The 273,560-nt window shown below is 43.4% G+C and overlaps 43 protein-coding genes across 64 annotated transcripts; 22 read left to right on the top strand and 21 right to left on the bottom strand.

Annotated features, from left to right (window-relative positions):
- Positions 1-42,695: 42,695 nt before the first annotated feature.
- On the top strand, positions 42,696-123,645 carry LOC119560845 (hemicentin-2). 4 transcript variants are annotated; one of them, XM_037874500.1, is made up of 15 exons: positions 42,696-43,667; positions 82,054-82,181; positions 85,767-86,007; positions 86,116-86,259; positions 86,763-86,957; positions 87,344-87,492; positions 87,668-87,779; positions 87,854-87,974; positions 90,927-91,090; positions 92,754-92,912; positions 95,187-95,348; positions 96,061-96,174; positions 97,398-97,431; positions 98,691-98,925; positions 121,494-123,645. In XM_037874500.1, exons 1-15 carry the CDS (start codon positions 43,529-43,531, stop codon positions 122,865-122,867), a joined length of 3,471 nt encoding a protein of 1,156 aa, XP_037730428.1. In that variant the 5' UTR covers positions 42,696-43,528; the 3' UTR covers positions 122,868-123,645. The 4 variants fall into 4 exon arrangements, with proteins under 4 accessions (XP_037730428.1, XP_037730427.1, XP_037730430.1 ...); XM_037874499.1 differs by having other exon boundaries at positions 95,187-95,360; XM_037874502.1 differs by having other exon boundaries at positions 42,698-43,667; positions 95,187-95,360; positions 119,080-121,555.
- LOC119560155 lies at positions 73,263-74,046 on the top strand. Its single transcript, XM_037873510.1, has 3 exons — positions 73,263-73,295; positions 73,482-73,610; positions 73,666-74,046. The coding sequence occupies exons 1-3, from the start codon at positions 73,263-73,265 to the stop codon at positions 74,044-74,046; spliced, it is 543 nt and encodes a 180-aa protein (XP_037729438.1).
- A 36-nt stretch (positions 123,646-123,681) lies between the features above and the next one.
- Positions 123,682-126,192, bottom strand: LOC119560846 (zinc finger protein 239). Of its 4 annotated transcripts, none has more exons than XM_037874506.1 (3): positions 124,741-124,930; positions 124,082-124,681; positions 123,682-124,014 (listed from the first exon to the last, which is right to left on the bottom strand). In XM_037874506.1, exons 1-3 carry the CDS (start codon positions 124,887-124,889, stop codon positions 123,885-123,887), a joined length of 879 nt encoding a protein of 292 aa, XP_037730434.1. In that variant the 5' UTR covers positions 124,890-124,930; the 3' UTR covers positions 123,682-123,884. The 4 variants fall into 4 exon arrangements, with proteins under 4 accessions (XP_037730434.1, XP_037730433.1, XP_037730432.1 ...); XM_037874505.1 differs by having other exon boundaries at positions 124,082-124,684; positions 124,741-124,929; XM_037874504.1 differs by lacking the exon at positions 123,682-124,014 and adding an exon at positions 125,993-126,192 and having other exon boundaries at positions 124,540-124,681; positions 124,741-125,931.
- A 305-nt stretch (positions 126,193-126,497) lies between these two features.
- On the top strand, positions 126,498-130,144 carry LOC119560024. The gene is made up of 6 exons (XM_037873316.1): positions 126,498-126,636; positions 126,706-127,227; positions 127,662-129,233; positions 129,283-129,461; positions 129,523-129,728; positions 129,789-130,144. The coding sequence occupies exons 1-6, from the start codon at positions 126,604-126,606 to the stop codon at positions 129,938-129,940; spliced, it is 2,664 nt and encodes an 887-aa protein (XP_037729244.1). The 5' UTR covers positions 126,498-126,603; the 3' UTR covers positions 129,941-130,144.
- On the bottom strand, positions 130,087-134,174 carry LOC119560025 (LIM and senescent cell antigen-like-containing domain protein 1). Of its 3 annotated transcripts, XM_037873318.1 has the most exons (7): positions 134,052-134,152; positions 133,701-133,813; positions 131,942-132,061; positions 131,162-131,467; positions 130,968-131,109; positions 130,627-130,885; positions 130,087-130,562 (listed from the first exon to the last, which is right to left on the bottom strand). In XM_037873318.1, the coding sequence occupies exons 2-7, from the start codon at positions 133,712-133,714 to the stop codon at positions 130,366-130,368; spliced, it is 1,038 nt and encodes a 345-aa protein (XP_037729246.1). In that variant the 5' UTR covers positions 133,715-133,813; positions 134,052-134,152; the 3' UTR covers positions 130,087-130,365. The 3 variants fall into 3 exon arrangements, with proteins under 3 accessions (XP_037729246.1, XP_037729247.1, XP_037729245.1); XM_037873319.1 differs by lacking the exon at positions 133,701-133,813 and having other exon boundaries at positions 134,052-134,174; XM_037873317.1 differs by lacking the exons at positions 133,701-133,813; positions 134,052-134,152 and adding an exon at positions 132,127-132,293.
- A 4,942-nt stretch (positions 134,175-139,116) lies between these two features.
- Positions 139,117-142,154, bottom strand: LOC119560411 (autophagy-related protein 13 homolog). Its single transcript, XM_037873846.1, has one exon. The coding sequence runs from the start codon at positions 141,862-141,864 to the stop codon at positions 140,293-140,295; it is 1,572 nt and encodes a 523-aa protein (XP_037729774.1). The 5' UTR covers positions 141,865-142,154; the 3' UTR covers positions 139,117-140,292.
- Positions 142,155-142,627: 473 nt separating this feature from the next.
- LOC119560263 (trichohyalin) lies at positions 142,628-144,413 on the bottom strand. Of its 2 annotated transcripts, XM_037873630.1 has the most exons (3): positions 144,277-144,413; positions 143,296-144,142; positions 142,629-143,238 (listed from the first exon to the last, which is right to left on the bottom strand). In XM_037873630.1, the coding sequence occupies exons 2-3, from the start codon at positions 144,064-144,066 to the stop codon at positions 142,699-142,701; spliced, it is 1,311 nt and encodes a 436-aa protein (XP_037729558.1). In that variant the 5' UTR covers positions 144,067-144,142; positions 144,277-144,413; the 3' UTR covers positions 142,629-142,698. The 2 variants fall into 2 exon arrangements, with proteins under 2 accessions (XP_037729557.1, XP_037729558.1); XM_037873629.1 differs by lacking the exon at positions 144,277-144,413 and having other exon boundaries at positions 142,628-143,238; positions 143,296-144,268.
- A 117-nt stretch (positions 144,414-144,530) lies between these two features.
- On the bottom strand, positions 144,531-147,893 carry LOC119560262 (dipeptidyl peptidase 3). Of its 2 annotated transcripts, XM_037873626.1 has the most exons (4): positions 147,765-147,847; positions 147,214-147,432; positions 146,841-147,147; positions 144,531-146,537 (listed from the first exon to the last, which is right to left on the bottom strand). In XM_037873626.1, the coding sequence occupies exons 2-4, from the start codon at positions 147,375-147,377 to the stop codon at positions 144,642-144,644; spliced, it is 2,367 nt and encodes a 788-aa protein (XP_037729554.1). In that variant the 5' UTR covers positions 147,378-147,432; positions 147,765-147,847; the 3' UTR covers positions 144,531-144,641. The 2 variants fall into 2 exon arrangements, with proteins under 2 accessions (XP_037729554.1, XP_037729555.1); XM_037873627.1 differs by lacking the exon at positions 147,214-147,432 and having other exon boundaries at positions 147,765-147,893.
- Positions 147,894-147,986: 93 nt separating this feature from the next.
- Positions 147,987-148,584, bottom strand: LOC119560656 (cytochrome c oxidase subunit 7A1, mitochondrial). Its single transcript, XM_037874224.1, has 2 exons — positions 148,451-148,584; positions 147,987-148,395 (listed from the first exon to the last, which is right to left on the bottom strand). The coding sequence occupies exons 1-2, from the start codon at positions 148,475-148,477 to the stop codon at positions 148,111-148,113; spliced, it is 312 nt and encodes a 103-aa protein (XP_037730152.1). The 5' UTR covers positions 148,478-148,584; the 3' UTR covers positions 147,987-148,110.
- Positions 148,585-148,700: 116 nt separating this feature from the next.
- Positions 148,701-150,217, top strand: LOC119560092 (uncharacterized protein F21D5.5-like). The gene has a single exon (XM_037873411.1). It carries the CDS (start codon positions 148,779-148,781, stop codon positions 150,096-150,098), a length of 1,320 nt encoding a protein of 439 aa, XP_037729339.1. The 5' UTR covers positions 148,701-148,778; the 3' UTR covers positions 150,099-150,217.
- A 155-nt stretch (positions 150,218-150,372) lies between these two features.
- On the top strand, positions 150,373-152,222 carry LOC119560497 (uncharacterized protein F21D5.5). Its single transcript, XM_037873968.1, has one exon. It carries the CDS (start codon positions 150,457-150,459, stop codon positions 152,026-152,028), a length of 1,572 nt encoding a protein of 523 aa, XP_037729896.1. The 5' UTR covers positions 150,373-150,456; the 3' UTR covers positions 152,029-152,222.
- On the bottom strand, positions 152,026-152,825 carry LOC119560498 (ADP-ribosylation factor-like protein 2). Its single transcript, XM_037873969.1, has 3 exons — positions 152,649-152,825; positions 152,241-152,595; positions 152,026-152,183 (listed from the first exon to the last, which is right to left on the bottom strand). The coding sequence occupies exons 1-3, from the start codon at positions 152,711-152,713 to the stop codon at positions 152,049-152,051; spliced, it is 555 nt and encodes a 184-aa protein (XP_037729897.1). The 5' UTR covers positions 152,714-152,825; the 3' UTR covers positions 152,026-152,048.
- A 2-nt stretch (positions 152,826-152,827) lies between these two features.
- On the top strand, positions 152,828-154,230 carry LOC119560500 (cytochrome c oxidase subunit 7A, mitochondrial). The gene is made up of 3 exons (XM_037873970.1): positions 152,828-152,983; positions 153,134-153,483; positions 154,072-154,230. Exons 1-2 carry the CDS (start codon positions 152,966-152,968, stop codon positions 153,383-153,385), a joined length of 270 nt encoding a protein of 89 aa, XP_037729898.1. The 5' UTR covers positions 152,828-152,965; the 3' UTR covers positions 153,386-153,483; positions 154,072-154,230.
- A 6,851-nt stretch (positions 154,231-161,081) lies between these two features.
- LOC119560372 (paired box pox-meso protein) lies at positions 161,082-177,027 on the top strand. The gene is made up of 2 exons (XM_037873778.1): positions 161,082-161,933; positions 175,770-177,027. Exons 1-2 carry the CDS (start codon positions 161,924-161,926, stop codon positions 176,858-176,860), a joined length of 1,101 nt encoding a protein of 366 aa, XP_037729706.1. The 5' UTR covers positions 161,082-161,923; the 3' UTR covers positions 176,861-177,027.
- LOC119560374 (UV excision repair protein RAD23 homolog B) lies at positions 170,984-171,717 on the bottom strand. Its single transcript, XM_037873781.1, has 3 exons — positions 171,577-171,717; positions 171,431-171,524; positions 170,984-171,377 (listed from the first exon to the last, which is right to left on the bottom strand). Exons 1-3 carry the CDS (start codon positions 171,676-171,678, stop codon positions 171,127-171,129), a joined length of 447 nt encoding a protein of 148 aa, XP_037729709.1. The 5' UTR covers positions 171,679-171,717; the 3' UTR covers positions 170,984-171,126.
- On the bottom strand, positions 173,254-174,594 carry LOC119560371 (odorant receptor 85a). Its single transcript, XM_037873777.1, has 3 exons — positions 173,800-174,594; positions 173,382-173,739; positions 173,254-173,328 (listed from the first exon to the last, which is right to left on the bottom strand). The coding sequence occupies exons 1-3, from the start codon at positions 174,558-174,560 to the stop codon at positions 173,254-173,256; spliced, it is 1,194 nt and encodes a 397-aa protein (XP_037729705.1). The 5' UTR covers positions 174,561-174,594.
- Positions 177,028-177,552: 525 nt separating the features above from the next.
- On the bottom strand, positions 177,553-179,197 carry LOC119560373 (high affinity copper uptake protein 1). Its single transcript, XM_037873779.1, has 2 exons — positions 178,919-179,197; positions 177,553-178,345 (listed from the first exon to the last, which is right to left on the bottom strand). The coding sequence occupies exons 1-2, from the start codon at positions 178,988-178,990 to the stop codon at positions 177,881-177,883; spliced, it is 537 nt and encodes a 178-aa protein (XP_037729707.1). The 5' UTR covers positions 178,991-179,197; the 3' UTR covers positions 177,553-177,880.
- A 1,016-nt stretch (positions 179,198-180,213) lies between these two features.
- Positions 180,214-181,944, top strand: LOC119560510 (4-hydroxybenzoate polyprenyltransferase, mitochondrial). The gene is made up of 3 exons (XM_037873984.1): positions 180,214-180,299; positions 180,359-181,356; positions 181,412-181,944. The coding sequence occupies exons 2-3, from the start codon at positions 180,382-180,384 to the stop codon at positions 181,619-181,621; spliced, it is 1,185 nt and encodes a 394-aa protein (XP_037729912.1). The 5' UTR covers positions 180,214-180,299; positions 180,359-180,381; the 3' UTR covers positions 181,622-181,944.
- Positions 181,907-183,543, bottom strand: LOC119560509 (eukaryotic initiation factor 4A-III). The gene is made up of 4 exons (XM_037873983.1): positions 183,299-183,543; positions 182,871-183,237; positions 182,622-182,813; positions 181,907-182,566 (listed from the first exon to the last, which is right to left on the bottom strand). The coding sequence occupies exons 1-4, from the start codon at positions 183,429-183,431 to the stop codon at positions 182,059-182,061; spliced, it is 1,200 nt and encodes a 399-aa protein (XP_037729911.1). The 5' UTR covers positions 183,432-183,543; the 3' UTR covers positions 181,907-182,058.
- A 181-nt stretch (positions 183,544-183,724) lies between these two features.
- On the bottom strand, positions 183,725-184,542 carry LOC119560199 (axoneme-associated protein mst101(2)). The gene is given in 1 exon segment (XM_037873562.1): positions 183,725-184,542. A coding segment is annotated over 1 exon segment (798 nt). The 3' UTR covers positions 183,725-183,744.
- A 104-nt stretch (positions 184,543-184,646) lies between these two features.
- On the top strand, positions 184,647-185,981 carry LOC119560200. The gene is made up of 2 exons (XM_037873563.1): positions 184,647-185,128; positions 185,192-185,981. The coding sequence occupies exons 1-2, from the start codon at positions 185,054-185,056 to the stop codon at positions 185,909-185,911; spliced, it is 795 nt and encodes a 264-aa protein (XP_037729491.1). The 5' UTR covers positions 184,647-185,053; the 3' UTR covers positions 185,912-185,981.
- Positions 185,982-187,415: 1,434 nt separating this feature from the next.
- LOC119560670 lies at positions 187,416-188,479 on the top strand. Its single transcript, XM_037874243.1, has 2 exons — positions 187,416-187,458; positions 187,530-188,479. Exons 1-2 carry the CDS (start codon positions 187,416-187,418, stop codon positions 188,453-188,455), a joined length of 969 nt encoding a protein of 322 aa, XP_037730171.1. The 3' UTR covers positions 188,456-188,479.
- Positions 188,480-188,945: 466 nt separating this feature from the next.
- On the top strand, positions 188,946-190,132 carry LOC119560217 (THO complex subunit 3). The gene is made up of 3 exons (XM_037873576.1): positions 188,946-189,096; positions 189,162-189,696; positions 189,762-190,132. The coding sequence occupies exons 1-3, from the start codon at positions 189,007-189,009 to the stop codon at positions 190,097-190,099; spliced, it is 963 nt and encodes a 320-aa protein (XP_037729504.1). The 5' UTR covers positions 188,946-189,006; the 3' UTR covers positions 190,100-190,132.
- A 3,418-nt stretch (positions 190,133-193,550) lies between these two features.
- LOC119560076 (protein SGT1 homolog) lies at positions 193,551-194,397 on the top strand. The gene has a single exon (XM_037873384.1). It carries the CDS (start codon positions 193,688-193,690, stop codon positions 194,228-194,230), a length of 543 nt encoding a protein of 180 aa, XP_037729312.1. The 5' UTR covers positions 193,551-193,687; the 3' UTR covers positions 194,231-194,397.
- A 620-nt stretch (positions 194,398-195,017) lies between these two features.
- Positions 195,018-196,353, top strand: LOC119560780 (GDP-fucose transporter 1). The gene is made up of 3 exons (XM_037874406.1): positions 195,018-195,188; positions 195,247-195,970; positions 196,028-196,353. The coding sequence occupies exons 1-3, from the start codon at positions 195,112-195,114 to the stop codon at positions 196,238-196,240; spliced, it is 1,014 nt and encodes a 337-aa protein (XP_037730334.1). The 5' UTR covers positions 195,018-195,111; the 3' UTR covers positions 196,241-196,353.
- On the bottom strand, positions 196,268-197,597 carry LOC119560779 (50S ribosomal protein L1). The gene is made up of 3 exons (XM_037874404.1): positions 197,340-197,597; positions 196,976-197,285; positions 196,268-196,917 (listed from the first exon to the last, which is right to left on the bottom strand). Exons 1-3 carry the CDS (start codon positions 197,528-197,530, stop codon positions 196,354-196,356), a joined length of 1,065 nt encoding a protein of 354 aa, XP_037730332.1. The 5' UTR covers positions 197,531-197,597; the 3' UTR covers positions 196,268-196,353.
- A 550-nt stretch (positions 197,598-198,147) lies between these two features.
- LOC119560026 lies at positions 198,148-206,166 on the top strand. Of its 3 annotated transcripts, XM_037873322.1 has the most exons (14): positions 198,148-198,294; positions 199,262-199,919; positions 200,415-200,672; positions 200,732-200,895; positions 200,956-201,369; positions 201,504-201,554; positions 201,624-201,680; positions 201,752-202,120; positions 202,183-202,330; positions 202,388-202,617; positions 202,672-202,990; positions 203,050-203,311; positions 203,674-203,794; positions 203,856-206,166. In XM_037873322.1, exons 2-14 carry the CDS (start codon positions 199,312-199,314, stop codon positions 205,763-205,765), a joined length of 4,911 nt encoding a protein of 1,636 aa, XP_037729250.1. In that variant the 5' UTR covers positions 198,148-198,294; positions 199,262-199,311; the 3' UTR covers positions 205,766-206,166. The 3 variants fall into 3 exon arrangements, with proteins under 3 accessions (XP_037729250.1, XP_037729248.1, XP_037729249.1); XM_037873320.1 differs by having other exon boundaries at positions 201,504-201,680; XM_037873321.1 differs by lacking the exon at positions 198,148-198,294 and adding an exon at positions 198,304-198,430 and having other exon boundaries at positions 201,504-201,680.
- Positions 206,167-206,338: 172 nt separating this feature from the next.
- On the bottom strand, positions 206,339-207,613 carry LOC119560027. Its single transcript, XM_037873323.1, has one exon. It carries the CDS (start codon positions 207,595-207,597, stop codon positions 206,446-206,448), a length of 1,152 nt encoding a protein of 383 aa, XP_037729251.1. The 5' UTR covers positions 207,598-207,613; the 3' UTR covers positions 206,339-206,445.
- Positions 207,614-207,904: 291 nt separating this feature from the next.
- On the bottom strand, positions 207,905-208,659 carry LOC119560987. Its single transcript, XM_037874764.1, has 2 exons — positions 208,612-208,659; positions 207,905-208,555 (listed from the first exon to the last, which is right to left on the bottom strand). Exons 1-2 carry the CDS (start codon positions 208,657-208,659, stop codon positions 207,905-207,907), a joined length of 699 nt encoding a protein of 232 aa, XP_037730692.1.
- A 791-nt stretch (positions 208,660-209,450) lies between these two features.
- On the top strand, positions 209,451-210,577 carry LOC119560323. Its single transcript, XM_037873704.1, has 2 exons — positions 209,451-209,515; positions 209,574-210,577. The coding sequence occupies exons 1-2, from the start codon at positions 209,459-209,461 to the stop codon at positions 210,231-210,233; spliced, it is 717 nt and encodes a 238-aa protein (XP_037729632.1). The 5' UTR covers positions 209,451-209,458; the 3' UTR covers positions 210,234-210,577.
- Positions 210,578-212,053: 1,476 nt separating this feature from the next.
- LOC119560653 (protein C19orf12 homolog) lies at positions 212,054-212,659 on the top strand. Its single transcript, XM_037874218.1, has 2 exons — positions 212,054-212,297; positions 212,353-212,659. Exons 1-2 carry the CDS (start codon positions 212,096-212,098, stop codon positions 212,571-212,573), a joined length of 423 nt encoding a protein of 140 aa, XP_037730146.1. The 5' UTR covers positions 212,054-212,095; the 3' UTR covers positions 212,574-212,659.
- Positions 212,660-221,456: 8,797 nt separating this feature from the next.
- On the bottom strand, positions 221,457-222,477 carry LOC119560706 (protein atonal). Its single transcript, XM_037874299.1, has one exon. The coding sequence runs from the start codon at positions 222,475-222,477 to the stop codon at positions 221,551-221,553; it is 927 nt and encodes a 308-aa protein (XP_037730227.1). The 3' UTR covers positions 221,457-221,550.
- A 9,284-nt stretch (positions 222,478-231,761) lies between these two features.
- On the top strand, positions 231,762-233,705 carry LOC119560130 (probable ATP-dependent RNA helicase DDX55 homolog). Its single transcript, XM_037873481.1, has one exon. It carries the CDS (start codon positions 231,829-231,831, stop codon positions 233,668-233,670), a length of 1,842 nt encoding a protein of 613 aa, XP_037729409.1. The 5' UTR covers positions 231,762-231,828; the 3' UTR covers positions 233,671-233,705.
- Positions 233,706-233,764: 59 nt separating this feature from the next.
- Positions 233,765-236,699, bottom strand: LOC119560129 (DNA replication licensing factor Mcm2). Its single transcript, XM_037873480.1, has 2 exons — positions 234,446-236,699; positions 233,765-234,387 (listed from the first exon to the last, which is right to left on the bottom strand). Exons 1-2 carry the CDS (start codon positions 236,582-236,584, stop codon positions 233,863-233,865), a joined length of 2,664 nt encoding a protein of 887 aa, XP_037729408.1. The 5' UTR covers positions 236,585-236,699; the 3' UTR covers positions 233,765-233,862.
- Positions 236,700-237,241: 542 nt separating this feature from the next.
- LOC119560787 (replication protein A 70 kDa DNA-binding subunit) lies at positions 237,242-239,624 on the top strand. Its single transcript, XM_037874416.1, has 4 exons — positions 237,242-237,376; positions 237,439-237,683; positions 237,741-238,956; positions 239,085-239,624. The coding sequence occupies exons 1-4, from the start codon at positions 237,341-237,343 to the stop codon at positions 239,394-239,396; spliced, it is 1,809 nt and encodes a 602-aa protein (XP_037730344.1). The 5' UTR covers positions 237,242-237,340; the 3' UTR covers positions 239,397-239,624.
- An 823-nt stretch (positions 239,625-240,447) lies between these two features.
- On the top strand, positions 240,448-241,492 carry LOC119560111 (replication protein A 70 kDa DNA-binding subunit-like). 2 transcript variants are annotated; one of them, XM_037873459.1, is made up of 2 exons: positions 240,448-240,577; positions 240,734-241,492. In XM_037873459.1, the coding sequence occupies exons 1-2, from the start codon at positions 240,557-240,559 to the stop codon at positions 241,421-241,423; spliced, it is 711 nt and encodes a 236-aa protein (XP_037729387.1). In that variant the 5' UTR covers positions 240,448-240,556; the 3' UTR covers positions 241,424-241,492. The 2 variants fall into 2 exon arrangements, with proteins under 2 accessions (XP_037729387.1, XP_037729388.1); XM_037873460.1 differs by lacking the exon at positions 240,448-240,577 and having other exon boundaries at positions 240,767-240,903; positions 240,966-241,492.
- A 1,287-nt stretch (positions 241,493-242,779) lies between these two features.
- LOC119560108 lies at positions 242,780-254,561 on the bottom strand. Of its 4 annotated transcripts, XR_005221005.1 has the most exons (9): positions 254,500-254,561; positions 252,559-252,768; positions 246,583-246,705; positions 245,446-245,579; positions 244,989-245,387; positions 244,087-244,521; positions 243,806-243,961; positions 243,261-243,751; positions 242,780-243,198 (listed from the first exon to the last, which is right to left on the bottom strand). XR_005221005.1 is itself a non-coding variant. In XM_037873453.1 (8 exons), the coding sequence occupies exons 2-8, from the start codon at positions 252,599-252,601 to the stop codon at positions 243,338-243,340; spliced, it is 1,704 nt and encodes a 567-aa protein (XP_037729381.1). In that variant the 5' UTR covers positions 252,602-252,768; positions 254,500-254,561; the 3' UTR covers positions 242,780-243,337. The 4 variants fall into 4 exon arrangements, 3 of the variants coding, with proteins under 3 accessions (XP_037729381.1, XP_037729382.1, XP_037729384.1); XM_037873453.1 differs by having other exon boundaries at positions 242,780-243,751; XM_037873454.1 differs by having other exon boundaries at positions 242,780-243,751; positions 254,503-254,531.
- Positions 254,562-254,863: 302 nt separating this feature from the next.
- On the bottom strand, positions 254,864-257,277 carry LOC119560981 (prolyl 4-hydroxylase subunit alpha-2). The gene is made up of 7 exons (XM_037874757.1): positions 256,558-257,277; positions 256,352-256,509; positions 256,140-256,293; positions 255,407-256,085; positions 255,308-255,352; positions 255,088-255,253; positions 254,864-255,032 (listed from the first exon to the last, which is right to left on the bottom strand). Exons 1-7 carry the CDS (start codon positions 256,761-256,763, stop codon positions 254,953-254,955), a joined length of 1,488 nt encoding a protein of 495 aa, XP_037730685.1. The 5' UTR covers positions 256,764-257,277; the 3' UTR covers positions 254,864-254,952.
- On the top strand, positions 257,150-259,051 carry LOC119560982 (prolyl 4-hydroxylase subunit alpha-1-like). Of its 3 annotated transcripts, XM_037874758.1 has the most exons (7): positions 257,150-257,389; positions 257,442-257,599; positions 257,662-257,815; positions 257,870-258,563; positions 258,619-258,663; positions 258,716-258,881; positions 258,932-259,051. In XM_037874758.1, the coding sequence occupies exons 1-7, from the start codon at positions 257,184-257,186 to the stop codon at positions 258,991-258,993; spliced, it is 1,485 nt and encodes a 494-aa protein (XP_037730686.1). In that variant the 5' UTR covers positions 257,150-257,183; the 3' UTR covers positions 258,994-259,051. The 3 variants fall into 3 exon arrangements, with proteins under 3 accessions (XP_037730686.1, XP_037730688.1, XP_037730687.1); XM_037874760.1 differs by lacking the exons at positions 257,150-257,389; positions 257,442-257,599 and having other exon boundaries at positions 257,693-257,815; positions 257,884-258,563; XM_037874759.1 differs by lacking the exons at positions 257,150-257,389; positions 257,442-257,599 and having other exon boundaries at positions 257,694-257,815; positions 257,875-258,563.
- On the bottom strand, positions 259,044-260,796 carry LOC119560980 (tether containing UBX domain for GLUT4). 2 transcript variants are annotated; one of them, XM_037874756.1, is made up of 2 exons: positions 260,658-260,796; positions 259,044-260,600 (listed from the first exon to the last, which is right to left on the bottom strand). In XM_037874756.1, the coding sequence occupies exon 2, from the start codon at positions 260,582-260,584 to the stop codon at positions 259,148-259,150; it is 1,437 nt and encodes a 478-aa protein (XP_037730684.1). In that variant the 5' UTR covers positions 260,585-260,600; positions 260,658-260,796; the 3' UTR covers positions 259,044-259,147. The 2 variants fall into 2 exon arrangements, with proteins under 2 accessions (XP_037730684.1, XP_037730683.1); XM_037874755.1 differs by having other exon boundaries at positions 259,044-260,595; positions 260,658-260,754.
- A 377-nt stretch (positions 260,797-261,173) lies between these two features.
- On the top strand, positions 261,174-263,929 carry LOC119560983 (CUE domain-containing protein 2). The gene is made up of 4 exons (XM_037874761.1): positions 261,174-261,749; positions 261,812-262,058; positions 262,122-262,288; positions 262,398-263,929. Exons 1-4 carry the CDS (start codon positions 261,436-261,438, stop codon positions 262,582-262,584), a joined length of 915 nt encoding a protein of 304 aa, XP_037730689.1. The 5' UTR covers positions 261,174-261,435; the 3' UTR covers positions 262,585-263,929.
- A 572-nt stretch (positions 263,930-264,501) lies between these two features.
- On the top strand, positions 264,502-267,963 carry LOC119560979 (transcriptional adapter 2B). 2 transcript variants are annotated; one of them, XM_037874753.1, is made up of 4 exons: positions 264,502-264,715; positions 265,303-266,178; positions 266,753-266,832; positions 266,902-267,963. In XM_037874753.1, the coding sequence occupies exons 1-4, from the start codon at positions 264,602-264,604 to the stop codon at positions 267,494-267,496; spliced, it is 1,665 nt and encodes a 554-aa protein (XP_037730681.1). In that variant the 5' UTR covers positions 264,502-264,601; the 3' UTR covers positions 267,497-267,963. The 2 variants fall into 2 exon arrangements, with proteins under 2 accessions (XP_037730681.1, XP_037730682.1); XM_037874754.1 differs by having other exon boundaries at positions 264,503-264,715; positions 266,683-266,832; positions 266,902-267,165.
- A 322-nt stretch (positions 267,964-268,285) lies between these two features.
- LOC119560978 (DNA polymerase iota) lies at positions 268,286-271,980 on the bottom strand. Of its 2 annotated transcripts, none has more exons than XM_037874750.1 (3): positions 271,859-271,980; positions 269,985-270,956; positions 268,286-269,871 (listed from the first exon to the last, which is right to left on the bottom strand). In XM_037874750.1, exons 2-3 carry the CDS (start codon positions 270,939-270,941, stop codon positions 268,612-268,614), a joined length of 2,217 nt encoding a protein of 738 aa, XP_037730678.1. In that variant the 5' UTR covers positions 270,942-270,956; positions 271,859-271,980; the 3' UTR covers positions 268,286-268,611. The 2 variants fall into 2 exon arrangements, with proteins under 2 accessions (XP_037730678.1, XP_037730679.1); XM_037874751.1 differs by having other exon boundaries at positions 271,942-271,978.
- Between the last annotated feature and the right edge of the window lie 1,580 nt (positions 271,981-273,560).

Raw genomic sequence — 273,560 nt, 5'->3', positions numbered from 1 at the left:
CACCTCTCGTGGGGCCAACGAACGACTTCATCGCACTTAGTTAAATGAGAAAGGGCAACAAATGAGCAAAAATGTTCGCGCTTCCTGTTGTGCGGCACGTGTGTGTGTCAGTGTGAGGGGGGGGGATGTATGTGTGGGTTAATCTGTATTGGTGTGGGGGCGACTGTAGAGCTTGTCTGCCCGCCAGGTGGAAAGCACTTAAAAGCGGCAGCGCTTCAGGCTGCATCTCAGTGATGTCACAGATCCACAAAAAATGTGTTGCAAGGTGATTCTGATAAAAAAAATAGATAAGTATTAATTCATTAAGCTGTTAGTAAATTAACTATTAAAGCAATGCCACTACATACATTTCACGAAATTTCAGTATATTAAATTTAAGGGATTAATGATGGTCGAAGGTATTCGTCAAGATGCCCTTCAATCACTAGCAAATTAAATGCATTTCGACACATTATCTTGGTTGTAGCAAGTATCAAAAGATATTACATTTCATCATCTGCCCTGCCATACATATTCATTTACCAATTATGATTAAATTTAAGTGCTTATAATTGGTGTATCGATTTAACCTACATAATCCCATTATCTGCAGAAATTGGTTTCGGACGGGTCATGTTGAAAACTTAAACATTTAAACAGTTTATCAGAAAGAATTCATTTTTTTTTACAAGTTTTATAAATATCTATAGCTTTGAAATGTCCCAGAAAAACCAACCAAAAAGCGCTAGAACGGCAACCTTGTTGCATATCTTCACAAAAGCGAGATGCCACGGGCTGCAGGGGCGGGTTGAACATTCGCGGCTCTGCAAGGGTAAGGGTTGACTCTTGTTGTTGTCACCGGATGGTTGATTATGCTGCATAATAAAAGGGAAATGCCACCAGGCCACTTGCCGCCCTTTCTCACCATTATTATACCCTTGCAGAGGGTATATTGATTTCAGTCAGAAGTTTGCAACGCAGTGAAGGAGACGTTTCCGACCCCATAAAGTATATATATTCTTGATCAGCATGACTAGACGAGTCGATCTAGCCATGTCCGTCTGTCCGTCTGTCCGTCTGTCCGTCTGTCCGTCTGTCCGTCTGTCCGTCTGTCCGTCTGTCCGTCTGTCCGTCCGTTTCTACGCAAACTAGTCTCTCAGTTTTAAAGCTATCGGGCTGAAACTTTCCCAAAAGTCTTATATCTTTTGCAGGTAGTATATAAGTCGGAACCAGCCGGATCGGACAACTATATCTTATAGCTCCCATAGGAATAATCGGACAAATAAATGAAAAAAAATTATATCTTTGGTGTTTTTTAGCATATAAACTCCTAAGCTTGGAAATAACAATTTTTAAATAATTTTGAATTTTGAATTAAATTTTATCGAAATCGGACGACTATATCATATAGCTGCCATAGGAACGATCGGAAAATTTGTGGAAAAATAATATGAAAAAAATTTTTGCTTCGGTGTTTTTCAACATATAACCTCCAACGCTTGGAAATAACATTTTTTAATTAGTTCTGAATTTCGAATTAAATTTTATCAAAATCGGACGACTATGTCATATAGCTGCCATAGGAACGATCGCAAAATTGGTAGGAAAATAATATGAAACAAATTATAGCTTCGGTGTTTTTTAACATATAACCTCCTACGCTTGGAAATAACATTTTTTAATTAGTTCTGAGTTTCGAATTTAATTTTATCAAAATCGGACGACTATATCATATAGCTGCCATAGGAACGATCGGAAAATTGGTAGGAAAATAATATGAAACAAATTATAGCTTCGGTGTTTTTTGACATATTATCTTATACTATTGGGGATATCATTTTTTGTGTTTTTAAATTTAATAATTATAGCTGCAAGGGTATATAAGCTTCGGCTTGCCGAAGCTAACTTCCTTTCTTGTTTTTCTGTTTTTATTGGTAAGTTTTGGCTTTCATCGGTTTCAATCGCATAAAAAACCGAGAACATTCCCATGGTTTTCCCCGTTCCAACCCTGAAAATCGCTTTGCGGTCACCGTGGGCCTTGTGCGCTGCGGAAAATGGGAAAAGCGAAAAGCGCTAACGGAAATCGTTCGACAGTCGACGGTTCAGTCGAGCGGACCGGTGAGTCAAAAATTGAAACCGGCCTGGCGCCTCCCTACTTTCCATCCTCCTAAAAATATCCCGCCCTTGTGATAGGACCTAAAAAATATTAGTCATTCTTAATATATGCGAGATCAAAATTTGTTTTGCTTAAAGAAAATTAAAAAAAAAATGCTGAACCAGAGAATTAAGGGACATTTTTCGTTCCCGAAACATCTAGATTCTGTAAGTATAAAAAAATGTTTTTCAATAAACAATATCACTTAAATTGTTTCTGGTTACACCCAATATTAATCAATATTTAAATATTAACAAAGTTAAATAACATTGATAAAATAAATCCAATCATAATTTAAGTTTTATGCTGCCACGCTGTATATCGTTTTTTCTATAGGTTGGTAATGCTTTGTAAAAGAAATTCAATCAGTTTTTTAAGAAACAAAAGGTGAGGCCTTTATTACTTGGTGATTAAATTGTTACCTTTATTTAATGTTTCTATGTGGTTTTCTAATGGTTTTTTACAGTGCATATCCACATATTTTGCCGGTGACGTCGGCAACGGCGCGCAAACGCAAAACCGCTGAGGCGTAAACTTCTGGCGACGAACGAGAACGACCCCCGCTGTCGCCGCCGCCCCTGTCCTCTGTCCCTTCCGTTTATCTAGCCTGTTTACACTGGCGAGGCTTGTCTAGCATAAAGTTACCTTCTTGGCTGCCGTTTGGAGATTCATTTCGCCAAGTCTTAGATACATATTCAATTTTATGCTTGGCATGTGCCGCCAAGGTAAACTTTGCCCCATCGTCTGCCTGGGACTCGGAATCAGATTCAGATTGAGATTCCGATTCGGATTCGGAATCAGACTGCGAGGCAGACTCGGATTCAGTTTGCCGATTCCAATTCCCGTTCAGATCTGACTTTGCTCGCTGATTACTTGACATATGTTCAAGGTGTTTGCTTTGTGCGACGGCGTGTAAAACTGTTTTGGTTTCTGCTGCCGGCTCCTCTGGGCTTTTTTGGGGCTAGTCGAAGGTTAGTTTCGGCCAAGCTGAGCTCGTAAAGTTCCTTCCGGTACTGAGTAACTGGGTACTGGCTGCGGACCCCCATTTTCCGCCCCACCCGCCTCACCTTCTGGGAGTCACGGTTCTGGTTCTGGCGAAACTTGACAGCTGCGTGATAAATGAAGCGCATGAACGACATAGAATGCAACAGAAGCAGCAGCAGCAAAATCGCAAGATGCCAGGACGGCAACAACAAGCGACAAAATAGCAAGGCAACCCCATTGACCTAGGCCAAGAGCCCTCCCAGCTGGCCAAAAGTACCCGCTAGTCACCGGCAGCCCATCATCCCATTTTCGCCTTCCCCTCGCCCCGGCAAGTTTGTAACAAAATTTACTAATTTAATTTTTGCAATTTGGTCGAGTTTTGCCTGCTCTTTTTGCTTCCTTTGCATATAGGGCAAGCCACCACCCCTGCTTACCCCATCGCTTACCTTACCCCTTCCTTTACTCCTGCCTTACCACTACCCTACCCCTGCAAGGATGTTTGCAACGTGCTGCCAGTGGCACTTGCAACATCTCGCGACTGATGCAAGTGGCACGTTTCGTGAGCTGAAAGCGCCGAGGCCACCTACATAAGCTACACAAGAGAAAAACTGTTAAATTATTCCAATGCACTTAATTTTATTCAAAACTTTTCCAAAAGAGCTCAGGACATAATAACGTTTAGAGAGTAGTTCGATCGTTGGATATTGACTGTTCTGTGAAAGAACATAGTTCAACATACTCTGGATAAATGGGCTTTTAATAGAAATTAATTAGTTCTAAATAAGTAATAACAGACCAATACTAGTAGCAAATATTCGAGGAAAACAATTATACATTTTACTATAGTATAATAAATATATATGTATATAAAATATATTTTAAGGCATTAATTCTGATTTTTAATTTATTTTTAATTTAAACAATATACATTTTGTACTTAATATCAGCAATCATATATATGTATCATAACTTTCACATATTTCTTTGGAAAAATGTAATGGCTATAACTAATATTACCATTAATTTTCCAGTCCCTTTAAAATTTCTTTGAGTGTATTTGAGCGTCGGCATCGTGGCAACTAATGTTGCATTATTAAGTTTTGAACTTTGTTGTGAGGCGACATCGTGCATCCGCCCAGCAGCAGCAGCAGCAACATCCTTTTGCCTCATTGCTCCGAAGATGCAGCTAAAGGTGTCAATGCTGTACCTATATCTTTGTATATACAGAGTGTGTGTACCTTGTTAGATCATTAAGAGTCCATTAGTCATTAAGTACGCCGGCAAATGTCACTGCAGCTGTTGCCTCGCCATCCTTGAGCAGCCCCACCCTGCCGAATATATGAAATTCCATTTGATTTTAATGGGAAATTTGTTGGGTAAGCATGCCAGCGAGAAAGTTTAGAGGGTCGGGGGCTGTTTGGGGCCGGTCGCGATGCCATGCTTCAAAAATCTTGGCAGTTAATAGACACCTGACTGCCTCCGCTCATGTGGAAGGCCCGATAGCAGCCCGTCAGCCCCCTGAGCATGTGAGTTATTTGGCTTATCTACGCCGGAAAATGGGTTAGCAGGGTGCTCCAACCGGGCCTCCCACTCGAAATTAGTTTGGGATTGAGAAACAGCAACTGAGACCATAAAAATCCCAGTTACTTTCAGTTACTTTAACGGTTTTACGACCACCGTGCGGGTCCCAAAACGGTTAATTAAACGTTGTCTCCTTAACAACAGGGTGTGTATGACCCGCAAGGAGGGTTCGGGGGAGGGTCTCCGGGAGTCGCTCGAGCGTGAAAACTAATTGTAGACCAGAGTGAGCCAAGTCGAGAACGTATTCGGATTACCCACTCGAAAGAAGGTTGGACGCATAGCCAGCCAAGCGTTTGACGCGACATAATCACAAGAGCTCAGGCGGGGAAAATTGACTTGTAAAAACAAAAGCACCATTTTGGTGAGATGTGATAAACGATGTTTGTTAGATGGTTTAAAGAATTTTTTTTGACAATTGTAAAAATATTTGTGAGATGTGTGATACGCTGTTTGTAAGTTATCTAAAAATATATATTTTATAAATTGTTCTTTATATTGTCTGTTTAATAAAATAATAATATCCTTTATGATCCCAATTAAATATGCTTAGTTCCGTATTTTTAATGGATTGAAAAATGCTAGGTTTTTTATTTTTTAATTTCTCAGGAACTATGAAAGGAGTACGAATCTTAAACGTTATCAATGCTAAGCCCAGAAAAAAAGAATGAAAAAAATAATAAAAATTGTTCATGATTTGAGAACAATCCGTTCGTATTCCCACTCTTTTTTCCCGTGCAAATGTTGCTAAGCCCACGAACCCGCAACACGCTCGAACCTCTTTGAGTGTCGAACCTCTTGAGAGCATGAAAAAACGTAAACACAACCTGGTTGTCATACCCACCGACGGCTAACAGGTTTGAGCCACTCTCCGAGAGAAGTTCTTCGCCATGCGACTCCTAACAGCTCTCATTTCTGTTAGGGAACGACGAGGCCTAACAGCTCGTATCTGTGAAGTACATATCGCCGAATCCCCCAGTTTCAGTTCCAAGTTTCAGTAGATTTCGGGACATCGTGCGGATCGAACGTCTGGCGCTGCGTTCACGCGACTCGTACGCTGCAGGGAACCAGTTACCAGTTACCAGTGAGTCCAGTGACTGCCGTGAACAGTGACCAGTGATTGAGACAGTGAACGAATAACAGCCCGAGAATTGTTGCATTTACGGAATCGCATGGATATTGAAAAAGGTATAAGCGAAAGATACATGGTAAACAAAGTGTTCAGCGAATGTGTGTGTTTTTTTGGCGGATTTTGCATCCCGATTGCTTTGTTGATTTTGCCATTTAGCAAGTGTACCGACCGTGTGCTACATCCATCCATCCTATATATAAACGAGTGTGTGGAGGTGCCGGGAAATACTTTGACACACTTTTACTTCGTGCCCAACTCCCGGCCATCGGTTATGGCGTGTCCTCGAAAAAAAGTTACAATTACAGTGGGAGTGGAGAGGACCTGCAAGGACGAGGACGCTGGAAAAATCTCGGCGAGGCGAAAGCACTGTGTTTTCATTGTCGTCGTTCGCCTTTGGCTCATCAATAAAAATTTCCTTGACATTTTATGAGCCAAAGGATTCCGAGCTCACTTTACTTTACTTACTCCATTCGCCGGGTTGGAATGGCCAATATATTAAATGCGACAACGGATTAAACGCTCGGTTGCCCTTTTTATGTCCGCTTATATTTATGGACAATTATTTAAAAAATTGCCATTCGCTGAAAATTCACACAAACACACATATTTATGGTCTGTGAAAGTTTTATGGGATCGCCAAAGGAGTTGCAAGTTCTACTTCTAAATGGGAAATTTAATTAAGCCTCGCCGCGATTGTTTATAAATTCATGTTAATGATATTTGGACAGCCGTGGGGGAACACTTGCCTCATTTTCCCCCCTTGGATGCCGAAAAGTATCTGCAATTACGTCGAAATCGTTGGGCGCGAATTCCGCTGCCAAAGTTGTGAGAATTTTCCGCTAATTGTTTTCCGTCTTGGGAGGCGGCGATTCGCAATCGTCGCCAGCTGCGCGGCCAAAGGACTCTCGCTCGGCAGACTTTTCCCCTCGGTTTTGATATGCAAATGGCCTAAAATTCCATACTCGAATTGAAATGAAATTGCCACAAAGTTTCAGTTTCTCAAAAGAGAAAAAAAAACAAGCAGGCGGCACGTGCGGTGGAGTCGTTTAATTTTAAATGCCAAACATTTTTATTAATGGTTATTGCCGTGAGTGGCAAGAGTGCTCCTTCGACTGGTGTAATAATCGAAGATTGTTTTGACATTAGGAAAAGCCCTCGAAAAGGAAAGTCGCCTTAAAGTCGCTGAATTTATTCCTGCAAGTGGCTCTTGCAGAGATTGAATCATCATGCCGCGCATCAAAGCGACATTCATTTAAATATTTTGACAAACTTTGACGACATTTCGCGCAATTTCAACGCAATGTGTGCGATCCATCCTTGTACGGAGTGCCCCCTTTGGGATGTGCGAGTTTGCCCCGGCATTTATATCAATTTCTTTATTCCTCACGGCTTTCGACTGCCGCCTGCATTTTGGCAAGGAAAAATCTCGAGTTTTTTCTTTATTTTCAGAAGGCAGGAGCTGTTCTAGGAAATTTATGTCGCCTTTTATGGCTACGTGGCTCGTAAATAAGAAAAATGTTGCAGCACCACCATCGGAATATCGGGGTTTTATCTTTTGCACATGTGGCGGCAAGTTAGGGGAAGTCCCTTCCTTCTCCCTATCCAGTGGCTATATTTTAGTTACTCCCCTTAGCTGACATCCAATCAGCATTTTCGGGGCAAATAGAAAGACAAAAATTATTTCATATTTCGCACGACACTCAAATGGCACACTTAATATTTGATTTGTTTATTTGCTTTCGTTGCTTCAGTGTCCTTGACATCAGAGTCCTCAAAAAGGCTTACAGCAAATCGAATTAAAAATTTTCGCAAATCAAATTGCTATTTGCAATTCCAAGAAGTTCCCAAAAATTACTTGTCTGCAAATGAAAATGAATGAAAATGTTTAGAATTGCGAAATTGTGAAAATGGTGTGTTGGTTTGTTGGTTTGTCGGTGTGTGCGGAGGAGCATGAAGCGGGGGAAAGGGGCCAAATTAGTTTGTTTGGCGAGTGCGAGAGTGTAGGGTGGACCAAAAACACAAAGCCTAGTTCGTTAAACTCGACCGCTTATAAAATGTATACGGCCGACACACTCACATGCCGATTTTACCTTTTGTTGTTGCGATGACTAGCCAAGCAGAACGCCTCAGCGTTGCGTTGGATTTCATTCCATTTTCGGTTCACTTTCAGTCTGCATTTGCTGCACTGGAAAAAATCATTTATCAACAATTTCATTTCAATTTGAAGCAAAAAATCCTGTATTTGTTGATAATTTGCATATTAGAGACAAGGAAATATTAGTATAAAAACAAAATCTTTTTTGCTGAGTTCCTTTCTTTTTAAATAATACTTAACGAAGGTAATACATATTTATTTTGTAGTTTTTTCCAAATAAAAATTGATTTTGTTTTGGTAATATTGGAAGCACTGTAAAACTGATTTCAAAGTTAACTATATTTATAAATTATTTATTATTTTTTAAATATTATTTTATATATTTTTTTGCCTCAGTGCCTATGGCATAAGTTTGGAAAAGCAACAGAGACTTCCAACCCTCCTGCTTTTCCTGCTGCAATTGCTCGATGTTGCATCAGCAAATGGAGCTGCAGAACAGAACTCTAACTCCGTTCCACCCCCTCCGGCATTTTCTCGTTTTTGTTAACCAAATTTGAATATTAAAACAGAATTAGCCGAGTGCAGCAAGTGCTGCCCGCCCGCTCGATGGCCCTCTAGTTAGCCGGAAACGGAAATGCGCAGGAGATGGGGGTGGGGGTCAAAGGGAAACGCTTGCATGGACAGGGCAATTAATGGGAATTATTGATATGCACAGGAGTACGGACCTCCGACCACCGAAGAGTCCTTGAGTGAATAACTGCCCTACTCTAGTTGGCAAATTTCCCGGGAATTTCGTTCGCTTTCCCTTCGCCTTTGAATGCGTTGCGAAGTGTTTTCTGCGAAATCGAAATCGATTGCATTGACTTTTGTCTTCGCGGAAATAGACGGGGCAATTAGATGCGATTTAGTTGGCCCCATCAATTTGCATATCGAATATGGGCAATTGGAAGTCCACTATCCCGCCAGAACCATTTGGTCTAATGAGCTACTACTGCGCTATTGCCAAGGTGTTGAAATCCAATAATTGGAAATCTGAACTAGCCACCGTGAAAAGATTGCGAAAACAAACAAACAAGCTAGCAAACAAACGGAAAAGCGGCAAAAACAGAAGAGCAAGACCAAGTAGTCGGTGGCAAGTGGAAATGGAAAACCAAAAGTGAGCAGTAACCGTTAGAATGGCACCTGCCACAGCGTCTGCGGCTAAAATTTCAAATTTCCATTTAGAAAAACACAACAGCCAGATGCAAATAAAAACAAATTTCTGTGTGTGGCAGCTGCATGCGCAACTTTTCCATTGTGCTCCTAGTTTATTTTGTATTTTTCTCATATTTTTGTCGAATTTTCCGCCCCCCCCAAAACCTGCCCTCGCTGCGCACATTCCACAACTTTTCATTTCATATATTTGTTTTTTTTTTATCCACTAGGCACAAATTAATTAAATGCACTCGACTGTGATTTATGCGATCCTAAGAGGAGTTCCGAGTGCAAAAGGGCGTTTGGCATGGAAAGGGGGTTTATCGGCCCTATGAAAATCCAGATAAGTCGGAAAACAGTGGCTCCTGCAATTAGTCGAAAATATCGGGAGTTGGGGTTTTCCACTTGATCTCCAGTCATGTGTCAGGCATTTAAAAGCCAAATCCACTTAAGATTAACTTATCACTGGGCTGCTTCATTGTTATTATTGCCTGTGATGATGATATTCGTTTTTTTACAGGGCCTAGGGGTATATTGTTTGTGTGAAACGTGTTTTTTTTAATCTCCCTTGGGTTTCTGTGTATAGCAGTTTAATGTGGGTGACTCATTTCTTTAAAGATATTTTTATATAATCTATAATTTCCTTAAAGTTTATAAATATAAACAATTAAACAATACATTTTTGTTTATATTCGTGAAGTAACTTCACTTTTTCTGATAATAAAGACTGTTTTTAGTTAGTAACCATTTAATCATTTGCCAAAGAATATCTCGTTTAAGAATTGGAAAAGTTTATTATTGGTTAAGCGTTCATAAAGAGTTTGTCCTATCTTTTTTATAAAATATTCATCATGGAACGTTAAGTAACACAACTTATTTTATTATTATTTGTTGCTATTTTATTTCTTTACTGATTGACGGGTATCTTTCAAGTCGAGCTTTTATCGTTGTTGGCAGTCAAATGCGATGTGGAGTCAAATGTCTAATAATTTTCAGCTTAAAAATTCATTAGATACAAATCGCCGAACCCATATCAAAAGCCCCAAAGCCACAATGAACCGACGGAAAGAGCCCGAGCTGATTTACTCCCAATCGAAGTGAGGGCCTTTTGAGGCTTTGACTATGGTTTCGACCCTGACTGGCTCGCTTCTCCTGGCTAATTTCGCACTAATTGATTTCTTTTCGGGCCTAGATGAGGGCACCGGCCAAAGAAGCTTTAATTGAGCGACTCCGCCCCTCCTCGGAGGCCAGTCAAATGGTTTCTACCGCGCTCGACACGCGTTGACAGTTGGGCTGTCATAGTTTTTTCTCCGGCAAATCGAAAACTAAGCGCAGTCAAAGTCTCATTAGCTGATGACTTTGATGGTGGCCACCGCAGCCCATTCCCTTTCCCTGGGCTGTCTCGCCTCTGATTGGGTTTTAATGCCTTTTGGCAGCCAAACAGTGTCCACGAATCGTTTACAGAAGTTCCATAATTTGTAGCTGCCTCTGATTGATGGGCCGCGATCCCATCCCAACCCGATCCCCCTGCTCTCGGGGCACCTTCATTTGAGCCTGCTCATAGTTGTCATCTGTGGCCATTACCCAAATCATTTGGCCTAAGCTCCCCAAGATTCCGATCTTCACTCTGACGCTTTCACATTTTCCACGCGCAATTTGCCACGCACTGCGAATGTGGAGGCACGTGTTGCAGAAACGCCTCGCAATCGACCCTTGAACTGGGGAGTACTGGCTCTGCTACACTAAAAACAGAGATGCTTGAGTGGTAAATTCATTGAACTACAGTATATTATATTATAGTTATAGGATTATTTTAATACTAAACATTCTAACAATAAGGTTTGCATTTTTCATAGAATTCATAGATAAGACTGTGCATTCCAACAAAAATATTAGCGTTTTTTATAGTATTCACTAAATCTGATAAGACTGTTCATTAAAATAAAAAATGTATGAGTCATATTTTTCGGAATTCTAAAACAGTCAAAACAAGATCAGTTGATTTTAATTTGAGAATTTGTTTTCTCACTTCATTTCAATATTGGGAAATTCAGATTGAAGTTATCATGGCTCTCTTTTGAGATCGACAGAAGGTTTTTTGTCTGATATACGTTTTTATAAAACTCCCTAAAGGTAATATTCCTGAAGAACACACGACTTTCTTCCACTGCAGCCAATTGGAGAGGCGTCTTAATGGTCCTTTTCGGACAATACATATCATTTGGTTAAAGGAGGAAAAGAACAGATACGTTTAGCACTTTGTTTGCCTGCCACGCCCACATTAATTAGCGGGGCTGTGAGGGGCGAAATGAGGATGTGAGGATGGGGGGATGAGAGCCCGCTGAAGTCTGAGTCTGCCAATGGATGTTCGGAATGCAATTTGCAGCGACGACGTGACTCCAATGCCATCCGAGTGGGCTAAAGTGGCGGGTCACGCTGCTGGAGTCGAGAGTTCGGGGCTTGGAGCTTGAAACTTGGAACTGGGATCTTGCCGCTCCGCTGCATGCACCTGTACTCGGAGCCCCACACACATGTGGGCAATTTAGTGCCCTCCCCCGCGAATTCCCCGCTCAAATCTCAGGCAAATACAAAAGACCGACAGACGGGACGGACTAACTGCTTTCAGTCGGCTCCATTTCAGGGCCTTAGTCTTCTGTAAATTATATATGAAAATGCAGCCAGAGAGGAGCAGAGAAGCGAGTCGAAATCGGCGTTTCAACGCTCCAGTTCCAGTTCACAGACATTGACACACTTTTGCCTTTCCGCGTTTGTACAGTGATCACCGTGATCACGTCGCAAAATGTGTAGGAGCAGTGGAGCCTCGGCCTCGGCAACGCTCACATTTCTGTTACTGACTGCAATCTAATTAGCAACGTGCAACGTGCAGCGTGCAACGAGCAACCAGCAACTTGCAACGTGCAACTTGTAATGACAACTTCGTGCGGCTGCTGAATGCTAAAATGCCTCATCACAACTGGTTTTTCATCCCAAAAACTGAGAAAAAAGATGACGAGCGGAGAAGACCTCGTTGCCTTAGTCGTTTCGGGGCCCCATAAATCTTCAATTGTCATTATTGTTTGTCCGTTTATTTAACTTTATTATTATGATGCCACGTTCGTGCCCCCTGCCCTTCGAAAACAAAAAAATTAATCCGCTTATGAGATTCCTGGGAATGCAGCAGAAAATTACCTGAAGAATGGATCTTCTGAGATGACTGCTAATGAGACTGGACAGCTGAAGAAAGCATCATTTTCCACCCATCATCGACCAAAACTAAGTCACAAATCTGTGGCAATTATGTTAATTTGATTTGATGCCATTCACATTGCTTTTTCGGGCATTTCATGGTCAAATAAAATTTGTTGCGGCAATTGCATTAGCACAAGAACCGAATAAAAAAGCGGGCCAACAATGTACACGAGAAATGTGTTAAGGTCACTGGGAGCTTGGAAAAGGAGGAGCATCCGAAATGAGCAGAATAAAAAGATTGTTATGACAAAGAAAATGAAAATAAATGAGGCCGCAAATGCCGGGCGGTGGGAAGCTGGGCGGTATAAGGAGGGGTCCTCAGATAAGCGAATCGTATACAAATGGTCAACTTAACTAAAACAATAACTACCCATCCCCCTGCCAAAGCGGAGGACCAGAAGAATAACACTAAAATGAGCAGAAGCAAACCCCCATAAAAGAAAAGCGAAAACAAAAGCCGACAAAAGCGGGCGCCAGTTGCAGGAAAACAATGGGGTGGGCGGGGGAAAGTCCCAAGGAAAGCCAGCGAGCTGCAAATGTAAAATTAACAAGAAATCAATGCGAAAAGCCAAAACAAACAGAATCTCAGAAAAATCAAGACAGCAAGTCATCGAAGTCCGAAGTTGAAAATACCCTTGGGGTGCTAACTTTTCTATGGGTAGAAGTTTGGTTTTCAAATAATCAGCTTAGCTGGGAAAATATTTCTTTAAACAAATATATAAACATGTATTAACTTTTTTATTGATTGGTTATGCAAATGTAATTTCTTTTGTATTATATTATTTTATAAGGATTATACTAATAGTGAGTTACCAACTCATCTTACCAATTACACTACGCCCAATGCAAGTGTATTGGAACCAAAGCCAATGCGAAATTCAGTTGAAATGAAAGCCGAAAGAAGTCATAAATAAAAATTGAATGAAGCGAATTTCAGTTGGTAGACGCTTTTGTTATTTCGCGGTTATCAATTCCGACGCACAGCTGGCCGAAAGCAGGCATCGTCGAGCTATAGATGGTATTAGCCAATGATACCCCGGGTTCCCCCGACTAACCACCCCAGCCACCCGATAGACCCGCTTCTCCGGCTAGTTTCCACATTCGAAGCGCTCCCACGCTCCACTGCACAGCTGTAAGGGAAAAAGCCGGGGCAACGACGAAGATGTTGCTTGGCTGGCACATCAATTTGCGATTATGAAAGGCTGCCTGGCCAGCAGCAAAAGCAGCAAAGCAGAAGCAGCCCCAGAAGAATGGGCAACTCTTTATTCAATCCGAGGAAATCTGAGCATTTAATGCGCAGCCAGCACAGCACAGCATCGTTAGCGTCGTTCATCGCGGGGTCGAGGGTGCCACACTTGGAAATATTTTGTTACATTTTGTATCTTAATTGGGTATATTCATTTTTCAAAAAATGTACTATAAAATATTTGTATATTTTTATTTAAAGGTATCATTAAGTGGATATTGTTAGAAACACTTGCACTTGTATGTATATAATAAGAATGTATTCTTGTACCATTTGCAGAAATATTCTATACTCTATAGTACATCCTTCATAGTTTCATACTATGTTACCATATATCATTTATTATCATATTTTAATATTCACAAAAGTTAAATATATTTTAAATATGCAAAAATGATCTGTGAATATGTATATGATATTGCATTCATACTCTCATAAGCTTAATTGATCGTTGAAGTTTCGTTTGCATACTGTTCAAACATAAGTAGAACATGCACATATGGTTTCTGAATACATCCAATTTCAAATAATTGTATTTTTTGAGTGTAGCTGGCCTGCACAGCTGCATTTGGCTATTCCGAATCGTCTCCCAGCGACTGGGCATCGTTTGGCATTTCTTTGGCCAAATATGCGGCCTTCACATTTAACAATCCATTCATGTTGCTGCCGTAGCAGTTGCCGTTGTCGATGTTGATGTTGCTGTTGCTGTTGCCGCTGTCGATGTTGCCGCTGCGACTGCGCACTTATGAGTCTCTGTTTGGTTAGATGTCGTTCGAGAGTCGCAGTCGTTTGACTCTTCTGCCGATCGCTGCTAAACTGGATTTACCTGAGGTAGCTCAGGCTAGCGGGTCATAAGGTGACCTTTTCGTGACAGAGGGTAAATGGCATTCGGTATTCCGGTCAACAAGGATTTCTAATCAATTGCATGCAAGTTTGCACCAGAAATCTTTGAGCAAACTGCTTATATGATGGCAATAACTTAGAAAATAATTCAAAAGGCACATGAATTCCAATAGATTTTATTCAATACTAAAAGACAATTTATTTATAGAAATAATCGGATTACTTTCACCACAAATAGACACACAGAACTAGGAAAAACACTTGTTAAAGATGTATAACCACCCCTATATACAAAATCCATATGCTGATTCGTCATCGGTTTCCAAGTCTGCTGCGTTATAATAATAAATACACCCAAAAAAAAATGATCATAGAAACTAAACTATTCGTACATTAAAACTAAACTATTGAGTGTCAAAAATATCTTGATAAGATGCGTATTAACCTTATGACACCGAAAGTATTAAACTGAAACTTTCGAAGTTATCAAAGTTAAACTAACGAGTATACAATTTATACTCACTCAGTGTACTGAAATTTATGCTGATAGTTTACTTTTTATACTATTTAGTATAAAAGCTATCCTATGTAGTCTCCGTTTTATACTATTTCGTATACATATTATACTAATCTAGAGAGCCGTAGTATACTTTTTAAGCTATTTATCGAAATCGTTAGTATACATTTTATACTATTTCGTATAAAACTTATACGATTTCCCCGTTGCCTGTAGTATACATAAAATTTATACTATTTTGTTTTTCGTGGTATCCCAATAATCCCAAACCCAATAAAATCACGTTGTATGTTGTTTTTCTTTAATTACTATTTCATATATTATTTTGTTATTATTTCATAAATATTTATACAGTTTTATTTAAAATGATTTTAATCTTACATAGCTAACAGCATTTTTTTTATGATATTTTACAGAAAATTCTTTAAAACACTTAAAGCAACGCATGTTGTTAATGGCTAGGTATTAATATTATAAAAGAACTAAATATAGAAATTAAAAATATAAGACTTAACTAATAACAGAATATTTCAAGATCTTAAAATTAAAAAGGATATGAATAAATTTTGAAATTAAAAATATTTTACAAAGTATTTACATTTTGTTTAAATCTTCAATGACATTGGATACGCACGGATATATAATATCAAATTCAGTTTTCATATTATAGAAAAAGTATTGTAAAAAAGACCAAACTTTATGGGATTCATTTGGGTACTTTAGACCAAATACTTGATAAATTTTAAAACATATATCTAGTGCAATAATGAAAGAGTTAAACTTATAAAAGGACTTTCCAAAGCTAACATAGAATTCAACCAAATTGAAAATGTCCACGCCCACAACAATTATAAATGGTTGAATGGGGGAGTTTGACTCGACACCTTTTCTGTTCAATGTTTCAATTATGTTTTGAATGTCATTGATTTCGGTGACGTGCAATACCGCGCCGCTAACGCTGTCTTCGATGGTCGCCTTTCGACAGAACTTCTGGTCCGCTTGAGTAACAGTGTACCGGTACGTTGGTTTTATAACAGCGTGCAAGGCCATTAACAATATACAGTCCCTTGGGCCTAAGATGTAAAAGAATTTAGTTCTTAAATAAAAATATCATTACTTAAAAAAATGTACTTACCATCGCCAACAACATTGCCGAACTCTTGCTCCGGTGGTCTTCATCAGCATTTAGCGATCAGACCCGAAGCGGCGACATTAAAGTAGGACATGCTGATCGTCTTCAACAATCCCACTGCCGCACTCTGGACAACCGTTCTCCGTGTCGTGCCCGAAGCGCTTAAGGAAGCTTCGGAAGCAACCATGTCCACTCAGCGCCTGCGTGAGGTAGAAATCTACCTGGCCGTGCTTCCTATTTACCCTTGCGTCCAGCGTCCAGCGTCCAGCGTCCCTTGCTGGAGTTGTCCCAGGCTGCCTGCCAGTTGTCGACGCTCTGCATCCTGGCACTCCTCTTCACCTCGGTCTTGGTTCTGTGGCTCCCGCACCAGTTCACATAGGGGAACTTGGCCTGCAATGACGAGCGCTGCGTCGTCCGAGATCGTCCGGATGGCAATAATAATTAACGCGTCAAGCAACGCCAACTCCGGTAGCATTTTCTGTGTTCGTATACTCGCTTTTGTCCTGGTTTCACACCAAAATATATGTTCGAATAATCGCTATTGTCCTAGTTTCACACCATGAAAAACTATTTAATGTTCAGTATACTATTTATACTACTGAGTCTCACTCATATAATAATTAGTATAAGCTTAATACTACAAAGTATACAGTTGAAACTAATAAGTGTTGAGTTAATACTTACATTTTTATACTAACTTTAGTATACTTTTAACACAACGCTTATTAAGTGTATACTTTTGGTTTTTTTTTTGGGTGTATATGTACGAGTATATGTATGTATATAACTAAGGGTATCCATAGCTTCGGCCTGCAAATTAGCCCCTTTATTTATTGTTTTTTCTATCGTTCTTCGTTTGTTTTTTGCCGACTTTTACAACATGGCACAAAGCAGGCCTTTGAGTGCAGTTGCAGTTGCAGTTGCATTTGTAGTCGCTGTTGTCGTTCCGCTGCAGTGAAGCGCATCACCGCTGACGGCTGACTTCTCCTTCTCCTTCTGCTGCCGCGTGCTGATTCTTATTTATGCTGCAACACGCTCCCCCTCGCGCCAAATCCAAATCTCCAGTTCCCCAGTTCTTTAGTTCTCCGGATGCCCCGAAAGCCCCTTTCTCCGTACTCTCCGGTTTCCCTCCAGTCCAGATTAGTTGCAATCGGATCCGACTTTGGCTGAGTTATGATTAAATGGCATTTCGTGCGAGTGAGTCTGCTGCGCCGTCTGGCTTTTACAGAACCCAATTCCCCCGGACGGAACCTCCAACGCTTTATGGTTTCTTCGTGCCTAAAAATGAAAGAAGTCCATGTCTCAGTCTCATTCTCAAGAACGAATGTTTGTTGCCGTTAATTTAACGCTAAATGAAGTGCGAAATTACAAAATAAAGCCCCGCTCGATGTGAGGTTCGTTTGTTTTGGCTGTGAAAAATGAAATCCGGTCTTGTTCTCCCGCAGCATCGCACAGCTTGACTCATTTTGAAGCCTCGCCCCCACTCGATAAACATAACAAAAAGACTGAGTGATGAGTTTGTTGGTATATTCGAGCGAGCTGCGTTGCCGGGCGAAATTAGTTTCTTTGTGAATGCCTTTAATTGTTCGGTCGGTGGGAATGTCATGATTGGTTTTCGGGGTACCCCTCCAGCACCCTCCTGCAGATCGGTTCCGAAGGAAGTGGGATTTATGCGCCGGCAGCATTTCGGCCGACACTTTACGCCTCCCTGACTACACACGTGCGCCGGAAATGACAGCACGACAATTTGAGGAAAGCGAGCCTGATAAGCCGGGCCATTGACTTGGCTTTTCGACTGTAGGTGCACTGACAAAAAGTATTACTAATGTCCCACCCATCATACAATAGTCTTGGTGTAGTACCATTAAAAAAGAAAGGATTATACAAGACTTATTGTTTTTTTAAATATCAAGGAACAGGAAAATAAGATTTTTGTTATATCATCCAAGAGTGAATCCGTCTTACTTAGAATTATATAACATTTCTTTAACCAAATTATTAAATTTTTTATTCTGGAATATCAAAGAACTGGATTATGTTATTATTGACATTCCAAAAAGTGTCGTGTTATGAAAAACAAAACATAATTCTGCCTTTCTTACTGAGGATTATATAACGTATCTATATAAAATCGTTTCTATTTTAATTTTAAAAATAGAAAATCACAAAATTAATATTCTTGGCTTGTGGTTATATCACCCGAAAGACTTATTCATTTTGTTAATTTGAATAGGAGGATTATAGATTAAATTTAATTAGGCATGATAAAAGAAGTGCACTTTTCGTTAGTACTCCAAGGGCAATCTGTTTTAATGGATAAATTCTTTCTCTGTAGGGGGCAATCGGCCAGCGATAGTGACCCCAGGTAGGGACTAATGCACATTTAATGCACAATCCCTCCGATAACAACCGAAACACAGGTAGACTTCGTCTGAGTCACCTGGTAATGACCAGCAATTGCCCAACAAAACGCTGCCATTCATAGCGAGTCCTGTTCAAACAATTTGCTGTGTCTATAAATAATTAATGCCCTCGGGGCAGGCGGAAAAGCGGAAAGCGGAGGCTGGGCGCCTGCCAATTATCAATTCAGCGAATTCAGTCAGCGACGCTCCTTTGCATTCCTTCGGCGATAATTGCACAGAGAGAAATGAGCTATATCAGTGTCTCGTATTTGATTTGAGGTTTTTGCTGGCAAAAGTTAAAAAATATTTTACTATAAAGAATATAAACAGTATGGTTTCGTTTTCCGAATATTATTTGCATTTTTATATTAAAAAACAGGCTTAAATTTATGTATTTACCCTGATAAGCGATAAATATGGAATTTTTTCGGTGTGTGCAGCTGAAGTTGAATTGTTAACCCGGCTGGAGCATGAATATCGATGATGGCTCCCACTCCTCGCATGCTGAATCAACGATTGGCAGCGCTTCATACCCATACCCATGCCCATGCCCCCCATCGATACCCATCCCTTTTAACCCCTGATCGCCGGCTGTGGCTTGATTGCTTTGCTTCTTGGCCGTTTTTGTGTGTGCCGGAATAATAAGCAGAAAATAATGCACTCCCTCCGGGGACTGCTCCCACTCCAAGGGCAATCAAAGTGATTTACTCGCATCCCCGGTCCGGTGCGGCTCATCTGTGTGACCTGTGGCAGCTGCAGTTGCGACGGCCGGAGTTTCAAACATTTTTGCATAATTTATGCAATTTTAATTTCCAAAAGCTCGGCCAGAGTCATCATTATCGCAGAGATGGACAGAGATAGTGATGGTGGATCAGGGAGAAGTTCGGCAGAGGGGAGGTAGAATTTGCACTTTTGCCTTTTATATTACTTTCCCGAAAATTATATCTGAGGTCGCACGAAAGTTTGCCCTTCGTTCTGTGACCCCCACCGCCGTCCCCCAACTCGCCTCTGTTACCAGTTTGCATTCAATTTTGCGCCATCGTCCGTCCCTCTGTCGTTGTCATCGTCATGGCTGGCTAACAGTTTTCGCCATTGTTAGTCAGCCAGTCACCCGGTCGCCCAGCCCTCCCCCGAAAACCCCATCCCCAACCAATCTTTCTCGCCCTGTCTATAACTCGGTGTACAGTACACCTTTCTCTGTTTGCGGCTTTATGGTCTATGGCCACGTAATTTACCTGTTTCTTTTTTCACCCCGCCGCATTCGTATTCGTATTCAGATTTAGATTTAGATTTTCTGCAGAATTGTTTCCGAAAAGTTCATTAGAAAGTGTTTTGTCTGATGCGGGGCTGTGCACAGACGAAGCTTTAACTATTGCGCCACGGTCATGGATAAGCTGCACTTGGAGAAAAGCTACAAAACACGACTTAATTATGATGTTGTTTTTTTTTTTTACATTTTTTAGTATTGTTTTGGCAATTATTATAAGTATTGTAAATTGAATGCCAATGCTGAAATGTTAACAAATCATATATGAATATATATATCTGCACAGAAACAGTTGCTTAGATAAATCTATAAGATCTACAGATAAAGTTTTAAATGAGCAATTGAAAATACAAACGCAATATTAAAAGATTCTTTTACAATTTTCTTCTTTTACATGAGATATAATTTTTTAAACAACTTGATCTCTCCGTGTGAAACGCTTTGGAACTTTTCTTTTCTTATTGAAGGTCAAGTTTCCATTTAAGGATCAACTGAATATACAAAACCCTTATATAACGATTTCTCCCAAATGTTCTCTTAGTCTTACATAATTTCTAATTTTGCACAGCCTGTTAACTCCGTGTAAAACCCACTGGCATCTTTATTTTCTTGCTGCCTTCAACTCTTTCCCAAATCCCCATCGATTTGGGCATGGCTCGCGGCCAGTTGATCCCTCGTCCTGTTTGAAGGCAGCCAGGTGCTAATTACACTGCACACCCCGAAAGGATCCACGTGTGCCGATGGAATCTCGATTCAAGTGAATGCCTTAAGTGTTTTTGCATTAAACTGTTTGCGTTTGCGTTGCTCACATTTGACTGTTGTCGTTGTCAATGGTCGCTTAATTAGCTTTTGAATGCCTTCGTGGTTGACGATGGGGCCAGACGGTGTTTGGCCGGGGGCAAGTGTAATTAATATTCAATATGTGAGTCCCACCACTGAAACCCCGTCTGACTATCGGCTAATTAATAGTGTTTGGCTTGACTGCTCACCCACTTTCGAATGATTGTAGATACATACGTACCGAACTGTACGTTTGTATTCGATGGCACGCGAGAGGAACCGCAGCGACCACAACAATCCCATACGCACACGAGTGGAACTCAAGCCAACCGAACTGGATCCTAACATCATTATCGAAATCACGCAAATATTTACCCAAATAATTTGTCAACTTGTCGGCGGCAAGTTGAACTTTAAGCGGCCAACGCGATGGCGTTTAAGTATGTTCCGAAGGATATATATACTCGTTTCCTGGCTGCCTGGCATACGAAATCCAACGAAGCGCGCATAATCCTTTATGAAATTTGTTTTCACCTTTCTGCCTGCTTGCGGCCGCTTTTTCGAGCGCCTTTGGCTGTTGGCCATAACATTAAAATTTCTTTACAAGCATTAAACGCTAAATGAAGCCGAAAATTACGCAAATCGCACAGGCCACAGAGTCCACACACAAAAAACACCTGGAAAAGAACAACAAAGCGGTGATAAAAGCGAGCCAAACACCTTGACAGCAGGTGGAAAAGCGGGAAGGCGGAAACGAGGGGGTGGACCCGGTTGACATTGACATTGCGGGGTCGAAGGGATGACAGAAAGCTTGGCGCGGATTGAACGAATGAATCTGGCAACAGAATTTTACGCCTCACTGTGCCCATAAACCCACACGCACGCACCCACATCCTGTTGCCAAGTATCCGTGTGCACGTCAAATTATGACAGTCGCTGGATTAAGGACCACCTGGCTCCTGCCACCACCCACTTCCACCACCCACCTCCCACTCTCTCCAGCCGCGCACCACCCATCACCTACTTATCGGTGGGCCAAAGGACAACCTGTTTTTAGGCCAGCTCACAAATTTCGTTTCCACTAAATGCAAATACCTTTGCCAGCGGAAAAGGGCAAAGGGTTCAGCAGGTTGAACTTACACGGATGACTTGCCACTGCGGCAGTGGAACGCAGGAGCTGAGCGGATTACCCTCCCAGAAAGGGTTTAGCACCTCAGGGATGGCATATTTAAAGGGTTTCCATCTTTAGAATATCCAATTTTTGGATCGTGCTTATATTTTTAGAGTACTGATTATAATATTTGAATAGTCTCTTAAATCAAATATCTTAAAACAATCCACTTTGAAAAACTGATAATATTATATATTTAAAAAAAAAAACCAATATGTATTATCCTTTGGTTTTAAATGTAACAAAAACCTTTCAAAGATGGAAAAGAAGTATACCTATTTCTAAAGAGTATTTTGAAAATAATTTCGAAACCGTATCCCAAAACTTGATCACAAACGGTTGTCAGTTCTCGAGATATCATCTTTCCTGCTTAACCCCTTATCGGAATCAAAAACCCCTATAAGATATTCCTTTCTTTTGCCATAACGGATACATTTTGTACTCTTCCTTTTTTAAGGATATCAGAAGGTTAGCCCCCGGCAAACTTTCAGCTTTTCTTCGGTTCGCTCGACTGGGGAGCGATGGCTCATAATTTGCTTATGCGTATGTAGATGTGTAGATGTGTCTGTCGCCGTGTGTTTGCCTCCCATGAATATAGATTTTCCTTTCCACCCACTGCGTTGGCACAAATATGCGTCCTGGGCCATCGGAAAACATGTTGTCCCTAAAAGCCAGCCACGCAGAGGGGGCCAAAATCGAAGGAGAAGGAAGGCATTGGCACAGAGGGACACATTTTTCGCAGCTCTTCCTTGGGGTGTGGCAACATAAAGGTGTTGACACATTTTGTGTTGATTCTTATTGGGCTCTAAGCCGATTTTTATTCCAGACGAAGACACACACACACACATGGAGGCGAGTCTAATGGGATTGTCCTTGGTGTCCTGGGAAAGGGGATGGAATGGGTGGGCAGGGATGGGAATAGAATGGTGGTGTATATTTTTGGGCCTGCAATCAATTCTCATTTGGCTGCCTCTTTTGTGTTCGGCAAGCCGAAACCTTTCCCTTTATTTTCGCCCACTAACCAGAGTGCATTTTCCTTTCTGCTTACAGGTAAGCCGAGTGATGGAATCGAATACATAGATCGCGATTGGTGTGCCAGAACGGTTTTAGTTTTTCCTGGTAAGTTGACAATGAAAAGTCTGGCCAAGTCGTTGCACCTGTTGGCGTTCCAAGGAAAGTCACCGAACAGTAAAAATATAAAAACCCATTTTTGCAGTTCTGATAAATCCTAAATGTGGGGAAAAAGATACAAGTATAAATAAAACAAAATGAAAATCTAATTTAAAGCGAGCCAAGGCAGCCGGGCGTCAATAATTGCCCTGAACTGAAATTATGCTGAAAGATTAAAGTCATTTATTATAATTTATTTATTTTTGTTTTGTGCCCTGCCGTTGCCATGCGCTCGTGTGGATCCCAGACAGGATTGGGGGTGTATTCAGGGGGAGTTTCGTGGGAGGACTGGTCCTTCGCAATTACTTTGAAGTGGCGCACTAGCCCAACTATGTACTCGCAGGGCCGTGGCGCCCCATTAAATTTGCCACACTTCATTGGCTCGCACAGAAATAATAATTTATTATTTAATTTCGCTCGGACAGCGGCTCGGCGGCTGCTGTGTCCAAAGGGCGTGGCACGGGGGAAGTTGGTTTAAAGTAATTAATTTCGGGAAGTGTCAAAGTTGCTGCATGGCCACGCCAAACTTTTCGTCTGGCCGTGCAGGAGGAATGGAATTGGGAAATTGGAGCTGCCGGTGGAGGTGGAAGTGGATCCGGATGTGGTCGGGGGTCACCTCGGCCTTTTTAAACCAATCAAGCACTCGAAAAAAATGTAGTTTTCATTAAAAGCGAAAAGGCAGGAAAAACTCGGAGAGCGGAAGTTTCAATATCCTGGCAGTTATAAATATAAATGCTCCTGTCAACTGCTTAAACAGAATGTCTATATTATTATGCAAATATCTTTAAAAAGCAACGAAATTTTATTCTAACTGAGTGGAATTAAATTTATTCCAGCAAAAAATAATAATAAGATTATATCTTTTTTAAAAAGTTTTAACATAAAAGCAAGCCATAATGAGATGATGCGTCAAAGATAAATACTGCATAAAATCCCCTGGGCATTGCATCAATAAATAATTGTTTGTTATTCAATAATTTAACAATATCAAGTGCCATTGCAGTTATACACGAACGCTTTGTTTTTGTAAAAATTAACCACTTATTAAGAACGTGACAAATTTCATTGTCAGTGATTTACAGTTGCTGAGAAATAAAATATTGGTTAATACTTATAAAAGTTGTCGGAACAATTTAAAGCATTTAAAGACATTTCATTTAATGCCTGTTTTTTGCTGTTTGTTTTTCCGGCTTTTCAGTTCCGTTCCGCAGAGCTCATCTGCAGTTTTCCTCTGACCTTGCCTTAGGCTACAGTGGCAGCAGCAAGTTAATTTCCACTCGCGACTGCCCGTTGGACACTGTCCATAAAGACTGGGAACAAATAAATTAAAAAATGTAAATTAATTTTTAATACGCCCGAGCAGCGGCCGTTCCCCCCGCAATTCATCATCTTCAAAGCTGCAATTAGCCTTTAATTTACGATGTGCCACGCACCCGAATATGTTTCAAATGTATTTAGGCAGCCAAACGGTAGGAAATGTTCATAAATTAGAGGGACCCTTTTCGCCCTCTTTTATCTCAATGCCCCCGCCCTGCTGCACAATCATTTGAATGCGTAAACTCTCATAAGGTATTTTGTGCAGCATTTTATGGGATACTTAGGACAGAGCCGGGTATCCTCTTCACAGGACTGGGAATGCGGGTGGCCCATTATTCAAGGTAATTTAATTTGAAGGGAATTGCGGACTTGGCAGGCCAAAATCGAAGGCTTCCCGACTGTCAGCCAGGGCTAAGGAGTTGGCCAGAAGGCAGACCGCAAACGAAATGGCCATAACCGAGGCAAATCCAAACAAATAAACGCTTGACCCACTCCGACCGCCAACAATGAGCAATGTGCCAAATGAACGGCCAAAGTTCAGCTGGCAAACTGGCAAACTGAGCAGGCGAAAACATTTTAAATGCAAATGAAGTGCCGCACTTAGGAAGCCGTCAGCTGAGGGGGGAAAAAAAAGAGTGCTGAGCTCTGGATGGCAGGGGCGATGTTGAAAACGGCTGATAAATTAGAGAACCCATGGCACCATGGCTCGATTTTAATAAACTTCAAGCCCAAAGTATGTCAAAAACCGCCTAAAAGCAAAAACAGCCCCTCAGCCCCGCTCGCACCACTCAATCAACCCTCGAGCATCTCCCCTTGAAATTGCAAAGTTTGGCAGCGGGATTCAAAACGTATTTTTATGATAAAAAAATTTTAAAAACAATTTTTTGTTTTCCCTGCCTGCCATCCTAGCTGCCCCGCTGGATTTTTCCTCAACAAAAGTGTCCGGACAAAGCGCTTATGGCTTTTGACTGCCCCCAAACAATCTAGCAAATTGAAATACTCGTAAATATTAATCAGTGGCCACCGGACAGATATCTTCTAGCCACCGAAAATGGAAAGCCCGGGATGGGTCAAGTTGTCAAAACTTTCGCATACATTGAGCAGAGCTTAGATTGTGATAGACTCAGGGGTTGCTCATTTCCGAGGAATTCGCGTGATTTATTTGTTGCATAACTCGGCCAAAACTGAACTGAAGTGGGGGTGAAAAACTTGCAAAATAAATTGAAAGCAACAAAAGTTTGTCAGTCGGTGCGAGCGGAGCGCGAAAAGTTTGTGCCCTGCAAGTAATGTACTGTGGAGGCGCTTGTAAAAAATTACTTGCATACTTTTTGGCGCGCTTATAATTGTTTTCCATTCCCGAGGAGGGGAGTCCCTTAACTTGCTCGATTCAGCATTCTCCAGCAGCAGCAGTTTCCATATAACTCATTAGGCAAAAGTTTAATGCGAATCCCCGCCATCCAACCAACCATCCAACCAACCGACCAAGCGCTCCCAGCTGCGGGAGTTTATGTTGAGATTTACTTTAACTACTCTTGCGCCTGCAACTATGCAATATATTCTGCGAAATTTGTGTCCTCCTCCCAGTTTTTCCATAGCCCTGACCCACTTTGGGATGCTGCAGAGTGGGTTAGGGCCATGGGGTGGCGGAAAGTTATATAATAAGCAGCATTAGCTACACATGTTCGTGGTAAATCGCTTCGGGGGTCTAGCTACTGGACATTATTCACTGGCCTTGGAGTTCCGACTCCGCCGCTGCTTAAGTGCAAGTCCTGCAAACTCAGATACTGATACTGCCCGCTAGATCCACTAGATACTGTGCTCGCACCGCCCACTCCTTGCCACCCGGCTGGACTGTCGAAACTTTTCCAATCTAAGCTAAATAAAAGGAAAAGTCTCTCGTGTCTATCATGTCAGTAGGTATTTTATTATTTTTAACCTCGACGAGGCACCACCAACCCACCGACCTACCAAACCCACCAGCTGTCGCCCCGTTAACCCACCCACTGAAAATGCTGGGAGTGCTCGTGTTGTCTTTTGCAACTAATTTGTCAATGTCAAGTGTTATTTCTTATATTTCGCTCGGTTCTTTTTTTTCAGACAATTTTTGTGTTGTTGCTGGCTGTGGGGCTAGCGAAACTTTTGCGCACGCACACCCACATCGAGATACATCACTCCAGGTTTTTCGAACACACACCATTCCTGTTTCCAAATCCCAAGCCTTGGAAGGAACGTCAGTGCTGCACGTAATCTAGTCTATCCAAGTGGAGTGTGCTTTTAGGCGCTCGTGCATGGGTATCTCTCGAAATCGCTAGACAAATATGGTTTCAATTTAAAACAACTTGAGCCTATCCACGCGATCCTTTTATTTTTAATCAACTTTAAGTAAGAGATACCCTTCCTCATTTTATTTATGCATATTGAAAAATGTTAACTTGATAGTGAAAAATGCAATTTTCGCTTTTCTTCTCCTATTAAAGTGACACATTTCACTGCTCTTTAAGTTTTTATCAGCGATTATGCTATAAATAAACCCGTTCAAGTATCTTTTAGTTGCATCATGCTCTCTTAATCGTTTATTTTCCTTTTTTCCCTCGTTAAGTGAAGTTTCAATTAGACGAAGGCCGCTTAAAAATCATTCTCAAGTGATGAGGCAGGCAGAAGATGCTCGGAAAAGTTTTTTGGCAGCTTATAAAAACCGTTGAACCAAGAGGACCTGTAGGTGGGCACAGAAGAGCCTGTTCGCAATAGTTTTTGGGGACCTGCCAACTTCAGTTAACAATCAGCGTCAGTCGGCAGCCAGGTGACAGTTTTAAGGAGCCCCCTTCGTGCGGCGGTGCCTGCCTAATTGCTGTCTTGCTTCGAAATTCGCTAAGTAGATTTTCTTGTATGGCATTTTAGGGGGTGTCGAGGGGGCCAGTGGGCGTGGCAGGTGGCGCAGATCGGAGGAGCAGTACAGTTGACACTTTGTGTCAAAGTTCATTGCAGCAGCAGTCGGTCAGGGGTCGTCAGATGTCCTTGTTGTCATTGTTGTTGCGTGCCCGTGGCGAATTTTTCGCCTGCTTTACTTCTTATAATTTTTATTTTCCATCCTCCGCGCTTTTGATGCTAATTAATTGGATGGCGATGGGGTTGGAGGTCGGAGGTCGGAGGTCCTCCCTCGCTTGTTTGCCCAAATTAATGGGCAACTGCTCAAGTGCTCAGGAGCAGCTCAAGCAAAATACTTTTTAGCGGATTTCAATGGAAAATGCCATAATTGTATGGCACTCGAGTGACGTTCGCATTACAATTGAATGGAAAGTGGGGCGGCGGCGGGCATGACGAGGCATGTGAGCGGCGGCACATGTGAACGCCCCGGCGTAATCACACGGCCCACTGAATTTATTGAATGCCTGGCAAGGACACATAATATAATTCAAGTACGAATAAGTAGAATATTTTTTCGTCATGCCAGGACAACGCAAATCCCAAGGAAATACAAGGACGCCAAACAGGGAGTTGGGCGCTACTCAATGTCTATTAGGCATAGCGCAACAATTGCCTTTAACGCTCATCAACAGCGAACAGCCGAAATAATGCCTCTCAGCCTCATCATATTTTCGAATCAGATTTACCCGGTAAAGGAGAAGGGGGCTTTATGATGATGACGATGACTATGATGCGGATCCTGAGCAGCTGCTTGCTGTTTTACAACAATGCCGAGGCACATATGCTCCCCAAAAGCAGTATAAAAATGCTGCGACAAAAATTGCCTCACAAAGTTTATAAAAATTAAGCGTCAAATATATATTTACCAAATTACTGTCAAAAGCACAGCACGTAGCCAGGGTACACAGGGAGAAAATAACTTTAAATGGCATTAAATTAAATATGACTCATAAAAAAATATGAACCTTGAAAAGGGGAAGGTTAAAAGGAAGCAAAAAAGATTCGGGGTAGAAATCTATAAACAAAAACCGAAATACGGATTTATATTGAAGGTGCTTAGTATTGCTGAATTGTTACAGTAATCGATCCCCGAAATTCGACTTATAATGTATGCATATTCCATGACTTCTTTTAATACTCAGATTACTTGAAGAGTTGTTGATAATCGTTCATATTGGCTATTTCCGAGGGCTTTTAAATATTCCTCTCAAGAAAATGTCATAAAGAATAAATCCAATTTTCCTTGCCTACAAGTTTAATATATTTTTAATGGCGAACGCTGGCCTAAGTTCGCGATGTCTAAACTGAAATGATTGACATTTTTTCCTTGTGCAGCAACCCGGGGCGGAATTGCTGCCTCTGTGCCGCGCCTGCCCTTCACCTGCTACCGAATTCCTGGCGACCCGACCTGGCCTGACTACTGCCATCACTTGCGCTAAATTAGATTTGGCCCGTTCCAGACTCGTTCGGCGTTGTCGCTTCATTTTGTCAATTGTTTGGACTTGTTAGAGGAGGAAATGGCCAGGAGCCAGGAGAGGGGATCGAGGAGTGAGGAGCTGGGAGGACACAATGACTGGCAAAGGCTCATTGTGGGAGCGTGCGTCCAGGGCGGGCATTGTGTTTGGGGACAGCGGCCCCTCAATGCCACGAGCTAAGTAGATTAGGGCCAATTACAGCGGCATCAGCATCACCGTCACCATCAGCGGTCGAGGAGAATCCACTGCCACCCATTGTTTGTGGGCCTTGCCTGAGGTCCTGCGACTCGTCCTTGTATTTCGGTTGTTCGCAAGGAGCCAGCTTCTTGCCAACCGCCTAATGTGCCAAAAAGCCAAATGAGTTTGCCTGCACAAACACAAGTCTGCGACGACGGCTGGCAATGCAAATGCTGCAAGCTCCAATGCCTATGAAATGCAATGAGTGTGGCTTTTCCGTCATACGAAAGCCAAGGCAAATATGGGAAATGGCACGGGATGAATACAAAATATTTAAGTTCCTCACACACACCCTTCAAAATTGATACTCCCCCTTTTCAAGGGTGCTAAATTAAACCAAATTCTATGAATTTCAACGACTTTGTATTCACTGTACGTTTTCTAGGGTTAAGTAAACTAAGTTTCGCAATTTTATTGAATCTATTTATTTAGCTACATGCAAAAGATGCTCCAAATATATAAACAAAAACCTTTCATTTATTAAAATCCGATTGCATTTATATTTTTCAAAAATCTCTTCAATTTATTAGTTTCCAGTCTGTGCAATTAAAGTGGGATAACCTATATTGTGTTCATAAAACTAGTTTGTCTAATTGAACTATTGCTTTATATTTGATCAAGTTGAGTGTTTGACAGTAAGTAATGGGTGAGACTGTTATTAGAAAAATACTGCTTTGCTTGATAAGGAATAGCAAAATAGGAATTTTTTTGGCTTACCATTTTTTTCATTTTCCAGGCCATAGATCAAAGTGAAGCATATTTCCGAAACGATTTTAATGAATTCGAAAGAGCATTCATTGATCCGTATTGACATTTAATTTTCGGCGTTTGCAATGCACACAGACTGTGTCATGAAAAACAGCAACAGCAGCTCGGGAAACGTAATTATTCATAATTCAATTTTCCAACGCTAGGTGGCGCACGGCAACAATTTTCCGGCAACCGCCAAACGACACAATCTCCAAATGTGTGTGCGTGTGTGGGAAAATGGTTGCCGCATTCGTAGTTGTGTGCAGTTAATGTGCATTTGGAATGCATACGGGGTTATGCAATATTAAGCATACGCATTCGACGTGTTTGCTCGGGAACAGGCTGATTGTTTGGTTTTGCCAGCCAGGTGGGCGTGGCGTGGATGTGGATGTGGACGTGGATGTGGAACTGGACAAATGGACACAGGGACCCATGGACAGTTGGTCTGCAGGACAAATAGAGAGCCGAGCAGCAGCAGCAGCAGCAGGTTAAACAAATGTCAAAGCAACCCGAAATTCACATCTCGTCCTCGACATTATATTGCCGTGTGTTTATTTAGTCGAGAATGCAGTGCAATCGCATCCAGATGCCGGGCATTATGTATGATATTGGTGTTGCCTCTGATGCGGCTCAACTAATTGTATTTCGTGCCGGCAAACAAATCTAAGCCCGGCACGTTGCCCTCGTTGGCCATAAATTGCCATCAATTTATGCATTTATTTCGTTGGTCTCCGCCTCAGGAGCAGCTGCACTCTCTGTGGACACAACGCAATTAGGCCAGAGGAGAAGACGTTTGGCGTGGCATAAATATTTCAACATCATAATTAAAGTGGGGACTTTTATACCCAATCCTGAATCCCGAATCCTGCATCCTGCATCCTGCATCCCATTTTGCGCGACATATCCGCTTGCCGGGCATTTAGGTTTCATTTAGCCACTGCAACTGCAACTGCAGCTGGAAAGGAATGGAATGGTATGCTATGGCATGGAAACTGCATCTCACCTTCCGGCTCTCTGCAAACGGATATCCGTCGAACGCGACTCACGTTCCAGCTGCATTTTCCTGCGACTCGAATAAGAAACTGCTGGCAAAGAAAACCCAAGGGGCGTGTTGGGGACTTTTCTTTGTTAGCTCAGACATTGTAAAACAGAAGGGGCGACAACAAGGACCCTGGCAAAATGGAAATGGCCATTAAAAGGAAACACTTTGCGCACTTTAATTCTTATTTAGCGCCTCGGAAAAATGTCACAAAAGGGAGCGAACAGGATACCCAGGACTGGGTTGGAAAATCGAGGCAGTTGAGTGGGGGAAATTCGGCATTAAACAATTACACAAGTTTCGTATATAATAAAGCGCCCTTTGATTACCGCAGGAAATGGGGTTTAAGCAGTCGAATACTTGATATACGAATACAAATATTGACTGCAGATCCTGGCCTCCCAGGACTCGCATGTCTAGCTGCCATCCCTCCATCGCGTTGGCTTAATTTAAATAAATGTCACACCATGTGGCCAGAGCGCCACCCCTTGACCACCCGCTGTGACCCCCGGTTAAAGGTCGCCCGCTGGGTGAATCGCGACATTTTTGTGTTCTGACGTTGTTCAGGCGGGGCAATTTGTTGCTATTATTTTGGTAACACTTTAATTTCTGTCCGCCACCCCGCTTCGTCGCCACACACACAGCACACAGCACAGCGTGAACTAGTTAGGTGGCAATAAGGATATGGCGTTATCCTTTTACCAGCTATTTAGCATTTAAATGCTTAGAGCTCCGTCCTCCTTTTTATCCTGTTAGCCACGTTAATGGAACGGGTGTAATGGATTCGCGGAAGCGTAAGTGGCATTTGGTGCTATATTTTGCTTTTTATTCCGGTCCAAAATAAATGTTTTTTTTAAATAAAATTAATAAATAATGGGAAAACTGTTGAGTCTTTAAACTAATGCAATAAAATATTTTATACATGCAGATTAAAAGTTGGCATTCTAAAAAGGTAATTGCCAACAAAACTATTTAGCTTTCAAAACGCCAAGACCTCACATGTTGACTATATAAATTCTAGTTGCTTAATAAAGTCAAAAAGTTAATAGGGTATTTATTAGTCGAGTGCATTAGCTGTTTTATTTTTGTCTTTTGTGGATGTCCTTGTCTTCAGTTGTCCTGGCAGTAAAGATTCCCGGCGCTGACTACGTGATGCCAATTTTCGACAGCGCTTATCGCGATTTTGTAGCAATTTTGTCAAGTTGCTAGCTCTTATTGCTAATGAGAATTGGTGCAAGTTTTTCCCCAAGCGTTATTACGCATACGCCCGAGTTGCCAATGGCCACTACTCAGCTTACATATCAATTCCGCGCACTTAATCAAGCTGCAGCCAAAGTTGGGGCTGGTCGAGAGTTTATTTTACACATGAGCTGCTCTGAATTGAGTTACATAAGTTCTCCCAGCTAAATCAACTCTGGTTCGTGCAATTTTTACGCCATTTATTTAAATTCACTGCGAGTGTGTGTGTGTGTGGGGGGGTTTTCATGGGGCGGTGGTAAGTTGTACACACTTCTGCGCTAAGCAGATGTAAGCCGTCATTTATCCCACCACCCCAAAAGAAAACCCACTCAAGCCAGAAGCATTAAGAGCATTTCTTTTGTGATACTCAAAGGAAAGCTCCTTCTCCTAGGATTTCGCTGATGGCTGATGGCTGATGCCACCGACAGGCACTCACAGTTCACTCGCCACACGGCACAACTAAACAAACCAAAGTCACCGCCACCCAAATGTAATAAGCAATAACAGTTACCAGAATAAAGGGGCAGAGTGGGGCCAAAAGGGGCGGGGCTGTGGTTTGTCAAGGCGCGAAACTGAAATGGCGCAACTTTATTTAATATCCGTAAGCAATGCCAGCCAAACAAAGATAGCGAAATGGTTTGGGGGCCTTGGGTGGTGGGAGGCCACATACACTCGGGCGTATGCGTAATATTCGGTCGCTCAGGCAGCATAGCAAAATGTTTGCATTCGCCAAATTGCCTTGCGTGTCAACACTAAATAGCAGACAAGTCTAAATACTTGTACCCGGGACTCAACTTGCCGTGCCCCCCCTTTGAAAACTTTTGAATGTCGCGCAGTTGTTTTGCGGTTCGTTCTTTCAAAAATATTTTCGAGCTAAATTTACGCGTTCTTGGCACACACTTCGAACATCCTTTTCAACCGTTTGCCCCACACACAGAAAGCATGGTACAGTGAAAAGAAAAAGGGATGAATATTTGAATTTAAATTTATAATTTTATTTTAAATATTTATTAATTAGCATAGACATTTTTTGTTTCGGAACCATTAAATGAAAGGTAAGAAACTTCTATCTACAACAGTGGGGGAATCATAGATCTTGGTTTCCATTGTGACTTATAAATAAAATCCATTATATATTTTTCGTAATTATAAGACTGGTAATGAGTGTGTACTTTTTGATCCGACAAATAAATTAGTTGAATTAATTAATTGGGTTTCCTTTGATGAAGGACCATCCTTTCCTAAAGAATTCGCGTTTTTTTTCTAGTTTATTAATTATAGATTACTCCATTTTGAACTTAATTCCTTGGGTTCCATAACTTTTCTCTCTGCACACGCATTTGTTAGCCAATATTTGTTGTTGTTGATTTTAGCCGAAAAGCAAAGGAAAAGCAGCTTAACTTATGTCAACCCGATAACATCGTGGGACCATAAATGTCTCCCCAGACAACACCGCCTCCTCTCAAGATTCAGAAAACATCGAGACAGAAGAAATCGCTGGGACGTTGCGAAATCAGTGGAAAGCTTTTCAGAAAGTTTTTGTCAAACATTTGTGTGGCACTTGTAAATTTGTTGTGATTTCTTGATAGCTCCTTATGCCAAGCGTTCATGTGTGTGTGTGTGTGTGAGGGGTGAGTCTGTGTTTGTATATGCCCCACCCACACCCACACTCACACCATTTCGCACAGCCCCCTGATGTAGGCTGTGAATTTTATGAATTTTCATGTGCTTTCAAGCGTGGCTGAGGAGAAAGCCGAGAAAATGCCAGCATGTGAAAGAATTCGCTCACTACCCCCGACCTCCTTGATCACAGGGATGGAGGGGTGGTTATGTGATGTGTATGGCAAAAGTTTCTCTTTTTCAGGCTTGAGTAACTTCATTAGAAAGAATTTAAAGCAGCCGCTGGCGTTGATTTATTGCAGATATATATCCGCAGGCGGAAATGATTATGATAGAGCAGAAAGGAAATGAGAAACGAGCATGAGAAAAGCCAATAACAGCATTTCTGCTGGCAAATTATGAGCAGCCCTTGATTGAGTGCACTGTGAAATGCACGCGCGGAAGGCAAATTCTTATCGCATCCCCAGCAGTTCGAGTACAAAATCAATTTCCCCAATGGAACCCAAAAGCAATGACATCTCTTCGCCGCCCTTTTCTCCAGCTTTTCCCAGTTAGCCAACTTTACACAGCTTGCGGTCAGCTTGGCATTTTTTGCTTGCAATCTAAGGAGGGAGAAAGAAATTCCTGTGCAGCTTTTGGCACTCTATAAAAGCAGTAATGGCGGAAAAGCAAAAAAAAATAGAAATACCACGCCCTCTTCGTTGCTGGCACTTCATCATCATTTTGGCCCCCGCCATCAAAATGAAATGTCAAACTAAATGGCAACAATTTTGATTGAATTTTTTACAAAGTGCCCCGGCCAGTGGTCGCAATTTTGGCTGACCAAAAATGAGCTGGCAAATAGCAACACGTTCCGCCGAGGAAATTTATCTGAGGTTCTCTCGGCTTTGGCTTTAAAATGCCCCCAGAACGTGACGGGGAGGCTTGCGAAATGCCAAGAATAAAGTGCAATTCATTCTCTAAACAGGCTGCATGTCCTAGTCCTAGTCCTCCCATGCAAGTGGCACATGGAATGGCGGAATCACAGTCCTGCGGGGGCGGAGTATACCCACATATATATGGTCGTATTCTCCGTATTCTCCGTATGTGGCACGGCATTTTATGACAATGCCAATCTAAGCGAAAGCGAGGAAGACGTTGACATATTTTTCTTGACAACGTGCAGTGCATTTCTTTCCAGGCCGCTGACAAAATGTGCCCGTTACCGCAATGCAATGATCCAGGGGCGGCGTAGCTGCCAGCCAAAAGGGGGCTCCGGGATGCAAGCCATTGTTGTTATTACGCCCAAAGGGGTTTCAACTCCCATATTCATTACCAATCATCAACCTGTATTGAAGCGGGTAGTCAAAATATTGATGTCATTTGGGATAGGAACCCCAACCCCCCATCCTTCTTATGGAGTTTGAACCCCCCGTATATCCTGGCTGACTTTGGAGCTGACTGGGGGCTTAGAATGCCGACTACCGACTACCGACTACCGACTACCGACTGCCACGAGACACAAATACTACATTAACCCAAATGCAAAGCCGTGCCAAGAGCCTGGCAAGTAAATGCCCACGGGACGTGTGCATGTGTGAGCAGTAGCAGTGGTGTTGGTGTATCTGGCGCATCTGGTATATCTGGTGTATATGGTCTATATGGTATAGCTGGCGAATGTGTGTCGCCCGCATCTGACGAGTGGAATTGATGAGGATGCAATGCAGAAGGCTGCCAGCTGCAAGTTTCCGGCTGCAACTCGTCGTCTCGTGGCGCTTAAAGGCAGCACTTATGCACATACTGGCTGCCACGAATCCGTCGAAAGCCAAAGGGCTCTGGCTATGCCAATGATCACATTAGCTGAACCTATTCGCTAGTTGACCTCAATTGGCATTGGAAAAAGGCATTAAAGGATTTCCTAGCTGGGGCAGGATAAAGTTAATCAGGATAATTTAAAATACAACATCAGAGAAACTGATTATGGTAAACGTAATTGAGACTGCCATTACTGTCCTAATGCAGAATCATTTCAATGCAATCGCGTAATCAGTACAAATAGGATTGCTTATACGGGAAACGAAAATAATAAAGTAATGGCTATATTCGTTTAAGCTTCTTGTAAGGGCCAATGACACTTGCTTAAACTCTAGACCTATAGCATTAATGGGTATAATTTCATAAAATGTTGGTAAGCTGTAGTGCCTTGTTTTCTAAGATTGATATAACTTTTATAAAATAAATATATCCAAGGCCATAATCAGTTGAGATAAATGAGGCTTTCACTACAAATACCCCAAAAGTGCCATAAACCTGAGTTAATTATTTACCTGGCTTTTAGATAAGTGTTTCGAATCCGCTTTAAAACCCTCAAAGTTGGTTAGCCTTTAAGTTGCGATACTCACTGTAATTGCTACTTGACTCGAGACCAAACCCCTTTATGCAGTGCAAACAATGGGACGGGTTTAAGCACCGCATAGTTAGCATTAATGGTAATGCCTTGAACTTGAACCCAATTGTGAGGGGCCGCCAACGTTCTGGCCATTTCATTTGCATTGGGTTTTAAATAATTTGAAGCCAGCGAAAAGAGGACAACAGCCGTCGTCGGGCAAGGACAAGTGCCAATAGGATGTGTCACCGAAATATGAAATGGCCAACGAAAAGGCAGATGAGGAAAAGGGAAGGGAAAAAGGTCAAAAACACTTGGCAGTACATTATCTGGGCCAGTGGCCGTACTTTTTACCCAGGCAACCCAGGTAACTGACAACTGACGACGAAGGACGAAGGACCCACTGATGACAGACGCTTGGGCTGACGTTTTCGTTATTATTCTTATTGCCGTCGAGGCTAAAGCAGGATCTGGTTCTGGATCTGGGCCTCATCTATTGCTGATGCGGCTCCCACTTGGGCTGCTGTTATTGTTGGCTCAATTTCCTAGCCATTTCCGGCTGGTCTTCTTCCACTGCCTCTTGCGAAATTACGTAAAACATACAAAAACAGAAGTTCCAACAAAGGGCATTTCGGGGGTTTCCGGGGTTTTCTGGGGTTTTCTGGGGTTTCGGGGTTTGGGGCAAAAACACACAGACCGTGCGGGTCATTCCACTTGATTTCCGAAAAGGATACTGGCCACACAGGGCAGAAAAAAAATGGCCAAGATCGAATGATGATGGAGGGAGGCAAACGTTCAACCGCAAGTACAAAAGAAATGAACTGCTCGGTAGCCACCCACCAAGTCACTCCCCACTTTTCCACCCCAACCCCACTATTCCTCATCGCCTTCAGTCATCGGCGTTCTTGCTGCTCACTCAATGGTCCATAAATCGGTTGTCAACTATTCAAATGCAGACAATTGATTACAGCGATAAAGCTGAAGAGCCTTTTGTGAGCGATTCATCCTGCTGCTGCTCTAATGAAAGCAGCTGTGCCATTCACAGGGATATATAGGCAGGGAATCGGGGAATTGAGCCAGGACTGAGATATCTAGGTGGTATTTTCTTTTTCTTTTTCCTTTTCCTTTTCTGCTGCCCCTTTGATGGGCCCAAGCCGAGGCCGTAATGAGATGAGCAGGGCAGGAGAGAGTTGGCTTTGGGGCCGAAAATGAGGAGGCGCAGAAAGTCAATAGACGGTAAAACCATTTAAGCCAGCCGCAGAATTAGGTTACACATTACTACAGTCAATACTGGGAAAAAGGGAACTGAGAACTGCAAACTGCAGAATCAACACCCTCTCGAGAGTGTCTATGTGTCGATTGAAGCCATGTCTTCAGTGGGATGTGGCCTGCACTTCCATGAGATCCGGGGCGCTTAGCTCCGTACTCCAACTGCCACCCCATCGAAGGTGCTTCAGGAACGGCAAAATATTTATTCACAGTTCGATAAATAAAACTCCATGTGCCGGGGCAAATGCAAAGGCAAGCAGCCAAGTCATGGATCTAATGGCCTGGTATCCATCCATCCATTTATCCATCCGACCACCCAGCCATCCATCCATCCATCCAGCTGTTGGGTGAACCATCCAACAAACGGTAGTTTTAAATAAGAAATGAATACGACGCCTTTGTTCGGGCGCGGCGACTTGGACTTAACTTCAAGTTGTAGTCGGAATGGGATTGGGATCGGGATCGGGATTGGGAGCAGACGGAGCTGAAGTTGCAGTTTGAATTTGAGTTTTAATATGGGGTGTACAGAGCAGTATTTGCTTAGCTTATGCCTGCTCCCACCCGTAAGCCCCGGGCATTTAACACTTTGTATTTACTACCGCAGCTAAAGCAATTGAATTGCTCGTAGCCAAAGCAATGGAAATGGCAGAACGACTTAAGCACAGCTACCCTTGCAAGAAATTCTGCACTGAGGGAAACTACTAGATGGAAAATGAAGAAGTATTAGAACATGTGTCCTGGCTGACAGTTTGAAGTTCAAGAGCTGAGAGGATGTGCAGAATAGTACTTTGAATTCACCATAAATGGATTCAAGGATTAAAATAAATTCATAATCATCTCTTGTGTTACTTAAAACTACGAGTTCTGAGATTCCTCAATGTCAGGTTAACTTTTGTCATTGAGTTAAATTCAATATCATACACTTAATCAGTCCTTAAGTGCATGAAAGTTAGATGAATCTAAAGTTTTCTCCCAGTGTAGATTTATGAAGGGGACTGGGATCTTCTTCGGCTTGCAACAATAATGTTGCAGCAACGTTGATTGGGCTGCATCAGAGCGTCGCAAGCGGCATTAGGAAGTGCGGCCACGTCTGAAGTTGTATCTGGATGTGGATATAGCCATGGTTGTGGATCTGTATCGGAGGCCAAAGAAATTGTTATGGCCCAGTGCAAGTGAATGTCCGTCGTTCTTCTATTTATCTATCAACCGTGTGTATGAGAGTGTGTGTGGCTTATGTTTTATTTCTATGGATGTGCATCTCCTTGCCAAGTTGTTGTGGTGGCTAGAAAACAATGCGGAACTAAGGAGGAGCTAGCAAATAGCCGGACATGATATGCAGCCAAGAAACAGCGTTGAGCCCAAGCTAATTGGCAAAACTTCATCGAGCCATCGAACTGTCAATTGTCAAAAGGCAGCAGGTCGAATAGGGTCGCAAACAAAGTTAGGAACTTGGAAAAACATAATTCGCCAGCCCTTTGCCGAAGCTGAACTTTGGGGGCGCTTGCGTTTGCGGCAACACCGGTCTGCAGTTTATATGGCTAGGCTAGGCCAATAATTTAAGAAGTTCACGCTACACAAAGTTCAAGTGAAGTATGCCAGGTCTGCCTGCCTCGTCCTGAAAGATGGCAAACGGAAATTTACTGCAGGCACGAACAGCAAACGAGGCGGGGGAATCGGAGTCCTAAAAGGGTTTTATGAAAGGGGCATATGCGGGGATATACCCCCTTCCCAGAAACTGCTAAGGGGATTATTCCGCGGAGCGAAATATGCACATTTCCACACTTAATAACAAAATATGTTAAACAAAATCATTTGATGTTGGGCGTAATTTTTTCAGGGGTGTCTGAGTGTGTGCGTGTGTGTTGCCAGAAGGCCAACACAAACACACTCAAATGAACGCAAAACACATGTTTACATGCAAATTACATAAAGCAGCAGTGGCAAACAAACGCAAATTATATGCTGCATACTTTCAGGCCTGGGACTCAGACTTCGTATATCGAGTTACCAAAGTAAATTGTATGGGGACTTTTCCCCTACATCCATTTCCGCAGAAAAACGGCGTCCAGACAATGTAGCGTCGCTTCCTGGGTCCTTTATAGGCGTCCAAACCCCCCCTCTGAATGTCCTGCAAGCCGCCACTTTGCATACATTTAAACCATTTTCCTTTTACATACCCTTGAAGAGGGTATAATTCCACATCCTCCAAGGATATGTAATTGCAGTCATCAAGTTTCTGATATCTTAAGCTGGAAATAAAACACCTTATTCGAGATTAATGAAAACGTATTGATGTCTAGGCATCGTATCGAAGCAAATTATTCAAGAAACTTGAAGAACATGGAATTGAATTTAAGCATTCTAAGTTTAACTGCAAAATGTTTAAATTACTTCAGAATTTTGGTAATTAAATTTAAACAAAAGTAGAGAGGACATTAGATGTTACATTTATTTAAAATTACTTTTCAAGGGTACTTGCTTCTTCGTTCTGTAAACTTTTCATGTTATTATTTCGTTTTACCGCCCTTGGTTGAAAGTCGTTGGCAGGAAAAAAAAAGCCACAGCGGCGTAACATGTAAACAAACTCATTTAACTGATTTCAGAAAGGAAAACGTGGCTCCTGGGCATGGTGGTTGGTAATGGGCGGTGAGATTGCCAGGATGGGGCGATGGAGATGGAGATTGTGAGTGGTTCTGGATCTGGAACGACCGCATTATCATCATCATCTCGGCGCTGTTTTTTGCCCGCAACTCTTTTTCAGACGGAGCAGCAGCTGCCGTGGCCGCAACCTGAGGCTAGATTTACATGTCACTCGACTTAAGTTGGTCCTGGTTCCAGGACAGCGAGCTCCTCCTGGTCCAGGATACCTCGCCCCACATCCCCAGCATTCGTGACCACGGTGACAAGTTAACTTGCCCGTTCTATACGGGATCCCAGGATCCCGCAATCAGGATCCCCTTGCTCCCGTTTTTCCAGCGCACATAATCTTTGCATAATTTCCAACTCAGCCTTTCTTTCTTTCGTTTTGTCCGGGCCTTTTTTACTTAACTTTTTACTCCAACGTGCACAGCTACAAAAACGCCAAGTGTCAGCAGAAACAGCAAAATAAACTAAATACAATTTCATCCCATTTTTTGTGTGTCGCTGGCCAGAAAAAGCTGGACACGGCTGTGACCATTTGTTTCTCCTGGAGGATCCGATTTACGGCTCACATAATTCCGTATGGAAATGTTTAAATTATGCAGATTTTATTGCCTGCTTTTGGGAGACGAAAATGGAGGGCTACTAGTGAGATAGATATACAAACAAATCGGTTAGGCTCGGTTTATAACATTTTAATAATAACTGGCCTGCTATAAGAGGTCTCTCACATTTGGTCACGCTTTGCTTTGAAATCGGACCAACAAAAGCGCAAAACTTCGGGGAACGCTTTCATGTGTACGAAATCAAAAGGATAATTGAGACATGTGAACAATATCCCTAAGTGCGAGACCCCAAAGCACCAACAACAAGCTAAAACTCAGTGAAAGGTCGCACATCAAAGGTGGCCCCCAGACATTTTGCCAGCTTACCCCAGATGAAAAGCAATTAACAAAAGTAAAAGCAGAGAGCTCTGACTGGGGATGGCTGAGTAAGAGAAAAAGAAAAATACATAAAAGTCGGGAGAAAAGAAAAATATTAAATGCTTGAAAAGGGGGACTTTCGAGGGGGCACACACAGACGTGGCCACCTCAAAAAGTGCCAGGCACTCACAAAACTGCTTAAGAGGAGTGTGCCAAAGGGGGTCTGAATGTGGGAAGAGTGCACTTTAAAAAAAACTCAAATAAATTTTAAGAAAATAATTTCCCTAAGGTTCCTAACTTCTGTTTAAATATAGCACTTGAATTAGAGTTGGTACATTTTTAGAATACTTTTTTTATGTTTAAAGTATGGAAACCTTTTCCTGAGTGTAAAAAGCGTGGAAGTGGGCCCTTAAGGGAATGTATATATACCTACAATTTAGAGATGAGCCAACGTGTTTTAAGAAAATATTATTTTCCAGGTTCCTATTTTTTGTTAAGTGATCTTAAATTTTTAGAAACTAAAAATTTTTTTTTTTTATTTCTTAAAAATTAAATATTTTTCCTCAGTGTGGAAAATGTGGAAAGTGGGAGCCTCCGCACACATGCACGACAAAGCAGAATAATAAATTTCAATTCAGACGACGACATGACGTCTCTGCCTCACGTCGACGTGCATGTTGATAAGAAAGTGTACAACCCTTCCAGCATCCAGCCCCTAACGCCCCCCACCTTATCAGCCCGCAGCTTGGGGCAGCCGCTTTAGACCCGGCTAAGCCTCTCGGCCAGGTCGAAATAACCGGGGAAAAACGCTGAATGCGAATGGGAAAAAGTCGCGCAGAAAAAAAAAGAAAACCCACTGTGGAGTGCAGAAGGGAAATGCGCAACGCAGCCCAAAGGTGTCAAGCGGAAAATAAAGCATAATAATGGCTGCAGCCCCGGGAACAAAGGCCTGAACATTTGGGAGGTTGTGGGCGGGGTTACGGAACTCAGACATACATCAGTCATTTAGGAGGCGAAGAAGAGATGGTTAGCTGCGTAGGTGACGCATTATCCGTCTGACGATGACATCCTGAAAACTTTACCATAAGTAGTACATATCGTGTGTAGGGCTAAATTATAGAGGAAGTAGAGAGGGGGTAAAAGCCCCAAAATGTGGTAATAATTCATGCAAAGGCCCCAGGCATCATCAAAGAAAATATCAAATGAGGAACAGCTCCATCTTATATACTTAGCATAGGGCTTAATAATAAGCCTCTTTTACCAGAATATGCTCTTAGTTTTTTTTGATAATTAAATAAGAGTTATTTGTATACTTCTTTTAAAAAGTCCTTAGATCATATTTAAAAAAATTTTAATTACTTTTGTAAATATATAACTAAAGTTCAAAGGTATTTAATCACAGTCATTTTTTAGTTTTTGTATTTTTCCACTATAAAAAAAAAATGTCTTTCAAAATATTAAAGTTATTTTATGACTCATAAAAACAGGTAAAAATAGCGATAAAAATTAGAACTTTATAAGAAAAGTTTTAAATTTTACGAACCTTAAAAATATATCCATCTAAATTTGATTCCTTTACAGTTTATATGATAGGAAAATATTACAAAGAAAGTCTTAATTTTTACGACCCCTAATATAAATATGCCATCTTAACTCGATTTCTGTACAGGTTATGTAATAGGATTATCGAAAACCATGCAAACTAACATGATATTGTTCTGTCTATCTCTTTTCAGTTTTATGAAGAAGATGCGAAGGCCCGACTCCTGACAGAGTCCAGACCCAGATCCCCAGTCCAGTTGCGAGTCCTTGGGAGGGACTGCGATCTGATTTGCAGGATTGAGCAGGGCGAGCGATAACCATAACCGGAATAGCGGCCAAAGCAATTTGAATTCGTGCATGCAGCGCAGGGAGCTAGAAAGAGAGCGCTGCTGTGTACACACTCACTCCATCTCTGTCCGTTTCCGGTCGCCTGCAACTGTGTGAGTGCGTGTCCGTGTTCGAGCTGTGTGTGTGCGTGTGTATTTCGTGTAAATAAATGCAATGCAAAAGGGGAAACAGAAATAGCAACACCAGAAGAAACAGGAATAACAAGCGAAATGGCAAAAAGTGCAGTTAAGCGTGGAAATTGCATTAAAAATTGAGCAAAAAATTGCGAAAACAAAAAGTGGCGAAAAGACAAAAAACGGAACAAACAAAGACGCAAAGCGAAACGCCGGAGTTAACGAGCGCTAAAAGGCAAAAAAATCTGGAAAATAAAGAAAATCAAGCAGACAGTCAGACAGAAACAGAAAAAAGAATAAAGTTTTGATTGAAATTTTCATTGTGCTTTCATCCTTTCTGGATTGTGTAAATTTCTGATTAAGCCACACGACACCCTCAACAAAACTCGTGCCGCGAAAAGTAAAATAATATACCCCCACGCAACACAATTCGATCTATCGAAACTTGGCAGCAAATATCAAATATCGAAGAACTTTTTACGTAATCGAGCAACAAAGCAATTTGGCAGTTCGTGTTTCATTATTTTTGTCATGACAGTTCGGGCCTACGTTTTGCTATATTTTTTATTGTTTATGCACAGCAAGATCGCCGCCTGCGGTTGCCCTGGCCATAAACAACCCAACTGACTGATATACAAAATTGAGCCGTGAACACTGAAATTCGAGTGCGAGTACGAGTGAGTCGGGCAGGAAAAGTCAAAGTCAGCAGGCAGCAGGCAGCAGTTGGAACTGGTAGTCACACCCCACCTAACGTCCACACAAAACACCCCGAGAACTCGGGTCGTTGACAAAGTAACGCATTTAGTGATAAGAGCCAAACGACTTTGGCGAAATGAGCAGCCAGAACACCAGGAGCACCAGGATCCAAGGGGGCCCCAGGAGCAGGAGGAGCACAAGGACGAGCAGCGGCAGCACGGAGATGGGCCAACTATTGCTCCTTATCGGCATGGCAGTCGCATCATGTTTGCCGGGTAAGTGTCAACAGCAGTCCCTGCCCCTGTCCTCTGTCTCCTGTTTCCTGTTAGCTTCCCGGACTTATCAGCCCCGGAATTAATGCAAATATTTAACGTGCTTTTTTATGGATTTGTCGTCGTCATGCGGCTCACTTCATTCATCTACCCGCCCTTCCTAAAGACTTCAGCCTACATCCTTCGAGGTCCTGTCATAATAACGAGCAGTGTGGAGCCGGGGAGAGCAGCTCCTGCTCTCCACTTGACATGACTTGTAAATGGCTTTCGATTAAGTTGTCACATTAGCATTAATCTCGAGCTCCGAGCAGCAGCCATCTTCGAGCTCATTGAAGTTCAATCAAGTTGTCTGGCTTTTCCCATCCCTCTATTTTTTCCATCTCCCCTTGAGAGTAAGAAACGTGCTAATGAGCCGTGAGCTGATGAGTTCACTCTCTTTTTAACCATTTTCCCAAGGTTTTTCGAGGTGATCTAGGTCAGACGAGGAGATCTACGTATAGGGTTACTCCTCACTCGCGTGTAATTGAAATATAATTACTCGCCTGAAAGCCGCTTAAGTCGTTCAGCCTTTAAACTCATATATATTCATCATTTCATTAACAATTCAGGCATTTTACAGCATGGCTGGTGAATTTAAAATGAGTGCGAACGGCAATCGTTTTAATAAATATTGCTGCTTGTTATGAATATGCATTCGCCATTATCCCGAATGTTGTTTCCTCACAGGCGTAATCCGATAATCGTATGGGATCGGAAAGTGGGGCTTAAGGCAATTACCGAAACCAATTGGTTTTAAATTTAAGAGGGCTGTCCATCATTGTGATGCCCCCTTCGATTTGTTTGGGTCTTCTAATCTAAATGACGAATTTAGTGCCAAGTTCACATGGGGATTACGTATACGCAGCGTGGGCACACACCCATAAAAACATTGGGGCTACGTAAATGATAGTTTTCTAGGTTTGTTTTTGGGTATTTCTATTTTTTATTTATCCATCACAAATCAGCAGATGGGATCGGGGTTTGTCATTTGATTTCGGTCGCACGGTTCAAAGTCCCTTTCATTTTATTTGGCCTTGTTGCAGTTTGATTCGCAATATTTTCATTTCCATTTACAGCAGCAAATTCGGGGCTCTATTTGTGTTTAGTCTTTGCTCTCTATTTGCTCTCTATTTGTATTGTTTTGCTAATTCGAACCATTTTAAATGTTTTTGGTTTCGAGGGGGGCTTTGTTTGTGTTTACCCAGTGAGCATTTCTAATATTGCTGTTTGTGTTTGCCTTGGCTCCTCTAATTCGGCACCGAAAATAGTTAATGCGAAATTAATTTCCGAATTGAACAGAGGCTATAAATAAAACATTCACTTCGATTGGAACGAGCTTTTCCTTTCATGCTCTCCGCTTTTATGGCAGCGACAAAAATTGGTCTCAATAAAAATTTACGTTTCATAAAATTTATTATGTATGCAACGCAAAGGGGGGTCCATGGGGGTCAAATCAAAGCGGGAATGACCGAAAAACAACAAGGAAATGAACGACTTTATATGCAGGATAATGGTCAGGACATCATGTTAGCGAGAATTTCTCACGTATGTGAGTTTCTGTGTGTGTGTGCTTGTGGCACTCAAGCAGGCGGAAATTTATTACGACCCTGAAAGTGAGTGTGTGTGTGTGCGGTTGTAGATCTGATCGGATTGGACAATCCTTGCCCCATTCTGCCACTTGAACTTCGGACAACTATTCGGTTTTATTCGAAATCATTGACCAAATTCTTAAGTAATCAAACTGAAAGTTTCCCTCTATCTCAACTGTGCCCGATAAGAGCTTTCCACTCGCCCAGATAAATACAAATCATGCAAACTGGCCAAAAAAGCAGCTGAGTAAAAAAGTTCAACATGACTTTTCAATTTTGGAATGTGTTTAATGGGCTCTGGGGTGTACGGCGGATCCGTATCGCCACTCTGCCATGTGTGTGTGTGTGCAAACAGCTGACTGTTAATGGAAATTGGTGCCATATCACTCGTTCCCCATAAACTGGCAAAAGTTTAGATCGAAAAAAGTTAAGCTCCTAGCAGGCAACTTGGGGGAGGCAACTTTTAATGGCCCACTAAAATAATGAAAGTAAAGACCTAATCAAACCAGTTTCAGGTAACGCAGGTTCAGGTCAATCGATATTGTGCAAAAATAGTATATGAACAAGGTTAGGACTCAGCAGAAATCGAATACGACGAATAACAAAATAGGGATATTAATATTATTATGAATACCGCTTAATAAAAGTGAAACTTTATGGGTAAAAGTAATATGTTATAGGTAATTAAGTTTGGCTTATGGAAGGGAAAGTCAGAAATCCCAAACCTACTTAAATAAATCGTTGTCACGTGTGTGTAACAATTAAAGAAAATCGCGACCTGCAGAATTACGTGAGGAAGAGAGTGGAAAATATGGGAAAAATTGTCGCCGGCGGTTGCCAAGGAACCGGCACGTAATGAAAATATTGCGCGGATGTAAGTGTACATATGTATGTCCTAGTGAGGTGGGTGTGGTGTTACACACAGTAGATATGGTTTGTAAATCAGGGCCAAATCCAAAGGCGTTTGTATGCGACGCCTGATTGCAAACAGCTTCCCGTTGGGGCACGCGCCTAATTAAATAAGAGAACGCAGCATTTCGGGCTGAATTGAGGATGCAGATGAGAGTGGGGAATAGCATGGAATCGTATCCTGGCATCGAGACAACCAGGACAGCAAGGACAACAGCACACCGGCTGCTTAATCCGCAAACAAAGCAAGTGTATAGAGGGCTCCCAGCGGACGTGGCGCGGTATGTGTCCTGTCATCGATTTCCCAGCTTTCTGCTCCTCAAGGACCAAAGCATATTTTCGCCTAGCAAAATTATGCACAAATTTTTCAACCGTAGCTGTGCTTCTGGGTGTGTGTGTGTGTGAGAGAGTATCTGTGTGTTGGCAAACAAAGTCGGGCAAATATGTGCATGCACACACATCCACAGGAGGTGCGGGTAGTGGAACCCCCCCGGGTTGGTAAAGCTTTTCTAATGCAAAAGAAGCCAAAAAACAAAGCAAAGGCCAAGGGAAGCTGCTATCCAGCTGCCAGTCATGGTCTCATCTAACTCATATCCCTTCTTCACTTTTAAGTTTGGTATTCTACAGATGGAACTCGAGCGGGGTTTTAAAATCATTATTTAATTATTTATTTTTTATCGATAAGCAATGTGGCATAAAGAAACATGGTTAAATGTTAATGAAGATTGTAAGCCCTGTTTTCTATTTTTTTGATTATGCCGCTTGCTTTCTATAATAGAAATTATATTCATATTATTTTATTTTCGTTAAGCACAAATCTAACAATAAAATACAATTAAATGGAGACATTTTTCTACGTCTTCCCACTATATGGTCCAATTTTATTGTGCTCTGCTAAAATTATGCTTTAGTTTTGTATTGATGAATTTATGGTGGTCTTTGAACTTAAATTATATGTTTTTATTATTATTTAGGTATATTTTTAAAAAGGTACATGGCATAAAAATATGTGATTAAGACTAAAGAAAGTTAGTAGTCCATTTTATTTTATTTTTTAAAAATATTTTCACAAAAGATAAATAATAATGTTACAAATCCCTTATTAAAACTGGAGTGTCAAGACTTTTTCTCCGTGTCCCCATTGCTTTTAACAATTTTACTGTGCCCTGCTAAATTTCGCACAGATTAAGGATCTTTCCAGCTGCATTTGAAGTCAAGTTGAGTTGTTGTGATGTGTTTTTTCGGGTTTCATGGCCAAGGGGTAGCCAACGCTGGGGGGTAGTTCCAACCCCATTGGCAAGGGAGCTGGGGGTCACGGTCGTGTTCCCGGCTGCCTGTTTCCCTGCCCTTTTGGCAGCAAACAACATTCATTATGCATACATTTTAAATTGTAAATTTCACTACCTTGCATTCAGAAAAACCCCTGGCCACCCGGTTGGGCTGCCAAAATGGATTTGGTGGCAGCCACAGCTCCTGTTCCGGCTTTTCGGCTCCTCGTTCCGGCTGAGATGCTGTCAGCTTTGGGCAGGGCTAAGACCCACTGATGCGCTTGATGAGCTTTTGGCCATATTGTTTGAATTTTTACCAACTCGCAGGCTTAGACCGCCTTGCCGTAAGCCCCTTGTTCCGCTCTTCATCCTTTTGTTGGCACTTGGCTAGAATAATACTGCCAAATTGAATTGTGTCAGCAAGGGAATAAATCAAAAACTTTCTACCGGTTAATCGGTTTAACTTCTTGTACACATTTTCCCATTAGAAGACCAAGTTTATTTGTTAATGAGTTGATCATTTTCATGCACCTAACCGAGTGCTTGAGTTAATTTGATTAAATTTGTTGCTCCATCGGCATTCCGACAACAAATTGTGGCCATTTAAAGTGGCCCTAAAACTTCAAACTGCTTAGAAAGTATTATGTGAGCAGCCAGCCAAATTGAATATCTCCTTTCAAAATTGCCATGACAACTGAGCGGTGGGGGATTGGAAAAGGAAATTCGAGAGCCAGAGCCACCGAAAAGTTTGTGGCGCCTCAAAACTTTTGTCTGTATGTGAGGCATTGGATTTTGGGGCATAGATCAAAAACGCAAAAGGAGTTTAGGTTAGGGGCTCAAACTGGGGTCTGATGGCGATGATGGAGATGACGATAATGGGCATTCAGGCAAGTAGGCAAATCCGAAGGAAGGCAGGGATTGGAACCCAGAACTCCGCACTCCGGACCCCGAACTACCGACTCCCGACAGGTTGCCATTGTTGGCAAGTGGCAACAAAGTCAGGCAAACAAAATCCGGCCAGAGGAGATATATCTCTGTCTATGGACTCCGGACTCGGGACTCCTTTCTCCTTCCTCTTACACACATGCCAAAGCCTTTTGGGTCAAAAACTTTTCAAATACCTAATCCCCATGCCAGTGGTAAGAGTATGGGGTAGCAAAAACGGAGGCTTAGGTCTCCGTTTCAACCTGATTATAAATAGAAAATTGTGAGCTTTCTTGGGGGTCAAGCGTGTGTGTGTTGGCCATGTCCTGAACGGTTTCGCCCATAAGTCTGTCTTCTAAGCTGATTCTCAGCTCTATTAATAGCTGATTGGCTCGGCCGAGCTGCACCTGTCATATTGATTCGGTTATGACAGCGGGCGTATGCCACCTGATCCCTGCCCAAAAGACTAAGTGGAAAACCCTGTTGTTGCCTTATGTTTCCACCGGAAAAGCTTAAAGAGTTTTTTACGACCATGCTGTTTTACCTTTCGGTATTTTGGCAAAAGTTTTTGGCCATTCCCAAAATGAGCCAGCTCTCGCATGCGTCTTTCGACCGAGCAGAGGAAATCTATTTGGGGAAATTCCAACTATTTGGCGTGCTGAACCGGCCCGCCCAAAAGCCAGTGTAAATTGTTGTCGGCAGCCACATGAAAGAGAGGACTTAGATAATTGAAACTGCGAGCGGTTGCCCCAGCAATGCCCGACCGAACTTTACCCCGCAGTATCAGTAAAAATTAACGACGCTTTCCCGCTTTTCTCCCTTTGCGTTGCGCCAAAAGTTGGCGTAGATAAGGCCAAAACAACAAAGTGGTAACTGGAAATTGGTAAGCCAGCTGAACGGGGCATACACGGAAAGAAAACACATTGTGACTATGTAAAGCCAGAAAAAGTTAGAAAGGGGAAAGGTCTTGTTCAAAAAATTTTGATTTAGGAACCCCTTCTTACTTTTTCGAAAATAAACTTTCTTAAAATCAAGACGAATGTTCTCTTAAATAGAAAACCGAAAACCGACATATAGAGAGAGACTTTTAAGAGAGAATATGGTTTGTTTTTCTGAGTGTATAGCCCAATCTGCTTTAGAAATATGAAAAAATGATAGAAGAATAGGTGATATTCAACTTCAATGAACATAATTCGTACTAAATTCATTGTTTTTCGTATACATTAAAAGAGCCAAGATAATACCCTGCATATCGATCCTAATCTGTTATTTTTCCGTGTAGCTCGTAAAGCTAGACCCAATCGATATTGCCCTACGTCGCGTCACGTCACAGCCAAGCGAAAGCAAATAAATCACAATATCTTGTGGCAGCGGACAAGTCGCCAGTCGCTTGAGGTGAGTCCTTGACCACAGGATACGGGATACAGGATACGTGGGTGGAGGAGTGGCAGTATCGGGGCGGAAGGCAGCGCGTCAAGTTATCAAATGATTTATTTACGAGCCCGCCAGGCAAACAAACAAGCCCGTGAGGAGTATGAATTTCCAGGGGGCAGGGACAATTTGCCGAAACGACTAAAGCGTGCCAAGTGTGGAGAAAATGTCGCAGGCAAGTTCAAAACTCTTGAACCCCGGATGTTGGCCAAGAATTATAGCCGAAAAGTGGACTTCAGGCTGAGTCCTTAAATGGGACACTTAAAGCGCGAGGCTTTTAATAAACATGTCACACAAATCGATTCGAAACCAATAGCCAGATGATGCCCCTCCTTTGCTGTCTATCTACTGATTGTCCGCCTGTCACAGCGGCATATTTCACAAATGAAATTTAATCATTTTAAAAGCCATTCAAAATTGACAAAAAGGACAACTGGTGGCCAGGACCCTGCCTCCTTCTAAATCCCTGCCTTTGCAGCCAGCCTCTTCATGTTTATGAATATAAATTAAGATGTCCGCCTCGCCCGCCTCCCACACATTAATTCATTTACCTGCCGCTGAGAGAGTCTTAAATTGAAAAAGTAATTCAGGGCCCACTGCCAGGACCACCCAACGCCCCATAGCCCACATCCCACATCCCACATCCTACAAGCCAACAGCCAACGCAATTTGCGGCAGAAACCACAGAAATTTATGTTTTAGCCAGGTGAGCGTTTGGAGGAGCTGCGATTCGAGTGCGAGTCGAGCGCGCGCACATACAATAATTTTCAATTTAAAGGTAATTTTAACCCGCACACACATACACCCATAGAAGGACTGAAACAGCAGCAGCCAAAAGCATTTCGGCCATAATTTAACTTACAACAAGTTTCAATAAGCCATAGGTGGAAGCCCCCTTTTGGCCACCTGGCTGCGTCCTGCTTCCTTCCTTTCACTTCCACATCCACTTTTACCTCCACTTGCACCTATGTGTGTGTGTGTTGCCAAAGTGGATTTAGCCATAAAATGGCAATGTGCCGCAGCAGCGACTACGACGAAAAAGCACAACAAAGTTAAATGCAGTTGATTTTTGTTGCCCTCGGCTACTCGGCGAAATAGCCAGGCGAGGCGAAGGAGATTTTTGAAGTAACCGCAATTCATATTTCATACAGCCGTTGGCCATAAAAAGGGCTGAAAGGAGCAAACGACTGGAATAGCGTGAAGAAAATGAAAATGAAAATGAAAATGGGAGGGAAAATGACGCAAGACGAAGGAGGACACAGGAGACCTTAGCCCCCGCCCGACTTCGCTTGACTCCTTTTTGCACCGCCAGTCGCCACGCGAGGATCTCGTGGGTTAAGCGAAGGAGCAAAGGTGGTGCAAAGTGTTTGCAAAGTAATTTCCGTTTCCTGCTCGCCTCGAGTGGCAGGTGAAGCTCCGCTCCGCTCCTTTCCCCTTGAATTCCTCCCCTTCCTACAGAAGGGCTAAAGGAAGGCTTACGCCTGGCACGCTCATTAAATTGCCGTTTCAGCACATGCATAAACAGACCGAACAGCTTCATGTACTTGTCACCCCTGACCAAACCGCACTAAGCACCTAAACCACCTGGAGCAGCCAAGAGCACCCATCGCCATCTGCACCACCCAAACACCACCAGTGGTGCATGGCCATCCCACTTGGACACTTTAATCCCAAACGGCACTCAGACGGCGAACGGCGACGTAAGTCCATAAAATCCAGAAGCGGAAGCGAATGCGCTGCATGTGAAGTGCATTCGAAACGTGCTTCTCGACAGGATTTCGGGTTTGAAAACCATTTAAATGCCGGTTGAAATGCAGACACAACAAGACCGCCTCCATGCAGTCCCGAAAATCAATAGCCCCAAAGCGGAGAAGCTAACTGGGCCAAACGAATGGGGAACCGAAAAATTATTTTCCAACTAACAAGAGATAGAGCGTTAAAGACTGGTCAAATTAAAAGGGTAATCGTTGAGAAGCAGATATCTGTTTTTTAATAAGCTAGCTTCTGTTTTCACTTAGTTCTGTAAAGTAATGGTTTGGGAAATCGAAAATAATCATTGAGGGGGCTATAAAAATCCCAAGGTTTGCGAAGTAACTTTTAAATGTCTGAAAGAATGCAGTAAGTTATGGATTGAATGAATTCGATGCACATCTGAGTTGAAAATATATTAATGCATACTTTTAGGTACCTAAAATCATATCTAAAAGCGAATGTGTACTGTAGTGAATTTCGTTTTTATATATTTACTTCCCTTGTGAACATTTTGTCATATCATTACTAGCATTCTATGAGTATTTTCGGCCAATAATTAAATAGCTAAGTTTAAATGGAAAATATCTTTTACTAACAAACGTATTCTAACTAGTATTTTTTAAGTATCCCATTTCCTGTTAAGGGTTTTCACGTTCAACATCTTAAAGCAAGTCACAAAAACCTATCGAATGTGAGAAATGGCAGCTCGCTTGTATAACATCTGTCCCACCAACGATCGATACATTTAGCCGTGTAGCTTTGCGTTATCCAATCAAACAGGAATCAGCCACATCAAAAAGTCGTTTGAGAAAAGTTGTATTATTTTTTTTTTAGTCCCACAAAGAGGTCGTTTGATTATGCAATTATAGGGGTATTTTGAGGGGCCAGGGAACGCGGGTCAAAGAATCGGTGTAAAAAATAAACTTGTTTGTCAGGAACAGGCAACAGCCGGAAGTGGCAGGGATCGCATTCAGTTAATTTGATTACGCGGCCAAACAAAAGTAATCATAATAATCCGAAAATAATAATGGAAACGGAAGGCAACAAACAAACAGTGGTGGCAGCGGCAAAAACTCCATTAACTCATAACTATTAACAACTACAGCAACCGACAACTCGTAAACAACGGCCCAACTTATAATGGACACATGTACAGGGCAGTGGCCCAAACACACCGCACACACACAGATAGAGCTACAAAACCGCATTACACACACTGGCACAGGCACACGGGCACACGCACACTGGCGCAGGCTTACAACCACAGGCTCATTATCCTTTTTAATAAAGCTTATCAATGCCAGGACATGCGAGCTGCCAACAGCAGCAGCGGCAGCAGGACGACCAGTTGGCCAGCCAATTATCCCGACTCACATTCTCACTCACACTCGCGCACACTATCCTGGCCAAAGGATCCTGTGACAAGACTCCTCCGGTGACAAGAACAACGAACAGCCAACTGGCAGCAACAACATTAACAATGCCAGCGACAACAACGACAGTGAGAAACAACCAACAACCAACAACCAACAACGAACAACGATGAGAACGACAAACAGTAAATTCAAAGATAATTTATTATAGCGACACCTGTAATTACCATGAGCCATAAAATAATACCCACATGCATCTTCCACAGAAAATGGGTAGGTGTGTGTGTCTCCCAGCAGAGATTAATTGTGGACTCCAATGGCAGGGGGGCCTCCCCTTTTTTCGTGTGTGCCTGCCATCTTAATCAGGACACACACGGAAAACTAAATATGAAATTGCCACATTTTATTGTGTTGCGGCAACAATGTTGTGGGGCCAAGCACACACATAAACGCTCACTTTTCACTCGACCTATCAAAAATCATGTCAATCCTGTTTAGGTTGTTCTTACAGAATGCTCTTTAAAAAGAAAAGACTTATTAATAAGATCAAGACCTTTAAATTACATGTTAGTAACTTACTTTAACCCCAATATGCTTAGCTTAAGAGATTTATAAATTGCACTCAAAGATATTATGTATTTTTTTATTAAAGATTTTATGGGTTTATATTTACTGAGTATTATCTGGTATTAAAAAAAATTTCTTTTAAGTGTTCATTTTATTTTACAAAAACTTTGTTTTTTAGCATTCTTTTTCAGTTCTATAAAATATTATGAAAGCTAACAATAGTTCAAATTTGTATACTAAAGAAAAATGTATTAATTCATAACAAGGATGTTTTTTTTGCTTCGTTATAGTTGCAAACATTGCAACACTTTTATTCGTAATACAGTTTTTAGGGTATTCCCTGTGCTGCTCACCTAAGCTTGCGAAATCCCCTTTAGTTTTTTATTGTTTCTGCCCCGAGCTGGCAACACTTTAATCTTGTTCAGCGCTCCGCAACACACGCACACGTACATATTTTATATTTATGCCCGTGTTTGTCTGACTGTCTCTCTAACTCACTGACTGGCAGCCCCGAGTACAACCCCCCCCCCCCCCCTTTTGTGGCATAGCCCCCATTGCCCCCGCCCATGGATCCCGAGAATTCCGTGACTCCCGTGACTTGTAGGTATTTTGTGGTCGTCGGTGCGGCATGAAACTAACAACAAACAGCAGTTGTGGGAACACAGGGCGAATACTTTCTTTCGCACAATACGCTTATCCTTTCGCATCCGGTAACTCCCCCCAGGACCCCTAAACCACCGATCCTGTGGAAACCACCCACCCCATCCTTGATTGATGTGCTTTTGGCCTGGCTTTAGCCTTACTATGGCGCGGTTTCTCATTTTATTGCTTGTCGCTTTTTGTTTCGTTTTGGCCTTTTGTCTACGGTTAGGTTGTACTCCGTCCCTCATCCTTCGTCCTTCGTCCTTTATCCTTCGTGCTGCCCTCCGTTTTCGTGAGCCGTTGCGCAGTGCAAGTTGCCGTAATCACATACGTCAGAAATTATGTTCTTTCGCCATTTGAAATGACAACAATTTCCTCCTGCAGTCGTGTCACGTCACTTGGTGGCCCTTTGGGTGTGAGAAATCTTTTCAGCTGAAAAGCGTTGCAGGTGTATCCGGTGCCACTATCAACCGACTGTCTGCCCGGATATCTTTTTAATTACACTAAAACGTGCCGAGTCCCCCCGAATGGAGGTCACTTGGGCTAACGAGCGCCAGTCGCACTCCCTGAAAATATATCCTTCCTTCCTGAACAAGGACCCATCCGTCACACGTGCAAAACGGGGTGATGGTGATGGTGGTGGCAAACAAACAAAAAAAAAAAAAATCCCAGGAGTAGGACACACTAATCCGATTAGTTTGGGCTGACATTTTGTGCCTGCAAAGTGCAGCCGGTCCCCAAAAGGATCCTCCGGCTCATTCATTCATTTCATTCAAATGTGACAAGCCGACAAAATCCACAAAAAAAATAAAAACCAAAAGGAAAAGTCCCAGGCCAGACAACAAAAGTGGAATAATTAAAAACAACGAAAAAGCGTGAAAGCGGAGAAATAAATTTATCCCGGCAAACATGACTCCGAAAATGGGTCGACATGGAAACTAGATTTGCCCAGACATTTTGATGGCAATTTTTGTGCATCCTGTTGGAGTCTGTGCGAGATGAAAGGAAGTGCAGAATGCACCCGACCATATAGCCGCCTTATAGACGTGCTCTATTCATTTTGCCCCGCTTTATGGCCGGGCACTTAAGCGACAACCTTTCCTTCATCTCGCCCAAGAGCGGTTATTTTTATCACATCATATTTTATTTTAACGGCAATAAAGCGTAATTTAATGAGCCTATAAAATGAAAATACATTAGAGGGCGATCTCAGTCAGCATCCTGGCGGGTTCCTTGTTAGAAAAGGGACTACCTGCGTCGCCACCGCCGTCATCTTGTGGGCCATCTGTCAGCGCGGCTCATTTTTATGCCAAATTAAATGTCTTTCAGCTCGACCGAGATTTTCCCCTGCTTAGAACAAGGGGAAAGGAAAAGTTCACAGGAAGAAAAAGTCTAAAAATAGCCCATAAGTATCAGGAAATAAAACTTTATATTGTTTTTAAATTTTATTTCAAAAAGACCATAGTGATTTTTATTTTAAAGCTTCCAATTTTTTTACTTCTCTCCACAAAATATAAAAGTAGTAAACAAAGTATTTATTTATTGTACTCTGTTGCCAAAAGTTTAAAACTTAAGGTACAGGGAGGAATCGGCCATAGTTGCTAAGACTTTCGGCCGGACTAAATTGTATTTACAGGTTTACTTAATAACTAGAATTTTACATATGGGTGGGAAGAGAAGGAGATTAACAATTTAAATGAGTTGAAGTAGGTTAGCTGATTTGAGAAAGTTAAGAATTTGCTGGATATTTTCATATGAAGGGTTAATTAAGAGATCAGATAGTTTTATATTTGAGTTACTAGGTCTATGTGTTTGAAATGCGGTGCAGTCGTTGAGGATATGTGAGATCGATATGGCGTCTGTGGTGCAGAATCGGCATTGGCTGTTTATTGGCTGGGAGAATCGGTATTCGTGTGTCAGTTTTGTGTGTCCTAGCCGAAGCCTAATGATCTTGGTAATTTCTTTCCTTGGCAAGCTGCAAAGTTGTGTGTTTTTGGCGTAGTTGTTGATGCTTATCATCTCTGGGTTAATGGCTTGGTACCAAGGGGATGCTTTCTGTTGTAGGTTTGTGTTGTTTTGAAGTATATTCGTTTTTAAAAGTTTGTTAATGTCCGTGCGGTTTAGATTTGGGGTGGAAATTAGGGGTGATCTTGTTGCATCTTTCGCTGCTGTGTCGGCGCATTCGTTACCTTTGATCCCAATGTGACTAGGGACCCAGAGTAACATGATTTTTGGGGCGAGTTTTATGATTAAGTCCCGGATCGATGTAGTGTAAAATGACACGTTGTTACAATTAAGGACAGCTTCCAAGGTTGACAGTGAATCGGAACAAATGCAGGTTTTACCTCTTTTCTTCTCGGCTATTTTAACAGCTTCCAGAATCGCGATTGCCTCTGCTGTGTATACTGAGGAGTAAGTTGGTAGGACAGCTTGCTTGATAATTTCCTCTTCTGTGGTAACTGCTAGCCCTATTATTTCTTTGTTTTTGGACCCATCGGTATATAAGAAGGAAAATTTCTTCTTTATAAGGTTGTGTTTGATGTCCAGGAACTTTTTCAGGTAAATATCTTTGTTCGTAGTCGATTTCTTGGCACTGCTTAATTGGATATCTATTAAGCTTGTGTCCATAAGCCAGGGTGGTTTTATTGATTTGGGCTTGTAAGGAGCTTGGGTTGGGATATCGAGGTGTTGGCAGCTATTAATGCATTGGTTGATGGTAGAGTTTCTGTATTTTTTATTTTTGTTTTTGGAGATCCGCTGTATGATTTGGTTGAGCGGGGTATCTTTGGCCTGAAGAATAGTGTGGATTGATTTTGCTTTTAGGTATTCGGTTCTATTTTCTATTGATTGGATGTTTGCTTCAAGGTAGAGGTTATTTGTTGGCGTAGAGCAAAAGGCTCCTAATGATGTTCGTAGTGCGGAATTTAGTAGGGTTTTGATTGGTTTTAGCATAGATTTCTTTGACGTGCCGTATATAGGAAGGGCGTAATCTATCTTAGAGATGCATAGGCTTTTAACGATTTCGATTAAGGTATGTGGGTGGCTATTGTATTTTCCGCTGGATAAGCATTTTATTATGTTTAGGGATTTGTCTATTGATTTTTGTAGTTTCTTAATGTGGGGCTTAAATTTATATTTGTGGTCAAAATGTAGTCCTAATAACGACAGTTCCGTAACCGTTTTGATGGTCGTATCTTGTGTTGATACCTGGCATGAGCAGGCTCTCTTCCTGCAAATGTGGATGTGCTTGCATTTTGAAACAGAGAGCATTGCTCCTGATTTTTGGCACCAAGCGTTGATTTCGTTAAATAGGTTATTCAGGTTTATCAAGACATTTTTTTCTCGTTTTAAATTGATAAATATGTTAAAGTCATCGGCGTATGCTGTGTGGGAAAGGTTTTTGTATTTGTCTAAGATATCGGAGAGGCTGTTGAACGCGATAAGGAAAAGTATAACCGAAAGTGGGGATCCTTGCGGTATACCGTTGTGTAATGGTTGTATCGTCGACGTGCTATGATTGGCTCTAACTCTGATTTTCCTTTTTGACATAAAGTGTGACACGTAGTTGGTTATTATTGGACCACAGCCCCATGCCGAGAGTTGGTTAATGATTGTGTGTAGCCCTATTTTTTCAAAGGCTTTGGCAAAGTCTAGGGATATGATTGAGAGGTGTCTCTTTTCGTTGAGGGCTCTGTTGATAAGAGCGTCTGCGTAAAGCAGACAGTCCATAACGGATTTCCCTTTTTTAAATCCGAGTTGTCGGCTACTTAGTAGTTTGTTGGATGTTGCAAACCACCATAGCCGTTTCGAAATTATTTTATCTAATGTTTTTGATAAGCATGGATTGAGGGAAATAGGTCTGTAGGATTCTATTAAAGTTTTGTCAGTTCCTGATTTGTGTATGGGGATAATTATGCTAGTTTTGTAGGTCTGAGGAATGTGTGACTTTAGGATGATATTGAAGAAATTTATGATTCTCATTTTGACCGAGTTTGCGACGTGTTGGATCATTGGATAATTTATTTTGTCCTGTCCTGGTGTTTGACCTTTTAGGCTGTTCAGGGCGATTGAGAATTCTAAAAAGTTTATATCTTGTTCCATAAATAATGCTGTTCTATGTGTGTTACCTTGGTTAAGTGTAAGTAATTTTTGTTTTTCTTCGATGAAGCTTGTGGAAAATTGTGCGTCCTCTGAGCGAAGAGACCAGTGTTTTGCAAATGTGTCGGCAATTTGTTCCGGGCAAGTAAGGAGATTGTTACTATAGTTGTCCTTAATAGCATGGATATTTGTGGCTTTGTGGAGCCCACAGAGCTTTCTTATTTTATTCCAAATTGTTTCCGGCTTAGATTGTGGCGTGATTTTGGATGTTAGTTCAAAGAGGCTGTCTGCTTTGCTTGACCTTATTTCTCTTCTGTATTGGGCGTTCAGTTTTTTGTAGTTTATAAGGTTATTGGTCGACATATCTCTGTTGAAGATCCTCCAGGCCTTGATTTTTTCCCTTTTAAAATTTTCCAGTTTTTTATTCCACCAGGGGACGTTGTGGTGCGATCTTGGAGGTTTTGTATGCGGAATACTTTTGTATGCACTTTGAAGTATAATTTTGTTTATATTACTTGCTTCCTGGTTTATATTTGTTGACGATGGGATGGAATTACTAAGGATGTCTGTGAGTGTTTCAAATTTTTCCCAATCTGCGTTTTTTGTCACAAAACGTTGATTGAAATTGTCTTTCTTTCTTCTGCTGCTTGAGAACATGTCGATAGTAATTGGGAAGTGGTCGCTCCCTTGGAGAGAGTCGCTGATCTTGAAGTCACAATAAATTCTCAGGTCGGGTGAACAAAATGCTAAGTCGATGTGTGTGAGTGATCCATGGGTTGAGAAGTGAGTTGGTTGGCCGTTGTTTAGAATGATGAAGCCCTTGTTCAGGATGAATTTGCCTAGTATTCGTCCCCTACGGTTTATTGTGGGAGAACCCCAGTAACTATTCCAACTATTGAAGTCTCCTGTAAATAATGTTGGAGAGTTTCCTATAGGGACTATTGATTCCAGATCTGCTTCAGTAAATTTTCTATTCGGTGGGATGTAGGAAGAAACAATATTGACTTTTTTGAGAGATTTAATTTCCAGTGCTATGGTATCGAAGGAGTTTTGAAGTTGAATTATTGAGTGTTCTATTGACTTGTGTATCAAGATTGCTGCACCGCCATCTGGACTGTGCGAGGATGTGTAGTGAAATTCAAAGTTAACTGGGATAGGTAATCTTTGGTAATAGGTGATGTGGGTCTCCTGGAGGGAAACGATTTTTGGATTAAGGTTCTTTAGAAGAATTAGCAGTTCGTTGTAGTTGTTGAGGTAACCATTTATATTCCATTGGAGGATCTTTAGAGTCATTTTACATACGGCTTGAAGGATTTGTATCTGAAGAGGAGATGGCTTTAAGTTTTGCTCTAGTCATGACGGGGTTTTGATCGTTTTTCAGTAATCTTTTCGTTTTATTTGAGATGCTTAGAGGTAGGATTTTGGCTTTTCTTTTTGTTGTGTGATCCTGATTGGCGTCTTGAATTTCGGAACCGGATGACATGGGTTCATCTGGGTCAAAATTAGACGCGTTCGGGAGGGTAAACTCATCAGATTCGTAGCTTACCGTTTTGCGCTGCATAGGTGTTACTGTCGTTTTTGGTGGTTGCATTTGGCTAGATTGAGAGGAGGAAGCTTTGGCTGCAGAGGAGTATAGGGAGCCATCGTGGTGGCGGTTTTTGTAGATGGACCAGGCTGTCCTGTTGTCTACTTTATTTAAGGTCTTAATCGCTTGAACTTCCTTGTGTGACAAGAAAACTGGGCAGTTTCTGTCGCGGGCGTGGTGATCAGTAAGTGGTAGTTTTTTCTCCGTGCAGTTGATGCAGTTGGATTTGTTTAAGCATATTATACCTTGATCTGTGTTTTCATGAGCTGCTAGGCCACAGTTTGAGCAGATTGCTGAATTTTTGCAAAACTTTGCGGTATGTCCAATTCGCGAGCAGGTGATGCAGCGCATTGGAGGAGGGATGTGTGGGCGGACCTGGACTCTTTCGTATCCAATGTATATGTGTTCTGGGAGATTAGTTAGTTTAAATGTTAGTTTAATTAGACCTGTTTCATTTTTTTCAGTTTTTTGTGTTATTTGGCCAGGGGTATATTTGTAAATTTTCTCAACTTCATCAACCTTTTGAGATCTAAGGTTCTCTAATATAATTTGCTCGTCAATTCCTCGTAGATCGTTTGAGTAAATAACTCCTTTAGTGCAGTTAAGGCTTCGGTGCTCTGTAATTTTAATTGGGATAGTGATGTAGGGAGTATTTGAAGGTAAACTGAAGAGATTTTTTAGTTTTTCGGCTTGTAATAGGTTTTTGGTTAGAATTAGAAGTTTTCCGTCTTTGGTTTTTTTACAACTTGTCACTTCTCCTTGGATTGTATTGTCTATTGTTTTTTTAATGATGAATGGTGAGACTTCAGCTAGAGACTTGGAGTCGTCATCTGTCCTAGTCGCTATTAGGAATACTCCGTCTGGCGGATGCCTTCTCCAGATGTCCGGAGGGTCAGGCATGATGAGGTCAACAAACTTTAATGCTTCGTTAAAGCTGCCAAAATTGTTAGTTGCGTTGATCGGAAAGTAGATAAGCGGGGGCAATCTTCGCGTTTGTTTTGATTATGGGTTGGGATGCTGCGGTACTTTAATGATACGCGGAAGAACACGTCCGATGGCTTAGGCTGTCGAGAGTGAACTGAGTAAACAAAGTAAATATGAATACCATATATAAAAGAGCTCCTTCTTGAAGATATTTTTTTGAATACCTTTCTAAAAGATTTATTTATTATTAACCATTCTTTACAACAAACTTCCTTGTATTTCTTCAAGAAACCTCACATATTTTGTTCGTATAAAACTGAGCTTTAAAGTTATGATAGCTGCTCAAATACAACGACCAACTTTGTTTTCTGTGTGGGAGGACATTTATTTAGCGACGACGCTTCGCTTCGCCTCTGCGATTCCATTTCTTATACAATTTTCGCTGTCTAGCATATTACACATACGCCCCATATCTCTCTTGCTTACCGAGTCTCTTGGCCCGGTCTCCAAGTTCGCCATCCTTGGGCCTGGCTCGTGCCAGCCAGTTGGCCAAGAAGTTATATACCATGCCATACCCCCCAATCTTAGCCCCGTTTTGCATGTCTGGAAACAGTTCAGTGCCTGATATTCCGACTGCGACTATTTATTCGCTGTCTTCGTTACATGGCATGACATTGACTTTTATTTAAATGATTTCTCTCCACTGCAGGCCCCTTGGATTGGGTTCTCGGGGATTGGGCTGGTAGTTCGAGGAATCCTTGAATGGCAATAGACTGCTGTGCTCTTGCCTTCAGCTGTTTGTTTTCGCCTGGCAGCCATTGTGCTTGTTGACTGAATGCAAGTTGTAATAAATATTGCAGCCGTTCCAGTTCCACTTCCTTGGCTCACTGCTTCCTTTCGCTATAAATATTTGTTAGCCGTTTACTTTGCCATTGCTGATTTGTGATATCTGGTGGAAAATGTTTCCAGCTCTATTTCTGCAACTCCAGCTGCAACTCCAGTTGCTAATACATTAAGCATTGTGCAGCATTCGAAGGCAAATTGATATCATAAATATGGACATGTCCTATTCCTGCCAGCGAGCCGGCTCTTAAGTATGCAACACATTTGCAATGAATTCATATTAATTACCCCGATAAGAGCAGCCCTCCCCCCAAAAAACGCCCTGCCAAAACCCATTTCAGTATGAAAACGACATAAATTTGGCTGAAATGCAAAATCGATTGCATTTCGCAACATTTGCCTGGGGTTGGGCATTTGCAATGAGCACGGAGCATAATGCAGGCCCACATGGACATACGTGTATGGTATATTTTGTGTAATCAGAGCAGCAGCACACAATACTGGAAAATAAATTTTTAATTAACACAAATTTCGAAACTAATAAATTGGCACAATGTAGAATCGAACGGACAGTAGTGACATGCAATGAGGCCTTAATAATTTAGCCAAAAACACTGGGGGCGAGGGTAATACGTAGCAACATTGTTTGTTCAACGGGCGCAAAACTGATTTGACGCCGGCGGGCAAACAAGGAGCAGAACATTGTTATTATGCAATTACAAGGCGGCCCAGAGTTAATGCACTGGATGATTATTAAAATATTTTCAAGCCCCTCGACAAACACAGACAGGCGCGGTCCTCTCGTGTGTACATTTCACATAACAAATCATGTACAAACAATGTCACAGCAACACCTACAAAAGGGGGTTTTCCAGCTCTAACCTTTCAGTTTGGCCAGCAAATATTTGCACACACACACAGTGGGTTTGAGGGGTGGAAAATGGCCGGAAACCGCTGCTAAACGCTAGCGGATGTGGGTGAGCGGGTGATAGAGGGGTAGGGGTTGGGACGCAACAAGCGAGCTGCTGGCCAAAAACTTTGCCAATTAAACCAGAACCACTTAACCCAAAGTGATAACCCGAATGCCCCAAGCAAATCATGGCAGCGCCAGGAAGTAGCAGCGCGTTTCCATTGGCAGCGGGGCAATTCTCCCACCAATTAACTGGCAGGATAGCAGAATGGCTGACTGCCTGCCTGGCAGGACCTTATTCTATTAACCATGGTGCAAAACCTTCGAGCGGGCCGCAGTTTACGCTCAGTTAGCCCCGGGCAGCTCATAAACAATTTAAAATGTCATACATGGCGTATGCGCAACGCCATCGCTTACGCGTGCCAATTAAATAGTAGGTTAGGAATTATTTAACCCCCACAAGGAGCAGCGGCAAAAGGAGCAGCAGGAGGGCGACCTCAAGAAGGCGAGTCGTAAACAAGGCCAAAACACCCACACCCACTTTACGAGCTTGGGCGAAATACGTAAAGTTGTTTTTACGGCACCCACGACTACGTTGCGACGCATGAATGACATACAAGCCGGGTATCCTTGTGTATCCTTGTGTATCCCTGTGTGTGTGCTTGTGGTATCAGTGGCCAAGTAATTAAGCAAAGTACAATTTCGTACCATTAAGTAATTTCACTCCATTCATTGACCGACTGGCCAATGCCCACACCCCCATTGTTGTTGTTAATTTATCGCCGGAGCAAATGGACTTTCCTGGCCAAGCAAAAGCGAGTGCATAATGCCCCCGCAGCCCACGCTGCGTATGTGTAATGTGCTGGCTCATTTACGTGTTCGTTTCGTCTGCTATTAAAAGGGATTTCTGGCCAAGAGCAAAGGCAAAGCGAAAAGCTTATGCTCCAACGCGGCTTCTATTTAACATGTGGTCCACCTGTCTGCCCCTGCTTTCCTCCCCTTTCAGCAAATGTCAGCCGTAAAGTGTGCTACAGTAGGTCAGATGTTATCCTTTTTGTTTTGGCCGCTTTTGGGTGGGTGGAGGAGCTGTGTTTATGGTCGGTTAAGTCAGTAAGTAAATTTTAATGCTCTTTTCGGTTAGTTTATCTTTGCCTTATTAATGTCTTCTGGGGGGCAAAAGTGCAAAAGATTATGCGAGAAGTAAAAGAAGAGAAAGAAACTTCGATATGCATTTCGGCAGACAAGCAAACTTCTCGTCCTTGGACAACAAGAAATAACAATAAAGGCATGGCGAGAGCCCCAAAAAAGGAAAGCCCACGTCCTGTCTATTTGCCGGGGCTCCATGTTGTTTGTCCCCACTCAGCAGGTTCCGATTCCTATTCCTATTCCGATTCCGATGCCCCACAATTGGCCAAATGCCATGCCAACAAAGGAGAGGCCAAGCAAAACACACAGAGGGACGAACAGAAAAATGAAAACCAGTGCCGCAACCGCCAGTTGGTAACTGCCAACTGAAAGAGTAGCAACCACATGCACACACAATGCAAATGTGGCCAAGAACAGTGCAGAGTGTAGATGGCTAGATGGAGTCGGTTGCCGGATTAGCCAAGTGTCCTGCATGTAAATCGAAAAGTAGTTCATGTTGATCGGCATTTGATTCGGCCTACAAATTGCCGACAAGCGGTGCAATAAGACCTCTGGTAAGATGTTTCTAAGCCAAATGATTCCTCAACTCCGAACATGCGTATGCACATAAATAATGCTGCAGATGTTGAGACGGAAAAATTTATGAGCATCGAAAATAACAGAATGCCGGGCAACGACCGACATAAATTAAACTCTCTGGCAGCCAGGACATTTCTGCCTCAGTTGCACAAATTAATTTTATCGGAAAATGTTAAAAGTCAGCAAAAAATAAACAACCAAAACGAAATTCAAATCAAATTAAATTCCATGTCAAATGCAAGGCTGCTAGCGAAATGGAAATGGAAATGGCCAAGGGAACGAACCTGGCAAATGCACCGCACATTGTGGCCAGTGGCTCCAACTGGGATCCGTCCAATCAGGGGACATCGACTCCTCCAGACTAGGACTCTCCCATTCGGACTCCTACTCCCCCAGCATGTGTGTGACAAGCTGATGAATAATGTCGCCCCGGTTCTCGAGGTCCTCGTCCTCGCAAAACTTTCTCCTCCAATGCAGAGTCCTGCCAAAAGGGTCAGGGCTGAAACAAGGGCCAAACTAACTTCTATACATTTAAAATGTTTTTCAATAAAACTTTACCGTGCTGCAATTGTTTTTGCCATCTCGCACTGCTCTTATTTTCCTCGCGACTCCACTTCGCCTTCAACAAGATGTCGCAGCTTCAGTCTCACTTTTACACTTGAAAAAAGCAATCAAAGGGGCACCTTTAAAAAGGTTTTTTAACAACCTTAACATTATATTTCTTACTTATAAAAACTTATAAAATATACACCCAGAGAAATATAAATAAAATATAAAATCAGACATTTTTGCGAGAGGAAGCGTTCTTGAAATGAGATGAAAGTAGTCTCTTTTTTATTTATTAAGGGGAAAGTAAGCGCTTCGACTTCATCCCGGTTTCGAAAATGTAAGATTGATTGTGGAGAATGGTTCTGAGAACGATTTTATTTATTTATATTTTTTTCGTTAGGTTTTTCCCCGTGCAGTGCTCAGCTGTCAGTTCAATTGTTTTGCACTTGAAGGGCAATTTGTCTTAGCAGCGGAGAGAAAAGCCAGGCGACTGCTTACAATGCATTTCCGGCACGGAGCCCGTCTGAGTGCCACACACGAGTGCATAATCCTTTTAAATACAACTTGACTGCGACGAGTCCTTGCCGAGAACTAGAATACGACATGCACTCTGAAGGACTTGTGCACTCGAGGACTTGTTGGCTTAGTTTCCAGCCATCCTGCCATCCGTAGGCAAAATCCCCATGTGCGGCATGAAATGGAATCTGCGAAATCGGGACAATCAATTGAAATTAACATTTAATTAGGCGGAGAAATGCCAGCCCGTACTCGCGGTCCAGTCCGCCTTTGCCTTGGGCCATTCAAAAGCCATTTTACGCCAAAGGACATTAACAATTTTATGACAGAGTGCGCAGCAGACCGAGGCCGGCCAGGACATAAAACGAGACAAACAATGCGAGCCAAATGTCCACCCAATAAAAGGCAGTTGGCTGTGAAAAGCGGGCATTTAAAACTTGATAAGTAATTAAAACAGGGCGTGGAAACGGACTAGATCCCTCATCCCCCATCCCATAACCCCCAGTTAGGGGATATCTCTGGACAGCAGAGGGCCATAAAGAATATGATTGAGGTGCGTTCTGGCGTCGAACAGCCACAAAGTTGTTAAGTATAAAGTTGCCGCCGGGGGGACAGACCGTAAAGTAAGGAGCTGCAAAAGGACATCGGATCGTGGTGCGAGCGACTTGTCAGACATGGCTAAATAAAACATGAAAACTATGTGACAAAATGACACAAACGCACTCGCTCGGAGGATGGGGTTGGGGATAAGGATAAGGATATGGTGGGAAAGGCTTACACTAAGAATGTCAAGAAAATAAAAATAATAAAAGTAATGCTAACAACAAACTGTGACATACAAATAAAAAAAAGAGTCCGTAAGAGAGGGATGGATTTAGCAAAGCCAACGAAGTGAGCTCGCGAACGAAATGTCCCATAAAAACTTGAAAAAATCAAGGAAGGGGTACAGGGGGACTTGTTCCACTCACTCCTTCCAAAGGCAAACTATTAACAGAGCGCCAAATGGAGAAAGTTGGGGGGGGGGGGGGTAAATCGGGTGGCCAAAGAGAGAGAGTTAAACTAGGTGAAAGCCGCACAGAACGACATCGTTGACAAAGGCAACTGGGGACTGAGGAGCGGAGAAAGTCGGGGAAAGTCGGGGAAAAGGTAACGCTAAAAATGCCAAAAAGTGAGGACATGAACGGGTGTATCCATGTGAACACATACTAACACTAACGTGCGAGGGATGCCTTTTATGTGCATGGAAGCCATTTGTAGTTTATTGTTAGCTGTGTGTGTGTAGCGTTATCACTTTGGGCCCTGTCTATGAACAGCAGCCGTCGAGTCGGCCATAAAATATTATTTTATGATCTGCGGTCGTTGCTCCTTGAAGGAGATTTTCGTTTCCGAATTTGTTGCAATAAGTTGGGTAGTATAAAAAAAAAAGTGGGCTAACAAATCTGACCCATATCCCACGCAACCCATCGGAATAAAGATCCCGGCTTAAGTCAACTGAGCTCACACGTGAATCTCCCATTCGTTGCTGAAGCTCAAGTTGGTTTCTACGTGACAGCATTTTGGAACCGAGTGTTAGCAGCGGGTGCACTCGTAATACCCCCGGTTTCCCCACTTTTTGTTTACCATTTTCATTTGCTGCTCTTGTTGTTTTTCACCGGCAAATATTTGCCTGGACTCCGCTTAGTCGGTGCACTTGCACCTGCATCCAGCATCCTTCATCTCCGTCTGCAATTCGCCTGAAGTGACATTTCGAGGTTGAACCACTTGCCTGACCCTTTTCCGCCACACAACTGCTTTTATTAAGTGGCAACAACGAAAGCGGTGCGTATGCGTAATATTTAATTGCCTTGTTACACTCGTTGTCTGTGTGCCTTGGTTTTACACAACCACTCCGCAGTTCCGTCCATAATGCCAATCAAAAGTCAATGCTATAAGCATTCAATTGTTTGCCGCCGCACACTCGCACACCCACACCCACACCCACACCATCGTGCAGGCGCTCACACGCACGTTCAAGGACCCCCGGGCACATGATTCATGTGTATGAATTTTTACCACGCTTACACGTACAATTTATATACCCTTGATGGACGAACAGTTTTGACAACTTTGGGAGTAGGTTTGGTTGAGCTCAAAATGGTAAAACTGTGGCAATAAATATAAACAAGATATATTTTCTTGCTTCATTTTTATTCGGTTAAAGATTGCATTTATAAATTAATATAGGTAATTCTAGTTTTCAAAGCTTACATTCTTTTTAAATGCCTATAAGTGTAATTCTAGGTGTCTTAAAGTATGAGGTGAATAAATTCATTGTAGTTATGAGCTTAAAATATATTGTTGCATACTTTTAGACACTTGATTTTTGTATCTAGTTATTTTTATTCGGTTAAAGATTGCATTTATCAATTAATATAGGTAATTTTAGTTTTCAAAGCTTTTTAAATGCCTATTAGTGTAATTCTAGGTGTATTAAAGTATGAGGTGAATAAATTCATTGTAGTTATGAGCTTAAAATATATTGTTGCATACTTTTAGACACTTGATTTTTGTATCTAGTTAATTATTTACTATTTATGTTAATATGGACTGCCCTTGATTATTTAGATAAGATTGTAATTTTTTAAAGGAAACCAACATCCTGGTACCCTTAAAAGAGTATTGAATCTTCGCTTTCAATTTGTCGCCTTGCCGCTTCGTCCTTTTTCACTTTACTGATTTTACCAATCATTTTTGCGAATGCGCGGCACCGAGAACAAAGCCATCCGAGGCCGACCCCCCTTTCTCCTTCCAGCACCCCCTACCAATTTCATCCTGGGCCGCCACTTCCGTCGCCGACATCGTGCAAACAAATGCGCATAAAAATCCATTATTTTAGCAAACACAACACGCACACACACTCTGCACCCCTGCACCCCATCCCCCTCCCACACCCTTTTACAATCCCAATGCAGTGGCGTGCAGTAAGGGGGGCAGCTACAAGCAATTTTTTCCTGTGCACCAAATAAATATAAAAGCGTTGAAACGAAAACATTTTGGAACAATATAAAAATTGCAAAAACGAGCGCTCTTGGACTTTGTGGGTGGATGGGGATGGGAAGGGGGTAGGGAAAGGTACAATCTGGGGTCAAGGGTTGAGAAGGAGGAGGAGGAGGGGGCGGCGTTTATTGGCAACAGTGTTGCTATTTGTGTAAACGACTCGTAAAATTTTATGTTGAAGCTGCTTCCTTGTAGTGGCTCTGGTTTTTTTTTTAGCACTCGCTGCGTTATTCCCAACCCCTTGCTGCCCTTTAATTTTTCGGTGGTCAACACATGTACGTGGTAAGGGTTAAGGGGTAAGGGTTAAGGGGTCAGGGGTCAGCCTACAATTGAGCTGCATGGCGGTTTGCATACTTTCGGGCTGCGTTGCGATGGGAAAAATGGGTAAAATGGCGCAAATGATGGCAAACACTGATTACAATTATGCGGGGGGAGGCGGAAAATGAAGGTGTGTCTGTCTGTGTGTCCGTGTATCTGTGTGTGTGTGTGGGCTTATCTGGCCCGATCCTTCTGCCACCATTTTCTTTTCAATTTGTTTTGTTGTCAGTTGCAGCAAAACTGACATCTATTTTATGTTGCAGCTGCATTTCAATTTTGTCATGCCCCATCCCCATCGCCTGGAACCAAATGGTTTTGGAATGGAATACATGTAAATATTGGATATTGATTGCATTTCGCTTCGCCTGCCAACTTGTCAATGTCAACATGGTGGCCAAAGGGGGGGGGGCCGTGGGAAATCGTTGGGTCCGGGAAATGCGTGATAGATCGCTCAACAATGGCGCCAGCAGAAGAGTGGAAAACTTTTATTGAAATTCATTAGTCGAGCGCTGAAAAAGTTTGCATATTTACTTCCGTCCCTGTCATATAATTTCCCGTATTTTTTATCGAATTTAATGAAGTGCAACTGACATGGCTGCTGGGTGTCTCCATTTGGCTGTAATTATGAGTGGCGCACTCGCCAAAAATGTGCAACTGTCACCGGGAATCTCTTCAAATTGGGTGTAACCTATATAGATATATATATATAGGTAGTTTGGTGGGTAAGGCACCGGAGCAAAGATTTAATTTGCTGATGAGGTTCCCTTGTCTGCAGTTTGCTACCCAATTCCCTGCTATGCAAATAGCCAAATGTTGGACCTGGCAAATATGTTCCACATGGCCGAAATGCTCGAGAGCTGAGGGCCCAGCGATGTTTGCTCTCTAGCTGCCGTGTCCCAAATTAGAAACAAATTTGTTTAATTCAATAAAAAAGTTGATTAAAAGCAATGCAGGCGAATGAGACACACAGAAGTAGAGCTGGCAATTAACCTGCCCTGCTGAAAAAACAAAATACAAGCCAATATCTAACGTTTTTCCGGCAGCCAAATGAAATTGCTTTAATTTCGAATTCCTGAAGTGGGACCACCTAAGCAAAAACCCCATGCAACCGAAAACATCAGCAAAAACTATCTGTCTGTGGCTTACTTATCATTTCGTATACAAACAGGGAAAAGCGGGTAATTTTGTTATTTTTTGGCTGTTGGTTTCTGGTTACGATTGCGTACGAAAGTACAACTTTTCCGCTGCATATATTTGTTATATCGGTGGGGCGCCCAAATGTCTGCGTGCCAGGAGGAAATGGCAATGGTTTAATCTTGTTTGCCACGAGTGGAAATATGGCCAGGGGGCAAGGGTTAAAAATTAATGACCCGTTCCGCGTACCGATACAGTTACCCAGCACACAAATGTTGTCAAAGGCATCAAAGTGCCTGCCCACACACACTCGCACCCCCACACACACACCCACACACACACACGTATCCTGTGCAGGGAGCGTTTCCAATTAAGCCAATCGAGCTGCAAAAAGCCATCCACGAGCGGAAAAAGGACGTGGTAGGGGTTGGGGCAGAGGAAGCGGAAAGGGCGCGTAATTAAAATTTAATTTGCGCCCAAAATTAGACTATGAAATTTCAATAAGGCTCTTTGGATGTTTGGGAGCAAAAGAGCAAATATTGTGCTGCCAAAAAAAAAAATGCTTACAAAGTACATTAGTTAAATTTTGCAACGAAAATTTCTTTGATTAAACGCAGCCAAGTGGATGAGGAGCTCAAAGGAAGAGTCTACACTAGTAAAAATAGTATTCAGGCAACGTTGCATCATTATAAATAACTTTTTGGACTTAACATGTAAAGATCTTAATTAATTCCATGAGGAATTGAACTGAGGAATTAAACTTAAGGAATCTTTCTTATTTAGTTAGTAGAAGAATAGATAGAATTAAAATCATTTTGTTTGCCTTTTAATCAGATTTTTACAGAAATTGTAGTATTTTATGGTCATATGACACTGGATTTAATTTTAAAAAGTTATGGCTACCTTGTTGGGTTTTTATTTTATTATAACTTTTATTAATTTAAATCATATATGTTTAGTTGAATATCTTGGTTAACATTGTCACATGGCCTTTATCATTATGAGAACCGACTAAACACGTTTTCTCATACTTGCAAATCGAAACCCCCGAAGTGAACTTAGTTTTTAACAGTGCACCCAAAGCTTCAATAAATAACCAAGTCTCTGCTAAGCAGCCAAGATACAAGACAAACATGGCGACACATCCGCCCGTCTGCCCCTTGTTCTACACTCTCTTGGCAATCTGCGCGCATAAATTGTCAAAACGAAGTGTTTGGATTAAGCCGGGAGTTGTGCTTGTGGCGACCCAGAGACCACGAGACCATGACCTCTCTTGGCCGCACTAGTTTGGCTGGGAGTGCACCACCCAACCACCAGCCATCCACCTGCTGGCCAATTTATTTATACGCATTTAAAACTGATTTATGTGCGGGGGGGCGAAGACGACAGCTTCCCGCCCCTCCCCTCCTTTTGGCTAGCAACCACGTGAGTTGCGTCTTTAATTTAGCTGCCAACCAAATCCCACCACTTTCCCCCTTTTTGGCCTGGCCAACCACGACGTTCGCCACAAATGCATTTTCAATGGAATTTCTCACTTGCCAACGTGTGTTCAGCTCTAGGAGCTCTACTTTCTCGTGAGCTGCCAACGATTTATGTGCCATGTCCTGGCGTTTCGCACCCGCCCCCGAATCCTGAGTCCTGAATTCAGAAACCCCTCCCTCTCTATTCTCTATCCAACGAAGTTCCTTCGCTTAAAGTCGGACTTACCTTAAATCTGTTTTGGCACAATAAATAAATACCCACACTCCGGTGGGCCCTTTTTTGCACGGATGCCAGGCAACCGGGCCAAAATAAGCTTTACATGGCGCACACTCTGGCAAAATCTGTTATCGCATTAACAATTTCCTACTAATTTCGACACACAACCATGGTTCGCTTGGTGGCGGGGGGAAGATCCTGTAGATATAATTAAATTGCGTGCAAAACTAACCAGCACTTGGGGTGGGAAAAATGTCAGGAAGGCCACTAGAAATAGTTAATACTCTTTTTAATAAAATGAGATATACAATTTGACTAAATACCAAAGAAAGACTCAAAAACATTTTTAAATAATAAACATTTTCTTATAAAATAAGATGATAATAGTTATATAACATTTGTTGCTACTTTCTTAAGTTAAAATGTTATTTATTTCTTTTAGTATGCATACAAATTAACCCACATATTTAATGTACCGAACAGAAAGAGTAAACCACATAAGCATAATAATTTCATTAAGAAACAGGACCTTGCCGGGCAACAAAAATCAGAAACAGAAAACCTAATATTCCCCACTTGTGCTTAAGTAATAAGGCTGGAAAAAGTCCCCAAGCGGGAAAACACAACTGATTCACGTTCGTTTGCCTGTCGGCATAGGGCTTAAATATTTGCCCAGTCATTTATTCACAAAAATCTTCATTATACATAAACATGTTATTTATACAGCCATCGGCGACTCACAAAGCGAACTAAGCTGCTTTCCATACCCACAGACACTGGGCGAAAAGGGGGGTGCAAGCGACAAGGACACGCAACAATGCAGAATGCGGAGTAGGGGGGTTGGCAGGGCCAAGGCCTCAACTTAAGTCCTTGCACATCAACTCAATTGATGACCCTTTGGCAGTTTAACTGCCTCAACATCGCTTAATGTGCACTCCATCAACATAAATCACTCATACGTCACGTTAAACACGCTCAAACTTCAAATGACGTGTATTTAAAGGGGTAGAGAGGGTAGTAGAGGGGGCGACAGGGCCCATGGCCATGGCCATAAATTAATTAAGCCTGCCCGCCGCTCACTCGAAGGTCCAAGTTCGCGGCCCCGCCTCCTTTCGCTGGCCCGCCCCCTTAAGCTGCAATTAAACTGTAAAAGCGAAAAGCGAACGGACCGCCAGCAACAGCAAATTACAACCATTTACAATTAATTTGAACAACACGCCGCCATGCAAATGGCGTGCCATGGCTCATAACTTCCAATGGCCACCGAAAAACCCACACGCCGACGCACTCCTTGGGCCATTAAAAAAGGACCAAGGCGAGCGACGTGCAAATACTCAATTAGCATATCAATAAATCAAGAAAAGAGTGTTGCTGCTGCTCCGCCTTCTTTTCTTCGACCCTTGCCCTTCGCTGGGGTAATCAAAATTTAGTTAACAACGCCAAACAATTTATTAACTGACGGCGGGCCAAGCCGTTCGACCTTGAGGCGGGCAACGTGACGTATACGTAATCTGATGGCGTGCCAAGCCAATTAATCAAGACGTCCTGCGGCGTGGCCGTATTGGATTGCACTTTTGTCAGAGGGACACACATCGATGTTTCATAACTCGGCGGAGGTGTGAGCGTTTTACCACCACAGGTATCAGATGGTGGCGTCGAAAAAAAAGTGATTAATATCAATAATTAATTTCATTCTGGTCTATTAAGCGTATTTTGATTGCCTCTCATTTGGAAGGGGAATCAGTTTTATGCATCAGTTTAGCTTGAAATGTCACCTAGATCGCTGGTATTTGCTGTTTTTGTGAGTTGGATAAAAATGGGGACATAGGGAGTTTCTTAAAGAGCTTTCTTTATAACATAGCTGCTGTTCAGGTACTTTTCCATGATGAACTGCGAAATAGATTGCAAATTGTATAGAAAAAGAGCTGCAGTATGTGAGAAAAAAAGTTTAGAGATATAGCCAACTACTTTATACATATCCTGCCAGGATCTATCGATCAGATGCTGTCTGCTAACACGTCCCAGCTTGGACAAAGGCAATGCCGAGTGCAGAAAGAGCCTCAACTTGCCAACCCATCGAAAGTTCAACTTTGCCGAGCTCTATACGATAAATATGGTGAGCTAATAAGTTATTCAAGTACCAGGTATCTTCATTTGATCATAACCAGTAGTGCATTGAGGAGTGCAACTATATCACCTCCGGCTACATTGAAATCGATCCACCCTATCGCCTGGATCTGGCCAATATCCGCATTAACCTGAAGAGCATTGCACCCCAGCCGCAGGAGAAGTCGATTGCCTTCCTCTTAGATGCATATCGGAAATGCGAGGTGTTCCGATCCTCCCACGGTGGACGATTCACCCTCCATCTGCCGGATGTTGAGTTCATCGAGGAACCCTGCAACCCCTTCTCCCTGCAGATTACCATATGTCTCCGCATCCATGCCATGCAAAAGTGCCCTAGTCAATTCTATGTGGACAGCCAGGAGTGTCGCTTGGCCAGGGAATACTTCACCCAGTGCGTCGGCGATATTGAAGCCAATCTCGTCTAGGCATCAACCTGCGACTCTGCGAAAGTTCCACGGGGTATCCTTTTTGAAAACTTCAATTGGAACCTGCTAAAAAGTGTTGAGAAATAAAAGAAAAAGTCATAAAAGTCGCAGATGAAATATGGCAATTTGGCTGTCGGGTCCTTGGTGTGGGTGATTCTGCTCCTGGCTGCAGTGCCACAACTGCAAATTGAATCACACTCACACAGGAACACACACAGGACCTGCTCGCATGTCAATGTCCTCTGCTGACTTTGCATAACTTCGTCTGCCGCTGCAAGCTCCCTTTTCCCCGCAGCAGTCCCTCTTCCACTATTTAAACTTGTTAGTTTTTTGACACTTTTTTTAACACATGCACATTACTTGTAACACGGAGGAGGGTATGCCAGTTTGTGAATTAGTTGGTTCTGAGATTTGTAATTTAGGGGATGACATAAACAGACTTGAAGAGGATATAACGCTTTTAATCAGGCACCGAATGCTAGCATTATTTGTGACTTTATTTTAATTATATTTAGACACTTAAACAAAACAAAAACCCATTATAATATGTTCTTTCATTCCCCGTTTTCTACTACTAAAAAATATTACATTGACCTCAGACCAGATAATATTTAATAATTATGGGATTATTAAAGGTATTAAGTTGTTATAAAAATCCTCAAAAAGGTGTGTGTTAAAAATCAAGACAGCTTCTATTTGATTTAATATTTTTCCTGAGTAACCCCCAGTCGATCACTGTATTATGGACTCATCTCTCTCGCCAAGTCAGCAGCAAAAGTTGCCGTTATATATAACACGTCTGTCGGTCTGTCTTCGGGTGGTTTCACTGTGTTTTTTGTCGGTGTCGCAGGACATGTTATGCAACTGGAATAAAGGAGCTGAATTTATGTGTTAGCTGGATGACTGTGCCAGCAAGTCCTCATCCCCGCCCTCGTCCTTGGTCCTTCGTCCTTCTTCCGGTTGCCCTTTTTCGTGCCAATGTGTCTGGCTTTGCAGCGTCAGGTTAAACGGGATTTATGTCCTTCAAGACATGCAGTCTCAGCCTGTTTTCTTAAAACAATTAACGTATTACGGCTCTCTCTTTTGGCCTCACTCCCTGCTGCCAAATCCATCTCGGCTACGTGTTCCGTGTTTGTTTCCCTGGTGGGCAGAGTGGTGGGTCCTGTAAGGATTTGCATTTCCAGCCCAGAAGAAGCTGGCAAGGCGGCAATAGAAGGCCCCGGGCCGACAATCAAAGGACTTTGGCTTGGCTTTGCATTTTTCTTTAATTACGCCCTCGAGTCAAATTAAAAGCAAATGATAGTTGTCTCCTTTCTGCAGCATCCTTTGCTCCCTTTGCTCGCACTCTCTGTGGCTCCCCGGGACTTTGCAGTTTACTTAGTCAAATCAAAGCTTTCAAGAAAATTGTTTTCCTTTCTTTCTGATGGTCAAACTGCTGACCAAGGACCAAGTCGTCGACGTCCACACACCCCTATCCTCTTACACAGGAACTCACACATTCATAGCTCCTTATTACAGCTAGACTGCTTTGTTGGCTGCATGTCCTTGAGTGCACTTGAGTCGGAGCCTTCGGGTTTGAGGTTTTTGTGGCAAATAATTTGTGTAATTAAGTGACCACCAACTGCCCCCCTCCTCCCCCAGCCGGTTAATTGCTTATTTGTGTAGCTAATTAGTTGGGTATTGCCAACAAACAGGAGATGGTCAGGCAGCCGAAGCAGATGATGATGATGGTGATGGGGATGGGTATGGGGATGCTATAGAGAGTGGCTCAATTCAGCACTCTCCTGGTTTCCTTTTTTTTGCCCACTTCCATCAGACGTTGTCTAGCACTCGTAATTAAAAAAAAGAGAAAAGGATCCATAAAAGCGACGGGCGAACACAAAAGTGAGGCACGTGTGGCCCTCATCCCCGGGATGTCCTACCAACCCATGCCATCCATCCAGAAGGCTGTATAATTCAGGCAGGATACCACTGCACCACTGCACCACCACCACCACCATCACCATCAACCACCATAACAAGCTGGCGGGGCTGGCGGCGTGCAATCAAAATTATTATAATTGCGACGCGTTCGCCTTTGTGCGACAACAATGACTTCCGCTTCCGTGCTGAAATTCGCCTGTGTCTGCCTGTCATTCCATGTGCCATGTACCCACTGCATTGTTTTCCAGGGGAGGAGGGGGTGGTTGGGAGGGCCCATTAAGTGCCTGCAAAAGACGAGCAACAAAGTGAACCGCCCAGGGGAGGGGCTGGAAGAAGGAGGTGGAGTAGCTGAAAGATGGGAACAACGTGCTCAAGTCCTGGCAAAATGCAAAATGGGGGAGCACGGGGGTAGCTGGGGGAAATCCCTTCCGGAAGGGACACATTTTATGCAACCAGTTAGCATAATAGCAGCCAGCCAACTGTTCTTATAGAGGGTGCTCCCGAAAATGACCTATCCGAAGCCAAACGGCTGCAACAGAACCAAATCAATCATTCAATCAGCAAGCAGCCCCTAATCAAATTATTCAATTTGCGCTTGCCTTTGCCTTGATTACGATTATTATTATTATTATGACGACTCTGATTATCAACATTACAACTTTGGCAGGCGGCATTAATTCGGACAAAGTGGTAGTGGTCCTGGCCAATCGAAATACCCTAACCGAATTTTGTGATTGGTGGCCAATCAATGAAAGTGCCAGCCACACGCAACGTGCAATTTAATCAGTTAAATTAATAAGCAGCCATGGAGTTGAGGGTTGCCCCGGAAATTGGTTGTCATTGTTTGTCCAATAGTCCCTCAATTTTCAACTCCAGTCCTGACCAGGCCAATTCAAAATCTTGGGCTTGGCCTCTCTTTAAGTGACTTATTTATGGACACGAATGGTCAGTCAGTAATGACTCCATTTGTCCGGCTCACGTTGATTTATCTAAATGAATTGTTGCCACCACGTATTTGTCACAATTTCGATTGGGCTTTATCGGCCAATCCCGATCCTGAACCACCTACTCCTCGTCATTTACCCGGCCTTTTCAGTTCGCTTTTCGCTTCTAATTGCCTTGCATGCGACAGGTAAATCCCACGTTGGAAATACCCCTTTTTGCATATTTTGCGAGCCGGATTATGGATGTGTTCGTTTTGGGGAGCCTTTTTGGGTTTTTAAACGCAATCCCTAGTTTCGTGATCGATGGCCATAGACATTAATGGTGCTAAGTGGGCCATAAAAGCAAATGAAACTTTGGCCACGACGACTGCAGTTGAAGGCGGTTCGAGGTCCTGGGTCCTCATGTCCTAGGAATTATATAAAAATTACATACATAAACTCGAGGGCCCACTTGACTGCCATATGAATCCCCGCAAACACACACACACACTTCGAGTGGGGCACTCAGACACAAACATTACAATGGCAGCGAGTACAATACAATAAATCAACGACTCGACGGCCTGCTACAAATAAATGCATAAACTTCGAGTGTCAAACAACAAGGAAAGTGTGGAAATGGGAGAAAGTGTGCAAAAGTATGGACAAAGTGGGGCAAGGGTAAGCAGGTTGAACCGTTACGAGCCATTTCGCTCGGCAGTCAATGAGCTATGAAAATATGAAAAATGTAAGCGACAAAACGTGTCATTCATTGTCTATCCGAAATGCCATCCTCTGAAGTGGGACTGGGGCTGTTTTGTCAGTTTACAAATCAGTTTCCATATGCAGCTGACCGGTCAGCTTGGGCACTTGACAGGCGTTACGCATACGCAGCGTTGGAGGATGTTTGCCAACTCATGAAATAACACAAGCACGCATCGATTTAACCTCTACCAGGGAGACACAAAGTCTGGCGAAGAGCAGAAATCTGTTGAATATCAAATAACAATCACTTGGCAAGCTAAATATATCATTATGCCTAAGTAGGCGGTCGGGTTTTTGAGGGGGCAACATACAAAAAGCTTAGCACATGCGAGGCAAAGAAATGGGATATATCGGTGGGGGAGGTGGGTGGGCTTATTTGTTTGTTGCCTTTCCTTCCTCCCTTTTTTTGGGGTGGCTGTTTGTCGGGGCCATCCTTTTTCGCATCCTCATCCTGGCTCCTTTCTTTGCTACTTTTTATAATCCTCACAGCTTGCATGTTTGCTTAGCACCTCCGAGGGATAAAAAGCGGGTCGATGATGCGGAACAGGTTTAAGAAGTTTAAGCCGGCGAATCCTGTTGTTGCGGCTCCTGCGGGGGTCCTCGTTCTCGTTGGTTGGGTTTTTATATAAAATACATTTGGAAAAATTTACAAATCATCTTGCATATTTGATTTGCATACAAGATTTTTCATCGCCACTGCCAATACCTTTTCCCGGGACATCCTCTCGGGTGTTTTGAGCTTGTGTATGTGCGTTGGGGTGTGGGTGTCCTTGAGCTCGTTTGTATGTCGCCGAATTGCACAAGGGATTCACAAATTGCTTTCATTGATTGCCGACAAAGCCGAAGTGAGTGAGGCGAACGGGGACTTTGTGTGGCACCTTCGGTGGGTGGGTGAATGGGTGGATAAGTGTAGCTCCAAGCACTTTGACTGCCGGTGGGAATTTTTCTTAAATTTCCGCCGGTTCCTTCTTGCTGCTGGCTCATGCTTAAACTGCTGGCGGGAAAAGTCCCCGGGCCACGTTGCGTATGAGTAATGTCGCTGTGGGCCGGCAGCTGAAGAGCCCGAACAGCATTTTATAACTGACCAGATGCTAAGAGCCGGGCCGCGACCAGTTGACCCATTTGATTTTCACCCGCTTCCTGCACTGGGAACAAATTAACCATCAGTCAAAAATGATTTTCCGAAAATTAGTATACAAATGTATTACCTATTTACAAGTAGCAGGGAAAATGTGTTCTTGGTCTCTATAAAATTAACAAAAATATTTTTATAAAAATAAAATAGTATTGGATAAATATTTTTTCTTCAGTGCATTGTAGTTCCCCTGGCCATTTGTCGTTTGTTGCGTGCCGTGGACGTCTACGTGAAATTATTACGCTGCAATGCATCATCAAAAGTAAACAGCACTGCAGCAGCACAGCAAAAGCAGCTTGGCACTAGACAGCTTGAGGGATGGGGGAAACAGGATGAGGAGGGGCACAGGGTTGGGGATAGGGATGGTGACCAGGAGGAGGACGAGGGCGGATCCCCCAAAATGTGCGTCTGACATATTGGAGAGCGGCAAGAGTCGGAAAAGTGGAAGCTGGACGTTGGCCGCTGGGGAAAACTTTAAGTTCAGACCGGCATACAACACAAAAAGCACACAGCGGGGAGGAAACGAAGAAAAACACATAAATATGTATTTAAACGGGCGTTTATTTAACCGCCAAACAATTGAAAACAAGTAATCGTAATGAAAATCGCATTGAACTGAATTCATTATACCCTGTAAATTGGTGATTCGGGGGCATTATAAATATTAGAAATGCCGTTAAAGATTTAGAACGTTTTTTTAATTATTATTAAATTTTTTTGTGTCCACTTTGTTAAATCAAATGGCTTTTTAACAAATTGAACTTAATTATAATTATGTTTTTAGCAATTACACCATTTTCCGCTCGACCATGTAGGGTATCTGTTGGAGGCATCAGCAGTTAGCGGGGTTCTAGATGGTGGACATGCCACTAGAGTAATTGTTATCCTTGCTGGCTGTGCACAGGCACGTAAAGCCCTTGAAACATGGACAGAAAAAGAGGGGAGGGGCAGTCAGGACGAGGAGGACGAGGGGGAGGACCAGGGGCAGGCTAAACAACAACGCCACTTCACGGCACGAGCCGTGCTGCAGGAGCTGAAACAATCCCATAAGCAGCACTCAGCGGCACGCACTTGAGGCCCGGCATCCAAGCATCCAAGCATCCCAACAGCCAAGGATTCAAGGATCCAAGGACCCGGACCCGGGCAGCTAAAACTGCAATCGCAGCTGGCTCCGGAACCCGGATCTCTGTCTATTTGCCTTGGTGGGGTTGGGAGGAAAACGCAGCTGGGACGGCACTTTCCTTCAAGGCTCAAATTTCGTTGCTACTGCTTATTTATTTTTAATATTTTTATTTGCCCTGCAAATAGGCTCCGGCGGTTTCGCTCCGCAGTATTATTTACTTTCGCTGTTCCGGCATCGCTTTATTTTTGTTTGCCAGTGGTTTTCCGGCGGGGCGAATCTTTGCATTCCAATGCGTTTCAATTAAGTGGGCCCGCCACTGTTTGGTCACGCAGAAATTAAGCAGTACAAGACTCATAAGCAACGTTCGTATAAATCAGACCTCTAAAGTTGGCTGTATAATTGAAATTCAAAGCCCCTTTATACGAAACCCGATAAAAGCGGAACCAACGGGGGCTGCCTGAAATAAGGCAGCAAAGTGGCAATCACGCCAATCACGCGTAATAAATCATTGCGTGAGTGAATGTTTCCATGCACCCATTTTATACCCATATATAGGTATGTATACATATACCTGTTTGCCCAGTTTTTGTGGCATTTGGCGGGTCAAAAAGGCGGCGTAAAAGACGGAAACTCGACGACTAACGGCAGTCACGTGTGGCCAACACACGCAATAAGACCCGCCTGATTTTTTATACCCACATTTATATACAATCGCATAGCAGGAAAAACTCCCCAAACACGCATGAAAAGCGCAAGTTGACAGCCAAACAAAAGCCGAAAAGCAACGGTGGCCCATGAGCGATGACAAGTGCGGATTGGCTACGCAAACAGCAATTAAAAAGCCAAAAGGCTTCAATTAATCCTTGACCTCTTGATATCGAGGCAAAGCCAAAGGGTCGACCTGCTGACCAATTGACTGGCTTTCTTACAGAGAGAAAGAAAATTCAAGGAGATTAAATTCGGGGCTTTGGTATGCTAGTTTGTGGCCCAATTTATTTGCACAAATTTGTGGTAGCATAATTTTGGAAAAGCAATAAAATGTAAATGTTAGAAGTTGAATGAATCAACAGTTTCCTAAGTATTCTAGTGTACTTAACTTAAAAAGTTGCATATTGATTTAACCCTTTTCCTAGGGTTTGTATATATTTTAATACATAGAATACTGAAGAACGCATTGTAGCATCTAAAGATCAATAATATAAGAAATGTATGTGGAAAAATGGAAATAATTTTATAGCAAAGCTTTTAAATACTTCTTATACTAACATGATTTCAATGTTCTTGATAATCCTTTGGCTGGTAGAGTTTTCTAAGAGATTAAAAACGTTTCAATGCATTAAATCCTGATTTTAGTCTTAGTTTTGGAACAGTTATTACACATATATGTACTAGTTCTAGGAGTAAAGGGAATTTGTCTCAAATGCTTCTTTCTTTAAGACCCTTTCAAGACAACCGTTTTCTTAATAAGTCCTCTGCTCTTGATTATTTGTCAGTGCTGTTGGGTGAGTGGAAGGCCTCAGCAGGTCCTTACGTACTTACGCCCTTATCATTAGGCAACCCAAAGTTGTGGGCCACGCCCCCACAGCCACATCCACATCCACAGCCCACAGGGCCCACATCCATTATCTTGAGCAAGCAGCGCGTGTAATTTTCAACCTGTAATTGGTGTAATTGAGTGCAAGTGCGGAGAAAATATTCAACATGCCAGCAATTAACATAAATTCTCCGCTGCGCGTACAAAAAATAAAATAAAAAAAAGGGAGAAAGCGGCCAAATGATAATGAAAGAAGCGCACACACACTTACACACGATGGGGGGGAGGGGGTTCCTGTGAAGATAAGCAAATGGCCGCCATTCCGTGAAGCGTTCATAATTGCCCGCGTTGTGGGTGTGTGTGTGGGGGGGGGCTAAAGGGGGATGTATGGGTGTGGGGGCGTGACAAATGCAGCCAGCGATTTTATAGAAGGGTTCCGAAAGGGTAGCATACTTACATGCGCAGCGGGCTGAGCCGGAAGCGAAACCCTCGGCGGAAGTAGTTTATGCAAATGACAGACCCAGCATTCCACTTTTTCCATTCCCCATTCGCCCTTCGCCATTTTCTCACCATTTTCTCCCCTTTCTCTTTTCTTTCTCTGCAGGAATCGAGGGCTTCCAGCGATTCTCGGAGCAGCCCAAGTATACGGAGGTGAATCCCGCCGAGGACACGCTGCTCACATGCAAAGTTATTGACAAGCGCGGCACGTGCTCCTGGCAAAAGGATAACAAGGTAATTATATCAGCTCACCGAGCCCATCTATCGATGGCCCAGCCAGTTTATAAACATTTTGATTAAACCCATAACTTGGCCAAACACACACACACACAAACAACCGAACTTTGCTGGCGCACTAACACCAACACGCTCACCGACGTGTCCTGGCTAGAAAACTCATATCATATGCGTGGCGCGTCCTGCGGTTCAATTAAGTGTTGTTCTTTTGGCCTCCACATGTGGCGAATGTAATTTACACCCTGACCAGGACGAGTCAATAATGAAAGTTGCCCGTGGAAGCGGTACAGTGTTCGTGGGGTCAGGGGTCACAGGACCTGGGAACAGCACCCCAGACAGTCTTTCTTTGTTCGCCGTTGATTAGAACACTGGCCGGCGCAACTTTTAATCGAAAGTGCGTGACAGCAGAGGACTGAGGAGGGGGGCAGAAAGCCCCAATTGGATTTCATCACAGCGCAAACATGAAAATATTGTTTGGCCCTCTCCCCCAGTTGATCCTATGTGCAAAAAAAACATTTTTCGCTTTAATTAATTAGGTTTATCTTGTCACGTTGGCCACTTTATATAGCGGAATTTTGTTTTGTAATCCCAGTTTATTCAAGGCCTTTACGTGTTAGCAACTAATGCCTTATACAAAAATTTTCAAAAAATATTTCCTCACTTTTTTATTAAAAGCCTACATTTTTTTGACATGTACTTTAATAAAAATTGTTCTTTTATCTTAAGAAACGGACTAAAAATTTAAAAACAGGCCCTAACAACAAACTTTTTTTCGTCCGCTACATTATATTTTTATGGATTTGCTATTGTAACAATTATTCCAAAATATTCCTTCTTTTTGACCTTCTGTGGATCGACTGAACCACTTCGTTTTGCATTTGAATAGAAAATAAAATGGGAGCATTAACCATTCATTTCTCAAGATGTGAAGTTTTTGTGTAAATGTATTATTGTTCTTTACCATAATCATGTTTTTACTGTTCAATATAATATTTATGTCTGGTGGCCTTAACTCAAAGTTGTGTTCTGGCCATTTGTTATGGCCATTGTGGGCGGCATGGGATTGCGGGATCCCGGACCTTGAGCGACTTCGTTTGCATACCAATCCAAAGTGGCCTCATTATGGATCAGCTCCGGGCTCTGGCGAGAGGGAATATGTGGTGGCCGTTTGTTATTCAGGGCAATTGTGTGCGTTTGAAGCATAACTTTTATTTGCCACTCCCTGCAGTGTCTCTAGACCCCACTTCCCACTCCCATCCCCACTTGTTGTGGTAGTTGCTTATGCAAATGCACACAGGGACCTCAGTAGGGGGGTTTTAGAAGGGGGGTCCTTCGCCATTGTATGACAAAAATCAGAAAGCATTTCAAATGTCCTTTTTCATATGCTGCGCATCGCAGACTCTCGCTCTGCATCACATACTTAAATGTTTACATGCTTTGTGTCTCTCCACTCGAACAAGTTGAAGGAAGCGAAAAGGACGCAGGACGAAGGACGAGGGCAAACAACATTTGCATGCATCGAGCGTCGCACACACACAAACATGCTGATGTTGCTGTTTCGGGCTTCATTTAAAATTCTTCTTATTTTTGCATACTTATTCCACTTTCCTCCTTTTTTCCTATGTGTGCTTAACGTTTCCCAATTTCCTCCATTTGGCCATATAGTTCTGTCCATATATTCTACGTGTAGTTATCATAAGAAGCGACATTTCGAATCGTTTGTCCCAAAAAAACCAACAAAAAATACAAGAAAACAGGGGTAGGGGTCATGGATTGTGTCCATTCCCGAGCTGCATTCTAATTTAGCCAAAGGATGTCTGTCGAGAAATTTTCAATTCTATCCATGCCTCATCTGTGTGTGTTTTCTGTGCAGTGCATTTCCTGATAATTCCAAAGCACAAATGGAGAATATTTTCGAGTACGATATCAACAACCAAGCTCCAGCCATTTGAATAAATGTAATTTTTGGCCATCGCACCGCACATTTTTTTTTTATACCAGACAATCTCCGGAGTTTCGCCTCGATTTTGTTGCTTGCAGTTTCCATTTCGAAGTTGGAATATGCGGAGAATTATGCCGATACGAATATCGATTTGAGAATGTTTTGGCAGCATTGGCAGCCTCAATGGGCCAGAGCCAAATATTTGTTCGGTTTGATTTTTTATCTCCTAGCTAAAAATTGTTTTTCTGGCAGTTTGGCAGTTCGGTCGCCCATTGAGCTCGTATCTTTTGTTACCGCAAAGCCCGCAAACTTAGCTTAACCCATGGTGGGCATTGATTATTCCCTGTGGCCTAAGGTCAGTGGAGTCAAGTGGGAATGGTGGTATCTCAGAAATCAGACATGCCAGCCGCAAGCTGTTTAATAAAACAGAGATACTGTATTTTATGCTGGTTGGCCGGTCGTCATCTCAAGGTGGTCAAATGCATGTCACACTTTATTTTATCGGCCTGGGACAAACAAAATGCATTTGTGGCCATTTCCGCAAATTTAAACAACGAATTTTAAATGGCAGGACAGCATAGATTAGATTATCCACTTGCATATCCTTTCGGTTTCTTTCAATAAATTTGAATGCTCGCTTTAAGCAATTGTTTGGGCCATGGCACAAACTCAATGTAGCAATTAATTTAACCCATTATGCCACGGACAACGCAGACAACACTCAAAGCCGAAATGCAATTAGGCAGCTCTGTTCCAGGGGTTTTTAGGGGGCCGGTTCCCATAAATACTTAAATGCGAACGATGCCACGCTCAGAGATCACTAATTGTAATTTAATTTCCAATTAGCAAACAAACTAATGCCAATTTACGGACAGAAGCGACTGAAACGACGACTGAAAATGGAGTTAAATGACACGTAGTGGTGGTGGGTCGCTGGAAAAGTGGATTGGCAGTGGAGGAATTTGGTGGGAGTTTCGGAGAAGACCCCCTACTATGCTCCTCCTACTGTCCATTAGCTCGTCGATTTGTCTCTGTATGTTTGTCCAAATCGGAGACCAAATTAGTCGCCCGACTGCATCGAAAAGTTAAACATGCTAAACATGTCGTAGACGACGCCCAGTTCATTTCAACGCCATCATCGTTTTCATTCCTATCCATATCCTGGCTCCGTGCTTCAATGGACACAGAAGAAAATAGTAATACGATTTGATAAAGAAATTCGTAGGTACTTCAATAGAAATTTCGCCCATATACCGACGATTAAGCTTAGCATTTGGTGTAAACATCCTTTAAGGAAATGTGACCTAGTGAGAACATGTTATAAACTTCTTAAGTATCGGATTGAGTGTTATCGATAGATCAAGATCAAGCGCAGCAAACTTCACTCAAAACAGGTAGAAGAAGAAGAAAAGAAGGAAGAAGTTCAACAATTATTAAAACACCGTATTTAAAGAAGATCCTTTACACATTAACAAGTAATCTATTGGATACGACCAAATTAACTAAGATCGAAATCAAATGATAAGTTTTGATAACATACAGATACAATTCTGATACTCAAAATGCCCAAACTATAACCCATTTTGGTGATACCTTTTTCTCCGAGTGGAACTAACTCAATCCATTTCCTTGTTCCCCAGCCCGTTGGCATATATACAAAGAAATACGAATGGGCCTCACGTATCCCGAGCAGCGACAATGGGAACGTCCTGCATCTGGACCTCCACCCGCCAGCGGTGCAGCTTGGCGGCGACTGCTCCCTGTGGATCCGCTCCGCCACGCTGGACTTCGACGACGGACTGTGGGAGTGCCAGGTGACGGCCAGTGACTTCACCACCCAGGATGCCCTCACCAGCCAGCCGGTGCGACTTGTCGTACGTGGTAAGTGCCTCGAATCGATTGAGGGGACTGCCCATGCAGACTGTGTCCCCTAATTCACCGTGAGTCCTCGAGACCTAATTGCCAAGGGCACTCCCCTTCTGTTTGCAGTGGCGCCGCAGCGGCCGAGGCTCGAGTACGAGGCGGTACACGTGCCGCCAGGACACAACATCACCGCAGACGCCGGCGCCCTGGCGACGGTCAAGTGCGTCTCGCACTACGGCAATCCGCCGGCCACCCTCAAATGGTTTTTGGGTAAGTGCATTCCTTCGGACCACGAACAACAAAATGTGTGTACTTTTAAGTGGGGAATGCGTGCTTTACAGAGAAGAAATTATCATGCGACAGCCAAGCTAAATCGTTAGCATGTACTTTATTCTTTAAGTACCTCTCATATGTATTTTGAAATATCATTTTTTAATTACTAGTACTTTAATTACTAATCATAGAAAAGTAAAATGTCTATAAGAATGAGAATAAGCTTTCGCAGGCATTTGCATTGAAGTCCGCACTAGCCTTAACCATTGATTTAATACCTTTTAATGTAAAATATAGTTTTTCTACAAATTTTATCATATTTTATGAGAGATTAAAACTTGGTAATTTCTTCCATCAAATTCTTCTTTCCATGTTTAAACTTGAGCTCAACTCCTACCTTATTTTTCCGGTGCGGGCTGAAGCACAACCCCTTTTTTCAGTTGTTATCCAGAGGTAGTTGTTAATGTTAATTAATTCCCATTTGTTGCTCTCCCCCGCAGGCGACCAGGAGATCTCGCCCATCCACCCGCAAATGAATGCCACCGAGCCGGATAATCCACGCACCTGGTCGGCCACCTCGGTGGTGCAGGTGTCTGCGATGCGGGAGCGCCACGGAGATATCCTGCGGTGCGCCGCCTTCCACGAGTCCTACACGGCCAAATCGGTGGCGGTGGAGGCCCGCCTGGACGTGAAATGTGAGTGTTCCAATAACGATAGGCAAGCTGTAATGCCCCATACACCTGCATCCTGAACTGGAGGCCACTAAAGTGCCTTCACTTCAATTGGCTTTAAGTCCTGGGCAAACTAAACCCAGACGGAGCAACAGCGGAATCACAATCCCAATCCGAATCGGAGACAGAGAGCTGTAACAATTAAATTAACAACAATTTGCTGTAATTTCCTGTTTTGCTGAGCAATTCAAGAGTTGACTTGTCCCAAAGGACGTGGCCAGGAGCAGGAGCAGCTTGTTGACTCTGCTTGCTCGGCTGCCATTCTATTGCTGTTTCTGTAGTTTCAATTGCTGTTTTTGTTTTGCCTAACCAAGTTGAACGTCTCCGTTTCTGTTTCTGTTTTCTCGCAGACGCGCCGAGCATCCGTCTAATTGGCTCGCCGGAAATCGACTTGGAGGAGGACAAGGATGCGCTGGTCCTGCGCTGCGTGGCCGATGCCAATCCGCCGGCCAGCATCGTCTGGCGGCGGGCCGGTCGCTCCGAGATAGCCAGCTTGCAGGTGAGCTTAGCTGCTGCTACCCAACTTGTTTATGTTGTTCCCAAATTGCTCCTGCTCCAGCTTCAGACTCCCTCGCTGGGTATTTATCTGGAGTGTAGCAGAAATGTTGTAATTGTATTAAATTGCCTGGTGATCCAACTCCAACTCCTGCTCCTTCTTGTCCTTTCTCCCACAGGAAACTCTGCAATTGCGTCCCGTCGGACGCCGCGATGCCGGATTGTACACCTGCCAGGCGCAGAACTCGGTGGGCACCTCCGAGCAACTGTCGGTGCAGTTGGATGTGAAATGTACGTATCTCAGTATTTACCTTGGACAAAGTTTTCACCCAGCTCTGTTTTTGTACCCCCTCTTGCCCCACCAGATCCTCCCAAAATTATTTCAGCTGGCCCGGATCGTCTCACCACCGCCCCGCTTTTCAGTCCTGCCGCCTTCGAGTGCCTGGCTGATGGTAATCCCCTGCCATCCTTCAAGTGGGTACAGAGGTGAGTCCATCGACATGTATATATTTAAATACACTGGAATCTCGACCGTTTCGGCTAAGAACAGGATTATCTAGCGCTTAATTTTTCTAATAATCAAAATGTTGGTTCTTATGGTTAAGCTCTTTCGTGAAATAGATAGTACTCTTATATTTCATTCACACAATTCGCTTTAGAGTAGGATTAGGGCCTTCCATTATTAGCCTTGATGTATTTTTGGCAATGAGTATAATATTTTGTCCCGAGTTCGAGAACGATTTCGGTCTTAAGAAGACTTAAATGTTTCCCAGCCCCAATTCTTAGAAATCTGTTTTTCGGTGTGCATAACTTGAGGTTGCCCCCACTGAAGTGCTTCGGGAGTTTGCCTTGCATACTTTTAGTGGCTCTTCCAGGTTCTGTGGAAAACTTCCCTGGTCTTGCTTTAAATACGTGGCTCTTCTCTGAACTTTACTGGTCTCGTGACCGGTTATTGTAGTCGGCTGAATGGTAGCGCTAATTAAACGCGGTTCATTCTGCGTATGCGCAATATTTGTCCCGCCTCTAAGATGAAAATGATGTTGAAATGCCTGCACTTTATGCAATAATTAGCAGCACATTCAGCACCCCCTGCAAGGAGTTGCCTTTTTAAGGCTTCTTGCCTGTGGGAACAGCATTTCCCTCTTACGGGAGCACATTTCCTGTTGCACATTTCCTCTTAAGAAGCCTCCACGCCCATTTCCAACAAAGCGGATGATATTTTGCGTAATTTTAATTAGCTGTTCAACGGAAATTGTCTGAGCCAAGGGAAAACAACACGAAACCAGGTCTGTTGTTTGACATACTGAAGGTGGGGTGCCCTGTAATTTATCATTCTTATGATAAGCGAATAAAAGAAATCTTAATAGGTGCCTTGTAATAAGGCAAAGCAAGATAATATTTAAAGTGGCTAGGGTATAGTATGTCGCACATTATTAAAATCGTAACGATTCCATTGAGGGTTGGTACTTATACATTTTTAGATGTTGTGAAATAGTCTTTACCCCTAAGTTGCAGACCCGATCGCATATAGCCGACTTTCGGTAGGGTAGTAAGAAACCATCTATATTGCCGGCAGGATTAGGCTCCTTCCGTTTCTCCTTTGGTCGTTGATGGCTATATGCATTAGTATGCAAAGCAGGCGAATTCTGTGGGAAAAATCGAAACACTCCTCATGCATATGACTGTATAGCGCTCCGTCTCTTTCTATGGCAACTACCCATCTCTCTCTCTGCCCCTGGTGCTCTTTGATGCTGCCACGTAAGTACGTGATTTTTGTGATTCCATTTGTTTGCACTTGCCCCCAGACAATTGGGCCAACATAAAACATACACAGCTACGCCGGATCGTGATCGGGCTTATATATGGGACTTAGGATATGGGATGGGTGGTTGTTATGCGAAGGTGTCGCCATCTAATAACGAATGCCACATGCAACACATTGACGTGTTGACTTAATGAAGCGAATGCGCGCGTGTTTATCAGAAATTAAATGTCAATTGTTGAAAACTAATTTCCACGCATGTTCTCCAAACACACCCCCTACTTTCACCCCCCCATTTCCGCCCACCGAATTAAATGGCGCGTGCCGTGTTGGGTAAACAGTGGGAGTCGCCCATTTGGAACCGGCGGGTAATAAATCAATGCCACGAAGTGAGCCGCTGACAGGCCGGGCGACGTATGCTCGGCAGCTCCTTAATCTCCTCTCCTCCCAGGTGTTGGTGTCCTTGGAGTCCTTCGACTGGGCTGCAAGTGCAGCCGTTGGCCGGGCGCCTTGCAAATGAGGTACCCAAGGACACGACACAGGACACGAAGTCCTGTCACTTTGATTTACGTGATTTCACCGCTCTCTCTCTCTGGACCTTCGAGAAATGGAACCGAAAAGAGCAGCGCTTGCCAAACTTTTTCGACTTCGGAGATTTGCATTTGAATGGCTTTCTAATTTATTGCTTTTAATTGCTGTTTGCCAAGGACCGACTTAAAGATCCTGGCTGCCACTTTAAGCACCATCGCATGAATGTATTGGTTAAACCGTTCTTTTTTTTCATCCTTTTTTGCGGCTCCCTCAAAAGAATCTGTGGGCAGACTGAAGACCAGGCACCCCGGAGCAATTCGCAGCTTGAAAGGCATTTCTCATATTAAAAATGTATCAAATATTTCTGTGAACCAGCTCTCTTTCTGTGAGTCGGGCAGCCTGCACCGAAAAATAACTCATACGCATACGCAATTTTCAATATTGCCAAGCAAGGATTGCAGCAGCGGAGGACACATGGGAAAAGTGGAGGGGGGCAGGAGGGCATGAGCAGGCTGAGGATGAGGAATGTGGCCTCTGCTGCATGCATCAGTTTCATTTTGTCCGACTGGGAGCAGCTCAAAGAGCGAGCTGCAAAGTATGCACCAGGCCAGGGTCCGTGGCCAGATGGAATCCGTATATTAGTCGGGCATAATCATAATCAATTGCTCCACGAAAAAGCTCTTTCTATTTGGGTAACGACCAATCCTGGGTTTTGTGTTGTAAAACCAGGATTTATGTTGTCGACATTGCCGTCATTGAATTATTTTGTCCCGAAACGAATTTATACCAAAGGTTCCCCCTCTCCTGAAGAATTCGCTGTTCAATTACTTCTTATCCTTTAGTCGAAATTGATTTTAGGACCTTCAAAAAGCTGTCTATTTTTGGCAAAGGATATGAACACACGACTTGAGATCTTTTTCGCTTAAAGTAGTACTTTTTAGTAAAACCTTTTATTAAGGCTCGACAACAAAAATGGTATTTAAAATGTGTTGAATCAATCTAATGACATTATATTTCAGTAGGATTATTTTTTCCCCATTTCTAAGTTTCTAATGAAATGAATGATGCATTAATTAGTTACAACTCTGATTTACACACATCGCTTCTTTAACGATGATTTTATCGTTCTCTTTCTTACATTCCAGAATGGCCCACGGATCCAAGTACGTGGAGCGGGGCTCCGAGTCCAGATTGGTCATCGACAACGTCACCTACGAGTACCAGGGCGAGTACGAGTGCCGGGCGACCAGCTACATCAATGGCCAGGAGCGGGTGGCCATATCCGATCCGGTGTCGCTCCAAGTTGTGGGTGAGTTCCTATCTGCAGAGCTTGTATCTGCTGTGTGTGGTGTGGCCATAAGAACCGCAATGCCACGAAATATGACGACAACAGGGCAGGGTCCGCCACTTGCATGTTCTCCACCTGACACGCACTGAATCCTCTGCGATCCAGCGAGGCACTGCGGCATGGATTTGCCAACAGAGCCACCGGAATGGAAAGAGTATCACGGGCTAAGGGAACGGTCCATGTTTGCGGTCATAAATCTGCATCCCGGCTCTCTTTGCTTTTTTCGATGTCAATTTTAGTCCGGACCGGGCTAAAAATGGAGACCAGTGTCATGGAGATGGCCAGCATGGCCACAGAGAAGGTGACAACGCAACCGGATAAAAAAAAAATGGGGGAAACAAACGTATTCCCCCTCGGGCTACTCATTTAAGTCCGCCCCTCGTGCGGCTGCCGTGCAACTAATGCACACTTAAAACAACTAACAAAACTCCATTAAAAGCTGCAGCCGGAAAGCGCCTGCAAAACATTTTAAGCGCTTGCGTTGCCACCTCCTCGTCGCCTTCCCACTTTCCCGCTTTTCCGCTTTCCCTTCGATTTCCCTCACATTTGTACCATAGCATACCATACCATACAATTTCGCGGTGGCTAGCAACTAGCAACTGGGCAAAGGACTAAACCAAAACGTAACACAAAATCAAAATGAACTTATGACCGCAGCTCCAGCGGAAAAAAAATGGAGCTGCAACTGCCGAGGGCGAAAAACTGGACAGCAAACTGGGCGCAAAAAAAAAGAAAGAACTCTAAAAAAAAGAGCAGCAAGAAATATTTAAATTTAGTGCTGAATACCACAGCACGTACATAATTTATGACCAACCAAGGACACGAGCAATTTAGCAGAGCCGGGGACCAAAAAAATGGACAAAAATAAACATGCACACGAAAAAAGTCCTGGCCACATCTATACATATTAACGTGTGTCTATGTGTGTGAGAGTGTCAAGTTACTAACAAACTAACTAACTAACTGCGACTGAGTGTCAAAAAAAAAGGAAAGCTCCACTCTCTCATTATTGGACAATAACGTACCTCAAATACATAATATGTGTTACATTAATATATTTTAGCCTGATTTAAAATTGCAACAAATTGGACTTAAACGCGTAGAGTTCAAGAACAAATAATAAATATTTCTTGAGCTTGATTTAGAAATGCTCTTGAGTATAAAATATAATTGATTACTTGGGAAATATAATAATAATTATTATTATTTAAGCGATTATGAATGTAACAAAGAAATAAGCATATTTTGCGTTTCTTATATGCATAATTCTCATTTACGATCCCTGATATTCAATTAAAATTTGTTACCTCCTTTGACACACACAGATTAACTTAAAATTGTGAGTCTTGAGCAATGATTTCACTTCAAACGTATATGTAATACATAGGGTGAGGACCAATTTGTTTTAAATTCCTTGCCCATCCAAGTTCCGTTCACCCTTAAAGCAATTGAAACGGCCGCATCGGGTGGTTGAACTGCACCCTTTGGCCACTCTATATAATTATCTTCGGCTGTGCGGCTGGGCGAATGCGTTGCGCCACACCAACTCAATTAAAAAGTCATCTGGCCGGACTAAACGCGACTCCTTTATGCATTTTTCACCTTGTTTCCGTTGTCCTTGCAGGTGCCCCCCAGGTGCTGCGCCTCCATCCATCCCTGCACACCGTCTCCGTGAAGCGAGGAGAGTCGGCCACCCTGACGATGGTCGTCTGTGCGGATCCGCGGCCACAGCGCGTCGCCTGGGAATGGGGATCTCTGCGTCTGGAGGCCGGCTCGGGCATCGGTGCGTATACTTGTTTGATAGGCAGTTACCGCTCAGCGCTTACCATCCGCCCCATTGGCCCGCGCTAATGGTAATGCAATTAGGCGCTGGACTTAGTTTTGCCTACTCGGAATTCAATTAGCGCCGCTTTACAGGATGCACAACCATTGCTGCTCGAGGGCTCATTAGATTAACTATTCCAGCAAAAAGGGTTCGGCATTAGAGCATTTGCACAATTGCAAGTCGCGCCGGGTTGTTCCGCAAATCAAGACAAATTACATGACCGAATGGAGTCAGAGTCGGACAAGAAACTGGCAGTGTCATGTCCGATGTTGGAAGGGAGGGGCTTCGAGGGGGGTTGCCTCGGGCAGACTTCCCACGCCTGTCAGCCGCCGGTAATCCGAGCTTCAACAGACAGGCAGCACACACAACCCAGCTCATTTTCCAGCTGAAACTCTTTCGGGATGAACATCCGCCAGCAGATGCAGCTGCATCCCATTTTCCCCCTGTATTCCTCCGTTTTCCTGAACTTGAACTGCATCCCCGCCAGCCAGAGTTGGCCATTGTTGCCACCATTGATTACCTGATTTAACTTTACCAGAAAATTGTTAAATTAAATAACTTATTATTAGCCAAGTGCTGGCAGTTTTATTTTAATCGAAATTATAATACTTATACAAGAGAAAATATTTATAAATACTTTCGATTTGTTCAGGATATTTCCAATCAATAAATTTAAACCCCTTTTTAATAAGTTCCATATAAATATATAAGCCTTTAAAAGACTTTTGAAAAAGAACTAATAATAATTTAAAAAAAAGGTTTACTCTAGGATATATTCGGGTATTTAAAGACGTAAATAATAGCCCAAAATTATGAATATAATAATATATTCACATGATATTTATACCCGTTACTCGTAGAGTAAAAGGGTATACTAGATTCGTCGGAAAGTATGTAACAGGCAGAAGGAAGCGTTTCCGACCCCATAAAGTATATATATTCTTGATCAGGATCACTAGCCGAGTCGATCTAGCCATGTCCGTCTGTCCGTCTGTCCGTCTGTCCGTCTGTCCGTCTGTCCGTATGAACGCTGAGATCTTGGAAACTATAAGAGCTACAATACTGGGATTAGGCATGCAGATTCCTGAGTTTCCTGCGCAGCGCAAGTTTGTTTCAAAAGAGTGCCACGCCCACTCTAACGCCCACAAACCGCCCAAAACTGTGGCTCCTACAGTTTTGATGCTAGAACAAAAATTTTAACTGAAATGTATTGTTCTCATCAATACCTACCGACTGACCTAAAAAAAAGTTTGCCACGCCCACTTTAACGCCCACAAACCGCCCACAAACTTCAAAAAATCGTAAATATGAACGCGGATATCTCGGAAAATATCAAAGATAGAGAATCGAGATTTCAGATTTAGATTCCGTAGGCTTGAGCGCAGCGCAAGTTTATTACGCGAATATGCCACGCCCACTCCAACGCCCACAAACCGCCCAAGTCTGTGGCGCCCACAATTTTCATGGTAGATAAAAAATTTAAACTGAAATGTATTGGTCTCGTCAATACCTATCGATTGATTTAAAAAAAAGTTTGCCACGCCCACTCTAACGCCCACAAACCGCCCAAGCCTGTGGCGCCCACAATTTTCGTGCTAGATAAAAAATTTTAACTTAAATGTATTGGTCTCAATACCTATCGATTGATTTAAAAAAAACTTTGCCACGCCCACTCTAATGCCCACAACGCTTAAATCTGTCTACCGCCGGTAGGTGGCGCATTTGCTGCTTGCATATCTCCATTTTCCTTTGGTCCCTTTAGCTGAGTAACGGGTATCTGATAGTCGAGGTACTCGACTATAGCGTTTTTCCTTGTTATATATACTTCGCTCAAGGCAGATGTCGATTCTATGTATAGCTTTATAAGAAAGAAAAAGTAGCTGAGTTGGCACCTCTGGCCCAGGGTCTGTGGGTCGCATTATTCTTCATTTTCAGCTTGTCTGCCCGTGTCCATCCTTGGTCGTCCTTCGTGCGTGTAATCCTGCGTGCTTTCACTGCCACTGACACAAATCAAACGGGGCGCATTCCCGTCCAATCCGTTCTTCGTCTTCCTGGGGCCCTTTTTCCGCGCCCAATGCTAGTTAGCCCATCGAATCGAATGATTAATGTCGGCCGCCGACAAATTGTGTGCAATTCTAGTGCAATTACTTAGCCCACGAAAGCCAATTCGCATTTGCCATTCGCAGTAACAAGGACTCTCCTGTTTTTTTTTTCTTCTTCCCCCCTCCGCAGATCGCTTCCGGGCCGACGATATGCAGCCGGACACTCGGGAGGACTGCTACCTGTCCACGTTGCACATCCTCCATGCGGACGAGCACGACTCGAGGCCCTACTACCTGGTGGTGGAGAACGAGCGGGGCACCGATCGTCATGCCATACACCTGATTGTGGAGGGTACGTTTGCAGGTGCATAGACTTTTCTTTGATTTTCTTTGCCCCCACCCATATCACTCCACCTCATAACACGAACATTTCACACTTGAGTTACACTCCCTGCAATCATTTCATACTCGCGCGTCTCTAGCACTTACAGAATTACATTTTGAAGTAGAACTTGATTGGTAAATTCTAATGTTAGTAAGTCGCAACTTAGAGATAAAATGTTAAAAAATGTTTGACTTGTTGCTAAGCTTATTAGTTAATGAACTACAAAATTTAATTAAATTATTAAGAATAATTTCCAAAGACTCCGTTTAATTCCAATTATTCAGTTGTTCTTATTACAAAACACCATATCATATTGCAGATTATAATTGTTCTCCTAGATTGATAATTAGATTTACCAAACTAAAAACCTTTGAGAATAACAATAACTAACCAAAGCTCGCTTGGATCTAACCGATGTAATATTAGGATAGTCTTCTTTTGAAAACTCACTAAAGATATCGTACAAAAAAGGGCAATCATTCCATCTAACCATAATCCTAGCTTCGCATCCCAACGATTTTAATAAAAATCAATCGCACGTGCAATATAGTACATGTATTGCATAATATATCTTGTACATATGAAAATGAAAATTCCCCTTAATGCTTGCATAATCAACACCACCACCACCACATCGAACACCCAATCGTGTATCGAATCGTATGGAATTTCCGGACAGAACCCTACGAGATGAGCTATCTGATGGGCGTGGCCGGGGGCTGCATGGCCGCCATCCTTCTGCTGGTTTGCCTCTGTATCTATGCGATCAAGAGCAAGAGATGCTGCTTCAAGGGTAAGTTGAAATGGGGGAAGTCCCCGTCCCCGGAACTCTAGCATCGCAGCCGTATTAATTGCACACCCAGCACCACCGTCAAGGTTGCGACAATTAAAACTTCCTCCTTGATTATGGCGCCTGTTTCGCCAACACCTCCACCCTGAGCAACCCAATCCAAGGCAACCCCAAGGCCGCTGTCACACTAATTGCAAAAACACAAAAACTTGCCAGCTCACAAAGCATTGAAATGCGAGAAGGACGCGGTCATGGCGGAAAAAATGGCAGCCAGGATGGATGCGTCTCTTTAGCGCTTTGTGTGTGCTGTGTTGGCTCTTTTTCCTATTTTTTTATTTTCGCTTTTTTCCCATTCTCCTTGAAACTCGAAACTCAAATAAATCTCATAAAATATTCATTAGCGTCCAACGCCTGCGGTCAGTCTCCGTTTCCTGTTTCCCTTCTGCCACCCCAACCCCCTGTGCACACAAAAGGGTTAAGGGTTTCCAGCCAGCTTTTTGTTAGCTGCGCCAACATTTTCATCTCTCCTTTTGGTGGAAGAACATGGCTTTAAGCCAGAGCTCGCTGCCTAATTAGAAATCAAAACGCAGACAAAAAGGCGGTGAAACTTTTTACAATTGTAAAACAATTTGCAAAGGAGCAGCGGGGGGAAACTTTGCCATTGCTCAAGGACATTTGAAGCATTCCTGCACTCGGGATATGCTAAACCCATCCCATCCCATCATCTGTAAACACTCTCCAGGCGCCCAGTTCCCAGTTCCAGCCACCTAATCGCAATTTCTCAGTTGTCAATCAAGCTGTCAATTTGACTGGCTGACTGACTGCTGCAGCTGCCTTCCAGTTGTCAAATGCCGTTTGACAGATCTCTCAAGTGCGACCCGATACTATATGTATCCCTGGCTGAGGAGCCTGCCTTCACCCCTTCGGTATCCATCAAAATTTGCAGCAACACCTCCTCGGGAATTCACACGTTCGTCGCAATCAATAAGTCCTTGTCTCATTTATCACGGCTCCAAGGGCGAATTTCAAAAATATATCCCTCTGTCTAGCTGTCTGTTTGTAAATTGCCATCGGTATTTTCACAGCTAATTTCTACTATTTTGCAAGCAGCCACACAAGACCACACCCTTCGCAGAATAATGGGCGGAATTTATATTCCTGAATATTGCAAACTCTAATATGAAACTTCCCCTTTCTCTTTTTCTTTCACTTCTCGCATGGCACAGGTTCCACGGGCTATAAATCATCGGATAAAGACAGGTAAGTTGAAGCGTAATACGTACACACCCTTTCCCTACCCACACACAGTACTATATGTAAAGGTATAGGGGTAGTCGAGCCATAGATAAATGACCATTTTGATATATTTTTATGCAGCCGCATCCTGCAGCCAACAGGTGGCGCTGGCGTGCCAATTTATGCGCCCCTACTGGCCGAATACAGGAACTCGACCACCCATACAAACGCACACGTACAGCATTGGAACAATGAAAAATGTTTTCCACTGTTCGTGCAAGTGTGTGTGTGTGGGGCACATAAAATATTATACATTTTTCATATATTCAATATATGCACCGACGAACAACCATTTTTGTTTTGGCAAGAACAAAGCAGAAATACCCTTTCACAAGGTCGAAAAAGTGATTCAATTGAGAAGGGATTAGCTCTATAAAGCGGATTTGATGTATATTTATATTGTTACAGGATAAAATTGTTATTGGTATTTTAAAGAACATTTAAACCATACCTTGCTATTCTCCACAAACAATACTTTCTCAGAAACTAAACATTTACCTTCAGATCATTGGTTTAAAATATTTTTTAATACTGAATGAGATTTAAGGGGCTGCCCATTTGATGTTCATAAAACCCAATTTGAATAGCAAAATACACAGCTGAAAGGGTATTTCAATAAATTTTTGTTTCTAAAAGCAAATTTAAAAGGAGGAAAACAACCTATCGCTCATTGTTGTTGCTAGCCATAGAACCAGAACCTCAAATATGAGTTATGAGAGGTTGTTTGGCCATTCACCGCTCTTCATCCTTTTGTTTTCCTAGTTTAGGAGTTTGGAATTACTATATTTTGTTTATGAAACCGTACACATGACAGTGTAAAGCCCCATCAAATGGATCAATATGGAAAAGGAGAACGGAAATGGATTTAGAATTGCCGTTCCAAGTACGCTTTTTGACCACATTTTCACAAAACTCGTTTTGTAGGCTGAATTTGTGCGCCAATCTCGAGAGCAAATTGATGGGTTCGGAAGGCAGGGGGAATATCTAATTTCCTAAGCCCCAAGTAAACAATTGCCTGCGGCCAACCAAAGGCAGCGACAAAAACTAAATAGATATTCAGATATGCTGCTAGAATACAATTTGCCAATCAGCGATAGAAGGCCAAGAAGGCCACCCAACCACTTAGCCACCACCCACAGACAATTGTCACTTGGGCAAACAATTTTCGATAACGATTTGGTATCCCCTTCTAACTTTTCCGTTTCCTTTCCGTTTGCCCGCAGCGAGAAAGCTGATTTGAAATCACGCTCGGATAGCACGAGTGGCCCCCAAGGTGATTCGATTTACACCACGCCCGCGGGCTTCCATCATCACCAGCAGCAGCAGCAACAACAGCAGCAGCAGCAACAGCAGCAGCAGCAACACGCCGCAGCAGCAGCAGCAGCGGCCCTACACGCCGCATCAACCCAACATGCGCAGCAACAGTACCCGGGACACGGATCGCCGGAGGCAATGAAGGTACGCATGGCTGCAATGATATTACAACCGCCCACTAGGGTCTAGCAGGCAATTGACACCACTAGCGAGTCCAACGAACTGCTAACGCCACATGAACAGCAACACGAACTGATAGACCAGACCAACCAAACGACCCCAAACGAACAGAGACTTGATGACAGCAACGTAAGCCACAATAATAACAACCACAAAACCAGTTCCGCATCGACTACTGCCCTGACCAATAGCGATAACAACAACCTAACCACCTCAGAGGTGGCCAAAAGTGACAAGACCGATAGTAGCAATAGTGAGGGCAATAGTTCGCTGACCAGCAGCAAGAGTAGCGGGATCAAGCGGGATCTGGAGAACAACATGAACAGGGAGCTGAAGCCACCAACGGCGCCCAAGCTGCTCCACCTGAATGTGACAAGTGTGGAGCAGGAGCCAGATCCCCTGCCAGTGGGTCCCCTGACGCCCGAGGAGACCCAGGTGCTGCTCCAAAAGCTGAGCATCAACAATCCCTTCTACCGCTTCCGCAAGCAGAGCAACTCCTTGAAGGAGCTGCGGCGGAATGGAAAGGCAGTTCCCGCCTCGGTCCGCTCCCGATCCGAGACGGATCTGGGCCAGGTCAGTGGACAGCAGTTGTTACCATCACATCAGCAGCAACAGCACAGTGAAGCCAAAGTTGTAGTTGTACTAGAGAGTAAGCAGCAGCAGGAAGTATCCATAAGTAGGCCTAGGAGTAGCGTTAGCCTTAAGACTAGATCCGTAAGCAACCTGAGAAGCCCCTCCGCCAACCAGACGGCGGGGGACAGCTCCACGGTGATCACGAATCCCTTCTCCATATTCCACGACGATGAGATCTTAACTTTAAGCGTGAATACGCGTCTGAGAAGTGCAGGGCATGCTAGGAATTCAAGACCCCCAAGACCCCAGGGTAGGGGCTTGAGGAGACTTTTCGAGTCCAGTCGTAGTCAGAATCCCCCCTCCGAGCATCACTATCTGCATGGAGTGCCAGTGCGGCGCTTTGAGCGGCAGGACTTTGACAACGATCCTGGGGATTTGTTAGGTGGCAGAAGGACGAACACATCCAGTGGTAAGCCCAAGCGATCGAGGGCCATCTTCAAGCAGCTGTCCCTGAGAAAGCTGCACCAACGAGGAGGAGGAGGAGGTGGAGTGGAGGAGCCACCTTCGCTGCCCAAGCTCAAGCTGAGCTATCCCAACCGGACGCACAGCATCCAGAGCATGAGGGCCTCCGGCGCCGGTGGCTATGACATCCAGCACACCACCGCCTACCATCCGAGACTTAACCACTCCACCTCACCGGTGACCAAGGCCAATTACTTTGAGCGACTGCAGGCCAAGACGCGTCAGGGTATCCAGAAAATACGCGACAAGTGCCGGAACTTCAAGGCTTCGAGCGGCGGGGAGGGAGGCTCCCTGGGCGGCTCCGAATTCAGTGGCTTCCACACCCTGGCCAAGGACGAGAGCTTCCGCTTCATCAGCGATCGGGCGCACATCTCCAGCTACGAATCGAGATGCAAACAGGCCACCATCTACAAGAGCTACAAATCGGAGATCGATCTCAGCAAGAACCTGCACTATCTGGATGCCTATTTGGAGCAGAACTTTGACCACCAGCTCAGCACGACCAAGCAATCGGCCCACTCGGTGGGTCGGGTGAGTGGAGCCCAGCGGAGAGCTCTGGCCAAGCAGCAGCCCGATCCTGCCCCAGAGACGCCTCGTCGCCCCAGGCACAAGAGGAGTCAGTCGCAGGCGGCCAACTATGGTGCTAACTACGAGAACCTTGGAACCCTGCCCATTGCGTCCAAGTCTAAACCGAGAAGCTCTGCCCTCAACTCGGACTCGATGAGCAGCTCCGACTACGCCTCGGTGTTCAGTGGGCCCACAACAAACAACAGGCAGGAACCAGGAGTGGAGGAGGAGGCCAAGGACTTTAAACTGCGCTACGAGCACCCGGACAAAATGTGCGAATACTACTTTGACAACCTAACGAGCTATGCTTTGGCTCTGGAGGAGAGCGAGGACTTGCTGCTGGCGGAAAGCGCGAAATCAGCGAGATTCTTTTACGACGACGAGGAGGATGATGATGAGGATGCAGCCGGAGGGGCGACAGAAGGATTGGTTGACGTGGATGCGGAGGAGGCGGCTGGTGGAAGACCGGATTATATGGCACGCGACATACGCATTCGCGTCAGCGTGAACGAATGCGAAGACGCTGATTGGCATCAGCCGGCGAGTGCGACATCCTATAATGAGAATCTGGCCGAGAGCACATTCTACCAGTCCCTCAATCAGCATCTGCAGCGCCAGGAGGCGCCAGGCAATGACGTCGTGGGGTTGGAGGAGCAGAACCTCCTGGTGGGCGGCGAGAGCTACCTGGAGCACTTCCAGCGACAACGAGGCAGCAGGAACTACGAGAGGGCCTATCCACGGGGTGAGCTCTACGGATTCGGAAGGAGTGCCGGCGGAGAAGGCGGGGAGCAGCCGGATGCGGCCAGACAGAGGAGGGCGGACCTCATGGAGGCCCACTATGCCCGCAGCTATCAGTCGGGGGGCAGGAGCCAGAAGGGCAGGCCGAGGACCCAGAACCATGGACTGCAGATGGAGATGGAGCGACAGCACGCAGCAATCCCGGCTGCAGCAGCAGCAGCAACCGCAATGCCAGCTGCAACAGGCAGTGTCATCAATTTGGCGCTGCCGGGACAAAGCGGGGATGTCCTCTATGCCACCAGCAGCAAGCAGCAGATAACGATGGCGACGCCAACCACAGGGCCACAGTTCCATCAGCCTAAGCCAGAGCCGGTGGCATTGGGAGGAGCAGCGATGGGAGTGGTAGGAGTAGCAGGAACACCAATTGCAGCAGCAGCAACATCGGTCCCTGGCAGCTCAGCCGGAAATGCAAACAATCGCTTTATGCTGGAGAATTTGCGCAAATACTATGCGAATCAGCAGCAACACCCGCCCGCGCATTCGGTCAACTCCTCCTCGCTGTCCAATTCCTCCTCGTCGAACTCATCAATGTCGCAGCAACAACTAAAGCTCAATCTGAACCTGCAACCCACCGCGCCCAAAGTGCAGCAACAACATTTGGGCAACCGCCGAAACTCTAGCACCTCGAACGCCTCCTCGACCGCCGACAACTTCGACACCTTCATAACGTTGCGCAATGCTACTGGAAATACGAGCACGGATTATATGGCCAAACAGCAGCACCAGCAGCAACATCGTCGTGGCAAGCAGCAGCAGCAACAACAGCAGTCCGTGCCACTCACCTCCGCCCTGAACTATTACGGACACGGTGCCACGCCCACACTGAATCCCGCCCTCGCCTACAATGGCAAATTAACGGCCACCGCAATGTTGTCACAAGTAAATTTAAGCAGAGCAGCCGCTGCCGCAGCAGCAACATCGTCCAGTGTAGCGGCAGCAGCAACAGCTGCCCCACTGTTGCCGCATCAGCAACATTCGAGGTCCACGTCCAAGGGAGAGGGCTTCATCCTCGAATATGAGTGTTAGCCCCCGATCGGAATGTTCGAGGGGGGATTGCTAGTTGTTTCTTTCTCGTATTTGTTTGCCTTGCCAAAAATTACAATTACAAATTGGCACATTTGCTTCTACGCTGATTAGGACTCGTGTGTGTACAGATAAAGAGTATTGTAATATATGGAGGAGGATGTAGGAGTTTAGGAATCCCAGCCAATTATTCGTATCCATATCAGAGGGGAGATGGAGGGGATAGCTAAATCGTTTGCATAGAAAGATGCTTATCCACTGATTATGTTAGGAGATAAATTAACGTAAACTACGACAATAATGCAACAATTCAATTAAAATTGACAAAGATATCGATTATGGATAACGATAAACAAATAGCGAACATTTATTAGTCACAATCTTAGCGAAGGACACACAGACACACAGATTGAAGCAGCATAAATCAAATTTATAGTTAAATCAATTAAACGTTCTCCTAAATGTATGTGTATGTATCTCCGTAAAGTGTATATGAACGTAAGCGACCCATACTGTATACTGCATCCTATGAGAATAACGAATTTTCCGAATGTACTTCAAACTCAACTTGAATTAATCGCCGGCCCAGTTTTGTCGTTCTGTTATTCATTTAACAAATCAAAACTCGTGCAAAGTTACTACACAAGTGCCGTAAAAATGGTACATAGCTATAATTATATATGCATAACTCGTATTTAAAAAGAAAGTTCTGCTAAAGAATCTCTGGCCGAAGTTTGGGGAATAAACGCTGAGCTTCCAGTCGATTAAACGAACCGAAAAAAAAGCTTGCTATTCCGATTATTTTATTAAGCGAAATTGATTGGAATTAAAAGGGTTCTTTGAGTTATTCCCCTTGTAAATACAACTAGCTAGCCTGGTGAGTGCCATCAGCGATCGCTCTTAATGAGCGTACAGTGCGTATGCGTAATATTTTCTCATTACACGTCTGAGTGTTTGGGAGTGTGTGTGTTCGCAACCACATAAATATTTGTACAGCGGCCGAAAACGGAAACTCACGCACACACTGGAGAGTCACAAACATGCCGATTGCTTTGGGACGACGGCGACGCGCATACACATATAAAAAAAAAGAGCCGAAAGAGAATAAAAACGCGCGGGCAACGCGGCGTATGTGCAATGTATTTCATTTCCATGCCACAACGCCGTCTGGGGGCCTCCATGCAATTATCTGTGTGCGCGCAATTTATCTCATTTGCGGTTGAGTTATTTCCAACTGCAGCAAATAATACTGCCAGCCAGCGTCCAGATCGCATTGGTGTGTTGCCTTATTTTTTGTGCTCCAGGACCTCCCCCCCCCCCTGGCACCCATCGGAATCCATGCCCCAACCCATCTCATATGCCGCAACACACTTTTCCGCTTAATTTACTGGCAGGCGGCAGCTGCCTTCGCTGCATTGTCAGTTGACAACAGCAATTGCTGCATAATGCATGCCCAGGACTCTGTGTAAGTTCTCCTGTCAACGTCCCTGTCCTTTCCCCGTTTTCCACTCTCCACTCTTCATCTGTATGTGTGTGTTGGCCGGGCTTAATGCCCCCGATGCCGCCTCAATGGCTGTTTGCCCACTCGCAACAATAATAATTCATTGGCTGCTTTATGGCTGACCATCAACTTATCGGCACAGTCGCCGCCCATTGCATCTGTCGCCCTTCGTGCAACATATAAATTAATAAAAGTCAAATTAAAATTACACACTTTGATGACAACGTGGCATTGCGATTGCAATGGATTGGGGGTGGGCATTAAGATGGGGATGATGGACGGGTATCTTATCATTAAAAGCGATCGTTGATTTGTACCTCAACTACAAAATAATATGTGTTGCTAGCAAGTTTGAATTCGATTATAATCGTTATTCTAGGTTTGAGTATAGGCCGATTAAAACTGAGTAGGTAAATAAATTTTCCATATCAACTAACTTAAATACTCTTTGGCTTATAGAACAGGAGAACCCCATTTTAGTTACCGACTGAGGACAGATCCCGAACAATTACCGATACCAAGTACAGACCACTCTCACTCGATTTGAAAACCTGTGTTCATGACAAGAACTGCCGCCAAGCGTGCATTTTGTACAACTTGAATTTTTTCCACCTTTCTATATATTTCTATATACTTATACACATATATACTTATATAATGCCTAAGCCCTATGTTCGTGTGTTTACGTTTGTTTACGTTTAAGTAATGCAAGAAGAAGGAAACCAAAACAAAAATGATTACGATAATGAAATGAGAGGCCCCTGGCCGACTTTACTTAAGTACGATATATATATATATAGCATTTTCTACATCACACACACATATATATATATATATACAGTACCTATTGATACATACAGCGTATGTATGTGTAGGTGATCTTGAACGCATTCATTATGTTTTACGTTAACATGCTAATGCTCATTTAGTTTACATTATGTATATGTATGTATAACTTATGTTAATGATGTTACTACTACTACTACAAATACTACTACCAAAATTTATTCGATTCGATTAGTTTTCCTTTTCGATATGAGATTGAGATTCCCGAAGGTGCAACAACTATATTGTAATAATACTCGAAACAACAACTAAAAAAAAAAAAAGAAAAACCAAACAAAAATACCAAAAGTACTATATACTCTACACCAAGCGGAATGTTTTCCTTGCCCGCCCCTCAAAAGAACCATGTAAAGCATTAAATCAAAGCAAATAATCCAGTAATCAGTAATCCAGTACTCCAGTAATGCTGTAATGCTGTAATCCAGTAACCAACTGTCTGTGCTCGATGCATTTTGTGCAACTCAAAACAATTCCAGTTACTCGTACGTTCCCAAACATTTTCGGTTCCGTTCGGTATGTTTTCCTTTTTTCGGTTTCGGTTTCTGTCACGGTTTCCATTTCTATTCCTGTTTTTTGTACCCATTTCCGTTTCCGTTTTCGTTCGCATTTGTATTTGTATTTCAATTTGAATTTATATTTGTATTTGTATATGAATTTGTGTTCTTGTGTAACCGTCCAACACACTTTTGTATATGACAGTGTTTAGCGGCAAGAGTCATGCGATGCGAGTCGGCATTGCGAATTCCATAATCAAGTTTTTATTGCCTGCTTTTGGGCGCGCGCGTGTCGAAAATATTTACACTTTCATTTTTTTGTCCAACATGCAACGTTTGCCTGTCGTGTGTTTGTCTGCCTGCTTGTTTGATTAACAACCTGCAACACGTTTTGGCCTTATCTTTTAGCCCTTCTCTTTTGCGTTTTTCATTCTGACCATTCTGTTATCCGTTTTTTCTTCGGTTTTTCCTGTCTGTTTTTATTTGGCTCTTGTCTTAGCTGGAACGCAGCCAAACTGAGAATGTAACCGCAAAGAATGTGAACTGCTATAACCTGATTTTTGTGTGTGTTTTACCAAGTCTCCGTATATATCTCTCTGTCTCTCTCTGTTTCTGGCTAAAACCTTATTCGTGTTGTTCTTATTATGATTTTGCCTTGCTTCCTGCCACTCGTGATTATTTTTATTGCTCCAGGTACATGTGTACTTACATCAGATTTTACTACTTGTTTACTACTTACAATATATATTATACACTTTGTATGTGCCTGTGTGTGTGCGTGAGGTCCTCATTTCGTTGCTTTGCATTTTGAACTATATACTGTATCCTGTATCCTGTGTGTGTGTGTGTGTTTATACCAAATTTGATCCGAAAAGTTTTCTTTGCGTTTTAATTAACCACAGAAGGCCGAGCAAGCTGGCAGACGGATTGAAGACGGCCGACAGAATAAGGCCAGAATAAATACCATTATCTTGTGCATACTTCTGCATTTGTTTGCGCAGCGCTCCCCAATGGGAAACAAAAGTCATAAATAAAAGGCCCAGACACGCACCACAAACTGTCAGTGCATAAATCACAAGCAACTTGCAACTGCTGGCCGACAAATGGCCCGAACCGAAAACTTTTGGCCCATCCGTCTGCCAGGGCAAACATTTCCATGCAATTTGTTAAGCGCAGCGTAATTTGGCCAAATCAACTAAACGCAGCCACTGCCTCGATTTAACAATTTCACGCGCCTTTTCCGCCAAAACCCAAGTTTCAGTTGATTCAGGCCAATCTGGTGGAGTAGGAAAATCAGCTGTTGAACTTGTGCTAATCGCATAATCCAATTAGGCCAATGCCACAACACTCTCTGGTGCACAGTTCCACTTGCAACATATTCCTGCAGACAGCCTTGAGAGCCACTTACAGAGCTTCAAAAATTTCCCTTGGTTACGCAATGCCAAATTAATGATTGAGTCACTGACTAACGAGTTGGCCAAATCCGAATCCACTTCAAGCCATCTCTTTTTGGCCAGCACACACCAAGAACACCCCCGAAAAAACACACACACACCATCACAGGCACACACACGCATGAATGCACTCGAAATGCTCACCTTCACAAACGCAAAAGCACCTTTCTACACCCACAAGAAAATGGTTTAGGATCCCAGCAAAAATATAATCTTAAATTGAAATTAACTAAGAATTTTCCAAGGACTAATTAAATTTGATGAAGGATGCCATTCAGTTTTTCCCGAAGTGAGCTTCAATCTTTCCACTCACGAATACCTCTGCACACTTCACGCATAATGGGTTCAAACGAGTTTTAGCGCAATTATGTCAGTTAATTACAAGCAATTAGGGTCGCAGATGAGCTCTTCGATCCATTCTGTCATCTCCCAATAGTCCGAATAATTCGCAGCGAGGCGCAAACAAATCAGAGAGCAGTGCAAATAACAATAACACCATTACCACAACAGCAATCATCATAATGCGCAATTTTAATAATTTCATTCCGCTGTCAGTCATAAAATTGGTTTGCATTCATGGTGCGGCAATAAATAAATGCGTGTATTGCGAAACGCCATTCTCTTTAAAATGTATTCGCACAGAAAATAATTAAAGTCAAATGGAAAAAATGTAGCGAGAAATCTTTTCATTTAATTAATAAAATTAATAATCACGCGGGATGTATGGGAAATCGAAAATAAGAGCAAATGAGCCTCGTTCATATTACAATTATCGTATCTTTCACCCCGGCACGTTGTTTAATTTTCCGTCAAGAGTAACAGAATGTCAAGAGTATTTAATTCCGTTTATTTGCCAACCTCATTTGTATGGTATGATCAGCGTTTCCCATCTGTGTGTGTAACCAATTTTCGGTTTAATGGCTCTGAGCTTGATTATTTGTTTTGATTTGTATGTTAAATGTTCTTTATATACCTACTGCCACCACACCTTTTGTATTTTGTGTGTTATTTTTATACCAAACTAAGTATTAAGCCAACCCACATTTATCCCCCTTCCGTTTAGTTGAAGGTCAAAATATACGAAACCGAGCGTTTGCAGACGCCAATTAGAATTCAAATAACGAAGTCGGGCCAAAATCTGGCTGGGTCTGTGCCCAAGGACGAGAGCGATACTTGATCCGAGTTGAGCCCCCCATTAAATGCAATGTATAAATGTATGCACCTCGTATTAATTTACTTTTATGTACAATAAATTTATTTAATTTAATCTTAGTTCTTATTTTAGCAAAAGCAATTGATTTTGTTTGAATAAAATGAATCTGATTTTTGTAATCCCATTATGTTTTCGTTTTTCATTTATTTATACTAACTAATGCAACTCCAACGTTTTACTCACCCCTTGTCGAGTTTAATATCTTGCACCAAGTTCTTAACAGTTTTATTTAAGTTGGGAAGGTGTCCCGTTTTTGAGATTGAAGTAACATTCCCTGCAGGAAATATATAATTTAATATTTGAATCTTAGAAAAAGGAATTGGCTTCTAAAAAAAAGCAGTTCTGGCTTAGAAGATTTTACCTATTAGTTTAAACCACATAAAATTCATCTGGAGCTTAGGTAATTAACCCCCAATACATATCCCCATCGAAACGTATTGAGAACTCAATAAAGTATTCCCTATGAAAATGCAGAATTGTCTTGATCATTATTTGATAGTAGTAGAGAATCTTGAATTACCGTCCCTGCAGAAAAAGTTAGTTTAACTAGCGATTAGCTCTATACTCTTTACTCCCCTCTCCCCAAGAACCTACCAACTCACATATGTATGTAACTATTTAGTTTTAAATATCCATTATATTCCCATTTTTCGATCTAGCTCTGTCTCGTGTTTGTGGCATTTTGTCTATTTTGTTTGTACTTCATTTATAGCAAATCTTCATGGAATTGTTTAAGCAAGAAAACTGAAACAAAAAGCCGGCAAACAAATAAGTTATATAAATATTTATACAATAATTATTAATAATGCAGAGCAAGTAATTTATAGAAAATGCGAAAAACAAATGAAAAAAAAATACATAAAACAAAAACATACCGATGAGGAGGGAAGACAGCATAAGTAACACATTATGAATGAAACAAATTTATAACGAATAAAAACAATTTAATTGCGAATGCGTGTGTGCGTGTTAATATTTATTCATACTCGTATTCACATGTATTCAGTTTTGTGTGCCTTAATACTTTTTGCAGTTGAGTTTCCCATTAATATTGCATTGGGCATTATTATTAATATTGATTTCGTTCATTGTATTCCCACTTTGTCGCTGTGTGTGTGCGTGCGTTAGTATGTGTGTGTGCCATGCCTTGTGCAAACGTTTGGATAATTTTCTCTTTGTATGTATGGATGGATATGGAACAATAAAACATTTTTTTCCCCACCGATTTTTTTTTATTTGAGTTCTGATTTATTCATGAGAGCGCAGAGCTCTCAGTTTCCCCCCCAGCACCCCCCCTCCCGACCATCGTTATGAATTTTTTAAAGCTCTGCGCGCAGTCTACCACTCACTACCAACCATCCATAGTTAGTTGATTGAAACCTATACTTTTTACACACACACCGCAGGCAGTTTGTTGACTGCCCAGCCTAGTAGATATATCCAATATACATACGAATAGATTTTGGATCTCATCAACTGGCCACGCCCCCAAAAACACCGCCCAACCACACAAATCAAAAACACTCACTCACGATCAGTAAAACACCCACACTAACCACTCTTGGCATATGCTTCAATTCGAATTTGAATATGACTTAGAATGCGAAACTTTTTTAAGTAATGTCTGTGATTTGTGTTAACCGAACTTAGTACTAATCATTCACCAATTTCCACGTATGAGATTCTTTCAAGCAGTTCCGAAACAACAAGTGAACGCCACCGGAAACAAGCAAGGATTCATTCGACTAGAGAAAAGCATTCAGAATCGAGAACATTTAAATCTAAAAACGAATTCTTCCGAGAGTCCTGCAGAAGTATTTACAATTTTTCAGTTAACGCCCAGTCGAAGCTTTTAAAGAACATTCGAAGTAATTTTGGTTTAAGTGTATTTTAATTTTCTTTACGTGGACTTGGTGAGCAAACCCCATCCAGCCAGAAAACCCCTCGTCTTGCTCCTCTCTCTCTCTCACTCTCTGTCTCTTGTCTCTCTCTCTATATATATTATATAACGCATACTTGTAAATTGTTTAATTGATATGGATTGATTGATTGATGACTGACCTTGAATATATATATATATATAAAATCCACCTATACGACATGTATACCTTATATTAATGACTATGAATATTTATGTAAAGGATTACCTTTTACTTTCTCTTTTGATGAACTTTCGATGATGTAATAATAAGCGAATGAACTGAATTGAATTTTTCCTTTGATATTTATACCTCCAAGCATACACACACACACACAGTCACAGCCGCAAAAATACATACCAATATACAAATATATCTCTATACGTATATATCCTGCCGGAAGTTGCTGCCGTTCGTTCCTCGTTCGTTCGCTCGCTCGTTCGCTCGCTGATTGATGATTGATGATCGTGGTTTGCCAATTACAATACTACCTATAATACTACCTATATATATCCCCCACACACTCTACAAAATTTCGATGAGCTGAGTCATGATTTGTTATGTGGTGCAAGCGGCATTCGAACGTTTTATTGGAGTTTTACTTTCAACTCATTTTCGTTTCGATACTTGTGTCCAATATATCTACATATACACACTATATATAAATAACTATTAACCAACCAACCGATGAATTATCCTACAATCTAGCCACTAGTGTACGCTTCATCCAGTGCATAATGTAATGTTAAACTGAATGTCTTTCTTGTGATAATCAAAAAAACAAAAAAAAAAGATAAGTTCCAAAAGAAAAACCGAAACTCTAACTCCATCTAAGACAACACACCACCTGTCCGAAAAAATGCAGACTCTGGAACACTTGAAAATACACCCCGAACACGGCATTCCACACCATTTCCGAACCTTTGCTCCCCGATCATGGCACACACTGCGCATACTTGATATTAACAATTCGCCTAGCTGCACCACCACTCTCTAGCTATCTCTCTCTTGCACTGACGCGGAACAGATGCCACTGAAAAACTCATTATAAATTAATTAAGCAAGCAATTAATAATTTCACGTTCAATTTAAGTTTGTAAATGAATTAATGTTCCCCCCCACACCACCAGTATGTACCACTAGCATCAAAAAAAGAGACAAGAGCAACAAACAACCGAAACTAGCAACACCACGCCCCCATAACCCAAAAAACCACGCCCCCTTTCCTAGAACCCCCCAGCACCCACTTTACTATACATTTTTTCAAACACTTTTGTTGTCATAGCCTCTAAGCCAGGCATAATTACCCGTGCATTTTAACACCCTTAGCCCCTTAGAGCTTCAGATGTGCACCGCCTCGTTTTCCTCGCACCCCCAAAAGTAATTTACATACGGCAACAACCAACTTCGTTTTAGCTCTTTTTTTCACTCTTGTTCCCAACTAGTTGGAGAGAGAAAAAGTTTTTTAAATGTTCGTACATACTTTTTTGCGTTTCAGTTAATTGCAATTTCAAATATTTTAGCTAGCAAAAAAACCTTTACATAAATTGACTGAAATTGAATTAAGCATTTCACCTGCGGCCATATATGGAAATTATAATTTTGCATTATTATTATTATTGTCCATCTCTCTCTGTGTCTCGTTTCTGTCGCCCGCTCGTTGTTGTGCTTTGTTTGAAGCTGTTTTTCTGCATTGGCCACGTTTATTTCGCCTTTGTTATCAGTAATTATAAGTTTTCTAGTTTTAAATTAATTTCACCAGACTGTCTCTCTTTCTCTCTCTCACAATATCTGCACAAATATTGCACACAAAAAATACAAAATACGAATAAAAAGCTCGTTGCACTCAGCACCAATTTGATTAAAACTTTGATATAACATTAATAGAGTAGGCATAAGAGATTTTCCAGCTGGAAAAGCGCCTTGTGAGCTAACAAGAGAAAGGCAACGTCTTTCAGTAGCCAAAAAAAAAGCGTAAGTACGGGTGAAAGCAGCCGAGAGGAATTCCATAAATAACGCATTCTCTTTAACATTCATCTCAAGACGGGGCTTAAGTGGGAACCGACCTGAATACGGCCTGATATGATTTATTCCCCTCGATAGTTGACTCCTACGTCATTGCCTTCTTATGGCCTCGTTATGTGTGAGCGCTGAGCCCTTCCTTCAACAACGCTTTAATGGCTCATTGCCTTGACAAACACACGTCGTCGAACCCTGGACATACGGACAAACAGACGGACTGCCTCGAGTGGGGAAAGAGCCCATAATGCCCTGGCATTAATTTTATTACATCTTTTGCTGGACTTCTTGGGCGCCCTCCCACGTCATTTGCCTGCTGCCGCTCGAGAGAAGGGAAAAGGGAACTCGGAAAAGGCCGGGAAAATTATTATCCAATTCAATGGAGACGAGCCGTAGCAATACTCTATAAAGCTCATTGAAAAGAACACATGGGTTATTGTGTTTATTAATTTTTTATGTAGAACATCAAATCAATTTGAAATAAGTGCATTGTCTGTACTTTTTTTAGAACACTTTTGCTTATTTAATTTAGTAATCAAACTCTGATAGATAAATATTTTTATCAATAGTTTAATTTAATTTAAATAAATTAAAAATAACTTTAAAATGACATAACTATTTTTTCTTATAAATATTAAAAAAATATGTATCTTATTTTTTTTATAAAGTGTTGAACAAGTAATAAAAATGACGTGCTAGCGAGTATTTTGAGCAATTTATTACTATTATCTCATATTGAAAAAAACGAAATTTTTAAGAACATCTTTCAAGATATCCAAGGGGAAAATGCAGTTCAGGGCTCCGGCATTAATAAATTGTATTATTTTTATGCTCCGTTGTTTCCGCCAGCAAGATCCCGAGACTTCGTCGCATTTGTCGGGCGGCATGCAGATTTTATTGTATTTCGTTATAAGTTCAATGCACCATAAATTTCCCAAAACGGATTTATGTGTGTTGCACTCCGGCCGTATCTACGGCTTTCTCTGCTTTCTCCGCTCTCCTCGGAGCCGTAATTTATTGCGAGTGCATTTCCGCTTCGAGTTCATCGAGCCAGTCGATGGCCGTCGCCTTAAAGAGCTTAATTCGGCCATTTTGGCAATGAGTTCTGTCTGAGAATCAGAAAACAATTTGAGTGCCAGAGCCAGTTTACTTCTTCCGATCGGATTGTGCGGCCAGGCCAGGCCACAGGCCACGTGAACAAAACAACTCGGCGAGGAGACCATAAATTCCTGCAGCTGGTGCTGCAGTGCAGCCACTTTTGACACCACCGCCCACATTTTTCGCCGCCTGCTCCTCGACCGAACTAATGACAAGCCCCGCAAAATGAAGAAACAATGCGCGCATAAATTACCCTCAAGGCGTTGCCCGAAATTGCATAGCAATGGCTTGGAAGCGAAAACTAAACGCAGTGGGCAAAAAGAATCTCAGTTGACAGAAAGGGGGGGGAAAAGCGTAGGAAAATGGCTGGTGCAGTGGGATTAAGGAAAACAATGGCGCATCAAATTACGGCTAACAACAAACAAACAGCGAGTCGAACTCGCCTTGGCAGACAACTGCCACGCCCATCGACCGAACTTTGCATTGTCGTGGTTCGGTTTTTGTTTCAAAGTGCCACACGCCGTATACGCAATTTGCTGCCATGTGTTTGCGATTGTGTGCGAGTTAGTGTGTGTGCTTGTGTTGTCTATTGTAATTTGGCGCTATTATTAAAAATCCTTTATGACGCCTGGCAGCAGCAGCAGCCGCTCAGATTTCAGTAAACGCATTCTGTGCGCTCTAATTGCGCCATTAAAAGATGACAAACAAAATCCCCCAGACTCCAGACTCCTGACAACAGATTATTCCGAAAACCTCCTCCCAGAGTCTGGAATCTTCTGCTGAGCCGCATATTCTGGTTCGAGACGTAGTCCCTGGTCTTATAGGGCTCCGAAGACAAAGGCTGGGAACAACGGCGCAAGGCAAAAGGCATTTAATATGCTTTTTATGGGTTGCCGTAGCTCTACTCTACTCCTTGGACGTTTTTTTTTTTCGGCACTTTAGCGCGGATGTCATAAATGGCATGGCATCCATGGAAAAGTAAAGTTTCCGCCGGCTGTACCACTATAAATGTTATTTATGTGTGCGTGCATGGCTCTGTGTGTTTTACAGGTGCATTTTATTTTTTAATATGCTCCGGGCAAACACAACACATGAAATTTGAATTTTACGGGCTCGGCTTCCTTTTCTTTTTCACTTTTTGTCGGTGGACCAAGTAAAATAGTAAATATACACAACTAGTGGCCGTACAACTAACTCAAACACCCGCCTTCCTCGACATTTTAACCTTTTGGCATCATCGCACCCGCACACCTGTGCGTTGATGGTGTACACTGTGTGTGTGTGCTTAACCTGCACTTAATACAGTCACTTTTTGCGCGGAACTACGATTTTAACGTTGGTCTAACTTTTTGACAATGTGACATTGACATGGAATTAGCGGCAGGAAGATTATATTCCTCGTGGCTTATGGTTTGCAAACATTTTAAAAAGATTGACTTACTGAAATGTGCTTTGTAAAATGTATATGGTTGTAATTAATAACTGTTAGAGCTAGCAGAGAAATGTTATTTGGTTGATTATTTAATAAGAGTAGATCTTTGTTCAACATAACGTTGTTTCCCAACCTAATTTAAACATGTATTCCCCGTTTTTCAAGACCAAATTTATAGGGATCTCTAAATTTAACAGTTTCTTGAACCTTTTCTAAAGTTGCCTTTAATTCCAGTTGAGAATTCAAACAAATTTTGAAATAACCATTGATTATAAAAGCAAACTAGCAAAAGACTGATGAACTTATTTCCGTTAACTGGCCATCCCTTTTGAAATTCCCCAAAAACCGCAAAAATGCCGTGTTTGGATTTCCCTTTTGCCCGTGTTTATGCGGCCTTATTGAAAAATTAAACTTGTAATAAAATTTAATGAGTTGGCGGTTTTTAATAAAAAGCAGCAACGCCTTAACCAACAGAATACCCGCAATTTAAGCGCAAATTTGTGTTCATAATCACAATTTTGGTACCTTTTTTCTCTTTCCTCTTCCTCTGCGGTAATGACCACACAAAAATTTGGGGCTTAGCCTCGACCTCTAACTTGCCGTGGTGCGTGCAATAAAAAGTAACGAGGCTGTTAACATTAAGGCAAACGTTTGCCTTTCACTTTGGTCAAGAAGTCAGACGGAGCCAGGCTGAAACAAAAAAAAAAAACGAAAAACGAAAAAGAACCCACAGACAGGCAAGTGAGACTGCGACTGAGACTGCGACTACGAAGCCCCGACTCATCGACGTTAAGTCGGGGCGTTAATATTTAAATTTATATTGCGGCCGTATTCTCTGGTCACGGCAGTACCGTACCGTTCGGCCATCAATTCTGCGTTTAATGCCTGCGCAAATATTTGCGCAATCAGCAAACAAAACAAACGCCGGCCAACCGCCGACTGTCGACTGTTTAAGCAAAGCAATTGACCGTTGCCCAGGACACTGGTACATACAGTACGTATATATATATAGAGGGGGGGAATACCTGGTAACAGGGCGGCGATGAAAGCGACACGGCCGCAACTTGTATTTCCTGTTGACCCGTGTTCGTGTGCGACGGAAGAGCGGAAGTCCTCAGGTGCAGGTGCGAAGCTTCCCCCTTTTTTTGCGCCTGACGCGTGCTGTAAATATCTGTGTTAATCATTTAATTAAACTGCGCCCTCGTCCTGCATATTTTTCGGACATACATTTCGGTTATTTATGGCGCGATTTGGGTTTCGACAATTACTACTTCAATATGCTATCTTTTATGGGCCATTACTGTGTATTTACAACGGGGCGTATGCGCAATATTTTCGGCAGCGCGTAAAGCGTTGCATACTTTTTGGGGCTTCTCTCATGCACCACAACAAAATGGCGTACTATTTAAGGATTTAAGTATCAAATTGAAATGGCTATAGTTTTAGGTGCAATGTGCTGAATAATGCAATATTACTGTGTATTTGAAACAATGGGTATTTATGAAAACCCCTCAAAAATCTACCTCAATTTTACTACACCATCAGTTATTAAAACTTAAAATAAATCGTATATTAGAAACATTTTGTAGAAGACTTAAGAAGTTAATCTTGGCGTATTTACATTTCACTGTAAAGTACTTGCTATAATGCGTTGCACACTATTTTGGCTGTCTTTTATGCACTAGAGCCATTTTATTTAAATCTGAAGTAAGAAAGACCTCCCACGCGAATTTCCAAGAAAAGAAAGAAAACCGTAAACATTCTTGCACTTCGCAGCGCCAGGGATGTAAAAGTTTTCGGTAAACGCATTTCAAACACTCGCCGAGATAGTTATTACAATAGTGCCCAAAGCACGGCAACAACACAGGCATGCGTGTGGGTGGAGGGGGATAGAAATGGGTGGAAGGGGGGCTTAAGTGGGCGGCATGGGCGGCGGACAGCAGCAGCTGCGGGGGAAAACTTGTATCATTTTCCTCAAATGAAATGCAGAACGAGCAGGACCATCTTCCACTTCTCCGACAGCAGCACAAAGTAATATTTACAAAAGAATATTCTTTTAAATTTATTTTTCTCTTCGGCATCTGTACTTTGTAGTGTTGTGCATGGCAGATAGAAGCCATTTTTGAAGTGCAGTTAGCTTTGATAGGTGTGTGAGTGCGGGTGCACAGGGAGAAAAGCCTTAGATTCCAGATACATTTTTCCTTTGGCCTTGTAAAATAATATTGCTTGAATCAGCTATATTAATTATAAATTTCGTTTAAAAAAATGTTTTTATAATTTAAACAACATCTTATGAAGTCCGGCATATAACCAACATATTTTTAACCAATCGCATAACTTCAAGGATATTTATTATTGTTTAAAATTCTACATTTTAAGCTGGTGATGCTTATTTTCATTATACCTACATTTACTTATACTTTTCAATTGTATAAATTTAAAATATCTTTTCCTCTTTACATTTTCTAACAATTTTTGGTTATACCAGGAAGGTATAGCCAATAAAAGCGTAGGCTTAAAGTAGAGGTGATATTTTTCTCTGTGTATAAACAAACGAGGGGGGGGGGGAAGATTCGGTGATTTGGGGGGCGGATGTAGCCGAGCTTAGCGGAAGCCTGGCTGCAACTGTCGTCGTCGTTGTCGCTGTCACTGCTCACTCTCTATCTGAATCTCGGGTCCCCATCCTCTTCCCTAAAACCCCTATCACCCCCCATCATTCCTATCCCATCCACATTCCGCCCCGGCTGAACTCAACATCCGCTGGACAATTGATGAACGCCTTTGTTGTTGTATGCAGAGTGGATTCCAGTTGAACTCCAGTGCCTGTCCTGGTCCTCATCCAAGTTTCGAGCAAGTTCAGTTACCATTTGCCGTGTGGAAAACTTTGTGCAGTTGACAACCGGGAGAAGGGGGAACTGAAACGGGGGCGGGGGTGCTCAGCCATTTTTATCCTAAAGGTCCTGCGGATCGTCGCCTGATGTTTTTCGTTTCGTTTCGCGCCAGCAGCAAAAGTGCCGAGTTCAAAGTTTTGTTTACAAAGTTTTCAAATTTTTGTGGCACTGAGTTGAACTTCCGCCGAGCGCACCCATTCCCACTTTCCCGTTCCCATTTTCCCATTTCCGGCTGCTGTTGATGATGTTGCTACCGCTGTTCCATCGCCCAACGATTTCTTTTCATTTTGTGGACTTTTTCGGACAGCAGCAGATGGTCTTCGATTCGCAGTCATCCATCATTAGCCACAATTATGTGGCGGGTCTATTAAATTTCCATCAATTTGCGAATGCAGCACTAACTAAATGATGCAGAAAATGCAATGTGGCAATGTGGCAAGTAGGGTGTGGCCCTTGAGCACTCGAGCACTTGGGGAAAACGACATGCAGACACATCCTGCGGCTCCTTCAAGTCGTCATTGCGCGTAAAATTATGTCAATGCCTGTCAACTTTTCCGTTGAGCCAAGTTGCTACACAAGTGCACCCTGTAGTGTCTTTGAGAGTGCATTGAGTGAGGGACTGAAAGTTTTCCTTAACCCCTGACCCCAAGCCCCCGACCGCTTTTCATGTGTGTTTGTATGTGTGTGCGAGTGCGTTATTGACTATGCATAAAGTGCATTTACAGTGCTTCTCAGATAGAAAGAAGGAAGGAAGCTTCTGCCGCCAGGATAGATAGAAAAAACAGTTGCGCTTGCTGCTGCCAAAGGGGGCGGAAAGTTTTTTAATTTAATGTAAGAATTACCTACCACGCCAGCCTCAAACAGAAGTCACGAAAAGTCCGTGAAATGCGACAACTTCGTTTAACTTGACTTAATGCAAACTTGGCGCTCACTTTTTTCAAATTAGCCTGGTTAATTAGCGTTATATGCATGTGTACTTATCTGTGCGTGTGTGTGTGGGTGTGCCGCCGCTTAACTTGCAGCCAAATTTAATAAGTTTCGCCAATTAGCCTTTAACCCCCGCCCGCCTGCCTGCCACTGCATCCTTTGCAACCCCCTGCATCCTTGTATCCCAGCACCCTTTGCATGAAGCCCCCCAAAAAGCACCTGCAGCTATTCCCAAATGTAAGTGGAACGTTTTGCATAATTATTGTCTTGAAGCTCACAGGGCGCTGGCCAAGATCTGGATAAGATATAGAGCACCTAGTCTGTATAAATACTAAACCTGCTTGATTTTAATTTTTATTTCTATACCATTAAGTACTAGCACCTGTACGTGAGTCGAGCTTAGCTATATATGTATATATATATATATGAATTTTCAACTGAACCGGCCATCGGTTAGTGACCAGATATGAAAACACAGTAAAGACAATTGCCAACGGACGCACTTTCCCCGAATCCCCACAAGAAATACCGAACACCAACACTCACACCACGACACCTACGTATACTCTTCTTAAGCAAAAATATTTAAATACTTATATCATACACAACTTATATGATAAGTGTCTACTCTTTTCCTTTTTCGTCTCTTTTTACGCTCTGACATTTCATTTTCCGATAACAACAACCAACCAACCAACCAAAATGCGCATTTAACCAACACACACACCACGCACACACCACAATTGTAATGTGAACCACCAACCCACCAACAAAAACACCACCCACAACAACAACACCAACAACAATTCCCCGATAAAAAAAAAAACACCACAAAAATCAGAGCGTACCGGTCCTTCGAACATTTGGCGGTCATCACATCGCGTAGCGCGAGCGGGAACGGGAAGTGGGCGTGGCCAGCTCGCCCTCGACCACGATAGCCACGCCCACCGGTACGCCGCCCCTGCTGCCGCCGCTGCCCAACACGTTTGTGGCCATCAAGACGAAGTCCGACTGCAGCAGCAGCAACCACAGCAACAGCAACAACAGCAACAGTAACAACAGCCTGACCCTGCACAGCGGCAACAACAGTTTCAAGTCGAGCGGTCACCGAAAGTCCCCTCAGCCGCCCCCATTGCCCTTGAAAAACGGGGCCAAGCAGCAGCAGCAGCAGCAACAGGAGTCGCACTACCAACACCTGACGTACCAGCAACATCCCGGCAGCAACACACGCAACACACTCGATCGCAAGCAGCAACAGAATAACGGCAGCGGCGACTATTGCACCCAGATCAATCCGCACTATCTGCAGACCTTCGACAGTTTGGATCACTACAGTGTGGCCACGATGCAGCAGCAACCGCTGCGCAGTCAGTCCAAGTCGCAGATCTACAGCTACGGCAGCAGCGGCACGGCCAGCGACAACAGCAACCACAACCAGCAACATCTGCAGCAGCAACAGCATCCGCAGCACTACCACAGCAGCAGCAACATTGCCCACATTGAGCACCACTACCATCCGCAGCACGGCAGCGATCGTTACAGCCACCCGCATGTGCAGCAGCAACAGGCGGTGCACCAGCAACACCAGCAGCAGCAGCAGCAGCAACACCACAGCCTGAAGCACACCAAGCACGGCAAGGGGCACAAGGGGGGCAAGCACGGCTCGAAGGGCAGCAGCAGCAAGTCGCAGGACGACTTCAAGGTCCTGCACAAGCAGCAACAGCAGCAGCAAAAGTGCAGCGGCAACAGCAAGGCGGCCAAGCGCAATGGTTGCAGCAACCAGGTGTTGCCACTGCCCCCGCAGCAACAGCAGCAGCAACACTTCTCCAGCTCCAGTGATAGCCTACCATTTGATAATAACTATTATTAGTCACCAGCACACTCAGGCACAAACACACACTCACTAACAGAAAAACAGAGGTATAATGGTGTCCCAAAAGGCAAAACATAAATTTAATTCTCATTTTGCAAAGCAGGACTATAGAAAATCCATCATCCAAAAATTTCACAGGGCTCCTGATTTATTAGTATAATTAATACCTATATAAAGTATTCCCATAAACCGAGAATAGGAAATAATTCTGTTATTTCGTAACACATACATCGATATATATATATTGGGTAACCCTAAACTGTTATACGAAATTTCATCAGGAAAAGCACATTTCACTCTTTATTTTGTTAATTATAAATTAATCCAGTTCTGTTTTAATAGGAAACACGTATGCAATTATAATTGAAACAATTATTTCTGTTAATTGGTAAAAGGGCACATTTATTAACTTCCTTAAATAGTGATGGTAAACAATGTTCCAATGGAAATCCAACCCACCCAAAGTAAAATACATAACCAATCACATGCAAGCTGGTATTTCGGAAAGGTATTTTGTTACCTTACTTTTCGTTTTTATTTAATATGGCCAAACATTCGAATTCCGTCAATAACCTTATTTATTATACCCACCAATTTGCGAATATATTATGACATAATTATGCGGCATTTTTGGGACACCCATTGAATACCTGGATTTGAAGAACGCCACACACTCACAGACTCACACATTTCTGTGCTCGCCAAATGGTTGAAAGTTTTCATTTGATTGAGAGAACTTGCAAACAGGATTTCGAGATGCAAGTTGCATTCCTGATTGCAATGCAAATTTGATTTTGCGGCTGCCGGAAGACGATTCCTGGCATTTTTACAGCTGCCGCATACAGAAGAAGAAGGCTTGGGGGGAGTTAAGTGTTTTGAATGCCAAATGTTTGGGCAGCTTGTTGTTTTCGAATGGATAATAGCCTCTAAATGAATTAAATATTTACCTAGTCTATAAACTAATTTAGTTCGTAGCAAATGTCAAAACGCAATTGAGAGGCCATTTGGAGTGGCATATATGCAGCTTATTGTTAATTGTGTACATAGAATGGATAAGCGTATGAAACTAGTTACTTCTATTGTAGACCTAAGCCAGGCCCACCACTCCCTGAACCCTTTGAACCCCTGAAGCCCCTTAAACCCTGACCCCTAGAATCCAAAAAAGAGATACCCGAAAAAGCTCACCAGCCACCAAACTTAGCACACAAAAGCAGACCGTGTTCTTTGACCCCCAAACTCGGCTAATGAGATTTTGTTTATTTGTTTCATTAACGAATTGCTTGAAATATCTGCCAACAACAACAACAATGACAACTCAAACCACACAACAACAACATCGACACTCCACAAACCACACTGCTTACAACCAACAACACCTCCAGTCGAGTTCCCAGGCCAGAAGCAGCGGTCACGACGAACTGGGCAACCTGCTTTGGCAGCACGATTCATGCGAGTTCCTCGAGCAATATCCCCCCGATTCCAGCTGCCCGGTGCCGCCCCTGCGCCACTGCCACGCCCCCGGCCATGGGCATGGGCATGCCACCAAGTCGCTGACCAGACGCAATGCGGATCTCTTTAGCGGGGATCTCGGGATACCCGAGATCAGCACGCATGTGGGCAGTGTGGTGCACACGTTCGAGACCCTGGCGCTGCAACGTCGCCTGGCGGAGGAGGAGGATCGGCATCCGGAAAGGGAGCTGAGTAAGTATGAAACGACGACGACGACCACCGGCGGCACCACCCAGAGCAAGTACAGCCAGCTGAAGCGCCGCTCGCAGGAGATGCGCCAGCGGCTGGTGCAGCAATTGCACCGCCAGCGCTTGCAGCAGCAGCAACACCTGCAGCAGCAGCAACATCACAACCAGCAACATCAGCAAAATGCACGCTCACGCACACAGTCGCAGCCACAAAAGCAGCAATCCTTGCACGAGGGGGTCTTGACCAACAGTTGCAGCACCCAAACCCTGGCCTCCGGCTTCTGGCAGCCAGCACAGCGTGTGGATCGCTCACGGGAGCAGCTGCAGCAGTCCACCTTCGAGGACTATCGCAAGAATCTGTTCGGCACTTTGGGCAGACATGCCAGCCTGGAGGACAACGAGGAGCTGCAGGACGAATCCTTCATAGTTAATGCCGCTTTCGATGAGATATTCTCCTGCTACGATGACGAGAACGAGGATGAGAAGGGAACGCAGACCCAAACACAGACCAATACCGATGATCTCTTCGAGGACGAGCACATGCTGGTGAGCCTGAGCGAACTGGATGACGAGGTCTTTGCCAGCAGGGCCCAGACGGCCTCGACCACGCCCACAGCCAGTGCTGGTGTGGGGGCGGGGCGAACACCCAAGCATAGTACACCCCAATTGAACCTCAACAAGTATCCTGCCCCCTCGCCACCCCGCTCTCGCACACTCACCAATCTCTTCGAGCGTCTCAAGTCGCAGGACAACAAGACGCTGCAGAAATATCCTGGCGATGCGGCACTCAACAGGACGGAGGACTTCAACAGGGGCTCCACCGTCAGCAAGTCCTTTGTGCAGCAGCTGAGGAAGCCCTCCCACAAGCAGAAACGGGCGCCCAGACCTCCACCCAAGCCGCAGTCCCGCTCCCAGGTGGCCATCGCCCATGTCACGCCGCTCCGCAAAGCCCTAATCTTCCCCAAGCGATCCAAGTCCTCCAGCGAACTCCTGCTCGATGATCTGAGCGTGCAGGCGCGTAAGTATCAGCGAAGGATTGAGCAGGGATCAGCGCTATAAGAAGGATCCGTGGGCACCCCGTTATGCACCTGTTTCTCACCTGTTGACCTGTTGTTTGCTCCCCTCGCACCTAGTATTAAATCGATTTCTTTCGTATTTCCCTTTACCCAGAGGCGACGCTTTTGTAGACTAAGTGTGACCCCTAAAACCAAAAAACGACCCGACCCCCTTACCTTCGACTCTGATCATGATCCCCATAACGAACCCGAGTCTGATGTAGATGTGGAACGAGTGCAGCTTATCCCGCCGCCATAATGGAAGACAAAGATACGACTACGATCCGAAGCAAAACCCAAAGAGAATTGAGCCATACGAGGAATAGCACCCGAAGAACTTAACTAATTTCGTAATTTACCCGTAATTAAATTAAGCCAAGTACATTACTCGAAAATGCATGAAAATCAAATCAAACGATGACTAACCGTATTTATATATAAAACCATATATAATTATACGAATACATTATTGTACAAAAAGGAACGAAGATGCCCCGAGAGTGGGTTAGATATGGAAATGAAAAAATCAAAACGACAAATCGTGCTCCCAACTTAGTTATAAACGAGTACAAGTTTGTCTCTTCAATTATAATTTAACTTCATCAAAGAATATACCATACAATCCCGATATACATCTATACAATATTCGGATATATATAGCATATAACTGCGTCACTTGTTGTAACTTTTAGGATAATTACAAATCAAAGCAAATGTAAACCAATTACAAGAAGAAACATTACTAACTCTTACCTGCATGCAATAAAAAATTAAAAAACTAAGCTCATCTTGTTTTATTTGGATCGCTCTTTGTAATGTTTTAGATAGGACTGTTATTTTTTATTTTAAAAGGGTTCAAGTTTTAGTAAAAAGTTTCTTTAGTACAAAATTCCTCTATTATCAAAACGTAAAATTTAATTCCTTTCAGTCATTGAGCTACAATTTATTAATGAGCAATCCGTTTTCTATCCGGAAACACAGACAAGCTAAAGAAAAATAAGGTTGTGATGTTGAGAATATCTCAAGGGTTTCGAACAGTCCAGTAGGCATTGGATGGACGCAGAAGCAGCTTGAAAAGTCGAATAGCAGGACGTCCCATTATCGGGCTGTTGTTCTGCATAGCGAAATTCAACTTGAGCAGAAAAACAATGCTAAGAAAAGTGGAAAAGATAGTTATGGAAAAAAGTAGGTAGAGGTAAGTACAGGTAACCAACTCACAATCGCTCTGGGCCACACAAATTAGAAGTACAGCTCTCAGCCGACTCCCACTCCCATGATTCTCCTGCTGGCAGGCGATCAATCTCCTGCTCCCACAAGTACCAACTGTAGCGGGTGGTGTCCTGCTCCCTTTCCCATTTCAGATGAGCGGTTGGGCTCTGCAAAACGAACCGCTGTGCCTGGTACGTACGTGTTGTCCTGTCCACAAACTCTACAACGAAGAGCAGCTCGTGGTCGCGAGAGTGAGTCAACGCGTACAGCTTGTCGGTGCCCAGGAAGTACTCCCCGGCCGCAATGCTGTTGTACCCCTCCCGGAACTCCTGCGCGGTGCGATGAGTGCCATTGAATCGCTGCAGCACCAATGTCCAGCCTCCCTTGTCGAGAGCCTGTTCGCAAAATACATCGAAGGGCTTGCTCCCCTCTTCCAGTTGGATCCGGGTGTATCCGTACTTGTCGGTCAAGGCACAATTACGCAGGAAGAATCCCGAACTTTCTGATAGCTTCTCAGTGGCATTGGCCAGGCGATTCAGTACCTCTGTCTGCTGCTCAATCTTCTCCTTTAAACTGCGAACTGCTCCGGACACTGCCGCCGTGCCAGCACTGCTGAAAATAATCAATAAATGTATAATAATTATAATATAAACATAACAAATGCTTACCTTGGTAATTTAACGTGTACTCCACGAGTTTGGCGTAGTGATGACATGCTGCCTTCTGCGAACAGCACCACTAATATTATTCCCAACAACACTCCACTTTTGTACATCTTTTCTATTTGAGTTCCCAAACAATAGTGGGCTGAAAGCATCACCTTGGCATTGAAAGAGGATTTCAAATCCTATGATAAGGCTGCTGATAGCTCTTGCCTTGACCGCGATACAAAGTGCATTGGCCAATACGGGCGCTTAAGCTTATCACGATCCGGTTTCATGACGCATCTCGTGCTTTCGGAGCTGCCCCGCCCGAGTAAAGGTCTTTTCGCACACTTGGCAGCGGTGCAGCCGTTCGCCGGTGTGGATCCTTTCGTGGCTCCTAAGGACTCCCAGCTGGGCGAACCTTTTGTCGCAATGATCGCAGGCGTAGGGTCGTTCGCCGGTGTGCGTCCTGAGGTGCAGCTGCAGCAGATAGACCCTGGAGAAGCTGCGTTGACAGATGGTGCATGGATGCGGACGTTCATCGGTGTGACGAGCGGTTATGTGGCGTCGCAGGTTGCTAGACTCCACAAAACCGCGTCCGCAGTGTGGGCACTTGTACTGCAACAGCTGTTGGTGGCGCCTCTGATGGGCTACTAGTGCTCCATTTGTCCTGAAGGTCTTGGGACACAAGTCGCAGGTGAAAGGCCTCTCGTTGCTGTGCAGGTGCATGTGGACAGCAAGGCTGGATGCGGATTGCAGGCACTTGCCACACTCCGAGCAACTGTGTTCGCCCTTCTGGAATCCGGAAGCGGGACACTTGTGACTCTGGTAACTATGGAGTTCTGTAAAGAATCCTCCGCACTTCTCACAATCGTATATGGTGACAGAGGTATGGACTCGTTCAATATGCCGACGTAGGGCTGCGGGTAGCTGAAAAACCGCTCCACAATGCCGGCAGTTGGAGCTCAAAACTTCAGTAAGTTCCTCTACACAATCCTCTCTAGGGGAGGACGACTCCACTTTGTAGTCATTGGGATCAAAAATAATGATTTCCTCCGCCACCACAAGTTCTGCGGTGTCCATGTTTACCCTGGAAGTCTCATCCCGCAACCTTTTCTCAGCCTCCGCGCACTTCTTCCGAAACTTGGCCGCGATGAGCAGCTCGTTGGTGCATTCCTGGCACAGATACTTTGGATACGCATCGGTATGGTTGACCTGGCATTTATATTTATGCAAAATTGTTAAAATAGCTATCAAAAATGGATGAGAATCTCACCTTAATGTTGCCACAAGTTTCCAGCAAGGTGCACAGATCCACTTGCAGCTCCTCCACAGTTTCGAAAATGTCCACTAGGAGTTCGTCCTGCTGGAGGCAAACTCGGCAAAGTAATTCACCCGGTTGCAGCGACATTTCAAAAATTATTTATTTAAAAACTGCAACAGCAAATTCCGATGGTATCAACAGAGTTATCGATAAATATTTACACCGATGTCAAGTAAATCAGCTGATTACACTGAGCTGCAACTTCAGCTTTGTTTTATAAATCAATTTTAAAATATAAATGCCAGGATAATGGTATCTAATGTTTAAAATCGTTTATTTTTTATAAAATAATTGTAATTTTCTAACTTAAGTCTTTTTTACTGAAACCAGCAATCAAAGATTATTATTATATATTTAAATAGTTCGCGCCAAATGAAATTCAGTGGAAACGTAGTATTTTTTTTTTTTAATACCATTGAACTTCTGAAAGACATAAAGTTCTTAACGGGAAACACCAATTTAACCCACCGGTAACACTGTGGGGTTTTAGATTTTATTGCTGAGCTTTGACGTTGAAAAAGACGTCCTTTCCCGTGTTTGACTCGGAAAATCAGTGAGAGAAAATGCCACCCAAAAAGGCAGTCGCTGGGGCCCAGGTTAGAATCAAATCGGGAAAAGCCTGTAAGATAAACCATTCAAAAACCCGATAAATTAAAATATTACAGCTTGCGGAAGGAAAGGGAAAGTGCGTCCATTGCGCAGTCGCAGCGGAAAGGATCTGTCAGCGCTGCGGGGACTACTACTGCTCCAAGGACTGTCAGGTCCAGGATTGGCCACGTCATCGCTACATTTGCATCCCTCTGCCCGCTCTGGTCTATCCCAAGTCTCATTCGGTGTTCCAGAGCAGCCATGAGTTATCTTTAGAGGTTGATAGTGATAAAACCGTAGTTGGGGCAACTCTAGCCCCCTCTCCAAGCCTAATTCCGGATGTGGAGGGCAATAAGATTTGCAGTACCAGCAATATTGCACCCCAAAACAAAGTTCCGATTCTTCCCACACCCCCCACGCAACTCATCTCGAATAACAGCGGCAACAAGGCGAAAAACAAAAACATTTCACTGCCAAATGCGATCATGCCTCCCAGCAATAGTCTGGTATTTATGATGGCATTCAAGTCCGCGAATCGCTGCTATATTCGCGATGCCAGAGAAGTTGCTGACAGGGCATTTGCCCAAATGTGCGAAAAGGTTTTGTATATACTCAAATTTCAGTACAACAAACTTTCCTAAGTGAATTCTGAGGAACAACCAAAAACCCAAATACGTTATTATTAGCCGTTTCTCAAAACAAATCTTGCAATTTAGACCGATCAAAGAAATTTTAGCTTTTCTTGAAAATGTATTATTTTATGGTTATGTCAACATTTTTATACCAACTCTTGTCCAGGAAGTATGGAATTATTTTATTAAATATTAATTAAACAAACTAGGTTTGCTATTATAAAATATTATTAAAAATAATTAATTTAAAATGAATTTCGTTTCTCACGTAGACTTGTCGGAAAACAATTACTTATTTTCCCTAACATTTCGGTTTATAAACACCTATTTTGAAGATTTATCCGTATAGGCCGTACACCTCTACCAATTTTTCGTATTAAACAAATTTTTGAATCCCACAGGTTAATACCATTGGAAATGAGCTTCCCCGAATGGTGAAGCCACGTCCCTTTGGATTCTGCCTGGCTCGTCATAATGGGACATTCCAGCGGGCCAAGACGATGAACGTCTTTGGTAATCACTCCGCCCGACTACAACTTCTGGATCATGGAGTTGTTAAGTCGAGAACTATTTCGGACATGAGGGAGATCAATGATGAGTTGTTATCCCTGCCCTGCTTCACTCTGCAGGTGCAGCTCAAGGATGTGCCCAACTATGCGATAAGCGACGATTTCTTCGCATTCATCTCTCAATTCGAGGGCGAGATGTATGTGGCAGTCCATGAAAAAACTCCTGGGTGCATACAAGTAGAACTATTGCATCCAGAGACAAAAATGTCACTTAATGCAAAAATACGTGAATATTGCGCCAACAAAAAGATTTACGAAAATATGAACTCTTATAAAAAGAATGAGAAGCTTAATCGTCCAAATCCCCCATCAGGTCAGCAAACTACCAAAGATAATAAAAATCTTGCAAGTCCTGTGGTTAATAATTCCCTGGCTGTTTCTCAAGGATCACAAATGTTTACCCAGGAATTTTTAAAAATGCCAGAAACTGAAGTAAAGAATCAGAGCGATCCTAAAAATTCTTTGTCTTTCTCAGACAAAAATAAAGAGACACCAAAGAACCCGAGTCCAACAACTGGACAAGAATCAATTTCTCAAAATCAGTCCAAACCAGTTTCTGAAGTCGGTAATAATACTCCAGCAAAAGTATCCTTAAAAAATAAAGAAACTGAAGTAAGCATTCAGAGCGATCAAATTCAAGGAGTAACAGCTGCTTCAACCCAGGAAACCATAAAGAAAGATGAGCCAAGTGACTTATTCGGTTCTTATTTCAAACAAAGGGGTATTACAGAGCAGGATCTTAAGAAAATGTCCCCAAGCGAAGTATTTAGCGTTTTTTTTGGATCCCGCGCGAACATTAAAGATAGTAAAGAAACTCCCACCGTTGACCTTTCTAAGGACCTTTCAGTTAACCATGAAAATAATATTCCCAAAAAGCCTGCTGTTGAGGATTTATTTAGCGTATTTTTTGGATCCCGCGCAGACATTAAAGATAGTAAAGAAACTTCCACCGTTGACCTTTCTAAGGACCTTTCAGTTAACCAAGAAAACAATATTGACAAAAAGCCTGCTGTTGAGGAGTCGAAAAAAGCTGAAAATATCATTTCCAAGACTTTAGTTGGATCCACAACCAAAGAAGAAGGAGCAAGCAGCCTTGAAATTAAGAAATTATCCAATCTTACACTTGAGGTACCTAGTAACGATGAAAAACCAACCACCGTTGATCAGGCTATTAAACCTGCTCCTGAAATTGTATCAAAACCCAAAGATGAAGAAGTAAAAGAATTTTTAAGCAAATGCCTAGCTGCGAAAATTACTCATCCATCTGAAAATTCGAAAAGTGATCGAGCAGTTCCATTGGAATTACCAAAACTTAAAGAATTATTGGATTCGCTGTCTATCTCTAAAGCTAATCCCCAAGAAAATGGTATTGTAAGGAAAAAAAATGAAGCTCTACTTAAACCTGTGAGTAAAAACAATATCAAAATGAATAACAAAACTAATTATTTATTAGCCTTTTGAGCTACGCCGTTTCACAACTCATAGTAAGGAAGGCATTGATATATATGTTGTGGACAGTTCAAAGAAGGATCGTGGAATTTTTGGGGCTTTTGACAGCACATACGCCGGTGAATTTTCCACCTTGCACAGTCGTTTGTCGGTAATTACCGATTCGGATCCCTATATACCACAGTGACTATTTATATAAGTTGTTTCTTAACATATTTTAAGAATTTTATGTCCCTCCCAACAGGCTTAGGGAATATGTTCTCGCCCGTTTCGAGGGTTCCTGGTATCGCGGTCGAGTGGAGCAGATCATTACTATCCCGCAACATCCGACGAAATACCGAGTGATGTACTTGGACTACACCAATGTGGAGGATATATATGAGATCGATATTCGTCGCTATCCGTTGGACTTCACCACTCCTTGTACCACAAATATTTGCGTGATTGAAGGTTTGGATGTTTAAAATTAAATTCAGGTCTACGTATAATATTAAAATATTAACTTTTCAGATTTTCCGCATAAACCGAATGCTGCACAGATTTCCTTTTTATCGCACGCCTTGAAGGTCCACCAACTAGTACATGTTGACAGCGTCAATTATCTAAATAATATTGCCATCATTAAATCACGATCTCTGATTCAGAAGCTGCTGAGCTTGTAATCGCATATAATGCCTTAATTTTACATCATGAAAAAACGAAAAACCCGCAGAATTTTTGATAGCGCCCATGTATTAAACAATTCTGTATCATGTTGTCAAATACAAGGCGTTTCCAAATTTCCGACCATACTCAATAAGCATTATGATTTATAATTTTTAAAACATTTATGTATAAATAAAATTCAATTAAATAACAACGTTAAAGCTGTTAATACACAAATATTATGTTCCCTAGCTATAGCTGCCGTTGATTCGCGGTTTTTACAATAGAAATTACACACAACAGGGTTACAACATATTGAAAAGACATGCACAAAGGGTTTTAGTTCGTTTTTAGTTTCTCGAATGTTAAAAATGGCTGAGAAAGCGGGTCTACAACAACAAAGGCACTGTTTGGTGTGGATTCAAGGCTTGGTTCCAGACGTTTAGACGCTCTTTTTCATCGTCATCTCGTGGGCGGTGCGCAGGCGTCGGCGCAGTTCGTTGGGGAATCGCTCATAACACTTTTTACAGACTGGCTTTTCGTCATACTCGTAAAACTTGGACTTCTGTGTCATCTTTGTGTCGCACACGGAGCAGGCAAAGTGGTGCACACACCAGGCCTTGTTCAGGGCAGTAAAAACTGTTCGAATAGGAAAATACTTTTATTAGAAACACTCATTTACTTGCTGATATAATTTCCTCACCATCGCCTCCAATGACTTGGTTGCAAACGAAGCATAGGTTGCCAAAGAGCTGATGATAGTGCGTCTCGCAGTAGGCCAATCCTCGCTTCTCGTAGTGCCGGTGGCCCAGGAAGGGTTTCTCGCATTTGGCGCACACGAAGTGCTCAACATGCCAGTGCTTCCCTAGCGCCGTGACCACTCGCTCTTCAATTGGCCGACGACAGGCGCCACAAATGGGAATGCCCATTTTATCATGGCAGCGCAGACAATACAGTTCGTTCTGTTAAGAAATAAATACAAATTATTTAATACTACATAGCCAAGCATTTGATGTTCCATTTTGTCCTTTGGCCAAAACCCACCATATCGTTTGCGGCTAATCCTGGTCGGCTCTTGACCTCTCGAGCCGTGGAATCCAGCTCGGTGCCGCAGGCCGTGCAACTAAAGTGATAGCCATGGTAAACTTCACCTCGGAATCTTAAAGGCTCCTCGTCGATGAGGCCACTGTGAGGAGAGAAATTACTAAATGTTCCAATTGAAAGGTATCACAACTTACTGGCATTTTTGGCATACATAGCGGCCGGTGATCTCCGCCTTCACCTTGGCATTGCATTCGTGGCACAAGGCGCGGTTCTGGTTCTTGATGAACCCGCAGTCGGCCAGCTCCTTGGCGCACAATTGGCAGCGGAAGCACTGCGGATGCCAACTGGCGGACATGGCCTTGATGACCCGTCCGATGACGAACTCACCGCACTTATTGCAGCAGGGTGCGAAAAGCACCTGAAAGTCGCGTTCGCAGTACTTGCGGCCCTCGAACTCGTAGAATATGCCATCCTGGAACGGTCGGAAGCACTGAGCACATCTGGAAAATATTTTCAAAACGAATAATAAAGTTGGAAATTATTCAACCAAGAAATCTTTCGAATATTTTAAGAATTTCTTTAAAAAAAACAAACTAGTCTGATAAAAAGCGTAAAAAATGCCAGCTTCGTATTAATCATAAAATATTTTTAAGCTCGGGTGATGAATACTTATCGCTTACTGACTTTATTTTTTAAAAATGTGAAAATTAAAATTTTTTGAAAATTTTGTTTGGTATCATCGTTTTAAAAGGACTTCTTACTGTCTTATTTAAATGCAAAATTGTTCAATGTTATACAAGATTCGTTGATGGATAGATACTAATTGAACAAATTGCTTGAATTAAAATTTTTTTAAGTAACAGATTTATATATGTTCTTTAAGATTATTTAGAAATTGGGTATTGAATGTGTGTGGTAGAACTCCTTTGGTCTGCAAGCAGCTTTTGAGATTTAAATATGTTGCTTCTACTTACACAAAGCACTGTGTGTGCCAGAGTTCTCCATTGGAGTTGACGATCTTCTCGGTGGGTTCGAATCCATCGGCGCATCGCGTGCAATGCATTGCACTGAGCGACATGTTTGCTGCCTGGACTCTGCAAATTTAGGACAAGATCGGGATTAGATGGTGGTGACAATGTGCCATGTTGGAGGCCATTACACTTCAGCCTTGGAGTACATCATGGTTATAGCTTAAGCGCGAAAGAACACAACCTAAGGGCAGGGCGTGAGGCGAGAAACTGGACAAAACAATGAGAGTTATCGCTTGGCGGCTCTGTTGACTATGGCTGAATCATATTTCAGTCGAATGCACAGCCCGAAAGCTTTCTGGCATTCCTTGGACCTGTAGCTTTCGTCACAGCGAGTGTCGCATGGCAGTTGGATAAGAAGCGTTAAACGGTTCGGATGTGATGACTTCGTGATGGGTAAGATATCATTACTGAGCAGGTAGAATGCAGTGTACACTGTACATGTATGAAAATACATATATATGTATATTTAGCTGATAGCCTGAACCGCTGTGAGTTTGGGAACTGAACTTCAGGTATTTATGGAATAAAGTTAGTGCTTCTGCATTAAAGAAATACTTTCTTATGTTAAAAAAATAGTTAAAAAGGCAGGCAATCACAATGCATTTTCATTACTAGGCTACAAAGCAAAGAAAATGATTCACCAAATGCAAAAGGCCTCTTTAAGTTTTGTATGGATTTCGAAGGCAAACCATATTTACTGCTTCAACTTGTGCCTAAAATAATCATCTTCAATAACTATGGTTCTTTCATACAACACTTTATACCTATTAAGAAATAATCAGGTTCCAATTACTTCTATGTTGTTTTATGGTGGAATATTAAATTTTGTGATAAAAAAACCTTGTAATATTTCAAGTTTTTTTTATAGATAAAATTAATCAGGATCCAATTGCATTTTTTGTAGCTTTATGAATAAGAAAATATATCATTACAAGTTATTAATGATAACGAAAATATTAGCATAAGTTATAAGTAATCTTTTCAAAATTAAAACTCATACGCATTAGATCCTCTTATTTAATTGCTTAGTGTAGGCAAGGACAAATAATTTTGAGTCGGGTTCATATCTTTATAATATGAATATATCATTACAAGTTTTTAATGATAACGCAAGTATTAGCATAAGCTATGAGTAATATCTTTTCAAAATTAAAACTCATACGCATTAGATCCTCTTATTTAATTGCTTAGTGTAGGCAAGGACAAATAATTTTGAGTCTGGTTCATATCTCCCCGTCACTAAACTAATCAATGAACATTCTTTGGCCCCCAAAAAGGGGTTAGAAATGCTCCAAAATCGAATTCTATTTGGATTTGCCGCCAACACAAAGGCGGCCCACTCATCATCAACAAACACAGGCAAACAAATGGTAAACAACACACACACACACGCGCACTCGAGTGGCGGCGTTTAAAAATAAATTTGAATGTGGCCATGACGTCATCGACGGGGTAAACATCTGGCAGGAAAATTGTATTCCACAGGGGTCCAAAGCGCCCGCATGGCTTGCAGAGGGTTAGGCTTGGATGAGGGCATGAATGATCGACATTGCCTGACTTGAATAGTTACTTCTTCTAGTGATTAGTGAAATGCGATTTTAGGCGAATGGGAAAGGATGATTTTTGGACTGCCAAATGATGCAATAAGTGGGCGTTTTTAAGCCAAGGACGTTGGGAAAGTGGGGCGAAACATTCTGCTTACTGCACGGGCGGCATTCTGTGGGGGTTTTCTTTTCTTTTTCAACTGGCTTTCACTTGCGATTGGCACCTGTTGCACCTGGTCTACGACTTTTTCAGATCACGGCGAGCGAAACACTGCAAAAACATATAGAAAATGATCAATCTGTTTCTTCTGGCTTTCGGTTGTGTCACTTGGGCGGGCTTCTAACCAGATCCGGTTGATTTCCAGCCGAGCAGAAGAGCTGCGCATCACTATCGCAGCACAAAAACAACAACAGGTCTTGCCAAAATAGGCGAAACTCGGGAATCTCACCCATTTCACTTGCAAATTGTAAATTTTTAACGATTTCTTTTCACAATAAGGCTCGTTTACCTTCTGAGCACCCTTTTTAATTAAAGCCACTGCGCGGGGGCAATTAACTTAACTTCATTTAATTAACAGCTTCCGTGGAAGAAGAAAAACCAACTTTATTTTGACACTAAAAAATACCACTAGCCTACCTGCCTATCGATTACGTTATCAGTTTTTGCTTTAGGTAGCCCTGTAAAATCAATCGATAGCCCACCTTTGGGCGCCAATTCAAAATTGATTATCTACTCCACACTTTGCAATTAGTTTAAGTTACCCAAAAACAGTTGTTAAAGAATTTCACGATCTGCGGCGCCAGGCTTATCAGGCTTATAACTTTGTAGCATTCTTGCTTCTTTGTGTCACCATCTTATCAGCTGCTGGCCAACTGCTGTTCTTAGTAGAAACAGTTTCGTAACGCCGTCTTATCAGTAAAACTGCCTCATACATGCTATAGGTACACGTACTATTTGTTTATAAACAAGCTCTGCTCGCATGTTAATTTCAACTGCAAGCAACTAGCAGGAAACCCCTTTGACATTGAAATTGATTGATTTTCTTGCAATGTTTCAATGCTGTTGGGAAAATAAAAATATTAATGTGCCTATAGGAAATGCGGGCATCTAATCATTTTTAACCATATCAATAGGTATCAGATTATTAGGTATTGCAGATAAGAGAACTATCAAATCTGGTATTGCTAAGAATAACATTTATTTTATCTGTCAAAACTATTTTTAAATGTCATTGTGAAATGCGAAAAAGGAATTTATTTTTAATTTTATTTAATAAAATGCGAAGTACCTTGCTGATCTTTAATATTAATTTAATGTTTAGTTAACTTAAGGGTACTTGATCAGAAGTTATATTTTTAAGGTTAGTTTCTAGCTCTTGAAACAATTTTAATATTTTCATTTTCAAGTGTACACCGCTGTGGATGTAAATGCATTATTTGTTTGTTTTAATTGTTTCTCCGAATGACTGTTTGCGGCAAACTTCCGCCTTGTGGGTGTGAGGGTCATATTTTCGTAACACCCCTCGCCGACTTCCGCAATGTGAAAAGAGATAAAACCTCCAGCTGCAGTTTCGGATATTGCTTTATTCGTATCGCTCGGTTTTATGGAGCGTTGTCCCGTTAAAACGGGTTGCCAGGCGAATCGATCAGCGCTCTTTGTTTATCAATCTCACTCTTTTGTCAGACGCCTTTATTTATTATTATTAAATGAGTTTTTTTCCAGTATAACAAAAACAAATGAGGTGGTCGCAAGGCCGCAGGGTGTGCGAGCGAGATGGCAGTCAAACAACCGCCATAAGAACAACATGGAATCCACTCGTCATATCATTACAATACCATCCACACCAAACACTGGGAAACAGGCAGCCCCATATTAAAAACAAATATTCAATTTATTAATGATAGCTATTTTTTTGCGAATAATGTTACGAACAAAATTATTCTAAATTCTTGAATATATAAGATGGAATAGCTAGTCAAAACCAACCGCTAATATATCTATTTTTCTATGATGTTAATATTGATAATATATATATAATATTCTATGAATTTAATATTGGTATTAATATGAAAACTAAGTATTTTACAAATTTTTTTGGGCCTCTGTTTAGAAAGTGATAAATAAAATCATCAATAGATCATAAAATCATATATGTACATATTTTCTTTCGGTGCCCTCTGTCACATGGTTGGAAAAAGGTGGTGGAACCTGGAAACCGGGAACCTGCGAGACTTTCGGCACGTAGCAACGCCCAGCTGTAAGTTTATTACGCATGATTTTATGCTGTTGTTTACCAAAAATTCGCCAAGGCAAGGCAAGCCCCAGTCCACAGGCCCTCGAACTGTGACTCGGGCGTATGAGCAACATGTTAATGCTAAGACATATGGAAATCGGTGCGGAATGTGGAAAACTACAAGCGGATGCAGATGCAGTTGCAGTGGGTGTCTAAAAATAAATTCAATTATGCTCTCTATTATTGCAGCTGGGTTCCAAAGCCGGCAAACCAGATGGACAACTAGTACTGGTGCTTGCAGAGGTGCCATTTGGATTTCTTACGAGGGGGTGTTTCTCAAAAATGTTGAGCTTATAAATCTTTAATTTAATTATAAAGTCTGTATTGATAATCTCTTTTAAACAATTTCTTTATCATAAGTACTACTAAATAATTATCATTATGATCTCTTGATGACAACAAGTCTATTTAAAAAGTATTATAATAATGTTTAGAAGCTCGAAGCAACAAAGGATTTCTATCAGAGGTTTGTAATCACCTATGTATGTCTGCATTTATAAATCTGTAATCTGTATAGCAGATTGTATTATTATCAGCCGATCGAAAAATAATATTTCAATATTTTCCGAGTTTTTATTATTTTGTGCTGAACAAGGCATACATATTATCGGAAAAGCAACTTTGGAAGGGGTTTTGAGCATTATGGCCACGCCCCTGTATAACGTGGGTTTCTCTTGGAGCTCAAAACCCATTGCAGCTGCAAGAAAAGCTCATAACCTGAGCTTCCAAGCTCGTTCATTCATCTTTTTGTCGATTTCTGGGCTTCGAGGCTGGCTCGCTTGACATAAAAATTCCAAATATGCGGTCGTGTTGCATAAAAACGCAATTATAGCGCTGACCGCGTCCGCATTGCATTTAGGCCCTGTCTTATCGCCATTTGTTGTTTATCGTTATTGCTCGAGCGAGCTTATCAAGAAATTTCGAAACAAAAAACAGAAATCCACCTTACGGCTGATTTTACTTGAACTGAAACGGTTTACCTCGGCACGTGAATACAATCAAAAAATTCCGCTGCCCCAAGAAGATACAGTCTGACCTCCATAACCTGAAACACTTGAGGAAAACATAAACATTTTTAACTTTAACTTTTACTGTATTAAAGTACTTCTTTTGAAAAAATATATATTTTACTAGATCTAATCTTTAGATGGCACATTAATATTAAAATTGCTTTGCCAAGACTATGATAAACAAACAATCTGTCATTTGAATATTTTTGATATTTTTAACTTTTCAGAATGGTTTTCAAGGATATTGCATAATTTTCTATGCCTTGAATCAGAATTGCGTAGTCTTAAATAATTGTTTTGACAACTTAACAACGTTGATATTCTTATAGAGCACTGTTTTTCCGAGGCCAGACTGTAAATAATTCAATTGGATGTGCGTGGGCGCCGGAAAAGGGGGAAAACCCGGGGAAGAGACTACAATCCGGTTCCCGTGGGCAGCGTACTTGGAGCGTTGGCACCGGCTGAGGAAAAAAGTAAAATGCGAGACGTTCGAAAGCAATTTTCCCGCCTGCCAAAGTTTGCATTTCATATGCAGGCCGAAGCCAAAAGCAAATAAATACATTCATTTGTTGGCAACGCGTCACCAAATTGGCGCTTGGCAACAGCGAACTTCAAACAAAGGCGGACGGCGAAAATGTTGGACAATTAAAACCGAAAGCCAACACAAAATCTGTGTGCATTTGTGTTTTCGAGTGGGTCCCCACACAAATGCAGTGCCGGCGACCTGTTGTCGCCAAGGTGCGATCGTTAAGTTATATCTTTCGGATCTATTACAAAGTTCGTTACCGGGGCATGCTTAGAACAGCCCGTAGTCTAGACTCTTCCGCTGTCTAGATTCTATTTTTGGCAGCAGCTACACAAGTAGTTCTACCACAATCTACGGGGATCTTAAAAACTGAGAGCTTTTTGATAGTATTACAAATTGGACCATTTCTATTCTCGACATATTCTGCTACCAAGTGGTTCCCATGGATATGGGAACTTATAAATATTAAAAAATGTAAAATTTTGGATACTTGGTAAAGAACATTCCAAGCTGTTGCTAAGCAGAAAATATTTCTGTTAATATCTAAAAATAATTCAAATTTCTATAGTATTACAGACTGTATAATTCAAAGTTCATATTTGAAATCTATAAAAATATTTTTGGTATTTTAATACTCTATATATTCTATTCTGAAATAATACACACCCAAAATATTAATAATTAAATTAATTATATTATTAAGTAAAGAAGAAGTTTAAAGAAGTTTGGCATTGAAACTCTCAAAACTCCTCAATAGTATGGTGTTAATAAATAGCTTGTTTTGTGAAAATGTCATAAAGAAATGTATAAAATAAACGAGAGGTAATATACGTCCAGCATTACTTAACTAGAATAACTTTACAAAACTTGTTTGTTTGACATATGTATGACCATTTGATTACGTGTATTTAGCAATATGCAGTTGATATTCGGAAACCCCAACCCATCCCCAGATACTCCTCAGCCCACCCACTCACGTGAAGGCAGCCAAAAGCGTGTACAGCTGTCCATGTGTTTTGCACTATGACAATGTCATTAGCACTCGAAAGAAAGAATCGGGCACAAAGCAAAACACCAGATAGCCTGCGGATCGGCGAAAAAAACAAAAAGTAGTAAGCGTATAGGTTCGTATATGTGCTTAGTTAAAAATAAAACTATTTAACCTCTACGAAGTCGTTGCCGTTGCCATAGTGACGTTAATTCGTAATGGAACGCCAGCTGAAATGCGAAAAATTGCAATCTCCCCGGAGTGCGCAAATACATGGTACCATATAGACTAACCCAAAGAGATATACTATACGCATCTGGGAGATCCAACAGCTGTGGGGAGATCGAGAATACTAATCGCATGTTAATTGATAACGACGACCACAACAAACTGCCAGTTAGTCAGGTGTAGCGCAACACTCCCGACTCTGACGTATATTATACAATACCCGATTGAGTGATAGAATACCAGGCAGCGCGATAAAGTAAGTATGCAAAATGAAAACAAATGGTAACCGGTTTAAAGCGGTGGAAAAACCCTTTGGGGGGTGTGTTTAATAAACACTGTTTATCTCGTTTCTCGTATAGGTAAGTCACATGACCTCGGGCCTCTCAGGAGGTGCGATCCGGAGTGGTCTGGATATAGAGAAAGATCCAGCATATACCTCTTTTGGCAAGGGTAACTATAGGGCATACTCCATACTATATGTGCAATCAACAAGTGACACGCCTCTTTAGACAGAAGTAAACATTTTGATTAGTGTCTTGATTAACAATTGCTTTTATTCATTGTTTATATGTATAAAGTTTCTTATCACTCTATGTTTAGTTTATTTTTTATGTATTCTCGAATTTCTATTCTCATATGTAGGCAAATTTAGCAATTTCAAAACCAAATAAATAAGCAACAGCGACCAACGATTAAAGATAAAAGAAAACACTAGCTGTTCTTTTCAACTTTCTGATAGTACCAATAAGTTAGTATAGATATATTTTGTTATGCATCAAGTCTTTCGATTAGTTTCGCTTTTTCGATTAGTGGCTATGCATTTGCATAGATCGAACAGTTCGTTTTTTAATCGGCCATCTGGCCTTTTTGCTCACTTACAACGAAAATAAACCTTTTGGCTTTCTGATTAATTGCTGTTATCTATAGTTATTTATGTACATACACGATTTTCTCACTTACAAGCAGGCGAAAGGCACTTGAACAAAGAAACAAACAAACAAACAAGCGACGAGTACACCCAACTTACTACCATATGCACAAGCTTTATAGCCGTCTATATACGCATATGCATGTGGCCCTTATTTATGTATTTGTGTCTAAAGTCTAAACTGCTGCATCGGAAACTTTGAAACGTGACATGAGCTCTCTACTCCTATGTACAAATTAGACGGACCTAGAGCCTACAAAAGCCTATATATACTATTTACATAGAGGGTAATATCAAATAGCAGCCTATCAACTCAACTTAACACAATGGCATATATAAATAGTGGGGCGGGTCCCATTTTTAGTTGCCAATCTTTGGACAATTTCAAGCAAGAGCTCAAGGAAAACTGTGGGTCTAAAATCCGATTTTATCTTGGAAAGTTGCATGAAAAACTACTGATTATTATGAAGGATTTATTAGCTGATAAGAAAGTGGGTTGTGCTAGTAAAAATAAAAACATTCATTCAGTTTTACACCCATACTTTGATCCAAGTACTTAACAAAAAGTATGTTCCCTAGCATGGTATAATTTCCTGACCCACTTTTAAAACACTGCATAAACCTTACAAGAAAAATTGAACCTTAGACCTTTACAATCCCAAGCTGTTTTCTCAAAATATTCCTTGATTTTTCAGATTATCCTTTCGTCTCTGCATATTGACCGCCCCTTTATAAATAAGAACTAACTAATGACACTTCTAGGGGTACAATTCCACTCAGTTGCTCATTTGGAGGCCACCACTGCTGCGGCTGCCCGTCGACGAGGAGCCCGTGAGTCCGAACTGCGAGACCAGCTTGTCGTAGTCCTCCAGCGAGGTCTCGAACTGCTCCAGCTGCCTGGACAGATCATCCATGGCGCTGGCATCGGCGGCACTGGTTGCAATCGCAGTGGCCGCTGCCGTTGGACCACAAGATACTCCTCCGCCGGATCCACTGGAGGCGGGTGGGGTCGAGGAAATCGAAGAGATCTCTGCCTGCAGTTCGTTGAGACCCTTGAGCGGCGGCGCATGATAGCACTCCCTGTAGAACTTGGCCAGATCGTTGACATGGGAGGTGGGCGAGGCGAAGGGAAAGTGCAGCTCCTTGAGCAGATTATCATCATCGTGCGGTGGTTGTAGCGCCGGTTCCGAATGGTGGCGATACGTAGCTGTAACGCTGGCCGGGATCAGCAGGCTCTTGATGGGTGACACCGAGTTGCCAGAGTTCTTCTCGAAGCTCTTGAAACCGGTGGAGTTATTGTTGAGATTGCTGATCGGGTTAAATTTACTGTCCTGTGGGTTATTGTTGTTGTTGCTGCTAAGCACACTGGGGGCTGTGTTGTTATCCAGGCGGTTGAGGGATTCCACGGAGCCGCGTCCCCGTAAAAGCCACTCAAAGGGCGGTGTTTCCGGCAGCACGAAGTCATCCTCTGTGTACTGCTTTAGCTTGCCCATATCAGCGAAGGCTCCGGGACGCAGGGGCTTCTCTATGTCAATATAGCGTCGATCGGCCGACCCCTGGTTGGGATTGAGCCCACCCAAGCCGAGTTTCTTGGCCACAGCAGTGCCATTTAGGAGCTGCTGCTGGTTACCTGGCGAACCGTTATCCGTGGCGGGCCTAAAGTGATCGGATTTCAGCATGATGGTGTTGCTCTCGGCCTGCGCGGCCGTGGGCGAGATGGTCAGCTTGGTGCGGTAGGCCACGGACATGACCAGCGAGCCCACTATGGTGCTCAGCTGGCCGATCTTCACGTGCTTGTGTCCCTCGCCCAGAGTGTGGACCTGCGGCCTGTCCACGTAGATCCTGTAGAAGATGCCGTACGAGTCGGGGCACTGGCGACGGGACAGCTTGTAGGCGGGCGTGGTGCGGGTCAGGGAGATGAGGGACTTGAGCATGATGCCCATGCGATTGTAGATGGCGTGGGCTGCCTTCAGGGTCTGGCCCTCGGGGCTTAGATCGTTAGTGGCCGGGGAGGAGCCGTTCTGGGGTGGAATGAGGTCCAGGGACCACACCTCCAGCACCATCTGGTCGCCCTCGGCGGTTTTCAGAGAGATTTCCACGCACAGCGGCAGGCGCTGCAGGATGCTCTCCCCGGTCTTGAGGTTCAGGGCCCGCTTGGTCTCGTCCAGGACCTCCGGATGGTCATGGACGGCAATGTTGAACCAGTCGCTGCCCGCCAGTGGGTTGCACTGCGTCTGCATCTTCTCGCCCAGTCGCGACTGCACCACCACCTGGGTGGACTTCAGGACCAGGAACTTGATGAACTTCTCCAGGTCCCGCTCCGCGGCATTCAGACGCTGCGCCGACATTTCCTCGGTTTTTCTTTGTGTTTGCGATTGTCTGTGTCCAAAGTTCGCTGTCTGCGATTGGACGTTTCTTTTTTCTTCACTTTTCTATTTCCGCGTTTTGTTTTCGCTTCGCGTTTTGCTTGCCTTAGCGTCGCGCACTTGGCTTTCTAGACACTGCTAAACGTAGTCGAAACTTGCCCGGGCATTCTGCCAAAACACTGTCATTTGTGCAACGCCCTTTAACTCGATTCCGTGTTATTGTTTGTACGCAAGATCACTCCCACTATTTTCGTTAAAAGTAAAAAAAATCAGCGTCAGCACTCAGTGTGACCGCGGGGAGTTATCGATAAATAAGGCGGAAAAATACTTTTTATACCAGATTTGTTTTCCTGCATATACTAAAACAATTCCACACGGTCACCCATGAAAAATCGAAACTAACATGGACTAGCGCCTTAATCTCACTCAAGTTCTTACGCACTGTTAGCGATATCCCTTCAGTTCCTGCGTACTGTCACGGTTTCTTTGTATATTTCCACTCAAGTGGTAGCTTACTGTCAAATATGCAGTTCAAATTTATAGTCAAGTTGTGTGTTAACCACACAAAAGTTACTCAAATGTTAACTTTAACAGAACCACTAAACTGCAACAGCCTTACTTTTTCCTAGTATTTTTTTTTTTACATAAAACGAAAATTTGAGCTCTTATCGATAACCCTTTCAAGCAGTCTGGCAACGCTGGCTGCCTAAATGAGACACGTCACGTACGCAGCATGGCGCGCCTTTTGAAATTGTATATTTTGGTCCGCATTAATAATAAACCCGACCGTCTTGAATTACCACCTTAAAAATAAGTCTAGGAATCGCCACCGCCCATTGCCTGCTGCTCTTCCCGGCAGAAATGCTCGCGATCCGTAGAGGTGAGAACATGTTTGGGCAGATACCGGAGCACGGAGGCGGGGACCTGGCCCAGCATGGCCAGACGCTCCTGCTTGATGCGCTCCTGCTGCTCGGCATCAGCTTTGGCCTTTGCGTCGAAGTACTGCACACTTTCAGCGGTGGCCTCCGCCCGCTTCCGCTGGTTGTCCTCGATCATGGCCAGCAAGGTGGCTCCGTGGTCCCTGCGTCTACGGTAATCCTCCAGCTGCTTCTCCGTATCCTGGTTGCTCATATCCGGAGCCTCCTGCTGCCGCGTAGCCATCTCAGCCCGCTTCAGCTGCAATTGGGCCATCTTGCGGAGCTCCACCTCCTGGCGATAGCGATCTAGCTCCTGTCTGGTGCGCCGGCGCGACATCTGCTCCTGCTGCATCTGCTGGCGAAAGCGTTCGTCACTCTTGGCCGTGTACTCCGCCTCCAGTAGATCCAACAGTAGGTTGTCACGTTGGCGTTTCTTGTTCTGCAGAGATATTTAGACGATTATTAGGGAATGAGTCCTAAGAGTTGTACGACTCACCTCTATTTCCAGGACTTCCTGGCCCAGACGTATGCTGATCTCCTGTTTCTTGCGCTGCATTTCCTGGCGTTCCTCCTCCAGCTCTCGTTTTCTGCGATCAATTTCAGTCTGCTTCTTGACGAGATCGCCCAACTCGTAGTTGTTTTGGGCCCGCTGCCATTCCCTGTGCTCCTGGTTCTCCTTGATGGACTGCAGCATGTCCTGCCGCTTCTGCAGCTTTTTTCGCTCCGCCTCCAGCTGCTGGGCGCGGTCCTCCTCCTGGATTTGCTTCTGCCGCAGCAGACTGAGCTCCCGGTCGTTCATCACCTGGGCGTGCTCCTGCTGACGACGACGACGGTGCTCCTCCATTTGTTCCGCCAAGGACTCTCTCAGACGGCGCTGTTCCTCCTTGAGAGCGGCCTCTTTCTCGCGTTCCTTTGCTTCCATAAGACAGCGTTCCTCGGCCATTTCCCGGGCCCCCATTTTCACGGACATTTGGCGCTGCCGGTTCCTCTCCTCCAGATTCTCGGCCAACTCCTTTGAGATGGCTGCCAGACGCAGTTGCTCTGCCAAGTCCCGCAGCTCCTCGCAATCCCGCCGCAATTGCTGGCGACGTTTCTTCTCCACAAACTCCGCGTGCTTGATCGCCTTCATTTCCTGCGTCATCGCTTCCTTCTCAATGAAATCCCGGGTCATGGGGTTCTCCTTGGAGAGCTCCAGACTGCGGTTCACCTTCTCCAGGTCGTGCTGCATCATCTGGAACAGTCGGGAGCTGTAGAAGTCGTGCTCCATGCGCACGCACTGCGGCACCTTGAACTGCGGTTCGCCGACGTTGAAAATTCCAGAGACCTTCTGGTTACCACGATTCCTAGCGGTTGCCATGGTGTTTATGACGGTCCAAACAGAAATACAAGAAATCGAACGAAAACATGAAATAAAATCAAATAAACATCACAATTGTTTTGACTGGCTTTTCAGAACTAAACATTAAGGTGTATTTACAATCTCCATTTTGATATTATATCTTGAAAGCATCCAGGGTACTTAATAGCTTTAACGTGAATTTATTAAAACTCAAATATAATCTTAATCGGGAATATATTATAAATAGCTTCAAACAGGTCCTTGTAGGTGTTCTCTGTGAATGGCAATAGCGATCTTTTTACCATTCGCAACAGACAATATGAAATGAAAAATACGTTAAGAATCTTTCAAAAATGTCCCCGTATAGACCCTTCAAATAAAAAATAAGCACATTAAATTAAAATTTAATCTTTGTCATTAGATGACCACTATAAAATTTCTCCAATTCGTAGCTAACATATTGGTTTCAAAATAAAGGCGAAAATGTTAAATGCGAAATGTTCTCAGTTGTTGAAGGCAGCTGGGAAGTACTTCTTGTCCTTCTCCACGATGGTCTCCAGCAGGTCGTCGATGTCGGTGGTGGGATAGCGCTCCACCCACGACTGGATGTAGCCCTCGTGGCTTGGCTCGTAGGTCTTCAGCTGGACCTTCTTGTCCTTGCCGATCAGCGTGTTGGCCTGGACGAGGATCATGCGCGGCTTCTTGTGCGCCAGGCAGATGTCCCGCCACTTGGCCCACGGATGCGAGCCGCTCTCGTTCACCTCCGAGTAGTGTTCGTACATCTTGGAGGCCGCCTCAATGTCGGCCGTCGATTTGTACACCTGCAACTTGGTCAGGAAATCGCCCAGCGCCTTCCTGCCCACGGTATCGATCTTGCTGCGGTCCACCGTCAGCAGAAGGTTCTTGCCATCCTCCGTTTCCTCGACCTTGACGAGGCCCTCGCCTGCCTCCAGCAAGACCTTCATGATCACGAAGCGGGCGCGGGAGTGGGCCTGCAGCCAGAGCTTGGACTTCGGGTTGAACATTTCCAGAGCCACGCCCATGCCGTTCCAGATGAGACTCAGCCAGTTGATATAGATAATGTTGTCCTGCTCTGCCTTGTCCTTGAAGCCGAAGATCTCCAGAATATCACGCTGCAGGGAGAGATACAAGCCCACGGCCTCGGCGCGGCATTCCTCGTATGAGGAGCCAATGGCGCCGAACTTTGTGTCATAGGTTTCTCCGGGAAGATACCACTTGGCGATGGGTTCGCCGGTCACCAGGTTCTTGGTGTTCTCCTTGTCGAAGTTGTACACACCGTTCTCGTCGATGCGGAACAGCTTGCCACTGCCATGACCGAGAAGTTCGTGGAGACCGACCTGCACCTCGAAAGCCTTCACCTTGTACTCCTTCATCAGGGTCTGATCCTCCTCGGAGAGGAAGGGAATGGGATCCTTGCGGTTAATGTTGGCCAGCACGTTGCCCAGCGAGACGTTCTTGAAGCCCTCATCCTGCCGGATTTCATCGTAGTTCGGGATATTGATGCCCGCTGGCACTCCGCTGCCCGCGAAAGTGAGCACATCCAGGGAGGTGAAGTCTGGCTTAAGGTAGGAGTCCTTCTCGTACGGCTCCGTCCAGGGCAGGTACTCAATCAGCTTCTCAGCGCGATTCACCAGCTCGGAGAACTTGGCCGAGCTCTCCTTGTTCACCATGGCCACGAAGCCCTCGAACTCAGCCCGACCTCCGGCGGGATCCCTGTACGTTTCGATGAAGCCAATGTAGGTCTCAATGACCGGTCCCTTGTCCTTGATCCACCAACGCGATCCGTTCTTGTGCTCGGCCAGCGAGCCCTGCTCAAAGGATCGGACGTAGTGCTCGATCATCTTGGACTCGTTTTCGTTGGCCGCGTACTTTTGGGCCTCCAGAAGATGCTGGTTGACGCGCTGCAGCAGCTTTTGGTAGTCGCCGCGGGTCACCCGGAACTGGTTGCCCTTGTACTCTTCCAGAGGAAGTGTAATACCGTCCTGCGAAGACTCCGCCACGGAGCCCAGCTTCACGTCGTATATGGTTTGACCATTTTCGACCACCTTGAAGGTGCGGCACATGTAGGGTTCAATGCGTTTCGAGGTCAGCCAGGAGTTGACGATCTCCGAGTCCTCCTTGGTGCAGTTGTCCGACCAGTAGGTGGTGACTCCATCGGGGGCAAAGCCCAGGATCTCGTTGCGGGACTCGAGAGCGTAGATCAGATCCTTGACCTTGTCGAAGATCTTGCCCACGCGCGGCTCATCAGCGTAGGCAGCGGAAGACTTCACGATGGCCTCGAACTGCTTCTCGGACAGATTGGGCACGATCTTGCTGTCGCCCATGCCTTTGTAGTTGCCCGCGTTGGCGAACACTCCGCAAGCGTAGACCAGGAAGCCCTAAAAATAAAGTTGGGAGAAGCCATAAAATAATGGTTACCAATATCTTAACTTATATTTATGGGTATTGTGGTATATCTCTTTCATCTGACGACTATATAATGACTTCATAGGTAAGGTAGGTGGAATTTGTATATGAAAAATGTTTCCAAACTGATCAACGTTTTAAATTAAAGTCTAAGTAACTCGAAAAACTCATAGAGAAGAATTGGAGGATTGTACAGAAAAAACCGGGAAAGCATTAATAACATAAGAAAGGGCTTTGAAGAATATAATTGATCACATGGACAATATCCTCCTTACCGTAAACTCATCCTCGGACACTCCCGCCGTCAGGGCCTTTTCCCTCAGCACGGGAATTTTCTCGGCCAGGAAGATGCGGTGCAGCAGGGAGAAGATAAGCGGCGCCTCTGGACTGGACTGGATCAGGGCGATGAGTCCGCCATCCCAAGAGGCCTGGCTGAAGTGGTGGGCATAGAGCTTCTCCTTCTCGGTGAGATTCTCGAAGGCACTCTTGCAGTCCAGATCGGCGATGGGCTGCGTGTTGGGCAGGACGAAGTGGGCGGTTTTACTGGCCATCTCGGCGAGTTGAGGAAGATTGGCGCTGCAGCTGGAAAGACATCAAGATAACCGGGTATATTAGATATCTGGTGATAAGATAAGCCCCATGAAGTACCTGTAACGAACGAGGGAGCTACAAATTCCCGAACTTCTGGCGACGGAGATTGGCGGTTGCACTAAACGGATTCTGGGAGTGCTCCCGTAATTTAGACGACTACGATACTGGCAAAGCCTGTTCAGTTGCTGCCGGGATCTCTGTAGCCCTCTGAGCCAAAACATTACTGGGAATTTTCGAAACTTTCCTAACGAAGACTTTACATTACTTGTCGCTCAACTGGAAAATGTGAAAAGGCTACTTTAATTTGGAAGATAAGCCAAACGGTTTGAGAAGCACATGAAAACTTGATGATGGATGCATTTTTATCTTTGGCCAGTCCACGAATCTGCAGATGTGGCAGTTAAGCGGGGTTTTGCCAAAAGAATATAGAAAACAAAACGGTGGCTAAAAAATGGAGCCCCAAAACGTGAGGGACTTTCAGATCACACGAAAATATGTGGATGTTTCAAAAACTACCGGGTTAGTCATCGCAGAACAAACAAAAACCCGTCAGACAATCGTGTTCCATCGGGTAACCATAGTTAAAATATAATTTCGTGCTTACTTACCTTTTAAAGGTGAGAAAAATGCAATAAAGAAAATGCCGACAAAATTGCAAGTTGTGCAAGTAGTATTACCAGCTGCTCTATGAATTTTGTTTAAAAAATAACCTAATTTTGGGCATGTTCCTCGCCGACATGAGAATGGCTATGAAAGGGTGGGATAGTTTGAATTTCCATTTAACGCTTAAACACCACCCATTACCACTTAAAAAGTAATACACATTATTCTAATTATTTCTCATGTTCCATTGATTCGCCGTTTAATTATGTACAGAAACCAAAAAAATTAAACAATAGTGTTAGGTGTGCATAACATTAAATGAAGTTATATAATGGAGTGTTATTTGGCATTTTAGGCAATGATATAGCCAGCCCACAGCCACAAATCGCCAGCTATTCCGAGGAAACTGAGCACCCAGGTTAGCCTGTACAAGATGTTGTCCATACTGCCGCCTTTGAGGAAAATCGGCAAATCGTTGTCCGCCTGGAACTGCTTACGCAGCTTGGCCATTTTCGGAGGAAGTTTTCCAGGAGCTGTCTTGGGAGCTGCAGCGGCAGATTTCAAAGCAGCCGAATTTCGAAATAGACGGATGGGTGTTCCAAATACGCCCAATTCACCAGCTTCCCGAAGGAAGGGCTATTCAAACAAAATATAAGTTAAATTATTGTTTGTTTAGGGAAAAGGTACTTACGCGCAATGAGAAACAGTTTCTCTGCATTTAGGACTGGTGTTTGCGTACTATTTTGTACAAAATTTTGTCTGTCTTTGAATGGAGGGATATCAAATGATAAAGTCTAGTTTAACATTGTATAACAAGCCTACTTTGATTCCTATTTTTTTAACTCCCTAATATTTAAATTTTTGAAAACCGCCACTTCCATTCACAACGGTATTATGTTTTGTGAGAATGGCAGTTTTCTGCTTGAACTGATTGCCAAATTAGGAGGCGCAACACTTTACACCAATTTGCATAAATTCGCAAAAATCACAGGAAATGGTTTTTAATTAAACCCCACAAGATGTCCCTGGCAAAATACCTGAAGAGGTCCGTGGAAAAGGATGGCAAGGATCTGGAGAGGACAGTCGATGGCAGGCATCCTTTCGAGGTGGTATTTAGTCATCCACCATCGGATGATGAGGAAGAAGGCACTTCCTCACACACGTCATTATCGGTTCCAGAATATTCTGATAGATGGGACTCTGCTGCCAATGGCAAGCTTGCAATCTTCACCAGCGCCGGGGTGACGGCCTCTGAGAAGATAGCCGGCTACGATATGGACGGCACCATCATAAAAACGAAATCTGGATGGGATTTCCCCGCAGATACCTATGACTGGCAGATTATATTCCCTGAAGTGCCGGAGAAACTGAAAAATCTCCATAGGAATGGGTTTAAGATTTGTTTCTTCACCAATCAGCGTGGCATAGCTCGCGGGGAAATAGAGCTAGATGACTTTAAAGTGAAGATCCAGCATATCGTGACTGCACTAGGGGTTCCCATCCAAGTGTTCATAGCCATAGGCGACGGATTCTACCGCAAGCCGTTGACAGGAATGTGGCAGTATCTGAAAACCAAAATGAATGCAGGTGTTAGGATTCAGAAAGATCTCTGTTTCTTTGTGGGCGATGCGGCCGGAAGACCGAAAACGCTTAAGGGAAACACCAAGCGACGGGAGGATCACTCCCTTGCAGACAGACTATTCGCGGCGAACATTGGACTCGCATTCTACACTCCAGAGGTTCATTTCCTAAACGAACCAGTGGAGTACTGGAACAAGCCGGACTTCGACCCCAGTAGCGTCCAGGTTGAGGTGGCTTTGTTTGATCCTGATGACCTGACATTCGAAGACCACCCCTGTGAAATGGTCATTATGGTGGGATTGCCTGGTTCTGGAAAAAGTCACTTGTGTGGTACCTTTTTCCAAAAGCGAGGCTACAAGATTGTCAATGCTAACACCCGAAGCACTCGGATTGCTTTAAAAGGGTTCCTAAAGGCGGGACAATCTTGTGTGGTGGACAGCACCAATATAGATGTGGCATCCCGCCGAAAATTACTGCAGGTGGCTGTCGAAATGAAGATTCCATGTCGCTGTCTTGTGATGAATGTGCCTGAGGCTCAAGTGACGCACAACCTAGCTTTCCGAGAGCTATCAGACTCTGAACACTTCAGGGTCAGGATTAAAATGTTGCAGGAAGACTACCAGGAGCCAACCCTAGATGAGGGCTTCAAATCCATTCACAAGGTGAACTTTAAGCCTAAGTTCGCCGACGAAAAGCTGGAAAAGCTTTACAAAATGTACTTGCTGGAGGAGATAGGAAGAACAAAGAGTAGTACTTAAACCAAAGTGAACATATAGTTATAATTATATTTACATACGCTTGGAGTAGGATTGGTACTCCATAAAAAATCTTTATAGCATAGTGGTTTTGCCGACATTAGCCAGATCTCTTAAAGAATACCTCAAAAAGAATGTATTAATCTTAAATGTTGGTTTTTCAAATATTAAATAAGAATACTTTGAGGAAGTAAATTTGGAGGTTCAAAATTGTATTTTTTTAAAGAATGTGATGATATGTTCTGTGGGAATGACAAAGTACATACTTCATTTTTTGAATGCCCATAAGGTCACACTATAACGCGCAAATTCCATAAATTTGGCAAACCCAAAACAATGCTTTTCAATTGAAAACTACAAGATGTCCATGGCTAAATATCTAAATCGTTCCGTGGGTAAAGCTGGCAAGGAGGTGGCCGCGAGGATCTGCACCCTGAAGCCAACGGAACCGGAGCACCATGCAATCCACCTTACCGCTGGCGAGAACTTCGTGGGACGCAGCCGGGAATCCGGGATCCGGGACTCCAAGTGCTCCAAGCGACAAATCCAACTGCAAGTTGATTTGAAGAAGGCCGTGGTTGCGCTCAAGGTCCTGGGAGTTAATCCCTGCGGCGTAAATGGTCTGATGGTGATGCAGCACTCGGAATGTGAACTGAAGCACGGAGATCTGGTGGAGATCGTCTATGGCCGGCATCCTTTCGAGGTGGTTTTCAGTCCTCCCCCGTCGGATGATACGGAGAAAGCTGCTCCCCCGCCCCTATCATCATCTGTTCCCGAGAAATCTGAGAGATGGGACTCGGTTGGCAATGGCAAACTGGTAATATTCACCAGCGCTGGCGTTACAGCCTCTGAAAAGATAGCCGGCTACGATATGGACGGCACCATCATCAAGACAAAGTCTGGACTAGTTTTTCCCAAAAATACTGACGACTGGCAGATCATATTCCCCGAAGTACCGGAGAAACTGAAGAGTCTCCACAAGGACGGATTCAAGATCTGTTTCTTCACCAACCAAGGAGGCATTGCCCGCGGGAAAATCAGCCTAGATGACTTCAAGGTTAAGGTCAAGCAAATTGTGGCTAAACTGGGTGTTCCAATCCAAGTGTTCATAGCCATCGGCGATGGATTCTACCGCAAACCGCTTACAGGAATGTGGCAGCACCTGAAAACTGAAATGAATGGGGGTGTTGAGATCCTGGAAGATCGCTGTTTCTTCGTGGGCGATGCAGCTGGAAGACCGGAGACGGGAAAGGGGGCCACTAAGCAGCGTAAGGATCACTCCCTCGCAGACAGACTCTTCGCCGCCAACATTGGGCTGTCTTTCTACACGCCTGAGGTTCATTTCCTGGGTAAGCGAGTGGAGCAGTGGAACAAGCCGGACTTCGATCCCACTAGCGTCCAGGGCGAGGTGGCTCTGCTTGACCCCGACGACCTGACCTTTGAGGACCACCCCTGTGAAATGATCATCATGGTCGGTCTGCCGGGATCCGGAAAAAGCCACTTTTGTTCGGCATTTTTCAAATCGCGCGGCTACAAGAGCGTCAATGCAGACACCTTGAAAAGCACTCAAAACTGCCTGAATGCTTGCAAACGCTTCCTGGAAGCCGGCCAATCTTGTGTGGTGGACAACACCAATGTGGACGCGGCCTCACGCAAAAAATTCCTGGAGCTGGCTAGCGAAATGAAGATTCCCTGCCGCTGTCTGGTTATGAATGTGCCCGTGGCTCAAGTGAAGCACAACATCGCTTTCCGAGAGTTATCAGACTCTACGCACTCCAAGATCAAAGACATGGTATTTAACATGATGAAGAAAAAGTACCAGGAGCCAGCTCTAGACGAGGGATTCAAATCCATTCACAAGGTGAACTTTAAGCCGCAGTTTGCCGACGAGAAGCAGGAGAAACTATACAAAATGTACTTGTGTGAGAAGTAAGGGAGTAAGATAAGATTTATTTAATCCAAAGTGAATATACGCTTGGCTATGTCGTCTATCAACCAGTCCATGGAACTCAGAAGCTTCTCACCGGTCACCGCGCTAACTCCGGCCACCAGCCAATGATGCGTGGTAATCTCCTCCAGATGAAGTATCTTTAAAAATAAAGGACATATACATTTTGTTAAATCTAATGAGTCCAAAGTGATTACCTCCTTTATTTCATTTGATGAGAGGGCACCGGGAAGATCCTGTTTGTTGCACAGAACCAGGAGGGTGGCTCCTCCCAGGCGCTCTTCTTGGAGCAGAATCTGCAGCTCCTGACCGCAGGATTCCAGGCGCATCCTGTCAGCACTGTCCACCACCCAGACCAGACCATCGGTGCATTCGAAGTAGTTCCGCCAGTAGGATCGCAGGGACCTCTGGCCACCCACGTCCCACATATTCAGGGTGTACCCATTGTGCTCCAAGGTTTTTATGTTGAAACCCAGGGTGGGCGAGATGGTGTCAATGGGCTCGCCATTAAAGCGCTTTAGGATCGTGGTCTTGCCGGCATTATCCAGACCTCTAAGGAAAATTATGAGTCACTAAGCTTTGTTCTAAAATGTGGAAGAACTCACAGGAGTAATATGCGCATTTCCTTCTCCTTCTGGCGCATCTTTTTCAATACTGTTAGGAAGCCCATGGCAACGTCTGTCGATTTTTAAAGCTATGGAATAATAAATTAGTTATTAGATATGCAGCTGCTTTAATTTCTGTTTATTCGAGTAAATAATAATTTCCGGGCGAATGCCAAAAAGTGCTGGAGATGTCGACCATCGATGTATCGATATAATATCGATGTTCCTCCAGCTGTAGCTGTCATATTCGAGACCGATATTTTTCGCCCAGAAAACTGTTCACTTTTTGCTAAATCTTAAAAATAAACCCAAGCAAGATGATGAACCTGTCGAGAGTAAGTAAATTGGGAAAATTACAGTAACGATCACCCTTCTCTGGAAAGGAAATGCGAGTTCCATAACTCCATAGACCCTACCACCTCCATGCAATTACGTAAGTTCCCTGGAGCCCCAGAACTAACCGCACATTTCGCACTCCTCCACAGGCTGTTGTCCGTAGCTTCGCTACCACCGCCGGCCGCCGGTCCGCCGCCGTGCCCAAGGAGCAGATCGAGAAGGGATACTTCGAGATCCGCAAGGTCCAGGACCACTTCCAGAAGAAGGACGGCAAGCCCGTCTTCCTGAAGGGATCCGCCGTGGACAACGTGCTCTACCGTCTCACCGTGGCCCTCGCCCTCGTCGGAATCGGCGGCATGGGCAAGCTCTTCTACGATCTGAGTGTTCCCAAGAAGGAGTAAAGTCAGAGTCGGAGTCCCGATACCTAAGCTAAGCCACTTATCCCCGCGCAAGATCCGTGATTCAGTGTAGTCGCCTTATATTTCGATGTTTTGATTGTGTAAGTTCCATGGAGCCGTAACACTTTGTTATTTTTCAAATTCTGAATAGAGTATGGCTATAAAGACATGTGATTTCCGTAATTTATCAACCATTAAAAAAGAAAAACTTAAGTACAACAACATTCCTAAAACCAATAATACAGTTTTAAATTTCAATATAGTAATGTGCATTATGATGATAGTTTTGAAAAATTTATATTGACTTCGGTTATAAAAATTGAATGTTAAACATTGAATATACTAGCAAAATCATAATTTTAATAAATCTATTTCTGTAGTAATCGAAGTGATAGTGAGTCATTCTTCTAAGCAAGATTAGACTTTATTAAGCCCGAACAAAATATCTATACCCGTTTTAACTACCCATTTTTGCTAAGTTGTTAACCTATTTCATTTAGAAATAATAAGGAACCATTTTCTGAAGCCTAAGAAAGAACAACATTTGCAGGAGTGATAAAATTAAATATCTTAAACATGTATAACTATTGAATTCCTTGCCATGAAATTATTCTTTAAGATTTGTGTATCCTATTAAAAACACGAAATTAATAATGACGATGACTAACCAATTCTTCTTCATCTTCCAGAGATTTGCCCCCAGATACCTAGTCAACATGGAACACCCCAACCCACAACCTGGCTTGTTGTTTTGTGTTAGAATAGCTAAGATTTGATGTGTAAACTGAACATTCGCAAGAGCATTTAAAGCGTGGAAATATAAGAGAACTGGCTGTAAAGTAACGAGACTGCTTATTTGTTTTAATGCACGGTCGCTGGCAATGAGATATTTGCCCAAAAGTATTTTCCCTTAATTGCATTGACATTAAGTAAACAAACAGCGGCGGCATGGAGCGAAGATCTGGGATATGCGGCCGAGACTGGGGAATCGGCTAAGGAAACGGCCTGTTTTATAAATCAAAGGGCGGCAACTCGGCGTGTTGCCATTGGCATGGAAATGCATTTTAAATCGAGCGAATCATGTTGCGCTTTAACACAAGCACAGGCCCATGCACGCCGCCCGTTTATTAATATCCGACTGCGGCGGAATATGCAATTCATGGCGTTTTTCATTAGTTATTTCTCCATAAACACTTAAATAAAACTAAAGCATTAAAAATTAAGAAAACATCCGCTGGTTTATGAATTTTCCCTTGCATTTTCCACACAGGCGCGTTCATGCAGTGCGTCACAAAATAATTGGAATTGAAATATTGTTATTTTAAAAAATATATTTCGTTTTCATGGGTTTCACATTATTAATTTCATTTTTCAAAATCTATTTTCTATTATTCTGTTGGTAATTAAACAATTTATGATTTCAATTTAAGCACATAAGAAGCTACATGTGTATATTTATGGCTGATTTTGATTATGATTATGATTGTGAATCTATAAGCTTATTTTTATAATGGAAAATAAGTGTGTGAGTTCTTTATAAGCAGGACTCAAATTTCCACTATCAAAAAGGCAAGTAAGTTAAAGTATAGAAATTCATTTAAATCGAATGTTCCATCGATATCGTAGGTATTACATTTTCACTACGCACTGTACTTCGAACACCCACCGGAGGGAAAGAAGAAGAAAAACATAGTCTTTCCTTTTCTGTTGTGTTGCGCTGGTTTGCCATTATTCCGATACGGCCCATTTGAATTTTGGGATGTGCGCGCGAAACGAAACGCATAAAATGGACGCGGGCTGGTTTACCGCTAACACATTTCGAACGGCCAACAGTCCTGGTTCTGCGTAGGTGGTTCCGAACGGAACTGACTCTGGTGATCTATTGCAGACATTGTAACCCATTCCCGCCCCATCCCACCATGGTGTATCCCGAAAATATAGACTCCCCATTACGGGAGAGATCTCGATTTTTTTAATTAAAGTTCGTTTGGCTAATTATGGGATGAGAAAACAGCGGCGCACATGTCGCAAACTTATTATATTTCATAGACTGTGAAAAATTTAAATGAACACAAAATGCCAGAGCGCTGGCGGGGTTCCATCTTGGGCCCTATGTCTTTCGGTCGGGATCTTTCGGAGTAACTGCAACTGCAACTGCAACCGTTCCACTCGACTGCCCACAGCCAAATTACAATAATAACTCAAGAAGCATAGAAGATGCCAGGCTAAACGCTCCGCCTTCTCTTCCCAGCGACCGCAATCCTTTGCCTTTGCCAAAAACAATATGGTATACCATATAGGAGCGAAACAAACGGAATAAGAAAATAAGCCCCAAATGGGATTGGGGGGGATTGGATGCGGATGCGTGTAGAATCGGGAATCGAAAAATGTGTTTCATTAAATGTTATTTATAGTCGGCAATTTTATGCATTTAAAGCGCGTCTATCAGCGCTGCATCTCAGCGGCATCAAGGCGATGCGGAAACGGCAGCGACGCCATATTGGAAACTCGACGGCGGCGGGCTTTGATTCTGGCCGGGATCTTGGGGAGGGATGCGGAGCGGGGTCAAACTGATTACCACGGGATTCCCCTTGACGAGAACCAACTTTCACCTTTCCCCAGTTGTTTGTTTTGTTATTTTCCGGTTGGATTTTAATATATGATACTTGCAGGGTATGAAGGTTGACTCGACCTAAGACTTAACTCATTTCAAATCTATATTATGTCTAGAACCTTTGATTCCTTAACATTGAAATAAAAACTTGAAATTGGAAAAATGTTTTATCTTTCATATTTGAATCGAAACCAGACCAATGCATAAGCATGAACACCAGAATGTTAGTTTTTACCTTAATTCCTTTCTTTAGAAGTGGATTATGAATAGAATCGTTGTTTCCTAAACATTAAAATATACATTTCAACGTGCTTTCCATTAAAAAATAAACTATTTCTTGCATATTTCACTTGAATTCAGCCCTAAAAGCAGGAACGCCAGAAAGTATGCAAAGAAATACTTCATAAGTTTTGACAGAAATATAATATTTTCCGCATGAATTATTCAACATTTGGGTAATAGAATTAAACGCATATTATTATTTTTTGAATGATACATTTTTTATAAAATCCAAACTATCGGTAATTCTTTGTCTAACCAAAAAGTAGTAGCAAGTAACTCATGGTCCGGACATCTTGCACATCCCTCGCACTCGTTAGATGCTCCTCACGTGAGTTATGGCCACGTCCTGGGCCGGATCGGATCGGATGAGATCGGATCGGCTTGGGATCCCGGTTCGCAGTCCGCACCGCACAGCAGCCGCAGCCACAAATCAGAATGCCGTTGAAGCGTTCAAGTGCAACGAGCATGAAGCGAACTCGCTGCCGCTTTCGTCTCCAACTCGATTTGCGTCCCCAACTTCAACTTCCCCTCCTGCGACTGCCGGTTCCCCCAGTCCCCAACACGATATCCATCTCTCCGTTTGAGGCTGTCGGCAAATCTGGGCAACTTTCAGATGAGTATTTCGTCAGATTGTCGCTGGGGCTGATGCCAGAGGAAAAGAAAGAAAATAAAAAAAAAACTGGTGAAGTCGGACCTTCGGGCGATTTTTGGCCTCTTCGAAGGTGTTTGGACAACGAAACCCGTTTGGCCTATTAACACTTCGATTACAACTCAACTTTTTCAGCACTCCGGACGCACGGACACGGACCCGGGCACTCTGGGTGGTCCCGTCGCACTATTAGTTAGATTTTGATTTATTTGAGCTTCAATTAGTCGTTGAACAAATCTGTTTATTTATTTGCTTTTAATTATTGTTGGAAACCACAAAGCCGTGCTCTCCACCGCTCTTTATGGCCGCCGTCGCCTCGCTCCTTGCCTTGGCCGAAGAAGGTTTTTAATTAGCACCCGCCGGATAATTCACAAAAAGCCATCACCAAATAGCCGAGGATTTCTTTAGACGTTAATGGAACCGATACCAAACGATACCCCAAACGACCTATCAGTGCAAACACGGTTTTGTCTTTCGAAATAAAAACCGAAAACGATTTCGTATTATGGGTTTTATTTTTGCGAATCTGGAATTCCCATTAATATGGTTCGAAATACCGGCAATCGTTGGATCGTTTAGAACTACAATGGGGTAATAATATTATTTTGATATAGTTTCACATCCATGGCTGCGTCCAAAAAGAGGGATTTGGCTGGCGTAAACAAACAAAAACATATTGCATGCCTTGCCGGAGAAAAGGAGGAATTCCGTAATACAAAAACGATCATCGGCGATTTATAGGCCGTAACAAGCCCGGCCCCGTGAAAGATGCGCCGGGAAACCGAAACCCCGGCAAACCAGAAACACATGTCCCAACTCTAAGGACTTTCGGGGGTTGGGTTGGGAAAATATAGTAAGAACTATTGGTCAGTGCTGGGAACAACGTCATCTAGTTAGGAATTTCAGTGCGAACGTGTGGGATCAGGTGACACTAAGGTCGGTTGCGGTATGTTGCCTCTCAAGTGAGCCGGGTTTTCGCTTACACCAATAATTCATCCTCAACTGCAGTTGCGTCGATCCGTTTTATGTAGCGCCCAAGGTCCAATGTCCAAGGTACCAGGACTCAAGTGGGTCGCATAATCACGTGTCGATGCCGATGTCGTCCAGGGATAGAAGAGTGTTTTTGGGAGTGCCGCTGCCGTAGACAATTTGACGCTTCCGCCTACACCAGCAGCCATACACTCGGGGAAAACTGTTTTATTCTTAAGAGATACATTCTTCGTTTAACAACAACAATATTAATATTTCATTGATCTTTGAAGATATACCATAACATATTTTATTTTTGATAGATCTTATTTTAGAGATTGATAGCGTAACAAAGAAAAATTGTATTTCCTTAACGATTGTAACTTGTTTTTTCCTTCCTTAAAATGGCCCTCTTTTGAAATTATAATTATGATGTTGTTTAATTTGTATACAAATTATATATCACCATTAATGGCTTGTAAATAATTTTTCTCAGTGCATGGTCCCCGCCCATCTGGAGCAATCTTATGTAACTCGCCCTCCGCCTCTGACTTATATGTGTCAATTTAATAGCGCATTTGCCACTTTATGACATTCGATGCTGCTCCCGACACTGGGACTCCTTCCACGACTCCTTCTTCCGAATCTCTGCTGCTAGCTCCTTTGTTTTCTCAAGTGCCCTGCATATTCCACTCCGACTCTTTTCACTCCTTGTTGTTTCACAACACAGAAAATTACGACTGGGAAGAATCTGTGAAAAAGAGAAAATAAACGGAAAACGCACAGTGTTCATTTGTTATGCTTGTCATTTGTCGCTGCCTGCCGGCAACTTCAAAGCCTGTCACCCAATTTGTTAAACGCGGAGACAATTTTGTCATCAGCTTCCCCACTTCACCCCCAATTCTTCGGCCATCTCGCTGAAGCTTCGGCCGCCGGGGAAGAATTCTTAGCTTTCGCATGTGGCCAATTATTTTGTAAGCCGATCCATATTAGAGGTTCTTTTCGAAGCATGTGTTTCATGTGATCTTCAGTTTAATAAAATTACTTGATTCCTGATTTGACTCAGGGATGAATATTCTGAAAATATGTAATAATATAATATTATAAATAATATTAAAATAATTAAGAAATATTAAATTAATAATCTCATTAAATATTACTATTAACATAATAACCTTTTTCCTTGCATTATGTTTCATTCGGCGTATAATATTTAATTTGTAGTATACATTTTGGTATTAGATAAGGCCGTTTTTGTATCATCATGCAATCTTAAAGAACTATTAATAATACCTTCAGTGCATTCACAACTAATGTATAATAAACGATTGGGTTTGATTCTGTTGAATCTCATTTTAGCCAATTTTGTTATAAATCATTTAAATAAAGGTGATAAGATATATTTAGATAGAGAACTTTAAAACCTAAAACATGTTTCATAGATCCTAAGATAATTACAATAAATCTTATGGAATATTAATGTACTTAAAGATAAATCTGGAGTAAGAACTTGGTTATAGATAAAGATCCTTATATATTTAACATATAACAATGATTTGTTTTTAAACAAAGAAAACATGGGTAATGGCGTACGTCAAAACAGAAATCGCAAGGAATCACAGTCGAGAAAGAGCAGAAATCAGAGAGTGACAGGGAGAGGAGCCGATTGGATTGGCAACAAAAGGTATGAGCAGGTAAGCGTAAGCCAACTCAAGGAGGTGTGTCCAATGTGCATGTGTCTGTGTGGGCCAAAACACACACGCGAGCACTTTTCCACATACATATTCGAAAACCATCGAAGAGAGCGAGTGCAACAATAATAATTGCAAGAACCGCGTTTTGCCCATTTTAATGAGGGAATGACAACGAAAATTGGCATCTATCATTAAACGACGATATTCAGAATTAGTGACAATCAGATGAAGACGGCATTTCTTATAATTAACTCTAACCAAGCAAGACGGAACGCCTCAGCGAGAGTTGGCATCACGCATACGCCGCATTGGCCGGGGAGGTGGAACTCTGGGGACCTACGGGGTTAGCTGTCTGTGCCGCTTTATTAGCGATATGGCTTTCTTAATGAACCAAAAATAGATGCACGCGCTCCCAGAATTCCCACAGCCCCGCCCCTTTCCCTTTCTTACTTTCCGAACCGTTCCTGTCCTTGCTGTTTCTTTCCTTCCTTACTGATCTGTTCGGTTCTGTTCTGTTCGGTTCCTTTACTCATCTGTGTGACACTAAGAAGTCATGACATCCCTCGCCCACCCTGCGTAACGCTACGGATACGCTTACTTGCTTCAGATTGGCCATTCAAGCATTCAGAAATTAACTCCGCCCGGTTGCGTGTGCTCACTCACTCGGTTCGGTTCGGCTGTGTGGGTATACCATACCAGTACATCGCAGCGGAGAGAGCGAGAGAATACGACCACTAGTGCGCACCCGGGCTCATGGATACACCCACACCTCCGATCACACACACAAGGGCGTTTCCAGGAGCGGTAACGGGTGGAGAAAGGAGAAGGGGGTGCTATCCATCATTTATGATTTTAACATATATGGTGTTAGCTTACATTGTTTTATTATATCTAATGATAAACATCTCACATACTCATTAGCCCTATGCAAAAATTTAAAATATAAGTATTTATAAATATCTGAGGATTCATATCACTATCTCCTTTAACTTGAATCCCAATTCGATTTCAAAATCACTTAAAAATCATTCAGATTCATAAAATAAATGAAACTGAATTGAGTTTAGAAAACATTTTTGTAATCAGTTCTGTTTTGTATAATTTAAAGTATTGAAAGAATCTTTTTGCAAGATTCTAAATAAAATGAAATGTTATTAAGCTAATGATTAAAGTATCGGAATCAGCTTGATACTTACAGGTATATTTCCATGTAACATTTTTATCATAGTATTGACAACTTTATTTGTTGAATTCCTTCTTTTCAAAAAAAACACATATCATATCAAAATAAAAACTTTTCCCTTTTACCCTTTATGGAAATTTCCTTGGCATACCCTTAATTCTTCACCTCCGCCCCTGGACGCCGAAAGACATTCTTCATTTTTGTTATTTGCCCGCGGACCACCAGCTCACGCACACCAGGGCACGATCATCGCCATTAAAACGAACAAATACAGTCGATCGACCGCCCTCCCTCTCACGGATTGCCATATGTGTGTGTACGGAGGAGAAACTAGACAGTGAGAAAGAGCGAGGTCTTGGGATGCTGCGTCGACGCGGTGGCTTCCACTTCAATACGGATGCAGATGTGGATGTGGAGGTGCTCTTCACTGTGTGCGTGGACGTGGATGGTGGGCGATCTCGATCGGCAGAGCAGCGGGCAGCGTTAGTCGCAGCAGACACGGGTGACGAGCAGCAACGATCGTTTTTGGAGAGTGCGCCAGGGATTCCCGATTAAGAACCGTTCCCCATCCGATTATACCGATACGCAGCGACCCGATTCGCTAGAGGAAAGATCAAAAGGCGCGCGCACGGATCAGTGAACGCGGTTCAAAATCGGTTCAGTTTCCAACCGATCGATCTCACGGGAGGTCCCGCCGCAAAAAATTTAAATAAACTAAGCCGAGATAATCCCAAAATCAAAGCATATCCAACCGATTGTAGTGTCATTAAGTGTGTGCAGTTCCCGCTTCCCCAATAAGGTGTGATAAGTGCGTGATAATTTTCGAGGCAAAGGCAGCCCGGCCGAGAGCGATCGTTTTGGCCCGAAAATGTGCTAATCAGATCTCAGTCTTGGTTCACGGCATCGCAGCCCGACGCTGCCCCGCACAACTGGCGCCAATTTGTATACAAATTTCATGCCTTAATTGAAACTCACATTATAGCCAAGTGCGAAAAGTTAACGACTAGGCGACCACCGACAATCCCCAGCAACGCTTGACCATCCCAGCGAATCCAACCGGAGAAAGTTTCACGGCGGAGTTGGCAAAAAGCGGACGGAGAGGGCTACAATTGCAATTCTGGAGTTCTTTAATCAACTGTCAACGGCCGAAATGGACCCAGGTAGGTTTCGAATTATACCGATCGAAATTCAACGACTTCGAACCTATTCGTCATCCAACTCTTATTGATTTATCGACTCTAGTGAGGTGCCGACGGCATTGAGTAATCTTAAAGATCCATTGCTTTTACAATAATGATACAAAAATAACACTTTTTTTATAGGATGCATTATTAATTAAAGTTAATAACAATTTAAACATATTGAAATCAAAGTTTTCGGGTGCTGTTTTCTTTAAAGTTCCCATTTTTTTTATAATATTTAAGGACAACATTAGGAGTTCCGGCACACTAACTATATTTTGTATATCCAGCTGACAATAGTCGCAATTATTTTTATAAAAGATTTCACGGCACACATTTTAAATCCATATTACAAAGCCGAATCTGCTTAGCTTTATTTTGTGACAATTTTTGCCTGTGCACTCAAATCCGCTGCTCAAGTGTTTTGCCAACAAAGCCTCTCGTCCGATCCTCCAAACAAGTCCTGATGGATCCCCTTAACCTCGAGAGAAGGTAAACACAATTGTTCGGTGGAGCTACTTCTTCTTTTTTTGGGCCGGGCCAAGAGCCAGGTGTTTGCTTTTGATTTTCGTTTCAAAAGGTTGCCGTCGCATTGCGCATGATCGACAGCCTCGCGGTAGCCGCGTCACTTGTTTGGCTTTCGATGATGTCGCCGACATCCGTATAGATATACCAGTACGTACCCGAGATCCCAAAACCCAAAACCGAAGACCCCAATCGAACCCCTTGCCCAAACTCCGGACCCATGGCTCCTAATTTAACTAATGATCGTTGTAATGTTTGCGCCTTTGTCGTGCGGTCTTCACTTTTGGCTCCAAGTGTCCGTGTCTCTGTTTGTCCATGTGCTTTGGGCCAAAAACAAAACCCGGGTGCAAGACATTGCCTTATGGCCGAAAACTACACAAGTGTGTAAAGATTTGCCCTGTTGTCGGCAGTTGGATCTATTGACAAACATCTGCGCAATCGAATAATTTGGCATGCGTCGATTTACTTTTATGTACAAATTTTCAACTGCTTCGATCATTCCCAGAAATAATTGGCTAACGGTTATGGTTTGGAATTTCTCCGAGCGAAATAATTCCCCAATATGAATACAAATTGGTATACTAATATTATAACATTTATTTCACATCTAAATAAAACATATAAAATGAAAATTGTAATCAAAATATATTTTTAAAAGATTTTTAATAGACCTTAGCTATACGTGTTCTAAAATATAACCATTTGATAAGTTATTTCACTCTTTTCCCTTGAATTTAAACTACTTATTTCCTTGTATTAAACCTAAACTTAAAGTATCAAGAATGTTTCAATTTAAGGATATTTGATAGATATTTTTCCACTTGGTCGGGAAGGAAATAAGTCGGCTAGGAGGTCCCGCACTTTGGTCCATTAATGACTTGCTTTCGATGTTTTGACATTCTGTTTGTACGCCGGCATTGTTTGCTCTGTCGCAGACGTCGCAGAAGATATAGACGCCGAGAGGCCCATGTAGACGCAGTCCCAGACCCAGGCCCAAACCCAAACCCAAACTCAACCCAATCCCAGACCCTCTGGACCAGAGGTGCAGAAATGCGTGACTAACGGCCACCGGTAGCCATCTACTTCGGTAGCTAAACATGAAAAGCCCACCAGACGCGGGCCGCAAGTGCAAGATGTTAAAATCGCAGAAGGGGGCAGTAAAACAAAAGGCGCAGACGATGGCCACGAAAGGCAGGCAAACACTTCAGATACGAGGAGGAAAACGTCGCGTCAATGTGTACACGCCTTAATGGAAGAGTCTATATAGTGTGGTATAGTATGCGAGTAGGTGCCCAGGAGCTGGAACCGGGGAGTGCAAGTCGCTGGGTGATCAGAAAGCCCGACCTGCAGCTTCCTCCCGTGGATGGGGATGCCGATGATTGCGACCCGGGCTTGGGTTTGGGTTTGGGAAAACGCTTCACTGCATCCGCGGCTTGATTGTGTGGCGTCGTTTCCCCTGAGTTCTTTAATTAAATCACATCCCCGGCCGCTGATGCGGAACTTTCATTAAGCGCAGTCATTTTGGACATTACGGTATTACGGTTTCTCTGGGAGCTTTTCTTACCATAAATTCTAAATGCGATTTGATTTGTGAATAATATGAGAACGTGTTTAGTTGATTTTTGAGGAAGGAAGTATGATTAAACTTCAATTTTTTCGTCTTGAAAAAGCAAATCGAGTCCACTTTCATATTCATATTTCAAACCAAGAATATTTCATCTCAAATAAGAGAGAAACGTGTTTCTTATTGCGAACAGTAAAGCTTCTATCCGTTATCAATTTTTCTGGGTGGAAAATAATATCTATAAGATTTCTCAGAAAAATACCTTTCCTTACATATTTTAGAAATTACCGAAGCTTAAAAATCTGTAGCAATATTTTTCTTAAGTGAGAGGTTAAGTTCACTTTGTAGATCAGTTGACATTTCCTCCCTACTTTGGATATCTCCCTACGGATCCACAACCTCTGACATCTGACAAGTGTACTCCTTGTTGTTGAGGATAAACCAAGCTCATTACCATAAATTTAATGAGTTTCTAATCGTTAGGGGGCACGTGTTTGAGCTAGTTCACTCCGGGATAATGAATGCGATCGCATCAATAAGCGGGAGGCTAACATCTGGTCCTAACCCCTAACCCCTTGATGGCCTGTGTCAAGTCCCACGGGGGCGATGGTGACCCGCAACCGGAACTGCCTCAGGAATTCCAACTCTGATTCCCAGTTTCGGATTTGGAGTCATAGGAACAGTTCTGTGAATTTGGATTTTTTCCAGCCAGCTGGAGATTTTTCCTATGACATTATTATAATGTTTATCATACTTTAAAAAGGTCTATATATATCTTATATGGATTTTTGTGTTTATTATTTGTAAGCACTTTATCTTATGGTTAAAATATGTATACCTATCTTAAGGAATATTGTCAGTTTCATAATAGCTACTTTGAGTTGTCTTTGGTGGACAGCCCTGCCCAGGATTCGGGAGTGGGTGAGCTGGGGAACATGTGGTTAGATTTATATGCATGTTGCTGCTGTCAGCGAAGGGCGTTGCACATTGCTCGAGTGCCGGCGAACCCGAACTGCAGCGGAGTTGTCGGTTCTAGTACATTGCCAATGATTGGTCGGATGCTTTGGATCTCTTGGTTTTCGACTTGGTCTCTAAAGACGGGATCGGAACTCTGGCCATGGGTTTTGCATCGACATCGAGCACATTTCGGCTACGCACTCGCATTGTGCGCATTCCTGGTACGCGTAATTGAAGTCGCCGCGGCATGTCTTCTTTGGTAATTTTTTTTTTTTGGGTTGCTGGGTTGCACCCCTTTTGAGTTCCTTGGGATTGGAGCTAGAGCCGTCATATTTCCTAGCCTCCTGCTACTGGCCCCCATCTCCCAAGGGGGCGGAAGAAAGGAACGAGGCCGTCGCTATCTTGGCGGTGGCTGCCGTGATTTATGGACTCATTAATTTCTGTTGACAGACAATGCTGTTGACGCCGCAGGAATCTATTTAGCTTTATGTTCTTTTGATTCCCACTTGCTAGGGCGCCTATTTTAATGGCTTCATTTATAATTCGAGGAGCTTGCAGTTGATCTGGTAAAGGGAATACAATAGGAGATAGAAACCTAGACTTGTAAGGATATGGATTGTTGGGGATATATGTAAAATACTAGTTGAACTTTAAAAACGCTCTATATTCCATTGGAGAAAGTAATAAAGAGTTGAGATTTCCTCGTCTCGTTGAAACCAGATTCGATCGATGTTAAGTAAACATAAAGCGATTCCAATCGTGACTCTTTCCATTGATAACACACGGATTTGAACTCTGCAGATTAAAATGGAAAATGGCATTGCTGCAGATCAAAGTGACAGACGGAGAGTGGCTTCCTCTTTCTCTTGGCGCGACGATTCTGTGAAATTCACTGATAAATAAATGCGATTGTGCGGCAAATTGTGCAACGCTCCGAATGCAAAATTGTCGACAAGCTCTCGTAGTTAGTATAGAAAAGCAAAAAAAAGTCGAAGGGAAAACTAAACTATTTTTAAAAGTCGATGAAGACCGCAACAATGTGGGCAGCCAACTAAATAGTGACAATCTGAGTGGATGAGCGGAAAAAGGGGCGGGCCCCATGGCGTATACGCGACGCGCTGGCTGAGCCTCAGCTCAAGTCAACTGAGTTGTTAAATTAATTTTTTCTGCATGCCGAATGCATATAAATTTTTATAAGATGCAAAGACCCAGCGGCGGAATTAAGAAAATAAACATATGAAGGCATCTCCCCACCGCGACGGCGCTGCGTCAATCAACCTGCTGGGTCTTCCGAAGGAGAAGGAACCGCTTGCCAAGACCCAAGATTTATGGGAGCAACACGCAGTCGAAAATGCACTCGCACATATTGTATGTTAGTTATGAGAAGGCAATCCAATTTGCCATGCACTTTTATACCCTTCAAAGAAGTACCAGGTTTTCATTAACCCCTTTTATGGTCTCTAAAATGGGAAGGTCTTATAAAGTACATTAATTATATTTAGCCTTTATCCAGCTTATACAGTCATACAAATTTCGATTTCCATCGATAGCATTTTCACATACTTGTGTTAATTCCGGGAATCTTTATTATGGCATTTAAAAAACAAGGTCTATAAAATTACTGATTTAAATACATTTCTGGTTCACACATCATTTAATAAATAATTATTATATATGCTCTTCTCTTGAGAGTATTATATCATTCGTTTATATACTTATACTTTTTTTGGGGGATGTCGTTTTAATGTCATTCTACCGGCTGATCAAATCAAACACCAGACCTCAAGCCCCAAGAAAAATATTGCCCTCAATATCAAAAACATCATTTCATGCCAAATTTATATTCAATTCGGGCCCAACGAACTAAAAATAAGTATCCAAATTGGCAGCCATTTTGGTATTTTGTTATTTATTTTATTTGTTTGCAGTTAATGTTGTGAATATTCAGACAATTACTCAAAGTTTTCTGCGATTTAATACAATTTAGTGGACCATTTTCGTAGAACGCATCGGTTAGTGTGAAAACGTGTTAATTGACGGCCCGCTTATTAATTAAAATGAAATTTGAATGGCAATTTTATTTTCTACAAACAAAAGCCTTACAGGCGTGATAAGTATTATTGTCATCATCGGAGCACCCTGAAATTTCGCCTATGCCCCCAAATCAAAAGTTATAAATCATACAATGTATTTTTACGATGGCAACAATATGTCTTATCAGTTTGAAATGTTTGAATTTGTTAAATTCAATTAGGCAGAAAATAAGTTCATTGCCTCTCGACATTTGACATCGAAAATGCTCTCCGCGTTCAAGTTTCTGAAATAATCACAAAGTCAATCGGATGCCTAGTTGAAGTTGAATCAAAGTATATATTTATTGCAACATTAGTTGCAACTTATCAACCAGACAAGGCAAATAGGAAGAAGAGGCATTCTCGATTATCGCATCTATGCATATATATATTTTTTTTCCAAGCTGATAAGAAGTGCATATATTCATGTGACAGTCTTTTAATAAATCTGTAATTGCAGCATACAATAAAATGTACGATTAAACATGAAGTCCCAAATGTAATCATAAAAACCATGGTGTTTTACATTTTACAGTTAAATTTTGTACTTTTAAACCTTTAAAAACGTAACTTTCCAATTAAAATTCCAAAGTCTTAACATCTTAAATAGTTTTTGATTTACCAGAAGCTGTACTGTACATACATACTCCGACGTACTTTCCCAGCCCCTCGTCCATTTTGTTTAGCGAAATATTATTTTTAATTAGTTCTAGTTAGTTAACGTTCGTTAATTGCTCCTGTAATTGGATTTATGCGCATCAGTGGCTTTCGTGAATACTTTAATGATATTTTAATATATTATAAAAAACTTAAGCTGCAATATGTGCAACCTTAATTGCCGCCGGCAAAACTTTGACGAAAGGGCAAGTGTTGAAAAATTTCCAAGAACAAGAACCAGAAATAAAAAAGGAAATACTCTCACAAACATACGGACATTAAAGCCGACATTTCTTTCTGGATTGCGTTTGTAATTTGCTGGTCGTTGGCGGAGTTCCAGTTGAAACAGTGGTCGCCATTGTATTCGGCAATTTCCCAGAATTTATGAATTATAATTTTGCCATATAGACAATTTTAATTGAGCTTTTTATGGCATGTTGAAAGCGGGGAAAGAGTCCAAAATGGGAACTTCACTGAGAAAAATGGGATAAGAGATCAAAATCAATTGGTTTTAATATTACCACATATTTTTATAATATTTCTAAAGAATACATATATTTTGTTAAAATATTTATATCATAACGGCACTTTCAAGTTAGATCCAAAGATTCCCCTTTCATATAATTTTTCTGTATGTGTGGTTTTTGGGGTCCCGATCCAAGCGTGACCAACTAAGTAAAAGTGTACGATTTCAAAGCAAACACAGCCATTTGTAAGCCATTTGTACCGAAACACACAGATACAGAGGCGTCGGCTACCGAATCCGCTTCCAATTTCCGCCGGGAATGCGAAAGGACTACGAGTCCAGAGACGAAAATCCATGGGCAAATATTTACCGATCAGACAAAAGCAGTCTTCGTCTCCATTTCGTTTCAGAGTTTATGATTTTTTAAGCTGTTTGCCCGACCTCTTCACAATTCCGTAGCTGTTTGCCTTTCATTAACAGAAGCTGTTCAGATCGGTTAGGATCGGATCGGATCGGATGGGATGGGATGGTATGGTATCGTATCGGGCCCAGATTCCCGTTTGTTTGTCTTGATTAAGCGCTGACTAGCGAAAAGTCGAGGAGCCAGTGAGAGCCAGGATGGATCCTTATTAGAGCTAAAGTAGCCCAGTCAACTTGATCGCCAGCAGCAGGCGCGTAACTTAAAATTAAATAAACAAAATCCGCCTCTTAGCGTTCGAAGGTTCTCCCGGAGGCAAACAAACAAGCCAAACAACTCGAAACGCGACGGCGACCTGGGTAGCACCTAACATACTGCTCCTCTGATCGTGACCGACACTACGTACCAGTGTAGGGGTATACCTATGAGTAGACCTCACTCCCACCTCCACTGCCACACCGGTGGCATGTTTGCACCATTAATAAGACCAACAATCAGTGCCGACGCATCGCCCAAGTAGCCGCGCAGAGGGTCAACGAAATGTTGCACTTGTGATATCCCGAAAAAGGGCTCTCAACTTCTGATCAAATTGAATTGGAACTCGAAATACACTGGTAAAAAAGTTTTCGCAGTAATGATGGGTTGATTGGAATAGTGAAAAGAAAATATTTGTACATTGAATAAAAAAGTTTCGCAGATAATAAATGATACATGCCTTATATAAAACATATTAGCCTGATGATTTCATTTGAAATCAAAGTCATATTACCTTCAAAAATGTTGTAACTTATTGAAACACATTAAATCTTTCAAATTCTTAAGTAAGTATAATCGTTTAATTTAATATTTCCATTTTCAAAAAAGATAAAATTCATCTCGAAAATATTAAAATTAAAATTGAAGTTAATGGATTTATCATAGGTTCATTTTTTTTATCAGTGTGGAGATTGCTATTTAGTCTTATGCCCACTTAATGGAAAATTATTAATTACCAAAAAATAAGATCAAGAAAATCCATCAGTGTATTTCTAGCGTTTGATGTGTTTTTTCATCGATATGGCCCATAACTGTCGTGGTCAACATCCATCATTGATCAAATTTGCTTTGGACACTGGGCACGTTGCAAAACGTTTGCTCTTGACTCATCTCACTAGTGGGGTCGGATCGAAGGGGGATTCGGAATAGACGTGCTGCTCTAATAGGAATTACGTGACTAATTTGTCGGATGTCGATTGGCTGCCATAAATCACAAGTGAGAAACTTACTCACAACTTTGAAGATGATTACCGCATGTCGGGCCAAGAGAATATTCTTAAATCAGCCAGCTAACCGATAGTCGATTCAATTAATTTTCCAATTTCTCGGTTTGCCGGAGGTTCGATTCTTATCGGTGGCATAACTCACATATCATAATTGAACCCCAAGTGCTCAACTTTGGCTGCCATTAATCTTTGGTAATTGCCCAAAATTGATGTCATGCGTATTTGAAAAGCCATTAAAACAGCGCAGCTATCTTGTATAGATCCAAACAGGAAAACCAGAGCGTCGATCTTTGTCAGCGACAACTAGAAAGTATTTGTTGAGACAAATTTATGGACTCTTGGCGCAAAAGTCAAGCACTCGGAGATAATGTTCTTGAAGGGACCAACAAATTGCAGCCATCATTGGACATATTTCGAATACTTTTCAAGAAGAATTCTCAGATTCAAAAAACACCGAACGGAAGGCAAGGAAAAAATAAAAATAAGCATTTAGAATCTGATCTTAAATGAAGTCTAAAGGATGATTACGGCTATAAAGAATATGATGATATTATATTATTATATGTACTGTATTTTTTAGATACCTAACTAAACTTAATGGAAATATATTATATTTTATTAATATATTTATCACATTAAAATAAAAGTATGATTATGTTCCCAAAATATAGAACTATTGGCTGGGAGTACCCATCTGACTAGAGGTAGCACATTTGTCGTTTCCATGATCTTTGACTTGAATTCTTCCTTCCTTGCTGGCGCTGGATATTATATTGTGGAGCCGCACACAGACAATCTCCGCGTGTAACTCAATTCGTAAATAATTAACGATCCCGAGATTACAAATGTCAAACAGAATGTCAGGCTGGGGATGGCACCCTCCCTTTCGAGGGGGAAATGGTGGCTCCTTCTCCTCTCCACAAATGTTCAAAGACCGAACACAAAAAACCACCGACTTGGTCTCCGGATGGATGTCAGCTATATCCCCTTAGGCCCACCAGAACCGATCTCAATGCGTGTGGGTCTGTGGCGAGTGCCAGCCGATCTGTTGTGACTTATGTCAAGACAATTGCGTTACAATATTTTGAAAATTCACATTGCCAGGGAATGTGTTTAAAACTGAATGAATGCCAGTTTTATTAGAGGTGGGTTGTTAACCCAATGGCAAAATTATCGTATACCGAATCCCACTTAAAAGCTAATCTTAGAAAGGAGTTATAGGGCTATCCTTTTAGATACCAGGATGGCTTCCTAACCATCAGGACCAGGAGCAACTGCTGTTGTGGTGGCTGGTGTCACTGCCGGTGGTGCAGCTGTTGTAGCGGGTGCCGGGGTTTCAGATGGTGCTGGAGGTGGAGCTCCTGGTGTTGATCCAGAAGGAGTTACAGGAGTTCCTACAGTAGATCCTGGAGCTGGTCCTTCAGCTGCTGGAGCCGCTGTACTTCCATCCGCTGTACCATTCGGAGCAGCTTGAACTACAACTGTACAGTTACGACAAATCACTGAAAAGAATCAACCATTATTGTAATAATAAAATCAGGAAGACTCAACATACAGATATTTTCATCGTCAGCATCGTCGTCACTTCCACTATCATTGTCATAGATTATATCCTCAAGGAGTGACCACCAGTCGTTTGTATCTCGCTTCTGAAGAGGATAGCTTACAGCAATTGCTATTAAAAAACTCCAAGCGATTTACCGTCTTCACAGAAGATTCCTCCAAAGATCTAGCCTCAATGCTCAGAAAACTAAACATGAGGCAAAAGCCCAGTGCGAATATTGTATCCCTTCTGGCCGACATCCCGACTTGAACTGACTAAACTGGCTGAGAAACCCACTTATATAGAACTTAGAAACCAATATTTTGTAATATTTAGAGTCATTTAGTGTTTTGGAAATAGAGTAATGGGAATTTATGATCGGTATAGAGTGGCTTAGACACGAACATGAAAAATCAATTGAGTAATACAACATTACCCTGATCTTTTGTGCTTAAAATTGCAAATTGAATCAGTTCTAATTACCATATTGATATTTTTTCCAATCATGGAAATTTGTAACACAACGTAAATGTTATTAAATATTAAAGTAGTAAATTACTTTTATATATAGGGTTATATATTTTATTAGCTTATAATATTTTACTAAGCAGTACACCCCAGTCGACCCATAACCATATCTTTACAATGCTCCCATCTATTACGACCACCTTTAATGTGGGGAGATACCCATGTCGATTCCGTCTATTTCGAACAGTTTTTCTTATTTATGCAGCTGCACGTTCGCTTTGTCTGGGGCCCCGAAACGACCCCGAGTGCAAGTGCTGGCAATGATCGAACTGCAATTGACAAGTGCGCAAATCCATAACCATAAACTATGTACACGAAATTCGACACTGTCGGGGATCATTAGCCGCGGATCGAAGATCGGAGATCGGTGGGGGTGGTGATGTCGATGTCGGGCAACAAGTGGGATGGTAATGTGATACCGCTCGACCAGCGGGAAAACGAGCTTGTAAGTCGCGAATTGCCCTCCTGAATGGAACGCTATCGAGGTCGATATACCCAGTCTGCCGGTTCATTATCGTTCCTTTGTCCGGTTCCTTCCTGATTTCTTGAGATCGCTGGTACGAGTAACCCGGGAGCTCTATTGTGGTTTTTATGGCGCTGCACTCTCCAGTACGTGTTGCACTCGGAGTTGCTGTTGTGGAACACGATTCGAAATTAGAAGACGGCGCAGATGTGCAGCAGTGCCTCCAACTGCCCATAACAGTAATGGCAGTTCCAGACGGAGCGGGAGCTCCAGAGGCAGGTGCCACGAATGGAGGCTCCAGATAAGGGGTTTCCCATTTACCACCGGATAATGGCAAGCTATAATAGTAAAACTCGAGTTCTTCTTTGTTTGCCAGAGAAGTGAGGATTTCGAAAGTAATGAAAGTTAAGCTATACAGAATAATAACATTTAATATTATTTAAAGCCAGAAAATGAATGCTTTCGAAAATTCGAAGCTCAGGAATAATATTTAATGTGCATTTAATTTTACTACCGCAATCCTCTTTTGGTTTAATTACGAAATTCATTTCTTGCTCAATTGTAATCACTATAAAGGCGAATTTAGAAATTGGGCTCCAGGCCATTCGATTAATATATTAAAGTTAATCAAAGAATCTCGAGCACCTATAAGGTCTCCATTATCTATGTCTACTACACATGAAAATATATATTAGTAATAGTTTAATAAAGTTTTGGCGAATATTATTTTTTTCTTAAGAAGTTGTAAAGTATTTAAACAATTTAATTAAGAATGCTTTATAATCGTAAAGTGTAACTTCTTTCTGAAATAGTGTTAATTTATGATTATTAAAAATGTTTGGTATTACTCCCTTCTCAATTTCTCCGCTAAGTCCATTTCATTCACAATGGTTACCACCGAGAAAGCGAACTTGGCCATCTGAAAGTTTTTATAACCATCAGAATTAATATTTATGTAATCTATTTTTATACCTTAATATTGGTGTTCAAGCAAATGGGGAAAATTCCGCCCGCGGTGAACAGAATCGACTGCTGGACATTATGAATGAAGTACAGCATCGTGGTTCTATAACGACGCTCTGCCCCGATCCACGTGGAATGGAACACTGTGCTGGTTAAGGACTCGCAGTCACTGTTCAGTTGCTCACAGACATAGCAAAACGGAAAGGTTTGGGAAAGTATGGCTATGGTATAGACTCCAGAGACCAGGCGTTCCATTACGGTATTATAAAACTGCATGGAAACCGCTGCCAGTCCCAAAAGTAGACCGACGGACAGCAATTGTATGAACATCGTGGCCGATATCATGGGACGCAGAGTGTTTCCATATCTATATAGAAGAAAATAATGAATTATACCATTTATATATCTGTTTTCTTTCCATTCTTACTCGATAATCAACTTGTGATCCTTTACACACCCCACCAGTTCCTCATAATGTTGGTCACTTCCTTTATCCAAATCTGATCGAAGATCTTTTACTCGCAGACGCAAAAGTTCAAGATGGGTCCGCAATATGACCACATAGATGATGGGATAAACGTCTAAAATGAGGTTAGCCAAAATAATACCAATCATTGTGACCGATTCGATAGCAGTGGCCAGATAGAAATGGTCAACCGGGTTGACCAGTGGGTTATAGAGACAGAATGGAGTCTTTCCAATTACCAAAGCTCCGGTTACGGCCATGGTTAGGTAACCGAAATATATGCTATGGTAGATAACCACAACCCGATTACATAAAGCCGCTGACCGATGCACCTGGATCTTCTCCTCCATCTTAGTGCAACGAACGTCCATTAGGTCCATCATCTTTTGGGCCTTGGAAAATCTTCCTCGCATGAACAACACAATAATTCCTTTCATTATGGAGGCATTGGTATTAACCGGTACCTGAACATACGTGAACAGATCGGTAGTCGTGAAGTTCTTGAACTCCTTTACTCCAGTCATTATAAGACCGTATGGTATGAATATAAAGACGAATACTACGACCATCAAGGACCAAATATAGTAAAGCCACCAAAGTGGCTTAGTTCTTGGCGGCAGCCTCCATCCCATTTGATCTATGGATCTATTTAAGTAGATCAGTGAATCTCGAGAGCGAAATAATGCCTTGAGGTTGGGCTTTTGAATATACTTAAAAATCATGTTTGCCTTTATCCTTCTGAGGGTTTGCTTTCACTTAAACTTGGACATTTAATGACTGAGGTCCCTTTTTGAACAAGCTGCATTTATATACATTGCCCAATATCAAGTTAGTTATTCAGAAAACATATAATTTCTTTATAAACGAATGACTCAATTGTGGGAAAGGCTCAATTACTTGGCATGCAAATTGACAATCGTTTTGGAGGGGGTGTGTCTGCTAATGAAAATGTCTCTCTCTTGTTTTGAATAATTGATTGTTAAAGCAGGTTGTTGTCACATTGTCCCTTTCACAGGGATGTTTAATTGCCTTCTGTATGGCTTTGCGAAAAGAAGCTTTTGCGAAAACTTCTCCTCAAGTAAAGGTACTAAAATGAGTTTGATCTTTAATCCCATCTTAGAAGGAATAAGAATAGAATGGACCGATGTGCACCTATCCTTAGGTGGTGTTCTATGCGCCAAGGGGAAATCTTTGCGTCATCGCTCAAAGTGCATTTCCGCACGTTCCGGGCATTCAAATTGTGTTTTCCCAGTCACAATCTGCGGCAAGCTGCCCGGGGCACCCACATCCGCAGTTCTGAGAAGCAAATGGTAGCGATTTTCAGCCGAACAAACGGAGGTACCCCGACCCACTCATCATGGACTCGCTGATCCTCCGCTCCCCAAAGACCCGTTTTCTAGCCACTCGGCTCACTCATTTGCCACCGAAACTAATTAGACGCAAATGTGCTTTTGTTCGGTTCCCATTCTCATTCCCATTCCCAGGCAGCGCTCTTTGTTTGTACTCTGTACTGGGAACCGGGAATGGCTTTCGGATGATACTGCTTGTAACTTATGACAAAAAAAGAATATTCATATTTTAATATGTTCTTTATATGAACGGAGAAAATATTGGCTCTTAAGAACTGAATTTAAAAGAAAATATTTGTCAAATCTAATAAGAGCTTCTTGTGGATCACATATTCTTTTTCTTATCAAATAGTACTGCAAGTTTGTAATAGTATTTTGTTAAATATTATTATCTGATAGTATAACTAAATAATACCATTCTATACCTTATTAAGTATGTGTATGTATTAAAAGTTATCCTTAGTTTTTAGTTATTTTAAAGGACCTCCAGTTTTCTGAAGAGTACTTAAGTGTCGGTGTGTTTCTCCTGTTTCTTATTGTTATTACCACTTTGGCTAATTCCGAACCCATTTCTCTTTGCAGAGTCGCAGTGTCCGCAGTATGGCGAGGTGAACCAGCTGGGCGGGGTCTTCGTCAATGGGCGTCCGCTGCCGAATGCGACCAGGATGCGGATCGTGGAGCTGGCCCGCCTGGGCATCCGACCCTGCGACATATCCCGCCAGCTGCGTGTGAGCCACGGCTGTGTGTCCAAGATCCTGGCCAGGTATCATGAGACGGGCTCCATTCTGCCAGGAGCCATTGGAGGATCCAAGCCGCGGGTGACCACGCCCAAGGTGGTCAACTACATAAGGGAGCTAAAGCAGCGCGATCCCGGCATCTTCGCCTGGGAGATTCGCGATCGATTGCTCAGCGAGGGAATCTGCGACAAGACGAATGTGCCCAGTGTCAGCTCCATCTCGAGGATCCTGCGGAACAAGTTGGGCAGTCTGGGTCACCAGCACACGCCGGGAACGGTGATGGGCAGCGGCAGTAGCAGTGGCGGCGGCAGTGTGTCCAGCAATGGGGGTCAAAACAATGGTGCCACTGTTAATAACAATATTAATCTGGGAAATTTGAGCAATCCCGGTGGTGCTGCCCACCATCCGCACCACCATCATCATCACCAGACGGCGGCCAGTGCCCACCATGTCCACGCCCATGCCCATGCCCACGCCCACTTGTACAACTCCATTTACCAGCCGTACAGCGCTGCGGCAGCCTACAGCATGAAGGCGGTGTCCTGTGGGAGTCCTTCGCCTCCCCAGGGGGCGGCTGGCCAGGGATCGGGGGGACCCCATCCCCACCAGTTGAGGAGTGTGGCCGCCGCAGCCGCCGCCGCCCATTGGCCCTCCTCTCACTCGGTCAGCGATATTCTGGCCCACCATCAGGCGGTTGCCCTGCGGGCCAGTTGCCAGGTGGGCGTCGGAGTGGGCGGAATGGGCAGCACGGTGTCCCCCCTGCCGATGACCCCCTCCCCGGTGGCGGGAACGGGCGGGGGTCAGCCCCTGCTCGACTGCGAGGGCGGGGCTGGGCAGCAGTCGCCGTACAACTACTACATGTACTTCCAGAACGGCGGGATGCACCATCATCATCACCACGGCGGAATGATGGCCGCCGGAGCCACGGGATTATGAGTGATTACGGGTTGGTTGCGGGTCTAGCTACTTTCGATCGCGGTTGTTCAGTCTAGGTTACTCTCGTCTAAGCTCTAAGTTAGGGATCGGTCATATCATGGCACTCACTTGTCGCACAAAAATGTAAATAGATGAGGTAAAAGAAAATAAATACTTGCTGGAATGTACGTTTCTGTTCGGTTATCATTTTCCTGGAAACTACCTAAACATAACTTTTAATTACAAAGCTTGCAAATATTGGAATGTGACTAGATAAAATGCTGTGAAGAAGTGTCTTAAAGATTATTTACACAAGCTCAAGGTCTGTTTAGTTGCATTTCCTCGACAGCAATACTTAAGGTCATTTGTTGAAAATCCAGGCATGTCATAAAATATTTATATTTGTATAAAACATTTTTAAAAGAATTTTTTTAAAGAAGGCAACAGTTCACAATATTTTTAAAAATGTAAAAAACTAAAAAAAATATTTGGTAAAATGAGTTTAAATTAAGATTCCTTAAAATCCTATTCAAATATTGTTAATAATTTTTGTGTGTTAAATGGATGCCATGTTTATAGTAAATTGGTGGCTGTCAGGACATAGAACTGGCACTGTCCTCATATCTTTACGAATTTCGTGTAATCCTGGTGATTTAACTTTGCGTTCTTATTTTTTGTTTCATATCAGATTGTTTGTGTTTTGAGTTGGAAGATCATGAAAATTACATAAAAAACTTTATTGTAAAATGGAAAGTATTGAGTGGTACGTCAATCGATTTAGATACATACGTGTTGTATAGGTTCTTGTTCTCATAACTACTATTTGTACAATATATTAAGTAAACTAGTTGACTAATTTATGCTACGATTACATCAATTACAATTAAACCAAGTGTAACTATCGAATAAAATTGTATTTTTAAACAACGTGTGTGATTACTTGGGGACGGGACTGTTTGATGTGCGAACCAAAACTGATAAGGGGTTAAGGTTTAACAATTGGTATACAAAACAGCAAGTAGTAGGAAGAATATCCTGTATCTAAGGACAGCACTCGCTCTCGTCGGGATTCTTCTTGTTCCAGCCGAAGAAGAAGTAGCCCAGGCCCAATCCCAGGACCACTGCCAGGCACAGCCAGTAGTTGAAGGTCATGAAGATCAGCATGAGCAGGTAGGAGATGACGATCTGCAGGAGGTTCAGTAGGGACTGGAAGATGTGCGACGAGGCGAACAGGCGCTGCCAGTAGCTCTGCTCCCTGGGCTCCGCCAGAGGGGTTTCCGAGCAGCATCCTCCGGATTGTGGAGCCTCGTTCTTCCTGCGTTGCTCCGCCGCCAGTCTCTCGCTCTGCTTCCGGGCTTCCCTGCGAGCCAATTGCTGGCGCAGGAACTTGAGGGCCTCGTACAGGAAGGACACCAGGAAGATGGCCAATGCGGACAGGACGAACTCGGTCACCGTGGATGCCACCCAGCCGCGCCACAATATCCGTTCGCAGTGGCCAGCATGGAACTTTAATATAGGAGTGAAAAGGGTTAATTAAAAATCGTATAAAATAATAGAGATGGCAGATAAGGGAGTAGTAAAACATCAAATAATAAAAGAGTATTATATCATTTTCCAAACCATTGACCATGATTTCAGGGGTGAAATGCTTTGCTAAATATTAATAAACTTTTTTATTAAAATAAACATAGTATACCCTTTTTTAATAAAATAAAAACAAAAATGAAAGCGAAACGAATTTTTTTAATTTTCTTTTTAACGTTAATATTTTCAACAGGTTCCCCAAAATTGAACACAACACCCTGTATACGCATATTCAATTTGTGTTTGTTGAGAGCGCCTAAAAAAGCGCCAGAGAGCAAATAAATCATTGTGTGCCTCATAAACATACGTACTAGGGAGTGACTAGCCAGAGAATTTAAATTCCATGTCGGGCGAGATACTTATTTGCTCTCCGGCTAAATCTCAATCAGCGAAACTGGATGAGTGACTTTAAAATTACAGCGTTTAGCGTATAGGTAAGTGAATTAATATTCATAACGGTGGACCGCAGAGATTGTGTAACTACTGGGTACTTACCACCATGATCATGGGACAGGATTTCTCCGTGCTGGCAGTGTCTTCCGAGCCGTGGTCATGATCGTGGTCCATTTTGAGTGCTTTTTTTTAAAACAGATATAGTCAACAAAAGATGTGGAAAATCCGACTGCCGATCGGGGAAGCACAGTGATAACAATAACCGCTAGACCTGAGGTTCTGAGAGCAGAGCGTTGACTGCTTGCAAGTCAGTGCTCGCGAGTGGTTTTTTAAAGAAAATCGACCCTAATCCCGCCGACGCGGCGATAGGCAAGTGCGCTTATCTATGAGAAATGAGAAAGGTTCGTTATCAACCAGTGGCGGCGATACCAACGATAGGCGAACCCTGTAAAATAATGCCAACCTAGATATAGCCATGTAAATAAACATAAATGTATTCTAATCTTAGTGAGGTAAGGCAGAACAATAGATATAATTTTAGATCTTTATCTTAGGTCTAGATAAGACCATCCTTGATCTTTGATTTTATCTTCGACCTGCCATTTTATTTATGGACTAAAGCCAAAGGTTCAACAATCGATTTGAGTGCAGAATTTATTGCAATCCAGATTATCAATCATGGGCTAATATATTCTCCCTGCAATTGTTGCTGTAATACATGGTGTCGAAACATTTCCATTCTTTCACTTGATCGAGTACGGTTTTATGGTACGTACTCCGCGTGCGATCATACAAACATACATGGGTATACATATAGCCCACGGAGCGATAGCAACCGACGGACGGCGGATCGCCGGCGGTCCGCCTTAGTCCACTTGGCTTTCCAAGAGTGTTATTTCTTACTGGGCTATTTCTAACTGGGCCCGAATGCCGCTGAAATTGATGGCCGTGCGCAAATCTGCTGCGGCCGTGTGCAAAAATTCTACGGACATTCCTGCGCCGTGGGCCAATTTCGAAAAATTGGGGACGTGCGCAAAGACTAACGATATTGCAGAGGGGTAAGTGGTTGGGTTATTAGTTAAATTGGAAAGCTTTTTGTTTTATCCGTTTGGCAAAGAAATTTTATGAAAAATGAATCAAATTATAGAAAGAATAACAACAGTATTAACAAATTTGACCAATTACTAAGGCTTAAAAATACGTCGTACACATAAACATATATTAAGAAATTGTTAATATGATTGTAAATGTTTTACGTTTCCTGGAAAAACAGAGTAGGAATTAAGGTTGAACTATAAAGCACTTGAATCTGTACTGCCTAATATTCAAAAATATGAATTTGAATTTTAAGCGCCAATTATGACAGTGCTACCAGACTTTTTTCTTTTTCCGCCCATCCGGTGTCACTACGCTCACCTTTTCCCGGGTGGCAACCCTGTGACATTCCCAACCAAAGTTCCACCAAAAATCTTGCCATTTTTCCGTGAGTTTTAACTAATAACCCGCCTCATATTAAGTGATTTGATGATTTAACTATTGAAGGGGTTGCTAAAAGGTGAATAGCAATGTTTGCGCTGAGACACCTGCGACTGCCGAGCGCGATGCACTTCCGCAGCTCTTACGCGGTGGCGGCAACAACAAAACACATGCTTCTCCGGCGACCAGCGCGTGTTTTGATTGGAGATCCAAGCGACTGGGATAGGCCGCAGATCCAAATCCAGGATATATCCTCCAGGTGCTCGAGTACCGCCACTGAACCCGCGAAAAGCCTTACGCCGGTGGAGGAACTCCTGGCAGCCGCCAAACCCTACGCCCAACTGATGCGAATCGATCGACCCATCGGTACCTACCTCCTTTTCTGGCCATGCGCCTGGAGCATAGCCCTCAGTGCGGATGCAGGATGCTGGCCAGATCTCACCATGCTGGGCCTCTTCGGAACCGGGGCCCTAATCATGCGGGGAGCAGGCTGCACGATCAATGATCTCTGGGACAAGGACATCGATGCCAAGGTGGAACGCACCCGAATGCGACCCTTGGCCTCCGGTCAGATCAGCCAGTTCGATGCCATAGTGTTCCTCTCAGCGCAGCTCAGTCTGGGCCTTCTGGTGCTGGTGCAGCTCAACTGGCAGTCCATTTTGCTGGGGGCCAGTTCCCTGGGTCTTGTGATCACCTATCCCCTTATGAAGAGGGTCACCTATTGGCCCCAGCTGGTCCTGGGCATGGCCTTCAATTGGGGTGCCCTTCTGGGGTGGTGTGCCACCCAAGGCAGCGTCAATTTGGCCGCCTGTCTGCCGCTCTACCTCTCCGGCGTTTGCTGGACCATAGTCTACGACACGATTTACGCCCACCAGGACAAGCTGGATGACCTGCAGATAGGCGTGAAGTCGACGGCTCTGAGATTTGGCGAGAATACTAAGGCGTGGCTGTCTGGCTTCACAGCAGCCATGCTGACGGGTCTGTCCACCGCAGGATGGGCTTGTGATCAAACGTTGCCCTACTACGCGGCTGTTGGGATAGTCGGAGCTCATTTAGTGCAGCAGGTATGATTCCCTTTATGGTCAATCTTTCCTAGCTTATTCAACTCCTTCATTTCAGATTTACTCCCTCAACATTGACAACCCCAGCGACTGTGCCAAAAAGTTCTTATCCAATCACCAAGTGGGACTCATTCTCTTCCTTGGCATTGTTCTGGGCACCCTCCTAAAGTCGGACGAAACTAAGAAAAAAACCCAAACCACTCTGACGACTTCTACGGCCAGCTCATATGTTCCATCGTTGCCCCAAAAGCCAGAAGTTATAAGCTGAGATAATCCATCACAGCGAAGGTTGTAGTGTTAATTAATGTTTATAGCGCGCTATTTTGTTCGCCACAACCAAAGTCTTTAGGTATCTGATTAGGTAAAACCGTGTAAATAGGCTTGTGACAATTGTTAGTTTATTTGCAATATTTTAAGTCTAACAAAAGATTACTAAGTGCACAGCTCACTTAAACATAAATTAACTTTTAATTGTAAATACCTGCCCTGACGTAAGAACTTACGTTAATCTCCTATCCCCGAAACCCCTTCTCCCATTTCTAAAACAAACTGGTTTCTGTATTAAATTCTTATGTGTTATTTATTATTATACAGATTTTGGTTGTCTATCGAAAGCCAAATACTCTTCAAATGTATTTACTTCATTCGTTTGTTGTTACGGCTAGGAAAAGATGCGTTACATAAAAGTAGAAATAGAATATTAGCTTAGATCAAGTCGGCCACGTTCATGGGCATCTCGTCGATTTGTGTAGAGTAGTACTGTTCAATGTCGCGCAGGATGCGGATATCGTCGGACTTGACAAAGTTGATGGCGACACCCTTGCGTCCGAAGCGACCCGACCGACCGATGCGGTGGATGTACAGCTCACGATTGTTGGGCAAATCGTAGTTAATGACCAGCGAGACCTGCTGCACATCAATACCGCGAGCCCACACGTCGGTTGTAATGAGGACACGCGACTGGCCGGCTCGGAACTCCTTCATGATCTCGTCACGCTCCTTTTGCGGCATGTCGCCGTGCATGGAGCTCACTGTGAAGTTGGCCTCGCGCATCTTCTCCGTCAGCCAGTCCACCTTGCGCTTAGTATTGCAGAAGATAACGGCCTGGGTAATGGTCAGGGTGTCGTACAGATCGCACAGAGTGTCGAATTTCCACTCCTCACGCTCCACGGCCACGAAGAACTGCTTAATGCCTTCCAGCGTCAATTCATCGCTGTAAAGGATTAGGGTTTAGATGTGGAAATGTCTATAGAAACAGATCATCTTACCGCTTGACCAAGATGCGAATGGGATCTGTCATGAATTTGGAGGTCATTTCGAGTATCTCGTGGGGCAAGGTGGCCGAGATGAGCACCACCTGTGTGGCAGGTGGCAAGTAGCGATACACATCGTAAATCTGTTCCTTAAAGCCTTTGTTCAACATCTCATCGGCTTCGTCCAGCACCAGCATCTTGATGGCCCTTTAAGATATACTTATAAATTAGTCGGTTCTTAAATGGGTCTTTCCAAAATCTTACCTTGTTCGCAGCACCCGTCGCTTGATCATGTCGAATACTCGTCCGGGAGTGCCGCTCACAATGTGCTGGCCGTAGTCTAATTTTCGGATATCCTCGCCCAGGTTGGTGCCGCCGATGCACACATGGCACTGGACGTTCATCATGTCGCCGAGGGCCAGGATCACCTTCTGGATCTGCACGGCCAACTCGCGGGTGGGCGACAGGCACAGGACCTGGGTCTCCCGCAGCGTGGTGTCCAGGCTCTGCAGGATGGAGATGGAGAAGGTGGCCGTTTTACCCGTTCCCGATTGCGCCTGGGCAATCACATCGCGTCCCTTGACAATGGGTTTGATGCTCCTCTGCTGGATGGCCGAGGGTTTCTCAAAGCCTTGGGAATTCAGAGATCTGGTTTAGCTTAAGATCGGCAAATGGGTATACACACCACTCACCGTACGCGTAGATGCCGCGTAGCAGCTCCTCCTTCAGGTTCATGGCGTTGAAGGTGGGAATCACCTCCACGTCCTCGCTCGTCTCGAACTCCACGTTCGAGAGGTCCTCCGCCTGGGCATTCTTTCGCGCCATTTTTACTGCTTATTGAAGTGCGGTTTTTGGCTGTTTTTAATAAATATTTACAATCTTTTCGGCTAATTTTCCAACTTTCACAGAAAAAAATGCGGTTGGCTTGAGTGTGACCGTATAAGAAAATACTTTTTATACCACTTTCATTTATAAAAAAATACTACAAATATTCCAATGCCTAAAAATATCGATACTATCGATTTTGCAGCCTTGTTTTTAAATGGCGCCAAAGTTCTACAATAATCTTAAAAATATATTTGTTTTTTTTAATGTTTTGTAACAAAATATAAACATGTTTATTGCCAAAACGGAACAATCAACTCAACTGTGTTTTCGCCGGGCTGCTTCTTCTCCTCCTCCTGCGCAGGAAGCTGCTCAACGATTGCAGATCCTTTCGCCTCAGCATCTTGATCTTGGACACCAGCTGACGAACTGCCTCGACCCGCTTTTGGGCCTCGGTGGCGGCGTCGCAGGCCTTCTTGGCGCTCTCCCGATTCTGCTCCAGATCCGTCTGGGCCTGGGCCAGGCAGTTGTGAAGCTCCTCCACCCGCCGCTTGGCCGCTTCGAGGAGACTGCGTTTCTCGGCGGCCTCCTTTTGGACCCTCACGGCCACTCGACGGATGTTTTCCAGACTGGTACCCATCTCCTGCAGCAGATTCTGCATGTTGGCGAGGGTTCTCTGAAGTTTCTCACGGATTTCCTTCGTCGCCTTGGCCGAGCAGGAGCTGGCGGCTATGGCTCGCTGGATTTCCTCGATGACCCGCCTCGTTTCGGCCAGACTCTTGGTGATCTCGTCCAGGAGCTGCTTCTTACCGTTGAGAGCTGCCTCCGCCGCCTTGGCCGCTTGCAGTGCCCTGTCCGCCAGCATGGCCTTGGCCCTCTGACCCGCCACTTCCGCGGCACACGGCTGTGCATCCTTGGCGTCCTTGGCATCCTTCGCCGCCTTCGAGGCCATCTGGCTGGCCTTCACGTTCGTCTTGCAGAAGCCGGCAGCCGGCTTGAACCGCGGATCGTTCCGGTTGGCAGATTCCGCAGTGCTCATCAGCAGGATGTTCACCAGAAGCAGCATCGAAACCAGGGACTCGTAACGCATCGGAAATCTCGCATCTTACATAAATCTCTAGGCTCATCAGGAAAACGAAATGTAGAGGTTTTTGTGCTGGTGATGTGACAGTCAATGAATTAAAAACTGGGATTTAACATGACTGATAGTCTCGTTTGATTATATGTCGTTTGGTAAATTTAAAGTTATTTTTAGAATTTTTAAATCTAGTTATATAACCATTATTTAATTTAAATATCACTCATACGACATGTATTTCAGTATTCGGTTTCCTCTTCCCTACTTCTTGATATCGGCCAATTAGAGTAAATAATGTACAAAGTATCTAAATTTTAAACAAGGAAAAATAATATATTTGATCAACGGCAACAGTGCACATGAGTGAAAAAATTTGAAGCCAAAGCTGAAACCCTAAATACAATTGCATAACACAAGTTGGCATTTAATTGACAGTCTTATTTGAAAATATAGTTATCAATAGAAGTTTCCGAAATCTCTCCCTATTGAAACATATATAACTTATGTGTAATATAATTTTAAAGAAACTTTTCCGAAGCTGAACATGGAATTGAAACCTGCGGTTATCCTAATTGTCCTTTTGGTCGCGGGACTTTCAAAAGGCTATAAGATGGCTCAGGTACTATGAAACCCATACAATTAAACTGTTAATCGAAGCTTCTTATGTCCTTATATCTTTCAGTCCTCCAATGAGATGGTGGGCTTGATCTCGGATCATCAGGGTGACGGAGACAATTGTCCTTCGTCATCCTCGGAAGGTGCCAAGTGCGGCATCAAAATGGACGGCAAAACGAAAATAAAAGCCTCCAACATTGCCCAGAAAGCGGCCAAGGAGGCCAAGGACGCATCCGATGCCCAGATGGAGGCGGGCGAGGCGGCAGCTCGTCAGGTGAAGCAGCAATTGGCCGACAAGGCACAGGCCGCTGCCAAGGCGGCAGAAGCGGCTCTGGCCGGGAAGCAGCAGATCGTGGAGCAACTAGAGTCCGAGGTGAAGGAGGGAGAGCTGGTGGTGCAGGAGGAGAGCACTCTCTTGCAGACCACCCAGACCACCTGCGCCGCCGCAGGACAGGCTTCCAAACAGGCGGCGGAGCAACTGAAGACCATCACGCAGGCGGTGAAGAATGCCCAGGACAACGTGGTCAATTCGGAGCATGTGGCGAATGGAGCCCAACAGGAGCTGGGTGAGAAGCAGCAGCTCGTGGACGCGGCGAAAAAGCGGGTGGAGCTACTACTCCGACAATTGGAGGTGGCTAGGGCGGATTTCAAGAACACCAAGAATGCCGCCGAGAAGGCAGCCTGTGCCGCCCAGGAGGCCAGGCAAAGGGCCACTCGGGAGCGCCGCAGGGCGGAACTGAGGCACCGACTGCGCATCAAGAGGGGACGCACCCACTTGGATCATTAATTTTTATATTTTCTATTTTACTTTTATTTTTCATTTATAAAAAGGATGTTATGTAACGATGAACACATCCACCTATGTATGTGAAGGGATCTATATAGATTTATGTGGGGCGTATGCTCAACACACCCCGCTAAACTTCCGACTACTCCTCCATGTTCGCACGCGGATTTGCGAGGAAGCGAACAATCATCGGACACCTGACGTCTTTACTCATATGCAATCTCACCCGGAGCGGGCATTTAAAGCGTCTCATGGCAATTAGAGGCTCTTCCATAATTGCGGCTGCAAATTATCCAATCGGCCAGCCTGGTAGCATTGACCCAGCACCATTATTGTTAACACAATGTTTGGTACATGGCCAACTCGCAAAGAAAACCATCAGCCAACATCCAACGGGTTTGCACTTTCTTCTGCCAGGCGACCCGACCAGTTTGTTTATAAATACATGGCGCCTCCGGTGGCCAACTGGCAATCGTCGTTGAGTCTCCACCGGATTTACTAAACACATTCGCCGCTCCCAGCTTTTCCGAGTGCGAAAGTAAAAGCGTTTTCCACCGAACCACCGAACCCGTCCATCCACATTGACTTCGTTTGGCGGGCGATCCTCCATTCGAATCAGAAGCATTTTGTCTTTGGCCCACACAGGACGCTCGTGTCGGTTATCCCAATCGTCGGAATCATCGAGAGGTGCGTTGGAGACGTCCACCCATCAAAACTGAGTGATAACCGGGTGATTTGTGTGCTGTCCAGTTTTGCTGGCCTTAAAACTAAACAGGTTCTCCTGTGGAACATATCATGTCGTGACACACTAACGACTTGCCGGTCATCCTAGAGCAAAGAAAGTGCACCACCATTTGTTTGTTAGCTAATAGGCAAAGCAGTAAGGCAACCGGTTGCCAAGTGATTATGATTATGCACTCAGAAAAAGTGTCCTTTAGGTGGGAAAATGTTTTGTGGAAATATAGGATGTCTTTTGATTCCTTTTAGGTTTCATAAGACAGAGTAAAAGCTTAGCTTTCTTAAAAAAATTGATATTTTAACAATAATGTGATTCCCTCATAGGAACAGACCTCTGGAGGTTTGGAGTAATTAAGCATTTTAAATCAAGGCGCTATTTCAAAACCATTTATTTTCGAATATAAAATTTATATTTAGAGTTACCAATAATATTTGAAACTTAAATAAGCCACCTTCTCACTTGTTAGAGAAGAAACGTTCTTAAAATGATGACAGAACTACTTTCAACTTTATTTTTCGATTTTGAAATAGAGATGCAAGTGGTCTGGATTATTTTGAAAGGTGGGAGGACAATTTTAAGAACGCTTTATTTCTGAATGTATTAAAATCCAGTTGATATTGTTTTTTTTTCAGATATTTTAACCCAAAGGAGACACTCTAAGTGCGACACAGGAACACATTGCCTTCCACCTGCGGCGATCACGAGTCTTCCGGTTGCGCGCCTTTCTTTCGCCAACTGCTCCATTGCATAATCGCCAGGGAAGAGATGCCATCGCTGTTGCAACTGCTGCTCCTGACGCTGTTTTTGGGTGAGTCTTGCCGCCTGCCGACTTCCTTATGCAAATCAGGCTTAATTGGGGGATTTCCCTCTGTGATTTAGTGGCCATGCCGGCGCTGGGTCGCAAGGTGAAGCGGAAGGAGGCGCACTATCACCACCTCGTCAATGTGCCGCCCCCGCCACCGCCTCCATCCCACCAGGGACCAGGTCCAGTGCCTCAGCAAACGGCGGTGATCGAGCACGAGGTGCCACCCTACACCTACGAGGCCATTAACCACGATGAGTTCGAGCCGGCCAAGGTGAAGCTTTCCCACTACGAAGGCTCCTCCGATTACATAGTGCACTCGCTGCATGGGGGAGGAGGAGGAGGAGGTGGTTACCTGGCCGACAATGGACTTCGCAGCATCGCCAAGGGTTCCGCCGATCAGGCCTTATCCGCAGTGGCCAGTCAAAATGCAGCTGGCAAACAGGCTTCCTATGTGGCCAAAAGCACTCTAGCGCAAGCGGCAGCCCAGGCAGCCGGAACTGCGGTGGCTGTACTAAAGGGCAAAGAGGTGCTGCTCCATCGACTGGAGGATCAGAGCGTGGAGGCCCACAAGGCGATGGAGAACGAGCTGACCCAGCTGCAACAGGCAAAGAGATCCGCAAAGGCGGCCCAATATGCCGCGCAGCAGGCCATCAACCATGTGAGTGTCCTGACTGCCGCTCTTAACAATGCCCAGTCGGCCTCCGAGTTGGCTCAGAAGGCAGCATCCGAGGCTGCGGCCGAATTGGCCTCCCAAATCGATATGGTGGCCCAGGCCAAGACCAAGTTGGAACACGCAGAATCGCAGGCTTATTCGGCTCGGTTGGACTACGAGGAAACCCGGGATGCGGCGGAGAAGGCCACCTTGTCCGCCCAGGAGGCCCACCTCAATGCCAATGATGCCGCCCTGCATGCCAACGTGGAGCTCGGCGAGACGGTTCACATCCACGACAAGAGTGACCGAAATGTGAGGGATCCACCGCGGAATCACCGACGTCCATGAGGCACTGCCTCGATCCACGCTTTTTTATCCTTATTTATTTGTTTTCCTTATTTAATGAATATGTTGTTGCAGCGATTCAATAAAGTTCTGTTGATAATTAACGCTCTCTCTTTGTAGTTCAATATTTTGAGTGCAAGCAGTAGCGTAATTAATGAAAGAGGTAGTTTCCAGAAACTCGTTTAAAGTTTTCTATTGACTATGCTGACATAAATGAACCTATTTTTTTCATGTTAAATATTTTGAATCATTTTACTCAATTACCAGAAAGACAACAAATCGGTTTGAATAATCTTGAAAATCTCATATTACGTATTAAAATAAGTTATTTAAGTTTGAGAAACTTGGACTACAAACGATATATTTAAATTTACCGCCATTGCAAAGACATAAACCGTTATAGTGGTGCGAGTCTTGGCTAACTCTGATTTTGACCCTTTTTTTGGGTCTTTTATTAGGGTGTATTTTCGTAAGTCACGTACGGTCACTCTTTTGTTTACAAATAAAAAAAGCCGGGTTAAATTTTTATAAAATAATAAAAATAACTAATAACTATGAGTCGCACGGAGCAAACTTTCGACGACCTGAAGTCGTACTTCCGGGGCCACAGCAAAATACGGGAGCAGCGGGCGCACATGTCCAAGGTGAGCACGATTTCCCGCCAATCCTGGGGGCTCCTCTCTGAAATCCGAAATCCTCATGTCCACAGGTGCACTCGGTTTGCTGGAACGCAGATGGTCGTCACCTGGCCTCCGGATCCTTCGACAAGACGGTGGCGGTCTACTCCTTGGAGCGGGATCGCTTCGTCAAGGGCAGCATTTACCGGGGACACACTGCATCCGTGGACCAGCTGTGTTGGCATCGCACGAATCCCGACCAGTTCGCCACCGCCAGCGGGGACAAAACCGTGAGAATCTGGGACATACGCGCCGGCAAATGTGTTTCGGTGACCAACACCAAGGGAGAGAACATCAACATAGCCTGGTCGCCGGATGGCAAGACAATCGCCGTGGGCAACAAGGAAGATCTAATCACCTTTATAGACACGCGCACGAATAAGATCCGCGTGGAGGAGCCCTTCAGCTTTGAGGTCAACGAGATATCGTGGAACAACACCAATGATCTGTTCTTCCTAACCAACGGACTGGGATGCATGCATGTTCTAAATTATCCCAGCCTGGAGCACCAGATGACTCTAAAGGCGCATCCCGCCAACTGCATTTGCATAGAGTTCGGACCAACGGGTATGGAAGTCTTACTCACTAGCAGAGTTATCACGGAATTTTGTAACACTTAATGTATTTTCCAGGTAAATACTTTGCCACTGGCTCGGCCGACGCCCAAGTCTCTCTGTGGGATGCCAACGAGCTGGCCTGCCTGCGCATGATCAGCCGCCTGGAGTGGCCCGTTCGCACCATATCCTTCAGCCACGACGAGCGGCTGATAGCCTCCGCCAGCGAGGATCTGATCATAGACATTGCCTTCACCGAGACGGGAGAACGTGTGACCGACATCCACGTGGATGCCTCTACCTTCACGGTGGCCTGGCATCCCAAGCAATACCTCTTGGCCTACGCCTGCGATGAGAAGGACAGCGACAGGCGACGGGATGCTGGCAATGTTAAGATATACGGCTTTCCGGAATAAACCTTAGTTTAAGGCACAGCACTGCTAGTAAAAACCTACGTTTGCTTTCCAATTATAGTGGAGTGTAACTTTATCGCCCTACTCTGCTCCAAATGATCGACTTGAAAGTTGACTAGGTCACGTCGCTGGCCAGGCAACAGGATTATCAATTGCAGGGCTTCGCCTTTGAACGTGTTCGTTGCTGCAATTTGAGTTTTATCTTCTTCGGCACGCTTTTATGGCATCACAGGACGGACCGGGAGCCACGGGCTATAACCTCCTGTCTGCTGCTTAATACTGCATCAAGCGGGAGGTAAAAGGCTGCCTTTGCCGTGGCAACCACTTCACTTTTATCATGCAAATAACGACACTGGCGGATGCTGACCTAATAAAGGCCAACGGTTATGGCTTCCTACATTTTAAGCTATTAATCAGTGGTCGCACTCTGCGGCGGGCTAAATCCGGGGAAGGGATTGCCTGTGACTGCCGTGTTTTCCCAAGTTGGTGTGTATGAATTGGCTCCATTAGCGGCGAAAACTTGAGAGGAAAAGTTTTCGGGTGGCTGCTATTTTTTCACCCTTGAACTGTCTGCAATGCAAGTGACAAACAAACAGGACGAATAGGATGGGGGTTTCTTATGTGTATATGTATCACTCATAGGTTGTGTATCCCTTCCGCGTGCCAAGTGCAGCGTCTAAAGCTATTTGTATGCCCACCGCACATTTCCCGCCAAGTGCACACCGAATTCTCCGCCCACCACCCACTCACCTCCTCGAAGCCACGCCAATATTTGCTTTACTAAAAGTTTTCGATAAATTTCGTTTTGAACTGCCAGTTCCGCTTGGTTGGTGGGTGGTGAAGGAATAGGGAGGGAAGGGTCGAAATTGGATACTTGCTGTAAATAATGAATCGCAGTTAATTGCTATTAATGGGCTTAAAGTGCAACTTTGGTCAAGGGCGGTAAAAACAGCCAACTATAATTTCTAATAACTAAATAGAGATGTTTTCACCTATAAACGGACAATTCAAACAATATACAAACCACTCATTCTCTTATTTATCTACACAATTCGAGCATAGATCCAGCCCGTTTTTAAACTCAAAAGACAAGGTGTACAAAAAAGTATAGTGCTGTGATTTTTAAAAACAAAAGCTCAAAATAATTTTTGTTTTTAACTCATTTGAATATATACATTTAAAAAAGGTTTTATCTTTGACTTTTTGAAAAAATCACAAATAAGTCTTATCAAATATCTCTAAAAATACAAATTATTTTTAAATCTTTAAAAAACTAAAAAAAAGATCAAACTAAAAATTACAACCGTAACGGTCACTGATATAATTAAAAACATTACAAGAAAATAATAGATTTAAAATAAAGAATTTAGTCTTATATTTTGCAATTATTTACAAAATCACGGAGGAGGATTGGGAGGCATCTATGGCGGTACATAGACTATATACATACTTACAATTAAAACTTAAAAAATTAAATTAAATTCAAATCAGATTAGTAAATATGGGGAGAAAATGTCAGGGTTGTGAGTCCAAAAAAAAAGACAAATATATAAAATGTATCTAAAATATTGATCTACGTTGGCTGCTTTTTAAGTGTCTGGCCTAAAGAAAATAAATTGAAAAAACCTTAATTTTAAAAAAATAAATACGATTTTGTACCAAAAATCGAGTTTGTTTTCTTCATAAAGTGTTCCATTTCCATTTCATTTCCGCATTTATCGCATGCGAGAAACAATGTGTTCGCAAATGTAAAAACATTTTACATTTACTGTTTTACATTTCTGTACGTTTATCGCATGCGAGAAACTCAATTCTGTCAGGAGGATTTTTTCTAACAGGGAGGAGAACGTTTGCAGCCAAATGTGGATTTAACAGCTGCGCTGAATCAGCATCCTGCTCCTGCTCCGTTCGTTTTGCAGTGCAATTTCTTCGCCGAGATAAAGGACTTTCCGCAGTGGGCCCAATTCCGGTTCCGGTGTTCATTCCGAATACGAATACCATCAATATTTGAAGAGCTAATAATCATTTAATTCTTACCAACTGATCGCAATGGACCTTAAATAGATTTTTTTGTATTAGTCCTCGGTCGTTCTGACGGAACCTGTCTAGGAACAAGGCCAAAATGGGGGGCGGTTCCGTGAACTCCACAATTTGTAAATATTGATCTTTACATCCTCACTCCGTGCACTTTGGGGGAAATAGCTCCTTCCTGACGCCTTCACTGAACATCCTAGCGAAGGACTCGACGGACCCTTCTCCTCCTGATCCATTGAGGTACAACAGGTGCGACCTTATAAATGCCCTATTGAACTCCATCGAGCACACTAAACACTATTGTCCAATTTAAATTAGTATTTACTCATTTGTTTTGATTTAATGCTTATAAGTGTAGAATGTGACAATAAAGCTTCAAACATATATTTTAGAATTTATTTATCTAGTTGTTTTTTCATTTCTACATTCGCAATAATATGAACAATATGAACATAGTTAGTTTGGAGCAAAAGTAAGTATTAACTATTGAATGATGGCCCGCTTAAATAAGTTATTATCACTGCAATGGAACCCATTTTTTATTTATTCTTAAAATGTAAATTTACAAATTCTTAAACAAAACATAAGAAAATAATCGAATTATTTTCATAAAGAAAAAAAACACAAAACTAACATGTATACTCATTTTTTGCCCTTACCCATACTTTTATGGGTATAAACTTCCCTTTTACCCTTGTTTCTTTGTAATTGTTCTTCAGTCCTGCACACATAATGGCAAATTTATAGGGAACGCAAACATGATAAAATGTAGCCTGCGAGTCAAAAAATGTAAAAGGGAAAACGCTTTCCAGTCAGACTTTTCACTTCTGCTGTCACTTTGGACAAACTTTGGAAACGCAACGATTTAGAGGAGCCTGGGGGAATGAAAGGGGAGCAACATTGAATTTATGTCGGCTGTCGTCGGGAGTTATGCGCTTTCGACTGCTGTTCTCCCAAAACCAACGTATTGATGGCCAAAACTTTAAGTGCACGTAAATTGGCCAAAACTTTGTTTTAAGTTTTCTGCGGTTGGCCATTTAGTTTTCAAAAAGTATATGTTTCTTGTAAATAGTTTTTCTCTTCTTGTGGGTAAACACACAACTTACGGTTTTGTGGTCTTATTAGCTAATAGCTGACGGATTTGTTTTGATATTTCTGGGGAATTTAAATGATTCCACAATAAATATGAAATTGAGTAAGATGTTAATACGCGGGCTTTTTTAAATTGCTGGCAGTGTTAGAAAATAATAAAGAAATTAGCACTTCCACATGGGTTAAGTATTTGTTACAGTCTTATCTAGGTTCGGAACCATTTCTATTAACGTTTTCAACCAAAAGTTGCGTGGTAAAATAATCGATGGTTCAAAACTTTGATGCATCGATGTTTTCAACATCACTAAGCTATCGATATTTAATATACATCGAATCTGTTTAGTTGTCATATGTCCGATAATTCTGGATAATTCCGTCAAAAATACAATCTGCGTTTAGTGGGCGAAATTTAGAAATAGGGGTCTCCCCAATCAAGTCGCAGTACTTTGCAACAGAGTCAGCAAGATGTCCGTGCGCCACGACTGGTACCAATCCGAGACAAAGGTGGTCATCACCGTGCTCCTGAAGAACGCCGCCGATAAGAACTACGCGGTGGGGATCTCGCCGAACCGCGTCCACATGACGGCCGATGGCTACGAGTTGGATCTGAAGCTCCAGCACCCCATCGTTGTGGAGCGGTCCTCGCACAAGGCGTTTTCCACCAAAGTGGAGATCACCCTGGCCAAGGAGACGGGCATTCGCTGGGATGACCTGGAGGAGAAGGCCGTGGTCGCGGCTGCTCCCCCAAAGCCCAAGGCCAAGAACTGGGATCAGCTGGTAAGCGAGGAGGAGAAGATCGACGAGAAGGAGGCCAAGGGCGAGGCGGCCCTCAACAACCTGTTCAAGAAGATCTACAGCACATCCTCGCCCGAGGTTCAAAAGGCCATGAACAAGTCCTTCTCGGAATCCGGAGGCACCGTTCTCAGCACCAACTGGAACGAGGTGGGCAAGGAGAAGGTCACCGTGAAGCCGCCAGATGGAACCGAGTTCCGCGAGTGGGAGAAGTAGGGCGGCATACCCATATTTCCCCTGTATTTATAAAGTCAGAGAGAGAGATTCAAGAGAAACACTAAATATATATATTTTTACGCATGGATCAGCCGACGACCAAGAAGAAACGTTACAAACATAAACTAAAAAGAGCTGTTTTGAATAAATTTGATTTAAGCATTGCACTTGTCGGTGGAGTCTTCTTTTGGGGGCAATTACCATGGCAATTAATGAGTTATAAGACAATTCATTTTTTTTGCCATGGTAATACCAACTCTAGCAGCAGTTTTATGTTTCTAGTTAATCTAGACTTAAAATATAAACAGAAGTATTATACACTTGTTGTTATGAGTATATGTACAATGTACATGGAGAAGTACATATGTATGTGCATACATTTTTGATCAGCCATGTTCTAGCGATGAATCACTACATAGGGCATACATATACACTTTTACGAACCGTACTCTAAATAAGTGAAATTTAAATTGCGACCAAGCTTCCGCTTATAAAAACCATTGTAGGTTCTGTTTCGGAACATATTTTCGATCCCGCTTAAAAGAAAGAACCCTCAAATGAAAAGATATTAAAGTCTTATTTGCTTAGATAAAAAAAATAATTATTTAGTTTACCTATTTAGAGGTCGTCTATTTAACATATAAATTAAAGAATTGATAAGAAAGATTGATCAGGACTCTTAATTATAACGCTCTTTTATATTTTGCACTGAGTCCTCATTTCTACCTTGCGGTTAATAACTTTCAAAGCCCCCCTCGCACTCAACAGAAACGTTCTCATTGGAACAGCTGATCGCCAGACCGGGTTGCAGATACGTGTAAAAATAACGCACAATTATTTTTCCCTCGCACAAATAGGACTCCAGTGCCCACAACTCCAAAATGTACAAGAATCTGGAGGAGCACAACCGGCTGGTGAACAAATACCTGAAGATATTCTTCGTGGTGGCACTTTACTGGTGAGTAATGAAGAGGAGCCTGTTTTGCGGCCCATCTGAAATTGCATGTCTTCCACAGGTGCACCTCGATACTGACGGTCTTCGTGAATAAGCACCTGCTAAGCAGCGATACAGTGAACCTGGGTGCTCCGCTTTTTATGTCCTGGTTCCAGTGCGTGGTCTCCACGTTGATTTGCTTTGTGGCCAGCCGTCTGAGCAGGAAGTACCCGTCGGTCTTCTCTTTTCCCGAGGGCAATCCCCTGGACATCGACACTTTCCGCAAGATCTTGCCACTATCCGTGCTCTATACTCTGATGATCGGGGCCAACAACCTGTCGCTATCCTATGTCACAGTGGCCTTCTACTACATCGGCCGCTCCCTAACCACAGTGTTCAGTGTGGTCCTCACATATGTGATTCTCCGCCAGCGAACCAGCTTCAAGTGTCTTCTATGTTGTGCCGCTATCGTCATAGGATTCTGGCTGGGCGTGGACCAGGAGAGCCTCACGGAGGTCTTTTCCTGGCGGGGCACCATCTTCGGAGTGCTTAGCTCGCTGGCCTTGGCCATGTTCTCCATTCAGACGAAGAAGTCGCTGGGTTATGTCAACCAGGAGGTGTGGCTGCTCAGCTACTACAACAATCTGTACTCCACGCTGCTCTTCCTTCCTCTCATCATAATCAATGGCGAGCTGGAGACCATTATAACGTATCCCAACCTGTGGGCTCCTTGGTTCTGGGCCGCCATGACCCTGAGTGGAATTTGTGGCTTTGCCATAGGGTTTGTCACAGCTCTGGAAATCAAGGTAATCAGCTAGTGAATCCACGTGTTAAACGCTTATCTAATTCGATCGATATTCCAGGTCACATCCGCTCTGACGCATAATATCTCGGGCACAGCCAAGGCCTGCGCCCAAACGGTGATTGCCACCCAGTATTACCATGACGTTCGATCGGCTCTCTGGTGGACCTCCAATGTGGTGGTCCTGGTGGCCAGCGCCGCCTACACCCGTGTCAAGCAATTGGAGATGCTGCGCCAGCACCAGCAACGCAACACCGCCACCCAAAAGGCTTAGGAGCAATATAACGCTGCCAAAGTAATGTAGACTGTTTAGGACTCTAGGAAGATGTAAGTTTAAAGTATGCACAAACGATCCATCAACAAAAAATACATAGGCTTCTGTGTTAACTAATTGGAGGCCACGGCTTCTTTGCGTTCCGCTGGCTCTTCCTGCTTTTTGGTCTCCTCCCGTTTCACCTTCGCCGTGCTCTTGTCCCACATCTCTGGCACATAGACATAGGGATCAATTTTCAGCTGCTCACTGCTGGGCGGGCTCTTCAGCAGGACTCGGGTAATGAAGCGACCCTCGCGCTTGGGCCTCATGGTGTTGACATCCTGCAGCAGGAACTTGAGGTTCTCCTCCAGCTTCTGGGCATCCATGTCCAAGGTGCCCACACTGGCGGTGATCAGGCCAAAGTTCTGCTGGTTCTCATCTTTGGCAGCGCTGTAGCTAATGCCGCTTGAGAACTTCACGATCATCTCGGCCAGATTGGTGCCGAGTGTCTCGCTCTTGGGATTGGGAAACTTGCGCTTCATCAGGCCACGCAGGGCCACCAGTTCGGCCAGGATGTTGGGATGGGCAATGACGTACTGGTAGTCGGAGAGCAGCAGCTCACCGTTGGTTATGTCCTTGATGAGCTCCACGCCGCCGACAAGCGAGGCTCCAGCTTCTCTGGCCTCCAGGACTTCGTTCTGGAAGGGAATTTCAAGATGTTACTGAAGGATTTATAAGCTAAGTAGCTCCACTCACATTTCCCTTGGTGAAAACTATAATCTTGCGCTCCTCGCCATGCTCAAACTTGTGCGGAATCATGGCCATGCGCTGGAAGTTGTCCACAAACCGGGTGATCTTCTCTGCCTGCATGTTCAGTTCGATGTCCACATTGAGGGGAGCATTGGGTACATTGTACATGCTGGGATGATGGGTCTCCCGGTGACACTGGATGGCCTCCTGCACGGTGTAAACCGGCCAGCGGTAGTAGCGGCCCACATAGCAGTCGTCTTTGGGCACCTGTTTCCAGGAGTCGTCCACATGTTTGTCCGCCCGCTTAACGTTGATTCTGGGAATGGTACGAGGTTAGTTTAGGATTTTGTACTGAGACTCAAGCACCTACTTCTTGTTCCGCTGATTGTGAGGAATGAATCCCACCTTCTTTACCTCCACTTTGACTTTCTTCTTGCGGGCCTTCTCCCGAGTTCCTTTGCGGGCCGCCTCGCTCACGGCGGACAGGTGCAGCAGGCGGAGGGACTCCATCGTGGGTTGGCGCAGGGCCAGTGCCCTCATGGAGGTCAGGATGGACTGCATTTCTTTCAAAAATAAGACTATTTACCGGGATCTAAACTCTTGCTTTGCATAACCTCGCCGGCCAGAGTTGCCAGCTTTTGTGAGGAAAGTTTTTGTTGCCACATTGCTTTGGTAAGGAAAACAAGTGTGTTTACGAACCGTGGTATGAAACTTGAATAGAAATATACCGCTATCTCAATAATTTAAATGTGGAAGGATGTGCGTAACGGAACTTCATATGTTTAAATAACCGTTATATTACATAAATCCATATTTTAAAAGGTTTATTTTTTCTAACTAAATTACACAATTAAGTTAATTCTATTAACACAATGTATATATATTGTCATATCCTTGGAATAATGGTTCAAAAAGTTTGGTCTGATTAGAGTAACGAAGTATTCAATAATAGTCTTAAATACTTTATGTTCTTTCGACACCCTGTCCTTTATTTAAAAAAAAAATACTTTTCTGATAACAATTGTTATCAATGTCAAAATCTCAAGACCTAAATCCAATAAAATTCCAAATCAATCAAAATTTAAGAGAAATATTAAAAACCAGCAAAGAGATCCGTACAATGCTCTCTAAAAATAAATCTCACATTTTTCGACTTTTCCGATGTGTTCAAAAGCGCCGTGCCGCTCAGAATAGCTTCGACCGACGAGCGGAACGGACGTATACGGAATTTTCGAGTCGCGGAAAATCGCGAGAATCCGAGAGAGAGTGACCGAAGAAAATTCCGCGGCGGGGCGGACGATCGAGTGTGCATAGGAAAAGTGCAAGTAATAATTTGTTATTGTTTTTCCTTTCAACAAAACACTGGCGAACACCCCGAAATAGACCGACAACCTTGCGCGTAAACCCATAAAACAAAAGAAGCGCAGCCAGGAAGAAAAGTCGAGTGGAGAAAAGAAAAATGTGTGTATTCAATGTGTGGCAACAGTTTCGATATAACGTTCGGAAAGTGGCGAAAGTAATGGGGGCCGCCGACTTCAGATACACATGATCTGCTCGCAGCACCACCCAACCGTCCATTCGCCCAATCACCCATTTACCCACACACCCACTGGTCCTCCAGTCCGCCGGTCCACGTCCACCCATCCATCCGTCCAGTATGTACATTTCTCCACGAGTGCGTGCACTTTCGCATAAATTGGAAATATTAATTGCGTGTAACCTAAAAGTGGAATAAAGGAAGTGTTGCGCACTTTGCGATCCGAAAGGGGGATCTCGGGAGGAGGAGGAATACTGGGTGTGTGTTGTGTGCTATAGTGCGATCGCCATGGGGAGGCAAACAAAAGAGTGTCAGCGTTTTAAAAATAGTTTGGCTTGCGGCGTGATTTTATTTGTTCTTCTGCGGGCCTCTCGACGATCGATGGCATCCAGTTCCTGAGCCAAAACCGTAGCCATGATCCAAGATCCAAAGATCCAAAACACAATAACAGTGCATTCCGGATCGATTCTCCGTTGCGGTTAAGTGACCACACGCGTGCATATTTTTCGAAAATATTCAAAACTTTCGCACATGTGGGGAAACGTGCTGAAATGGGATTTTTGAAATTATTGTTTACATTTCGTGGATTTAATCGTTACACTTTAAGACTCGTTCATGTGTGTGTTTGCCGTTTGCCGTTTGGCGATTGCCGTTTGCCGATCGGCGGCGGACGTTCCACATTGGTCTTCCTCTTCTATAAACAATCTCCCGATTTTGATAATTCTCGGATTTTCTTGTCTTGTGTGCGTTTTTAGTGGCGTATCGGGCAGAGTAAACAAACAAGGCCCGATTGAGCGATATCAAGATGGACTGGGACAAGCCGCCGCCACCTTCGCAACCACCACCGAAACCCCGACGAACCCGATCCCGGCAGAATGTCCTGCACTACGAATCCCTGCCCACCGCTCCGCCGGCGATGTGTGGCCGCACGGAGGAGAACATCTTCCAGTTTCCGGCCGTGGCCTCTCGGGCCCGCAATCTCTCCGCCTCCCCCAAGTTCGAGCGGCGGGAGGCCAAGGATCTGCCCGTTTGCGAACGGGGCAAGCACTCCTGCTCCAAGTGCCAGCCGTATCGGGCGGATCGGGGCACCATTGAACCGCTGAAGACGCGCCTCAATTCCGCCATCGAAGCCATGGACGAACTGACCCGCACCTACCACCTGCTGGAGGGATTCCTGGAGCACCGACTGGCCACCATCGCCGACAACGAGGCGGGCGAACGGGAGGCGGAACTGGCCGCGTTGGACGATGATGTGCCCTCCACTAGTCAAGCCATCCGGCAGCGTCCACCCACTAAGCCACCACGCTCCAGCAACAGTGACCACCAGTTCGAGCTGGAGCACTCGCTCACCTGGCTGGAGTCCCTAATGGGCACTGAGGTGACTCCGCCCTTCAAGCAGGGAAAGTTTAAGCGGTAAGCATTATCGAAATATGTAGGAAATTAGGATCATTGACAATTCAATGGTTATAGTTATCTAATTTCCTTAGCATCCGTTTTCCCTTAATCCTTAACTAGTTACAAATTGGTTGTATAATATTATCTTAATTGGATTGTGGTTCAAATTTGAGCCAATCAAGTAGCTTTAACCATCAGATGCTAAGAAAATGACTCACATGATCCGACGTCTGCACATAACATTCCTCTTTGTATTCTATAATCTGATTTCCGGTATTTTTGTGAGTTTTGCCTTACAGTTCCCTAGTGCTTAAGTCTGATTGGAAAATACATAAATTCCCAAGTTAAGAAAACAAAAACAGCGTTCACTGATAAGGGAAAGATCGTTTGGCTCTTTTCATATGGTTTCCTAAGAAATCTATTGTTCTTTTTTCCAAGAGGATAATATTGAAATGAACCAACGACGACGATAAGCTTTTTTATTTATTTGATATGATACTTACTATTCCACAGTATTCGCGAGCGCAGTAAGTCCATGATGGACGAGGACCTCAATATGTTCATGAAGGGCGATCGTCCTGGCTTGAAGCTCAGCGCTTCAAAGCCGTATCTCTTGAGACGGCAGAGCACCTACAGCGACAACAAGGCAAAGGTTTCCAAGTGGACCAAGGTGAAGGCGGCCTTTAAGTGGGAGCGGGCCAATGTGCCACCCTCGGGACCAGGAGCTCCGGAAACCAATATCCTGATGCCACTTAACCACGAGGTGGAGAGGTTTGTAAAGATATTTACGACTTTCAAGAACGTTCTTTCATTACTATAATCTTTTTCAGATACCTCAAGGTGCCCATTAGTACGGCGGCTGGAAGCAGTTCCGCCGACAGCATCATCAGTTCCTCCTCCGGCCATATAATGAGTGATACGGGTGGGACACCCGGAACCATCAGCTCGGCCAGCTCCATGGATGATCTGGAGGCGGCCAGTCGACAGAGTTATCGTAAATACCTTACAACTAATTGGTTTACAATGGGATTAACTAATTTCCTTAACTTCTCAGGTCGCGATTCCTCAAAGAGTGATACGCGCTGCGATTCCCGCACCTCCAACTTTGAGGTGGAGCTGCGAAAATCCGCCACGGACGAGCGACTGGACAACATCAAATCCTCCGCTCCTTCATTAGCAGCAAAGTCCTCTTCCAGCAAATCGTTGCGAAGATCCAAGGCCTTTTCCGACTTTGAGGTCCTTCCCGAGGATCATGTGGCGGAGATTAAGGCCACCAGCAGTCGGCGGCAGAAGTTGCCCCCGAGTCCTCTGAATCTCAACCAGGTTAACCAGATGTACAGTGATCTGCCACAATTGCATTCTCCCCTGAAGAGTCCAAAGGATTCGCGCATGCGTCGTGTCCACTCGCCGGGAACCTCCTCCGTGCCCAGCAGTCCTTCCAGACATTCGGATTTCTTTGGAGAATTTGGTGGGTGAGCAAGGGGAAGGATTCAAGGGTAACACTACTGACAAAATTATGGAACAATGTGAACAATCCACTGTGGTGTTACCCCTTAATCCCTCTAATCAGAGAACCTTCCTTAACTTTAAGGCTTCTTGCAGAAAGCGAGGATCTGTCCAGTGGCGATTTCTCGGAGCCCACTACGCCAAACTGTAAGAATTTCCCACAGAACGAAGATGACGAGGTATTTCAACATTATCAACTTCTCGTACTCAAACTAGATTCGGAGTTTAAGCACAAGCAACGCGAGTTAGAGCGTTCCAGCGCCAGCAATCGCAGTAGGGATCCCCAAAAACCTCATAAACCATATCCAAGAAAGTGCTAATCTGTGTATAACCCACCTTACTAGGTATCAAACTGGGCAGCGGAGCAGCAACTGGAGGAGGAACTAGCAGTGGGAAGAGGAGCAGCGAGGAGCACTCGCCCACCCAACTGCTGCACAACGAACTCATGTCCACCGCCCAGCTGGAGCAGAATCTCACCCCGCAGTTCAAGAAGAAGCTGCACAAGTGGCGGGTCAAGCAGCAGAATTGCTCGGGAGGATCGTACGCATCCTTGGAGCCCGCGGCCAGTCCCACGGCCAAGAGCCAAAGTGGCGAGGTCAAGCCCAAGATCGACTGGAACCTGTGGAGCATGGGTCAGCTGAAGCTAGAGGGCCAGGGTCTATGTGCCTTGCCCGATCAGAAGGATTTGCCCGAGAAGTTCCAGAAGAAGTTGGGTGGGTATATGCCTGAAATTTTCAGTTACATCTTAACTAAATATATATGTATTCCTCCCCAGAGCAATGGAACCGTTTAAAGTGCGCTCCTGGCGGTGGCACCACCTCTGACAATGACTCCCTGAAACGTGGATCCAAACACAGTCAGTCCACGAGAAGAGGATCCGATGATGATCGATGGTACAAGCACAGACCGCACGACAAAGAAAAGTTTGTATAAAAAAAACGCTTCCTTTCAAGAAACTAACCCTGTAAGTCTTCCAACAGATTGTCCCGCCTCAAAGCGATTGTAGTACCGGATCACACCAAGAAGATCGAGGTCAAGACTTCGGATGGCGAGGTGATGAAGTTCGAGGGTATCTCGAGAAAGTTCACCAGGAAGCTGTACGAGTGGGAGAAAGCCAGGGGCATTGGGCCAGAGGCCTCGACCTTTGCCCTGCTGCACCCAGGCTACTGCCCCATAGATGTGAGGCGGATCAACAAGGATTGCAATAAAGGTGGGTGTTGTAGATCCTCAGAAGCAACCATAGTAACCCTGAACTCCCTTATAGTGGCAGCGGATCACTCGCCCACGCTCAGCAGGTCCCTCTCCCTGGATAGCGTGTCGCCCAACTGCAATCTGGCCCAGGCCATCTCCCACCAGGCTTCATCTCTGTCCCTGAACGACGTCAACGATCTGAAGGAGATCGAGGACAGTACCGATGCTCTCACCGATCACGAGTTCAAAAAGTACGACGAACCGGAGGCGGTCATGGTGGAGGTGGAGGAGCACATCCATGACACCGCCTCGCCACTGGTCACCGCCCACACGCTGGTGGAGCAGCAGACGCCCATTTACAAGTACGAGGAGGTGCAGTGCAACGACTATGTGTAGGTGGCATGTGGCGTACCCGATCCTCCGGATTTTAATGGTTTCCAATTCCCTCCAGCAACTCGCGTCGCGTCCAGAGCTTCGAGTCGCACACAAATCTGGCGCCCTTGCTGGGAGCACTGAAACGTGCCGATGAGCTGTTTGGCCAGCTGAAGAATGCCTCACCCGATCTGCTGGAACACCCGTCCATGCGGGACTGCCAGGCCGCATTGCTGAGCATTCGTGGCATTTATCCATACTACTCCAATAACTTGATGAAGGCGGGCGTGCTCAACGCCATATCCGACGTCCAGAGCGAACTGGGACGACTGGCCGATTTGGTAAGTAATTCAAAATATATATTTTATAAATATACGGGTTTACCATATATGAGGAACAAAGGGTTTTATTATGGAGCTATATCAGCAAAAGGTCTTAAATCTCTAAGATATACCAAAGTAAAATATATGTTATGTTACATATTTTCTTGTTCCGTATTTGTTCAGATAATAGACAACAGTTTTGTAACACTAGTTATATCTGATTGTGTATTTAAGAACTATGTAGAAAAGACATTATGGATTATTTAAGTATTAACTTAAGTAGGATTTTTTCTTGCAGCCAAACAGAAAATTGCTTATAACTATTGGGAACTTACAGTTTAAATGCTTAAAAATAATAATAATAATAATAATAATTCCAGAGTCTAAAATCGCCGTTGGATGAGGCCTGTTGCCAGGAAACTATGCAGGAGCGCACACTCGAATATCTGGAGGAGCTCCAAGGACTGCATGAATCCCTACAGTGTCTCAAGCTGAGCATACGTGAGAAATACTTGTACCTATTTAATTTAAGCTTCCTTAATAAATTTAAATTACATTTCAGAGGGCGGAACGAATCGCTATCCCCGGGACATTGTGCCGGATATCAACATCACCAGCGAGGATGGTCAACAGTTGGATTCCAGTTCCGCCTATGCCACCTGCGACAATTCCAGCCGAGATCGTCTGGCCCAGGACGATAATAGTGCCAGTGCTGCCTCGCCCATGGAGCACGAAACGGAGACCAGCACCACGACGGGCACTTTGTGCCGCTCCAGCTTGCCCACCGTAATCGCCCATCCGAGTGGCAATGGGGTTACCAATGGTATTACCAATGCAAATGCCTGTGCCAAGAAGAAACTGTTGCGCCTGCGCAAAATGGGTTCCCGGCAGAACAGCAAGACGGAGAGCGACAGCAGCGATGCGGACACCCACTCTGTTATGGAGACACCGCGTCGGTTGCGCCGCAAGAACTTCCGGTTGAAGCAGCGCTCCTTGGACGACGACTTCCGGCTGAGTTCGACGACCAATGAACAGGAGATGGCCACTGCCGGCGGGGATATCGTCTACGGTTCGCTGAAGGTCAAGCCGGGGGAACTCATCGAGCAGAGTCAGTGTGTGGCACCTGCTCCATCTATCTCTTCGTCGGCATCCACCACTCCTCTTACTTCAACCACTCCGTCGTCCATAATTACTCCGCCCACCAAACTGGGTGCCTTTATTCCTCCTCCCTTGCCGGAGACCAATCGAGCTTACAACACCAATGCCAATGTCTTTGTGAAGACCAAGCGAAAAATCTTCACCACCATCCCAGAACCAAGTGCCTCCGAGGGCATAGCTGTGATCGCAAAGGAACTGGACAGTCCCACGGAGGAGAGGTCGGATAAGTTGGATAAATCGGAGAAGTCCAAGTGCCTCCCCAAGCCACTCAGTCTATATAAATCCATTAGTTTGGAACGCTTAAAGCAGCCGTCCGTTAAAGAGGACTTGCGCAAATGCCAGAGTAGTGAGACCTTCAGGCGCGGATCTGTCTTTGTCCCGCCTCCTCTAGCCAGCGATAGCATGGAGAGATTGGCGGCGGCCAAAAGAAATCATGAGCTAAGCAATCCCCCAGTTCCACCAAGGAAGGCCCATCTTTACAAGAAAAACTCGCTGCACAAATCGCACAGTGCAAATGTTAGCAATCGGATTGAGCACAAGATAGCCAAGACCAGCTCCGGACCCAGCTTCTCCAGGGTGCATCCTCCTCCACCGTCACCTGTTCCTTTGACCCTGCCCAATAAGGAGGATAACACTTTGCCAAGGATCCAGCGAAAACATCCCAATACGCCCACCAAGGCCAAGCAGTTTGAGTTCCCACCTCCGCAAAGTCTAACCCTAGATCGCCCAGCTACTCCTCTTTCGGAGAGGGCCCGACGCCTCCAGTTGGCCAAGGCGCAGTTCCTGCAGAGTGCTCCGGTTACTCCTCGCCAGGAACCCCAAACACCCAGCAAGGCAACGGATTCAGTGGTGCTCCAAAAGAGCATCAGTGCGGGCAGCATGAGGGGAGGAGCAGCTGCCCAGGAGGCCAACAGGCAACCGCATTATCACGAGGTATCTACGGATCAGGAGAGTGTGGGCACTTCCAGTGCCTACGACAGTTTGCCACGAGCCGTCAGTCGGAGTGCCAAGATTTCCAGTAAACTGGGATTCGCCACTCTCACCTCAAAGTTACGAAGGGGCAACAAGAAGCCCAAGGATCCACCTCCAAGTCCGGGAAGCGCTCTATCCGCCCTTTGTCGGCAAACCCTGATGGCCGATGCCATACCACAGGCTTTCGGGGCGGAGAAGCCACCACCCAGTCCCACGGGACGGAATGTCTTAAAGTCCCAGAGCACGCCACAGGCTGCAGGTCCTTCGACCATCAATAACGAAGGAATTAACAAGTCCCTAAGCGAGCAGTATGTGCGCCAGCTGAAGGAGAGCGACGTCTAGTCAGAGTCCCCAGTCTCATGTCCAGAATCTAGTCATAGGAGTAATCTGTAGAGTCGAAGTGCGAGATAAATGAGTGCATTTTATGAACAATTAAAAAAAAATATACGGAAAAATAATTAACTTCGAGCTTCTTTAAAATACGAAAATAAATGGCAACTATGTGAAACCAAACTAAAAGATACTCAACGAGCCATTCACGAACAAAAATATTGTAAAATCAAACTTAATGCAAATAGATCTTCAGGTGTAGTTACTAAAATACTTTTTTTACTTCCCATGAATTTGAAAATTTTGAATAAGCATTTTAGGTTGTTTTTGTTTTTATATCTAACCAAAAAAATATGTAAATTAAACAGAAAGTAACTGCTGTTCCTTCTGTGCAATAAATTAATGGAATTGTGCGATTACCGCTTTTAAGATTAGAAGAACTAATAAATATAGCCAGTGGAACTTGATAGTAAGTATAGTAAGTAGTATTTACAACTCTTTTTCGAAGTCCTTTCAAGAATGGAATACTTGTTGATGTCTTTTTTTATCTATCAAAATATTTTCTGGTTTAAAAGCTAACCAACTTAATTTTCTGATCATATTTTAATCACAACGATCAATTTGTGCCTTATCTGGCGTTTTATTATTAAGATTAACTTCCCTTATCCCCAATCGGTGGAAATTCCATAAGCTTATCTGTGATCCTCATAGTCGTCCAGCTCCGCGTAGTCCACATAGTCGTCATCATCGTCCACCACGTTTTCATGGGGAATTTCCGGAGGTTCGGCACCGGTGTTCCAGTAGCGATCTTCTTCTGGGTGGGTGAACTCGAAGTCTATGGTATCCGGATTCACGTAGGTGATGCACGTCGTCAGATTCTGGGCCGTCTCCAGCATTTGGGGTATGCTGTTGACAAATACCACGCCGCATTGTGCAGATTGGAGAGCCTCTCCTGGCAATTTGATGTTAATCTTGGCGTAAACATCGATTCCAACGGCTATGATGTCGTGCACCCGACGGATTGCACTGAGAGCGTTCACGGTACCCGAGAGGATCTTTCCCACGGTCGTCTGCTTGGCGGCGATCTTCTTGTAGATCTTCACCAGGCTGCTGACATTGCTCTTAACCTCCTTGACGGCGGCCACCGTTTCGTTCTGGATGCGCATGACCAGGGCCATGGTGCGGGAGTAGCAATCAACGCCATCGTTAATGGCCTGCAGGGCTATCTGGAACTCCGGAACATGGGAGTAGCTGCAGTAGGCGGCCTGACTTCCACGCCCCCAGTAGTTCCACATGTATCCCAATCCGCCAATGGCTGCGGTCACAATCTTCGGCTTATTAAGCGTCAGCAGATTCGTCTCCAGCTGGATGGCCCGCTCCACCATGTCGTCAATCCCAAGCTGGGCCTCGTCAATCACATCCTGAATTATGTCCCTGAGGTCCTCGAATTCCGCCCTTTGATCGGGGCTCAAATCCTGACTGGGTTCTCCCATGATCTCCTCAACGTTTGGTAGTTTAGTGTCATAAACCACTCGGGGTTTCTCATCCAAGTAAATGGAGAACTTGCTGCGAAAGTCTTCAAAGGCCTGCACGTAGTTACCATCTAGTTCAGGTTCCTCTACGGGATTCTGATCACTTCCATTGCCGTTTTGGAGCTTCAGGCTGTACAAATAGTCGTATTGGGCCTGGAACTCAAGGTACAATGGACGCAGTGCCGCCACTTCATCGCTGGACAAGAGCAAGTCCACCTGTTGCTTCTGCAACAGATTCTCCAGTTCCCGGTGGGCACCACCAAAAGCAAAGAGCAGCACATTGGCCAACAGGAGCAGCGCTTTTCTAACCATTTTGCCCGGCCAACTGATTAAGTGCAACTGAGGAGGGATTTTGACCAGCCCCATTATCGGAAGAAGTATAGCTCATAAAACAGTATCGCTGATACCGCACTTGGATTTCCTCAAGTGGACACGCGTTGATTAGAACGCGATAATCGCGGCTTATCGCCAATATTACGCTATATTTAACACTCCACGGGGTAATGTTTCAGTAAACAAATTACCATTTCGTGGGAGCTTTTAATGAATTGTCTATCTAACTTAGAAGAATAGGGAATATTAGGTAAAACCTTATGCATTTCACTTTATTTCCTTTCTCTTAGTTCATCGCACACTGCTCAATCTCAGCAAAGACCTCATCGAACTCAATCTTCAGATTATGGTAGAAAAGGCAACTTGGTGTGTCCAGATCCTCCATGGTCATCTCCAGCAGGATGTCATCGCAAAGATCCAGGCAGCCGGTCATCCGTTGATTGATTCTCCCAATTCCGGAAATAGTGCAGAACAAGATTCCGGCGTGATTAAAACCGGACTGCTTTAGTTGCCAAGTGCGGCAGGTATTCGACAACTCAGCAATCTCTAGAGAAGCACTTCGAAGGAACTCGACTTCGAGCACGATTTCCTGCTGGAAATGGTCCATGATGTGCTCCAGGGAATTGCTGCATATGCTGTACTTGTCCAGCAGCTCCCGATTGAAGTGGGCCACCTGTACTTCGTATTTCTTGAAGCAGGAACGCCACTCTACGCTGTACTGACTCCCGAAGAAATCCTCCAAGCGGGCACTGACCTCTCGCTGCTGATCATCCAATGTGTCCTTGGCCACCTGCAGTCGCTCGGATCTCTCGAAGATCGCCTGCTGAGTGTCGTTCCAGATCCTGGCAGCATTGGAGCTTTGGCTTGCTATCAGCTGCTTTGTGGACTCATACAGCGGTCCATTCTGACCCCAAATTTTTCTCTTCTGCCCACGCACCTGTAAAATCTTAGTGTTATTAACTATTTTTTACACATATCAAAGCTATAGCTTACACAAAGAAGCGACAGCAGTAACAGCCATGTCACCCGTTCTATTCTCATCTTGAAACTAAATCAAATTGATTCCCAAAAATATTTCTATCTGATACCTTTCACAAGTCTGCGTTTTATTTATAGATCATTACAGCAACGAGTATGATAGCTACATAAAGCAGTTTGCATGCTTAATAAATTTTAAAATTTACTTAAGAACAATTTAATTAAATAATATTATATATTTATTAAAAAAAGGGATTAAATATTCTTGTAAACATTTCAGTTAAGAATAAGTTTGCCAACACAAATGTTTTTTATCTCGAAAAAATTAAAGAGTACTAAAGTGGCGGCCAATTCTAAATATAACATATTTTCTGCTACGAAGAATTGGCATTAAACAAATGGGCAATATGTGTTTTAATGTGTTTATGGGAAGACCCTTATCAGAAGATAGACTTCGAATGTCTATCTCTAATATAAATACCAAGTTAGTCATCGATCGTGTCGCATTTACAGGTAACCAAATGATCTGCTGTGCGACAAAATAAAGATAGATACATTGACAGTAATAGTAATGATATTATTACAAGGCTAAAAAAAGATGAGTTTTACAACTTGCAGAACTTTAAGGATAATTTCAGCTAGGAACTTCTATTTAAAAAGCATACCATTAAATTTATATAGCGTATTAAAGTAGTGTCGTATAAAATATACGTGCTTTGTGTTTCATTAGGTTGATGGAAAAATTATGTTTGGCAGTGTGCTTTTTAGGAGACAATCTCTTATCGCGACACTTTGTAAATCTTTTGACTATATATACCAAGACTTCCGGAGGGCCAGTCGCACTAGAAAATACAACACAAACATGATGAGTCAAACCATTTTAGTAGCAGTATGTGGACTGCTTTTTCTAACTATTGCAGTGAGTAGTGCCCTTGGAATGCAAAGATCTTCTCAAATGCAGACTACCTTCCTTGCAGAACTGCCAGGTGATCCGAGTGGAGACAGATACCACAAATTATGGACCCGTCTCCATGGTGGTGGACAACCTGGCGGAGATTGCCGTAGATGTTAGCGACGAAACCACTGCTCAGTTGGAGGGCAAAATAAATCGCACTTTGCAGGATATCACCGGGAACATCGAGGTCCTCACCGCGAATGCATTGGCCCAATTAAGTGACGTGATCTTTGAGACCAATCAGATATTGGTGGCCAATCCCGACTGCAATGTGGCCTGGAGTTTGGATGATCTTAACGAAAATGTGACCCATCAAGTGGGTGGTTGCACGGGCGGCTTGGGAGATCTCCTGGAGAACTTCCGCCTGGAGGGACAGCTGGCTTTGGAGAGAGTTCAGGAGCTAGTGCAGGAGATGGCCCAGTTGCCAGTCAAGTGCCAGATGTTGGGCACTTCCCCACTCAACCCTGTTGCCTCGGCGGGTGGGAGTGTCTGCTTCATCAACGCCATGGCGGAGATCAACAAGGGAATGGCCCAATCCCTGCACAATGCCTCCCTGCTCCTGGTGCAAACCCATCAGACCACCGAGGAGCAAGTGGAGCAAGCCCAGCGCTGCTGTGCCACTGTGGTCCAGCAGGTTGGCGACTATCTGCACGAGGAGCAGGATCAGTGCCAGCAACAGTGAACCCTTCCTGTGAGCAATTGTCCTGCCAGAGAGTCCAGGCAAATGCAGCCAATGGCAAATTTATGCACCCACAAGATGACAGGGGCCGAGGACTTGCCACATCCTGTTCACTTATTGCTTATGCATGACATTTATTTGACAAGTTTTTGATTGATATTACAGCTGCTGCAGCCGATCTGGTGCAGCTATCTGCATATTCGTAGGCACAGTGGAACCTCTCTACAATTAACTTCTTTCATGGATTTATAAAATCATTATATTACATTATTTTTAGATGTAATTAAAAATTCAAGTATGAGTGTAGACTCTTCATTTTTTTAAAAAGAACCCATAAAGAGTCCATTTTATCATAGATATAAACGAAATTCTCTTAGAGAGTTATTAAAAATATCATATTAGTTTACTTTTAATATTAAATTAAATTTTGAATCTTTCTGTATGCTGACTCTAATTTGTAAAAACATTTTTTATAAAATTTCAATATTAGGCTTGCAATTACAAAACATTAAATTTATAAATATAATATGAAAACAAGTTTCATATCCTAATGCTAATCCCACTTGTTTGCCCATCCATTTGGTTCGACTTGGAGAGGCTCAACTGTATTTGCAAATTTCGGGTAACTTTGTGGCTAATCGCAAGTTCACTTTTCAAAGTCGCATGCATACTAATTGGCCATTGTTCGGCCGAGTTGACCAATTGCCCAATGGACTTGCCCACGACACGTGGCAGCCACACGATATAATACAAGTATATGGTGGCATACGGATCCGAATGGACGACAGCTGGCCCTAGAAAGAGATAGGATAGGGACGGAGATCGAGATCGGCCAGTTATTTCCCTGTTCCTCTCGCTTCCGCAGTAAGCCAAATTATTTTGACCTGCCTTCGGCACACTGAGCGGAATTTCGGTTCGAGAATCTGTCGGATACCTATGAACACCACATCGCCTTCCGGTTCGCTTTCATTGTTTACGGTGCAGCAACGAAAATGTCTACGACTCTTTATTTCGGCTCTTGCTGCAATTTCACTAAGAGTCTGAATTTTATCTTATTTTTAGTGCTTGTAACAGTTGCAGCCCGATGATGATCGTCTCGGTGCTGTAGCTGCACAAATTCCGCCTACTCCAACATCTGTTGAGCACCTTCAGACATCTGACGGATTTTGGTGACGGTGAGCGCGCGACTCTTGCCTATTGGAAACCGAGATCCGAAAGTAGTGGCTATTAGGTTTAATACTCTTTCCAATAATAAAACAACCTTTACAGAAAGTATGTACCTCCTATACACCCTGTAATTGTTTAATTGTAATAAATAAGTTTCTTTAAATTGAGGAAATCATGATTTGAGAAAATCGTGGGATTGACTCTGTTTATATAAGATCAACTCTTGCTTTTTGTAAATAGAGCTATTTTTCGAATAGTTGGGCGTCTTTCAAACGAGATTATGAAGTGCAAAAATCGGCACTAGATGCTCTTGTGCAATTTTTAACCCAGTATTTGGGATTACAAATGAGTAATATTTAAAATAGACCCAGTTATTAAATAAATTCTATTCCCGTTATACATGGGTAGAAAGTCTTTGTATGTTCATAAAAAGAGTTCGGAGCGCTAAACTAAGTTTAGGAAATGGTTGGGATATGTGGTTATCTTAAAAATTTGCAGAAAGCTTTCGGTCTATGTGTGCGATACTTAACATTGATAGATCGATAGCCAAAATAATAGAGAATACTTGTTATCTATCGATTAACTCTCCTCCACAGTGGTTAATTTACTTATAAGGAACCTGCATTGCGAAATCACACTTAGTTGCTGGATAGCTCTGAATCTTAAAAGACTACAATTTTTGCAAATAACTAATAAGTATGGCTGCAATTACCCAGGATATACTTAGAGCCCTGGCCATACTAGCCGATGAAGTAAATATTCAGGTGACCGTCAAGGAGTCGGCCAAAGGAGCAGCCGTTTGTGCTGCCGGTGCCCTAGTCGGGGGGCTTCTAATGGGTCCCGCGGGCATTGCTGTGGGCGGGACCGTAGGTGGACTTACAGGCTACGGACTTACAAAAGGCAAGATTCTCAGGCGCTACGGTGAACACTATTCTAAACAGTCTTTTAATTCCAGGAAAGTTTAAGTCATTGGGTGAGATCATTAAAAATGATTTATCGAAAAGTCAGCGAGAAGAACTTACGAAGCATGTGATCAGTGCTATATCCAGGATCCGCGATGTCGGTCCTCCTGCGGTCGCAGGGCTTATATTGAAGGACCGAAAAGTCCAAGAGGTTGCACTTAATGCGGCCAAGTCATTTTTCACTGATCGTATGGGACTGACCATAATTGACTAATCAGCATTACATGCGATAACTATCTTTGAAAAGCCTTAACTTGTCAAATACAAAATTGTCATTTTGCTTACGATCGATAATAAAAACTTCATTTACTGCAAATATATACGGTCTAGATTTGATTATTACCTAAGAAATCTATAGTCGAATTAGTCATTTCCGTTTGATAAAAATCGATAGTACCAATTGAGGACGTGAGTTTAATTAGGGTTACATATTTACAAGTGATGACATCACTCTATTTTAATCTGAATTCTGAAAAGAAGCTAAAATTCTTTTTAATTGGAAAACAAAATAAGCAAAACTATCAACACCGTTTCATGCAGCACTTTATTTAAGAATGTCGAACTCATAGTAGATTTTTGACATACATTGATGTTATTTAAAATTACTTGCTAGCTAATTAATTTATAATAAGCCTCCATAATATAGAGAAATTCGGGGATATTTGGCGACTCGTAGGCATCCATTAAAGTGTAATTTGAATTTAATGGCCTTTACCTTGAGACATATTGACACAAGCTATTCTGTCGGAGGATCTGCAAAAATATCAAAGAGTCGGCGTCTTTAGAATTCGGCTTACGTGCCTAGATGGCGTTTAAAAATCGCTGCCGGATTGTCTTTAATTTTGATTGATGCAGCTTTAATTGCGTGGGCTCCTGAGTGCTACTGCCGAACTTTCGGGTAACTGTAACTAGACCTTCTGTCGGCCGAAAACCAAGAGCGATTCGCTCCTAGCCTCCGGGATATCTAGCAGTTGACTACTACCTTATAGCGTATACTTGAGGATCGAGGTTTCCGCCAGCGACCAACTGGCGCGTCTTGGGCTCACAATAAGGAATAATCGTTATTGTTGTTCGCCGTCTTCTCAGGACGAGCCGCGTGGCGTGCGAGTGAAAGCCAGCGAAAAGGATCCGTCTCGGGGCATTGGCCAAAGCGAGATAGAGCCAGGGCGCAACATATGCCATCTTCTGCCGACCCTCCTCCCGAAGGACCTCTCGCCCCGTCTCCTTCTAGAACAAACGAACGGCGCACGCCGTCATCTGGTGCCACTTTTGACTTCGGAAATTGGGTTGCCCACGCTCCTTCGCTCCATCACTCAAAAAAAATATTCCAAGCTGGTTAGAAACGAGCCTTAGATTAGAAATGAACTCGAAACAAGTAAAAACATTCTAGAAAAAACATTTTTCATCAGGAATTATAGAATTAGAAACAAAGTCAAAAAAGTTCCATCAGGAGTTTTTGTTTAAAAATAATTTAAAGATAAGCACATTCAAAACAATCTCATCAAAACTTAACAGCATCGGGACTGAAAATTCCTAAATCTATGAGATGCTGCGTAAATTGTAACTGCTAGCTGAAAGTCAAATTTTATGGTATATGTTATGTAATACCCCAGATATCTGTATTCAAAATGATTCCCCCCACAGTAGATATTTTAGATATAGGTAATTTGACCAGTACCAGTTCAATATATTTACTCTATAACCATTGAAGTTTTATTAAAATACGTATTCCTTTAGGATTCTTTTTTTTAGACTGCGCTTTTGTTTTTTTTATTTTCCCAGTGATTATCCTGTTTTTTTGAGTGCCTGGACCGTTTTACCTCTCGTTTGAATTTATACTTTTTGTAGCTGTTTCGTTTACGGTTGGGTCTTTCTCCACTCCGACCTGGCAGACAATTTCAAGGAAGCAGGAGCACTCGACCAACAGTTACTGTTGACTTCCGATCGGAGCACGAGTGCAGGAAGAGCGGGGAAGACAGTCGAACCCGAACAGCAACAGCAGGATAAGCGGCTTTAAGGACTCGGCCAGGGAGCCCCAAAAATGAAGAAAAAACCTAACTGGAAAGGGTTGCTCCTGGGGAATGGAAAGAGAGTAATGGGCACTGCGTATTGGGCATTGGTAAAATGGTATTGGGGAAGGTGTGAGGCCGACAAGGATGCACAGACATTCGGGGCTCGGCTTACAAATCCAAATTGAGCCCCAAAATCGCGCGCATGCCTGCCAAATGAACACGTGTGCCTCAGGATCAGGCCAAAACATCGGAGCGTCAGCTGGCCAACTCCTAAAAATGCCCGCCACAATAATTGGTTCGTCTACGAAGATGATAGAAAAATCTAACCTTCTTAAGGGTTGAGAAACACAAAAACGATATATCATATAAAGATAATTAGTATTAAATTGAATTACAATTAATTTAAAATACTACAAGAAATATTATAACTTTCTTATGTTTTGTTTTTTTTTATAAATCACCAAACATTCCAACATTTTAGTGAACTAATTTTACGCTCTTACTTTTGTTTCTTGAATGCCATACGAATTATATAAAAAATTTTCCTAATGGATCCTTTATAATAAATCGCTTGTATGTATGAGCAAATTATCCGCCCGCCAGGCGTATAAAATCCCCAAATCGTTTACCAAACGACCATAAACAAAACCAAATCAAAGGTAACGAAAACAAAAAGGGTAATTTACATTAAACCCCCATAATCGAGGGGTCGGTTAAAATACAGAAATAAATAATGAACTTGGCCGCGGAGACAAATGTATAATTTTACAGATCGCGCAATTCAATTAGACAAATCGCCGCAAAGCCACTGGCACACAAAAAAATTAAGCAATAAAATTAGTTGTGGTTCACGCAAATTCAATGCATCAAAAGGAGTCGCAAGGACATGCCGCAGCTCGCCAGGAGCCCCAGAAATAGAGCAATAGCAATGAATCAGGACGATGGAGGGCCATAAAATGCCCATTGGCATTCCGAGTAGTTTTCGTTTTCGTTTTCGATTTCGTGTCATAATGTGTTGTAAGTAGGGGCCTTTGTTTCACAAAGGACTCGCCATTGTTCCATTGTGCGCTCAAGGACCTGTCCTGGGAACACCCGCGCGGTTCTCAGCATCCAAGGAGTTTTTCCTTCTTGGGCTGCTGTGTCAGTTGCGACCACAATTTGACTCTCTGACCACAACATAAAATGTTGACAGGCGGAACACGCCTCTAAAATATTATGCGAAGCGAGTCCTGTGGGGTCCTCGGAGAATCCTTGCCATCGCCAGATTGGATTCCCTTATCCCTTTTTGGCTGGGCTGGCCTGGGCAATTCAATTGATTCCCTTCTGACAGTTATGAGCTGATCACATCGCTATCTTGATCGCCAGTTTTGTCGGCGCTTAGCTGCCAGGAATTTATTGTTATTGACATTTTAGTTGGGTGGAATCACACGGATTATATCTGCTAATTGCACTCGGACATGGCCCGATTCTTTAGATCTTGGCGACCTGTAGCGGCATCTCTTGATCAGTCGGTTTTTATGGGCAATCACTCAAAGTTATGGTTATTCCTAGAAGGTATTTGCTAAGGTTACTCAGGAAACAGAGTAGTTTTGATTTCATTGTGGGTTTGGAAACAGAAATATTAGGCAACGTTACCAATGTATTAATTTTAAACATTCAAAATGCATTAAACAGAAACGTATACAGTTAACTGCTGGATAATTTCTTATAGTTCTCCAAAAGTAAGCTCAAAGTAAATTCACATTTTTTCCCTAGGCTCAGCTTATTCCCGATATCGGGTTCAAGAAGCCCCACTTTCACGACCGTTTAAACACAAATCGGCTGGAAAATCACGGCTTGTCCAGCTCAAAGCCATCGCACCCCTGGCCGCAGGTGATAAAATTTCGCACATTAATACTTAATTACTTGAATAATTGGGGCCAAGGGATTAAGTTCACACTCACTCCAGATCGCGACAGTCCCAAAAAAAAAAATCAAAAAATCGCAGAGTCGGAGGCCAGTCAATGCAGGTGGCTAAGCCACTGTTTATAAGAAAAAAGAGCCAAAGGAGTTGGCCAAGAGACGAAGTGATGCCAACGCCACCGACGTCGTTGACATTAAATTGAGGGGTCCTGCCGAAAATGTGGTTCTTGTTGCTGTCTGCTGAGCCGGGCTCAAGCACAATGTATGAACGCACCCTGGACGCATTTTTCACACGAAATCCCGATTAATAAATATACAAGTTCCACAATATTACTGATAATTTGAAAAGTCGTCAACCCGACGCACAGGCTCTTTAGGCCAGGGGTGAGCAGAAGAGAGTCTCCGAAGATTCCATGCGGAGTCTGGGCGAGACTTCGGTGCCCAATTACAAGCAAATGAGCTGGAAAACTGTATCAAATGACCCAATGTCAATACAAAATTACAGGCCCCGGACCACGAATCACCAGACCAGACCAAATCTTCAGACTCTCCTCTTAACGTGACAAAGCGATGGCTTGCGTGTGGCAATTTCAGTTAAAAATGCTGAGAAAAAGATATTTGGTAGCCAACGTATTGGGTACTCTTCTTTAACTAAATCTGAGATAAAAGTTTAAGAATTTCTAAAAAAAATAGCAACAAACCCATAACATATTATTATTATACTATCTATTATAATCTAAACTATATAAGTTATTTGTTTTCAAGTAAGGAATACTATACCTTAAGGATGATCTAAGATAAATGTCTATCTAAATAAACTGCTTGTTGTAGGGCAAAACAAATTCGTATTCTCGTTAAAATCCCTTGATGCTTTTTTGTTTGCTCTGCGCCTCGTCTTGGTAGCATCTTAAGGTTTTTGCCTTGTGTTAATTTGATGCCTCGCCAAAAAATTGTCAAAAAATCCAGAACGACTTTGATTTCTTGATGCACTTTCACTGTCGATCTTCGATCACCGTTGGCTGCAGCGTGAGATACTGAGAACTTTGGCTTTTCGGGATGCCATCCAAATTATGTAGGTATCTGGAATGGGATGCCCACCTACTTGGTGGGTCTGGGATCTGGGCTCTGGGCTCTGGGCTCTGGGGTCTTGGCTCTCGGGTCTTGTCTCTGGAAACCGAAAGTCACTCAAGTGTGCCGTGCCGATCGTCTGTGTGGCTAATTGAGTTACCCAGAGATTTTTGAACCGTTGGCCGTGCGAATTATTTGTCAAATGGTTAACGGTTAAGTTTGTTACTGCTCCCGATGAGGAGGACAAGGACAAGGATGATAATGATGATCAGGATGATCGGGTAATCGGAGCTCTGGGCTCGCCGTTGATTGATGGTAGATGCGTTGCGAATCGTTTGACTAATTGCCGCTCTTGTGGGCCAAAACTTCCCTAAACAAACGGTGTCCTTTAATAGAGTACTTCCCTTCATTTTGGCCAGGTAATCTTTCTCCTTTCTCCTATCCTCGCGGACCTCACACAATGTCCGATAATGGGCTGGGAAAGGATAAGGAAGAACGGGGCGTGGCTGGCGTGATTTGGTGTCGCTAATTACAGACTTTGGCATTTTACGCTGTCCGTTTTATGACTTAATAATTGCATTCATTTGGCCCGGACTTTGAGTATGGCCAAAACCAATCGGATGCCGATGCCCACACACACACTCTCCATCTACGAATACCCAATAATTTCGCTGCACACGCGACTTGGGAGAAAGGTCTGGCATTAATCACCGAATCCTTGGGTTATCTTGGCTGTGCGACCTGAGTTCCTGCAATTTCGCTGGCAAAGGTTGCGCAACAATTAAAGGATCAGCGCAAAATGTTCACACAACAATGCCAAAACAAATCGGCGGAAACGGAAACTGCACTTGAGAATAGGATACAAAGATACAAAGTAATGCTTGTGGTTAGACCCCTCGAAAATGAGGGAAATTGTGCCCAAAAAGGCATGAGAAAATCTTTTCAATTGAAAGAAAAACATTAAAAAAGAAGTAGTGTAATAATTATATCAAAACATACCAAAACCGCAATGGTAAAATGTACAGAGGGTAATTGAATCTTACAGAATATACAATATGGCTTACTAGGGCTACCTGTTACCTTAAAAATAAAATGTATTTTAAAGTTTACAATGCCAATTTTTGATTGGTTTTCAAGTCCTTGAACTTCAGTTAGGACCGCTTTGATCTGCACTTAACGAGTCCATTTCCCAAGGACCACAAAAGAGCCTTAAAGACCAATTCAACTGGCAATCAATGAACTCGAGCCCCAAAAACCGAAGCGATCGGAACCGTACAGCCCATTCAGATCCTGCCCCATGGCGACACTAACAAGAAGTGACAAATTGATGGTGTTAAAGCTCATTAAGTTACTTAACGCAGATGTAGATGCAGATGCAAATGCAGATGCAGCCACTAACTGCTTAAGCTGCGGATACAAAAAACAAGCAACCTCAGAAACCTCAAAATAAAGCTCGCCAATTATCGACATGACAAATTTCGGAGCATTCGTTCTCCCCTGTCTGAAAAAAAAAATACAAGAAAAACCCACAAAATATGCAGCCCCGGAACGGACATCGAATGCATAATAATACGTGTTAATAATGCTCAGGCAAGCTGTCTATAAATTGACAAAGACATGCAAGTTGCTGCCGATGTTGCCGATGTTGCTCCTCCTGTTTTCGATGTTGCTGCTGTGTCGGCGGCATTGCCAAAAGCCAAAAGGCCAAAAGCCGAAAGCTGGAAACCAGAACTCGACTGGGGTCCATTCATGAATTCTAACTAATTGTATTGGCAGGCAGTTGCACTTTTGGAAGCTGGATCTGAATTCGCATCCAAGTCCGAATCTGTGCAGCTGCATGCAGGTGGCATGGTAGCTGCTCCCCGGGAATAACGAGGGATATCCACAGGAAGAGACCCCTGAGATCCCGACTCTCTCACCCTTTTGTTGTTCGGGGTATACGAATTCGAACCCAATCCGATCCGAACAATTTGTGTAATTGACAAATTGACGGCAGCGCTTTGTGCGGAAGCGTTCAAAGCCGTAAATTGTCGCTAACAAGAGCGACACTCCAGGGATATCGGCAGGATATCGCTTTTGTACCTCGTATACACATATAATTGCCTGAATTGCTACAAATAAAAAAAAACTGAGAAAAAGATACTCCCGCACCTACCGCGACCACTAAATTAAGTCATTAACAATTTAACGAAGCCCTGTCGATGCCGCGTAACTAATTATGTGAATTTCCTTTTGATTATGAGTCCCGAAATCCCCGAAAGCTTTTGCGGCGACGCCTGCAAAATGATTTTATAAAACAAACAGAAACAGCCCACGAAATCCGGTCGCTGCCACGCCCCCCGCCTCCGATCCCGATCCAAGCGCTCCAATTCCCATGCGGGAGTCGATCGTCAGCAGTCAACAGGCGCTGTCGCTATCAACAAATTGGCTTCGAATCTTCCGAATGATTGACTGACTGACTGGGCCGGGGATCTGCTCGGCTTTCTGCTGAATGAAATGCTGCACTGCCGAAAATCATCATCAGAACTATCATACTATCCTTAGAATCCAAAAATATATTCCAAGTTTTAAGAGATAAAGCTTTTAATAGGGATTATTGATCAAAAAAGGATCCACTTTTCGTAAACTAACAGTTAAAGGAAATCCTAAGATGTTCCCATTATAGCTTTTTAGAATTTAAAAGAACCACCCATACTTTAGAAAATATTGTTTTTATATTTCTTACCTTATCAAAATATTTTCCAAATTTTACAAATTCCAGCAACTTTCCTATTCAACATTTTCTTTTGGTACTACAATTTTTGTATTTTGGTATAAAACTTAGCTTTTCCTACTTTATTAAAATTATCATATATTTTAAGATATTTTAAGGATTTTAAGATTTTTATAAAATAGTTCATTTAAACAGAAGCATGCTCCAAACTCAAAATAAAAAAGAAATTCCAAACTTCCCAAAAACCACCTGAATATTTTTATGAAACATTTCTTTTCAAGATACTATCTTTTCTCTGAGTGCAAGTTTCGGCTTAAGGTCTTAAGCCGCTGAGGTTATCCGCCAACAACGATCGAGGATCGAACTTCGCCATAAACGATTTGTGAGTGGCGCTTGATTTTCGGGACTCGACTCGGACTTGGACTCGGACGAAAAGTTGAAAAGGTTTTTGGGACAGGGACGGACATTGCATGCGACCTGCGACTGCTGAAAGCAGATCAGCCCAACACTTAACTTAATTTGGCAGCTACACTCCGGCGCGCCGTGCCGTGTAATTATTGGCATTGGCACAATACTGCTCTGGGGATCGCCGGGGATCGTATTTGTTTTGGCCAGCCCGAGGAGCAGGCCCTAATTTTGTCGAACTGTCTACAAATTGATCGCGAAGCGCCAAATCGATCACCTTCCCCCATATAATAAAGTCCAATTCACTGGGCGCGAGACGCTAAACCCTCGAAAAACTGTGTGAGAATTGATGCCCCGCCGATAAGTGTGGATGTGGAGGGTTAAGGGAAGCAGAGCAGCTCAGAGATAAAAAGATTTGGATGGCTTATTTAACAGGCAGTCTTACAGGGGCTTTTTCTTGGACCGAATTATGAAGTGTATATTTTTTATTTCAGGGCTAGAATCAAAGTTAAAGAAAATTAAAGTTTACTTTTAAACTGATTATACAAAAAAATAACCCGAAACTGATTACAGTTGAATATTAAAAATATAGTTTTCCAAATGTTAAATGCATTAAGAAGATTCCAGAGCAAAGATCAAAATATCTATAATATATGAAATACATTTTCACAGAACAGAACAGTGACCACGGCATTATCTAATAAATAAAAATAAATTATGATTCAAATAAAATGCATGTTATATCTTATTTTGATTTTAAAATAAATAATAGTTATTGATTATCTGTCAATTTAAATATAAATTAAACAGGCGATGGATTTTTAACCATGAAAATCATCTCTGCAAATAAAATGCTTTAAGAGTGTCCAAATAAATAAACAGCCAACAAATATATAAGTTTATGAATAGTGCTTTTATTTTGTCTTCCTTAGTCTTAATCATTGTCTTCCATTTAGGCTAATTAACTAAACAATAAACAGCATAATACTTAGTCGGTAATTCACTACTGGGCTCCTGGCTATATATACAGAGTAGGTACAACATTTGGCAAGCTCCAACAATAACTGAGAATGGTTTTTATGGTAGGGATACTAGCGCAACAGATCCCCCAAAGCGGAGATGTAGGTCTGGGCCATTTGGAGGGTCTCGTGCTTGGACAGCTGGCGGTCGTTTCCCAAGCAGGGAAGGTACTGGCGGAGTCGGTCGAAGGCCTGGTTGAGGTTCTGCATCCGGCGACGTTCGCGGGCATTGGCCGCCAGGCGGCGCTTCCTCTTCACCACGGGCGTAATCTGCTTGCCACGCCTCTTCTTTCCCGAGCCTCCCGCAGAGCCCTCCTGATTCTCACCATCGGCCAGATCGAAGGACCCATCGTTGCCCTCAAAGTCCTCGCCGCCACTGAAGAGCATAAGGTCATCATCATCTTCAACGCTGTCGTCGAACAGGGCGGAGTTGTCAAAGTCAAAGTTCTGGAACTCCTCGGTGTAGAGATTGACTTGAGCTGGTTCCTGCGATGAGATCGGTGAGGTGGTGGCAGTCTGATTCTTCTTGGTATAGCTGCGCTTGGGCTTGGGAGCAACTGGAGCTGGCACCGTCTTGCAAGTGCCCACATTGGAGGAGCCCATGACCTCGACGGTCGGTGGAGAAGCCACTGCTGGAGCGGCAGGAGCTACTGGAACCACAGCCTGCTCCATCACCATTCCGTATTGCTGATTCTGGACCATATTGGCCCCATTGTACATGGCATTCAGATCCACATACTCGGGACTCTCGGAACGGTGGCTGGCCGGCGAGGAGGTTATCCAGCCATCGGAACTGGCCTGCTCGAAGCTGATGAACCCATTGGCCGACAGATAGTTGCTGCTGCTGGCCAAGGTGTTGCCATTGAACTGGTAGTGGGTCACCCCGGGATTGTAGGCGGCCATGGGATTGAAGTACGTCTCGGCGGTGGCGGCTGTCTTGAAGCCCTGCAAGTCCTCGGAGGTCTTGTAGTAGTAGCGATAGATCTCACTGGACGACATGTTGCTGCTGTATTCGGCGATGTTGCTAGTTGCTGGTGGTAAAACGATACGAACGCTGCTGTTGCTGGCGGGTTTCTGACTGGTCTCTCGTCCTTTCGGCCCTATTTATACCCGTAAACCCACCACGATGGCTAAAGGGGCCCGAAGGTCTCGAAGGGCAGGTAGGGACCAGGTAAACGAGTTGCCAGTTGAGGGCAGCACGTGCCGCCCGAATGGCATGGCCAATGGCAGTTGGTGGTGAGTTGTGCCCGGCTCTCTTACTCATATTTTACCTTACTTTCAACGGAGCTTAAAATGGCGCTAGAAAACGGACTATCGCGGCATCTAAAGCCGCTAACAAGATGATTATAGGGTGGTCGACAGAACCGGAACAGGATTATGGGCGGAAATGCAAACAGAGCTTGGACAAACAATCGAATCGGGATTAAAGTCGACCGCAAAGTGAGGCGAAATTTGCAAAAATCCCTCAACGATTTGTCAGCACCAAATGGCAGAGCGGTTCTTATGAGTTTATCTAATCTGAATCAATACTACTACCTGACCTGACCTGGCCTGGCCAGGGAAACCCTTACAAATTCACCGCCTTCGGGTCATTCGACATGCTAACCCAAAGTCGGAGGCGGAATATCGCAATGAAAAATCTTGTTTATTACAACTTGGCAAATTCTCAAATTGATACGCTTGTTTCCCGAGACCTTGAAGAGGGTAGATAGCGCCGGTTGTCCAAGGACACGCTTGACTGCCTCCTCGGCTCCGACCTTCAGCCCGGCTAATAAGCGTGGCAGACACTAACTAAGAGTTGGGTTAACATTCTAGCGCCTCGCAATTAAAACGGCCGTGGGTTCGATCATGAGCAGGGAATTTAGTTGTAGATCCCATGATGACACAGCGAAATGAGGCGCCCTCGGATCCCTTGAGAACGCCCCTTGATCCCTAATGATTCGCTGGAAATCATAATGCAATGAATTCACCTAGAATTCACCCAATTGTAGGAGTAACCTGGCGAACCTTTAAAGTTCCGCGGCCACCCAGTCGCATAACTAGTAGCACGCCCCAAAGGATCTGATCTTTTTCGTTTTTTTTTGCCGGGCAATAAAAACGCTGTCAATTAGATAAAAATGTCACACAACAAACCGCACCAGGAACGGCACCACGAATTTATTGGACGCACACAGGTAAGTTTGACCTTTCGTCCACCCCTGAGAGACCTCGAGTGTCCTGCGCGTCCCTCGATGTCCTGTGCAATTTACGAGCCACTTGCCGCAACCGACAGTTGTTACACCTGCAATCCTATGGATCGTATCGGGAATGTATGCATCGTATATGCCACATCCATCGGATTGCATCTCCGCTGTAAAGTTTGCGCTTATCGGAATTAGCCGATGTCAAGGCATCCGCTGCATATCGATTTGGAAATTTACATTTTCATTGCTGCATTGCTGTGGTGCACGTGCCGCCAGTTGAGGCAAGAGGGCAAAAAGGGCTAAGTTCCTTTTTTCCCTGACGATTCCAGTCAGCATCGGGCGCCTTGCGTGCCTGTCAGTTATCGAGTAGCTGATCGATGTGAAGGAGTGCAGACCCACATACCTCCTGAACCAGTACCGCCAGCTCCATCATTGGAGCATCATTACGCTGGTAACGGGCCATTTCTTTCATGTCAATATGCATAAAAGCAACTTGTGCATCGATGGGAATGCAACTGATGTGGAGCAGCTTCCAGAAAGCGCATGACAATAGCAATTGAATGGCTCACATGCCTTACAGATGGAACGGCAAACACTCTTACATCAGAAATACTATGTACTTATAAATTTACTTTTAATTATTCATATAAATAGAATCATTAAACTTTGTTCCAGACTATTTTATTTAATATATTTTTAATTTTTATTAGTTTTATATTTGAGTTGTTATCTTACAATTAATATTATGATTCCAGTCTACCATCATATCGTTGTACCCAAAATAAGTGCAGAATATATATATATAGAATAAGACTAATGGGTTTTATTAAAATACCCATTAGTCTTATCTAAAACCTGTACCACACCTATTAAAAAAAGGTTTATTATTTAAGATTTTTCAGGATCATGATATATGTATTTCATCACTGGGGCCGGCAGTTCACGTAGTGACGAAGCGCACCAGGAGAGTGTGGGAAGGCGACTACTATATACTCGTATAGACGCAGAATAACAAATCTGCAGTGATGGTCCAATAATAACGAGTAATACACCTATCGAAAGGTATCGCTAAAACTAAAAAGATTGCATACCAAGACTTTAATGAGAATGACGAATGAGACAAACTTAGAAAGTGTATTTATTAAATAGATCGTGTAACACATTTTCGTCACGAAAGTTAATATTAGAACTTTTGTATGTTGAAGGTGCGATCGTCACTAGCTTTTTAGATAGTTAAGAGATGTTTTTATATGTACCATATATAAGTTTAAATTTATCAGGATTGAAAATACTTTGTGTAGCCTCACTACCTTCCTATACCCTTTCCCAAGGACTTTCTTTGGCTTGTGGAAGTGTAGGCGCAGAAGATGCCAATAAGAGGAAAGTAGGCGCACGTCAACGACTCCCATTAGCAAGTCGCTCTGGGCCGTGAAAGTGTTGTCCAGACCCAATCCGAGTCCCGACGTAAACCTCTTCGGCCCAGTTATTTTTTTGGCTGAAATTGAAAAATTTGTATGTTACTTATTTTATTAGCATTTAACACTCTGTCCCATTTTACAGACGAGAGCGAAAGGAGCAGGAGTCTGGACATGCAATCGCCCTGGCATGCCATCTCCTCCTCCATGTCCATGCCCATGTCCAGTTCCTCGCAACTGGTAGTTCCCATTCCCATTCCCAGAACCCCAGATACCGAGATCCCTCCACGTGGGTGGCCTGGCCCCAAATTACGAGGCCTGGCCTCGTGTGTGGCATTTTGGCAATTGTCAAATTGAAAATTCATTAAAGGCAAATTAAATATGCAAATGCTGAAGGCCCAGAAGTTGAGGAGGAAAGCGCCATCATTGTTGGCCGCTATTTGACTTGGCTCTGCAAATATTGACCTGCAATTGGGGAGGTGGAAAAAATGGAAAATATCATATGTACATATGCTCCTCGACGGCGATAAAAAGTCAAGTGGAAATCAAAGCAAATACGGCTGGGAGGGCTTCGAATCGAGGCAAACACTGGATGGGATTGAATTGGATCTGGACTCTGGACGCTGGACACTGGGAGCCGCTCAAAATTGCTTAAACAAATATCGCATAAATTGCAAATTGTTCGGCGTAGAGTAGCCGGCAAATTGGTTCGGGCATGGGTTAATTCCCATGAAAATTAAAACTAGATTATACACACGTCCACCGATGGATGGATGGATGGATGAGTCCTTTTCCTCATTCTCGGGGTTGAGTCCTTGCAGCGCCCACTGTGTCATTGTTTGGGCACGCCCTCACCTCCTGTTGAGCCGGCTCTTTGTCATAGATTGCCTACTGATGGTTATCATCCGTTGAGGGCTGCTCCTTATATGCGGCATATCTGCCTGGATTGGATCGGAATCGGACCATGTCAGAGCAGTTTTTGTCGCCGACTTTGATGCGGCAATTTGAACTCGGTTGTGTTGTTTTGCCAACATTGCTGGCGATCAGTATCTCAGGTGATCTTTCGCAACTGACTGGCGCCAGAGATGATCCTTTATCCCCTATCGAAACAAGACAAATTCGCTACACATATTTTATAATAAGATAAATTTAGGCCGATTTATCATGTCCGTATAGGTGCCAAGTATGCGTATATTTAAGGCTTAACGAATTGGGAGTTTGAGAAGGAGAAGCTTATTTTCTGTTTTTGAAATTTATGTTGATCTTGAGGTGCAATTTGTATATTATTAATCTTAGTTATTAATAGCTGTCATTAACCAACATTTTAAATGTATATTACATTATATACAATTTCAGTGTATGGGAAGGATGTTATTTATATAAAAAAAATATTAACCAAATATATATAAATCATTATCAAGTTACGGTATTGCAAAAATAAACAAATTTGAAAAAATTGTATAATACTGTTCCCAAAAATTGTACTAATGTTGTTTTATTTAAATCCTTTAATACTTTCAAGCCCGCTTGTTATTATAACCCATTAAGAATTTTATTAAACTAATGTAACACAGACAAATTGATCTCTAATTAGGTCATGTGCTGAAAGGCGATTTCTTAGCCAGCAACCAGATTCGATTTTATTAGTACGGAAGGAACCCCAAACCATCGTTGGCATTAATGTGGCTATCAAACATTAATTTCATGGTGCATATTGCATCCTCATTTGGTTGGCCTACCCTCGTTTCCGAGTCGGAAGTTGGCATCATAACCGATCGACAAATTGTGATTGCTATTGTTATGAGCGTGGAGCGGGTCCCAGTCCCACGAAACCCTATCCCAGATCTGAGCCAAGTGATCAATTCAAATTTGAAACACTGCTCGCTGAAACAAAGAAAACAGATGAAAACTACGCAATCACTTGAGAAAAATCAAAAAGGCTCTGAAGGACCTCGGCTGAGCTGCTCTTGGCTCCTTGGCTGGCTGGTTTCTCGAGCTCTTGGCCATGCTCGTAACCATAACAGGTGGCACGGAAGCCGCACAAAATAAAAATGATTAAAGCAATAAAAAAGAAACGAAAACGAAACTCACACACAAAAGACGGTGAAAAGGCCGCGCAGCAGCAATAACAACCATTTTTAATAAGATTTTGAAAATTTTGAAACAACATTGAAGAGTCCTAGGAGAGATGCTGCTCCCTCCTGTTGCTCAACCACTTCCGATTTCGATCCTGATCCTTTGGGCGTCTCCCAACAGCGGGTCAAGTGTGAGAACATTTTGCGGAAGGAAGTGGCTGGGATGAAAAATGATTGAGAAAGCGATGGCGAAGGGTTCAAGACGACTAGACCTGGTACACCACGTGATCAAGATTCACTTTCGGGTGACTCACTCCCATGATTGCACAGAGAACTAAGCTATGCACTCTGAAAAAAAGGTATACAAACTTTTAATAGAAGGATGAACTAATGGCAAAAACTATAATATAATATAATATCAAAGCCGTTCATCTCATATATGTATGTACATATAACCCAAGTGATCGCAATAATATATTTCAAAACGGTAATGACTGTTTTATTTTGTGTTATATTTGTTTTCTTTCTCTTGACCTCAATCTTGGGATCTACCAAACATTTTCATGCCGTTTTCTCGATCTCATTTTTAACTAAAAGTACATTTTTGAATCTTGGTGTGGAATATTAGAGTTGAAATCCTACATAACTTAACTAGCGGATAAAAAATCAGTCCTAAGTCGGTTGTTCTAAAAACGAACACCCCGTGTTTTCTTCCGATTTAAGAAAGATATTTCGTTAAATAGAATATTTTTTCTGTGTGAAATAGCTGAAGCTCTGAATCACTCCGAAATTACCTAGGAATTCTCGGATCTCGTAGCGTAATTGAGCATCTAATTTGCGGCGGCAGGCGGCAAAGCAGCAATTGCAGGAACCCCTCGGCATTCGGGTCACGATCCCGCTCTAGATGCACTCCATGAATGGAGGAGGCCACAATGGAAGGGCCGTCTGGAAAGTGTTTCCCTGAAAACGCAAGGAGCACCTCGGCATGGAGAATCCACAGCCCATTCAGGCCCATTCAGACCTCTTGGCCACTCGAGCGCGAAACAATTAACAAGTTCTCGTAGCAATACACAACAATTGCCATATTGTTGCACTTAAGATTTGTTTGCCGCGAAAAAGGAGAGAGTGCCAGCGGAGGGCCCAGCGAATTCCATTGAATTCAACCCCGGAATGGAGGCCAGAGGCCAGAGGGACGCCTCTGACCTCCGGGTGGAGTTGGGGTATAGCCATACCAGGATCTCAGCCACTCGCCGATCGCTGAAAGAAAACGAAAATTTATAATAATGAGTGCCAGTGGCGGGTGGGGGAATATAAAATGTAAACTAAAGATACTATTTATATGCATTATTTCGGCTGAAAAGGAAGTACCAAATTACATTTAATTAGGCGAAACAGCGAAATTCGCGTACCGTACGCGAATCGCAGATATAAATGGAGTGGGATCAGGAGCAGGAGCAGGAGTGGATGTGGATGTGGATGGCCAGTCAGAAGTCAGACCGATTACCACCGAAATCCGAATCGAGTCCCTGGAGCCCTCGAAACTGGCGACTGCCTTTGGGTGAAATTCGCACGTTTAACCTTTAGGCAAACAAAATTAACAGAACAGCAAAGAACAGCAAGAGTGCACTGAAAGAAAAGGGATTAGGCGTGAAAATCATATTCATAAAATGATCTTTGAAAATATAATGTAAATAAAGTTTTTAAGATATATTATGAATAATAATATGAAAAACTATTTATTTTATACTTTAGAAAATTGAAAATGTCCTGGAATAATAATTCTTTATGAATATATATATATCAGTTCTAATCCTCACCTTTTCTCCATTGCTTTGTATTGTTATTTCAAATTCTTGAGGATATTTTTTTGAGTGCCCCGGCAACAGCGATCAGCAATCGAAAACTGCGAACCTGTTGAACCCAAATGCAATTTTCATATCACTTTGATTGCTGCCCGGGATGACACGCGTGCGCCGGCTAGAGAGATGAGATAAGCTGCCGATGATCAGGGCCCGCGAGTCTGGATGAAGATGAGCCGAAATTAGGGTAACAACCGAGGTTCTGCGAGCCCAAAAAAAGCGAAACTTTCAAACGGTTTCAAGGATTTCGGCCCTTGTCTTCTGTTTTTTACTTATTTCTCTTCATTTTACTTAATTCTGCGGAGGTCAGTTTATGATAATTCCCATTTCCCATAGGTGCCATTGCCACTTTTGGCACCTTAGCTCACCGTCGCCTGTCTGGTGTAAAACTGAAAACACTTGGGCCGCAGTCAAGTAGCCGGTACAAAAGAAATCGAAATTAAACACAAACAAATCCCAGAACGGTCAGTGTGAGAAATGACTTTCTAGGAAGGATCCTCCAGCAGCCATACGATCCCAATCCCAATACCAATTCCTATTCCTATCCCAGTAGTGCGACTGTCAACAAACACCGATCGTGGGTAATTGATATGTCTTACCTTGTTTTTGGGTAGTGTAAAAATGTAAAAAGTGAAATGTAAATCGTAACTGATATCGATGGACCGGGGGCCATTTCTCAACATCGGCCAGTGAAATTGAAAAATTGACCATCAGATAAGTGACTACTGTCTGCCGGAATCTGTACAGGTATTTGGTTGATGTTTTTCTAATTTGAAAATCAACTTTTGAGATTGAGCTGGAGCGCTGACAGTTTCTTGATCATTGGGGGAGGTCTCTTCGTTAAGGTGACAATTGCACTTTATGGAAATTGATATTTTCAACCGCAAACCTCGTTTGTAGTTACGTAGCTGAAGTGACCACACAGGAGCTGAAAAGGAATCCAGTCAGGTAGCCAAGGACATTGCGGAAAGCGGAGAAATTCCCAGCAAATTACCGGAATGATCAATGATCCTGGCAGAAAGTCCTTCGGCATTTGCCATTTGCAGCAGGAAGAGGAGTTCCGGATAATTGGAACTAGAGCAAAATGTGTGAAAATCAAAGGGCACAGTAATTAGTGTAATGTTTCTTTTCGGAGAGAACAAAAGCCCGGCAGGTTAACTCTGTAAGAATTTAGAACACCAATCAAACTCATAATTAGCATAATTACAAGCGATCGAACCGACGCCAGGACAAATTCCCAGACGGCTTTCGATTTCAGAATCTCAGCTCAAAGATCGCTCTATTTCGATTTCTAGGAATTCGTGGAATTATTTGATAAATTGACCAGAAACTCGTGTCCGACTTAACGCCCTCGCAGGAGTGGAAGATGAGGGCCAGAAGGGGTTAATTATCCTGGGTTCGTCCTCGGGGAAAGCAGGATTATTTCCCTGGCCCCGGCTCTATCACGTGTCCATATATGTAGCCATTCAGCGGAGTGAGTCGAGCGAACAACTTTAATTGCCCCAATTCAAAAAGGGGATGCGTTGGCGTTGACCACAATCCTTCGCCTGTTTGCACTGCATTCACATGCCCATACATTTGATACAGATATAGATACACATCGGTGCAGGGGCACAAATATAAACAATAATCAATCTCTTCAAGGGTTGGGCAAACAAAAAAAATAAAAACACACAAAGAACCCAGCAAGGACATGCTTATGAGAACTGCGGCAGCGAGCCGGGATTTGAAGGCGTTCTTGAATTGATTATTCCCTTGGGTACAAAAGAAATTAAATATGAAAGAAATCCTCTAATTTAATACATATTTATGAGGAAAATAGATCAATGCCATTACGATCTCCATCCAGAAAGTGACTCCTGATCAGGGTGTTCAAGGAAGTTAATTGCTTAGTTTTGTGTCAGATTTTACTATTTTGTGTCTTTGTGTTTTTAATGAACATATAACTTTATAACATTAAATTTAAGACTAAGCCACATTTTTTTGACACCGTTAAGCAGCCATAATCCCTTAACTGGAGCCACATTCTCGCCCTAACTGTTCAGCGTTTTTTGAGTCCACTTGGCCACAAGTTAATTTTTAAACGCTTCATTAACTTTTGGCCACACGCGTTCCAAACTTTTTCCTCTTTTCTTTCCCCCTTCGGAACTCGGCTCGAATTCGTCTGACGCGCGTCTGCCAAGGCGGTCGGTCGTTTAGCCTGTTGGTCCGGTCTAAACACCTCGTCCTCCACTCCGCTCCACGATTCCCCTCGCTATCGCTATCCCATTTTGTTGACGAAATGAAAATAAAAATAAAAAAATCGAACACTTTTTACTTCCGATTTTTTTTTATTTGCTGGCATCAATATTTTGGAAATGCAGCGTCAAGCGACAGATGGCACACGCTTTTTTTCGGATGATTTGGAATCCATACAAGCAGCCGAACAGCAAACAGTGTGTGTGGCGCCTTTTTTTAGGACACTCGTGGGCGGGTGCGAATAGAAATGTGAGTGAAAGCGGTGGCAGCTGTTGTTGGAGATGCAGCGCAAGTGTCAAGGCTGTTTTAGCTTTTTTTAATGTAATGTTGATTATGCAATTCATTTGAATTTCGATAAGCCGTTGAAAGGCGCGGTAATAGTAATCGAGTATCTGCCGATGGCAATCGATTGCTTTTATGATAATAGTGTGGCAACGCTGAATTCATGCTGGCAATGGTTGAACCACGCGCACATTTCAAAATTTAGCAGCCGGCGCTGCCACCTCTCCGGTTTGACTAGCGAACGAAACGGTCACATTACCAAGCACATGTTTTTGTTTTGTTGACAAAATAAATTGCGATGTCTCGAAAGAAGTGGTCTTCGCTGGACAAACCCCCACTCTCAGATGCAGTGCTCCAGGTTGTGCAGAGCTTCGGCTTCCAGCAGATGACGCCCGTCCAGACGGCGGCCATTCCGCTGCTCTTGGCCCGCAAGGATGTCTCCGCGGAGGCTGTGACGGGCAGTGGAAAAACGCTGGCGTTCCTCGTGCCCCTCTTGGAAATCCTGCAGAGACGCCACAAGGAGACGCCGTGGGGCCCGAAGGAGATTGGCGCCCTCGTGATCTCACCCACCAGGGAGCTGGCCCGCCAGATCTCCGAAGTGCTGGCACAATTCCTGGAGCACGAAGATCTGGAGCACCTGAATCAACAGCTGATTGTGGGTGGCAACAGCATCGAGGAGGACATAGCAACGCTACGCAAGGAGACGCCCTGCATTCTGGTGTGCACGCCCGGCCGACTGGAGGATCTCTTTCAGCGCAAGGGCGATGATCTTAATTTGGCGGCACAGGTGAAAAGTCTGGAGTTCCTGGTCCTCGACGAAGCCGATCGTCTGCTTGACCTGGGGTTCAAAACGAGCGTAAATAACATACTGGGCTACTTGCCCCGTCAGCGACGAACTGGACTCTTCTCCGCCACCCAGACCACCGAAGTTACGGACTTAATCCGAGCGGGCTTGCGAAATCCAGTACTTGTTTCGGTCAAGGAGAAGGCCTCAGTGAACACGCCCGCCCGCCTGCAGAACTTCTACAGGATTGTCGAGCCAGAACGCAAGTTCCTGGCGCTGTTGGAGTTCCTTAGTTCACCCGCCACTCGCAATGGGAAGGTAATGGTCTTCTTTCCCACCTGCGCCTGTGTAGAGTACTGGGCGGAGGCCTTGCCGCCTCTTCTGCCCAAACGCACAGTGCTGGGCATCCACGGAAAGATGAAGAACAAGAGGGCAAATGTGGTCGAGAAATTCCGAAACACACCGCAAGCTGTACTCCTCTGCACGGATGTACTGGCGCGCGGCTTGGATGTGCCCGATATTGAGTGGGTGGTGCAGTGGGATCCACCCTCGACTGCCTCCAGCTTTGTGCATCGCGTGGGACGCACTGCTCGGCAGGGAAACGAGGGCAACGCTCTGGTGTTTCTCCTGCCCAGCGAGGATGCCTATATACACTTCCTGAAGATCAACCAGAAGGTGGAGCTAAATGAACTGCCCACCGAAGAGGAGGAGGACGATGCTGTTGCTGAAAAGAAGCAGCTGCCAGCCGTTTTAGATCAACTGCATCGGCTGCAGGTGGCGGACAAGGGCGTTTATGACAAGGGAATGCGCGCTTTTGTCTCCCATGTGAGGGCATACACCAAACACGAGTGTAGTGCTATTCTCCGGCTAAAAGATCTGGATCTGGGCAAAATGGCTACTGCTTACGGCCTCCTGCAACTGCCCCGCATGCCGGAGCTGAAGAACTACAAGGAAGGCGGCTATATTGCGCCCACTTTCGAGGTGGACCTCACCAAGCTCACCTACAAGAACGCCCAAAAAGAGCAGGTCCGACAGAAAAAAATGGAAACGTACCAGGAAACGGGCAGCTGGCCGGGCCAGAAACAGCATAAGAAGCGCGTCGAGTCCTGGGATCAGACCAAGAAGGCCAAACTGGATGCAAAGTCGAAGAAGGAACTGCGCAAGGCCAAGAAGCAACGAAAGAAAGCGGCGGAGGCTGAGGCGGGATCCGGAAAGGGAAAAAAGAGACAGCAGTTCAGCCAAGAGGATCTCGACGAACTGGCCAGCGATATCCGGTTATTTAAGCGGCTCAAAAAGAACAAGATCAGCGAGGAGGAATTTGACAAGGCCATGGGCATCGAGGGCGACAATGAATAATAATAACCTCTTTTTGGGGGATCATTTTTATGTAAAATAAAAATCTGTTAGAAAAAGTTTTTGCATTTCCTTCCAATTTTCAGTTTTATATAAATACATAAGTATATCAAACTTTATTAGACCAAAAATGGGGGTAACAAAACATGGATGTGAGCACTACGAACTATATGAGATGGGATAGGAAACTAAAACTTAAGCTGTGTTGCCGTCGACCACAATTTGGAGGATGATGCGACGCTTCGGATCGTAAGAGAATCCATTGGAGCGGAAAAGATCCGAATCGTAGAACGGTTTTAGGTTGACAATGTCTAACTGCTTGGCCCGCTCTATCAGATCCCGCTCCATAATCTCCACGTGCGTGGCACCGGGCCCGTCCTTGCAGCGGATATAGGCAAGCTGATCCAGCGTCAGCTGCCGCAGGATAAAGAAGAGCAGCTCGGAATGGTCCTTCTGGAAGGACAGGTACTTCTGGAATGTGCTGCGCATCTTCTTCATCACGCTGAACTTTTGCGCCTCAATGAAGCTCTCCAACATCATACGGATAGCCATGCTGACATCGGCCTCCATCACATTTTCTCGCAAATGCATGCGAGCGTGGGCTTCCGACATCCTGATCACGCTCTCAATATGACGCACTGTAATGGGCAGCGAACCAGTGGCGAAGGACTCCTGACGCAGCTGGGCGTACATCTTCGCGATCTTGTCCTCGTCGATGTTCTAAATAAAAGCCAGTTATTAATACGATTATCTTGTTACTCCAATTAGTTTAACTCACTGTTAATTTGGGCCGAATATTCTCCTTAGCGTATACGATGTACTGTCGCAGCAGATCCTGGGGGATCTCATCCACGGTCTTCAGCTGCGGTTCCTCCAACTCTGGCTGCTCCTCCTCGCTAGGGTGGTGCTTCATGTGCGAGTGCACCACGAACTTGGCCAACTGCTGATCCTGCATGGGATCAAATTCGTCCTTCACGACGCACAGGACATCGAAACGGGACAGGATGGGCTCCGAGAGATTCACGTTCTCCGAGAACGTCATGGAGGGATCATAGCGGCCGCCAATGGGATTGGCGGCAGCAATGACGGTGCAACGAGCCTGGAGAGAGGTGACAATACCAGCCTTGGAAATGGAGATGGACTGCTGCTCCATGGCCTCGTGAATGGAGGTACGATCCTGGTCGTTCATCTTGTCGAACTCGTCGATAAGGCAGACTCCCTGATCAGCCAGCACCAGAGCCCCCGCCTCCAATGTCCACTCCCGGGAAACAGGATTCCGGCGCACATAAGCCGTAAGACCCACGGCGCTTGCTCCTTGTCCAGTGGTGAAAACAGCACGAGGAGCAACCTTTTCAATGTACTTGAGGAACTGCGACTTGGCCGTGCCGGGATCTCCGCAAATGAGTAGGTTAATATCTCCCCTGACCTTGTGTTTCTCTCCGGGATTCTTGGACTCGCCACCGAAGAGAGCCAAGGCCAGAGCCCTCTTGATATAATCGTGTCCGTAGATAGAGGGCGCCATGGAGGCCACTACTCGCTCTACAATGCGCGGATCCTTGCTCAGTTTTTGAATGGTGGCTATGTCCTCATCCGTAAGCGACTGCACCACCTGCTTGGAATCCTTTACAACCACATGATTGGCAATAATCACGGTGGCGAAAACGGGGAATCCCTGATCTGTATTCAAGGAACCATCGTAGTTGTTGGTGTATATACCAGTGACCTCCAGTTCATCGCCTGGCTTGCATTGATCGCACAAATCCGCGAGCAAGATGACGTCCTTGCTGCGAGGAATGCGTCCAGCTGGAATCCTGCCTGGCGACTCCTGCAGGGTGATCTTCTGGTAATTGCGGTACAGGGTCTGCTCCATGTTGATTGAGAAAGGCCCAGTGCTCTGGCACTCTGGACAGGAACCCGGCTTAATCTCCGTGTTCTGCGACTGGACAAATGGACCCAGCACATATCCGCACTTCACACAGTCGTACTTGATCACCGATAGCTGGGGAAGAACACCCGTGGTGGCAGTGACCACGCCCAAAGTGCGAACCAACTGGTTTAGATGAAGTTTCCTGAATGTGCGCAGCTCCTCGATGAGCGGCAGTTCCGAGATGCGCACGTGGATCTCGGTGGTGACGCGCTCGTAGGTAGGGAAAATGGACAGCACCATATCCTTGGCCACCTTGTCGAAGATCTCGAGCATTTGGAAGGGAGCCTCGGGCAGGAAGTAGGCCAGAACGTGCTCCTTGTTGGCTAGATCCGTGTAGGAGACCACAAAAGATGACATATTCTGCTCGCACATCCGCCGGATGCGGTCGCGATAGGTGTAGGCGCCTCTTTCGTCCACAAAAGTCCTCAGGAAGGACTGGAAACGATTGGCAATCTCCGTTCGAGGTCCCAACATGCTGACCCATTCTTTGGTGGAGTGTCCCTTAGTATCCTCTAGGTTCTCGATGGACTCCACCATCTCGGTATCCTCCACCTCCCCTACAGCTGCCTTCTCGCCGGCCCGTCTCTTGGCCCGGGGTCCCACATCGTCCTCATCATCCGATTGACCGAATCCCAGATCACGATCGTCGCGGTGGATTCCGGCAGCCCGATCCCGCCGTCGCATCTCCGACTCTGCGGCAAAGCGATCGCCCTGGGACATCTCCGAGAAGTCATCCTCGTCGTCCAGCATCGCCGGATCGTAGTGATCCAGCTCCGGCATGGGACGGTAATCGTTCTCCATGTTGTCCCCGAACAGCTCCTCGCCATCCTCCTCCTCGGCCTCATCGCGCACCGTCTGATCGCCCAGGATCTCGTCCTCGTTCTCAAAGGGCTCGAAATCGCCAACAGGCGACGTCATCGCTGCTCGAAGATCGCGACGTTCGGCGGCGTCGCTAGGCGTATTTGGTGGCGGAGAACTGGGATTGTCCATGTCGAGCGTGTGTTGTCCTTGGCGTTTGTTTGCAATATGTATTGTTTTTTTTTGAGCTACCGATCTTGTTGTGGCGACGCGTGCGAAAATGCGCGGGAAAAAGTGTGCAAAACCAACAGAGTCAGGGCTGCACACAAGTTCCAATAAACAATTGCAGTGTTGGAAAGTGGAGGTGGGTTCAGTAAAAATTAGTCGGCGGCTTTATGATTTTTAACTAACAATTGAATCATATCTAAAGAAAATGTAATCAAGTCCCTATAACTGTTTAGTTTTTTAATAAGAATTTAATCGCAATTTTTGGTTTGAATCCCTTTAAAAATGTGGAGACATACGTAATGCAAGGCTTAATATGAAGATTGTTTCAAAACAGTTTATTTTATTTTGAGGGACTTATAATAATTAATTCCCTAGTAAAATAGATAAACTTTAGAATAAAAGAATATGTATATGCTTGCCCTTAGGAAGGCATTTAAATATAAAGACTTTAAATTTGTATAAATTATTTGTTTACCACAAATTACAGGAAAAAATATATATATTAAAAAAACATCGTCAGCATAGGTTTTTTTTAAACGAATAGTGACTGCCCTGAAATGCAGCCCTGATAGGAACGCTAATGGAACTAGTTCCGCTCACCACTGATTCAAAAATCCGAGGCAGCCCTTCCCGCGTCTTCTAGCTTCACTTTGCTCCCAGCCCTCGACGCACGAATTATTTTTGCTTGTGAAATTGTCCAATTGTTTGTTAACAATCAAAATGGTACTGGCAACTTTGTCCTCGGGAGTAATTGCTGTAAGTATGCCTGCCTGAAATTGTAGAATCTGTGTGCTGACGTCTCGAATTACCGGCCACAGCGCATTATGCACGGCGAGGTCGTGGATGGCCCGGTGCTTCAGATCCTGGCGATCAAGAAGATCAACAGCACTGCGGATGCGGAGCGCTATCGCATCCTGATCTCCGACGGCAAGTACTTCAACAGCTATGCCATGTTGGCCAGCCAACTGAATGTGATGCAGCACAACGGAGAACTAGAAGAGTTCACCATCGTCCAGCTGGACAAGTATGTTACCTCCATGGTGGGCAAGGACGGAGCTGGCAAGTAAGTGGGCGGTTGCACAGATTTTTGGTTGAATTTGATCATAAACCCTTCCTTCAGGCGCGTCCTTATCATCTCCGAGTTGACTGTCCTAAATCCTGGCGCCGAGGTCAAGTCCAAAATTGGCGAACCCGTAACCTATGAGAATGCCGCCAAGCAAGACCTGGCGCCCAAGGCAGCATCTAATCCCAAGCCCGCCGCCAAAAAGGAACCGGCCCACAACAACAACAATAACAATGTTACAATGAATGCATCGATAAACAGCGGAATGACTCATCCGATTTCCAGCCTGAGTCCTTACCAAAACAAGTGGGTGATCAAGGCTCGCGTGACGTCCAAGTCAAGTATTCGAACCTGGAGCAATGCCCGCGGCGAGGGCAAGCTGTTCAGCATGGATCTAATGGACGAATCTGGAGAAATTCGTGCCACTGCCTTCAAGGAGCAGTGCGACAAGTTCTTCGACCTCATCCAAGTGGACAGCGTCTACTACTTCTCCAAGTGCCAATTGAAACCGGCTAACAAACAGTACTCGTCGCTTAACAATGCCTACGAGATGACCTTTACGGGTGAAACAGTTGTCCAGTTGTGCGAGGATGCCGACGACGATCCGATTCCAGAAATCAAGTACAACCTTATTCCCATTTCCGAGGTGTCTGGCATGGAGAACAAGGCGGCAGTGGATACCATTGGCATTTGCAAAGAGGTGGGCGAGGTGCAGTCCTTTGTGGCCCGTTCAACAAACAAGGAGTTCAAGAAGCGAGACATTACGCTGGTGGACATGAGCAATTCGGCCATCAATCTCACCCTCTGGGGCGATGATGCAGTTAACTTTGACGGTCATGTGCAGCCCGTTATCCTAGTCAAGGGAACGCGCATCAATGAGTTTAATGGCGGGAAATCCTTGAGCCTCGGAGGTGGCTCCATCATGAAGATTAACCCAGACATCCCAGAGGCCCACAAGCTGCGCGGCTGGTTCGACAACGGAGGTGGTGACAATGTCGCCAACATGGTATCCGCACGAACGGGTGGAGGCAACTTCTCCACCGACTGGATGACGCTAAGGGATGCGCGGGCCCGCAACCTCGGTAGCGGCGACAAGCCCGACTACTTCCAGTGCAAGGCGGTGGTGCATATCGTCAAGCAGGAGAATGCCTTCTACCGCGCCTGTCCACAAAGCGACTGTAACAAGAAGGTGGTCGACGAGGGCAATGACCAGTACCGCTGCGAGAAATGCAACGCTCTGTTCCCCAACTTCAAGTACCGACTGCTTATCAACGTTAGTATTGGATAAAGAGATCTACGATTAACAAAATCATTTAAGATCTTTCAAGTGTTATTTTCATTTTATTTTATCATGTTAAAGAAAATGTTATTAATTTAACTACATTTATTTTTCTTTTCCAGATGAGCATTGGCGACTGGACTTCCAACCGCTGGGTTAGCAGCTTCAACGAGGTTGGCGAGCAGCTTCTCGGACACACTTCGCAAGAAGTTGGCGAGGCCCTTGAGAATGATGCTGCCAAGGCCGAGCAGATTTTCTCCGCCCTCAACTTCACTTCCCACATCTTTAAGCTGCGCTGCAAGAATGAGGTGTTTGGAGACATGACCCGCAACAAGCTCACCGTGCAGTCCGTGGCCCCCATCAATCATAAAGAGTACAACAAGCACTTGCTCAAAGAGTTGCAGGAGCTCACCGGCATTGGCTCCTCAAACTAATTTCCATGCGCAGCGCGCTTACCATAAATCATAAAATAAGAACATAAGCTATTCATTAAATTACCTAAGTTATTTCCAAATATTGTGAATTGGGTATTATCTCAACTACTTTTTGTTCGAAATTTATATGCCATCAATCCGTATTTATAATTGTTGAAATGCATAAATCTGTAACTCGATATTAGAGACTACCCAATAATTATAATAAATATTACTTACTGCATTGGAGATATTTTGAAAGATATTTTTAAATTTATGTGGCCAAACGGAGTGGCAATGATTGATTTAAGAGCGAAGAATAGTGGTTTTGAAGATGAACATTTATTGACTGGGGAACTTTTAACTTCAGGTTTTAATATAATACAAAATACCAGACCGTCAAAATATTTAGTTTATAAAGCGATCAAAATGCTTTTCAATAAGACCTTGATGGCTTTGCAGACCCGGTAACTGATACGGCAATTCTCAGAATAGATTAGAGTTATAGCAGTGTATATTTGCACTATATCTGTATGTATGTATGCACGCTCCATTTAAATGAATTAATAGGTGCTCAAACTCAACGCCTTCTTACCGCTTTAGCCGACCCTCTCTCTCGAATTTTCTTCCAAAAATCCTTGGTTAATACCAATTTAAAATAAAAAATAATAATAATTAAAAAATACCATATAATAAAATATGATTTTGAACGCTGTAAGGGGCTGCACTTTAGGCGATTATTCATCGGTACTGCAGGGCAATATATAGATTAGGGAATCGAAGCGCAACTGATAAACTGATTAGGGTGGTGGCAAAAAATCTAGAAAATTGCAATTGTATATAGGTTCTCGCCAAAATCCATCTGAACTTATTCTCAATTCTCCCTGTGCGCTCTTTAGCGTCGCTCATTTGTTTACTCGTTTCTCCTAAAATAAAAAAAGCTCAATGTTGTGGGTGCCATTCCGGTTTAAATGTTGAAAAACAAAGGAAATTGAGATAACTTGAGTTCCCGCCAAAATCGGTTGATAGTGAAACTTTTTGTTGTTGCTCTTGCTATATAAACGGCTGCTGACAAAATTTTGACTGCAGTTATAGCTTGTTAGTCGGTGCACCACAACGCGTTGGCTTCTGATCTTTCGAATTTCACAAGTAACTTCAATTTTTCTCTCGCTCGCTTTATAATGGACCCAATCGAAATTTCTGTAAGCATACATAGATACATTTGACGATTCAGACACGACTTATAAAGATTATTTTTTAATAATTTGATTTAATCAATCAAATTTATGATGCCTAATCAAAACGAGGTCTGAAACGAAGCATCTACGAAACCATATTTATTGTAGTTTTTTACGCAGCCCATTTCCACTTTGAACCTAACAACTTGCCACAGTTCACCCATAAGAGCACGCGTTACGTGGAAGACTGAGATAACCGAATGGACTCGTTGTGGCAAAAAAGGGACTAGCCTCCTTATAAATTTGTTGGATGGTAGCGGAGAAATTACCGTCGCATTATTTAACTATCAGTGCGATACATTCTTCCCCATAATTGAAGAAGGCAGCGTATACAATTTCTTTAATTTTGCAGTGAGGGAGGCGGATACGGACCTCAAAATTTTGCCCAACCCCCTTCAAATTTATTTTCTTGACTCAACAGTTCTACAACAGAGCACCCAGAATATCCAGATTCCTATAATAAGAAATACATTTTTGCCCCTTTCCGAGGTTTCTAAAATTCCCGATAGGGAGCCAGTCGACACAATTGGCATATGCACGGAGGTGCGTGACGTGGATGAAAGAGGAGGATACTATATTCGAGAAATTTTACTTGTGGACGAAGAACTACAACCAGTCATGTTGAATCTCTGGGAAAAGGCGGCTAGACTCTTTCAGGGTGAAGTTGATGACGTTATATTATTGAAAGGGGCGCGTGCCCAGTCTAACAATAACGAAATAAAACTTAATGCCAGCTGGTACACCAATGTGCAGATCAATCCTGACATTCCAGAGGCCATCTCGCTGCGGGACTGGTACGAAAATCAATAGCAAATGTAAAAATCTGGTTTATATGTTTTGTGTTTATACAAGAACAATAAAAAATGCATGCTGAATATCGCCGAGAACTTTTATTTGACGATGACTCAGAAATTAAAACCCAAGAGATTTTCCAAAGAGAAGTCCAATGCGCTATTTATAGCACTTGTTATGCTCTCCCATCGTAAAGATAAGCCTTTACAAAGTCTTTATATATTCCTATATAAGCTGCGATTTGTCAATTGCAAGTATTAAGCAACGGATGTAGTTTAAAGTTGTTATCTGAGTGTTTTGAATTTCACAAATATTTGCAATAATAAGTGTGCGGTGCTTTTGTGTTTTTGAACGATTTTGAACTGCACTCGACTCAATATGAGCAAAACGATTTCAAAAACTGTACGTTTAATATAAGGTTTTAAAAGTTATTTTTGACAGGGTCATCAAATTAAATCAAATTACTATTATATACAGACAGTAAAGGTTTACAAATTTTGGAAATTATTTTGTTTTTTAAAAATTGTGCAAGTGTATATCGTTGGGATTACTTGAAGAACTTGAACAAAGATAACTCTGAGAAAGCTTGGAGAAAATTCTGGAATTAGCCAGTTGCCGCTCCCCATCCTCGCAAGCAATACTGATAATCTTTTTTTTGACCAGCCCATTTCCAGCTTGGAACTTCACCATTACATTGCCGATATATAAAAGCCCGCGTTGGGTACAAGACTAAGATTACAGAATGGAGTTCTCAAACCGGCGATAAGACTGGATCTATTTTCCTCATGAATTTGTTTGACACATCTGGTGAAATTACTGGCGTGGTCTTTGATCGCCTGTGCAATACTTTCTTCGATAAAATTAAACCAGGCAGAGTATACCTGCTCTCGAAATTCGAGGTGCAGCAGGCTGATGAAAGATACAAAATTGCGCATAATCCCCATCAGATTCTATTTCGCGAAGACACAGCCCTAATAGAGAGCAAAGGTGATATAGATATTCCGCGAATGATGGTAAAATTGTCGCCTCTTTATAGGGTTCCTCGAAGGCAAATCTTGGCGCTAGTCGACACAATTGGCATCTGCAAGGAAGTGTATTATCCGGTAAACAGAGGAGGTTACCAAATTCAAGAACTGATCCTCTTGGACTCCAGCAAGAAATCAGTTGAAATCATTTTAAATCTCTCGAATAAGGATTTTGATAAATTTGATATTAGACCGGTTGATATACTTGTTAAGGGCAAGCGCGTAAAGGAGCATATAGGAAAAAAAAACTAAACTTTGATTGGTTTTCCTTTATGAAAATCAATCCAAAAGTTCCAGAAGCTCACCCATTACACAAAAAACTAAAAGAATTAATGTATTTAAAAAATTATTTGTTGAAATAAACGATGTTTAATTGTCGTGAAATACTTGTAGAATAAATAAATAGTAAAACGTAATAAAATTAACCACCCAAACCAAAAATCACTTGGTGATGGGCTTAACTAGATATTATCCACCTAAGGGTCTAGGAAAAGACTACATCTAAGGGGCGCTCGGTAGAACGGGAGCTGCCTCAGGAAGTGATGAGACTAAACAGATTAAAATCATAACAATATCAGTTCCCTAGTGTCCACTGTTTTCTGGTCAAAATAATCTTAGTCATATCTCATCCAGTATTGATTATAGCTTACGGATATGAAGAAAATTATTTTGAGATTTTGAAACATAAATTTAAGTCGCCACAAAGAGGCTTTGTTTTTATCTGAATGAAATCCGAATCGGTGACCAATTAAGGGATAAATTGTTTTTCTGTGGAATACATGATGAGACTATAGAAAACCGTTGACTTTAGCAAGGATTTGACTACATACGGCTAACCGACCAGAGACGCTCGATCGTGAACACTTAACCTAGATCTCAGATAGCGTTGGGTTGGGCCCAGAGAAGCCTAGTTGGACAGCTCCTGCTCCGCCTCCGCGGGCACCACATGCTCATGGTCCTCCTTGGCCAGGCTGCGCTGCTCCTCCTCCCGCAGCTCCGCCTTCTTGGCCTGCTCCTGGCGCCGGACCACGCCCTCCATCGACTCCCGCAACGAGTCGATGTCCAGGGCGTTCTCGTCCTTCTGGCCATCCTGCTCATGCCGCTGGCCGCCGGCAAACTTGGAGAAGTAGGTAAGCGACTTCATCAGCTGGTAGCTCTTCGAAATGGGAATGTTCGAGTCGTAAACGCTGGTGCTGGAGCTGCAGTCCACGTAGAACCACCAGTTGCACTTGAGGATCGTCTGGTCGAAGAGTGTGTTCTCCGGGCAGAGGAACGATTTCCGCACCAAGCCGTCGTCGGTGAGGGCGCAAACGTGGAAGACCTGCCAGATAAAGGTGAGTTTTGGGGTTGGAAAACAAATATATCTTCAGATTACCATGCAACCAAGATCGGTGTCCGCGTAAAGACCCGGAAAGTGCTTTTGCTTGGCACAGGAGAAGCTCGTGGGCGGCAGGTCCACCTTGGATTTGAAATTGTCATCGAAGTTCTTGTCGTAGCCCACCGGATAGTACTCCTTGGGGGCGTTCATGACCTAAGGAAATGTTAATAATAATTAGAACATGGATTATAGATTGATAAAATATATTTTCAGCACAGGTCCCAAAAGGTTTGGGTAATGTAGCAAAGTGAAATCCCAGCTCTTGGCCAGCTACCCACCTTGGACACCTTGTGCTCGGCCAGTGACTTTTGAGGCCGTGGCGTACTGGTTGTCGTTGTGGTCGTCGTTGTCCTCACTGTAGAGGTGCGCATAAACTCCTCCCTTAACTTGGCCGCCAGCTGGGCCCTGTGCTCGGCCTTCAACTGCTGCTCCCGCACGTAAATAGCGTGCTTGATGGTGTCCACTGTCACATTGGCAGCGGCGGCCAGTTCCTCAACAGTCACATCCTTCAGATCGAACTTGGGCTCCTCGAACTGCAGGTAATTCGGGTGGCTGGCCACCGTCCGGTGCTCCTTGCCCACGTTGGCGATCCTGGCGATGGACTGGGGCATCGCCTGGAAGACGGGCACGGCCACTGGCTGGGACACCACTGGCTGGGTCACCACTGGTTGGGCCACCACCGGATTGGCCACATGGAAAGTGCGGTTTGAGTGCTAGCCGAAAACGGGTAGATTAATATCAATAAACTCTGAATTAATGGGTTTACTAAAGTTATTAGAACTTAAAGACCACTGGGATACCTTATACTTAAAGGTATGTATAAGTCTAAGACCTGCACAAGTAAAAGAATAGTATATAAGAAGCTAAAAATAGTTGGTGAATTTTGTTTCCTTATCCTCTAAAGAATTCGCTGTCTTATTTTTTCATGGACCAATATCTTGCTCCTTATATTGAGAGCTTTTTAAAATGTCAGTGTGGCAAACATAAATTTTTCGCTTTCTGAAGAATTCGCGGTATTCAAATTATCAAAGAATTCATGTTTGGTTTTGAATGGTTGAAACTAGCAAAAGTGTTATAGTGGGCAATAATGCGAGAATGCAAGTTGGAGTATATTTTTACTTAATCGTGCAAGTCTCAAGTATAAGTCTTTGCAAATAGTATATATTAACTAGCTACTCACCGGTTTATCGATGGTACTTATCAGCTTGTTGTTGACACTGACCCGGGGCTCCGGGGTGTCGACGGCCACCCGTCTCTCTGCCGTAGTGGGAACCGGAGCGGAGGCCTGGGTGGCGGCCAGTTGCTTCTGGGGAATGGGTCGGAAGGCAGGAACTCCGAGGGGCAGTGGACGAGCCTCGGTCATTAGCGGTTGCTGCTGCTGCTGTTGCTGTTGCTGCTGCAGTAGCAGCAATTGTTGCTTCAGTTTCAGTTGCTGTTGCAACTGCTGTTGTTGCAGCTTTTGCTGCTGGAGTTGCATTTGCTGCTGCTGTTGCACCTGTTGCAGATTGAAGGGCGCTGCTCCCGTAGATCGTGAACTTATTCGCTTCTCGGGCAACGGATGTTGCGCAGGTGGATTGACCTTAGGAATAAATGTAAGCTGAATCATAGTTATGGGGTTGAATGACCTCTAAACTCACCTGTTGCTGGGTGGATGGGAGTACGCCCACTAGGTCAGGAGGTGCTCCATTCTTGTAGCTAATGGCCCGCCGGCGGTCGCTCTCCGTGTTGCCCAGAGATTCCGGAAAGCCCAGCTCGTCGCCCAGACTGAAACCTGCAAGGGGCAAAGGTTTAGGGTTAGGTCGGGCACACGACGACCCCATCAATCACTTCAATCGTGGCGGAGGGTTGGGCAATGATGTGTTAATTAATGGCTTTTGTTATACCCTTCACGTGGCTATGGTAAGGGTCTTATCGAAGTCTTATATCTATTCGGTTTTTATGTACACAGAGCCTAGTAGGATCCCTATTAAAGGGGTCAGTGAATGCTAGGGAGGGGTACGCCTGAGCACGCAAAAATGTAGCAACATATGGCTTATAATAAGCCATTGTCTTTTTAAATATAATTTAGATTACTTGTGTTGTTTGTATGTCTGCTTAATCGTTGTTAATATTAAAAGCCTAAAGGTGTGCTAAATAAATAATATTTTTTTTTAAATATAGCAGCCAGTGATCGTTAAACTGTCATTGAGCTCAGATTTAATTGGTTTGACGAATATATATTTATTAAACAATTTATTATTCGTTTTATGATCATTTGATTACTTTATTGTACCAGTGCTTTTAACTATTTGTGATGCAAAAAATATAAAAACCATTAACAGCTAGTAGTTTTAATTGTTCTGCATATGATTCTGATTCTATTTTATGGTCTTAATTGAGCCTGGACAAGCTTCAGTACCAGCTACCCCTCTTTCCACGCCCCTGCCAATTGAACTACGGGTCAATCTTCGAGTTGTTTTCTGGGTCTGCTTCTCCACTCAGGCGCTCTACTTTATCAGTCATTTGCTGCCATATGCTGCCTCTACTGACATTGGCATTAATGCATAATGACTTACTTAATCGCTATTCGCGGTGCGTTTGTTTGAGTTCAGATCGCGATCGATTACTTGACCAATTAGCTGCACTTGAAAATTGGAGGACTGAGGCCTTGGAAACACTACGTACTCTACATCCACCTTAAACTAAATCGTTACCATATGTACACTGGGGAAAATGAGGATGGTGGATGATTGGGGGCGGTGCGAATGGGGTGACAGAACAGTTGAGAGATTTACCTAAACCGAAATGGGCCTTGAGGCCACCCAAATTTCGTACACGAAACAGTCCAGACTTTTTGAAGTTACAATCGAGAATGAAACCGAAATCGGACGATAAAACACACGTCCCGCAAGCCAATCCTATAAATAAAGAATAGAAAAAGCAAACACAGAATAGGATAGTTTTTTGGTATAATACAAAAGTAATGTTTCAGATTAGTACAACAGGGATTAATATTATGTTGAGTTTGTTTTGGGGTATGGTGTTCCGGGGATTGAGGGGGAACTGGGGAAGGGCAGGAAGTTTCTGTGTTGTTTTCTCTATGCAACATTAAACCGTAACCAAAAACTAAACAAATAAAAGATTAATAACCAAAAGCATTATTTCTGTGTTAAAGCGGGTGGGGCTTATAAGGTCTTTTGGATCACATTTCGGCGATGGCATAAATTAATAAAAAATTTTATCACTGTTTGGCTTAATGTGTTTTAATAAAAATCGGCGCAAAGCTTTTATTTTATCCCGCATCGAATTAAATTGCGTAGCGGATGTCTGATTGATGTGCGGATTGCCCGATTACATCTTAAATCGGCGCGTGGAATCCGAGGTATGTGTGTTTTTATATTATCTTCCATCCGCCAACTTGAGGTGTGACCGCAGAATGACCCAGATTGAAGCAGAGAAGATGGCCCAATCCGACCGCAGACAGGCGAGTAATAAAACCAGGCCGCCAGCATTCTCCCACCGATCTTAACCTGGCCATAATCGATTAACGATGCCGTGAGTACAACCATTATGGATCCACAAATAGCACTTCCTTATGAGCGGGGCGCTCAAGATAATTGCGTTCCATAAGTGGCATAGGTTACGCATTAGCTGGGGTTAGCCAAGTCTTATTTTTATAGAGAGCAACCCCAATGACCTGAACCAAGTTGGAGACTTCAATCCGAACGAGTGCGCCAAATTGCGCGTCTTGGGTTCAAATTAAATTGTTAGCATGTCAAGTGGGACATGTAATACGTGTTTCGAATGAATTCTTTCAAAATTCCCCCGCCACCCGGCGTGTCGTGCATCCATATTCATGGGGCAGCATTTGAAACCGATTCTAAGGCGGCTAATGGCGGGCTATTATGTGCGAGTGGCACATGTTGCCAATTGTGGTAATCGCTTCAGATGATACACTTAACGAAAAACTATTGTCAATTGGCCAGTTATAGCTAATTTATTGTTGCACAGTTGGGGTCTGCTATTTTGATAATGTCTCTTACCTAATAAATCAGTCTTATTAAATGGGTTGCAAAGGTAACTGATTTATCATAAATACAATTATATTTAAGTATATATTGGTTCTAGAGAGATAACTTTGATTGGAATTTATATATTTAAGAAGTCAAATATTTTGAACTGAATTGAATTATTCAGTTCCAGTATCATTATAGGAAACTTAATATGGAGGCATTTTAAAGGCAATGGAATAAAGTCAGTTTTATATTATATACTAAACAAAAAAGTATAGATATCATAATTTTAATAATTAAAAATATTCAAAAAACTTTGTTTACAATGTAATCTCTAATCTTTTTGATATATACTCTTAAAATATCCACATTTTAAGTTCAGCCCCAAAGGCCTACATTTACAAACTTTTTCTCAGTGCATAGCCGCTACGGGTCGGATCGGAGTCCAGTCCAACACTTTGGTTTGTGGGTTCAAGGAAAATGGAGCTGGTTTTATAACCGCCTGCCTAATGGAGTGTCAGCATGGCAAGGCAAAGTTTGGCCATCTCCGTGGGATCAAAGGGCGCACCCGATGTGGTCACTTCCTCGTCTCCAAGATCGCCGTCGTCATCATCATCATCAGACATTCCTGTACTCCACCACTCCAAAGCCGCAGTCGATTATCCCCTCCGAACGGTTGATAATGGAACTCGATAGACTTTTACCTGCGAATTTGCATTACGCATTCGCCGTGTGGGCGGGCAGTTATTTTAATTGCGCCTGCAAATGGCCTGCACGACGACAAATTGGCGAAGGGAAACCAGCAATTAGCCAGGGAAAACTGGGCAAATAACCCGAGAGCAATATGAAATATGAAATTTGTTTCGAACCGTCAGTGGGGGGATGGGCATATGGATATCCAGCGACATTTGCAGTTAGTCACAGGCGATCGACGAGCGCTTTCTCTCATCTCGGGTATGAAATGCGAGTTGTGACGGGTTTACGACTTGTCGTGGCTGCCCGGCATCAAGTGGTCAAATAGAAATCCAAACTAAACAAATAATGAGGCATAAATATGCACGTGGGGCAGTGTCGGCAAAGACGAGCCATTGACTACCGGCCGTCAATGTTTAGTTACTTTCCTCAAACTCCATATCCCACATCCCCACGATCAGTAAACCCCATCTAGTTAGCACCTCTGATCGCGAAAGTGGGTCATCTAGTCTCAAAAACATTGATATTAATTACTCACTCGGATGCTATGACAAACACAGAAACCGAAACCGAAACTGAAACAAAAACAGAAACTGGCTGGGCAAGCTCTGCGTTAATTCAATTTGATGATCTCTGCGGGCAGAGGCAAATGCAAATATCTTGTATAAATTATCAAACATCTGCGCCTAGGCCGTCCCGTCCATTCATTATGGCCGAACCTTAACCCAAACCTTTGAGATCTGAGACAACGCCTCTCTAAGTGGTTTCCCTTTTTATATTCTGCACTCATATTTAAAGGCTTTAAACATTCCATTGTTGGCAAAACGTTTTACGGTCAACCTTTTTTATCTCATTGTCAATGATTTTTTCGCGAAGGCTCTTTGGGCGACAACCTTTCCCTTTTTGTTTTTTCGCCAACTTACTGGGCACAACTTTCCATTTCTCCATAAGTTACTTAGCTTACTTTTTGTTCTCAATGTAAGTGACAGGGTAAAGGTAATACCTTTTCAGTTTTAAGAGCTGCCAATGACCTTGATGTGGTGCTTAAATTAAAAAACATAAAATGCAGAGATTGTTAATTGTATTGTTTCAAAGATCGACTCTTACAAGTAGTTCTATTCCATGGAATAAAAATAAGAATGTAATCTCGGGTATTTTACGATGTGCCCCTGACCTTGCCCCTGTGGCCCGAATAAGCCAAATCCAAATGAAACCATTATGGCACGGCTTCGGGGGAGATTGTTTCGGTTTGGATTGGCTTGGATTGTCCAAACCAAAGGGGCTCCAACTTGTCAGCCACCAAACGCGGCTTGCTAATCCCCATTGCCGGTTAATTATGTTAATTGAACGATGGTCTTGACAGTGAGCGATAGGCCACACAAAAGAGCTCCCGACTGACAAAACCTTTGACAAATACACTTCAAGCCATCGAATTAAATTGCAATTTGAGCGTGTGTGCGAGTGGCCCAAAAACAATCATCTAGTCACAAAGGTGTGGAATGGAATGCAAGACTTTGGTTGCCCAGAGATCGGTGCAGCATCTCCGAGGCGAAGGTCTTACGTGAGCGGGTTGCGTGCTCTTAAATAAGGCCCCAAACACACTATTTATATTATGTGAAGATGGGCCCAGACAATAGACGCGATAATCATGCCTTAATTTATTCCTAATTGCGAACAAAACGTACAAAAGGTCTGGCGTGGAAAATTGAAAAAGGGAAAGGACACGACCCTTGTGTGGGAATAACAACCGGAAGAGTCTTCATGCACTGCAAAAAATTAATCAAAGAGATAATGATCCCAAAAACAATTGATAAGAGAATATTAAACCATTCTATTTGAATTAAAGAAGAACTTCGTAATACATTTAAAACCATTTTAAAAACAATTCTTTAATTAATGGTGTTATTTGAAGTGTAAGCTCAACAAATATTTAAGAGAATACAAAATATTTTAATAATGTTTTATCTCTGTTACTTAGGAAAATGTTACACATCTGGATTCCCACGCGGTTTTTTGAGGTAATATTTGACTTGCACTTAAACAGTATTACTTCTTTCAGCTTAAATTTATTCGACCATGTAAGAGCGCAAAATGTTGTGGATTTTGACACCACCGAGCTGTTTGCTTGAAGAAAAAATTGCGATATGTAGAGTTTACAATGTACACACAGAGTAGAAAGCGCTTCCAATCCGTATTATTTACGACTATACAACTAAATACGAAATATGTGCTTTAGAATTTATGGGATGTGTTTTTCCAAGTGCACGGATGCCTGTTTGCCTTTCACTTTGCAAAATACCAGCCCGAATAGCCTGTTGCTTATTGACCAATGGTATGACAATGCAATTTCTCTCTTATTATTTTCCAGCACTTTTGGCCCCACTTGCAGTTGCAACAATGCATCTTGCATCTGGGCCCGAAGGTTTGGCCAAGAAAAACATTCGTCGGCGTCAGCTAATTGCCGTTGAAAGTATATGCATTTAGCCAGAAAACATTTATAATATTTTATGTTTACTCGTCACACGGGGCGTATACTCACTCACTAACGTATTGGCCATTAGCTGTCACATTTGACCAGGAAGGGTCTTCGCAACGCACAGCCAAGTGGTTCGGGCCAGAAGTATTGCATAAAGCTCTCAGACATCGCTACGAATGTGGGTTATATAAAAGCACTGAAAGAGCAACAGCATCAGAAACCACTGAAGATGCCTCCAAAGCGCTGCGTCATTGACCACAAAACAGATATTGGAGTTTGAGTTAAACACGAGCGAAAAAAAAAGAAAACAGCCGGCGCATCTCAATAAGTTCGGGTACAAATCGACGTTATATTGATGAATCATGGCCCACGATTGCCGGACTCAGTTCGCTGAGTTTTATGAAGCCATCAATGGGAAAATCAAAAGATTTGGGCAGGGCAATGTCGGTACATATTTGGGCGATGTGTGTGTAAACTTTAGTTCCTGGTGCCCATGTTAGTTTCTTTTTGGCCAAGCAAAGGTCAGCAAACACAGCATAAACTTTATGCAAATTGGGCAGCGAAAATTGTAGGAATTAACACTCAGCAAACGGCGTGTTTGTGGACCACTATTGCCCTGATCTTGACCGATATTCTGGTTTAGGACCAGCCGCAACCGTATCGAGGTGAGATCGGAACATCGTTACACTCAATCAAATAAAACAGGCTGAATTGTAGTGCCAAGGCTGAACAAGGCCAATTTGTGTCTGCAGATTTGCAAATTGATTCATTGGCGAATGGTCGGTAAATGGGCAACAGCCTGCCCTAAATGGAGCTACCTTCAACCCAAAAAAATATGTATACATAAACATGTGTATCTGTTCTTAATGAGTTGCACATTACTTCAGGTCAAGAATGCTCCATGGGCACCATGACTAACCTAAAACCAATCCGGTTTCTTCGACAAGGTTTTGCATTAAGCGAACCGATTAAGGCGCAGACAATGATCTAAAACTCAAACCATATAAAAAGCGATGCCAATAAACTGCAGCCGCGAATCGGTTAGTAAATATGCATAAACTACTGTTCAGATAAGATTGTTAGGTTGGCTATTTGCCTGTTGTGGCGCACTTTTGCATGGATTTAAACTGATTGGGTTTTAAATGGATGTTCAAGTCGGGGTGCCAAATTGTCTAGCTATATCAATATCACATATCAAATCTTGATTTTCTGCCTTTTTTGTTTAGATTTGGGTGAGCAATTGGCCAATTACCGATTTTGGACAACTTCCAAGAGAATCACCCTGGCCGGCAACCTGTTTCGGATCTGCAGTCTAGTATTACAGCATTTCCAGATGTCATAAGACTATCCATAAAAGATAACGGGCCTTCTTGAGACGAAAGACTTAAGACACAAACTCGAGCCCGAGAAGAGTTCGTTGCCTAAGTCATTTGCTTTTCAGCCAACCTGCTGCCAACCCGAATTAAATATTTGTTACCCGACACCCGTGAAAAGCAATTAAGGCCCGCCGCAACCACAACAACAGAAACAGAAACAGCAATTATTTAGTAAAATAAAAACGGTAAAAATGAAAACTGCATTTTACTCACTTGCCGCCTGCATGATCAGAAAGCCAATCACAAAAAAGTTCATTTTTGCCACTTTTGTCTCAGTCGAATTTTGCTGCAAAATTTCTTTCCTCGGAAATTACGATGATTAGTTATTTTCGACGGATGCGTGTAATTTTTCTTTACGATTTTCCTTGCACACTCGCATTCACTCACTTTTTCGGGGGGCTTGGGGGGCTATGGATAGGAAAACTGGGGGGAAGCACAATAAACTTTTATTATCGTTGTGTTCGCGACTCGTGCCGCAGATCGGAAGCGGATAGTTGATTTAATTAAATTTAATGAACTTATTATTTTTATCAATTATTCCGGCAGGAAAGCAATGAAATGCGCGCAGATTGAACGAAAATACAGAAAATGTATATAGTGTATATAGTAAAAACCAAAATAAAACCGGTAGACATAAGAAACGCAAATGAGCGGGGTAAACACTCTCACTCTCTCTTTCGGCGGTAAAAGCGGTAAAAGATGGGCGGACGGAGGCGGCGACGCGGCCGAGATGCGCCGATAATCGCGCTACGCATGCGTAGGCGCCGGCAGAGGCGGTGGCAGAGACAGCAGCGGACTCGAATGTTATATTTTTAGATCTAGCAGTAAAAACTACCTTATAAAAAAGCCTATTCCATTTACTTGCAATTTCTTATTTATTTCTAACAATCATTTGTTTTTAAACGCCACTTTTATCCCTTGTTAAAAAAGCATTTGATTGTTTTTTAAGTCCTAACCTTTTAATAAAAAACATAAACTACTTTAAAATCATTAAAAATTTGGTTAATGCCATAATATGAAGCAATCAAAATAAAGACTTTATATGAGAGTTATAGCTTTCGAGTTTCCAATTTTAAAACGTTTTTATAAAATGACGTTTAATCACATACATTTGCAGCAATTACAATTTCCGTAAAAGTGCATTGAATAATGTTTTCCATCAACAAATGTTCAGTATGTAATTAGAAATATTATTGAACTCTTTAATTCTCTTAAATATATAGTTTTAACTCAAGTAAAGTTTTTCAAATTTGTTTCGGAATCAAGTAATAGATATGGGAGTAATTGCAATTCGGGCCACTTTTAGTTAAGTTTAGCTAATCGGTAATTTCGCCAAAGATACGTATTCGTAATACAAAGCATGAGCATGAGGTAGTTATAACTTTAATCCATTGGATATGAACGATTATATGGAAATTTGCATTTCGGATAAGACAATTAAAGTCTATTTTTAAGCTACCTATGCCATTCGTCACAGAATTTGACAGATTTTCATTAAAAAGACCAATAAAAACGTGTCGTACACGTAATAGGATAGCTTGAATCGCTGTGAATTTGTGACTGAATCTCAAGATATTTAGTTAGCGACACATCCAGCGGCACTCCAGTCACTCGGCACTTGGCTCCTTCGCTGCTCTCTTGAGCATAACAACAACTTTCCAATTGCGAGCGCTTTGGTTTGTTGGCCAGCGCTCCATAATTTCCTCGGCCGTCTGTCTTTTTGGTCTATTGTCACTGCCAACTTAAGGCGGCTGCGCACATGCCAACTACCAGCCACGCCCCCAAAAACAAACACACTACGAAAACAACAACACTGCGACGGCACGTTCAGCGCCAACAACTAAAGCAACAACAGTTCTGCCTCGTTTTGAAACTGGCAGCATAGGTAAAAGTTGTTTCCAATACGCTTAAATTTCGTTAGCTCTTTTGGCCGCGTTAATTTTTCGCCCGAAATTAGCGCAAAACCGATTTACACACAATAACCGAAACACTTAACACTGTCCAAATCAATGTTAACCCGATTAATGGACACTCGTTTTAATTTTGTAACTAAAACACAATCAAATATTAAGCGGTGGATCGGCTGCGATGTTATTGCCTTGGCTCCACAAAATATTTAGACTGTGTTGCCAAAGCGAAACGTAAGCGACTTACAACCAGCGGATATCGCGATCACCTGACCAGGTGCGAAACTAAACTTGTTGCTCAGGCGCGCGGCCAACGACTGAAAGCCAAGCGCTATCCGAGTTCGAATCGAAGTTGGTATCGCGGTAAGCCGAAGAAACTCTAAATAAACGAGGGGCCCTCTCTTTCGCTCTCTCAACTGGCCGAGCGGATAACTGTAAAACATATACCTGATATAGTCGGAAAACCGAAATTAAAAGAAAAGATATATACATATGATGTATAAATATAATGTGATAAAGTTGCATATAAAGTTCTTGGTAATTTAATATATGGCACTCCTTGTTATAGTTCAAATGTCAGTTTAAGGAACCATATATAATAGATAAACATATTTTTCGGTGCGTAATGTTTCAACTAAAAATACTTTATTATAATTCGGATCTTAGTTTACATTAGGAGGATTTAAGATCCTACAATACTTTAATCAGAGTGAAGGTTTGCATTTTTCATGCATGGATTGGAAAACATTTGCGGCATTTCGTTAATCCATTTTGCTAGCACTATATAAAGATTATAAAAAGTGTTATTCAGAATATACAAATGTTGTAATCCTACCGTATTTGGAACCACTAATCACTGGACAGGCTGAGTGTATGGTCTTCAAATTCACATCGCCAGAGTTGTGCAGATTGTACCACAAGAGCGCCGATCCCTTTTTGGGCGTTACGGTAACATTAATCATAGGGAAGATAGTGGACCCACCAGAGTCATCATCACCCAGCTGAAAAGGATTGTAATAATACCTTGAAATTTGTGATGAATTGAGCAGACTTACGTAAAACAAAACAGTGGCTAAGCGATCCCCTTGCCTTTTTCGAATCTGAAAAGATTGTAAAATGTAACAAGATAATTATAAAATCCTCTAAAAAACTACCTTATTTGTGAAGTTAAAAAAGTCGTAGTGCATTATATAGTGGCCACCCAATCCGTAGTTAATCAGCGAGAACGCATCGCTCATATCCATATTTAGGCCGGTCATATCCGCCACACGGTTTTCTAGCTTGTCGATATCCTCTATATTTGAATCCTTAGAGGCTCTCACATCGGACTTTTGGCCCGCATCAACGAGGGATAAGAGGAACTTGCTGGAGTTTAGCATCGAATCAATTTCGCTGTCGTAGATCACATCGTGCAAAATCACCATGTAAGGATCGGTACTAAGCTCCTCCATTTTCAGAGGGGCAATTCGCGTGAAGGGGGTCGTGGAGCTGTTATATCGGCAGTGGAGTCGACTAGGTTTTCTGTAAACAGCACTGCAGTTTCGCTCTGTGGCTAACTCTTTCTGAAAGTGTAAAGATACTGGGCTAGGACTTAATTCTTTAGGATCTCTGTCGATGTGATTAGAGGCGTCAGTTAGTTGACTGTTCTTCATCAAAAGTAATCCCCACGACGTGTGCACTGTCTGTCTGCTAAATTTAAAGGCCTTATAACTAAGCTTATCCTCTGTGAATCGAGCCAAAGAGGTGTTGAACCAAGCCACTGCAATATCTTCATTCCTAATTTGTAGGCTGAACTCTCCCATGGCTAGGCAATCCTGAGCTGAGAGTGCTGTTCTGAAAGTCAAAATTAAATTCTATTCAAATTGCATATCATTTATATAAACTTACTGTGGCTTTGAGTAACCGGCTAAATTACCCGCTGCCAGTTCATCCGGCTTAAGATTATAAAAGGACATCAAGTCATTAATACCGCGGCAGGCAATTTTCAAATCTAACGAGGTGGGTAAGCGCTTCCTCATATCACGTGCCTTCTTCATGTGATCTTAAAAAAATAATATTTGAAATATATAATTTCACCCGGTGCTATATTTTGGTAATACCTATTGCATCCTCATTGGTCTTAAGGGCATAATCGTGCCATTTCCTCCAGGTCGTATGTAGGCGATGTATCAGTCGAAAGCTGTTCAGAGGATTTCCCAAATACGCTTCATAGTCACTGTTCATTTCTTTGTGCTCGGTATTCATAGTTATCAGGGATCTTTAGAAAATTTAGTTTTATACAAAAAAAATCCATGTTTACCCTTACTTCTCAATCAAAAGGAGTTTATTCTTCAATACTTCTTGGTAACCCTTTAGGTTCTCCACCAGCTCATCCTCAACATCCAAAAGCTTTATCAGTTCTACTGTTGAGACGGCAATAGATTTCTTTAGAACCAGTTCGGCAAATCCTTGAGGCAAATTTATACAAACACATAAACATCCTATAAAGCTAAAAAATTTTAAACTGAACATTTTTCTTTCGGAGTTTGCATTGGCAAATGATTTATAGACTTTGTATTAATAATATTGACAGTTGATATTTTGTAACAGTCTAATTAAATTAGTTGAGCTTAACACTAAGAAAAAACAGGTATTCCATGCACAAAAACTAAATATACTCCAACAAAACACCGTAAGTAATTTTCGGTTAAAGTCAGTTGAAGGAAACACGCTTTTAAAAATATAAGAATGTGCAAAATATAATTTTGAATTACAATTATTTTTTTTTAAATGTGTTTTTGAAACAAGTTTAAAAAACACCGAGCACCACAATTTTTATCTGTACATTCTCAGCTTAACTAATTCAATTAGACCTTAACCGGCTACTTTAACATAAAGAAAGTATTTTCTACCAAGTTTACAAGTCATTTGCCACTTCGTTTCAAGACCAAAATGTTCAAGAACAAATATATAAAATTCCTTGCCTTTTTAAGCGTTTTTATAATTTGCTGCATTGGATTTGGAAATGCGATTCATAAGAAATCCTATGCCGCTTCTTCAGTCAAACTGTTAAAGCTCCTGGAGGTCGAAGATGAGCTGATAGAGAACCTTCATGCCTACGTGAAAAAACTGAAGAGAAAGTTCAACTTATTGGATAAGTATGTTTAAAAAAAGGCCTTAAGTAATTACACGTTTCTAGATTTCACGTAGGTCCCTATTAAATATGAGAGCTGAGCAGGACCAGATGAAGGATGACTATGAAACCTACTTAGGAAATCCCTTAAACAGTTTTCGGCTGATACATCGTCTACACACCGATTGGAGGAAATGGCATCATTATGCCATTAAATCGAATATGGGTGAATTAGGTATTACCAAATGATTAATAATTACAATTATATCTCTCAATTTCGTTAAAATGTACCCTCAGGAAATATTAAAAAGGCGCATCAGATGCGAAAGCGGCTACCCACCGCTCTGGATTTGGAACAAGCGTGTCGTGGAATTGATGACCTGATGTCTTTTTATGACCTAAGGCCGGGAGAACTGGCAGCTGGTAATTTGTCAGGATACTCAAATCCAGAGTAAGTTTAGATAAGTAAAATAAAATTAACAAATTTTGCGTTAATAACTAACAGAACAGCACTGTCAGCTCAGGATTGCTTTGCAATGGGAGAGTTCTGCTTGAGGGATAGGAAAGAAGATCGGGCGGAGGACTGGTTCAACGTCACTTTGGCCAATTTCAATGAAGACAAACTCCTATACATGGTCAATAGATTCAGCAGGTTTTCCGTCCACAATACGTGGGCTGCTCTTTTGGTTAAGAACCAAAAGCTTTCTGGCGCTTCTTATCAATTTGAAAAAATACCGAAAGAATCTGAGAACAACCAACTTTTTCAATGGATTAATGAGGAAATATTGACTAAACGAAACTGCCGTACAATCTTTCGCCAACCAAGTCGACTCCACTGCCGCTATAACAGCTCTACGACTCATTTTACGCGAATCGCCCCTCTGAAAATGGAGGAGCTGAGCACCGATCCTTACATGGTGATTTATCACGATGTGATCTACGACAGCGAAATCAATTGGCTGCTAAACACTACCAAACTCACTTTATCCCTGGTGGATACAGGTACAATGTCGGAATTCCGAGCCTCGAAGGACTCGAACATTATATTGTCGCAAGGAAAAGTAGTCAGGACACTCGAAGATCGGGTAACAGACATGACTGGGCTAAGCATGGAAATGAGCGACGAGTTCTCGCTAATCAACTACGGATTGGGTGGACATTATGTGCTTCACACCGACTATCACAATTACTTTGACCAGGTGAGATATTTCCGGGACTCTTGAGCTGTAAACTCATCTTTTTAAATCTTTGCAGACGCGATGTGTAAAGGGGGATCGCTTAGCCACAGTATTGTTTTATGTAAGTTAGAGAGTAATAAAAATACATTGGCTTAAGATTAAGTCTCTTCCAGCTGGGAGATGTAGACTCTGGTGGGGCCACGATTTTCCCGATGATCAATGTTTCCGTAACACCCAAGAAGGGATCGGCCGTCTTCTGGCACAATCTTCACAACTCCGGCGATATGAATATAAAAACTATGCACTCGGGTTGCCCTGTGATAGTTGGTTCTAAATACGGTAAGAATAAATTTAAATTGAAAATTCTATAACACGATGCTGTTTTGCAGTGCTTACCAAGTGGATTAACGAGCTGCCGCAAATGTTTGTCACTCCTTGTATAAGAAATTAAACTATTTTCCGACTAAAATTATTATAAATAATGACAACTGAACTGAAAACTTTAAAAACAAGTTCTTTCTTTTGGTATATAAAAGAATGAGATATAGAAATAGAGCGGATTCATTTAATGTCACTCAGACTGTTTGCTTAAAGCCATGTATCTACTAGCTGGACCCCACCGACGTTGCTCGGGTGAGGCGGTATTTTTGCACGACATAGTGCGCCCCTTCCTCCGAAGTCAACTGCTCCACATACTGCTCCTTCACGAATCGATTGCTCACAGCATTCAGTGAGTCCTTTAGGAAGCCAAAATGTACAATGGCATTGGGCACAAAGTTTAGCTCCAGGAGCGTCTCATTGGAGGGCAGCACCTTCTTCGGTGGGATGGTAAAGAGGTGGAACTGCTCGCCAGGCTGGACCAAAAACTCGCGAACAAACTCCTCCACTTTCGAAAGAGGCTCGTGCGGCTTGAAAATGCCTTGGAGCACAAAGCGATCGGGGAACTGGATGCGCAGCACACAGTCCTTGTACTGATTAAGCTTCGCCAGCATGGTCTTCTGACGCTCCAGCTCCCTCAATTTTGCTGTCAGCAGGGGAGCGTCGTCATCTCCGCTAGAAGTGCGCTTCAAATCACGCAGCACCATTTTAAGATCGTTGACGGTCAGATCAAAGAATGAGTCTGGTAGGTCGTCCGCATTCTTCTTGGTTTCGTCCAGGGAAAAGAGTACCGCCTGACGGGGCCCAATCACTTTCACCACTGGGGGTGCCCGGCTAGGATTCTCCTCGGCATCATTCTCCGCCTGTTTCCGCTCCGGCGGATGGTGCATTGAGTATCCGGAGCCACTACCCCAGTCGTACTTAGGTGCTTCTGGCTGTGGCTGCTGCTCTTGGTTGGATTTATCCGACGGCTTGGCTGGTTCACTTCCGGATGCATTTTCCTCCGGTGCCGTGCGCTTCAGGTTCTTGATCATGTTGCTGGTAAGGGCAAAGCCACCGCCTCCTCCGCTGCCACCAGCTGCCATTGCAGAGCGGGAGGTGCTGGGCTGGTCGTCGTTATCCACCGGAGGCCTAACCGCGGGAGCTTTGTAAACATTTGCCTGGGTCTTGAGATCCTCGGGCTTCTTGTCGATTAGCCGCATCATGGCTCGACCCTCCAGGATGCCTAGGGATTTCAGCGTGGTCTGGCGCATCTGGTCCTGCCCAATGACCTCGCTGCGCATGTAGATGATGACGGGGCTGTCGTAACCTTTAACCTGCGACTCGCAGAGCTTATGTACCACCTGCCAAACGGTGTCGCTGGGTGAAAAGTCGGCCTGCTGGCGGGATCCGTCGTTTAGCTGGACGCAGACGAGAACGTTGCCCAGCGTGCGTCGCTTCTCCGTCTGCTCCATCTCCAGGACACAGTTGTTTGGCAGGCCACTGAATCGGAACTGCTGCGTCAGACTGACCACCTTGTTGTGGAACTTGAGGCAGTGCTCTTCCGCATCATAGCCGTGCTTGGAGCAGGCCGTCTCGAGGATCTCCAGCAGCGTCATGTTCGCCGTCACGCTCACATTCTGCCGCCGCCCATTGGGCAGCAGGATAGTGACGCGCTTGTCCATCGGGTTGGCAACTGCCCTGCAAGGATTCGGGTCGGTATGGAAACTAAGGAGCAGTGGCAAATGGGAAACCCACCTTTATTGACGTTTTGCGAAGAGGCTACGTTCCGGAAAATTGCCGGCTGGAATGGGGATTTTGATTCTATCGATAGTCCCGCTATTTGTTTGTTGTGCTGCGTGACTTTCGCTTTTCCCCGATAGAGATGCGCGCGTGACGTAGACATCGGTTAACTTTGACAGCAGCTATGTGCATTTTAAAAATTATAGATTATAGATTTTAAAAGATATTTGTTACATAATTTTTGCCGATATAGGAACACTTCGAAATATATATATTCAAAACTCAGATGGATAACACAAAACTTTAAAAGTTATTCCCTCGAAAATCAGAGGTATTAAATTGAGCATTTTATTTAACATTTACGAGGTACTTATGTCTATCAACAAAATATTTTATTTAATCACATTTAACACTTCAAAATATTGAAACTACTCAACAAATTCAAAAGCCACATATCGATAGATTCCAGTGAATCTTCTTTATCTATCGACTGCAGCTACCTGTGTATCGAAATATTATTGATTGCAGGAAGAAGAAGCAGCAGGAGAAGCAAAAGAAAGGCGCAGCTCGTAAAATCAAAACTGTTCAAAGGGAAATTCCTGGCAGAACCAAGTTAAAATTAAGTTAGCCCTCTGTCGAAGGACATGCTCTAAGTTCCGGGGTAGTCCCCATCGAGTGAGATTCAGCATTTTGAGTGACGCCCAGCCAGAGCGAGCTATTTAAGTCCCGAGACTGAAAATACGCCGATCCAGCGTAAGATTCTTCGAGAAGTCCGTTCCGCCGTATAGCCATCATGACCAATCTGGAGAAGCAGCACGAGATGGTGAAGCGCAGCCTGGTGCAGTTCATCAGCGGCCACATCCCAGGGGCCGACTTCAGCGTGGTGGACGAGATCGTCCTGTCGTACATCATCTCGATTTTGGAGGAGGCCTCTCAGGATCCATGCTTCGACGTGGAGGGCTTCGTGGAGATGATGGGCGCCTACTTCGAGAAGTTCCCCACCATTGACCAGGGCATCATCTGCGACTGGATATACAAGCTGGCCAACGAGCTCACTGAGATGGAGAAGAACCAAGGAGGACATGACACTATCAACTTGTCGCTCAAGTGGGTTTTAATTATTATCCTCCCCCAAGAACTATGGCACTTAATCTATACTACATCTGCAGCTCCCTGAGCCTGTCGAGCATTATTCCGGAGTCCAAGCTACGTGCTCGCAACTCGTCCACTTCCGAAAAGGACGAGCTGTCCTCGAACAGCAGCAGCAGCGGCGGCGGGGGCAGCAATAAGCGCTCCCAGCACTTGTCGGAGACCAGCGATGGAGGCTCCACGGATAGCTCCAGCTCGACTTGTGACTACTTCCTAGATGAAACCGAAGTTCTCCAGGAAATGTTTCCGGATTCGGCAATTGCCGAGGTAAAATTGGTTACTGGAAATGGTAGTTTACAAGTTCTTTAATTTTTCATCATCTACTTGCAGATCAAGCACTGCATCGCTATTTCCAAAGGCGACATCGATAGCGCAACCCAGATCCTCTTGCATCGCCAAGAGACCAACCAGTGTATCATTGACAAGTCGCATACTACTTACATCAAGAAGAATGTTGTCGTCGACGATAATGAACTCAAGAATCGTATTATTGCTCGGTAAGTGAACAATTTCAAGAGACACGAGGTAATATAAATTAGTAAATTTTGAAATGGAAATTAAAAACTGGTATCATTAAATAATATCTTACATTTGACCTGCCCTTAGGTACTCCTATGTGGACAAGAACGCCACCCAGCGCGAGTACAAGCCGGTGGTGCCAAAGATGGAGCCGCGCAAGCTGGTGCGCTACCGCGACAACAAGATTGTATCGCTCAAAGGGGAGCGGTACACCGAGATCAAGCGTGACGAAGATGCTGAGTTAAAAAAACCCAAGAAGCAGATTCAACCGTAACTAAAGAGGAACAAAACCCTCTTCAAGTATTTTATCAAGAAGCAAATTAATCCACACCCCAGTAACTTATCCGCACCCTCGATCTTCGCCAGCAGCAGTAGCTGCAAATCCACCGGCAGCAGCAGCCATCCCGAGCACAGCTTATGCAATCAGATGCATATTGTTGGGTTGGCCTCCGCTAAAAGCCATGCCAGCACCTATCCCAGCTCCGTACCAGTGATTCCCGCCAAGCTTAGCCAACGTTTAGATGCTTCCCAACACGACGACGATGAGACACGAGAGTTCAGAGACAAAGACGAGCCACCGAGCACAGCGAATCGGTTCCCATATCCGAGTGAGTATGGTCAGGAGTTTGTGGCATCGGCCGGCATGGTTGTGCTACTGTTGCTAGTCGGCCGTCACCATTGGACATCGACCTCTCATCGCGCCCATCCCCATGACAAAGACAGAAAGACTTTACATACCAAATTAGTTGATAGTTATGCTTTAGGACTACTCGCTTATGCAAATTTTGAGAGCCCATCCGCCGCGGTGGCCGTCTGCTTATGAGTCCCGTTGCCGGGAGCAGGCAGCCCGGACGGATCTGGACCAGGGTCTGTATCCGTTGCCAGTCGTCGATTATGACGACTGGGGTCGCGCCTGCGCTGTGACTTCTCCTTAGTTCCTTACGCAAGCGAATTCGAATCGAACCGTATCTGTGAAAATCGTGAATCTCAAACTCTTTAATGTCCTCGAACAGTATTGTTAAACCTACTTCGAACCCTAGGATCAGTCGCAGGTGCGACACCCAACCCGAATTTGGCGCTCAAATAGACTTATTTAGACGTTTTTAGGTACTCGAATTGATGAATTTTGTTGGCCGTGTGCGTGTTTCAGAAACGCAGCTGCACAAGAAACTTGCCATATCTGTTTAAGATTTGTTAACCCATTTTATATCGTGTAACTCGTTTTGTTTTCCTCTGGTCCAAGCAAACTAGCAACAGTAATCTAGCAACAATGCCACCAAAGCCACATGCAACACAAACTAGTCCTCACCGCCCACTGAGATATCTGGAACCCATAACAATTCGGCTACTGCTCGGTGTAAGACAGCAATACTAACAATAATCTAAACGTATTCAGCATATACACATGTATGAACTAATCGAATAATCAACTATTTATAAAGCGTAGCCTATCCCCTTAATCCTTTCCGATTATTGTAACAATTGTAACCTACAATATCATACGGCAGACCCTCGCCCAATTCATGTTAGATTTAAGAATCCTAAACATTGTTCGGCCGTTTTGAGTTTGTCACTTTTTGTTTGAGACAAAAAAAATAATTACATACGTTTTATCATTTCTTTTAACGCTCATAATTTAGAATAAGTTTTAATCCCCGACCACCGCTTATTAATTATGTAACCAATTGCATTTTAAGCACCTCGAGTTTTCTGATTTCAGTTCAGCACTACACGATCGGTGTTTCAACCATCATATATTCGTATTTATAATTACATGGTTTCGGTTTGATATTAACATCTTATATTTTTAATATTTTTAGTTTTATATATTATTTTTGTGATATTAGCGTAAAAATCAACTTAAAGAAAAGGCAAAACTCTCGAATTAAACTTTTGAAATTATTAAATAAACTACTATCAATATTTAACGCATAAGAACAGTTATTTTTAAAAGATTTTTAAGGTCTAGAACATTGGGGGTAAGGCGATCGGCGTTTTGGTAGAAAAAAAATGTTTTAAAATTAAACGTATCAGAAAAATTGATCTGGTTCTTTAAATTTTGTGATGTAATTTTAAAATAATAAGATAAAAAATAAACTATTAAAAAGGGAAACATAAAGCTATAAAATAGCTAGAACGCCAACACTACTTCCATGAACTGGTTCATGGGCGGTGTACATACGAAGTCCCAGCCAAGCAATATGGCGTTGTCCCCGCGTCTGGTCACACTGCTGGCATAGTTTTTTTCGCACAACTCATTATTGTCGAGAAAATCCACGTTTTGGGCCAAAATGACCACAATCGCGGACTTATTCACTAAGTATAATTGCACAAATTGCCAGGACGATATTCAGGGCATTCGGGTGCACTGTGCGGAGTGCGAAAACTTCGATTTGTGTCTGCAAGTAAGTAACCCACACATACACGCAATCAAGCGACGCACGTTCATTTGTGTGAGTGCGGTAGGGTGGGTCAAATTATTGGGGTTCCTGAGATCTTAAACAAATGCCTAGATTGAAATTGTAAACTATCTGGAAAAATGTAACCTTGCTATACAAAAAAGAATAATGAAATAAAATTAAAATATACCTACAAATGTATTTAAAATCGTTGTAATTAATAATCAGATATCAGAACAAAAATTAAAAATATGGATATCCTTTTTGGTTTTTCTGTAATAAATGCCCCACATATGTAATTTTGAGGCATTTTATGAGGGTGGCTGAAAATATGTATACCAGAGATTATTCGCCATTGTTGAGAATTCTTCGAGGATCTTTTTCACCCCTATCTTTCTTTGACAACAAAATTGACCCACCCTAATGTGCCCATACTCGAGCGGTCTAGAGATGCGTCGCCAAATCTGGAACCGAAAAACTGACTCATCTGGAAATACATATGAATACATTCACACAACCGGCAATTTCACCATGTTGATTAAAAAACAGCTGACTTTGTATTTACGCTGTATTATTGTTTATTTTTTGCGCAGTGCTTTGCTGCTGGAGCAGAGATCGGCGCCCATCAAAACAGCCATGCATACCAGTTCATGGACACGGGCACCTCCATATTGAGTGTGTTCCGTGGCAAAGGAGCATGGACGGCCCGTGAGGAGATTCGCCTGCTTGACGCCATCGAGCAGTACGGCTTCGGAAACTGGGAGGACATCAGCAAGCACATCGAGACCAAGTCGGCGGAGGACGCCAAGGAGGAGTATGTGAATAAATTTGTGAACGGCACGATTGGAAGGGCCACCTGGACGCCGGCGCAAAGTCAAAGACCCCGCCTTATCGATCACACGGGAGACGACGATGCCGGTCCCCTGGGCTCCACTGCCCTGTCCACGTTGCCTCCGTTGGACATCAACTCCGACGAGGCCATGCAGCTGGGCTACATGCCCAACAGGGACAGCTTCGAGCGGGAATACGACCCCACGGCCGAGCAACTGATCTCCAACATCTCGCTGAGCTCCGAGGACACGGAGGTGGACGTGATGCTCAAGCTGGCCCACGTTGACATATACACCCGCCGACTTAGAGAGCGAGCTCGCAGGAAACGGATGGTCAGGGACTACCAGTTGGTCTCGAACTTCTTCCGCAACCGGAACTACGCTCTGCACCAAGGACTCACCAAAGAGCAACGCGAATTCCGCGACAGATTCCGGGTCTACGCCCAGTTCTACACCTGCAACGAGTACGAGCGGCTAATGGGGTCACTGGAGCGCGAGAAGGAGCTGCGCATCCGGCAGGCGGAGCTGTATCGTTATCGCTACAACGGCCTGACCAAGATCGCGGACTGCGCCCACTTTGAGCAGCATGCGGCAAGTGCGACCCACCGCTCCTCAGGACCGTATGGCCACGGCAAGACCGTAAGTGTGAAGCTCCGCTGCGAAGGTTTCGAAATCGAACTATCCAAACATTATTACCTTCTCGAAACTCTAAAACTTGACTTTTTTAATATAAACATTCTTTTTTTTTCAATAAAATAGTTTCTTAAACGAATTTTAAAAATTAAAACAGTTTTAATAAAGTAATTCGTTAGCACTTTCTTATCATTAAAAAAACCTTATAAACAGTCTTCCAAAACCTGATACCAAAAAAAAATTTTAGTAAATTTTCTCAAATAATACGATTTCGGAGTTAATGTGCAATAACAATTTAAATATAAAAATATAAATCGATACGGTCTACTAAAAATTCAAGTTTTAGAAGTTCAGATAGGACAGCTTCGATTTCATTCCCCTTGGAGTGAGCTTTTCCCATGAGAATGCATGACGAGTTGAATATCGTGTGTTCTACCTTGCTTTTACCGACCTGACCTGACCTTACCCAACTCTTACAATCGCTTTTCCGTCTTGTCTCACGATATTCAGCTCCACTGCATTATAAACGCGCCAAACAACGAGCGTTCGAATGGTTCTATAAGACAATGTTTAACCACAGGACCACACGCAACCCTCCAATGGAAGTCATCGGGCGCCAAGCTCTTCCTTGCACTCCCCACAACTGAATCTCAGAAAGGTGTAAGTAGATGGCTAAGAAATGGCGATTCCTTGGGCTTTGTTAATCAGAATCTTTGGTTTTGGATTTAGCGAAATGTCAAGCGGCGTCGAGGCAAATTCAAGTTCAATCGCACCAAGAAACACGCTCCACATCGCCGACCCGACCTGCTCCGGCGCATTATTGCCCAGCAGAAACTACTTGGATAGCTGTCGGGGATCGTCGGCAGCTACGATGCTGCAGACGACGGGGATGGGAATGGGGATAACAGTGGACTCGGGAGCGACGACGGGAGCGATTTCCACGGCTACGACGATGGCGAATCTGCCCACGAACTCGGCGAAGGGAAACCAACAACATCTGCAGCCGCTGCAGCAGCATCCTCAGCTCCTGCAAGGCGGCCACCACAAAATGCAAAGCGAGGCCGCCGGCGGAGGCAGTGAGCAGAAGCCCAGCATGAGCCTTAAGTTGCGGACCCAGCTGGAGGAGCTGAAGCACTTGCCCCAACCGCTGGGCAGCGACCTCCTCAGCCACAACGAGCTAGATCTATGTAAGAAGCACAACATCACGCCAACCACATACCTCTCAGTGAAGACTGTCTGCCTGAGCGGAGCACCATCGCTGGGCAGTCCCATGGAGACTTCGCTACGCAAGTTCTTCATCAAGTGCGGCTGGCTGAGCCACTGATGGAAGCACTTCAACTTTCCCGCGCCCCTTCGATTAAGAGCTACATGCATTTCTCGATCTAAGGACTTCACTTTATTTTATTATCGTTAGCATAAGTTAAAGACATTTTTATACTGTTCAACTTTCGTTGCCATTTTCTTCGGGGTAAAAACTACAGAAAACAGAAAATCAATTTACTTGTATCAAGTCAAGCTCAATTAGATAAAGTTTTGTTCCTTTGTGTGAGATGTTAGGCTTCAGATATTCTGTATTAACTAAACTTAAGTAGGTGACCCAACCAATTGAAATTGTATGATATGAAGTGTAAATGAAGTAATAAATGTAATAGCGAATGTGCAACAAGGACGCCGACTTGTGTCTCGGAACTCACAGCTGCCAAGGAAACCGCTCGGGACTAAACCCCACTAGGATACACTTGTGAGATGTACAATTTAATGCAAATAAAGATAATTAGTAACCCTCTAAAAGCGATATTGTCGAGCTGAGTATTTATATTTGTATACTATTATTCAATATAGTTGGTAGACTGCTAGGAAAATAACTGGGGTTGTTGATAATATGTCAAAATATCGATATTTGTACTTCATATTTAAAATATAATTTTTTATTCAAAAAACAAATACCATCGATACGAAATTTTTAAAATCATTGGACAACCCTAAAAATAACTAAGGCGGCATAAGATATACTTAGAACAACTATAAGAACAGATATTCTATTGTTTTTCATTGACTATATTACAAAGCTGAGAAAGAAAAACAACACCATAATTCATGAAAGTATTGTTCATTAGATATTAACATTTTTGGATCATTTTATTCATTTACAACCAATTCTTTTGAAAAAATTCATAATAATGTATAAGTGATGTTCAAACTTAATTTTTTTTCTTTAATACAAATTAAAATTTCACGGTTTATTCAATTAACTGCCCAATGGCTCAGTCCTAGGAATCTACCATTTTAAATATGTATCCTAGCTTAGGTTCGTCCAAAGCGGCGCCCTAAAACTTACAATCTGTAACCGTATACCTACAAAAATATATCATATTTATTAACGGATTTATTCACTTTGTTCTTACAACTAGAAACGATGTGATGCTTGGATGCACTGCATCACTTGTTCCGCAGAAAGTAGCGATATAACGTGTTCTTCTGTCCTCCGCTGGCGGTGGTGGCAGTAGCTGGAGCTCCACTTGCAATCGCTGTGGTTGTGGTTGAACCTGATCCGTTCGTTTGCTCCACGGCAGCCACCAGGGAACTGCGCCACGATGCGATTAACTCGGTTTGCAACTCCACGGGCAGCTCCTTGAACACCTCTGCGTCCACACCCGCTGGACAGGCGATATTCGTGAGGACATCACTCGAAGGCTCGCTGGTTGTGGTGGCAACCACTGCTGTTGTGATGGGTGGGGCAAAAGACATGGTTGGTGTGCTGGGCGCGCTCATCGCCGTGGAATCGTCCATGGGCGAAGGAAGTGGCGATGAGGCCGTAGAGCTAGCGTTTGAGCTTAGGCGACTGGCAGTGCGCGTGGATACAAAGCGGAGGCTGCCGTCGATGCGCTGCAAGAGCGTATTCGGTGGCTGGACGGTGCGAAAGCGAGGAGCAGGCGCGGATGTAGAAGTAGAGGGAGTTGTGCTCATGGGGAAGTCCTTCTCGCTGTCCCGCGAGTTCAGGCGCAAATCACAGACACGTAGTTTGCTGGGTGAGGCTACCTCCGCGGCGGAATCCCCAACATCCGCCGCCAAACGGCTGCGCTTGGACACTAGTAACCGGCCAATGCGGCTCTTTTTCGGCGAGGGCTCCACCTCCGTCTCAGAGAAGTCACTGAAGTCTGAGTTAGTGGCCGCCGATTCCGACCCATTATCCAGAAGCATGGGAACCGGCGATGCTGTTGTGGCTCTTCTCCTATAAAACTGATCGCTCGGCTTGAATGTTGTAGGTGAGGAGCGGAAAGCGGATTCGTCCGAGGTAGGACTTTCCGCTGTGGGACTTGTGAGACTCGTGTTTGTCAGTGAGGTGATCGATTGCACCTCCAGATCCGCCTTCTTGATCAGGAAATTAGCTATTGATGAGGAGCCAACCTTGCGCTCCTGGAATTTGGAGAAGGCCAGGCCCAGTAGAGTGATATTGAAGGGCTTGCTCATGTCTACGATTCGCTCAAACAGTCGCATCACAATCTTGAGTAGTTTCTCCTGGGCCCCTTCTGCCAATTGTACCTTGCTAACGCCAGTTTCTCCTGGACACACAGAGGTCTTAAAAAGGGAGGGCAGGATGTTGGCCTGTTTGGTCTCTCGGTGGCTGCTCTTCTTCTGGGAATCGAACTTTCGCAACACCACCTTGATGGCGATTGGAACGCGTCCATCCTCTGCAACCTAAGAGATATATAAATTAATTAATTGAATTAAAAACTAAGGCTAACTAAAGATGTATAAGAAAAGCTTGTTGCTTACTACTGTTTTGTAAGTTATAAATGTTGTAAGCTTACCTGCTCCACCAGCCGCTTGAGTAGCATGCGGAATCTTTCCTCCACATCGGTTCGGACAGAGATGGGCTTGCAGGAATCCTCCATTCCAATGGTTTTTGGTTTTCCGGTAGGTCGAACGGAACTCGTGTCGCGCCCGAAGGCCAGATCCCGCAGTCGGGTGGCCGTCTCAAAACCGAATTTCTTCCGCATCACGTCCATGTCACACTGCTGCAATTGCTCCACAGATGACATGCCCGCCTCCATCAGAAGGCACTGCGTCTTCTGGCCGATCCCAGTGACTCGCTTTATGTCGCCCAGTTCCCGCATAAACTGCTCCGCATAGGTGGAAACTAGGACGGTCTGCTGATTGGGTTTGTGGGTGCTGCCGACCAGCTTGGCCAGCAGTTTGTTGTATGCGATTCCGGCGCAGCAGGTTATGCCCAGTCGAAGCTTGAGTTCCTCCCTGATTTCCTGGGCGATCCGAGTGCCAATGGCCAGTCGCTGGGCACAGCCGCAGGAGCAAGTGGACAAGGGGCTGCCATCCGCTGGATATGTGTGACCCACGGGTGGTTTAAGCTGGGCCTCAGCGACATGAGCCTGTCGCAGTTCCACCAAGGCAGTTACATCCATAAAGTTCTCATCGAAACCGAGCTTCTCCACCAGGGGAGTGTAGTTAAGCAGCAGGTCGAAGATTCGTTGCGACATTTGGCGATACGGAGCCAGATCCTCGCCATTGACGAGGACCAACTCTGGACAGATGCGCTGCGCCTCCGCAATGAGCATGAGCTTGGCCACTCCCTTGGCCCGCGCCACATAGTTGCAGGTGACTACAATGTTCTTTTGCTGGATTCCCAGGGCCTTCGATCGCAGCGTTGGATCCCGAATCTCCTCCACCTGAGCGTAAAAGTAGTCCATATCCAGGTGGATGATGGTGCGCTGGTGCGCCTCGCTTTTACCGAGCACGCTGGCGAAGTCCATGACGGTTCTGAGCGCCTGAAATTGCGAAAGGTCATGAAATAGAATTCACAGAGATGGTAGCTGAGCTGCAGTCGACTAACGGATACCCTGTTTCGTGTATGAGCTAATCTAAAGGAAATTTGCAATGTGTATTTTGTACAATTACCTCGCTTGCTTTACTAAAATATAAGTTAAAAGCAAGTAATATGTGAATAAATGAGTGACAGCTGAAAAAATTGTTGATATGGAAACCATGACAATATAAGACAATGTCAAGTAAAAAATTCAAATTTGTAGCATTATTTATTTCTAGAGTTATGCGAGGGTAAAGAAATAAATCAACTGAAAACTTGTGGAATTTATTAATAAGCTAGCTTTATATGAGTAAATAAATACAAATTAAGTTTTTTAAAGATCATTCGTCACTAAATTGTAAGAAAGGGACCCCGAGGTAGCGTTCGTCACTTGTTTTAAGTCTCATAGGGAACTAATTTCTTCGGGGTGTTAGGAATTTACACTCATCCTGACTACTCTAGCATACCCTTGTTAATGCAGGGTACTCTGATGCAAGTTGGGTGGCTGGCGGTGAAACAAAGCAAAGAGAGTGGAAGACAGCGAGAGCACGAGAGAGTTCGGGTGCTCCGCTGGATGTGAAATCTGTTTTTGCTGGCCACTGTTGCTCGTTGTTTCTTCCTCTTCCACTGGCGCCGCCGACTTTCTAATCAAACATTGCGAAAAACATTCGAGCCAAACGCCAACGTGCACACACACCGCCCAGAAACGAGTGCCGGCTAAACATTTACGGCGGGCCACAACAAAATATTGCACAAAGTTGACTGTTTGGCGATGACGCATTAGTTTGTGGCCGAGAAAACAACGGATTTCGAACGCGCCTTGGACCCTCACAGCATCCAACTTAATCCCTTGCCACAACTCACCGGTGTTTCTCGAATACACGATTTAAGGCCCAAATGCACGCACCTGCAGCAATTTATTACTTTTAATTGGGGTTTATATTTACCTTAAAAACTAGAGGTGGAGGTACCCCGATGGCACTGTCGATGATTCTAGATTCATGAAATCGATATAAATGGCACTAAAGGAAAGCGTAGCAGTTTCAACCCTTGGTTCATGACTCTGCTTATGATTGAGGTGCGCTTAAGCCTGGGTGCTGTCACTCGCTAAAACTAGGGTTCAGTGCACCGCTAGTATATTTGGTGTTGCCACTTAGTTCAAAAGAAAAATCGTATTTTTAACAACGTCAAACGCTTCCGTTAAACATTTGAATTTATCTAAGTAATTATTTTGTTTCATCTACGCAAATTTATATTGAATGTGTTGTTTTTATACAGGGAAACCGAAAAAATATTTGAATTTATTTCGAATTAAATTATTTTAAATTATGTTACTTAATTAATTATATCTTTGGTGTTGTGACTTTGGTTTAAATAAAAACATAAGTTATAACTATCAGGTAAAATGCTTTCGTTAGGGATTTGAAAATGCATTGGTAAAATAAATCAAATAACTATTTAGCTACCCCACGCAGTTAATTAACTGTAAAAGTGACAGCCTGTTTTTTGGTGGGCAATAATATTCTAGGTGTGCATTGCTTCTACTACGCAAAAATATCTTGAATATCTTGTTTTGTATAATTTCTAAATGTGCTAATTAATGTTAGAAATATATGGTAGAATATATGAAGCTAGTCAATTAAAGAATACTCTAATGCTTTTTTAATAACAATTTTATTATCCTTTTTTTTTATGATTATTCATTTTCTTAACTTCAGACTTTTAAAGGGGTTTTTAAATGGTGGCAAATGCAAATATTTAACGTAAGCAACGACAGTGTCGTGTTTGCGCGTTAAATACATTTCATATATTTGATAAAAAAATAGCAATATAGTTGTTTTGAAAATAGTCTGGTTATTCTGTTAGGATATAATTAGATGGATCCAATTCCAGATGCGTCACAAAATTCTACAATGAAGATCTTCGCTATCTGCGTTTTCTTGCTTTTCGCCTTGGCTTCCGTTCAGGGCGATCCCAGGCCAGTTGGAAAAAGTGCACTCACAAGTCCAAAGAAACCAAAAAATTCAACTTAACCTTATTTAAAAAAAATATTAAACTTTTTTTTATTACATTGTAGTTCTTTTATTAAACTAAACAAAAAACAGTAAGCATTAATATAATCGTTTTAGAAAATATGCAAGTAGCGTTTTATCATTGCTTATAAATGTGCTAAATGAAAACCAGTAATACAGCAGCTTTGAAACCAGTCTGGTTCTACTTTCAGGGTATAAAAGGCCGGATCAGATTCCAGATGCATCACAAATTTCAACCATGAAGATCTTCGCTATCTGCGCATTCCTGCTCCTCGCCTTGGCATCCGTTAAGGGCGATCCCAAGCCTTTTGACAAAAATGTTCTCATAAGTACCCAAGGAAAGTAAAGTACATTTACTTAAAGGAACCGAATAAAAAACTTGAACTAAATTCGTTAAAAAGTTTAATTTCTAAATACAACATGTATTGCCAAAATATTTGAATAAAATAAAACTAATGTTTCTAATATCTTATAATCGATACCGGCTGGCCCGTTTGGTATAAAATTAAAAATTAAAATCACCCAAAATGAAG

The sequence above is a fragment of the Drosophila subpulchrella genome, unplaced genomic scaffold (assembly GCF_014743375.2).
Source record: "Drosophila subpulchrella strain 33 F10 #4 breed RU33 unplaced genomic scaffold, RU_Dsub_v1.1 Primary Assembly Seq354, whole genome shotgun sequence".
In the NCBI taxonomy this organism is placed as follows: Eukaryota; Metazoa; Arthropoda; class Insecta; order Diptera; family Drosophilidae; genus Drosophila; species Drosophila subpulchrella.
The sequence above is the reverse complement of the archived record's forward strand: the minus strand, read 5'-3'. Positions and strand labels throughout refer to the sequence as shown.

Coding starts and splice junctions, on each gene's coding strand:
- LOC119560108 (XM_037873453.1), bottom strand. CDS start 252,601: ATGAACTTTTTTGTGATTGGCTTTCTGATCATGCAGGCGGCAA. Junction 245,580..246,582: donor CAAGGCCCATTTCGGTTTAG/GTAAATCTCTCA, acceptor TGCCCCTTGCAG/GTTTCAGTCTGGGCGACGAG. Junction 243,962..244,086: donor CCGAGCACAAGGTGTCCAAG/GTGGGTAGCTGG, acceptor ACATTTCCTTAG/GTCATGAACGCCCCCAAGGA.
- LOC119560706 (XM_037874299.1), bottom strand. CDS start 222,477: ATGTCGTCCAGTGAGATCTATCGCTACTACTACAAGACCTCCGAGGAC.
- LOC119560373 (XM_037873779.1), bottom strand. CDS start 178,990: ATGGACCACGATCATGACCACGGCTCGGAAGACACTGCCAGCACGGAG. Junction 178,346..178,918: donor CCTGTCCCATGATCATGGTG/GTAAGTACCCAG, acceptor CCTATATTAAAG/TTCCATGCTGGCCACTGCGA.
- LOC119560374 (XM_037873781.1), bottom strand. CDS start 171,678: ATGTCGGCCAGAAGGGATACAATATTCGCACTGGGCTTTTGCCTCATG. Junction 171,525..171,576: donor AGGAATCTTCTGTGAAGACG/GTAAATCGCTTG, acceptor TATCCTCTTCAG/AAGCGAGATACAAACGACTG. Junction 171,378..171,430: donor TGCTGACGATGAAAATATCT/GTATGTTGAGTC, acceptor GATTCTTTTCAG/TGATTTGTCGTAACTGTACA.
- LOC119560076 (XM_037873384.1), top strand. CDS start 193,688: ATGTCCGTGCGCCACGACTGGTACCAATCCGAGACAAAGGTGGTCATC.
- LOC119560200 (XM_037873563.1), top strand. CDS start 185,054: ATGGAATTGAAACCTGCGGTTATCCTAATTGTCCTTTTGGTCGCGGGA. Junction 185,129..185,191: donor AAGGCTATAAGATGGCTCAG/GTACTATGAAAC, acceptor TATATCTTTCAG/TCCTCCAATGAGATGGTGGG.
- LOC119560263 (XM_037873629.1), bottom strand. CDS start 144,156: ATGGCAACCGCTAGGAATCGTGGTAACCAGAAGGTCTCTGGAATTTTC. Junction 143,239..143,295: donor AGGAAGTCCTGGAAATAGAG/GTGAGTCGTACA, acceptor ATATCTCTGCAG/AACAAGAAACGCCAACGTGA.
- LOC119560024 (XM_037873316.1), top strand. CDS start 126,604: ATGCCACCCAAAAAGGCAGTCGCTGGGGCCCAG. Junction 129,234..129,282: donor ATGAAGCTCTACTTAAACCT/GTGAGTAAAAAC, acceptor ATTATTTATTAG/CCTTTTGAGCTACGCCGTTT. Junction 129,729..129,788: donor AAATATTTGCGTGATTGAAG/GTTTGGATGTTT, acceptor TTAACTTTTCAG/ATTTTCCGCATAAACCGAAT.
- LOC119560509 (XM_037873983.1), bottom strand. CDS start 183,431: ATGGCGCGAAAGAATGCCCAGGCGGAGGACCTCTCGAACGTGGAGTTC. Junction 183,238..183,298: donor ACGCGGCATCTACGCGTACG/GTGAGTGGTGTG, acceptor TGAATTCCCAAG/GCTTTGAGAAACCCTCGGCC. Junction 182,814..182,870: donor CGACGGGTGCTGCGAACAAG/GTAAGATTTTGG, acceptor TATATCTTAAAG/GGCCATCAAGATGCTGGTGC.
- LOC119560779 (XM_037874404.1), bottom strand. CDS start 197,530: ATGCAGTCCATCCTGACCTCCATGAGGGCACTGGCCCTGCGCCAACCC. Junction 197,286..197,339: donor CACAATCAGCGGAACAAGAA/GTAGGTGCTTGA, acceptor TACCATTCCCAG/AATCAACGTTAAGCGGGCGG. Junction 196,918..196,975: donor TAGTTTTCACCAAGGGAAAT/GTGAGTGGAGCT, acceptor ATTCCCTTCCAG/AACGAAGTCCTGGAGGCCAG.
- LOC119560780 (XM_037874406.1), top strand. CDS start 195,112: ATGTACAAGAATCTGGAGGAGCACAACCGGCTGGTGAACAAATACCTG. Junction 195,189..195,246: donor TTCGTGGTGGCACTTTACTG/GTGAGTAATGAA, acceptor TGTCTTCCACAG/GTGCACCTCGATACTGACGG. Junction 195,971..196,027: donor TCACAGCTCTGGAAATCAAG/GTAATCAGCTAG, acceptor TCGATATTCCAG/GTCACATCCGCTCTGACGCA.
- LOC119560983 (XM_037874761.1), top strand. CDS start 261,436: ATGACCAATCTGGAGAAGCAGCACGAGATGGTGAAGCGCAGCCTGGTG. Junction 261,750..261,811: donor ACTATCAACTTGTCGCTCAA/GTGGGTTTTAAT, acceptor CTACATCTGCAG/CTCCCTGAGCCTGTCGAGCA. Junction 262,059..262,121: donor CGGATTCGGCAATTGCCGAG/GTAAAATTGGTT, acceptor ATCTACTTGCAG/ATCAAGCACTGCATCGCTAT.
- LOC119560411 (XM_037873846.1), bottom strand. CDS start 141,864: ATGTCGGCGCAGCGTCTGAATGCCGCGGAGCGGGACCTGGAGAAGTTC.
- LOC119560982 (XM_037874758.1), top strand. CDS start 257,184: ATGTTCAAGAACAAATATATAAAATTCCTTGCCTTTTTAAGCGTTTTT. Junction 257,816..257,869: donor TCAGGATACTCAAATCCAGA/GTAAGTTTAGAT, acceptor AATAACTAACAG/AACAGCACTGTCAGCTCAGG. Junction 258,564..258,618: donor ATCACAATTACTTTGACCAG/GTGAGATATTTC, acceptor AAATCTTTGCAG/ACGCGATGTGTAAAGGGGGA.
- LOC119560787 (XM_037874416.1), top strand. CDS start 237,341: ATGGTACTGGCAACTTTGTCCTCGGGAGTAATTGCT. Junction 237,377..237,438: donor TGTCCTCGGGAGTAATTGCT/GTAAGTATGCCT, acceptor TACCGGCCACAG/CGCATTATGCACGGCGAGGT. Junction 237,684..237,740: donor GGCAAGGACGGAGCTGGCAA/GTAAGTGGGCGG, acceptor CCCTTCCTTCAG/GCGCGTCCTTATCATCTCCG.
- LOC119560323 (XM_037873704.1), top strand. CDS start 209,459: ATGATGAGTCAAACCATTTTAGTAGCAGTATGTGGACTGCTTTTTCTA. Junction 209,516..209,573: donor TGCTTTTTCTAACTATTGCA/GTGAGTAGTGCC, acceptor CCTTCCTTGCAG/AACTGCCAGGTGATCCGAGT.
- LOC119560670 (XM_037874243.1), top strand. CDS start 187,416: ATGCCATCGCTGTTGCAACTGCTGCTCCTGACGCTGTTTTTGG. Junction 187,459..187,529: donor GCTCCTGACGCTGTTTTTGG/GTGAGTCTTGCC, acceptor TCTGTGATTTAG/TGGCCATGCCGGCGCTGGGT.
- LOC119560217 (XM_037873576.1), top strand. CDS start 189,007: ATGAGTCGCACGGAGCAAACTTTCGACGACCTGAAGTCGTACTTCCGG. Junction 189,097..189,161: donor AGCGGGCGCACATGTCCAAG/GTGAGCACGATT, acceptor TCATGTCCACAG/GTGCACTCGGTTTGCTGGAA. Junction 189,697..189,761: donor CATAGAGTTCGGACCAACGG/GTATGGAAGTCT, acceptor TGTATTTTCCAG/GTAAATACTTTGCCACTGGC.
- LOC119560155 (XM_037873510.1), top strand. CDS start 73,263: ATGTCACCTAGATCGCTGGTATTTGCTGTTTTT. Junction 73,296..73,481: donor CGCTGGTATTTGCTGTTTTT/GTGAGTTGGATA, acceptor ATATCCTGCCAG/GATCTATCGATCAGATGCTG. Junction 73,611..73,665: donor AGCTCTATACGATAAATATG/GTGAGCTAATAA, acceptor CATAACCAGTAG/TGCATTGAGGAGTGCAACTA.
- LOC119560111 (XM_037873459.1), top strand. CDS start 240,557: ATGGACCCAATCGAAATTTCT. Junction 240,578..240,733: donor TGGACCCAATCGAAATTTCT/GTAAGCATACAT, acceptor TTTTTTACGCAG/CCCATTTCCACTTTGAACCT.
- LOC119560025 (XM_037873317.1), bottom strand. CDS start 132,149: ATGATGTACTCCAAGGCTGAAGT. Junction 132,062..132,126: donor ATGTACTCCAAGGCTGAAGT/GTAATGGCCTCC, acceptor CTAAATTTGCAG/AGTCCAGGCAGCAAACATGT. Junction 130,886..130,967: donor GATTAGCCGCAAACGATATG/GTGGGTTTTGGC, acceptor ATTTCTTAACAG/AACGAACTGTATTGTCTGCG.
- LOC119560845 (XM_037874499.1), top strand. CDS start 43,529: ATGAGCAGCCAGAACACCAGGAGCACCAGGATCCAAGGGGGCCCCAGG. Junction 86,958..87,343: donor GGCCCGCCTGGACGTGAAAT/GTGAGTGTTCCA, acceptor GTTTTCTCGCAG/ACGCGCCGAGCATCCGTCTA. Junction 87,780..87,853: donor GGTGCAGTTGGATGTGAAAT/GTACGTATCTCA, acceptor TTGCCCCACCAG/ATCCTCCCAAAATTATTTCA.
- LOC119560981 (XM_037874757.1), bottom strand. CDS start 256,763: ATGTTCAGTTTAAAATTTTTTAGCTTTATAGGATGTTTATGTGTTTGT. Junction 255,353..255,406: donor TTTTTAACTTCACAAATAAG/GTAGTTTTTTAG, acceptor CAATCTTTTCAG/ATTCGAAAAAGGCAAGGGGA. Junction 255,033..255,087: donor GATTAGTGGTTCCAAATACG/GTAGGATTACAA, acceptor ATCTTTATATAG/TGCTAGCAAAATGGATTAAC.
- LOC119560979 (XM_037874753.1), top strand. CDS start 264,602: ATGACCACAATCGCGGACTTATTCACTAAGTATAATTGCACAAATTGC. Junction 264,716..265,302: donor ACTTCGATTTGTGTCTGCAA/GTAAGTAACCCA, acceptor TTTTTTGCGCAG/TGCTTTGCTGCTGGAGCAGA. Junction 266,833..266,901: donor CAACTGAATCTCAGAAAGGT/GTAAGTAGATGG, acceptor TTTTGGATTTAG/CGAAATGTCAAGCGGCGTCG.
- LOC119560371 (XM_037873777.1), bottom strand. CDS start 174,560: ATGATTTTTAAGTATATTCAAAAGCCCAACCTCAAGGCATTATTTCGC. Junction 173,740..173,799: donor GATCACAAGTTGATTATCGA/GTAAGAATGGAA, acceptor TCTTCTATATAG/ATATGGAAACACTCTGCGTC. Junction 173,329..173,381: donor GCTTGAACACCAATATTAAG/GTATAAAAATAG, acceptor AAAAACTTTCAG/ATGGCCAAGTTCGCTTTCTC.
- LOC119560653 (XM_037874218.1), top strand. CDS start 212,096: ATGGCTGCAATTACCCAGGATATACTTAGAGCCCTGGCCATACTAGCC. Junction 212,298..212,352: donor AGGCTACGGACTTACAAAAG/GCAAGATTCTCA, acceptor TTTTAATTCCAG/GAAAGTTTAAGTCATTGGGT.
- LOC119560026 (XM_037873320.1), top strand. CDS start 199,312: ATGGACTGGGACAAGCCGCCGCCACCTTCGCAACCACCACCGAAACCC. Junction 201,370..201,503: donor GGATTTCTTTGGAGAATTTG/GTGGGTGAGCAA, acceptor GGCTTCTTGCAG/AAAGCGAGGATCTGTCCAGT. Junction 202,991..203,049: donor GTGCAGTGCAACGACTATGT/GTAGGTGGCATG, acceptor AATTCCCTCCAG/CAACTCGCGTCGCGTCCAGA.
- LOC119560498 (XM_037873969.1), bottom strand. CDS start 152,713: ATGGGCTTCCTAACAGTATTGAAAAAGATGCGCCAGAAGGAGAAGGAA. Junction 152,596..152,648: donor GAAATGCGCATATTACTCCT/GTGAGTTCTTCC, acceptor AATTTTCCTTAG/AGGTCTGGATAATGCCGGCA. Junction 152,184..152,240: donor CATCAAATGAAATAAAGGAG/GTAATCACTTTG, acceptor TTATTTTTAAAG/ATACTTCATCTGGAGGAGAT.
- LOC119560978 (XM_037874750.1), bottom strand. CDS start 270,941: ATGGACTTCGCCAGCGTGCTCGGTAAAAGCGAGGCGCACCAGCGCACC. Junction 269,872..269,984: donor TCAAGCGGCTGGTGGAGCAG/GTAAGCTTACAA, acceptor TATATCTCTTAG/GTTGCAGAGGATGGACGCGT.
- LOC119560656 (XM_037874224.1), bottom strand. CDS start 148,477: ATGCAGAGAAACTGTTTCTCATTGCGC. Junction 148,396..148,450: donor GAAACTGTTTCTCATTGCGC/GTAAGTACCTTT, acceptor TTGTTTGAATAG/CCCTTCCTTCGGGAAGCTGG.
- LOC119560980 (XM_037874756.1), bottom strand. CDS start 260,584: ATGGACAAGCGCGTCACTATCCTGCTGCCCAATGGGCGGCGGCAGAAT.
- LOC119560510 (XM_037873984.1), top strand. CDS start 180,382: ATGTTTGCGCTGAGACACCTGCGACTGCCGAGCGCGATGCACTTCCGC. Junction 181,357..181,411: donor GAGCTCATTTAGTGCAGCAG/GTATGATTCCCT, acceptor CCTTCATTTCAG/ATTTACTCCCTCAACATTGA.
- LOC119560092 (XM_037873411.1), top strand. CDS start 148,779: ATGTCCCTGGCAAAATACCTGAAGAGGTCCGTGGAAAAGGATGGCAAG.
- LOC119560497 (XM_037873968.1), top strand. CDS start 150,457: ATGTCCATGGCTAAATATCTAAATCGTTCCGTGGGTAAAGCTGGCAAG.
- LOC119560987 (XM_037874764.1), bottom strand. CDS start 208,659: ATGAGAATAGAACGGGTGACATGGCTGTTACTGCTGTCGCTTCTTTGT. Junction 208,556..208,611: donor TACTGCTGTCGCTTCTTTGT/GTAAGCTATAGC, acceptor AAGATTTTACAG/GTGCGTGGGCAGAAGAGAAA.
- LOC119560130 (XM_037873481.1), top strand. CDS start 231,829: ATGTCTCGAAAGAAGTGGTCTTCGCTGGACAAACCCCCACTCTCAGAT.
- LOC119560027 (XM_037873323.1), bottom strand. CDS start 207,597: ATGGTTAGAAAAGCGCTGCTCCTGTTGGCCAATGTGCTGCTCTTTGCT.
- LOC119560262 (XM_037873626.1), bottom strand. CDS start 147,377: ATGTTTTGGCTCAGAGGGCTACAGAGATCCCGGCAGCAACTGAACAGG. Junction 147,148..147,213: donor AGCTCCCTCGTTCGTTACAG/GTACTTCATGGG, acceptor ATGTCTTTCCAG/CTGCAGCGCCAATCTTCCTC. Junction 146,538..146,840: donor TGTCCGAGGATGAGTTTACG/GTAAGGAGGATA, acceptor CTTTATTTTTAG/GGCTTCCTGGTCTACGCTTG.
- LOC119560846 (XM_037874504.1), bottom strand. CDS start 126,127: ATGTCGCTGCAACCGGGTGAATTACTTTGCCGAGTTTGCCTCCAGCAG. Junction 125,932..125,992: donor AAACTTGTGGCAACATTAAG/GTGAGATTCTCA, acceptor TATAAATGCCAG/GTCAACCATACCGATGCGTA.
- LOC119560129 (XM_037873480.1), bottom strand. CDS start 236,584: ATGGACAATCCCAGTTCTCCGCCACCAAATACGCCTAGCGACGCCGCC. Junction 234,388..234,445: donor ATATTCGGCCCAAATTAACA/GTGAGTTAAACT, acceptor GCTTTTATTTAG/AACATCGACGAGGACAAGAT.